General features: G+C 32.7%; 2 protein-coding genes and 1 long non-coding RNA gene across 6 annotated transcripts; all 3 read left to right on the top strand.

Moving 5' to 3' along the window:
- The first annotated feature begins 4,250 nt into the window (after positions 1-4,250).
- On the top strand, positions 4,251-6,634 carry LOC148279801 (uncharacterized). Its single transcript, XR_015822773.1, has 3 exons — positions 4,251-5,145; positions 5,347-5,527; positions 6,531-6,634. It is a non-coding gene; the product is annotated as an uncharacterized LOC148279801 (long non-coding RNA).
- A 29,063-nt stretch (positions 6,635-35,697) lies between these two features.
- LOC148279802 (uncharacterized protein CG3556-like) lies at positions 35,698-157,632 on the top strand. Its single transcript, XM_088229406.1, has 10 exons — positions 35,698-35,879; positions 112,778-112,937; positions 148,993-149,114; positions 149,704-149,810; positions 150,914-151,161; positions 152,478-152,638; positions 153,053-153,257; positions 155,186-155,330; positions 155,944-156,155; positions 157,398-157,632. The coding sequence occupies exons 2-10, from the start codon at positions 112,790-112,792 to the stop codon at positions 157,457-157,459; spliced, it is 1,410 nt and encodes a 469-aa protein (XP_088085532.1). The 5' UTR covers positions 35,698-35,879; positions 112,778-112,789; the 3' UTR covers positions 157,460-157,632.
- Positions 157,633-161,787: 4,155 nt separating this feature from the next.
- PhKgamma (phosphorylase kinase gamma) lies at positions 161,788-203,170 on the top strand. 4 transcript variants are annotated; one of them, XM_088229387.1, is made up of 12 exons: positions 161,788-162,160; positions 168,880-169,055; positions 174,755-174,887; positions 185,926-186,077; positions 188,881-188,971; positions 189,791-189,820; positions 192,056-192,162; positions 193,043-193,140; positions 195,784-195,867; positions 198,579-198,638; positions 201,466-201,624; positions 202,412-203,170. In XM_088229387.1, exons 1-12 carry the CDS (start codon positions 162,069-162,071, stop codon positions 202,544-202,546), a joined length of 1,317 nt encoding a protein of 438 aa, XP_088085513.1. In that variant the 5' UTR covers positions 161,788-162,068; the 3' UTR covers positions 202,547-203,170. The 4 variants fall into 4 exon arrangements, with proteins under 4 accessions (XP_088085513.1, XP_088085514.1, XP_088085515.1 ...); XM_088229388.1 differs by lacking the exon at positions 198,579-198,638; XM_088229389.1 differs by lacking the exon at positions 195,784-195,867.
- The last annotated feature ends 5,438 nt before the right edge of the window (positions 203,171-208,608 follow it).

A 208,608-nucleotide genomic window follows, 5' to 3' on the forward strand; every position in this document is an offset into this window, starting at 1 on the left:
TTTATATTCTTATCAGTGATTGAACCCGGAACATTCTTGCGTCTTAACCACAACACCACGGAAGCTTCTTTTTTACAGACCTTGAAAGCCGATAGAGACGTCTAGATGCTGTTTTTTAGAAGTCATATGTTCTAACTTGAAAGCAATCGTAAAATTTATGATTTTTGGATAGTGTTTGGTTCAATTCCGACAGAAACTTTATTTTACAGGAGCTTAAAGCTGATGCCGAAAGAGACGTCTAGAGACCGTTATTGAATGCCATATGCTTAAACTATAAAGCAGACATGGAATGAGGATTTTTGGATATTGTTTGGTTCGATTCCCAACAAAAACTTTATTTTACAGGAGTTGAAAGCTGATGCCGACAGAGACGTCTAGAAACCGTTTGTGAATGCCATATGCTTAAACTATAAAGCAGACATGGAATAAGGATTTTTGGATATTGTTTGGTTCGATTCCCAACAAAAACTTTATTTTACAGGAGTTGAAAGCTGATGCCGACAGAGACGTCTAGAAGCCGTTTGTGAATGCCATATGCTTAAACTATAAAGCAGACATGGAATGAGGATTTTTGGATATTGTTTGGTTCGATTCCCAACAAAAACTTTATTTTACAGGAGTTGAAAGCTGATGCCGACAGAGACGTCTAGAAGCCGTTTGTGAATGCCATATGCTTAAACTATAAAGCAGACATGGAATGAGGATTTTTGGATATTGTTTGGTTCGATTCCCAACAAAAACTTTATTTTACAGGAGTTGAAAGCTGATGCCGACAGAGACGTCTAGAAGCCGTTTGTGAATGCCATATGCTTAAACTATAAAGCAGACATGGAATGAGGATTTTTGGATATTGTTTGGTTCGATTCCCAACAAAAACTTTATTTTACAGGAGTTGAAAGCTGATGCCGACAGAGACGTCTAGAAGCCGTTTGTGAATGCCATATGCTTAAACTATAAAGCAGACATGGAATGAGGATTTTTGGATATTGTTTGGTTCGATTCCCAACAAAAACTTTATTTTACAGGAGTTGAAAGCTGATGCCGACAGAGACGTCTAGAAGCCGTTTGTGAATGCCATATGCTTAAACTATAAAGCAGACATGGAATGAGGATTTTTGGATATTGTTTGGTTCGATTCCCAACAAAAACTTTATTTTACAGGAGTTGAAAGCTGATGCCGACAGAGACGTCTAGAAGCCGTTTGTGAATGTCATATGCTTAAACTATAAAGCAGACATGGAATGAGGATTTTTGGATATTGTTTGGTTCGATTCCTAACAAAAACTTTATTTTACAGGAGTTGAAAGCTGATGCCGATAGAGACGTCTAGAAGCCGTTTGTGAATGCCATATGCTTAAACCATAAAGCAGACATGGAATGAGGATTTTTGGATATTGTTTGGTTCGATTCCCAACACAAACTTTATTTTACAGGAGTTGAAAGCTGATGCCGATAGAGACGTCTAGAAGCCGTTTGTGAATGCCATATGCTTAAACTATAAAGCAGACATGGAATGAGGATTTTTGGATATTGTTTGGTTCGATTCCCAACAAAAACTTTATTTTACAGGAGTTGAAAGCTGATGCCTACAGAGACGTCTAGAAGCCGTTTGTGAATGCCATATGCTTTAACTATAAAGCAGACATGGAATGAGGATTTTTGGATATTGTTTGGTTTGATTCCCAACAAAAACTTTATTTTACAGGAGTTGAAAGCTGATGCCGATAGAGACGTCTAGAAGCCGTTTGTGAATGCCATATGCTTAAACTATAAAGCAGACATGGAATGAGGATTTTTGGATATTGTTTGGTTCGATTCCCAACAAAAACTTTATTTTACAGGAGTTGAAAGCTGATGCCGATAAAGAAATGTAGAAGCCGTTTGTGAATGCCATATGCTTAAACTATAAAGCAGACATGGAATGAGGATTTTTGGATATTGTTTGGTTCGATTCCCAACAAAAACTTTATTTTACAGGAGTTGAAAGCTGATGCCGATAGAGACGTCTAGAAGCCGTTTGTGAATGCCATATGCTTAAACTATAAAGCAGACATGGAATGAGGATTTTTGGATATTGATTGATTCGATTCCCAACACAAACTTTATTTTACAGGAGTTAAAAGCTGATGCCGATAGAGACGTCTAGAGGCAGTTTGTGAATGCCATATGCTTAAACTATAAAGCAGACATGGAATAAGGATTTTTGGATATTGATTGATTCGATTCCCAACACAAACTTTATTTTACAGGAGTTAAAAGCTGATGCCGATAGAGACGAGACGTCTAGAAATCCTTTGTGAATGCCATATGCTTAAACTATAAAGCAGACATGGAATGATGATTTTTGGATATTGTTTGGTTCGATTCCCAACAAAAACTTTATTTTACAGGAGTTGAAAGCTGACGCCGATAGAGACGTCTAGAAGCCGTTTGTGAATGCCATATGCTTAAACTATAAAGCAGACATGGAATGATGATTTTTGGATATTGTTTGGTTCGATTCCAAACACAAACTTTATTTTACAGGAGTTGAAAGCTGATGCCAAAAGAGATGAGACGTCTAGAAACCGTTTGCGAATGCCATATGCTTAAACTATAAAGCAGACATGGAATGAGGATTTTTGGGTATTGTTTGGTTCGATTCCCAACACAAACTTTATTTTACAGGAGTTGAAAGCTGATGCCTATAGAGACGTCTAGAGGATGTTTGTGGATGCCATATGCTTCAACTTGGGAGCGGAAATGGAATGTTCAATGTATAATTTTTTTTATTTAGTTGTCCTAATATTGGTAAAATTGAGGTTTAGAGGAGGTTCACTTTGATTGACTCTGTTTTCCTACTTTTTTTACATTAATTTTTATATGAAAACATTTGATCTAAAGAGATTTTAGCTTTATAATGATTTACGTTATTATTTATTCACAACATAATACCTCAATAATTCATTATAGTGGCACAACCAAAAACTACCCGTGCCCCGACTCGCTCGAGAATTCTTGTAGTCGGGGAAATAATAATGCATTTATAAGCATGGTATATTCATTGTGATCAGGGGTTTTGGTGTCATTTATCTTGGGCGCTAATGCTGACATTTTGGGCCTGTATTTTTCAGGGAATAGTTATAATTATTTGTGTTTAATTTGGAATGCACTTTTATATTTATGGGTTTGTATTTTAGTTATCACCAATGTCAGAAATGGTATAGAGGTTTCTCTTATTTTGCAACAGTATGGTATAATTAGACATTGGGATAGTCATTGAAAGCAGTAAATTCATATTTTAAAATCGCGATATACGAATGATTATTTTATGATATTTTTGTACAAATAAGATTCGTTCGTACTTTCTTTGATATGCGTAACAAAAAACAAAGACTTGTGGTCTTAAATGGTTTCGGGTATATGGAGGCAGCTTTCAATGATTTTGTCCATGTAGTTAGATATTTTACATGCTGTTTTTTTTACTAATGTAATGTGGTAGTAAGAAAAATGGTGTATTGCTATAATACTTTGTTTGGTTTGCTGTGACCAATGGGATACGAATTGTTCTGTTGATGTTCGAGAAACTTGAAGCACTAAGCAAATTATGTTTTCTTTACTGAAATAATGATATTTTCTTCTAGATTCCTGATGCTTTTAAACATATTTATTTTCCTATAGCACTCAGTGGTGCATAGGCCACTGCATTAATACTTCAAAAACAAATCAGATATTTTTTTACTAAAATAATCCTGTGTTATTGTTTCCTCTATAGGTATTTTTGAAGTGGTTTTTCATTTATTTTATACTTAAACAATATTACTGTGTGTTGGTTTTACTTCATAATTAACAACTGTTATTTGTTCTCTTTTAGGCCGATTCTCCGCATCAGTTTTATTATTTACTTATTAATTATGTTTCTCTTTACTTAAATAATGATATTCTCTTCTATATTCCTGATGCTTTTAACAATATTTTAAACTATAGGTGGTGTATAGGCCACTGCATTAGAACTTCCATTGCAGCGTATTGGGATTAATAAATTAAAACTAACCAGATTCTTTTTACTGAAATAATCCTATGTGTTATTGTTTTCTCTGTAAGTGTTTTTGAAGGTGTTTTTAGTTTATTTTTATACTTAAACAATATCATTGTATGTTAGTTTTACTTCATAATTAACAAATGTTCTTTGTTCTCTTTTAGGCCAATTCTCCGGATCATTTTTATTATTTACTAATAATTTATGTTTTTCTTTAACAATAAGTCATGTTGCTGATAATATTTTGTTTTTTGACCGTATATGGATACTTTTATATGTATAGGTACTATTGATACTTAAACTGTATCAATAATATGTTTTACTGTTGATTTCATTACTGTTCTGTTTTATTGTATTTTTCTCTTATACATTATGATGATCTAGACAATTATTTATTCATTACGTTTTACTGATGTATTATAATGATTTTCCCTAGTATGTAATATTCTTGATTGAAATTTTCATGTTTTGTTAAAATCTGAATGGTATATTTTTAATGCTCTTGATGTTTTAAATAACTTAAGTGCTGCAACTAATAGTTATTTTAAATTTGTTATATTTTCAAAATAATGTAACGAGGAAAAGGCCAACAAGTAAATCGAGTGTCTACAGAAGCGGCATTGTCCAGCTCCATTGCGCAGCTTCGTCGAATTCGGAATACTGTCAGGTCTGCGCTGCCGCCATCAACCCACACCAAATAAAAAACCTTTGGTAAAAGAGCTTCAAAAATTTTATTTTAAACTTTATTTGAAACGCATTTTTTGTGAAGATTTATTTTTAAAAGTTATGTATATTTTCACAGAAATGTGTGTGGAAAAATCACTCTTATAAAAATGTTTTTGTTGCCCGAGGCGTTGAAGGAGCCTGTGTTCACTACGTGTCTATGTCTGTTAGTCAATTTTTATAATGTCAAAGTACCCATTTAAATATTGTTTTTTTACTCAGAAACAAACAAGAGGCCCTGACTCCTAGGGGCCTCGGAGCCCTGAACCACTTCATGAAGACCTGGATGCTTTGAACACACAGCCTGCGCCTCAACGGCTTGGTTGCGGCAAAGCAGTCTTCAGTATACCTCTGCACCGCGACGCCACGCGCCGCGTTTTTCTTTCGTCAAGAAATGGGACAAAGTAATTATTTTTTGCTGTTTCCTAAAATAAAACATTGAATTATTATGCTTTAATAAATCTGATAAAAACAAGTATGTGTATGCCCCAAATCCTCCTTAAAACTATTAGTCAATGAAAAACTTTAGCATTTGCATGTGTCATGAATCCTTTAACGTACAAATAAATTAATATTAATCGATTGTTTTTTTGTTTTTTTCTCAGTAAACAAAAGGGGCCCCCAACTACTGGGGCCTTGGAGCCCTGAATCACACAATGGAGACCTGGATGCTACGAACACACAGCCTGCGCCTTAACGGCACGGTGCGGCAAAGCAGTCTTCAGCATATCTCTGCGCCGCGACCCCTCGCGCCGCGTGTTTGCTTTCGTCAAGAAATGGGATAAGGTAATAATTTTTATGAATGTTATTTTCTGTTTCCTAAAATAGTTACACATTAATTAATTATCCTTTAGTAAATCTGATAAAAACCATGCATGTGAATGGGTACTATTGTATACCATATTGACGTGTACACTTATTTTTTTAAATTAGTTTATTTGTTATTATTATTACTTTTTTTTGAGACAAAAGAATTTGATTGTATTTAATATTTATATATATAATTCTTCTATAAGTGTGATGTCACCGTACCCCTCCTAAACCGATTTACGTGCAGTTTTCAGAGAAATATAGATCTTTGCGCTGTGCGTGTTCGTAAATATTAAAATCTTCAATCGAATGTGTAAAAAATAAGTTAAGAGCATAAATGTTTTATTCATCGATCTACCAGGGTTGCATTCGAGGAGAATGCATTTGCAAACAAAATGGAAAGATGTTGTTTTTTGTGTGTATAAAAAAGTTTGTTTTTAAATGTTTACAAACAACATTTGTTTTTTTGGATCTCAATCAGATTCTTTTCTTAAATTCCTTATAATTTTAACCCATTTGTTTCTTTTTATTAAATTTTTGGTAACACTAAAATAAAATTAAATTCAATACATTTTAAAAATCGTATTTCTATATTAGTACACCCCTTTGTTGGTGAGACGACCGGAGTTTGAAGTTTGCAAAAAGAATGCCATTTTTGAAAAAAAAAATATTTTATGTTTTGGAATTCAACCATAAACAAGTACCTACTTAAATTCAATTTTTTTTTAATAATTACAATTTTTAGTTATTACAATATCTCTGCGCCGCGACGCCATGCGCCGCGTGTTTGCTTTCGTCAAGAAATGGAATAAAGTAATTTTTTATGTTTCCTAAAATAAATCGTGAATCAATTATGCTTTAATCAATCTGATAAAATGATATGCATGTGTATGCCCCAAATACTTCTTAAAACTATTAGCCAATGACAAACTCGCACATATAAATTAATATTAATGGATTGTATTTTTGTTTTTTTTAGTAGAAAAAAGTTTCTCAGTAGAAAAAAGGGGCCCCCGACTCTTAGGAGCCTTGGAGCCCTGAATCTCTTAATGGGGACCTGGATACTATGTGCTACTAGATACCTACTGCGCCTCGACGGCATGGTTGCGGCAAAGCAGTCTTCAGCATATCTCTGCGCCGCGTGTTTGCTTTCGTCAAAAAATGGGATAAAGTAATTATTTTTTACTACTTCCTAAAATAACACATTAATGAATTATGCTTGAATAAATTTGATAAAAAACCATGCCTGTGTATGCCCCAAATTCTTCTCAAAACTATAAGTTAATAAACAACTGTGTCATAAATCTTTTAAACGTGCATATAAATTACTATTGATCGATACTTTTTTAAGATCCTACGAACTAACTTCAAATAGCACAAACAATCTAAGTTTATTTTATATATTATTTTATTGTATTATTTATCAAATCGAATAATATTTTTTATTTTTCATAAATAAAATAAAAACCACCCATAACCTGAAAACCTGTTGATAAATTGGATATGAATAGAATCGAGTGCTTTAAAAATAATCCTGAAACAAGTAGAATACAAATTTCATGTACATTTTCCAAATAAAATAGCTTCTTTAAAATTTCATAACATTGATTCATTAACACACAGAAGAGATATTTTCGATCAGATCCTGCTTTACAAAATTGTAAATAATAAATTTGATCCCCAGAACTAATTCATCTACTTTCTTACCGTGTCCCCTCCAGACCAATTAGACTGTCTGATATTTTCTATATTCGTAATATTAAAACTAATCACCGGAAGCGTTCTACCATCCCTCGTATATGCGAAGCATTTAACAAGAATTTTAATAGTCTTTGATACTATTAAACAAACAAACAAACACAAACAAACCATCACGCTGTTTCCCCGTAAGGGTAGGTAGAGAGGATAGAACGCCACAACACTATATTTGCATACAGATCTCGCTTCCTCTACATTCATACATCTTCTCATGCACGCGCGCCAATTATTCCTACTTTTGACTTAAATGCCTAGACTTCCAAATTTCTTCTCGAAAACTTTTTCCCTCTCTGTTGAAATAAATTTAAATGCCATGTCTTTCTCGTATTTCTGCATCCATCAACATTCGCATTGTAAATATTCTTAGCCGTTCTTTCGCTGTCCATTCGTTCTACATGTCCAAACCAGCGCAGAGCTCCTTTCTTGGTTTTGTCGATAATGCTTGTCTCAGCCTTACAAAATGTACGGATCTCAACATTTGTGCATCTATCGTACATAGTTTTACCACACATTCGCCTGAGAGATCGCATTTCAACAGCATTCAGCCTACTTTCATCCCTGTTTTTCAAAGTCCATACTTCGCTCTTATACATCAGGGACGGGACCAGGACTCCATTGTGAACTCCCAAGTTTGCCTCATATGTCTCGATATATTTAACACTCTATATACGAAATTCATCGCTATCCCACGAGGGGATTCATGACTCATCTTCAGGAGATATAATATATATTTAATTCATTTATACTCATTAACGGTACATGGTATCTTTATACATTTACTAATAACAACAGTGTTTATAGACTCCCAAAAACAAGAATCCAGGCAACTCAAAACAATCTGTATCATAAAGGACTTCAGATGTTCAATGCGTTGCCAATATAAATAAGGGATGCTGGGTCTATAGCATCGTTTCGTGGGACGGCGATGATTTTTGTTAAATACAAACATCCATATGGGTAGATTGTCATCAAAAGCGTCTGGAATTTATAACAATGTTTTGTTTTTTAAATATTTATTTATCTAAATATATTTTTTTTATTTGTTAAGGTATAACTAGATATTCAAATTTATTTGTACAACTATCTAAAATAAATACAATACAATACAAAATAGAACTAATAGGCTTGATTTAAAATAACGGAATAGACGTTTTGTCTCTTTTCTTGCTTTTAATCAAACTAAATTTTCCACTCTTACTTTCCTTCAATCATCCTTTACTACTCCTTATCAATTTCCTACTTTTCCTTCCCACCATCTCCTTGTTTTGTCCATATTTCTTTTAATTTAATATTTAGTATATTTATTCTTTAAACTGTTGTCGCTTTATTGTAGTATAATTTAGTTAATACATATTATTTTGGTACGTGTATTTGTACACAAATCTGGATTTCTCCCAAGGGGGAGTAGGTATATATTTTTTATTTATATCCCTACAGAGATGAGGTAGAATTTTTTTCTCAAATAATTAAAATATCTCTGCTAATTAAAATACTTAACTTCAATATCAATACATAGATGGCGCTCCAACTCGCTTGTGAATGGTTTCTCGTTTAGTAAGATATATACAAAAATCAAAAATGTTATCTGTGTGGATATTCGCTAATAAGCGGAATGGGGAATGTTGTAGTACTTAAAGTGGCCACTAAACCCAGCCAATGACAGGTCATAAGCCCTGTAAACGCTCGAATATCCACAATCCTGAATTTGAGAAAAAAATTCTACCTCATCTCTGTAGGGATATAAATAAAAAATTAATACATATTATTGGATGGCAGGCCCTACTATGTATACATTTTTTATAATTTTTATTTAGAATCATTTAACCAGTACATCTGTTTGTTATCGAAATAAATCAAATTAAAATATCTGAAACTAATTTTCTTTTCTCTTTTTCATAGTTCGTAGTACTCGTATGCAGAGATGTCTTGCTTCGTTCGAGATCTTCTGAAGCGGTCTCTACGCGAGTAATTGAAGAGATTCAAACAATCTATGGAAAAAGCTGCTATTGTTTTCTGGCAGATCAGATAAATCTATTCACAACAATGAAGGTTTCAGATTTTAACTTCATTTAAATCAAAAGATGGAAGAATTGAAAAAATATGGATTCTCAAACATAGGCAAAATGGTTAATGTTACACAGTGTGTAAAGTGGCCACTTAAACCAGCCAATGACAGGTCATAAACCCTGTAAATGCCTAGACTTCCATATTACCTTCTGTTAAATGTTCTCCGTCGCTGTTGTAATTAGTCAATCTTACTGACTCCCTAGAGAGTGAAATTCAGCCTACAAACATTTGGACAAACTAAAAATATTGTCATAAAATTTACTGGTTCAAAAAGAAGTTAAAACATTGGAAAATTGTATTCAGAAATAATTCGATTAGATGATCAACAATAAACGTTTCAGATCTCTAATTTCATTTAAATCAACAGATGGAAAAATGTATAAAATGTGTATGCTCAAACAAAGGCAAAATGGTGAATGTTACACAGTGTATAAAGTGGCCACTTAAACCAGCCAATGACAGGTCATAAGCCCTGTAAATGCCTAGACTTCCTTTCTCTTAGATGTTCTCTATCCCTGTTGCAATTTTTTGATTTGCCTTTTATTCAATCAGAGGGTGTTTCGACAGACGGAGACAGAACGATGGCAGGGCTAGTATTCCAAACGAAATTATAGCGCGGTATAGCGCGTTTCTACATACTAAATACGGATTATAGCGCGCTGTAAACGCGTTCGGAATACCACCCCAGGAGCTCAATCACAGATGGCTATCGACATGCTAAAAAACGTGCTAAGTATTTGAGCAATCACCACGAACAATCATGAACACGCTGAAGTTATCGCGGTCGCGTTGCAAAACGAAATTCAACTTCGGTCAGTTCAAGAGGATTGGTTGAATCTCGCACACGCCTTCTTTCAATTTTTCTCGATGCATTTAGCCGGCGGTCGGCAAGCCAAATGTTAAGAAAAGCAGTCGCCATAGTAATTGTTTGTAACTTGAAAACGAAATAACAAACCGGCACGAGATTACACGCGTGTTGACTTTTTTGATTTGACGTTTGACCACGGACTACGGATACGGAACTTATCTATGGCGTTTTGCAACGCGACCGCTTTAACTTCAGCGTGTTCATGATTGTTCGTGGTGATCGCTCAAATACTTAGCACGTTTTTTAGCATGTCGATAGTTATCTGTGATTGAGCTCCAGGTGTTGTTTAATTTACTGGTATCAAATTAAAACAATTTGATTTGATACTAGAAAATATAAGCAAAGAAAATTTATGTGCTTATTTAAATATTTGAATGATTACAAATTATGTTTTTTATACTCATCATATAAGAATATTGATAAGTATGTGTACTTGCGTATAAATAAAACGAAAATGTAATTGTAACATATCATTGAATCAGTCCAACATCGCTTGCTTTGAAAAAGAGCGTGGATGCTTGGACTAGAGTTAGGTAATTATTCTTATGCTGATATAGAGTCAATGTTCAATATTTCTAGTCTACAAAAACGTAGAACTAATATTGATTCCATATATGTTTGGCATACTAAATGGTATTATCGATGTCCCATCATTTTTGGGACAAGTAAAATTCAATATTCTGACTCGTAGGTTTAGAAACAATGAAGTACTGTTCATCGATCAGCAAAGAACAAACTATTGCCTTAATTCTCCAATGACCCGACCCGTCTTTGTCGTATTGTTGACTCAAGGCAAGATCTGGACTTTTTTGGTTTGAGTTCACAACGATTTAAATAATAAATTGTCCAGATCTTGTCTTGATGTCCCTCATGTTTGCCAATGCTTCTTTTCTTTTTAAAATTAGTTTTTAACTATTCTTTTATCGTTATATTTAAAACCTTTAAATTGTATATATGGACAATGTCTGTTAATAAATACCAAAATACTGTAAAAAGAGTCAAATCAATATAAATTTCAATTTCAATTTTCAATTTAATTTTTCATATATATGTACATTACAAAATGGAATATCTTAATTCATACATATGGAAATAATTAAAATAATTAGGTAAAATTAGGTATAAATAAAAAAAAACACATACATAATATCCAGAGAATAATATGTTAGAAAAGTAAGAGAATCTGGTAACAAAAAACACCCTCAGAGACGTGAAAAATGTCAATGTCCAAAGTAAAATTGTTCAACATAGAGATAGCCGTTCCAACTGGCATAACCATTGGCAGGTTGGTCTATGCTGACGCTGTCTAAGGTAATTATCCGGAACATAAAAGCTAATGCTCCGCATAATTTTAGGGTTATCAATTATAATAAAGTAAACGGTGGCTTGATTTTATATCGTCTATGCGCTCTGTAGCGGCAGGACGTGCGATAATCTATCTCCTATCTGCTATCTGTCATTAAATTATGTTATAGAGACGAGAAACTAGAATCCTAACCGCAGCCGCAAGATGTGCATGTATGGCGCCCTTGAGGTGATTTTCACACAAGTGACGTTCACATAAATGATCCATAATAATTAGAAAATAAAAACTAACAAAATTCAATAAAAAAAATATAAAATTTCTTTAAAATAACATCATTTCCGCGTGTCCTTTCAAGTCGAGTCTGCTATCTGTAGTTGTCCACGTGAACTGCCCACGGACTCAGTCGTGAACCTCTTGGACCGCGAAAAGTAGGCAAATGCGGTTAAGGCTGAGGGAGGCATCCGTAGTATACGACGCAGCCAGCTGTTAAAACATCAAATTGATTAATTGAGAAACATGAAATTAATATCGCGGACTAATAAATAGTTTTTTTTTATTCTCATTAAAATTAAGAGTAATTAAAAGTAATGGGAAAATATCACATTTTTTTACAACTATAAAAAAATAAGGGTCTTTGAAATTGTTTTTAAATGTAATTTTAAAAAAACATGTATGTAAAAGATAAGCTCGCTCTTAAAAAGTAATCGTATTTTAGTTTATGTTTTAATAATAACTAGAAATTAATTAATATTAGGACATTTATACATTATGTTTGTACTATTTTAAGACTTAAAAAAATACTGTACAATTTTTTTTTTTGTACTTATTAGGGCATGAAACATATTTTTAATTTATGATTTTAAATTCCCGTAACTGTTCATTGCATTGGCTACGCCCCTAATACGCCACGAATCGGTTAAATTTTGACACTTGTTTGTGCCGCTTAAATTTAAATAGAACGTAGTCACGAATCTTGACGTCACATTTGTCAAGGCCAAATAGGTCGCGTTTTCGTTAAGACGTATATTAAAAAAATTATTGAAAACATTTTTTTACAAAATCCAAATTGGTTTTGAAAATACAATTATTTTTTAAATATCCATTTCACATATTTTTTTATCAGTATTTGTAGTATGTGATATTTCCTTATTTTAACGATTATGAAATATTGAAATGTTGTAATTTTTTAATTTTTATTGTATGAATATTGAATAATTGAAAAATTGTACGTATGTTGTATTAAAGTGTATGAATTGGGTGTATTGAAATATGAAATATTATTGTACTCCCTCGACTTGTTTTTCAATGTACCTATACTTAAGATGATATTTGGTTTTATATAAATGATGATTCTAACGCTGTTTAATATTTACCAGTCTAAATATGCCAAATAGATTAAATGAAGATTATTATATACATTATAACTTTGGCCTCGTGGTGCTGTGTCAGCGTGTTTAACTGTCATGCAAGCGGTCTCTGGTTCGATTCCCGACGTGGTTTACAATAAATATTAATTTCAAAATGTGTTTTAGACATGATTAAGCCCAGTAAATGCCTAGACATCCATATTCCATATTTTTATTTAAAATAATGTTATTTAAGAACGGTTGTGAATATTTGTTAAATTTAAAATGTCTGACTATTTTTATAAAATATTGTAATTTTTTTGTCAAATAAATTATTTCAGTAAAACGTGTTCCTATTTACTATATTTTCCACCTTCGTTAAACCTGGTTTTGAGATTGTGACCGAAAAATCAACGTATTACTGGTTTACATTAAAATTCAAATCATCAAATCACCGTGATCGTACAACAACGTCGCATGTGATTCTTTTCAATGTTACCTAAGAGTGGTTTAATGATTTTTTTACGCTTCATGTCACAACTTGATACGTACATAAGTGTATCATTTGATACTTGGATTAGTTATATCTGTATAATCCCACCCACCCTGTGGTGACTGGAGCTGAACTCGCCATAGCAAATTCGCACATATAGGAGGTCATTTGCTAATTTACTGGTTTACATTAAAATTCAAATCATCAAATCACCATGATCGTACAACAACGTCGCATGTGATTCTTTTCAATGTTACCTAAGAGTGGTTTAATTATTTTTTTACACTTTTTGTCACAACTTGATACGTACATAAGTGTATCATTTGATACTTGGATTAGTTATATCTGTATATCCCACCCACCCTGTGGTGACTGGAACTGAACTCGCCATAGCAAATTCGCACATATAGGAGGTCATTTGCTAATTATTGGATCTTACTTTCCCTAGCTAAAGTTCTATAGTTTGGGAGATATGTCAATTTTTATACTTTGAGATTTTTCCAAAATTGACCTTCTAGCATTCAGAACATTAAGTTCTGTTCATTAGTTTAAGTATTTTTTTTATTATTTATTGTTAGTCATAAACATTTGTGATTAAAATACTTTGGAACTTCCCTCAAACTATGGTTAAGAAATAAGATATTACGCAACAATATTTTGAGTTTGTCTAAATTTTTGTTGACATGGACTGGATTCAACTCCCCGGGGAGCTGTTTATATTAACATACTACAACAGAGATGTAGTATGTTACTCTTTATTAAGATTAAGGACATTGATCTCTCGTTGGCCGTAGAAAAAAACGTATATCAATGAAGGAAAATAGAGGAAATGTGATTTCTATGGCGTACCCCGTGTTACGCTGTTCTCAGCCTGCCCCTACATTAAAAAATAAAAATATTCATAAAACAATATAGGGATCTAATATAACAACTAAAGACATATTTTATGTAAATTTAATACATATACTAATATAATTGAGGGATTTAGATTTTTTAAATGCGAAGACACTGCTTCATACAATGGTCACACTAATGATTAAACGCCAAAAGATGTCTTGGTCAATTCCACCGAACTAAATGTTTTGGGTAATGCTTAAAGTTGCAATAATGTTTTAAATGAAAATCATCATGTTTATGTTTTTTTCAATTTTTTTTACGTTTAATCATCAGTGTGGCTAGATATGAAGCAAAGTGTAGACGCATGCAAGAACAAAACCCCCAAGTTAACTCTCTCTTAAGGTAGAGAAGATTCAGTTGTTTTTTTTTCATTTTTTGTACAACGTATTATCAGTGCTTCGATTATTTTTTTTGTACATTTTCAGGAAACTTTGCCGTACAATTTAATGCTCCAATTTTTACCGCGCGCAAGACAACATTTAAAGATTTATAATGATTTAGATTGATTTATTTAAGAAAAAATACAAGGTTTTTAAACTTGACATATTACATTACATTACATATTTTTTTTGTACGAAATATTCCCAATCAGCAAAAGTGTTGGTATAGGGGGATATTATATATAATAACACAATAGTTTAAATAAAAAGCCGATAAACTTACATCACTTATCACTTGTCACACGGGCTGTAAGAACTGTTTTATTTAGGTGTTTTTTTAAGTACGTATATGTTTTGTTTATTTTTAGGTCATTAGAAAGTGAATTGTAAAAATTTATTGCTGTATACAAAAAACTGTTTTTTTTTCTGTTGGTCCTAAGTTGTTCGCAAGTTAAATTATTTGATGCTCTTGTATTTATTTTACGTATGTTATAATTAAAATTAAATTTAATATTTGTCTTTTTTTATTATTTTTCATCTTAAATATCATTTTATTTTTTTCTGTGTAGATTACTTCCTCTAGAGTGAGCATTTTTGTTATTCTGTATTAATCTGTGGTTCTAGTATATTTATTAAAATTAAATGTTACTTTCAGTGCTTTATTCATTGTTCTTTGTATTGATTCTTGCATCTGTTTGCTACATTGCGACCATATTATAAATCCACATACGAAATGTGGAAGTATAAAAGCATTGTATATCGTTATTTATTGTATCTAATTTCCCTTAGGGCTGAAGTTCTTCATTCTTCGATATTACCTTCTCAAAAAGATTATATTAAAATGTCTATCAATATAAATAAATAAACATTCGAAATATAGTAACATGAGCATACCCTTACACATCCCGTCGTAAAATTTAAAATATACGATAAAATGAGCCTATAAATATATACTTGACAGCCAGCATAAGTATCTACCGAGGTATATGGAAAGCGAAAACTTACACATAATATACAACCAGATATTTTTTTCAAAAGAGAGAGACGCTATTTACACTGACCGTTATCTTCAGGAATAAGCTCCGTTTAAAGCATATACGTAATCAAAATAAAATAAATCACGAATCAGGTTGTGGTCCCGTGGCTAGTATAGCAGACTCACGGATCAGAGGTCCGAAGTACGAAGCCCACTCTACCCCAACTTGATTTCCATTTTATAATAGTGAGTTATTTATAACTCGTCGTCCTCAAATAAGAACGCAAATATTACTTTAACTTAATCTTTTCTAAATTCATTTGTAAATAGAACCTGCAATATGTTTAATCAGAAATTAAATTGTATTGATATTAATAACATATCTTTAACTTCCTTTAAAAGTGAAATTTCCAAAAATAATTTAAGTTATGATGTTGCGCCTTGAATCCGCAGCCTATATTATGCAGGTTATGTGCAGTTCTGTATGTAGGCACATTATAAATGTACACTGTATGGTCAACTATATTTGTATTATATATTATAATGTGCAACTGTGTGACCAATATTATATTTTGAATAATATATATTACATTTACATTTACATTTCTAGTAATATTATAGTTTTGTATGATTAGTTATTTTATGCTATGTTTAATTTTTATTTACAATAACAATATTATGTGGAAGCCTCTAATTGGACTTTATGATATGTATTTATGGTATAATTGATTCTTATAAATGTATAAATGTCTGTCAGCTTTCCAATGAAATAAAATAAAATTAAAAAAATAATGAATTTATCTTAACAATAATTTAACCCATTTTTTAATAATTTATATTGTTAATTTAATTTGAATATGTATTTTATTAGTGTTTACTTGTAATGAGGTACTTCAGCCCTACGGGAAATTGGATACAATAAATGTTTTTTTACGCGCGGTAAAATTAGAGCATTAAATTGTACGGCAAAGTATCCTGAAAATGTACCAAAATTTTTTTTTTTATTAAAAACAAACTACTTTGAATTACGTCACTTGTTCATATGAATCAACCAATGATACGAAAGCTATGGAAGAATTCCGGTTTGCTTGCAGTCAATGAACAAATGGGCGGAACTGATCGAGAATAAGCGGAAGGGAACCTCTATAAATATTTCTGGATATTATATATAATTTTTATTGTTTGTAGACCAAATAAATAAATAAAATAAAAAATCACAAAGTTTTCTTACACACTAACAATAATTGTTGTTTCATGATATAGGTGCATAATGGGGCTAATAGTTTATGGGGGTATTTTAGCAAGTATTCAGGATTTCTCTATAAACCAAGATAAGTAAAGTAATGACAAATCAATTAGGGTTTACTAAGTATATTTCATTAAGTACATTTTGGGTATATTGGAAAAGCCTACCATTATTTTTTAAAATGTTTGTAGAGTCATTAATTAACAATTATTGTTAGCAAATTATAACAGGAATGGAGAATACCTTAAATAAGGGAATATGGAAGTCAAGGCATTTACAGGGCTTATGACCTGTCATTGGCTGGTTTAAGTGGCCATTTTACACACTGTGTAACATTCACCATTTTGCCTATGTTTGAACATCCATTTTGCTTATGTTTGAACAATTATTGTTAGCGTATAATAATACCTTGTTTATTAAAACAATAAAACGCTTTGCACCTACAGCCAATCTACTAAACAAACTTGATTTTTTACCCTTAAAACAACGCACTATATATGAATTATGCTATTTATAAAAATTATAAAATAATAAATAAGACTCTTTAAACCAACTCTCCAAAATAAACTTTATTTATTTATTTTATTTTATTAACATAAACGGCAAATCTGCCTTTTACAAATATTTATAATATTATCATATTTGGCTTAATATTTTTTTTTCTTTCTTCAAAAACATGAATATTAAAAACAAGATTTATAAAAAAAGAAACACACCAAAAATTATACAAGATTTATATTTAAAAAAATAACCTAAAATTATACAGCATATTCAGTAGAAAGTTTAAATAATAAAACATTCTACAGTAAAACAACAAGAAAATCATAAGCCTGTTTCACACAGCTAGGCAAAGTGAATGTAATGTAATTTAATGTCCCCTTTCGCGAGAAAAGAAATAAATATTTATTCCATCTGCCAGTCTGTAGCACTCACTATGCACAACACTATTTTCTCTATTGTTCTTGCTCAAATTAAATATTTAAGTTAGTTCGATATCCTAACAAGATGAAACGCGTCACATTGCATACTCTTTTATATAAATATGTATTTTAAATTGTTGAATTTAATCCAACAATATTATTTTATTTTAAATACCTCACCTATAGTAAAAATGCAATTCTACCAACTAGCATTCACAATAAATAAATACGTAGGTAATATTTAAATTAAACAAAAAATTACAATAGAAACTTGTTAGTGCCGATGTATATTTTTAACGAAATACAAATTTACCAACAAAAAAATAGTTTAAGAGTAAAAAGGAAGAAAAATACTTTTTACGTATATATGATACAAGAATCTCTGGGCCGCGATTACGAACGGCTATCTTCATCGGTATAAAGTAATATCGATATTTATGTAAGAAAGTGTGTATATTTATATGAAAATTCAATGTATCTTTGTTGGTAACCGGCAATTGAATATGTTTAGAAAAAAAAAAAGTAAACATATTCTATTTTTCATACCGAAAACTTAAATTTACTTTGTGGATAAAATAGAACATAAATTTTAACATCCCATCAGAATACGTACCCTGGTGACTTTGTTCATATTTTAATACGGGAAAACAGTAAATTGCTGACCTATTTTCGTTCGCGAAAATAAGGACTTAAAAAGTACCAAACTTGATCAGGGCGAGTGGAAATAAAAACGGAAATACCCGTAATATTAAGATTTATGTCCTGAGTTTTCTTTAACAATAATACCCAAGGTATATTACAGCCTTAAAAATATTAATTTCTCGCATTCTTTGTCCTTGCTTAATACGTGTTTATTTGAGAACTATATTTTGTCTCGCATAATCATTATGTGTAACTGCCCACCACAAACGTAAGCGCGGCTTAAAATTGAATAAATATTTGAACCGCTAACTTTGAGACTATATCAGCGTCAAATATCAATGTCCCCTTTCGCCCCTTAATTTATTAAGAAAAAAAATTAAGACTCCTTTTTTCTGGCTGCGATACGATCCCACTTACTATTCAATGATGCTCACACTTACACACACCTGAACACATTCTCCTACACTAATACACATAAACACACATCGACACTTACTCTCATACAAATACACATAAACACACTCTTTTTTTGTAACACAATTGAATAATATGTATGATTCTTATTTAGAAACTTTTCTGGTCTGTCTTTAAACTGTATTTTTTTTAAATGTTACTATATCGTTGTCGACTGTTTGTTTCTTTAAAATAAATAAATAATTACACTAAATACGTTCATATTTCGTTTAACATCACTAAAATAAATTTAATATTCCAATCAGTTTCAGAATATGACTGTACCATATAAAGCCTTAAAAGTAAAGTAACAGTAAATATTTTTTTTAACTGTTAAAGAAAAATCAAAATATTTCAATTTTTGGGGTCATTTTCAACAAGTACAACGAAAATTTTTCTTAATCGTTCATATTTAGAAATTGCTTAAATACTCTTATAATAAAAATAATAACAATTATAATCATCCAGAAATCACCAGAACTGGTATTCCAAACGCTCTCACGGCCGTATTATCTCGTGTATTTTGTATGTAAAATACACGAGAAAAACTGTTTTCTCGTGCAGCGAGAGTGGTTCAGAATAGCACATCTGAGGCAAGTATCCAAGAAGTGTCCAAATGCTTGCAGACTGGCTGGATTTCCTCCCCAGGCAGTTGTTCAGGGAAAACATTTTTGAGAAGGAAATATGGAAATCTAGGCATTTACAGGGCTTATGACATGTCATTGGCTGGTTAAAGTGGCCACTTTACACACTGTGTAACATTCACCATTCTGCCCACGTTTGAACATCCACATTTCCTCAACTCTTCCATCTGTTGACTTTTGTGAAGTAAAAGAGCTGAAACCTTTATCACGTGGGTGAGATTCATCGGGCTGAACCAAATCACCTACTAGGTAACGCAAGAAAACAATTTTCGAATTTTTATGCTTCTTCTTTTAACAGGTAGTAATTCACCATGGTTAAGCCGGATGAATCTCACCCACGTGATAATGGTTTCAGCTCTTTTACTTCACAAAAGTCAACAGATGGAAGAGTTGAGGAAATGTGGATGTTCAAACATGGGCAGAATTGTAAATGTTACACAGTGTGTAAAGTGGCAACTTAAACCAGCCAATGACAGGTCATAAGCAATGTAAATGTCTAGACTTCCATATTCCCTTCTCAAAAATGTTTTCCCTCTCTGTTGAAATAAATTATTACTCCTTTCTTGAGATGACACAATGTATAACAATAAAGGTTTCAGCTCTTTAACTTCAAAAACGTCAACAGCTTTCCCACCGCATACCGCACACCGCATCTGAGGACATAAGTCTCCTTGGCGGTGGCTCAAAATTGCTCGTTGCTGAACGAGAAAAGCTGCCCGAAGGAGCTCTCTGTAATCTGGTAGCATTAGCATCTTTGTGCTGAAATAAGGTAATCGAGAAGTACATAATGTGTACTTTATTGGATTGAGAAAAAAGGGAAGCGAATTCTTCACTGATTGGGATTAAATTGATTGGACATGATCAATCCGCCGAAATGATTACAAAACTTTTTAAACGCCTTGAAATTATTTTTGGAAGCCACCAGATCTGAATATCCAACAGGACCTATAACAGGATCAACAGAAGTGAATCGTATTGATAAGCGATTATTCTAAACGTTATAACGGACTTAAATTTCCAATGTAGATTGAATCGCAATCATTACAATTTAATTGGTATATCCTAGATTTATTATATTTATGGACTTTGTCTTTATGATTTTTTAACAATGTTCCTATATTATTAGTTGTGTAGAAAGCCGGTTTAATGTTTGATTCAATCTGCATTGGAAAAACTTAAAGAAACTTAATATTAGAGTAAAAGAACACTTAAGCTGCTTAAATAGATTTACAACGATTTAAACGAGCACTAAATAAATAGTCCAGATCTTGTCTTGATGTCCCTAATGTTTGTCAATGCTTCTTTCTTTTTTATTTAAATGTTTTAAACTATTCTTTTATTGTAATATTTAAACCTTATAAATTGTATACATGGACAATGTCCGTTAATAAATAAATAAATAATAATGATTTTCCTGAATTTGCTAATCATCTGATGTAAGATAATCACAACTTCAATAAAGACACTGGATTAAAAGTACTTCATGTTGAAAATAAAATATTAAAATTAGACAACTTAGAAACCTTAGAAAATAAAAAAGCGATTCATAATAAGAAAAAAAATAATTAATAACCAAATTAACAATATTTCTTTTAGTCCTCTCCTGTCTAGATTCGAAAATATTGATATCAAATTACCACCCTTGTAAGGAAAAAAGACTTTATGGGGTCCACGTGTAGTATTTAGTGAACATGATAAAAATTAAATAGGAATTAATTCATTAGTTACGTAAATATTGACGAAGAAGCTTGTTTGCTTTGAAACTGGAAGGTGGAAAAAAATAATTAGTGATTAAAAACAAAGTTGTTTTATTTATTTTAGTATAATAATTGTTATTTATTATAAATAACCGCCACCGTTTACATATTCTTACAAAAAAAAAATAGTGAGCCGAGCCCGTTCTTAGTGAACGATGAAACTATCCGATTACCTTAGCTTATTTCTCCATACAAAAAAATACACTATATTTTACATCTTTAATCCTGTCCGCTTTTTAGTACTAAAACAAGCTTGCAGATTACAAATATTATTTAAAGATTGGAAGGACTATTTTTCTTTGATAGGATTTGCAGCGGCCGTTTTTGGCATTATTCATTTTAAAAGGTATCAGCCAGTGCTCAGTATTGACAATTAAATCGTAATGGAAATATCTTCTGAATGTCATTGTGGTATTTTTCAATAAACTTTTTTATAAGTGTCGTATCAAAATAGTATAGAATAAAGCTACGTACATCGAGGCGTTATAATAATTGTTGTTTTAGTTGATTTTTTCAGAACCATAGAAAGAAATAATCATTTATAATAATGTTACTTACATATTATGTACTTATATGTAGGTACAAATAAATGATCATTTTTTGTAGATTACCTATAAAATAAATCACGGCTCGCCACTGAGGGCCACAGATAGTAGCGAGGAGCTCCATTCGGTAATCACAAAAACGACAAGATAACAGAATGTGTTCAGAAGATTGGTTAGGATATCCGCTGTAGCACAAACTATAAAAATAAGTTCTTGAATCAACCTAAATGCCAGTTGCGTCCTAAAAGCGTAAGTAGTATTACTCCTACTGCCATCACACCATTTTGCAGAGAGGATGCACCGCCATACACGTCTATGCATTCCCGGCTTGTTCTAGATTCATACATCTTGTCACGCATGCCCTGTGAAGTAAAAGAGCTTTAATCTTCATTGATGTGGTGAGATTCATCTGGCCGAATTATTTCACCTTCCAGGCGACGTCTGAATATACAATTTTCATACGTCTCCTTTTACCGGTTAATTTCATCAACAATGTTTTGAGTATGTCCAAATATTTGTAGACAGTTCCGTATCAATAAAGGTTTCAGCTACTTAACTTCACAAAAATAACAGATGGAGGAGTCGAGGTTTGTGGATGTTTTTAGTTTTTTTTATTTAAATGCATTTTTTTTTATTAATTGAATTTTCGAATATTCTCAGTTTCTTTTCGATAATTTTTTTTATTACATCTCTTACCATGTTTTTTCTTTTTACTTTGTATCTTACTATGTTTTTTTAAATATGTTTTTTGCAATGTATTTTGTTTTTACTGCGGATTTTTTTTGTGTTTTAGAAATATTTTTACTATGTATTTTATTTTTACTACGTATTTTACTGGGTTTTTTGAAATATGTTTTTTACTATGTTTTTACTACATTTTTATCATGTTTTTTTGCCACCTATTTTATCATATTTTTCACTATGTTTTTTACCTTTTTTTATTGTCTTCATGCATTGATTACAAGCTTAGAACATGGTAGTAAAATAGGCAAAGCAACTCTGGATACATGTATAATTTTATGTATGGAATATAATAGTAAATAAATTAACATGGGCAGAATGGTGAATGTTACACAGTGTGTAAAGCGGCTACTTAAACCACCCAGTGACAAGTCATAAGCACAAAGCCCTGTTAATGGCAAGACTTCCATATTTCCTTCTCAAAAATATTTTCCCTCTCATTTGCAATAGGTTGAGGTTGTACTTTACTTATATTATAACAAAAAGATTTATGTTTGTACTGAAAATAAAGGACATCCATTACATTTTATTAAATGGATGAAAAGGGTAAATTTTACATCCTCACAAAATCTAAAAGCAGGAATTTTCAAGCGAAACGAGCTGCTTAAAATTACTTTTAAAAATAAAACAATTTAAAAACATTTGTTGAGAGGACAAGTAGGCAAAATAAACCTACTCGTGAATTACAATATTTGAGTTTGTCCAAATGTAATTTGTTAATCTTAATGACCCCCGAGGGGGTGAAATCCAGTCTTTTGTCTATGAACATTTGGACAAACTCAAATATTGTAATGAAACCAACTGGTCCAAGAAGAAGTTTAAAAATTGAAAAATTGTTTTCGGGCGTTGCCTAGTTTGTGAAATAATTCAGTCAAATGAATCTCTTCACAACTATAAAGGTTTCAGCTCTTTAACTTCACTAAAATCAACAGATGGAAGAATTAAAGAAATATGGATGTTCAAACATAGGCAAAATGATGAATGTTACACAGTGTGTAAAGTGGCCACTTAAACCAGCCAATGACAGGTCATAAGCCCTGTAAATGCCTTGACTTCCATATTCCCTTATCCCTTATTTAAGGTATTCTCCATCCCTGTTGTAATTTGTTAATCTTAATGACCCCCGAGGGGGTGAAATCCAGTCTTTTGTCTATGAACATTTGGACAAACTCAAATATTGTAATGAAACCAACTGGTCCAAGAAGAAGTTTAAAAACTGAAAAATAGTTTTCCGGCGTTGCCTAGTGTGTGAAATAATTCAATCAAATGAATCTCTTCACAACAATAAAGGTTTCAGCTCTTTGACTTCACTAAAATCAACAGATGGAAGAATTGAAGAAATATGGATGTTCAAACATAGACAAAACGGTGAATGTTACACAGTGTGTAAAGTGGCCACTTAAACCAGCCAATGGCAGGTCATAAGCCCTGTAAATGCCTTGACTTCCATATTTCCTTATTTAAGGTATTTTCCATCCCTGTTGTAATTTTCTACTCATGAATATTTTATTTTAAATGTAAAAGCCCGTATACGGCGCTTACTAAAATATACCAAATAAGTCAAATAAATTAAATTGAATAAAATCTTGTATTTTACAGCGGTTCAGCTTAATTTTTTAAAATTAAACTACAAAAAATGAGGAGAAGATTTTGAAGCGTGTGATTGCTATATATTAAATTTGAGCCTTTTACAGGTTTTTACGACACCAGCAGGCATTAGGCCAAATTCAGCACATCAAAAACAACTAGTTTGGATATGTTTTTATTAGTTTTACAACTGAATAGAAAAAAAGATGAAACCTTTGATGATATGTGTGAGATTCACCAAACAGATACGAAATTTTCTGAATTCATAGAATTCGCTACCCCTGCGATAAAGCGAGTGGCCATTAGGGATGTGCCACCCACCCCAGTCAGTGTGGCGAACATGGTAAAGTATATTCAGGGGATGTCGTCAAACAGGGGTGTTGCCAGGCATACAAAACGTGGCCTACCTCTACGTGAGAAAGGCACATTTCAGACGAACCCGAAAATTCACACGGAACAAAATGATGACATTGGATGGACTGATTTTTATTTTATGGTTATAATTTATTTTTTGATAAAATATATTATCACATACAAATAGTATTCACAATATTTAATTTCGTTTAATAACAATACACCAATAATAAAATACAAAACTTAAAATAAAGCAATGAGCAATAAAACAAACTTATTTCATTACAATAAAAACATGAAAATTTTATGCAATAACACAATATCTCTTATGAATCAAACCACGTATTTAAAATAGAGAAGGGTCAAAGAAAATAATATATCCATCTTTATTTCTAGCAGGAACCTTATGCTGGAAAGATGTGACATTTTGTCACCCACTCGACAATAGTCGATTGGGCATCTCGATTGCTTTGTCATAATGCTATTCTTGAAAACCCTCCGACAATTTAATTACAAAGACGAATGAGAAAGTGGCAACACTAACAAATCCGTATTTATCTATGGCCTATGGCTCTCCCGCCACACGTAAACTTTTATTATTTCTTGTCAGACTTCTTTCGTTGAATATTCTGTGTATAAAATATTATGAAAAAATATAAGAAAATGTTTTACTATGGCACTGCAGCATTTACAATTATTATTTGCCTTTAACATAACACACATCTACGTGTTATTATAAATATTTCATATGCATTTAATGAATTTCAAAAACATTGTATAATACACGAGTATATCTCAAATACGACGAGCAATAAAATAATTTTAAAATCATGTTTCTAGTGAAACTTTATTTGATAATGGGATTAAAAATAAGTACAGTTGTATTTGTTGCACATTTGTTGATACGTCATCATTATAATATTGATCAGTGTTGTAAATTTTAAATTGAATACAACAAAAATAATTTAATTAATCAAATACGACAATGCCGAGCATTAAAATAATTTTAAAATCATGTTTCTAGTGAAACTTAATTTGATAATGGATTGAAAATAAGTACAGTAATATTTGTTGCACATTTGTTGATACGCCATCATCAAAACATTGACCAGTGTTAAAATACAGCAAAAGTACCCACTCGTCATTCAAAAAAGAATGCCGAGGGTTTTAAAAGAAGGAAGTTTGACAGCTGAAGTGACGATGTCGCATTCGATTGTCAATGTCGAGTGCTTTGTGGCACTCGAGATAAAGTCGATTGGTTTTCAATTGACTGCATTCGTATGGGTGGTTCAAGAATGCTGTCACTCGTCGAATTACGGAAGTCGCATACGATTCTAAAGAAGAATGAGTCCAGCATAAGGTCCCAGGGATGACGGATTACAACACCCTCGAATCTTGTCGTCAAATTTTCTTGGGAAACATTTCTATAAGCTGATTTCTGAAGTAAATAATATAATCCAAATATACTGAATTAGATCAGTTTGTGTGTTCCCAATAATTATACTAGACCGAGATCTCATGCACTGTTTTACACACCCAGAAGCACGCACAAAAATGCAAGTCAGAATTCACCCATTAATAGTGCGATTTGCTTGCCGAATACTGATGCTACTGCGGATAATATGTATCTATTTTTCTGTACATATCGGCAGTTTAGCAGCTACCGATGTCATACAACCCCCTCAGCTAATTATGCCGTGGGTTGCAGTGGATTGAAACAGAGCGAAGTACACTTTTCTGAGAGTGCCTATATCGTCGGATTTCTGGCAAGAGTTGACAAATATTTTTTTTCGAAAAATTAGATGTCTTCTAAATTTGCGTCAAATAATCCTTGTTCAAGAAGTAAATAAAAATAATACGTATTTTAAAAATATCAAAATATAATTTTCTGTACAATTCAACCTGCGGTTTTATTTGACTTTGGGGTGAGCTTTTAACTATAAAAGTGCAATATCTCACAACCAGCATAATGTAAGTTACAAACTTGTGCCTGAAACCCGACAAATCTTTACATATTTTTAATATTTACAGAGAGTTTTTAAACAGTACATCATGCGACCGACTAATCTCCGCTCGATTTCTTCTTTAACGATTTTCATGTGATTAGCCACTAAATACATAAAAATAAATCCACCCTAATTTAGAGGTGAAGTGTGGATTTAATACGACCGTGTAAAACCGGCCAGACTGTGTACTAAACGTATACCCAATATAGCCTCCCGCTTCACCCAGCAAACTAGTCCAGGGGTCGAAAAACTTCGGCCCTTTGCGTATTTAATTAGATCTAAAAACCAAGCTACTCTAAACGCCAAACACTGAAAAAAATCAGATTAACATAATACAACATAGATGGAGAACATTTTAATGAAGTACGTTTGTAAGTTTAGGCATTTACAGGGCATGTGACCTGTCATTGGCTGGTTTAAGTGGCCACTTTACACACTGAAAAAACATTCACCATTCTGCCTATGTTTAAACATCTACACCTCATACCCTCCATCTGTTGACTTTTGTGAAGTAAAAGAACTTAAATCTTTTTTGACGTAGGTGAGATTCATCTGGCTGAATTATTTCACCTGCTAGGCAACAGCTTAAAAGACTATTCAATTTTTATAATTCTTACAACAAATGGGTAGTTTAATCAATAATGTTTTGTGTTTGTCCAAACGTTTGTAGACTGGCTGTATTTCACTCCTTAAGGATTTATTAAGATCTAAATTTATAGGAACAGAGACTGCCGATAAACCTTCCAACGTAAGGTCATAAACTTTATAAATACCAAGATTTCCATATTCTATTATTTAATATTTTTTTCTGCTTCTCACATATAATCACGTAAACGCGTGATTATATAACCATGCGTTATGTCCCGGTCCCGTGTTTTCACGTGGTTTACCAGCTGTCTAAAAAAGTGCATTTTATTGACATCTAGTGAATTTTATTAGTACTTTTTCGCTGCTGGTAAACCACGTGAAAACACGGGACCGGGACACGACGCATGGTTATTATAATCACGTGTTTACACGGTTCCGAGATACAAAGCACAAAAAAAGGAGTGAGGCCCTGTATATGTGCGATCAATGCAATGCGCAATGTGGCTCTCCATAAAGGCCAATGTTAGCAAACTATAACACAAAAACGACATATAAAAAGGTTTCAAATAAATATGAGAATGATGTTTCAATTGATTAAACCAAGTATTTTCATAATTATGACACTTTAAGAAACCCTTCACAAAGCATGAGATTTCACAAAAATGGGCCGGGCACAGGGTAAATTCTATGTGTATTCGGCCGGTGCTCAAAGTGTTAATAACTCTTGGGAAGAGAAATTCAGCCTGTCTACAATCATTTGGACATACTCAAAACATTGTTGACTATGAATTGAACCTATACATATTTTTTGGTCCTTAATAAATGACGTATAATTAAATAGATACGTGGGCTAAGAAAATGGCATATCAACTCGTGGGTACATGCCTTCCATTTTAATTAAAATATCTGTTGAGCGGGTTCCATTTATCCATCTGTTGCCAATCATGTCGTCAAGTTTATGCGCTGATAAAAACGAAACCACTTAAGTTCGGAGCGAAAGGATCATGAAACATGCATGGTCTATTTTTTTAAGATTGAAAATAATGCGGATACTTTGGTTCTGCAAAAGAACAAATAAAAAAATATATTAAATATTTCAATTCTGTATCATTTGGTATTATTATATAGTTTGTCAACCCCTGAACTAGACTTTCGAATCAAAACTTGCCATTGCATTAGAAGTGTAAAACCACTTTTTAAATCAATACTTTATGTTTTTCAATTCAATTCAATTCAATTAATTTATTCGTTTATATGTACATTACAAAATGGAAACTCCGATTTCATATATATAAAAATAATTAAATAATTACGTATATATATAAAAAAAGATAAGTATTCATAATATCCAGAGAATAATGTATTAAAGAAGTAAGGGAATCTTGTAACGAAAAACTCCCTCAGAGACGTGAAAAATGTCAATGTCCAAAGTAATTTTGTTGAACATAGAGATAGCTTTTCCAACAGGCATAACCATTGGTAGGTTGGTAATAATACCGCGCAACAATCGAAAGAAGTGCGTAGTTAAATACACATTCCTTATAGTCTTCAAACTGCTGTAACCTAGCATACCCTGGAGGAACTCAGTGGGATAAAGCCACGGATAATACCCGCACTCCCTCATGTAGAGAAACCGAAGAAATTTCTTCTGAACCCTCTCCACCATAAGAGAGTACTTCAACTCACACGGTCCCCAAATCATCGAGCCACTCTGTTGAACTTCCTGGGATCGAAACCGGGACCTCAAACATGGTAGGCGAACTATTCAACCACAATGAGTCGAAAACACTCGTCAAGGGTTCTGGTTTGATTCCACTACAGATTTGTATTCTTTATCCGCCTGGACGCAAACAAATAATTTATTTATTAATCCCCCTTTCTGCACCGAGTAGTGTATAGGGCACTGCATTGGTAAAACAAATGCGGAGTAGTTCAATCATTTGTTACAAGAGGTGAGGTGATCAATCTTACGTCCAGTCCAGGATCAATGAAATACTGTAGTTCAAAAAAATATTTATGTTGAAGTTACAGGAATTGAACCCGGGAGCTCAAGCATGGTAGGCGAACGCGTCAACCACTACGTCAACTAGGCGGACTTTTCTCTATTCGATTTTCTTTTAGGGATTTTTCCCGATAGTCGGACAAGTCGAAAACACTCATCCAGGGTTCTATTTCACACTCAGAACTCTATTTTTCATCCGCCTGGACACAGACAGAAAAATGAATTTATTATTATTATATAATTGAAGACATGCGTGGATAAAGGCTTTATGTTGCAAAATTAATTAATTTTTTTATTTATTAATATACACGGCACGCAGTGACTTTTACCTTAAAAAGATACATATTAAAAATAATATAAACACTTCAATATAATGTGAAAAACTTAAAAATTAAATTGAAAAGTATTATGTTACATAAAAACCATATATAATACGGCAGTTTTGTATAAAGAACATATTTAGAAAAAAAGAAAAATTAAACAATGTGTGCATATACAATTTTAAAAGGAAAAGAATTTATATATATTTTTTCTTTGAGAGGTATAAAATATAAGTATATTATATACAATAAAATTATTTTGTCTCAAAAAATGGAAATAATAATAACAATTAAAGTAATTTAAAAATAAGTATACACGTAAATAATATGGTACACAATAGTACCCATACAAAAGTAAACATAGAAAGCACTATAATCTAAATAATGTGAATTACTGTTCACCATCTTTGAAATGATTAAATAGAGTTGATTTATATAAACTACACTTTATATGAAAAATATCAGCAACGTCGGAATAGTTATTGCCGAGTACATGGAGACGATTCAGAATAGCACTATACGAGTATACGGTTCGCGAATTGTTGCAACTAAACGGAGGTACTTGACGAGTCATTCGTCCAGGTACCTGGTATTAAATTGTAAAAATATTTTTTTTTACATGAATAAAGATTTTACATTTCACGCAAAGCCAACTGCGCAAGCCAGGCGCCTATTCTTCGATATTAACTTCTCTAACTTGTTCTTCATCTCTGTTGTAATATGTTCATTTTTTGTTTTCTCATCGGGAATCGAATCCAAAATCTTGTGTGTGAGTCAAGTGTCTTAACCATTACATCGCGGAGGCCGTCTAATAACAAATAACACCTTAATTTACTTTCAAAACCGTTTTTCTGATGCATCTGTTTGAATTATTTCACCTACATACTACGCCTGAAAATTTGCTTTCAAACTCAATACTTCTATCAGTATCATACATACGTAATCATACATTCAATAATTAAAGCAGATGAACCTCACCCGCATAAATAAAGGTTTCAGCTCTTTTACTTCACAAACATCAACAGATGAAAGAATTTTATTTTATGTTATTAACATAAACGGCAAATCTGCCTTTTACAAAAATTTATAATATTAACATATTTGGCTTAATATATATATTTTTTTAAAACATGAATTTCCTTATATCCAAAATTTATAAAAAAAAAAAAACCAAAAATTATACAGCATATTCCGTAGAAAGTTTAAATAATAAAAAGTTCTACAGTAAAACAACAAGAAAATCATAAGTACTGTTTCACACAGCTAGACAAAGTGAACAAAAAACTGTATATATATATATTATGAAATGCATGAATAAATAAATATAATTACCATTCACCATCTTTGAAAAAGTTCAAAAGGTTTGTTCTATGGGAACAACACCCTACACTAAATATATCAGATATGTGGGAATAACTATTGCCGAGTTCATGAAGTCTATTTAATACGGAAGGAATTGAAGGAATATAAAATGGTGAATGTTACACAGTGTGTAAAGTGGCCACTCAAACCAGACAATGACAGGTCATAAGCCCTGTAGATGCCTAGATTTATATATTACCTTCTTTAAATAATTTAAATAATAACAACTATTATTCTTCATCTCTGTTGTAATATGTTACTATCCCCTCCTCAATAGGGAGTTGAATCAAGTACTTGTCTTCAAAAATTTGGACGAACTCAAAATATTGTTGATTAAAAAATCAATCTGATTTTTCTCAAGCCTATGCGTACTGTGGTATAAATCACGACTGTAATTGAACCTCGAAGCCTGTTGTGGTACAAAAAAAAAACATTGATTGTACTGGTGTTCAAAACATTAAGATAGATATCTATGCTTTTTGTTTTTGTCACTAACACCTTTATTTACTCATGTCTTCAATTATAATTATAATTATAATTAATATCTAAATATTAAAAATTCCATTGGCATTTTATTAGGATACGAGTATATTATAAATAATGGTATGTAGGCCATATTGTATGTATCCGGTGCCTAATATTGTATATTTGATACAAGGGATAGGTAGGCACTTTAAGTTCTATACACGCGGTCAAATAACTCCACTCTTTCACGGGGCTGTCGGAGCCTTGTCTCCCTTTATTTAGTCGGATATGCTATTTAAATAGGGGTGTCAGAGGTAAACAATTTATTAAAATAAAATAAAAAGTTGATTCGCCCGGAAATCAATGCTTTCTGTCTGTCTTAAGAACAGTGCAAAAGATAAATCATGCATTTCCCATACGTAAACAACAATTTTTTTATGTATTTTTTAAAACATATTACAACAAAGTGGCAGCCAATGACAGGTCATAAGCCCTGTAAATGCCTAGACTTGCATATTCCCTTATCCCTTATTTAAGGTATTCTCCAACCCTGTCGTAATTGGTTAATCTTAATGACTCCCGAGGGGGTGAAATCCAGTCGTTTGTCTACGAACATTTGCACAAACTCAAATATTGTAATGAAACCAACTGGTCCAAGATAAGGTTTTAAAATTGAAAAAATGTTTTCAGGCGTTGCCTAGTATGTGAAATAATTCAGTCAGATGAATCTCTTCACAACAATAAAGGTTTCGGCTCTTTAACTTCACTAAAATCAACAAATGGAAGAATTGAAGAAATATGGATGTTTAAACATAGGCAAAATGGTGAATGTTACACAGTGTTTTAAGTGGCCACTTAAATCAGCCAATGACAGGTCATAAGCCCTGTAAATGCCTAGACTTCCATATTCCCTTATTTAAGGTATTCTCCAACCCTGTTGTAATTTGTTAATATTACAACAAAGATGAAGTACATTTTAGAGAAGGTAATATAGAAGTCTAGCCATCTACAGGGCTTATGACCTGTCATTGGCTGGTTTAAGGGGCCACTTTACAAGCTGCGTAACATTCACCATTCTGCCCATATTTGAACATCTTTATTCCTTCAACCCTTTTATTTGTTGATGTTTGTGAAGTTAAAAAGCTAAAACCTTTATTTATGCGGGTGAGATTCATCTAATTGAATTATTTCACCTACATACTAGGCACCGCCTGAAGATTTATATATTTTTTAATTTGTATACTTCTTCATGGACTGGGTTGATTTATCAACAATATTTTGAGTTTGTCCTAATTTTTTGTAGACAAGGACTGGATTCAACTCCCTGGGGAGCTGTTAACATTAACATATTACAACAAAGATGAAGAACATTTTAGAGAAGGTAATTTAGAAGTATTGCAACAAAGATGAAGAACATTTTAACTTTTATACTACCTTCTCTAAAATGTTCTTCATCTTCTTTGTAATATGTTAATGTTAACAGCTCCCCGGGGAGTTGAATCCAGTCCTTGTCTACAAAAATTTGGACAAACTCAAAATATTTTTTTATTTTTATTTATTTAATTATCAAAAACATACGAAAAGTAAAATATAAATTATTAAGTCCAACTGAACTGCATAAAATGCAGTTCGTCAGCAGGTGCTTATGGTAAGTTCTAATATATATATATATACATATTTTATCTCTTAAATTCTATAACATATAAAAAGCTCTTATTACTACGGAAAAAAAATATGTTTTACATGTGCATCGAAAATATGATCAAAAAAATTGTCCAAAAAAAAAACACAAAAAATTCATTTAAAAAAGCACGTTCTAAAAGCCAGATTTTCAGCAGAGTCTTTCTCTTCAGCCTGATAAGTTTTTTTTTGTTTTTTTTTTATTTAACGGGAGCATGTTCTACATTTTTGGTATATTGTACTCTTGTGTTCTTTTCCCGTATTTATTATTGAATGATCAAAACATCTAAAATAATGATTACCTAGCACGGATGTCCAATTGCTGACAGTCAGGGAAATAGAAGACAAACTCAATTCGCCATTCGGATGACGAGAAAGCAATAGGAAAGACTTCATCAAATATAATAGTTCCTACGTAATAAATTACTTAACATTTAATAAATACACATCAAATTAGCTAGTATATGACCTCCCGTATCTAACATCAACTAAAGAACCCTTTAAAAATCTAAACAAGTAAACGTTAATAAACTTTTTCAACTAGAATCTTTAAACTTTATTCATAAGTTAGCTTCTGATACTTGTATCATTGTAGACAAAGAATTGAAACTTGAAAAAAAATGTAATTAACATGGACGTAATACAAAAAGAGTATTACAGGATTCAGCTCGTGGTATAATGGTCAGCGCGAATGCCTACCATGCAAGAGGTCTCGGGTTCGATTTCCGACATGGTTAATATGAATTATTTATTTAAATAATGTTTTCACACTAGAATATTTCATACTCCCTGGACTGGTACCTGATGCGTAAGACTGATCATCTTACCTTCATGAAACGAAAAATGATCAAGATGCGCTACGATTGGTGTACCAATGCAGTGCCCTATGCACCATTAGGTGCGAAAAGGGAATGATGATAATACAAGAATTTCAGAACAATATCACATACAACATAACGAGACAAGGACAATCGAGATAAATAAACCAGGGACAGAAATTATTTATTTATTTATTTTATTTGGGAAATCAACAGTTCTACATACATATTTATAGTAAACAAACAGATATTGTGTATAAACTCAGAACTAATAACAGATTTTCACAAAGTATACAAAGTTAGTAAAGAAAATATATTACATATCAAATAAATACATATAAGTTTATACATATAAAAATGTTATTTTCATGTACTCGTAAATATTTTTCAATAATCAAATATTTTTTAAAATATTTATTTATTTATCATGAAATCATTCTTCTGCAGTGATAGTCTTAATTTAAAACTGAAACAGAGGATGGTCAAGTGCTATGTGTGGTCAATACTGAAACATGGACTCTCAAGGTGAACTCCATGAACCGATTAGAGGCTTTTGAAATGTGGCTTCACCGGAGAATGCTGAAAATCCCGTGGACAGATTAAGTGACCAACGTGAAGGTGTTGAGACGAGCCAGTGCCGAAAAAGAACTACTGTCCTCAATAAAACAGAGAAAACTCGCATATCATGCGCGGAAGCAAATATACGCTTCTACAGCTTATTATGATGGGAAAGATCGAGGGAAAGCGTGGGGTTGGAAGGCGACAGATGTCCTGGCTGAGAAACATCCGCGACTGGACGGGAGTGCGCGGGTTGAGGCGCTGTTCCAGTTGGCGCAGGACCGGAATGCCTACTCTAGAGTGATCGCCAACGTCGGGGAGACCTGATATGGCACAGAAAGAAGAAGATTTATTTTAATAACATTAAGTTACTGTAAATTGGGCTGGATTAGGACAAGAATGCTTGAAGAGAGGATAAGGAGGGGAAGGAAGATGTACATATTTATTATTATAATGTCTACTAAGTTACATAATGCATTTTTAGTGTAAATTTTAAATCTGACAGAGTGATGTTTGTGTAATCTATATTTTATACAATAAAGTACCAGACAAAACTAAACAAAGGATTCAGACAAACTTTTTTAAAGATGTAAAAAACATTATTATCAACAACAGAGTATAAAAAATAAATGATATATTCTTTTCAATAGTCAATAAATATTTTTTTAATTAATAAAACAAATTATAAATTACAATCAATTTAACATTCAATAAATGCACATAGAATTACAACCTGCTGGGAATCGAACCTAGGAACTCAGGCACGTAAGGCGACCGAGCCAACCACTACACTAGAAAGCGGAATTTTTTGTACATAATTTCCATTTTCAGTTCCAATTCATATGAATATATTAATCCAGTCCAACATACTCGTCCAGTGTATTTTTCAACCGCTCGGACACAGAAAAAATATATAAAAGGCAATATAATACGTACTTATGCAAAAATAACTATGCGTTATCAACCCTTATATTCAAAACCAAAATTTGCTACATTTATTATTGTAAGACGCCAATGTTTACTTATATGTAAAAAGGCTTGAATCAGTTTCAACGCTGAAATGAAATGACGCGGTACCTAATATCATTTTCTATTAAAATAATGGAAGCTTTTCTTTACCCTTGTTTTATTCAATATGAACGGAAAATGCGCGCGCAGCCTAAGTATTGTCACACAGTGAAGGCTTATTTCCCGCTAGCTGAAAAACAGCCGGCCCGACATAAAAATGTATCGGAAAATGTGAGCAGATAATTTATCGTGGGGTTGAAATAAAGTGATATTTTTATGACGGGTTGTTATTTTACCGATTAGTTTTAAGCGAAAAATTACTCTGATTTCACACTCGTAGACAGTGTAGCTACTGAAAAGGGCCAGTATAGAACATTGTTTGACGTTTGTCGGTAGCTTCGACCGGTGAGTTCTAGAATTTTTTTAAAATTCAAACGTCATTCCATTCAAATTTGATTCCGATTCGGTATTCTTTTGCAACGAAAAGTTAAACATCCACCGTCCTCTCTGATTGGTCGCTGGCAGACGCATATTGTTCAAGGTAAGAATATTTAAAACTGTTAAAAGTTATATTGGATTAGATATTTGGATATTATGTAAGCCGATAGCTAAATTATAGAAAAACAAAGCGAGTGAAAATTATATTTTTATATTATAACATTTGTAAGTTAAGTAGTTTCTAAACAATGACTTTTTATCTATATTTAAAATGATTATTAAAAAGGCTTAAAAAGTTTTTTACGCTAGAAAAATGAGGTTAGTTTTCACAGTTTCCATGGTTAAATTGTTACATAGGATGTTTTTTTTAGCGTAATACAAATTCAAATCGAAATAAAAAGAGAATTTGTTACAATTAGTTAGTTAATATTGTGTTGAATATAATAAAAAGTGTAAAAATATTTTTGAAAATTATCTCCGACAAATGTCCTCCGCAGCAGAAGTTACGTAGCTTATTCTGACGCGTGTTATATTGGTTTCCAATACTTTAAGAGTTCCCGGTTCGTTTCCACAGACCATCGACTCAACGTAGCCACATAGGGTATAATCCAATGGCGTCAAATCACAAGATCGTAGGGGCCGATTTATAAGACAATTTCTGGAAACAATGGTGTCGCTAAACTTGCCACGCAGTAAATTCATGGTTTCACAAAGAGCCAAAACGTTTGGCGAACTAAACAGATTACTTAAACAAACCAATATAAGGTTATAAACACTATAAATGCCTACGGCGGACGCAGAATTAAAATAAATAAATGATAATACCCCTACAAGCCAAGATAAATGTATAGTGTACTTATTTGAATTCTGTATTTGTTTATGTAAGAGCGCGGAACAAGAAAAAATATTGCTTTTTCTATCGATTCGCTCAGATTATATTATAAGGTACTCAACTTTTCCACGGCCCCACGTGTTAGAACAAGAAAACTTAAAGATTTATTATATTTACCCTTATACTAATTAAAATCAATACTGTTTAAGCATTTCTTTTCCAAACTATAATAGCTGTTCAACGTTGTACAGTCTCAAACGCTGATTACCTAACTTATAATAATGAAAAACAATTCGATACCTTAAAATATACGAGGGTTGTATAAAACATAAGATTCTCAATTTTTTTTCAGGTTTAAGGCATTTTTTTTTAAATTGAAAAATACATAATTGGAAAGCTTAATTTCTTCAACTATTTTTCAACATAATCTTCAGATTTTTCAACGCATTTTTTTTGACGACTTATCCACTTTTGAAATCCAGCTTCAAAAAAGTCCGCCGCTAGTCTGTAGAGGAATTTAGTGACCGTCCTGCTTGTTGAGTTTATGACTCGAGGGACCACAATAAATTCGGAAAATTATTGCGAGACCTTAAAAAAACTCAGAAGAGCCATCCAAAATCGCCGGAGAGGAAGACTGACGAAAGGCGTTAGACTGCACCACGACAATGCGCGCCCGCACGACTCTCACTAAACCAAGGATTTAATCGAAAATTTTGACTGGGATCTCGTTGAACAGCCCTGATTTTGCACCGAGTGACTTCCACTTGTTTCCAAAATTAAAGCAACACTTGGCGGACAACGTTTTGAGACTGGTGAAAGAGTGCAGGAAGCGGTCACCAGATTCCTCCACGGACTGGCGGCGGACTTCTTTGAAGCTGGATTCCAAAAGTGGATTAGTCGTCAACAAAAATGCGTTGAAAAATCTGGTGATTATGTTGAAAAATAGTTAAGAAATTAAGCTTTCCAATTATGCATTTTTCAGTTTTAAAAAAATGCCTTGAACCTGAAAAAAAATTGAGAACCTTATTTTTTACACAACCCTCGTATAATACATTGCCTCCGTCGGCGTCGCGCGTCGCTCGAATACCTGATTGTAAGAAAGATAATAATATGCTAGTTCCGGAATATTTAGAAAGTAAAAAAACTATAACATGAAATACCATAAACCTTAAGTTCATCATCATCCCATTTCCACACCCAGTGGTGCATAGGGCACGGCATTAGTAAATCAAATGCGTATTAATTCCATCATTTGTTGTTTAAAGGTTAGGTAAGTCGTACGCTTCAGTTGCCCATCCAAGAACAATGAAGCATCGCAGTTTAAAAAACCTTTAAAATCAATGTTTCACGTTCACCCTGCCAGGAATTGAACCCAGTGCATCGATTATGAACGCTATCTTTATCTGTTTATATCGAGACGGTATACTTAACTTCTGTACTATTTGTATCTTACCTCGGTATGTTCTATCTACTTGTCATATCGACATCATATGATCGAAATAAGCCAATGAATGACCGCTAAAAATTAGTCCGCGTTCTTTACGTCATTAACGTTTAAAATAGTTCTCATTTATATTTTAAATAGGCTTCTTTGATAGAAAGTGCCTACTCCAAAGCGATTTTAAACTCCAATAAATCCCAATTCAAGCAAAAAATGCTCGCTTGAACATGATTTTTATATGACTTTTAACCATTGCCAAAACGATATGCTTAACGATCGTCTGCATTTATCTACTGAGGTAGAACGTAGCGATTACAAAGCCGGCTCTCGATACGTTCTCTCAGAAAGATAGTAAAACAGATGGAAAAAATATAATAACTAAATTATTTTTTAGAGTGGTAACTTTCTAACGCATATAATCTGTGTCTGACGCCTGGATAATCTTATTTGTTAATATAACAGAACCTAGTCACATTACTTTCACATCTAGGCGTTCGTTTAATTGAAGTGACAGTTATGTCGGAATTTAATTTGACTTCAAAACTAACTTATTTTTCTCTCATATTTTTAATAGGCTTTTAAGAAAAAAAGTACCAACCTCAAAACGATTAAAAATTTTAATAATTCATAATTTAAGGAAAAATTGCTAGTTGGAGCAAAATTTTTGACACTTTTAATGCGTAGGTAAACGTATCGAGGGGTTCTAGACCCGTCGGCATAAACCGATGTACTAACATCATAACTTGATGGTGGGGGTATCGGTAGTGTATCTTTATAGTCGGTCGGACTTATGTCTTCAACTATGACGTCATACTGAAGCTATGTCATTTTAGAGCGTAGATATGTGTACCGTGACGTACGCTTCCCTTGTTTTATATCGATGTACCTACCAAAAACTTGAAGGTGGGGATTCGGTAGTATATCTTTATAATCGCTAGAGGAAATTTATCTTCAACTATACAGGCCCATAACACACCAACCGCTGCATAACGATAATAATAAATAATGTATTATTATTTATTATTATCTTTTTCTGAAATTGATGTATCAAATATTTTTGTGTACCAGATATTATGTTATTATCTTATATATACTTACTGTAAACTAATTATTATTGTTTGTTTTTAACAATAATTTGTTGATACCAGTTTTTTATACTCATAAATATATGTAAATGTATTTATTTTTTTGTTTAAATTCTTTACAAGTTATTTACAATTTGCTTTTTAATTTAATTACTTTTCTTATATCCATTTTTTTATTTTTTTATTTTTTACTATGTAAAGTTTCATTTTTTATTTCGCATGGCAGTATGCTTTTTGTTTTTTTTTTTTTTTTTAAAGAAATATTTACGTTCATATGATTTACCCAAATATTTAATTTTGAGGGCCATTTTCAACGAGTTGTAAATAACTCACTATTAGAAAATGGAATCGAGTTGGGGTAGAGTGGGATTCGAACCGCGGACCTTCAGGCCGTGAGTCCGAGACACTAGCCACAGGACCACAACCCGATTTTTAAATTTTAAGATTTTTTTGTTTCTACATGTATACAAAAAAGCGTTGTTTTTTTTAAAAAAAATACTCACTATGTTTGTACTTACCTGTATATTTTTTGTTAATGCCACTTGGGCGTATTGTAAAATTAAATTTAAAAAAATAAAATAAAATAACGAGGCGAACTTATTTACACTCGATTTCCTTATTCGAGACTTTTACCTCAGCGGCCATTGAGTCAAATAAAACCCGTCAGGGTTCTGGTTGTATTTCTCACACATAACTATATGAACTGAAATGAATTTATTTCACACACAAAGCTGTGGGTTCTCAATACAACATTTTTTTTTATTGAATCGATAACAAGTTATTGACAGGATTGCTGGTGGAAAAAGAGAAGGGCTAATGACGCGTTACGGGCCCTCAATAAAGTGTATTGGGTACCGCACGACAATAATTAAATATCGTCGCTCCATATTTTGGTCCCCGCACTTTATCGATAAAATATTTAGTGTAACGTTTTTTGTTATTTTTAAATGTATTAATTTATTTACGGTTTAAATATCATTTTGCAAAATTTATTTATTTATTTATACTTTTACATTGTTTGTATTTTTTTTATACTGGGGTGGGGGTGTCCCGTGCCGAGGGAAACATTTTACAAAAATGTGAAACATGCCTAAGATAATAATATTTAACAAAGTTATGAAATATATTTAACAAAGTTAAAAAAAATAACAAAATAAGAACTTACAAAAACTATAACCACAGTGGGAAACAAATTACAATGTAAGATAACATACAATATGAAATATACCAAAGATATTGAGGACTTTAACAAGTTTTTGCTGTTTTTGTTCGACGTCTCTCGGCTTTAATGAGGAAATTGAGTGTATTTTTTTATTTGTTAAAACTATTAAACAAAGCCTTTTTTTAAAAAACTTTTATGTATTGTTTTATCAGCGCTACTATTTTATACGTATTTCTGAAATAACTCCGCGTGTGAGATCAGAGGTTCTCTTCCGCCTATTCTCGATCAGTTCTGCCTATTGGTCCATTCACGGGAAGCTAACCGGATATCTTCCATAACTCTCTTATCATTGGTTAATTCATGTCGTTCAAAGTAGTTTTTATTATTTGTTTCGTAGATTTTCAGGAAACTTTGCGTTACAATTTAATGATTCAATTTTCACCACGCGAAAGAAAATATTTATTGTATCCAATTTCCCGTAGGGCTGAAGTTTCTCATTCAAAAATTATAAGAAATCTGGTGGGAAAACGAATTCCCACGCGGATGCAGGGTGAAAAGTTGCGGGGGCGAAGCCCTAGGGCTTCTACAATGTAGTGGACTGTATTTTAAATTTAATGTAATAAGTGAATATCCCCGATATGCGGTATGCAGTGTCAATCGGTCACAACCCCAATGAATGAGATGGATTAGGAATGGATGCCACTAACCTGGTTCGTTCTTGATGGAATTGCGGTAGTCCGACTGGTCAATTGCAAGCGGCACCAACACTAGGACAGGCCCCCAATCTGGAGCTGAACACTGGTGGTTGGTGGAAACAAAGTCTATGGTGCTGCACGCGTTCAACAAAATAAACGCGGTCTCAATATGGTAGATGATTAAAGGATACTGAGATGGGAAGTAAACAGATGTTGTGGGTACAAAGGATGTTGAAGTGTGACACTATTTTAACAATACATTCCCACATACTTTGCATCCAAAATCATTACAAGTATTTAGATATAGGCTAATAAACAGCTTAGCATGACTTACGAGTCCCGCAGGCAGGAAAGGGTTAAAAAGGGTGCGTACTTATTTAAAATTTTGGAAAGAAAATGCTAAAGCATGACTCAAATCTAGATTTTTCTCGGGAAATCGAAAAATATACAAATAAATAAAACATTTCCAAGCCGTTTTATGAATCAGATCACGTTTTCGTACAAATGCGGGGAGGCGCCTAGACATTCGTGGGGGAGAGGCGAAAGCGAAGAAATGTGGAGAAAGAGTAAAAGAATGCGATTTCAAAGAAATATTTGGCGAGATCTGTTGTTTCAACAAAGGGCGAAAGAACGGAGAGTGGCTGTTCTCTTGTTTTATGAGTAGTTAACATGTTTTTGCAAGAGGGATTACTGATGATAGTATTTTTATGGCATTATTTAATAATTATGACCTCATGCGGAAAGGCGACCATTAAAAGTTCTGTCTGACGATGTAAACATTATAACGGATAGTAGTCGATTGAAACTTTAACTTGTAAGGAAAAAATTAACATACTGAGTACTCGGCAATACACTGACAACCATAGAAGAAAGTGGAAAAATTAACTAAACTAATTTTTATTACTTGATTTTGTATTTATTTTGTAGAACTCCATATTTAAAATTTTAACATAAGAAGTCAAACACTGATTTGAGTCTACTGAACACTTTATTTTACTTTTACAAACATAAAAACGAGAATTTCGTGACAATTGTTTCGCCTTGTTGAGGCATTTTCAAACGAATGTTTTTTCGACATTCGTTTGAAAATGCCCTAACAAGGCGAAACAATTGTTACGAAATTTTTGTTTTTTTGTTGGTAAAAATAAAATAAAGTGTTCAGTAGACTCGAATCAGTATTTAATTTATTATATTTAAAGTTAAAACGAATTTTACTGTAGTTATTAATTAAAATCACAGCATTAACTATTTTTTAATAGGTTGCAACAGAGAAGGGAAACATTTTTGAAAAGGGAATATGGAAGTCAAGGCATTTACAGGGCTTATGACCTTTCATTGGCAGGTTAAAAAATTACATAAACCAAAAGCAAAGTATTTTTTTTGAAGAAATAAACTCTATTTTATGAAGTTTAGCCAAAAATAAGTAATGAGGTTTTTTAAAATAAGTAGTGTATTTTTTTCTGCTAAAATAATTATTTTTGTTGCAACAGAGAGGGAAAACATTTTGAGAAGGGAATATGGAAGTCAGGACGTATGACCTGTCATTGGCTGGTTCAAGTGGCCACTTTACACACGGTGAAATATTCACCATTCTGCCCATATTTAAACATCCACACTTCCTCAACTCTTCCATCTGTTGACTTTGATGAAGGTAAAGAGCTGAAACCTTAATCGTGTGACTTTGTCTATTTCATGTCAGGTCATAAGCCCGATAAATGCCTAAAGTTTTGTCTTCCCATCTTAAAAATGTTTTCCCTTTCTGTTGCAACAAATGTATATCTTAATAACTACCTAGGGAGGAAATCCAGCCTGTCTGCAAACATTTGGACATACTCAAAACATTGTTTCTTTTATTATTGATGTTTAAAGCATTAACTTTATTTATTAATTTATAAACGGCATTTCTGCCATTTACATATATGTGGTATAAATAGTGCTTAAAAATAAAAATATTAAAAATCGAGTATGAAATATTAATATACTCGTACTGTACACATTATGAATTACTTGAAATACATATATATTTTATAGGAATTATACAATAGCAAAATACATTAATCAAACAAATAATAACTATTCCAACCCAAACTCCTGAAGTTGATTTGCTCTTTTTGATAAAAATATGTTGGTCACATATTTAATTAAATGTTACTAAATAATTGTCCAATAAAATTAAATATTTATTTAAATAGGTGTTTTTACACTCGAATATTTCTTAGTACCTGGACTGGTACCTGAAGCATAAGGCTGATCATCTTACTTCCATGTTACAAAAATGATCACGTTACACTGCGATTGATATACCAATTCAGTGCCCTATGCACAATTAGATGAGGAACGGGAATGATGATGATGATGATGTAATTGGTTATAATTTTTAAAAACTTACCGGCTTTTCTATGTTTCGTCAGGGGGCTAACAAGAAAGTTCAATGCTACGGGAAATTAAATATTTATTTTATTTTCTTACTCGCTGTAAAATCTACATCGTTTAATTATTCGGCAAATTTTTTTGAAAAAGCATTGTTTAAAAAACTGAACCACTTTGAATGACGTCAGGAGCTCTTGTGAATCAACCAATGATAGAGTTTTGTGATAGATTTCCCGTTTACGGGAAGCCAATAAGAAAGTTGAGTGTTTTTTTATTTATATTATTTGTCAATAAACTTTTAAAGTCAGACATTTAAAAAAATAAATTATATATCGTATTATCAGCGCGATGATTTTTAAAAGTTTTCTTTTTCTGAAATTACTCCATGTGTGATGTCAGAGGTTCTCTTCCGCTTATTCTCGATCAGTTCTGCCCATTGGTCCATTCACGGCGCGCAAACCGCAAATCTTCTCCTATCCTTCTCGGACAACAAATTTACGACACTAGGCAAAGACAAAAAACAATACTTCTGCTCCCAAAGAAAAAAAACAAATGACAGACAAAGACATTATACTTTGCTGGCCCCTAAGCCATACAACTTTTTAAGCAAGAACGTATTGGTGAACAACATGAAAAACAATATTTTCAAAGCTCGAGTCCATCAATAGATTGCCTAAAAGACTAGACAGAAAACTGAGGAATGTGTTTCATATATAAGAATATAATTTTAGTTTCTTGAAAATCCTTTTTCGTTTTATTGATGTAGGCATGTTTTATTTTTGTATATATTTCTTTTGAATTTCTACACACAATTGATGTGAAAGTATGTACAATTATGTAAAAAATAAATAATACCCTGACACTCCAGAACGTGCCTGTGGGCCAGTGGAGTGGCTACATCCACATGTAAAAATAAAATAAATTATCATTGGTCTATTCATATGAACCAGTGACGTCGTTCAAAGTAGTTTTTATTATTTTTTTCGTACATTTTCAGAAAACTTTGCAGTACAATTTATTTCTCTAATTTTCACCGCGCGCAAGAAAACATTTATTGTATCAAATTTCCCGTAGGGCGGAAGTTTATCATTCGCCCCCTGTACACAAAATATTCTTTATATTCTTGGGAATTCGATAATGTCTGATATGGTAAAACAAATATATAATTGTAGGGGTGTATTTTATCGAATCCTTTTTAAAATTAAAGTTTGTTTTACACAAGTAATTTTACAGATGAGTATTTTAATACGCTTGACAAAAACATATTTCGTGTCTCAAAATTTACATAGTATTAAATTCTTATGAGATACAGTTTGTGCTCATTAATATTCGGGAGAGAGTAAGCGATGTAAAATATTCTCAAATAAATTTACCCAAAGCTTTTCGATAACGTAAGTAGAGGAGACTTAGATGAATGAAATTAATCAATTTTGCTTCTTAAGAGGAAAATCGGTAGAAGAGCGATTTGATGAATAGGTATTTATTTATGTATCACTTTTTTTACATTAATGTAATAAGTATGGAAATAGAACTCTCAAATATTTAGTACCTAGAATTTTTAATTTATTACCAAAAGAACTTAAATTTAATTCACATTGTAACAAGAGCAAAATAAGAGAGTGGCTAGAGTTTATCAAGAGTTTATATATGAATAGTAGCTTAGGTGTAAATATTTTAATTTTTCATATATTTTCATGTATTTAAAAAATAAATTTATATATTATTATTTGTATAAACATGATTATTCTGATCTTTCCAGCTGTTAATTTTTATCTGCTATTCATTGTTTTTATAAATGTAAATAATATTATTAAGTTAGTATAAATATAATCTTCACCAACAAGCTACAAAAAGTGGCTTGGTGGGATTTAAGTTTTATTAAAAATATAACAAGTGATTTTTTTTTAAATTGTAAAAATGTAAAATTATACTATTAAAATAAAAAAAATAAAAAAATTATAATGATCACTCATTTTTTATTATTAAAGTTAAGTATGACATTTAATAGAATTGGAAATGTAGGACACGGTACCAAACTGCCATAGTGTAGGTATAATGAATAATGACACTTTTACAAAATATTTATATATGATAATAATATATTTATTAAGTGTCAAAATGAACAATTATAGGTATTCTAAAATAAGTCCTTGTTATTGAATATATATTACAGTATTATAATTATAATTAACATTTTTTTAATTAATTAAATTAACACGGTTAAAAGAGATAATAAAAATTCTAGAGAAATCTTTGCGTCTAAATTTGTGAAAAACTTTTTTTATATAAGACTCTATTTTAAAGTTATAAAAAACATCCCAACTTGTTAGAAAATTCCGTTTTTAATCGGGACTCATCTATAATAAAATAAATGGATTAATTTGTTTTCAATTTTAATTTAATCTTTATGCAACTTTCAGTTTATTCCCCTAATAATAATATTTTACTTTAAATAAAAAAAATAGCTAATTGACAACCTTACCATGTAATATAATATAGAAACTTCACTGATCCATTAGAATTCAATCTAATGTTGTCTAGCCGAAATCTATTTAATTGTACTGTATGTTTCCTTAATAAAAGAAAAAAAAATCCTACAAGTATTAACAAACGTATGTGTATATTCGAGTAGATGATTTTTTTATATTTATTTGTAAATCGTTTAATGCAAAGTATAATATATATTAATTACATTCCCAGTAGTAACTACAACTTAATTCGGGACTTAAATAACATTGTCATTTTTTTATAAAAAGCGCATATTAAAAACAACAATGAAACAAAGCAAGTTTGATACCTTTATAACTAAATATAACACAATAATATATAAACCAAAAACCTTTTCTGACACTAACAAAATAAATGCATAAAACGCTTTCGAGATTGGAGGAAGTGGTCAATCTAGAACTAAGGGAGATAAGGCTGTTCGCATCACATATTTATACTTTTTAAACAATTTATGTATATACGTAAGTTTACATACATATGCATAAGGGTGAGTATATTGCCTTAAGGCAATTTCTTCCTACCTACCTAAACCGTCGGCCTCGTGGTGTAATGGTCAGCGCTTTTACCTGCCACGCAAAAGATCTCGGGTTCGATTCCTGACATAGCTGATATAAAATACTTATTTAAAAGGGTTTTTTTACACTAGAATATTTCACACTATGTCCCTAGATTGGTACCTGAAGCGTAAGACTGATCATCTTACCTTCATGTAACAAAAATAATCAAGATACGCTTTGATTAGTGTACTAAGGTAGTACCCTATGCACCATGAGGTGTGGAAAGGGAATGATGATAATGACCCAAACCGTTAAATTTGAGAATGATATTATCATTAATGTGCATATTTATTTTTTTAAGAAATAAAAGTTGACTAAATATCTACACCATACTATGAAGAAAAGAAGGGGTAAAGAGGGAAGGAAAGAGGGAGGAGAAAGGAAAAACTCAAGTATTTAGGAAGTGACATTTCATACACGACTTGACTGTAAATAAAGAAGAGGGGCGTCTTTGATATTAGTGAGTAGATTATTCCACAACCGAGCAGCTACTACTGTGAAAGAGGAGGTAAAAAAAATATAGCGGTGAATGGGTATTGAAAGAGTTCTCTCGTTACTAGAACAAAGAAATTACCCATGCTGGTTGGAAGAGCTCTCTCAGATAAACAGACAAAGTGGGATCATTTATAATATTATGTAGAAGTGGTAGAATGTAAATGTTTCTTCAATGCCTGATACTGAGCCAGTATAGTTGCGTGCGATATTCGGTTTTGGGGTCGAATTTACGAAGATTAAAGATATAACGTATACAAACATTCTGCAATCGTTCCAACTTATCAAGCAATCCAGAATTAGCACCTGGGTAACATACATTTGCATAATCAAGGAGTGGAAGAAGTAAGCTCCGAACTAACGTTTGCTTTACATTAATTGGCAAGATATTCTGCAAACTTTTAAGTGAGTGTAAACTGCCAAAAAGCTATACATAATAGGCAACCGTTATTATAATATAATTATTATGAAAAGTTTTTTTTTTTCATTCGTCCCCGTTTTTCAAAGTCTCCACTTCCGTCTTGGCTGGCATCTACACCTGCGTGAAAACGCCTGAAAACCCTGAAATATGTAGATGACTTTTTTCGTTTCATCACACTCTCGGTGTAAGGGCTTTGAAACTGGAAAATTAATGGCCGAACTAACTTCAGTTCCGCCATTTTGACCTCTAACGCTCGCCATCATCGGTTAAAAAGCTTTCCGCCATTTGTTTATGTCGGATTTACATTCGTCACACTTAAGTTTTTCTGTTATTCCCGTGCGTTAAAAATGCTACACTATTTACGGTCTATTTATTATACTTAGAAGTTTTTTGTAACATTCAATAAGTTTTTAGTTGAAGTGAGAGTACGCAGTACCATAAAATGAACTTCTCTTAATAAATATGATAGAGTCTTGTTTGACTAAGTACTATTGCAAATTCAACGTTTAAGATGAATTGACGACCCTTTTAATCTGTTAAGCTAGTAAATATTAAAATTCAAAGTAATGATGTTGTGGGTACAACGTCCATAGATCGAAGACACACACGCGCCAAATGATTTTACCAGAAATCTAGAGCGATGATCGAAGAAGAAACTCAACAGTTTATATTTAACACAGAACATTATATTGTTCAAGACCACCATTATTACACATAAGACGTTTCTCAATAACGAAATCTTGATTTGTGGATAGAGTGGTTTCACAAAATTAAGGCTGTAGTCCGGTAAAACGCACGAAAAATGATGAAATCGTACGATTTTGCTATTTTAAAACGAACGTTTTTTAAAAATCGCGCAATAATAAAAAATAAAATAAACAATAATTTTTCAATTTATTAAAAGTTTTATATAACTAAAATAAAATTACTTTTCGACCGGCAGATTACGCCATTTCAAATTAAGACTAAACTTTGGGGCCACGATTTTTATATAAAGATTAAATATTGAACTAAAATTTATTCAAACAATTTTCAATATAATAACTTGAAAATGAAGATAAGGGAAAGAAAATCATTTTTTGTTTTTAAAAAGAAATACAAGCATTTTAAATCACGTAAATTTTTGTGACATTTTCTTTTATTTCTACGTAAAATTATGCCTTTGGTAATACTTAAAAATATAGTTTTTAAAATATTTTAGTTGAAACCTTTTTTTTATATAAATGTGTTCTCTTTTTTTTCAAGAAGATAATTCTGGTTGTAATATTCAATTTCTAACAATATCTTATTTAGGTTTTTGTTGCCTCCATACCGGTACCGGCATGGGCCGGTATCTCAAGACGCAAGCGGGGAGGGGTGGAGAGTTTTGATTAATAATTAAGTACCGCATCTAGAACAGATATGCCAAAATCAGCTGGTTATGAAACATTTTATATTTATGGCTATTTTTGGTCTGATATTCCTGGGCTAGTGTCACCAGAAGTCAAAATCTGCTATTTATTAAATCTTCTAACAGCATCTTTTGTTTTTATGCCCCAATGTCTAGAATGTGTAGATTGGTCAATTCGTCACACGACTTGGAATTCTTTGGGATAGATCTTCCGGCTTTTCGTAGATCTCTTCGCCACTAAAATAGTGCAGAATAAAGATGGATTGGTGTGTTTAGCTTATGTTTATCGTGTTTATGAATACATTGTATAGCATTATTTTATTGGCCTTGTTTGTATTTGCTACACAGTTTTATGTTCAGTGGTCTTGTATGTATGTTTCTTCATGTAACCGTTGTAATGAGGAACTTCAGCCCTACGGGAAATTGGATACAAAAAAATGTTTTCTTGCGCGCGGTAAAAATTAGAGCATTAAATTGTACTGCAAAGTTTCTTGAAAATGTACAGAAAAAATAATAATAAATATTTTAATAATAACGCACTACTTTGAACTGAACGTCACTGGTTCAATGAATCAACCTATGATCTGAGAGCTATGGAAGATTTCCGGTCTGCTTGTCGTTTCTGGACCAATGGGAAGAACTGAATGAGAATAAGCGGAAAGGAACCTCTGACGTTACACGCGGAGTTATTTCAGAAATAAATAACTTTAAAAAAAATCGTAGCGCTGATAATACGATATATAAAAATTGAAAAAAAAAAATTGCCTTAGTCTATTTACAAATATATATATTTTTTTAAACCACTTAACTTCCTCATTGGCTTAGGCCGTATATTTAATAAATAAATCAATTCTGCACATTCTCTCAAAGACGAAGATTTCGCAAGTATCGGTCAGTACATTATGGGGCACCCCTGAGAATGTCCCAAACGGCACTTACTACGTTTGTTAGAAGCGCACTCCGCGGCCATGACGTACGCCAACTGCGAGCCGTTTCGTATGTGCTCGTTTTTAAACCCGAAAATTGTAAATAAAAACTTGTTTAGTATATAAATTGATATTTGAAGTAATTTAACTTTAGACCTGTAAAAATCCGCTCTAAATATTTGTTATGTTTTCATCATTATTCCCGATCTGTGAAAATGCTATATTACGTTTATTTCAAGCTATTAAGCTCTCAAGAATAAAAACTATCTTTACGAAAGGAATTAAGGACTGGATTTTCCTTAGTGGGAGGGATTTGAGTGGGAAACTCCTTGAGGATTTTCCGAATGTTTGAGTTTGCTGTTCACCATATTGATGTGCTTTATACATATTTATAAAAAATATGTTATTATGTTTCCAAACCTATATGATACTTGTTATATAGGTACTCGTATCGTCAACTAATGAGGATATTCAGTGTCTTTTTTTAATTTTTTTATTCGTTAATAGACTATCAAACCAAGCCAAAAAAAATATATAATTCTTTTAATTTTATTTCGTATTATCAGCGCCTGCGCTGTGATTTTTAAAGTTTTGTATATCTGAAATAACTCCGCGTGTGACGTCAGAGATTCTTATTTCTCAGTTCTTCCGATTGGTTCGTTTACGGTAAACAAATCGGATATCGCAATATTTGAGTTTGTTCAAATGCTCATAGACAAAAGACTGGATTTCACCCCCTCGGGAGTCATTAAGATTAACAAATTACAACAGGGATGGAGAATACCTTAAATAAGGGAATATGGAAGTTCAAACTTAGGCAAAATGGTGAATGTAACACAGTGTGTAATGTGGCCACTTACAATCTAAGCATACATGATATTTAATTGACAGTTGGTTACAATAAATTCCACATGAACGTTTTCGCTTATGTTTTATAAAGGGTTAAGCCTTTGCACGCTTTTCTACATATTTATATTAGCCACACGAGCGTTGTATTTATTTGCTGAGTGTTTTACGTCGAAACGTTTATAATAGCCTCTGTTTACTAGAAGTAAAATACAATCGATATCTCCTACGCAGTAAGGCCATTTAAACTTTTCAACATTACGTACCTGAATATCGTATTTCGGAAACAAATGCCTATATTCATTTGACAATTCAATTTAATAATACATATGATGGATGATAGATACCAACATACATACTAATTTATAATTCTTAGAAAAGCAATTTAACTTACAAATAGCTTTTTGAGATGATATCTTTGAATATATATTAGGTATTTGAATACATCCCCAAATGCTGTGCGAAAAAGATAACTCAGACTTATTATGCCTAACCAAAATCGAGGTCTCGTATTTCCGATTTCCGCACCCCAAAAACGAAACCGATTTTGTTTTTTTTTTAAAAGATTGTCGTCAGAAATAATATTTATGTATCGACGCATTTTTGCTTTTTAAAATCATCATATTTATATACCGCACCTCCGAAGACGGAAGATAAAACTATACGCTTTTAGGGGTTTTTAGATGGTTCTAGCTCCTATAAAATACAATTTATAAAATAAAAAAAAACGATAGACACACGCTAATGGTGATGGCTCTCTGTCTCTCTGTCTCTCTATGTCCTGGGTTGCAAATATGAATCTCCTCTATCCCTTAGAGAGTGGTTAATTTGGGGATATTTATTTTTTCCATGCGACGACTTTTTGCTTCATATTCAATTCAATTAATTTATTTAAATATAACATATACATTACAAACATATATTCAATACGTACATATTATAAAAAGAAGAAAAAAACCTGAAAGAGATTCATGTCAAAGTAGTAGGAGAATCCTGCTCCGGAAAACCCCTTCGGATACATGGAACAGATCAATATCCAGAGCGATGTTGTTCAGCATAGCGGTAGCCCTTCCAACTGGCATAACCAATTACCGTAACCATAATTATCAGGAACATACAAACCAATGCTCATCATAATCTCAGAATTTTTTATCACACCGCGCAACAATCGATAAAAATGTGTAGTCAAATACACATTCCTTCCAGTTTCTAAACTGTTGTAGCCAAGCATACCCTGGAGAAACTCGGTAGGGTAGAGCCAAGGATAACATGTGGCCACACTGATGATTAAACGTTAAAAAATAGGAACACGTGAATGATTTTCATTTAGAGCATTATTGCGACCTTAAGCATTACCCAAAACACCTTATTGTGTTGAATTGACCAAACCACAATAGTTTTATTTCCGATTTTGAAGAAGTTTTATACATCATTGACCTTTAAGTGGCCATTATATGAAGCAAAGTGAAGTCGCATTACAAAAATAAAAATCTTCAAATTCATCGCTCTCAAGGGGTAGAAAAGATTCAAAATATCACTACTGATCATCTATACCAGAGGTTTCCAAACTTTTTTGTGTCGTAGACCCCTTACTTACCTGATATTGATTTTTCATAAATTTCTGACTGTAGTGAAGTTTAGTGTTTAAAACTTAAAGTTAAAACAAATGTTAAGTTTTATATATTTATTAATTGAATTTAAATTAAAACTACTCAAAATAATTTTTTGTATCTGTTATATAAAATAAACGTAACATAAAATAAACATAAAATAAACTAAACAATAAGTAAATGTTTTTAGTGGGAAGGATGAACCTGATGCTTTAATAATAAATTATCAACATTTGTCGTCAATTTTGTCAGGTTTAATCTTAAATCTCCTCGGCCAATGATGTCCAGTCTGATTCTTTTTTTCGTTAGGAGATTGGTAACAGCGCTGAACCCCCTTTCCACTAGGTATGACGATGGAAAGTAAATTAAAAATTTCCTCGCTATATTGCCTACATCCTCAACTTACACAATTTTATAAACGTGTAACGTAAAATTTTTTACTTAATAGGTACTTTTATAAATAATGTACATGTCTTTATATTATGAGATATCAGTGTATGTTGAGATCCACTATCGTGGACCCCCATTTTCATTTCTTGGACCCCCAATTTTTTTTTCGTTGACGTAGACCCCTTGCAGGTTGTCATAGACCCCTGGGGGTCGATATAGATCACTTTGGGAATCACTGATCTTTACCATCGTCAGTCAGTATTTGACCTAGATACTTGAATGCAGAGTCAGTCTAACCCGAGGCAAAAATTCTAACATGTCAAAGTTTTGTTACTTTTAACTAAACTAACGAAATGCTCTAAAAACTTCGTCTTACACAAATATTATGCTGCGCTCGGCATGTTTTTATACTTTCAAACTTTAGTTTTTCTCATTATAATATGTCATTATTTTTAAAGTTGTTTTTTAAATTAACTATTTTTTTTTTCTTTTATTGCTTTTCGAGTTTCTTTTCGTGTATTTTATTTTATTTTATTTTATTTGGGAAATCAACAGTTCTACATACATATTTTTAGTAAACAAACAGATATAGTGTATAAACTCAGAACTAATAACAGATTTCCACATAGTATACAAAGTTAGTAAAGAAAATATATTACATATCAAATAAATACATACAATTTATACATATAAAAATGTTATTTTCATGTACTCAATAATCAAAGATTTTTTTAAATATTTATTTTAAGAACATTGAGTTACTGTAAATTGGGCGGGATAAGGACAAAAATGCTTGAAGAGAGGATAAGGAGGGGTGGGGAGTTGTACATATTTATTATTATAATGTCTACTAAGTAACATAATACATTTTTAGTGTAAATTTTAAATCTGACAGAGTGATGTTTGTGTAATCTATATTTTTAAATTTTGTATTGTACATTGAAAAAGTCCTACGAAAAAAGCATTTTTAACAGACGATGTTTTACTTATTGGTACATGAAACAGGTAGTACCGTCTACAAATCCTGGCTGGCACATGTATTATTATTAAACCAAGCAGCTCTGTACAGTCAACCATTCCTGTCATAATTTTGTAAAGCAGTAGTTGGTCCACACACACTCTGCGGTATTGTAGAGAAATGATTCCATGGAAGGTGGAGGCAGTGAGAGTAGATACATAAGAAATACCGGTTTTGTATTTAAGGTACTTTATAAATTTGTTTTGAATATTTTGTATGTATATACATTTATGTTTTATCTTTTTGATTTTTTTTTTTGCATTGGAGCATGTTTTTTTATTCTTAATTACTTTAATTCTTACCTTTTAATTACGTGTACTAAGTTATTTTCTTCATTTTTAATATTTTTTCCATTTATGTAAATACTCGCTACAAACTTTTCACTTTGATTTTTAAAGTTCTTTTTTGTACTTGAAAAAAAAATATTTTGGATTGATAACCTTAGATAATGATAATATATTATGGAGACTTCACTGGTCTATTATAGTTAAGTCTAACTTTGAGTGCCTACTTTAAAACTATGTAATTGTACTGTATGTTTCCTGAATAAAAAAAAACAAATAAAAAATGTATGAAGTTATTCTACCCACATACAGACGTGATAATTATCAAGTAAATACCTTCACTACCTAACTATGCATGTGTGTACTCTACAAAGAACGTTAGATCGTTCAAAGTAATAATGGAAGTTCTACAACTTCTTTCAATTTAATATTAATAACAACATAACTATTAAAAACTATACTTGACAATTCAAATCCATAAATTAAAAGAATACTTACGTGTTTATTTTTATTACCTTATACTTGTTTTTTTATTTTTTACTATTATATCAAATTGCATTGTGGTATTGGCAAATACGCATTTCATAGAAACATATTTTTATTTCTTTTTTTTTCGTGATAATATATGCTTGCTTGTTTATTAATTTAACTTAAAAATGTCTTTCTTGCTTACCGTAACACTTTATTTATTGTTTGCTTTACATAATTTATTTCATAAGCTTATATCTTTGCTTTTTTTGTTTATATGCTCACTGTGTTGTCTTGCATACCTTTGTTTTTATTGTTTTTTTTTTACTTTGAAAAACTTTTTATTATATCCTTTTTAGTTAATTTCAAATATTTTTTCTGTATATTCTCTGTTTATTATTTAGTATGTTAGCATGTATTTCATTTTTATTGTTTGTAAATGCCTTTTGGGCGTTAATGATCAAAATAAATAAATAACAAGTTTCGGGTATTAAGAATTACCCATCATCAAGTGTTATATAAACTTCTTCCTCCTGGCTGTATGTGCCCCTTTTTTTTGAGGTCAGCCCTTCTAGTTTTCAGTTTACACGTTTCCTAGGACAGCGGTGCCCGTATCTTAACGGCCGTAGTGAACGGTGATGCGGTGGACAGCCGTCGTAACGGTGACTAGAGAGTGGTTTCCTAGGAAAACGGTGTTGATAACACCGTTAAAAAATAAAACTGACGGCTGTCTACCGCATCACCGTCCACTACGGCCGTTAAGATACTGGCACCGCTGTCCTAGGAAACCATAGCGTAACTCCTCTTGCTAACTGGGGCTTAAGATGCCACCGTTGACTATTGTTCCACCGCCGCCATCCTCAACACAGCGTCCTGTCCGACGCCGCTGTCTCCCAACAGCCTATAGCCCGAAGTATGTAAATCTAAAATAAAAAGAAAATTTAATAGTGTTATTATTTGTTAATAGAGACTATTAAACCAAACCATTTTTTTATGTATCGTGAAGTTGTATTATTTCGAAATTACTCTGTGTGTGACGTCTCAAGTTTTCTTCTTCTTCTCGTTGAGTTCTTCTGATTGGTCAGTTGACTTTCCGCAAACCGAAAATCTTTCACAACTTTATATCATTGGTTGATTTGGCAGAACTAGTGACGTCGTTCAAAGGCTGTGATGTCACACTAGTCGACATACGATACAAGACTTAATATATTTCTTTTATTTTTCTGTATTTTTCGTGATCCTCAAATGGACATTTTCACACCGGATTTGTAAAGTAAAATTTGTATAACTATTATGGATTTTAATACAAAAAATATTTAACCTTGCTACCCGAAGAATGATGTCCGCAAATACAGCAAAGAATCTGTATTAGAGAGAGCACGAAGATAGAACGCATGACAAGGAAAACAGAGACGCTGTTCTGTAACCAGTGTTGTGTGATACTAAGTGTGAAACAAATTCAGTCGGTTGCTGACATAGATGGGGGACGCACGCGTGAATTATGAGCGGTGAATTTATGTTTTTTTGTTGCTATAGCAACATCTGTTATAACAGGGCTAAATTTTATGTTTCATTAATCATGTTTTTAAAATATTATTCCACAAATGAATTGATATTCTTTTAGTTGGTTAGACGGACGGCTGAAAAGCTGGCAGAGAAAAAATCCAAGAAAGATTTTTTTCTCAATTGGTCTGGATTTTTCTCAATCATACATATCCCCTCTACCCCACCTGCTGACAAGCCTCTAAAATCTAAATAGAAAAAAAAGTATGTAAAATACATCATACATCATCATCATCATCCTATTAGCCAGTGATGCATAAGGCACCGCCTTGGCACTCGAATTACAACTGTTTTGAATAATTTAATCGGTCTGAAAAGCGAGGTGACAAGTCTCTTGATGAGGTCCAGTCCAGGGTCCATGGAATATTGCGAGTTGAAAAATATCTTTATATTCTTAAGGATTAAAATTTAAAAAAAAACAATTATTTATCTGAGCCCGAATTGCAATGGGAAGGTATCAGAGATATTTTTAATTGTCTATAAAATAAAATCGATATTTGTACGAAAATTTGAAGTATCTGCTTCAGAATCCTGTAATTAAAAAAATTAAGGCATTCATTTTTTACACAGAATTCGATTTGACTAACTATACAATTAGGCAGTTAAGTGCTACGAAAACTGGATAAAAAAAATATTTCTTACACGCGGTAAAAAATAGAGCATTTAATTGTACAGCAAAGTTTCTCGAAAACTTAAAAAAAATAACAGTTTCAACAAAAACGAATTACTTTGAATGAAGTCACAAGTTCTTGTGAATCAACAAATCAATTACAGCGTTGACGTCTGTCGTGATAGATTTCCGGTTTCTGGAAGCCATTTTTTCAACGTTTAATATACTTACATGTATGTTGATAACTACTGAGCTATACTTTTAAATGCCTCGACTCACCGACGAGAACTAGTGACGTCATGGGCGGAGTAATTTCAAACTTACAAAACTTTAAAAAATCATAACGATGAGAATGCTATATTAATAAAAAAATTGGTTTAGTTTGATAGTCTATTAACAAATAAAAAAAAACACTGAGCTTCATCTTTAAAGATAAAGATGTTATCTTCTCATTGTAATTAGGGCCCTGATCCTCAGCATCACAATTTTCTCAGAAAAATAAATCTGCTTTGAAATGTTGTAATGTATTTTCCAAAATAATAAGTATCTGTCAAGTTGAATAATGTAAATTAAAAATCTTGAAAATTATTCCTGTCAAATGGTTTCGTAATAAATTCTCGGCTAGGCTCTTAATAATTCCCTTTTTTAATTTTCGCAATTTGAATAATTCGAAAGTGTGTAAAAGTTTGAAAGAACTTGTAAATGGAAAAGCTATTAAAACTCATTTCAAACTCGAAGAATTTCCCAAAAAATATTTTCACTGTGCTACGCAGATATATTTTCCTTAAATATTTTCGCTTCGTAATTTGTCGATTTGTCATTTTTTTTTTATATACAAGGGGACCGAACAAAACCAAATTATCTGTAAATATTTATTGATTATTTAACTTATTTGCTACTTTTATTCACATTTTTTTCCCATTATAAACAAAGATTAATAATAAAAATAAGATTACCCGTGCCGAGGACACTTAACACTTACGATAACTGGCCGAATACCAAATTTATCCTGTGCCCGGCCCATTTTTGTGAAATTTCATGCTATGTGAAGGGTTTCTTAAAAGTGTCATAATTATGACAATACTGAGTTAAATTAATTGAAACTTCTCATATTTATTTAAAACACTTTAATAAGTCATTTTTTATTATATTTTTGCCAGCATTGGCCTTTATGGAAAGCCACATTGCAATGTTCGCACATATACAGGGTCTCACTCCTTTTTTGTGCTTTGTATCCCGAAGCCGTGTAAACACGTGATTATAATAACCACTCGTTGTGTCCCGGTCCCGTGTTTTCACGTGGTTTACAAGCAGCAAAAAAGTACGAATAAAAGTCACTAGATGTTAATAAAATACACTTTTTTAGACAGCTGGCAAACCACGTGAAAATACGGGACCGGGACACAACGCATGATTATATAATCACGCGTTTACACGGCTCCAAAAAAACACACCAGTTTGACTTAAACTACTTGACTAAAATTGAGACCGTAAAAATTGTGCACAAAATAACACTGGGAAACATACAAGACGACGACATTATATTAGTCAAAAATGCTGACATACACAAATATAACACCAGACAACAACAACACTATCATATTAAAAAAGCAAAGACAAACACAGGACAGTCAAAAATACTACATAATGGACTTAAACACTACAACGACTTAAAAACTTTTACTGGAGACAAATTTAAAATCAATCTGAAAAAGCACATGATGACTGAACTAACTAGACTAGACATAAAATGACTAGACAATATTAAATTTCTAATGTAACCCTAACGGGTTTTTTAAAATTGTAAATAAATAAAAAAAATAATATTAAAAAAATGTAAAATATATGTAAAATATAATCAGATAAAAATAATTGACATAAATTGAAGCAAAAATTGCCATAAATGATTTTGTTTATTTAACAATGAATTAAGATTTTTTTTTAAAATTTCGCATTGATTTCTAATTTTAAATTAATGTAATTGAAAACAGTCTCAATTTTTAGAGTTTATTAAAATACACCACAGACTCTAACCAACTGAGAAAAAAAACTTTCAACCGGCGTGAATCGAACACGCGACGCCTGGTTCGAAGTCAGAACCAATTGTTTGTTTTAGGTTTATAATCTACTAATTTAAATTTTGGCGGTCGGCGCAGCAGTGACATCTTTTTTTAAATATTTTTTATTTTATATATTTTAAGAAGCCAACAGAATACAACATAACAAATATATCAAAACAACAGTAAGAGAGAATAATGCTTAAGTATAGAATGTCGTTTTCCGATTAGAGTCTAATTTTTTTACTAGGTATGTCAAAACAGGGTGTGTGTGTGTGAGTGAGAGAGGGTGGGTGGGAGAGTGTGTTGTGTGTGTTGGAGTGATAGAATATCATAAAAAAGATATGGGAGGATAATTTATTACAGTTTAAAATATTATTTTTAAACGATGTTGCAGAGTCTAGTTCAATGTCGATGTAGAAAGTATCGATTTGATTGTACAAGGTCTGGGCACAATTAATGGGTGAATTTGTGCTGCATTCGTATCGTATTTCGATATATGAAAATGTTTTGTGCGTCTGGTCAGACAGGTGGGATATTGAGATAACCCACAAATAAGTAAACATTGACTTACACATTGGAAAGGGTTTCATGCCATGCGTTTTATAAATTACTAGCGGACCCGACAGACGTTGTCCTGCCCGAAGGTTGGCTTGCCTGCTATTATCTTGGAAAAATACTTTTCATCTAGGTACTTGTTTGTGATTAAATTCCAAAACTAAAAATTGTTGGTATTAAAAAAATATTGAATTTAAGTAGGTACTTGTTTATGGTTGAATTCCAAAACATAAAATAAATATTTTTTAAAATATGGCATTCTTTTTGCAAACGTCAAACTCCGGTCGTCTCACCAACAAAGTGGTGTACTTATGAAAGAATAGATTTTTTTTAATGTATTGAATTTAATATTATTTTAGTGTTACCAAAAATCTAATAAAAAGAAACAAATGGGTAGAAATTATAAGGAATTTAAGGAAAGAATCTGATTGAGATCCACAGAAAACAAATGCTGTTCAAAAACAAACTTTTTTTGTACACAAAAAACAACATCTTTCCATTTTTTTGCAAATGCATTCTCCTTGAATGTAACCCTGGTATATCGATGAATAAAACATTTACGTTCCTAACTTTTTTTTTACATATTCGATTGAAGATTTTAATATCTACGAACACGCACAGCACAAAGATCTTTATTTCTCTGAAAACCGCACGTAAATCGGTTAAGCCGTTTAGGAGGAGTACGGTGACATCACACGTACAGAGGAATTATATATATAAAGATGGGCGAAAGACCCATTTTTTCCTATCCATTAACAATGGCGCTGCTCACACAGGACGATGTACATGCATAGTACATGGCTAAACTGTGATTATCTCGGGTCCGCATGTTTGTGGGTTACCCCACTTCTGTGCTGACCGCCTCAGTTGTTATTTGCCTTCACCGGTTCGATTTCATTTTGATTAAAATAACACACCCTTATTCGTCAGCATTATTTTCTAATCGCCGTTTAGCGAAATCGTGGCTGTTCTGGCGTTTACAAGTTGGCCATGACAAAGCAGTTTTTCGTTACTTCTGTCTACATATATATTTGCGTACGTAATTGAACGATTTCAAAGTAGAAATAGGAAGGCCCTGTCGGAAACAATCTAACAGGTGAACGCCAAACAATTAGCAACATCACCGCGAAGTGAATATTCACTTAAAGAAAATTCAATTGAACGGCCATTTTGAAAAAACGCTTCCGAAAGAAGTGAAAGATAATTATTAATTTTAGTTTTTATTGAACAACGGTCGATCAATATACTGCTATATAAGACATTTCAGTTTGTAAGTAAAACATATTGATAATTGTACATTGTTATCTTTATAAATTTAACTCACATTGTAACAAGAGCAAAATAAGAGAGTGGCTACTCGATCAAGAGTTTATGGCTTAGGTGTAAATATTTTAATTTTTCATATATTTTCTTTAACTTAAAAATAAATTTATATATTATTATTTGTATAAACATGTTTATTCTGATCTTTCCGGCTGTTAATTTTTATCTGTTATTCATTGTTTTTATAAATGTTAATAATATTATTAAGTTAGTATAAATATAATCTTCACCGACAAGCTACAAAAAGTGGCTTGGTGGGATTTTAGTTTTAGTAAAAATATAACATGGGATTTTTTTTTTTAAATTGTAAAAATGTATAATTATACTATTAAATAAAAATAAAAAATTTAAAAATATATATGTATATAATTCCTCTGTACGTGTGATGTCACCGTACTCCTTCTAAACGGCTTAACCGATTTACGTGCGGTTTTCAGAGAAACATAGATATTTGTGCTGTGCGTGTTCGTAGATATTAAAATTTTCAATCGAATATGTAAAAAAGAAGTTAGGAGCATAAATGTTTAATTCGTCGATCTACCAGGATTGCATTCGATTTGCAAAAAATGGAAAGATGTTGTTTTTTTTGTGTATAAAAAAAGTTTGTTTTTAAATGTTTACAAACAGCATTTGTTTTTTTGGATCTCAGATTCTTTCCTTAAATTCCTTAAAATTTTTACCCTTTTGATTCTTTTTATTAAATTTTTGCTAACACTAAAATAATATTAAATTCAATACATTTTTAAAAATCGTATTTCTATAAAAGTACACCCCTTTGTTGGTGAGACGACCGGAGTTTGACGTTTGCAAAAATAATGTCATTTTTGAAAAAATATTTATTTTATGTTTTGGAATTCAACCATAAACAATTACTTACTTAATTTTTTTTTTTTAATAATGTCAATTTTTAGTTACTAATTTAATCACAAACAAGTACCTAGGAGCCCAATGAAATGTATTTTTCCAAGCTAATAGCAGGTAAGCCAACGTTCGGATAGGACAACGTCTATCGGGTCCGCTAATATACTTATATTTTGTACCTCTTAAAAAAATATAAAAATTATTTTCCTTTTTACATTTTAAATTCCTTTTATTTTCTACCCATTTGTTTCTTTTTATTGGATTTTTGGTAACACAAAAATAATATTAAATTCAATAGATTAAAAAAAATCGTATTCCTACATAAGTACATTTTTAAATCTACATAAGTACAAATTACCAAGTTTGTTTATGATAGTGTTATACGTAAACCAGAATAGACGTAGTTCATTACAGTAAAATCAATATCATGTGAAATGTTACCTGCAAATCAGATAAGAAACAAAGAAAGCTTACGTTTAAAATTTAGTTTTGTGACAAAAAAAAATAAATGGACGCACCACGTGTACGCAGTATCACAACTATTACATTATTAATGTATGTTTATTGTTGTGCGCACAGTGCTATATTAGTATAATACCGTAATATTATTACGAAAAAAAAACTTAAACCCAACATAGCACTAATTACGTACTCAACACAATATATGATACAAATTTTGAACAGAACATCAAAATCTGAGGAGAATATGTAAAACACGTGACTCTATTTCTGTTGGTATCTCCATAATTGAGGGCCGTTTTAACAAAGCGAAATATCTACAAAATGTAAATTTTTCAGGAGAAAGTTTTTTCATGTTAAAAATAAAACTATTACGATTTTTAATTTTTTTTAAATACATTTCGTAGATATATAAAATCCTTATACATGTACTAAAAATCAACAGTGTAGAATCAGTAAAATTATTTATAAAAATTTTCTAAATTCACGAATTTTCACAAAAAATAAATATCTTCATATTTTTTATAGGAATGTATGGAAAATTGATTTATGTTGGGAATTAAATAAGTTTACTTCTGCATGAAATCATTTAAAACTGATTTTTTGTAAAATTATATGTCTACTGACTAAGTACCTATGTGAATATACACATTCAGGTATTTACCTCGTATATATTTTTTACATACATAATAGCACAAATAAAGTGTTAAAATATATTTGAAATAATATTATTTTATTATTTTTACTGTACTTCTTTTTTCTTGGCCGAAATCATGTTTTGCTTGTGATTTTTTTTCGATTTTAAAAAATTTAACACCCCAAAATATATGTAGATATTTTGCTTTGTGAAAACTCCATGTCGTGTAGTTATTTCGCTTTGTAAAAATTCACGATATTTGAACCGCTATAATTTCGCATATATATCGTTTTGTTAACGTTTTATTTCACCAATCGATAAAGATCACATGGAAGAACCCATTTCAATAAAAAAACGCATTCGATTTTTTTGTAGAAATTTTACTTTGTGAAAGCGGTCCTCAATTGTCTATAAGGAGTGTGGTTTATGAAGTGATGTGATGATAAAACGTAGTGTTAGTTTGATATGTACAGGAGATTTAGTATTTTTTGCCTTTGTTTTTTAATGATAATAAAACACTTTTTTTCTAATTAATTTATCTGTTTTGTATAATTGTTGAATGTACTCGTATTGAGGATAATTTTAGGAGCGTTTTCTGTATTGTGTCGATGCTAATAATAAAAAAATAATTTAACTAAAAGAACCCTTTTCGTTACTCATATTTATATCGGTGACTAACAAAACACCATAATGTATAACATACTTTTTATCACATGCGTCATAAAGTATCCCCTCAATTCATTTGTATGAAAGCAAATATCCCTCATTTAACACGCGATTAATTTTTTAAGGTGGTTGCTTTACAGCCACCATCTTTACAGAGAACATACTACATAGTATATTAAAGGACTTGGACATCCTTGACTAGGGTTAACATTTCGAAATGAAGGAATGCCTGTTCAGGGTGCCTAAAATGCCTGATTTTTCATAAAAATGCCTGTCGTAGGTGAACAGTGGGAAAAAATAATTAATATTTCAGTTGAAAATTTATTTAAGAAATTAAATAACACGTTCAGAAGTCCGAGGTTCGAATCCCACTCTACCACTACTTAATTCCCATTTTCTGAGACATCTATTCTCAAAACTCTGAATTTTGCTGGTTTGGGCCCTAGTGAGGTGCCACGATTCGTATCCGTGGTGTAGTAGTCAAGACGCTTGACTCACGCACGGAAGGTTCCGATTCCCGGTGAGAACACAAAAAATAAAAATGTGATTTTTCTCAAGCCTGGATGCTCTGTGATGTAATTCATCACTGTAATTAGGCCTCCTGGCCTGTTGTGGTGCAAAAAAAAATGTAAAAAAAAATAAAATCCGTAGAGGATAATAGGTGTTATGCAGGCGTTATATATAACGGCGGCGTTTGTTTTTCTTGTTTGTTTGTTATATAGGCGGCGTTTGTTTTTCACTGAGTAAATAGGCTATTACTTGCAAATTAAAATTCCATTTTCATTGCGCTTGTAACATGTCTATTAAATTATACTCCATTGGTACGATAGTACTATTATTTATTGTAAAAGTCGGGTCAAGTATCAAGAATCCGAGAAGCTTCTACTGGCTTCTAAATTAATTACTCTTTTCCCATTGAGCTCAATACTGAAAGGGTCGTATTAGAAAATGTCTACCCCCTTTCCACTCTCTCATTTAATTCACTCGGGAATATTGTGAATTGTTTTCGACATTAATTTAAAAAGGTAAAATCGATTTACCGGTATTGGTTTTTCACACTTTTTTCTACTCTTAATTAATGACAATGGTTTTTGTTAATAATCTCAAACCAAGCCAAAAAAAAATTACGTACATTTTTATGTATCGAATTGATTTAACATAACAATGATTTTTTCACTTCTCGTGACTCCCGCGAAGCCGGGGAGTTTTACTGACCTTTAAGAGTAGATCTCACAAAACACGCGTTACTTCGAAAAACATCACAAACTATAGTCCTTAAAATATAGCTTGATTAGAATGACATTTGTCAGAAAAAGTGACGACATAACTTTGTAGTAACGTCAAAGGAGTTATTTATATTGACACACGAAAAATCATTCGTACCTGGCGTGTTAATTTATTTTTTTATACAATTCTTGACACATAAATCAACATTAATACATAAAATCAGCTTTAAAACTAAAAAAAAATAAAAAATAAACCTAATTATTAACGACGTTCTTACAAGGTTACATCATTTTGCAAAAACGTTAGAGATGGGACAAATTGATCGAATAAAAAAAATTATTCATTTGATGTTGTTCATGAAAAAAGTAGAAATGTTTATTTTTTGGTGAATAATTGTGTAAAACACACTATAATAGGCTTGTTTTTGCGTTTTTTTTATAAATTTTCGGAAACAGAGTTTTATGATTGCATGAAATAACTGATAAAATCGATTTAATCAGTGATCAGTAATTTCTCATCACTAATGAAATTAGTTTGACAGCTGTCATTCTAATCAAGCTATATTTTAAGGATTATAGAAACCGGAAATCTATCACTACGCTATAATAGATCGGTTATTGTTAACACGTGTTCTCGTGAACCTGTGACGTTTCTAAGTAGTTCATTTTTATCGATTTTTTCATACGTTTTCGAAGAACTTCGCCTGAGAATTAAGTGCTCTAATTTTTACAGCGTGTAAGAAAGTTTATGTCCATTATTCCGTAGTACTGAACTTCCACATTTAAATATTTTCTCGTGTCTTTTTTATTGTATTTGATTGAATAATTATTATAAAAACGCGAGCTACGCACGAGGACCCTTTCAATATTCACGATAAGTTGAAGGTCACCTATCAAGAAAAGCAATTAAATTTATAGATTCCCATTTCTTGGAAAAGTATAAGTGTTTCGCATCGACCTCTTAATGCACATAGACGTGCCCTGAACCCTAAAAAATTATGACGCTCAACTAATTCCCAACGCGTATTTAATCGCTCTTCGACCGCCAGCCAGCCAGTAGCTCAATCACAAATAAATATCGACGTGCTTAAAAACATGCCAAACATTTGAGCGATCACAATAAACTACTGGACATGCTTGAGTTATCGCAGTCATAAGTCAACGCGTGTGTAATCTCTAAGTCAACGCTCGTGTCGGTTTGTTTTTTGTTTTCCTCGTAAATAAATACAGTTCTCTGGCGAAAAATCGGCGTAAGGAGTATCTAATACAAAAAAGTAAAAATTAAATTACAATTACTATGGCGACTGCATTTCTTGACATTTGACTTGCCAACTGGTGGCTAAATGCAATAAATAGCATGATGAATAAATAATTATAAATAGCAGTTTTGGAATATTTTCCATATCTACGACGGTGAAATTCAAACATGTGATTGCGAAGCAGGATTATACGTCGCGAAACGTAAATATTTTGACATTTAATATAAGGTGTTCAGTGTTCACGGATGTTTCATTGTGATCGCGAATGTGATAAACATCCATGGTGAGAAATTGTTATCACTTCGCTTATTAGCACGTCAATAGTTATTTGTGATTAAACTACAGGTGTAACGTTTAGAATCGAACCCAAATCCCTGTTTGTGTCATGAAAGCGTGTGAAAAGTTTTTAAAAAAACATTGTGTTTTTACAATAATTTTGAATTTTGTAACTTTTCATTGATAAATATTTATTCATTAGTGTTCAACAAGGCTTAAAATATTTCAGAATAACAAAAAAATATTCTTTTTAGTAAACGTCAAACTACACCTAGCGGTGCAATTTCGAAGCTCTTCTTACTTACAGGGATGCACTGCACTGATAGAGATGCGTTTATTTAAATATTATAAACGTTAGTTAATATTAGTCGGCCTCGTGGTGTAATGGTCAGCGCGTTTGCCTACCATGTGAGAGGTCTCAGGTTCAATTCCTTATATGGTTGAAATGAAATATTCATTTGTCCCTAGATTGGTACCTGAAACGTAAGACCTTACCTTCATCTAACAAAAAATGATAAAGATACGCTGCGATTGGTGTACCAATACAGTGCCCTATGCACGAAAGGAAATGATAATTATGATAGTTAATATCATTTTTACATTCCCCAAAATCCGTGGAAAAGAAATACACAAGCCGAAATCATAAGGAATTTAAAAGGCAAGAATCTGACTGGGATTTACCAAAAATTATTTTAGTTGTAAACATTTAAAAACAAACTTTTTTGCATGCCAAAAATGAGTATCCTCCATTTTTTTATAGTATATGCATTTTCGTAAATAAACAAACCGTGTGCGTCTACGTATTTAAAAAAAAAAAAATAAGCCAATCAACAGGCTTAAGTAAGCCCTAACAGATAGGCATTAATGAGTAATACTTAACCTATACTTAATCTAAACCGTCTTAAAATTTATTTCAATTTACAAAAGGTTTAATTAACAAAAGGTATAAATATAGCATAATCTAGGCGGACATGCAAGTATGTTATTTCGTTCACTGTTCTGAGGATCCTTGGCAGAGGAGAAAAGAATCCAATGTTAGTTTTATAATTTCCCACAGCACAGACGTGATAGGTACGCAAGTTACGACGAGGTTCATTAAGGTTTACCTGAGCAAGGATATCATGGGCATCTATACAGTTAAATATTAATTTGTGCAAGAATATCAAACCAGCCAAAATACTTCTGAATTCTAAACTGAATAAACTTTATGTACGTTTTCGTGTCACTACTTTGAAAAATATTTTAAGCTATAGGGCGCGTCTATGTGTACTAATAGGTCGATGATGTCTCGCCTTTAAATTTAACTGGCTGGAAAACGAACGCCAAAATGGCGTCGCCATATCCCACTTATTTTTCCAGTTTTACAAGCGAAATAAATATATCAAACTTGGCGGGAATTGTAAAGCTTCTTAACGATATGATAATACCTGGTTTTGGAAACATTTATGAGGATACGAGTAACGCTTACAATGGGAATTTACACCAAGTAGTGACGCAATGATACCGAATGAATCCATTTTTTCATTCATTCGCTATTCAAAACTTGTCATAAATTGTTATTATAATTGACAAAGGCCCGGTTGTTTGATCGTTAGTAATAGTAAAAAATCCGTAGTATTAGTAAAAAATGGACAAAATGGGTTGTTTCATCCATAGTAACTAACGGTGGATAGTAAAAGTATTTAACCATTAGTTAAAAAATTTACCCGCCAATGCTGGCGAGTAAAACCTTTTACTATAGTAGAATTATTAAGATGGCGTCATTTTTTTACGTTTACCGGTCGTTATTTGCTCACGTCTCTCAGTATTGCTTTTATTTACGAATACGGCATGGATTACGCTTATTATGATCAATATAAATCGGAGGGTTCTTTCAATGATAAAATTTTGTACTTATTGTCAAGAAAACGAAAACATTTTGAAAACAATTTTGCAGTATTATTCAACCAAACCTCGAACGGACAACTTTGTGGCAGTCAAACCGTGTCTTCTTTTTAAAAATAATTCGTTTAAAGTTTTTAAAAAATTATTGGATATTTTTATAAATTATAAATAATGGCATGAACAAAGAACATACAAAGATTATATTATATTCCTACATTATAATAATCCAGAGCTAAAATTTGCTATATTGTTGAATTGACAGTATTTTAGTTGTCATTTAATTTATCTTATCGATCTTGCTTTCAAATAAGATATTATAATATTGTTATTGTAACTCGGATTTTATTTCATTAGATTGTATTAAAAAAAAAAAAATTTAAGATTCTGTTTACTGGTGTTATTTTGTTGCGTTTACTCAATACCCATGCCACCTCAATACGTGGTTTAATTTGTCCGGTGTTTTGGCGTTTTCAAAGTCACATTCCACAGTGTAACCATTTGTAAAAAAATAATAAAGGGCAATATTCAATTTTTGAGCTTTGAAATCGAAAAACCAGTGGTTACATTTTACTATAGTAAAAATGCGGGTGAAACAACGCACGGATAGTAGAACGATAGTAAAACCAAAATCGTTGGTAAATTAAACCATAGTAAAACTCTACTTTTACCGGGCCTTAATAATCGGATCGATTGCGCCGATTTGCTGGCTGAAATAAGTTTTAATATTCCTCTTTGTCGCACTAGACATACTACGTTACTGAACAACGACAAATGCCTTTAGTACTTTCATCTCTGACGTTCTGAGCAATTATTTGGTTTTTCGATTTTTTTTATTTTCTCTCTATCTATCCTCGCCTCTGTTGTATACACCATGATTTGGTCTGACACACGTTTTGTATATCCGAATTATGATTCCAATAATCATGTGTTCATTGTGCCATTGACATTTCTTAGGCATCCAGATGTTTATTAACTGAGATGGATATGTTTTCATCATCACTATGGCAGCATCATCTGCATGGCATGTGATGTTAATGACCTTATCTCCCTTAGTATATTCATTACTTTTTTTTATTCTTAAAAGCGGTTTTTTATATATATTTATTCTGCTTGTGTAAGAAAAGGTTTTAGGCGTATATATTGTTGTTGTATATTTAGTTATAAAGGTGCTAAACTTGCTTTGTTTCTTTGTTGTTCTCAATATGTGTTATTTTCTAAATGCTAATATTATTTATGTCCTGAATTGAGTTGTTGTAACTCCTGGGAATGTAATTCAACGTATTATACTTGTAAAATACTTTGTGTTATATGATTTTAAAATAATAAAATAAAATAAAAAATAAATAAATAAAAACATGCGACACCAGCGCAGCTCAGAATTCTCTATAAGGAAGAGCGAATAGTCATTTTTAGAAATTTTAGAAAATGTGCAATCTTGATCAATTAAACTACTTAGCTCTCCGCTACAAACGGAAGCCGAGTCTCATTTACAATAAGAGCCAATATAAATTTAGCCTAATTCAATTTAGCCTAATTTCATTTTAGCCTCATCAAACAATATTTAGCCTCAATTGATAATTAATAATATTTGGCCAATTTTTGAAAAATATATAAAACAAACATCATATTTCACACAAGTAGAATCATGCGTTAAACATATTCTTTTCACATTTTATTGTCCTATCAGAAATTGTATTATATATTGTGTTGTGTATGTAATTGGTGCTATGTTAGGTTTATGTTTTTTTGTAATAACACTGTAATTATACCAATATAGCGCTGTGTGCACAACAGTAAACTTAAATTATGGACAACCTTTAAAGCGCTATTTTCTTAATTAATACTTCTTGGGCTCTTGCTACAGTATTCTGAAAAAGAGAAATTTCGTTTCTGAAAAAGAGAGAAAAAATACTACATTAAAAAATATAACCAGTTTTAGGAAATCAACCGGTTATGACTATTCGATGTTTTCCATCACTATTTTTTTGACATTTAAATACGCGTGCGAAATACCCGTTTATTTATTCTTTTACATTCTTTTATTTTATGTAACAAGTTTAAACCGCCACATCGCTGTTCTTTTTGTCTGTTTTTAGAACAATATTAAATCACCATACTTACATTTAATATTTTGTAAAGAAGGATAAAAGTTTTTTGAATTTATTAAGCTCCAAAGTTCAGGCGTAATACGTAAAATTTATTCCGCGGAAAAAATATTCTAAGCCCAATTTTTGTTAATATAATATATTATACATTTAAATATGAACTGACGAATGGGAGCTATCAGAAGTGCTATTCTGAATCTTCTCGCGGAGATAGAGAGTGGTTTATTTGTGAATATTTTTTACACTTTGCTTCATATATAGCCTACTGATATAAACACGTGAAACTAAACATGATGATTTACATTTAAATTTATTTCAACAGAGAGGGAAAACATTTTTGAGATGGGAATATGGAAGTCTAGGCATTTACGGGGTTTATGACCTGTCACTGGTTGGTTTACTTTACACACTGTGTAACATTCACCATTCTGCCCGTGTTTGAACATCCACATTTCCTCAACTCTTCCATCTGTTGACTTTTGTGAAGTAAAAGAGCTGAAACCTTTATTATTTATATGAGATTCATCCGGCTGAACCAAATCACCTACTAGACAACGCCTGAAAACAATTTTCCAATTTTTATGCTTCTTCTTTTACCAGGTAGTAATTCAACAATGTTTGAGTATGTCCAAATGCTTGTAGACTGGCTGGATTTCCTCCCTAGGGAGTTGTTCATATTTAAATTTATTTCAAAAGAGAGGGAAAACATTTTTGAGAAGGGAATATGGAAGTCTAGGCATTTACAGGGATTATGACCTGTCATTGGCTGGTTTAAGCGGCCACTTTACACACGGTGTAACATTTACCATTCTGCCCATGTTTGAACACCCACTCTCTGTTGAAATAAGTTCAAATATGAACAACTCCCTAGGGAGGAAATCCAGCCAGTCTGCAAGCATTTGGACATTCTCAAACATTAATTATGATTTTCATTTAGAACATTATTGCGACCTTAAGCATTACCTAAAACACTTAAATAGGATTAGTTGACTGAACCTTATTCGTTTTTTCCGTTTTTAAACAGTTTTATACGGACGTTAACACTTAATAGTCGGTGTGACCATATATGAAACAGAGTGTAATTGCATGCAAACAATATAAATCGTTAAACGCTTCACTCTCTACTACTTGAGAAGATTCCAAATTTCACCCCAGATAAAAACCGATAACTTATGCATGTATTCTGAAGTCGTTCAGTTTATCGAGTTGCTCACAGCTTAAATCAGTCGTGGAAACATCAGCGTAATCTAGAATGGGTAGTAGTAATGCTTGTACGAGTGAGCATTTAGTTATGTGTGTAAAATAGAACCAGCCCCTTGGACGAGTATTTTTGAATCGATGGGTGCTCTCAGGTAAAAGTCCGTGATTAAGAAATCGAGTAGAAATAAGTCCGTTGTGTAATGGCTGGCGCGTTTTTCTTCTATTCTTGAGACTCTTGGGACGATGGACGTGATGTGTTGATTTTAAAGGTTATTTGATTTATTGTTTTTCCTGGATTGGCATCATGTAACGGATGTACGCTGCACTTGGTATTTAAATATAGTGCGCTGTGCACTATCAGAATGCCATCACGAACCATACGACTACAACCATACGAATCATGTATACTGCCAGTGACTACATATGCATGTAAAAAAGCTCAAATGCACACAGTGATCCATGGAAAGATCCATGCTTGGTATAGGCCTAAGAGATAAAATAAAAAATGAAGAAATTAGGAACAGAACCAGAATAACGGATATCATGGATCGCGTAGCTGGTCTGAAGTGGCAATGGGCAGGACATGTTGCGAGACAAGACCCCGCAAGATGAGCCCCTAAAAGAGGCGTCGGAAAACCTTAAAAAATATGGTCCGACGACATAGCTGCTGTTGGGGAAAAAATTGGCTGCAAGTAGCAACCGACTGAGCAAAATAGATCCAGCAGTGGAGGACAGAAGGCTGAAGAAGAAGAAAAAGATGCACCATCAGGTGTGGAAAGGAGAATTACGCTGATAAATATGAAAGTGAAAAAGCTAGAATTGAGACATGAGACCCCTTTGGCGTTCGACCATCTTTGCTTACCCCTAAGAGAAAACTTGATTAGGGTAGAAGTGAGTTTTTTTTTCAAATTTTAACATCATTTTAACCAAAAAATTCAATTCCATATTTTGTCCGCGCGAGGCCATAAATTTCTATCAAAAAACCTCATAATATATTTTAAATGCCATCCTTCGGCCGGAGGTAATTCCCCGAAAAGTTCACTCATTCAAGCCGTAAAGGGTACCCTGACACACCCTTTGAAGGGAAAAGGGCTTTTCTATACCAAAAGTTTTCAGGGGATCAAAGTCACCCCACTAATAAAATAAAATTGAAGCCCTTGATTAGGGGCTGTAACACCTGTTTTAAAGAGGAACGAATTTGTTTTTTTTTCAGACAAACGTGGCACACTTACACACCGTGAACTAACACTTAATAACTTTATTATGATTTTTTATATTTATCTCATTCAAAAAATATAATAGGGAAATGCCCCATACTACGAATACCGATAAAAATATATGAAGTGAATTTAGAATAATTAATTGAATTTTCAAAATCAATATGGATATTGTGGAGAATTGTTTTCATACATAAATATAAAAAAGAAATTCAAAAAAGTACGTGCGTAGAAAAACGCGACGTGTTTGGCCTTGGTTGTTGTGACGTCAAGATTCGTGATAATGTTCTACACAAAGTTCAGTGGCAAGGAACAAATAAACATGAATCGTGACGTAAAATTTTATATTATTGATTTCTTGTTTTAAAAATGAGATTACAACTTTGTTAGTGTTCTCTCGAGTTTAACCTATAAAATTGTTTTTTTTTTTTTTAAAGAATGAGTTTATATTATAATATTTTAACATCTTCCAACAGAGATAAAGAACCTTAAAGATAAGATAATATAGAAGTCTAGGCATCTACACTGCTTATGATCTGTCATTGGTTAGTTTAAGTGGCTGTGTATCATTCACTATTCTGTTCAAATTTGAACATCTATGTATATTCCCTTAATTTTTTTGAAAAACTCAAAATATTGTTGATAAATCCACTAAGTCCATGAAGAAGTATAGAAATTTTAAAAAAATTAGTTGAATCTCACCCGCATAAATAAAGGTTAAGGCTCTTTTACTTCACAAACATCAACAAATGAAAGAATTGTAGGAAAAAAGATGTTCTTATATGGGCAGAATGGTAAATGTTGCACAGTGTGTAAAGTAGCCAATTAAACCAGCCAATGACAAAATTTTTCTTTATCTCTGTTGTAATATGTTAATATTAACAGCTTTCTATGAAGTTTAATCCAGTCATTGTCTACAAAAAATTGGACAAACTCAGGATATTGTCTATATTTTTTTGTTGTGATATTTTAGACAAAATTTATCTTCATAATCAGTTATGTATCACAAGAAAAAAATATTTTACGGACTGGACTATATAAAAAAAGGTAATTTTATTAGGCAAACGTAAAAACAACAGTAAGTAATCATTTAGTAATTAAGGCAAATTAATACAGTAAAATATCATATTAAACTAAGGCTTATTAATAGAAAGCCGGATAAAAAATCCGGCTATCCTGGCAATACTAACAAAATGTCCGCCTTGTTTTATTTAACAATCTGACAGACGGTAAAATATTCGAATTCTTAAATAACATCATTATTTGTGAATTCGCAACTTACACATGAAAAGTGATTTAACCTTATTCGTTTTTGATCCCAGCAGTATTTAGACACTTTAAAACGACACAACACGGCGTAATTGAATTCGAATTGGCAGTTGCGTACTAAGCAACGCAATGTTAGCCAAAATTCACAAAACACAATAAAAAATATTTTTCGATGGTTTATTAACCAAAAATATGTTTAAAAAATTATTTAAAACTTTTTTAAGGTTCTGCCCAAAAAATAGGCAACAAATGTAAGTATAAACGAAATATTTTTAGTTTTTTTATTTAACATTTTGTAAACACATTTTTACAAAATGTATAAGTACATCCATCCTTTATATGCTGTACACTTCATTAAAAATATTTTTTCACGCCCACCCGTCAAAAAAACCCAGGATGTCAAGAATGGTAGACGAACGCGTTTACCACAACGCAACGAGGCAAACTTATCTTCACTCGATTTTTTTTTTTTTTAAATATTCATAAATTTCATAAAAGTACATGTTTTTGTAAAATTCTAAACATATCTACTTTAACACATCTAGTAAATGTTATCACGGTAACTCTTCAAAAAAAGAGACTAACTCTTGTGCTTAGAGAGTGACTTACTCTGTTTTAGTTGTTTATTTATAAGAGTTTATATAATTTTAAATACGAGTACTTGAAAAAGAAAAATAAAAACATAGGATATACAAAGAAAAAACATAAAACAATAATACATTCATACTAATTAAAATTTAATGTTGTTTTTACACGAATTCAAAATATTTCTTTAGATTAACTTTAAACTTATTTATTGATACATTATTTTTAATAGTTTTTAGTTCATTAGGAATATTATTATAATTTTTTACACCTTTGAAGACAAAGCTATTTTGACCATGACTTGTTTGGAATTCAGGAATTCTAATATTATGTTGGTATCTGAGTGACTTATTCATTTCAAATTCTTTTATTTTTTCTTTTTTATATATTTCCTTATTCGGGTTTTTTACCCGAGAGGAGCTATGGATTCGAAAGCATTTGTCCAGTAGCTCAATCACAAATAACTATCCACGTGATAATAATTTCTCACCATGGTTGTTTACTGTATTCCCGATCACAATGGAACATCCGTAAACACCTAATATTAAATCTCAAAATATTTACGTTTTGCGACGTATTATCCTACTGCGCGATCACATATTTGAATTTCACCGGTGTAAATAAGGAAACTTTTCAAAAACTGATGTTTGTATTTATTTATTATTTATCGCGCTATTTATTGCATTTAGCCGGCGGTTGGTAAGTCAAATGTCAAGAAAAGCAGTCGCCATAATAATTGTAATTTAATTTTCACGTTTTGGTATAAGATACTCCTTATTAGTTTGCAAATGCCATATATTGCCATACATATAGATACTCCTTATTAGTTTGCAAATGCCATAATTTTTACCGCGTGTTAAAAAACATTTTTCGAGTCCAGTTTCCTGTAGCACTGAACTTCCTTGTTGTAGTTTATTCTCACTTACAGATTATGCATACATGATATAGTTCAATTCAATTCAATTCAAATTATTTATTTTAATATAACATATACATTACAAACATATATTCAATACGTACATATTATAAAAAAGAAAAATACATGAAAGTGACTCATTTCAAAGTAGTAGAAGAATCCTGCTCCGGAAAACCCCTTTAGATACATTGAACAGATCAAGATCCGGAGTCCGGAGCGATGTTGTTCAGCATGGCGGTAGCCCTTCCAACAGGCATAACCATCGGCAGGTTGTTCCTGTATGTCGGAATATGAAACAATCTATGCTGACGCTGTCTTAGGTAATTATCAGGAACATACAAACCAATGCTTGTCACAATCTCTGAATTATCGATCATACCGCGCAACAATCGATAAAAATCTGTAGTCAAATACATTTCACATCATAGTATAAGGTTAACTGTATTCTTGATCCGCCCGGAGACAAAAAATAATATTGTCGAATAAATAAATATGAAGGTGTACTCCTTAAGCCCCTCTTGTGTTTCGTGTATGAACTTTCCTAGTCTCGGTGGGGGTGGGGCTGGGGGTGGCTCTCCCTCCACGCTCAAGGGAGGGAGAAGTTCAGTCTACGAGAGAGGGGGCTATACTATCGACCGAGTCTGCCACCACAGCCAGAATGCTAAAATAGTGTTAGTTGAAAATCACACAAATAGATATTCAAATGACAACAAAAAAACTGTATATCGTGAGGTAATCCTTCAATTCAAACACTGGTACAGTTTAAAGTAGGTTTGAGGTCTTGGATTAGCATGGAAGGAACAGATGGACACCTTTTAAAGAAAAAAAAAAAATAATAAAATGCATACGGCAAATAAATCCTGTTTTCGTTATATCAGCATAGGTTAATTTTTTTATTCTTTTATTTTTCTTTTCTTGTCTTTTCATAATCATGTCATGCTATATTTATGTGCTATAAACTTTTTAATATTTAAAAAGGGAATGGCTCACGCTAAGACGTTGAAGTCTTTGTGGGCATTTTTTCCTATTTATGTTATAGCTTAATTTTAACGTGTATTTTTCTTAAGTGTATTTTTGTAATTAAAATTCTATGTAAATATATATGGAAAAATAAACAAATAAAAAAATTACCACACTAGGTAACTTCAAAATCATGATTTTGATTTAAAAAAAACAAAATATTTGTTATTTTTTCAATTAATGCTATTAATAGGTAAGTTGTGATGAATTTAAATAATAATAATTGTGTTGATGGATGCAGAAAACGAAGAAGACCGAGAAAGACCATCAAATACTTGAAGATGGACATGTCAAAAGTAGGAATAATCGGCGTGCGTGCATAAGAAGATGTATGAATGTAGAGGAAGCGAGGTCTGTATGCCAAGATAGAGTGTTATGGCGTTCTATCCTCTCTGCTTATCCCTACGGGGAAACGGCGTGATGGTTTGTTGTTGTTGTTGTTATAATTGTGTCTTTAATTTCAGTAAAATGGCTAAATAGAACAAGGCCAATTCTACCATATAAAACAAAACATTATTTGTGTTCAAAGCATTAACTTTGTGGTCAAACATTTAAATAAGAAACAATAAATATAAGTATTTAACTACTTACCGACTTTTTATGTCTACCGGTTTCAAGGCGTACTCGTCTCTTCGTCAGGACAATCAGTACACCAACATGTAAATACTAAAATACAATATCACCTTTACCGTCAGTCTAATATACATGGTATTTACAAAAAAATACAGGAATTGAAAAAGAATTACCAAACGTGTAACGTTCAATAACAGCTTTTCCCCCTCTTAACCCCTCCCCACAAATTCTGCAACATACCGCTAAAATATTATTAACCTAATTTTAGTGCATGTTCGGACATGGAGGTGTTTGCATCCCCTTTAACTCTGCATGTTATTTTATGTATTTTTTTGTAAATACTGTATACTACGGTGACGGTAAAGGTAATAGTGTATTTTCGTATTTGCATGTTGGTGTAGTGAGTGTCCTGACGAAGAGATGGTAACTTCTCGAAACCAGTAGACATAAAAAGTAGGGATATCTCCCAAAATATGTATTACATATTAGTAAAATAACGAAAGATAAAAACTTGCTTAAAAATTTTAACTATAGTACAAAACAACAATGAATTAAAATAATCAACGTGTAAGGAGAGAAAGGAAAAAAAAAAAGGAATAATTAAATATTTTTTTGCATAAGTGAGATAGATAGAATAAATTATCTTATATTATGTCCGTATGGTCGTCTCAGCATTTCCAGCCATCGCTCGAACAGGGGTGAATGGATCCACCCTGCAGTGTCTTGGAGAAGCGCGTTGTTGGAGCTTTTCAGGGGTTTTGGCGAAGGAGGGCAGCGAAGGTGTTTACTCGTTCAGCAGTAAACGTTTTGGAGTCACTGCAGTACCTAGGCAGTCCAAATAATTGCATGTATGCATTGTTATAGGTGACCCTTAATTTATTCTTGCGTATAATTGTTCCATAGTTCCGCTGTATACATGGACGTCAAATACGATGTAAAGAGGATTTTCTTCGCTTCGTCAATGCACTGAAAGAAACGTCTTGCTAGCATAGAGGCGCTGACATTGATGGCTTTTCTGTCTCTATGTCCTGATCATCTTTACAATCATCATTCAGTATGTGTGCTAGATATTTAACTTCTGAAGTTACTGCTCAACTGTTGCTGTCCAGGAATACAGGTGGTGATGGGTGCACGAGTTCATAAAATGACCACTTGTGTTTAAATATAAATACAGTGGTATAATTTTTGGATTGTATTTCATATTGTGGTCGTTTGCATAATTTTCGCAAATATTGAGCAACAATCGCATACTATTAATAGATGAGGTCAATAACACCATATCTAATAATATTATGTTTTGAATGCACTACTTGTCTATTTGTAGCGTTCGTGGACGAGGGTATAAAAATGTGTTTTTACTTGTTAATTAAAAAATGCTGCTTTTAAAGTTACCTGGTTGCAGTTATTATCCTGGTTGCGTCCTTGCACCGTTCTTTTTCATAATCTTTATGGACTTCATATTAAGGAAGTCAACTCCACTAGATCGAGGAATACCTATCTCTGTATGCCGATGATGCGGTTATAATTGACGATTCAATCAGGGGGCTTTAGGCCACTGTAGATAACCTAAATAGGTACTCCGCATACATGGGTTTAAAAATAAATATTGCAAAAACCCATGTACTGTGTAACACTTCATGCCTTGATGCCCAAAATCCTCTGACTCAAATCAAGTCATCGAGAGGGTCGAAAGTTTCAAATACCTGGGAGTTTTTGTTACGGAAAATGGCAGCTTTTAAAAAAAACTGGGAGTATTTCATTTTAAAAGGTAAATATGAATAGAAAATATAAAAGGAAAAATAATAAAACCTACGAAACCGGCTTGTCAGTGCGACTAGGAATAGCAGGCGCCAGATGCATGTATGAAGGCTGTCAGAAGATCGGAAATTTACTCAGTGAAACCAAATGCCGCCTATATAACGCCTGCATAACGCCTATTTTTCTCTACGGATGCCAATATTGGCACCTCACTAGAGCCTAAAACAGAAAAATTCTGAGTTTTGAGAATAGGTGTCTCTGAAGAATCTTGTGTGTGCTTCGCAGATTGTCTACAAGCAGGCGCCGAGTACAGTTTTCGAAATAATGCACCATCAATATTTTCGGTACTAACAGATCTTGTAGGAAATTAAAAACCCTTGTTGAGTGGAAATATTTTTAATGAAAAAGAACAATCTGAAAATCGTACATTTTTTTTCATTTCACTTTCGAAAATACAATACCAAAAATGCAACAAAAAAAAATTAAAAATATCATTTAGTCATTACAAGTATTTCAAAAAAATTTCGGCCTCGTGGCGTAATGGTCAGCGCGTTAGCCTGCCATGCAAGAGGTCTCGGGTTCGATTCCCGACATGGTTGATGTAAAAATTTTATTTAAAAGTGTGTTTTCACACTAGAATATTTCATAGTCCCTGGACTGGTACCTGAAGCGTAAGACTGATCGTCTTACCTTCATGTTACAAGAATGACCAAGATACGCTGCGATTAGTGTATCAATGCAGTGCCCTTTGCACCATTAGGTGCGGAAAGGGAATGATGATGATGAAAAAAAATGTAAGCGATTTTTTAGTAAAAATTCACAGTTAATGGAAAAAAAAGATATGATGTTTGAATATAAATTTTATGGAAAAAAAATAAACTGACAATTAAATTTATATATTATAAGAATTATATGAAAACACCATGGCGTGCAAATTTGTATAAAGACAGACGGCTTAAGCGTTTCGTAATATTCCCAAAGTTTGATTGAGTCGCATTTAAAATTTAATCACTTTGAAGTGGTTTTAGTACTTATTTTATCTTAGTTTATAAAGCGATTTTAAAATAAAATGTCTGTGACAGGCCCGGCCCAAAAAGCATGACAGAAAATGTATTTTTGCAAGTATTTAAAGTTCCTGCATTATTTCTAATATTGTTTTAAAAACTTCAACTTATGATATCAATAGCCGTGTACACCATATAGAATTAACAGTTCTAATTTTTTTTTTTAAATTTATTTTATATGGGAGTTGCTTTATTATGTACCTTGCTTATAATATACAAGGTTTATATTTCAAAAAGTGGATTTTTCTGCAATTAAATATCTTAAAATTTATCTAAACTATTGGGATCAGGAGGGACATATTAATGTGGGCTAATCGGGAACTTCTCAGCATTTGCTCACGTGTAACAGTTCTAAATAATAATACCAGAGAAAAGGTAAAAATCAAACTCCCGATTAGAACAAAAGGGAAGTCACAAAAATCAATTAATAAAAGGCAGTGAAAATATTTATGATAAAAAAAAATATGTCAAAATTCAAACAGAAAGTTGAGCAATATGTGTTCAATAACTTATAAATCAAATATATGTACAAATTACAACAGTGATGGAGAATACCTTAAAAAAGGAATATGGAAGTCTAGACATTTTCAGGGCTTATGACCTGTCATTGGCTGGTTTAAGTGGCCACTTTACACACTGTGTAACATTCACCATTCTGCCAATGTTAGAACATTTATATTTTTTTCATTCTTACATCTGTTGATTTAAGTGTACAATCTTTCAATTTTTAAACTTCTTCTTGGACCAGTTGGTTTTATTACAATATTTGAGTTTATCCAAATGTTTGTAGACAAAAAACGGGATTTCACCCCCTCGGGAGTCGTTAAGATTAACAAATTACAACAGGGATGGAGAATACCTTAAAACGGGAATATGGAAGTCTAGGCATTTACAGGGCTTATGATCTGTCCCCGTGTTTTCAAGCGATGCCTAGTATGTTAAATAGTTCAGTCAGATGAATCTCTTCACAACAATAAAGGTTTCAGCTCTTTAACTTCACTAAAATCAACAAATGGAAGAATCGAAGAAATATGGATGTTCAAACATTGGCAGAATGGTAAATTTTACATAGTGTGTAAAACGGCCACTTAAACTAGCCAATGACAAGTTATAAGCCCTGTAAATGCCTAGACTTCCATATTCCCTTTTTAAGGTATTCTCCATCCCTGTTGTAATTTGTTAATCTTAATGACTCCCGAGGGGTGAAATCCAGTCTTTTGTCTAAAAACATTTGGACAAACTCAAATATTGCAAATATATGTACATTGTTATTATTAGAGCATATATAAGAATATGTTTAAGTGTGCCCTTTTTCAACATTAAAAAAATATTTTTAAAAATCATCAATAATATTGCTTCTGTTACCATGAAGCGAGGTTATATTTCTTATATCCGACCCTTAGTGACAGTAGTTAACACAAATTTTAAGAATAAATAAATATTTTTAAAATCCTAAGCTCACACGTTTTTAGCGCCTGCAATCGGCAATCAGCGTAGCTTGGAAAAGTTTCCCTTAAAAAAATATCTGTTCTAAAAGAAAATGCACTTATCTTGTCTCTCTTTCTATTAGCTCCTATTCCCCTATAACGCTCTTCTCTCACCCTTCTGAATTCCCTTCCCTGTCTTTTCCTAGCGCATAGACCGCAAAAGAAAAGGATGGAACAACGCAGACAGAATGACACTATTTCGTATTATTCCAGCTACTATCTATGATAGAAATTTCTAGATTATTGTAGGTATAGATAGATATTCTCTAAACTCTGATAACACGGGACGAGTTATTTCGACTCGGTGGTGAGACTAATTCATTAGTATTAAATAAAGTTAAATTAAATATGATATTATTTTTATTTGAAATTAATTTATAAACACTTACGGATTACATTCATTTAACAAAATATTTATTGCTTTTCTAAATTCATATTGAATTATTAATTATAATATTTTTAACATCTTTTGTAAAGGTTGTGCCAAGTTTTTTGTTTACTTTTGTCAGGTAGTTGCTTGTAAAATTTCTAGTGACACCGTAACAAAATTTTCGACCGTTCGAAATTGGGCACTTAAACCAGCCAATGACAGGTCATAAGCCATGTAAATGCCTAGAATTTCTTTCAAAAAATGTTTTCCCTTTCTGTTGTAACAAATTTAGAAGAAAATGTAATTCGTGTGTATATTTTGGTCATTTTATTCCTCAAATGATTTTTTAATACATTAAATATTTACCGAACCAGTTTGCCAACCACATACCGCACACCGCATCTGAGGAGATAAATCTCCTTGGCGGTGCCCGCATACACGGGCGATTGCCAAACGAGAAAAGCTGCCAAGGAGCTCTCTGAATTCTGGTAGTCTTAGCATCTTTCTGCTGAAAGAAAGTAATCCAGAATTATGCACTTCATTAGATTGATAATAGAATAAATTGAATCTTTCACCGACTGGGATTAAACAGATTGGACATGATCAATTCGCCGAAATAATTACAAAACTTTTTAAAAGCCTCGAATTTTTTTGGAAGCCACCAGATCTGTACATCCAACAGGACCTATAACAGGGCCACGGATAGTAGCGAGAAGCTCCATTCGGTTATCATAGAAGGAAGGAAAGGGACAAGACCACAGGATGCGTTTAAAAGACTTATTTGGATATTCGCAGCAGCTCGAAGGGAATCAACAATATTAAAAACAAATAATTTGTTATTAAATTTTCCATGACCTTATAAAAACTGCGTACTCCAGTGATCAGAGATAATTTAAGAAAATTTTAAGCACTGACGGATTGAAGAGAAAAAAATGGCAACCCTCTCTGAAGGGGAAGATTCCCATCGCGATTGCCAAGCACCAAGAAGAAAGAAGAGCATTTAGAAACATTTTTTTAAATATTCGTTTGAGCCATTTTTTCAATTGGGAGTAGACGGACGCCACCAATGACAGAGGAACGCTTTCCTTTTGAGTGGGATTTCGCGGATCGATGCTAGACCACCGATCCAACTAAGACAAGCCCGTCAGAACCGAAATATTTTTTACCGAAACAATTAAAACATTTTAAGAATATTCGCGTGTACCATTTTTAAATACGAAACCAGCCATTAACAGATATGATACGGTGCTCAGTCTCCATTAAAAATTCACTAAAGCGTAAAAAATTCATCGCCTGAGAGGCCGTTTTAGAACCTTTAAAAGTTCAATAATTTAATTAGACGCTTTTACAAGAGCGTGCACACTTTTCCCTTGAGTGTTGCAATATAAAAAATGTTCCCTTGACAATGGAAAAACGTCGGGCTGTGCTCAAAAATAAGCGACCTGAAATGGGAGAAATAACATTTTGCTAAGTGGCAACCCATTAGGGAGATTTGTAAGAAAATTAAAGCGAGAAAATTCAATTTGTATTCTGGTATAATAATAATATGTTAATATAAAATGTTACCGTAAACTTAATGTTATTTCGACAGAAATAAACATTCTAAATTACTAACTGAAATTATTTTTTAGAAGTTCCGATACATTTTAAAAATTACTTTAATTTACGACATAAATTATACGACCCAACTTGCTATTCAATGATGCTCACACTTACACACACCTGAACACTTACTCCCACACAAATACACACAAACACACCTCTACACTTACTCTCATACAAATGCACATAAACACACCCTTTTGCTGTATTACAATTTAATATATATGATTTTTATTTAGAAACTTCGCTGTTCTGTCTTTCAACCGTATATCTTAAATGTTATTATATCATAGTCGACTGATTGTTTCTGTAAAATAAATAAATAAATAGGTTTATAATCTATAGGGCAGAGCGCCAATTACAATAAATAATCTATTCGGTAATGTGGAGTCATTTCAAAGTCACTAAACTTTAAAAAATCATAGCTCTGATAATACAATTCATAATTATTATTTCTTTAAATATTCGGCTTAGTTTAATAGACTAGAAAAAATCATATGTTTTTTAAAGAACTATCTCAATTTTTTTCTGTAATTTGTTCCCGGTCCCGTGTTTTCACGTGGTTTACCAGCAGCGAAAAAAAACTAATAAAAGTCACTAAATGTCAATAAAATGCACTTTTTTAGACAGCTGGTAAACCACGTGAAAACACGCGACCGGGACACAACGCGTGGTCATTTAATCACGTGTTTACACGGCTTCGGGATACAAAGTGTTAATAGAATTTATATTGATAGTGAGTAATACTGTGTTTTAATATATTAAGGGAATATGAATATTTAAAGTATTCTCCATCCCTGTTGTAATTTGTTAATCTTAATGACTCCTGAGGGGGTGAAATCCAGTATTTTGTCTACGAACATTTGGACAAACTCAAATATTGTAATGAAACCAACTGGTCCAAAAAGAAGTTTAAAAATTGGAAAATTGTTTTCAGGCGTTGCCTAGTATGCGAAATAATTCAGTCAGGTGAATCTCTTTACAACAATAAAGGTTTTAGCTCTTTAACTTCACTAAAATCAACAGATGGAAGAATTGAAGAAATATGGATGTTTAAACATAGGCAAAATGGTGAATGTTACACAGTGTGTAAAGTGGCTACCTTAACCAGCCAATGACAGGTCATAAGCCCTGTAAAAACCTAGATTTCCATATTCCCTTATTTAAGGTATTCTCCATCCCTGTTGTAATTTTTTTATATTTTTTTTTTAATTTTATTTTTTTTTTAAGTTAGCTTATATTAAAACTAATATAAACTATTTTGTACATTTACATCATCTATATATATTTACATTTCCTTACAGTAACTTATACATTTATTTTTAAATTCTTTCAGACACTTTTCTTTCTTCATACATTCAGGCATCTCATCATACATTTTTAAACCCTTATACATCATAATTTGTTAATTTTAACTGTGTTTTATGTTTCTAATATTATGTTTTCTCACTATTATGTATTGTCACAAAAATGTTTTCTTTTTATTCACCGTCCCAAATGAGTTTTTTTTATAATTCTTGGGAATATAATATCTTGTTCATGTTTTATATGTTTTATTTATAAAAATAAATCAAAATATAAAAAAAATCGTATTTGAATTAACTTAAATAAATAACAGATATATGGTCCGCATAATTTTGTAGACCAATTCAATTGTTTGGCCTTTGAGAGCATTGAATTTCGTTTTCTACAAAACTGTGAATAAAAATATAAGGTGTAATCCTTTCTTACTAAATTAAGTTACCATTTATCGCAATATAGAGATAGAACATTTTCAAGATGGGAAATACGAATCTATGTTTGTCTACAAACATTAAGACGTACTCAAAATTATGTTGTTGACCAAACTGAGCTTTGAAATGTTTATTATTTTATAGAATTCTATTCTCGATGTCTTCTTCAATTAAATAATAAAGTAAACTCCGATGTATTTCTAGAAATAGACGCGAAATTCAATATAAATATGTCTGGTGTCTGACTTGTAAAAAACTCATATCTGGGCAGCGATTACAACCGTTGTAGCGGACAGCGAAGTACTACTATAAATATTATCAGGTTGACAACACTGGAACGCCTTTTCAGTTGGCAAATCTGATACGAACCCAACTTCACTCTGTATGACTTCTTGATCTTTTGTCTCATCAGCACACAGGGCCCTTGGCCAAGTTTAACTATATTGTGAATTCCTTTTAATAACATATATGGTGATATTGTATGTAACTTCTAGAACTAAATATTTCAAATCTTATCCGTGTCGATCTTTGTAATCCGCTCTCTCAAATCGATATCCTGTAACCGTAGAATTAAAATATACCAGAAGGCGCGTAGAACCAAGTTTGTTTATATCATACTGTGTCCAAAAGTCCCCCCTCTACCCGACATCCCGCCTGCGCGCACGCGTGAAGTGGCCCCGTAACGCTGCCAGACCGTGAACAATATACACAAATATAAGATAAAATTGTGTTATATTTTACAACAAAATATATTTTATTGACTTCACTATAAAAAAAACAGGTACTTTTATTGGCAAATGATTTTTTTATGAAATAATAATTTAGTAATTGTAAATAAATACCGTTTAATATTACACTTAAGTTTATTAACAGAAAGCCAGTTAAAAAATTTACTACCCTGGCAATACTAACAAAATATCCACGTACTTTCATTTAACAATATGACCGATGGTAAAATAATCGAATTCTTAAATAATATTACTTCGCTTCTTACACATGAAATATGATCCTGCCGTATTCTATTTTAATCCCAGCAGTATTTTGACAATTGCAAACGACACAACACGGCATAATTGAATTTAAATCGGCAGTTGCGTACTAAGAGACGTCTACAGAGTACTTAATGGCTAAAACGTAAAACTAGACAGTTATAAAATCAATGTAAATCAAAACAACAATAATTAATAATGAAATAGTATCATAAAAAGAGTAAAAACATAGAATAAAGAATAGTCCAGAAGGAGCGTCGAATCATATTTGAATACATCGGACTGTGTCCAATAATTCCCCCACTATGCCTAACTTTCGCCGCGCGTATTCGTGAAGCCGTCGTGTAATGTTGCACGATGGGAAAAAATATAATTATAACACAAATGTAAGGTAAAAAAAAGCAATCTGTTAAATCTCTAAAATTTTATTGTGCTCGCCGAAATATTGATTGACACAACAGACTAGATAAGTAAAGGGTTATTTAATAAGAGTAATTGAATTAATGAACTTTAAACTTAAAATATAAAACAAATTTTATTTGACATAAAACGGATATTTTTATATCACGTTAAATAATATTTCATGTTTTAAAGATAATGTCCGTCAAATGTCCACCAGAGAGTTTTTTAATCCGAGATCCAATTTTCATAAGTTCTCTCATTAGATGAGCAAAGAAGGGTAAAAAAATTTACTACCCTGGCAACACTAACAAAACGTTCATTTTGTTTCTTCGACAATCTGACAGATGGAAAAATAATTCAATTTTTTAGTAATGCATTTGCTACATACACATTAATTTGCTAATAACACATAAAATGTGATTCCATCCTGTTTCTTTAAGATCCTAGCAGTATTTCTACACTTTAAAAGGACACAACACGGCATAGTTGAATTCAAATCTGGAGTTGCGTACTGAGCGACGTCTACAAAGAAAATAATTGGTCAAAACGTAAACCTACTCATTTATGAGTAGTTTAGTCGCCTTCTATGCCTGTAACGTTATCTTCATTGGTCCATGTCGAGATGGTATGAAGTAAAATTGACATTTATGTATGAAAATGTGTATATTTGTAAGAATAATTCGAGTATCTTCATCGGGAACCTGTTTTTGAACATGTTTGAAATTAAAAATGAGATACGTGTCATGTTCTATTTTACATACAGAAACAAATATTTTATTTTGTGGATAAAATTGAAGTAAAACTTCCTATTGTAATCCAGGCCCTGGTACAAAAAACGGATTGATAATGTTCTAGGGATGAGCCTTGAAGGTCTACAAAGAGATAACAATAAAGCGACTCATGGTTGAGAATGGCGGAAGTGGCTTCGGGACAAACAAGACGATAAACAAAAGGGAAAACTCACCGGAATAAAGATAATAAGGGTTGGTGGATTTGTCTCCCTAGACACACTGGAAGGGTAGTTTACGTGTAGGCGCTGTTCGACTGTTGTGAATAAATATATATTGAAAACTCATTGTTACGATATTTTCAAGTCTGTCAGAAAGTTAAAATAGTACTTTTTTCGGGGTAATCGATTGGTTCAAATTTTCGGGCCTATTTTTTTAATCATAATTTTACCTATAACATGAAATATTGTATGTTACAAAAAAACTTCAATTGCCCTGCAACTGTGAAAAACAAAACAAGTATACCATGCGTAAATACAATCCAATTTATTAATTTTATATATTTAATTTATTAACAAGTAGATAGTTAAAATTTTGCCATATTTTAGATGTAGTTAGTGCAGGGTAACGTGTTTATTTATTATACGTATTGCGTACCATTATATAATTTTTTTAAGAAACCTATCTATACGTATTTTCATTACGTCATCTCAGACGTAATATGATTAAATTCAATCAATAAGTGTCGCCGAAACATTACTCCGCGTTCAATGCTCAACTAAAATTAAAGTGTTTTTCTATCGTATTTTTAATAGGCTTCTGTGATAAAAAGCAGCCCCTTTGAAATTATAAAAAAATTGATAAATCGCAATTAAAGAAAAAAGTGCTGGCTGCAACATAATTTTTATTCGACGTTTGACAGTTCCTAAGACGGTATGGTTAACTTTTGTATTATGTATATTTTTTATCTACTTACCAATAGAAAGCAGGCTTTATCGATATGACGATACGTACTCTCAGTAAGTACTCTATCAGTATTATACATAGATTTTTTTTTTTATTGGTTTATTTTTCCATACACATATTATTTACATAGAAATATAATTACAAAAATACACTTTAGAAAAATACATCTTAAAATTAAGCTATAACGTGAATTGGAAAAAATGCCCACAAAGATTACAGCGTCTGAGCATAGGCCATTCCTTTTTTAATTATTAAAAAGTTTATAGTACATATATATGGTTATGACATGACCATGAAGAGAAAAGAAAAGTAAAATTAAAGAAAAACCAAATTAACATATGCTGAAATTACGAAAATATGATTTATTTGCAGTATGCATTTTTTTTTTAAAGAATGTGTCTAAGTAAACTAAGACCTCAAACCTACTTTAAACTGTACCAGTGATTTAATGTTTTGTAGTTACTTGTTTAGAAGATTAAAGAATCTTGGACCATAAAGCAGCATCTAGCGCTAGCCGTTCGGTTTTTAAAACTGACTGTTATGTAATTTGGGCTTTAAAATTTATTTATTTCTCTTTTGTATTTTAAACAAACTTTTAAGAAAAAAAATAGCTACATCTGAACGATTAAAAATTTTAATAAATCGTAATTAAAGGAAAAATTTCTTAGTGGAACAAAATTTTTGACACTCTTAATGCGTAGATATGTGTGGGGTACTTAAGCCCTCGGTACGTATCTACCAACCTCAAAACTTGAAGGTAAAGGGTCGATAGTATACCTTCGTAATCGCTCGGAAGAATTGATCTTCAACTATACCGTCATGGTGAAGGTATGACGTCCTTAATTTCAGATTATTATCACAGCCCAGGGGCGGTTTTCTTTTTACCTTATTTTTATCTTTTTACCTTATTTTTACAAATTAATTAGACACTAATCAGATTAGTTTGTAATTTGGGGATTTTATTTTTTGAATGAGGTGACACTTTGCTTCATATAATGGCCACACTGATGATTAAACGTCAGGATGACTTAAGTTGTTTAAGGTTTTTTCACGACTATCTAAATAAATACATTGCATATATATTGAACTGAAGTAGGCTGACAGTAATAGAAACATTTAAAGCAGTTTATAATGTAAATCAAAACAACAGTAATTAGTAATAAAATAGTATCAGTATACAATGTAATATGTCGAGAGCCTTGGATAGAGGTCATCAAGTTGATTGCTCATATAATGATTTTGCCAAGGCTTTTGACAGGGTGAATCACGATGTGTTGCTTAGTAAATTAAATAAAATTGGTTTTAGTAATAAACTATTAATATTTTTTGCAAATTATTTTAAAAACAGAAGTCAATTTGTCACTTATGGACTTTTTACTTCTAAACCCTTTCTTACATTTTCAGGAGTCCCACAGTGCTCTAATTTAGGTCCACTTTTATTCTCTATTTTTATAAATGACATCACTAGCGTAGTATCGCATTCACGAGTTCTGTTGTTTGCAGATGATCTAAAATTGTTTCTGGAAATATCCACCTTGAATGATTGTCGCCTTCTCCAGTCTGATATAAATAATATATTTGATTGGGGAACACAGAACAAACTAAAATTTAATGTTTCTAAATGTTATGTTCTGTCATATACAAGGGCATTAAAAACTATTTTTATACGGTATTGTATGGGAGTGTGTTCACTTAAGCGAACTGCCACTATCAAAGATCTGGGAATTATGTTTGATGCTAGACTGAAATTTCATACTCACATAGGCACTGTCTGTGACAATGCGCGCAAAATGTTGGGATTTGTTCTCCGAACAGCTAAGGTGTTCTTGAATACTCGTGTTCTAAGGCTTCTTTATAACTCATTGGTGCGAAGCAGACTTGAGTGTGGATCTCTGATCTGGGCGCCCCACGAATTGAAGTACTCTCTTATGCTGGAGATGGTTCAGAAGAAATTTCTGAGGTATCTTTACTTAAGGGAGTGCGGATATTATCCGCGGTTGTACCCGTCTGACTTCATACTGGGAATGCATGGCTACAATAGTTTGGAGAAAAGAAGACTATAGATACTTGCTTATGTATTTTTTCCGATTGATCCGTGGTATTAGGATCAACATAGGTATAACGGAGAGTATTTTTCTTTATGTTCCTAGTGACTACCTTAGACATAGACAGCTTAAGCTGTTTTATCTTCCTGCTTGCAGAACCAACCTGCCGATGGTAATGCCAGTAGGAAGAGCAATGTCTTTACTCAACCGTATCTCTTCGGATATTGACATCTTTCATATTAGTGAAAAAAAGTTCAGAGAGGATTGCATTCTTTCTCTATAATTGCTGGGTATTTTTTATTTTTACCATTTTTGTATATTTAAATTTTAGTGTTCATTTTTTCGTTTTATGTATGCATTGAATTTTTTTGTTATGTACATAAACGTTTTTAAAATAAATAAATAAATCATAAAAAGAGTAAAACCATAGAATTAAGAATAGTCCAGAAGGAGCGTAGAATCATATTTGAATACATCGGACTGTGTCCAATTATTCCCCCACTATGCCTCACTTTCACCGCAAATTTCGTGATGCCGCAGCGTAATCTTGCACGATGGGAAAAAAATATAATTATAACACAAATGTAAGGTTAAAAAAAAGCAATGTGTTAATTTCTCTAAAATTTTATTGTGCCCGCGGAAATATTGATTGACACAACAGAGTAGATAAGTAAAGGGTCATTTAATAAGAGTAATTGAATTAATGAACTTTAAACTTAAAATATAAAACAAATTTTATTTTACATAAAACTGATATTTTTTTATCATGTTAAATAATATTTTATATTTTAAAGATAATGTCGGTCAAAAGTTCACGATAGAGTTGTTTAATCCGAGATCCAATTTTCATTAGTTCTCACATAAGATGAGCAAAGTAGGGTAAAAAAAAATACTACCGCGGCAACACTAACGAAATGTTCATTTTGTTTCTTTGACAATCTGACAGATGGAAAAATAATTCAATGTTTAAGTAATGCATTTGTTACATACACATTCATTTGCTAATTACAGATGAAATATGATTGCATCCTGTTTCTTTAAGATCCTAGCAGTATCTCTACACTTTAAAAGGACACAACACGGCATAGTTGAATTCAAATCAGGAGTTGCGTACTGAGCAACGTCTACAAAGAAACTAATAGGTCAAAACGTAAACCTACTTATTTATTAGTAGTTTAGTCGCCTTCTGTTTGATGTGCGTATGCGGTTTCTGGACTATTCTTAATTCTATGAGTAAAACCTTTCATTCGCTTTATAATTTGCGGATTTAAGAAGAGGCTTCACACAAAACTCAAGTCCTGGAAAAAACTTACACTCTAACTTAGTTAGGTTGGTCAGTCGAACGTATTTTGCACACCATGAGTTTTGTTTGTGAATACGGACATAAGAATCGATGAGTAGTAAAAAACTTAATCCTTTAAAAATCACTACGTCGAAAAAAACCGTGAACATTATTTAAGCCTTAATACACTAGTATAAAAAACATTGTGTTTCCCCATTATTTTGTCCTTGCATAGAATTCTATTTATCATTTTGTGCAAACCCAGATTACCAATGTTAGCAAACATTAGAGTTTGTGAAAATTCAGTCTGTATACGAAAGATCATAGATACCTAACTCGTTCGAAAAACGAACAAATTTAAAATCTTCCGATACGATCTCTCATTTTATTTTCCATGCAAAACCCTCGTAAGTACCTACGTGGGTAATTTTGTTGAGAAATCAGGAAAACGTTTTGCTTATATTAACAGTATGGCAACCCCCGTTGTTCGATAATTGAAAATCGAACAGAAATTGGAATGCATAATAAGGTTCGTTCCAATATGCTGCTTTACAGAGGTTATGTATTGTACAAATTACGTTTCAAGATGGCGACTTGAAATGAAGGTTTTTGCTAATAATAAGTAATTGATTGCAAATAGTCCGGAAATACTTTCACTTAATTATTTAAGAATTCCAACCCGGTACGGTAAGTTCGTTAGAAAAACATCGTTTGAAATTCAAAACAGTAAAACTACTCAGTTGTAGAAAAGGATGTTGAAAGGAGACTGAATGCGGACAATAAACACTGATTTATAATTAAATAGAAAGGATGCTTAATAGAACGATAGTATAAATTGTGTTCTGAAAAGTAAGCGTTGTCGCGTCAATATTGCTTTTCAAAACGCGTAGTAAAGTAAAAAATACTGTCTATGCCAGTTTACTGTGAATTCAAATCTGTACGGCGCGCTTTTATAGATTGCTTCACATTTACTGGCTACAAGTTAAGTTCCGGAACTAAGTTGAATGAAACACGAGACGGGTGCTAAGTGCTGCATCTAGTTTATTCAATGGTAACACAATGAACAGTGCATTAAACGCAGTAATGAGAAATTCCAGCCCAACCCGGAATTAAATTTTAAATATGTTTTTGTGTACACGTGAATATTTAAAAATTTTGGAGTAGGATGAAATATCTCAAAAACGCACGCAAAAATAATTAAAAAATGTTAAAAATAGAATTAATTTTAAAATCGTAAATAATGACGTCACTCCTTATATCTACGTGTAGTATTTCCGGTTTCCGCTTTAAAGCCCCCGCAACGTTTTGACCATAGAAAAAAAAAAGTATAATTTGTATAATTTGACATTTCAACCAGAGAGTATGTCAACTTTCTAGGTTTTTCTAAATCGAAACGTTCTTAAAAACAACCATAACATAAAAATGAGCAAATTACGATCAACTAAATGCAGTAATCAAAGCAATGTTCCATAGATTCTTGTCAGGTCAGTGAAAGTAAGAACGCCAACCGTTTCATGACGTCACTACTGAAAAGTGACACACTGATTACAGTCATTTGGCGCGGTATTTGATAAATGTAACTTTAAAAAATCATATCTTTGTAAATAACACACAAAAAAATATATATATAAGTATATTTTTGGTTAGTTAAATAGTACGCTAATAGAAAATAAATAAATTAGAAAACAGTGGAATTCTATATATTATTATATATAATACTATATATAATTCTATATAGTGGATAAAAATGTGTCGATCAAAGCTTGACGGCAGTACACAAAGAAGTTTTAGTCCCAACGCTTATGTGAGGAAGTGAAACATGGATCTGGCAGAGGAAGGATGAAAGCAGAGTGAACGCGGTTGAAATGCTATCTCTTAGACGAATATATGGGAAATCAATGTATGACAGGGTTGTGAATGATGAAATCAGGCGAAAATGCAAATCTGAGACAGGTGTAACTTGACTGATAATAGTGATAGGTCGATAGTAGTAGTAGTAACTATTCCAAAAGTAAATATCTCACGTATCCTACTATAATAAACCATACATATCTCTAGCCAAAGGTAACAGCGAGATATCTCTGAAGAACATATTCTAAGATAATCGGACTTTAAAGCGTGCAAAGAGTCTGACTGGATTAAATTATTAGAAGTAAATTGTGAATCCTGTATTTTAACATAGGTTTTATAAAAATATATTATTTTATTTTTGCTGTTGGTTCATCTTAAATGCCTAACTAGGGATAACTTCCCCGTTCTAAGGCAGTGAATTATGTATTTTATAATAATATTAAAAAGTAATTACAGTTTTATCATTATGTGTGCTTTTTCAGTCTTAAAAGTAAACAATAAATATCCAGAGAAAACATAAATAATACCAAAATCTCTATATCCTAAGTCCTAAGTCGTTACTAGTAAAACTACTTTAATTATCTAACTTTAGGTTTACTATCTAACTTCAATAATTAATCATTTGAAAACATTTATTTATTTAATTTATTAATATATCTGCATGCGTATCTCAGTATCGGAAATTTCGAAATTGTGTATATTTGTACGAAAATTCAAAGTATCTTCGTCGGCAACCGGTAAATTTATTTATTTTATTTATTTAATGCACAAAATACACAATTTTATCATAGAGCACAATTATATTTTTTTATGTCCTGACTTGTTAGAAAATTCCGTATTAAGAAGAGTCCCTTCTCTATAAAAAATTTAAAAAATATATTTAGAAAAAAAATAATTGTAAACATATTATTTTTTTCACACGGAAAACTTAATTTTACTTTGTAGAAAAAGAAACAGTTTTGTGTATACGGCAATAAATTTTTAGAATTCACTTTTTAATGAACTAAAAAATTTACAAAACATATACGTGCTTAAAAAACACCTAAATAAAACAGTTCTTACAGCCCGTGTGACGAGTGATATGTAATGTTTTTTTTTTTTTCTTGTAAAATAGTTAATGGTTATATTTATAAATCATATAACACAAAGTATTTTACAAGTATAATACGTTGAATTACATTTCTAGGAGTTACAACAACTCAATTCGGGACATAAATAATATTAGCATTTAGAAAATAACACATATTGAGAACAACAAAGAAACAAAGCAAATTTAGCACCTTTATAACTAAATATAGCACAACAATATATACGCCAAAAACCTTTTCTTACACAAGCATAATAAATATATAAAAAAACGCTTTTAGGAACAAAAAAAAGTAGTGAATGTACTAAGGGAGGTCATTAACAGTACATGCCATGCAGATGATGCAGCCATAGTGATGATGAGAACATATCCATCTCAGTAAGTAAACATCTGGATGCCTAAGAAATGTCGTATAGCACAATGAACACATGATTATTGGAAAAATAATTCGGATATACAAAACGTGTGTCAGACCGATCATGGTGTATACAACAGAGGCGAGGATAGATAGAGAGAAAATAAAATATACGAAAAACCAAGAAGAAAAACTAAAAAGAAAAACTAAATAGAAAAACCAAATAACTGCTCAGAACGTCAGAGATGAAAGTACTAAAGGCAATCGCAGGGGAACCCCAAAGGGGCAGAAACCAGAGTCATAGAGTTAGTAATTTTATCGACTTTTTATTTGAACTATTGTGTTATTATATTTGAATTTGACTATAACAGATAGTCAAATTCGCGACTTAGGTGTTATTATTGACTCAAAACTAATGTTTAAGATTCATATTGAATCAGTCCTAAAAAAAAACATATAAAATGGTCGGACTTATTATGCGAGTATCAAAACCTTTTAAACATGCAGAGACATATGAAAAACTCTACAAAACATTTGTTCGTCCCCAGGTAGAATACTGTACTCCTATTTGGTCACCTTACTATAATGTAAGTATTAATAGACTAGAAAGGGTCCAACAATTTTTTTTTAAGCAGGTCGACTACCGGTTAAACATTAACCTTTCTAATCATGCTGAAAGTATGCAGTACCATGGAATAAACTCTCTTAAAAATCGAAGAATAATGTTGGACCAGTTATTTTTATTCAAATTAATTAATAATAAAATTGATTTTCCTAACCTACTAGAAAGACTTCCATTCCGTGTGCCATCTAGACCGACAAGACAAAATCTTTTGTTTTACACTGAAAACGCGTCAACAAACTATTTTAAACAATCTACAATACCTAGAATATGCGACCAATATAACAATATATTTACCGAGGCTGATATTTTTTGTGACAATGTATGTAAATTTAGGTCAAAAATTATTGAAATTTTGAGAGAAGCAGACATTTAACATTATTATTTTATAAATATTTTTTCATTTCGTTACTTTTACATTTATTATATTGAACATAATTTAAATTATTGTATTAAGTGTAAACAATTTTTTTGGTGTGTGCATGAGTTTCTTACTCTAATATACAAAGAAATTGGCAATATATGTGTACATACTGTTTGTTTACCTAATAAAATAAATAAATAAATAAATAAATTATATATAATATTTCCTCATACTAGCACTTTTGCTGATTGGGAATATTTCGTACAAATAAAATATGTAATGTAATGTAATATGTAACCTTTAAAAACCTTGTATTTTGTCATAAATAAAAAGATAAAATTTAAGATAAATTTTAACTTCCCATCAGAATACGTACCTACCCTGGCCTTATTTAATGTTAAGTGAAACAGTGAGTTGGATTGATTCAAAAAGTTACAGGGGCACAAATAGCCCAGTAACCCGGTCAGTTACAGTTTACAGGGTAACTTCTGTTTCCGTGAGCCGTGCAGTTTACCGCACTGAGTTTATCCACGGCGCAGCGCTCCGAAAATAGCCTCAGGATCTGAAATAGTCGACCTGAATAATTGCTCTCGTCTGGGGCAGACAATGGAACTGCAGGCTCACAATGGAGGGTGAATTATTAAGGGTTGGCGCAGACTGCGGGGAAAACGGGCTGCAGAGCTGTCAGCTCGACGATTCCCAACTGCTGTTGGAATACAAAGTGGACAATGAACTCTGGCGCGAGATTTGATCTGCGCCGTTGGATTTATGGCTCATTTGGATTTATACGTATTGTTCTATTGAAATTATTCGTCGGATAAATAAAAATTTAATGTTCGAGTTTGTCATTTGGTATGCGATTACGACCCAGTTGCTCTGAAAAAGGTTGATCAAGTCTTTTTGTTGGAATTTTTTTACTGTTAAAAAAATATTTATAATTATATCTTTACAAAGATTAACTGGGTGCTAGTATCACGGACTCACAGGCCAGAGATCCGAAGTTTACCACAACTTAATTATTTGCAGCTCGTTGAAAATTGTTTTTATTTTACAATTTTACAAGTCAACTATATACGGTCCGGTCCACGTAGCGTTTGTTAATAATTTAAAAAAGAACAATTACTGTTTTCTTAAATTTCTAACTGAATTTTTTTGCCCCATAAAAGGACAGGAGGCCCAATTACAGTTACAAATATCAATACAGAAAACCTAGTTTTAAGTTTATAATTTGTAATTAAATTATGTCAACAGTAGCGAAAAGTGTACCTACATTTAAAAAAAATCACAAATATAAACCAATATTTTACTTATGCACCAAGAATAAGTCAAATAAGCGATGCAATGTGCTATAATATAATACTAGTAAAGTCGACCTTCCCATAACACGGTATTCTTTTAACACGGTTTCCATATGACATGAAGCGAAAAAGGCGAATAACCCCCCTATAACGCGGTTTCTAAATAACGTGTTTTTTCTTACAAGACAACATTCCAACAAAGTAAAATGACTTGAAAAGTTTATCTGTTGCTCCGTTTAAAGAGGTTTTGGCTGAATTGCAAAATAAAATTACTTTCAAAAACCAAAATGAACATTTGGAAATTGAAAGGGTTAGGCCAATAATATATTGCAGTGGTGATGAATAAAAAGCTGCCAATATGTATTAAATTAAGTTTTTTGTTGGAAACATTTTTCTTAGTTTATTTTATTTTAATTTATAGTTTTACTAGCGGACCCGACAGATGTCCTGCCCGGACGTTGGCTTGCTTGCTATATATTACCTTGGAAAAAGACTTTTCATTGATAAGTAGGTACATCGGTACTTATTTGTGATTAAAATCCAAAACTAAAAATTGTTAATGTTTAAATATTAAATTTAAGTAGGTACCTAGGTACTTGTGTATGGTTGAATCCCAAAACATAAAATAAATATTTTTTTAAATATGGCATTCTTTTTGCAAACGTCAATCTCCGGTCTTCTCACTAACAGAGGGGTGTACTTATGTACGAATACGATTTTTAAGATTGTATTGAATTAAATATTATTTTGGTAGTACCAAAAATCCAGTAAAAATAAATAAATGGGTAGAAATTATAAGCAATTAAAGGAAATAATCTAATTGAGATCCATAAAAAATAACTGCTGTTTGTAAACATTCAAAATCAAAAAAATATATACTTGAAAAAACAACATCTTTCCATTTTTTTGTAAATGCATTCTCCTCGGATGCAACCCTAGTAGATCGATGAATAAAATATTTATGCTCTTAACTTCCTTTTTACATATTAGATTGAAAATTTTAATATCTACGAACACGCACAACGCAAAGATCTATATTTCTCTGAAAACCGCATGTAAATCGGTTAGGAGGAGTTCGGTGACATCACACGTACAGGGGAATTATAAATGTAAAGATTATATAAACTGTGTATCATATATAATAAACCTACACTCACATATGTAAAATTACAAATGTTCATTGCCATTTGTACTATGTTTGTTTACAATTATATTTATTAAACATATCTTCCAAAAAAACATTTTTTGTATTTACGTAATGCAAAACAAATCGGTCCGATTTGTGTGCAATTTCGTTGTTTCTGAAACTCGTTTATCATGGTTTCTTATAGAGCGGTTTCCATATAAAGTGGCAGTGGTTTCTATATATGTTTACCTAATAAAATAAATAAATATATAACGCGGTACGAATAATCCGATTTCAATAATTTCAGAGTTTCTTATAGCGCGGTTTCCATATAACGTGGCAGTGGTTTCTATATAATGCGGTACGAATAATCCGATTTGTAATTATTCCGAGTTTCCTATAGCGTGGTTTCCATATAACGTGGCAGTGTTTTCTATATAACGCGGTACGAATAATCCGATTGCAATAATTTCCGAGTTTCTTATAGAGCGGTTTCCATATAACGTGGCAGTGGTTTCTATATAATGCGGTACGAATAATCCGATTTGTAATTTTTCCGAGTTTCCTATAGCGCGGTTTCCATATAACGTGGCAGTGGTTTCTATACAACGCGGTACAAATAATCTGATTTGTATTAATTCTGAGTTTCTTGTAGCGCGGTTTCCATATAACGTGGTCCGAATCATCTGATTAGTATTTTTTAAGGGTTTCCAGTTTCAGTGCTGCAGAGCAGCGTTTATTTTATAATTAAAAAATACATACAAGAATCTGTTACCCACTAAGTCTGAAGACTTTTCGGTGGGACACATTTTTTTCCATTTTTATGACAGGTTTATATTATATTTATTTTATTTATATTTTACAAATTTATTTATAAACAGGCAATATAAAGTATCTAGAAGATATTTCTTCAGTTTTTTTTTTCATTTGAAGATCTTTCATGTTAATGATGGTTTGTGGGAGATCATTGAAAAATCTTGGAACAACGCAATTCAATGTTCGCTCTCCGATTTAATTTGTGATTCGGGGAGCTAACAAGTCGCCCTTAGTTTTTAATATAGTGTTGTGAGTGTGGGAAACTCTTTTTTTGTATTCCGGATCAACAAAGTGATCTACAATCAATTTGTAGTCACAAAGTTGTTTTACCAGCAAGACATTTCAGAATTTAAAGTTTCTTATAGCACGTACGAATTAATCGAATTATAGGGAGTTGACTATACTGTTGCATTTTATAAAAAAATATTATCATTCATTTGGATTATTTTGAAAAATTACTTCTCTACCGACGGCGACGTCCTACATACAAGTCATTATTTAAACCAGTCAATGATAGGTAGATCAAAAGTATCCTGAAAAGGTTGTTTGTTATAATTCAGGTTGATACCCGGGTTTTGTTTCAATTAAGTTTTACCTGCAGTCAAAGTCACGTAAATTTCAGACGATGAAAACTAACCAGGAAAGTTGTTCTGTTTTATTGCCGCGCTTCTGCAAACTTTGTTAATTATAACAACATTATCTTTATCCCCGAAATCCTCCTCCTTTCTACCCCACCTTGCCACTCTACAACCACCCTTATCGCTAGAGTGAGCTTTGATTGCTGTCTTGTTAGGGGATTATAAATTGTTACAAAGGAGAACTTAATACATTTTCAGTTATTTTCCACGTTTTTTATATTTTTTCTAGAAGGTGGAGATATCTTTTTACTCTGCATTTCAAAGTTAAATGCTTTTTTGTTACATCTCATTCGGATTTCAGTACTTTTCTGTACTAATACTGTTTTATATAAACTGTAATCTTTAACATGTTAGAAGAAATCCCTTTATCCATTATTATTTTTCATTAACAGTTTTAATAACCAAAATCGAAAAAAAATAACAACACTAGATAATTAAAGTATGTGGTTTTATTTATGGTTAATGTATCTACAATATTTGAATTTGTCCAAATGTTTGTAGACAAAAGACTGGAACATCCATATTTCTTCAATTCTTCCATTTGTTGATTTTAATGAAGTTAAAAAGCTGAAACCTTTATTGCTGTGAAGAAATATGGATGTTCAAACATAGGCAAAATGGTGAATGTTACACAGTGTGTAAAGTGGCCACTTAAACCAACCAATGACAGGTCCATAAGCCCTGTAAATGTCTTGACTTCCATATTCCCTTATTTAAAATATTCTCCATCCCTGTTGTAATTTGTTAATTTTAATGTATCTATTGTGAACGTTTAACGTACTTTTGCAGAAACCAGCCAGTTCACAATTTTGAAAAAATATATAAAAAATAAAAGAAAAAATATGTGTTATCGGGTGCAGTAAGGTCAATTCTTAAAAATGATCTAGTTCGCTGCCAATGCAGTGCCCTATGTACCACTTTTATTTTAATAAAGTTATTTCTTAATAACACATTTAACTTTATGCTCTACAGTTTTTCATAAGCGACTTAGAAAAATAAACGAATTTTTTCTCGGTTTATAGGCTTTAAGAAAATGTATTAACACCAACATATAAGAAGCTGAATCCCCTTTTTCAAATGTCAGTGTAAAAAAGCAAATAACAATTTATCGCTTGTAAAATTAGCACCTTCGTAAAATCATAAAATTCACATCGTAAAATGGAGGCCTTATTTTACACGCGGTTTTACGATAGAAGAACGTCTCTCAAATGAAAATTCGTTCCGTACTTTATACCTACAGTCATAAAGTATTTTAAAAGCAAAATTAACTTGTAACGAAATTCTATAATACAACAGAAATAAAATAAAGTAACGTATTATATGCCACATAATATGTTATGTTCACCGGGGTTCCACGATTACAATTTACAGATACAAAGGTAAAATATAGGTGCCTCATATTGAGGGGTATCCGAATCACCCCCATGTACGAGTATGTTCCGCGAGTTTCCGTAGTTTTCGAGTTGTGATTTTTTTAATGTATTTAAAAAAAAAATTGACCGGATTGGTTTTGAATTTTTTCTATTTTATTTCTGGAAGGTTTTTTAAAGTTTTTTATTCCGAACTTATTTATTTAAAATTGTACTTTCACGCATAAAATAATCGGCTTCGTAACATTAATCGAAGCTACAAAAGTGTAATCCAAACCTTAAATCCATCATTTAAGTTTGATCTAGGCAAACTTTCAACTCAAAATTTAAAATCTAAAAAGGGAATTTCTTAGTTTCTGAGTAACTTTTAAAACTGCGTTAGACTCAAAGCTTTTGTTAAAATATTCAAAAGTAGTACTTTATCAGCTATTATACGCTGAAATCAGCCTTCAAAGATACTGAGGTGAAAAATTCCCTAGTATAATTATAATAGAAAGTGTGGAAACCAACAAAAATAACTGTTATTAATAAGATAAAATGATGACACGAGTAGCAGTAAACACGAGGTGAGAATGACAGCGGTATTTCCCAACTCAGTGTTGTCTTGTAGTCGGATTTTGGAACGGAAACATGATGTTATAGCATTTATTGTAAAATATAATCCATCATTTATTGTTCAAATAAAAGATGGGTGATACTTTAATCCACAAATTTGGAATATCCAGTGACCGGTTTTATTGCTTTCGCGACAAATAATTTTCTATAAAATCTTCTGATTCTTTCCACAACTGAACGTATTTGTGCAGAAAGCAGCCAGCCATATAAAAGTGAGGCTGAGATAATACACAGCACCTTTATGCAACGAGTGAATAATAGAATCTACTCAACAGTTGGAATGTCTTTGAAATTTGACAAACGATAAACAATTAATACATTATTTTTTTTGTATTTCCGTTTATTTTAGAAGGTAAACATGAACAGAACATTTATAAGGAAAAATAGTGAAACCCACTAAACCGCGAAACCGGCTTGTCAGCAGGTTTCTTATTTTTCCTTTACACAGAAAAAATTTAGAGAAATTACATCAATTTAAAAAGTAATACAAAAATTATTAAGAATTAGTAAGAATAAAAGAATACGTATTTTTACACAATTTTTTTGTACTAAAAATTAAATAGGTGATTGTTAACATAAAATAATAATTAATATAAAGCCTTGTTTTATATTAACTATTTAATTAATTTTTTCTTAAAAGTTTTGTCGACATTTGCTTTTAGGATCGGCTTAGGAATCTTATTGAAAATTTTAGTAATTGTATAATGAAGTGTTCTTTTGCCATACTTGTTTACAAACCTCGGTACTGACAAGCCTTCACGTTGTGCTAGCCTTGTATTATGTGTATGTATATACCTTTTCTGGTAGTTACTATCAAATCGATATCTAGTTACAAATTTGAGCCATAGAATAGCATTTACGGACAGGCACCCTTGATTTTTAAAAGGTTCGGGTACCTTTTTCTTATCAATTCTAGCTGATCTGCTGAATAATTTAAGAGCCGAGTTTTCTAAAAAATTATTTTTTTAATGTTTTATTATTGCAATTTTCGTTTTATTTCCAATCTGTGTTATTTTAATTTTAAGATCTATTATGTTCTATATATTTTAAAGTTGTTTAAGGTTTATCTGATTTTTCTGCCTCGTTTTCTGTAATATTGTTTTGCTCCCATTTAACATTTGTAAATAATGTTTGTTTCTGGCTAATATTACCATGAATGGTGGAATCCATAATAAATTATTAAAAATAAAAAAGAATGATGCTGTGTTGCCATAGACTAACAGATCGTCATATTCTTTTCGTGGCGATAGTTGAAACACCAGCAATCGATACAGGCTACTTTCTATCCCGGAAAAATATATTATTCCAACGAGAAAATTACTACAATATTTGAGTTTGTCCAAATGTTTGTAGACAAAAGACTGGATTTCCCCCCCTCGGGAGTCATTAAGATTAACAAATAACAACAGGGATGAAGAATATCTTAAATAAGGGAATATGTAAGTCTAGGCATTTACAGGGCTTATGACCTGTCATTGGCTGGTTTAAGTGGCCACTTTACACACTGTGTAACATTCATCATTTTGCCTATGTTTTAACATCCATATTTCTTCCATTTGTTGATTTTAGTGAAGCTAAAGAGCTGAAACCTTTATTGTTGTGAAAAGATTCATCTGACTGAATAATTTCACATACTAGGCAACGTCTACAAACATTTGGACAAACTCAAATATTGTAATAAAAACCAACTGGTCCATGAAGAAGTTTAAAAATTGGAAATTGTTTTCAGGCGTTGCCCAGTATGTGAAATTATTTAGTCAGATGAATCTCTTCACAACAATAAAGGTTTCAGCCCTTAACTTCACTAAAATCAACAAATGGAAGGAATGAAGAAATATGGATGTTCAAACATAGGCAAAATGGTGAATGTTACACAGTGTGTAAAGTGGCCACTTAAACCAGCCAATGATAGGTCATAAGCCCTGTAGATTCCTAGACTTCCATATTCCCTTTTCTAAGGTATTTTCTATCCCTGTTGTAATTTGAGAAAATTACTATTGGTAAACGAAAATTCTTATTGATAAATGACAAAACTAACTAGTTTCCTAAATAATTTCTCTCTAATACCACGTGAGCGAAGCTGCGGGCAAACGCCAGTAAATAATTAAAAACGAAGTTTCAGTGTATTATACACAAAGCTTTTTAATGTGGTTAAAAGTACAAAGTTATATTTAAATTGTTTTGCGATTTTTTAATAGACTTCGCCGACAGATTCTATATTTTAATGAACGTCATAAATGTTCAAATATTTCTTTTTTTTTCAATTTACTTGAACCGTTTGGGCGTCGGGTTGTCTACGGGGTGGGTTGAATTATAAATGTAGGGGTCAATTAAACTGCAGCCTTTTCCCCTCCGTTACTATGCAACGTTTCTAAGCGTAATTCACCCGATTTGCTGCCTATTCGTGAAAAACATCCCCTATTTCACCGCGATGCAAAATCACCCTACTAAAAAAAGCGAGCAAACACGTTTGAATAATACAAGTTAATTCGTTAACACGTTTTTTTTTTTATTAATTCATTTATAGGTGGGGAAAATATTAATGACAATTAAATGTTCTAATTTTTACCGCGTAAAAGTAAACATTTTTTATATCCAATTTCTAACTTCTGAGCACTAAACTTCTTAAGCTGTCTTGTTTTAATTTTATTTTTTCGTTAATTATCTTAATTTTTATTATTAATAAATATTATTCAGATTTTGGGTATTTCAGTAGCAAAAGACTCAGGCAACCTTTACAAAAGATGTTGAAATATTATCATTAACCGTAGAATATGAATTAAGAATGCCCCATTAGTTTCTTTGTAGACGTCGCTCAGTCAGGATTTGAATTCAACTATGCCGTGTTGTATCCTTTTTAAGTGTAGAAATACTGCTAGGATCTTAAAGAAACAGGATGCAATCACATTTCATGTGTAATTATCAAATGAATGTGTTTGTCACAATGCATTACTTAAAATTTGATTTTTTTTTCCATCTGTCAGATCGTCAAAGAAATCAAAATGGACATTTCGTTAGCGTTGCCAGGGTAGTATTTTTGTTACCCTTCTTTGCTCATTTAATTAGAGAACACATGAAAATTGGACCTCGGATTAAACAACTCTGTGGTGGACATTTGACCGACATTATCTTTAAAACATCAAATATTATTTAACATAATGTAAAAATATCCATTTATGTAAAATAAAATTTGTTTATATTTTAAGTTCAAAGTTCATTAATTCAATTACTCTTATTAAATGAACCTTTACTTATCTACTCTTTTGTGTCAATCAATATTTCCGCGTGCACAATAAAATTTTAGATAAATTAACACATTGCTTTTTTTTTACCTTATATTTGTGTTATGATTTTGTTTTTCCCATCAAGCAACATTACGCTGCGACCTCACGAATGCGCGCAGTGAAAGTAGGGCATAGTGGGGGAATTATTGGACACAATCCGATGTATTCAAATATGATTCTACGCTCCTTCTGGACTATTCTTAATTATATGGTTTGAACTTAAAAACGTGAAACAAAAAAAAACGTTATTTTCAATTTTCTAGACAATAATACTCCCTTAATGATACTGATTATTTTTTCCAAAGGTCGATTACAGCTTTTAGATTATTAATTGTGAATTTTATTTTAAACTTTGATATTATTTTATAGCTTATTTTACTATTTGCGTCCACTGATTGTAAATTCAATACATTATTTTAAGCGTGCATTGATTATTAGCTTTTTTCTGCGGCTTCGCTCGCAAGCTATTATTTATGTAGGTATTTGTTTGTTTTGTCGTTCATCAATAAGAATGTTCCCGATGGAATAATATATTTTTCAAGATAGGAAGTATCTTCATTTGCTGGTTATCTAACTATCACTACAAAAAAAATATGACGATTCGTTAGTCTATGGCGACATGTCACCGTTATTCTGTTCAAAAATTCAAAATCCTACAACAAAACCAAAGAGAAAAGCAAATCAAACTCACCATAGATAAAGCAAATCCTTTTTTTCCCTTTATCAGGGCCTTCTACCAAAACATGATAACATCGGCTAAAAACAAGTTACATTCATTTACAATAAACATAAGAACAACACAATCAGAAATGAACTACAATATAGACATTTGTGTCTTGGTGTTTGCAATAGACAACAAAAATATATGTACGATAATAGCGTAAAATAATAACTGTAACAAAAACACACAACTAAACTTACAAAATTCCAACATTAATTGAAATGAGCACAATCATTATAGAATTTAAATAATTATTTTCAATTTTATATTTTTGACATTCCACCTTACCGCCTACTTATTTTCAAATAATGTTGCTTGTTTTTGATAAATTATACGTTTTTTTATTCGAGGTGAAAAAGAAGTAATTTTTTTTAAGTCTCATCTCCCCGGCTATCCCTATGCAAAAAAAATATGTCAATCAGTCGCTCCGTTAAGACGTGAAGAAAACACAAACAAACAAACACACTTTTGCATTTATACATTAGTATGGATGGATTTGTCTCGTAATTCAAACTAGAGCATCCTGTATATCTAATATGTTGAAAAGTCGTTCGGTAATAAGGGAAACGCTTTCAGAATATATTTCTTCAGTTTTGCGTCTGACTATAATTAGTTTAGTTAACTACACAAACATTTGCTTTCCACTGAATTTAATATTATGCTTTGTTTAACATACTGACATTTGTATTCCGGTTAACTCAAACCACGGGCTAAATTTACTCCGAGAACTAACGCTACTCCACTTTGTGTAGGTCAACGTTTTGTTTATTTCTTTGATAATTTAAGCTGTACGATAATAACTGTCTGAACATTAAAAAAATGACACTAAGGTTTTTTTTACAAATTACGTGCAAATACTAATAAAGACCTAACAATAAGTTATAATATTACCATAGTAAGTCGGGGTAATATGAAAACAAAAAAAAAAGGGATTTGCGTATGTGGAAAAGAGGATATTATTAAATGGCAAATACCAAAAAATAGTTAATTTATTAATTAAGCACGACTTGCCATTAAAAAGAAAGAGATAAAAAAAAGACTAGAGGCCTTCGAGATGTGGTGCTACAGAAAAATATTAGGAACTTGCTGGAGAGACCACATCACCAATGACGAAGTTCTCAACAGAATCGAAGAAGGTAGGCACCTAATCAAAACCATCTCAGAGAGGCGAGCCCGATGGAACGGCCACATTATGCGCCATGGGGGTCTCCTGCACGACATCATAGAGGGAATGGCTGAGGGGACAAATTATTGAGGGCGCCCCAGACGGGTGTGCGAAGATTTAAACTGCGCCTCGTATGTCGAGCTGAAGAGGGCTGCAGAAAATAGAGACCAATGGAGGACGAGATGCAGGACTTTGCTGAAAACCAATCCCCGGGATTGAGACTGCAAAGAAAAACCGTTAAAAAAGATAAATAAATTTAAAAAAACACAGTCGAAATGCGATATTAGCCTACAAGTTGTGTATTATGGCACTTCACACACACTTCTCATTTCATGTATACATTTCTTTTTTGTCCCAAATAGCACTTACAACCAAGAGGAATCTTGTTGCTTAAACCAGCCAATGACAGGTCATAAGCCCTGTTAATGTCTTGGCTTCCATATTCCCTTTCCAAAAATGTTTTTACCTCTGCGTTACAATAAATTACAAATTATTCAAGATTATTTTATTGAACGTTTTATAATTACATGACTAGCAGATTGGTGTTGAAAAATATGTTTGCCAGAGTTTTCTAAAAATTTCGCCTTTTCACGTAACGCTGGTACTTTACCATTTGTATTTTTTTAAAATTAAAAAATACTTGGTCTTAAAATACTACAAACATTATAATACATGAATGTCCTAGTATTAACTTAAATCTAATTATCTTTAAACTATCTATTAATCATAAATATTTTTCTACACTATACACACTTGAAACTTACATTTCATCAAAACACTAGGATGGTAACGAAAAATATTGCAAAGACAAAAAAAACAATTTAACTTAGTTATGCAGAACGCAGGCATTCCACATTTTTGAGAAAATGAGATATTGGTATTATCGGGTGCAGTAAGGTCAATCCTATGTTCTGCTAAAAACAGCTAGACCGCTTTCATGCAAAAAACTGAAACAATCACCTTCCGAAAATAGTGTCGATCACAAAACAGCATTTCTCAATTTGCAAAAAACACCCACAGCACTGGAAAAATCTGACGGTACTTTAAAAATCATTACAGCTGGTCAAATATATAATCAGATTCTTTTTTGTAATAAAAATTCAATTTTTACAAAACTCGGCTCTTAAATTAAGCAACAGATCAGCTAGAATTTATCAGGAAGAAGTACTTAAACTTTTTAAAAAGCAAGAATGCCTGTCCGTAAATGCTATTCTATGGCTCAAATTTGTGACTAGATATCGATTTGATAGTAACTACCAGAAAAGGTATATGCATACACATAATACAAGGCTAGCACAACGTGAAGGCATATCAGTACCGAGTTTTGTAAACAAGTATGGCCAAAGAACGCTTCATTATACAATAACTAAAATTTTCAGTAAGATTCCTAAGCAGATCTTAAAAGAAAATTTTGTCAAAAATTCTAAGAAAAAAAAATTAAGTGGCAAATAAACAAGGCCTTATATTGATTATTATTTTATGTTAACAGTCATTTATTAAAAAAATTGTTTGTAAATTTTGTGTAAAAAATAGGTATGCTTTTAGTTCTGAATAATGTTAACATTACTTTTTAAATTTATGTAACTAACTTTATTCTTTGTAAAGTAAAAATTAGAAACCTGCTGACAAGCCGGTTTTGCAGTTTAGTGGGTTTCATTATTTTTCCTTTCATATTTTCTGTTCATGTTAACCTTCTTAAATAAAAATAAATACATAAAAAACTATTTTTTTATCATTTGTCAAAGTCAAAAACATTCCAACCGTTGTGTAGATTTAATTATTTACTCGTTTCATAAAGGTGCTATTATCTCAGTTTCACTTTTCTATGGCTGGCTGCTGTCTGCACAACTACGAGTACGTTCAACTGTTCACACGTTCTTTAGACAAAAACTTGATTTAATTTTAATTGTTACGATTTCATATTTTTTCTTAGCTGCTTTATTTTACGTTTTGCAAATTAGATTCCTTGAGTTATTTTTAAGTATTTCCATTCTCCATCATATTAAGTTAAGTTAAGATTATATATTGTATCTTTTGTATTAATAAAAGATAATAAAACTGTAAGTACAATTTTTACTCTATCTGTGCATTACACATACCATGTTAGTCTAAAGATTTATCCAAAACGAGCGTGAAGTAAAAAACGTTCTCACGAGACAATTTTTACGGAACGATATAATCGCGGATAAATATTTAGCAATTTATGTGGAACCTACTGGGCAGATTTTATGGAAAATTATTTACAACACAATCACTGAACTACACTCAAACCACCGCAGCAGCTTTCAACCCCTAGAAAATTTAAACTTCACCATATTACAAAACGAAATTCCAAGAATAATCCCGAGAAAAAAAATCAAAAATAATCCGATATACAAGAAAGATAAAGTAAATTTTATTGTAAGATATATGTAAAAGCATTTGCAATCGCATTTTTTGTAAAACAAACGTAGTGCTTGTTTGCTATCCTGTGCAGGGAAGGAGGCAACTGCGATCACTTCCTTGGTAATTATTTCTTTCAATAGCTATAAGGAAAATAAATGCAGAATTAAAAACTTAAGAGGTTAAAGCAAATAAGCTAAAACTAAATGTAGGAAAAACAAAATGTATGATAGTGGGTAAGAAACGCTATTTTAACAGTGATCACAGTGTTGAATTAGATCAAGTAGTTCTTGAGAATGTTGAAAGCATAAAATACCTAGGAGTTTGGATTGACCGTAAATTATGTTTTACAACAAATGCAGACTATACGGGTAAGAAAATCTCAAAGAAAGTATCCCTATTAGGAAGGATAAGGAATAAATTAGACCTTAAAACCTCTCTGCTGATATTTAAAAGTATTATCGTTCCCCACATCAATTATTCCTCCAGTATTTTATATTTTAGCAATGAGAGAGATCTAAAGAGACTCCAAATAATACAAAACAAAGCGATGAGGATAATATTAAGATGTGGGAGACGCACAAAAGTTAAGACAATGATTCAATTTCTAGATATTATGACTAACGATCAAATAATTAAATTCAATGTTGCTAATGAAATTTTGTTATTATAGAACTAAATAAAATGAAATAAAATAAAATTATTAAATTAAATTAAATTAGATTAAAAAAAAATATATTAAAAAAATACCAATTATACTTGTACTGCACAAGTAACAGTTTGGACTGTATTCCACAATCCTGTACCAAAGGGTAGGTGTTGGCCGTGTCTCGCTGCCGTCGTCGCTCTCGGAGTCGTAAATCCCGAAAGTTATGATGTCTTGAAATCCCTCTCAAGTGCGGTGTCACTGCGTAGGTCGGTGGAAGATACTGGTTTGTAGTCCTGGGGTGAAGCGATGGTCAAGTCCAAGGTTTAGATCCAGTAGTAGAGCGGGAGGTCGGGCGAAGTGACGAAATAAAACGATCTGACTAACGTGAAGTCTCGAGGCGAACTCATATTTATTATAACAAAAACAAAATATACACATTATATAGGGCGTGTTGCGGGCTCCCGCTACCTGGGTCCGAACCGGCGTTAGGCTAATACGGGAGTGGGGGGGGAAATATCGCTCCCACTATTCCCGGCCGGCGCGCCTCCTTCAAAGTGAATATAGGGAGGTGCCGGCGCTCGGTTCGGTCACTTCGCTGGGAGCCGCCGCACGCACCACATCAATTACAAAAAAACTTTTTAAAGGCAAACATTAGTCTCGTTTACAAATGCCTTTTTAAGGCAGTCCTTAGTCTCGTTTAGGGCAAAAATTGGTCAAACGTCTAGCTTCAGGCCCTTTTTAGGGCCTGTAACACAAATTTCTACTCTATAGTGACTTACGGTCTAATTGGTTGCGGAGCTTGCACAAAAACCACCCTTGAACCTGTAGCAATTGCACAGAAATCTTTAATCCGAGTCATTTTTTAAAAAAAAATTCGTTATCCAAGTGACTTGCTCTTCAAAGAATTCAGAGTACTGAATATTATTCAACAGTATATATTGAGAACGGTAGTGGTTACACACATAAAGAGAGACATTTACCCAAGCGTCAACCACAACCATAATACAAGATACTCTAATAGGGATCTGATACTAAGTGAAGGGGTCAACACTGTTCTGGCATCGAGACAACACTATAACGTAGGCAAAAAGGTCCATAACCTTTTGCCAGAATCGTGGAAAGACGGGAGTGTTGTCAAGTTACGGAAGGTGTTGACCTCGCTCTTTCATGACATTGGTCGTAGGGAGTCAGAAAAGTTGATGCATGCCACGGATTGGAGAACCTTACTGGATGTCAAAAATAAAATATAAAAAATAAGGAATAATTAAAAAAATATATATTTATAGATGACAACCATGAAGTTTCGCATAAATAAATTGTCTATGTTTTTATGAATGTATGTATGTGTATGCGCATGGGTGTATGTACGTATGTGTGTATGTACATGTGTATATTTATATATATGTGTATATATGTGTATGTCTGTATGTATATGAATCAAAATGTGTATCCGAATAAGTTTATATTTTGTTTGTCTGTGCTCTATATTAATTTGTTAACTATTATAATATATTAAAATGTAATTGCCTAGCTCTGAACGGGGTATGTACCCTTGTTAGCTGGGCAAAGTGAACATGGAAATGTATTTTGATAAAGAGTGTGAATAAATAAATAAATAAAGTACCCCGGTATCGCTAAAGTCAGACTCGAAAGTGAAATATTCATCCTTTATTGTAGGTCCAACATTTAGCCTACAGATACCGGGGGCCCTAACTATATTATTGCATATTTATTCATATTTCTAATCGTCCGTTACAATACTGTAAGATATAGTATTATCGGGTATAGTACAGAGCGATTTGGTATTTTTACAACTCTACTTTTAAGTAATCAGCGCAGCGCGGGATATTCTGTTAGGCAAATATCTCGAAACAGGCGCAGATGGCGGAAATTGATTCCATTCGAAGGCTTTCAACCACAAAATGGAGAAATTAATATTACTCGCTCGGATAAATGCTGAATTTCTGAGTCACAATTATTGAAGACCTCGATTCAAACGTCAATTTTTAACATTTCTAATTGTTAACTTATTAAAACAGAAGAACATTTTAGCGAAGGTAGTATAGTAGTCTAGGCATCTACAGGGCTTATTTATGACCTGTCATTGGCTGGTTTAAGTGGCCTTTTTACTCACCGTGTAACATTCACCATTCTGCCCATATTTAAACGTCTATATTCCTTTAGTTCTATCATTTGTTGATGTTTGTGAAGCTAAAGAGCTGAAACCTTTTTTATGCGGGTAAGATTCATCCCATTGAATTATTTCACCTACAAACTAGCCAACCTTCTTCTTCCGATTCAATACTGCCATCGCTTAAACCTTGAGTAATATATCAATATTCATGTTTAAATTTGTTGCAACAGAGAGGGAAAACATTTTCGAGAGGGGAATATGAAAGTCTAGGCATCTACAGGGCTTATGACCTGTCATTGACTGGTTTAAGTGGCCATTTTACACACCGTGTAACATTCACCATTCTGCCCATATTTAAACGTCTATATTCCTTTAATTCTATCATCTGTTGATGTTTGTGAAGCTAAAGAGCTGAAACCTTTTTTATGCGGGTAAGATTCATCTCATTGAATTATTTCACCTACAAACTAGGCAACGCCTGAATTTATTTTTTTTCAATTTCTATACTTCTTCATGGACCAGGTGGATTTATCAGGTGGGTTCGATTCCCGACATGGTTGCCGTGAAATATTTATTTAAAAAGGTGTTCTTTCACGTGAATATTTTATAGTCCCTGGACTGGTACCTGAAGCGTAAGACTGATCATCTTACCTTTATGTAAAAAAAAAAATGATCAAGATAAACTGCGATTGGTGTACCAATAAAGTGCCCTATGCATCGTTAGGTGCGGAAAGGGAATGATGATTTATAAAATACGGAAAATTTTCAGTGAACCGGGTTGTGGTCCCGTGGTAGTATTGTGGATTCACGGACCAAAGATCCGAGGTTCAAATCCCGCTCCTCTACAACTTGATTTTGATTTACCGGCACAAGTTATTTCCGACTTTTAGGAAATGGTCTGAAAATTTCAATATTTCAGTAAAAAATAATAACTTAGTATTTCTCTTATAAAAAAATTTAAAACTGCTTTTTAAACGAAGATTATTTGATGTCATTTATGAAGACTATCATTTTTAGAAAATTGTGCCAGAAACCCGACAATATATATCTATAATAACACATCTGAGGATGGTGATCACGCTCGTCCTCAGGCATGGCTCGTTTGTGGACAGTCTGCCTTCATTTGGAACGATCTTGTTCTGCTCTGTAGGCATTAGTCACTGATAGTTCTGGCAATTCAGCGACCAAGCCGCTCCACTCCATCTTGTCGGTTGACGTCAACGCGACCTTGTCCCTTCGACACTTCCCGGGAGGATAATTTTTTTTAATGTATGTATTTAACTCTTTTCAATTATAATATACCATGCATAATTAACCGGTTTGTCTGTTTTGTTATCAGGTAGCAGTAGCCATGTACTGGAGCCTCTTGTCCTTAGTGGGGCTCCTGTGCGGAGCCCTGGGGGGCGCGCCGCCCATACTGGAGGCTTCGGTCCCACCCACGGCGGCCTACACCGCCCCCACCGACGTTTACACCGTGTCCCCGCCCGCCAAGTGGCTAGGTGAGAATTGTTAACATATTTTTGTAGTTCGATATTAAAAGGAGGCCGCGAACAGGGTGCAGGGTGCACTAAAGTAAATTTTTATCGCATAAAGCTAAATTAACAGTTCACAGTAGAATCCTGGAACCGACCCTTATGTCACGTTCGTTGTTCGGTCACGTCCTTCACTAGATAATATATAATTTTTTATTCATGCTCCGTTTTTGATAAAAATATTTTTTACGCCTTTTGAAAAGTTTGTCCGAGACTTTTGTTTAGTTTTATCTGGTAGTTTATTTTAACATATTACAACAGAGATGAAGAACATTTAAGAGAAGGTAATATAGAAGTCCAGGCATCTACAGGGCTTATGACCTGTCAATGGCTGGTTTAAGTGGCCACTTTACACACTGGGTAACATTCACCATTCTGCCTTTATTTGAACATCTATATTCCTTCAATTCTTTCATCTGTTGATGTTTGTGAAGTTAAAGAGCTGAAACCTTTATTTATAAAAATATAGGCAGAATGGTGAATGTTACACAGTGTGTAACGTGGCCATAACTGGCTTAAACCAGCCATTGACAAGTCATAAGCCCTGTAGATGCCTGGACTTCTATATTACCTTCTCTTAAATGTTCTTTATCTCTGTTGTAATATGTTAATATAAACAGCTCCCCAGGGAGTTGAATCCAGACCTTGTCTACAAAAATTTGGACAAACTCAAAATATTGTTGGTAGTTTATTGTATAATTTCAGTCCCTGGTTTATAAGTCTCGATTTGGAATGTTGTATGTGATATTGTTCTGATATTCTTGTATTATGTCCATGTTTATTACTTTTATTTCATGTTTTAGTTCTTTGTCTACAAAGATATCAGTGGCCAACTCTTGGCTAAATTTTAAATATTCTAGTTGAAAAAGTTCATTAACATTTAATTGTTTAGTTTTTTTTAAGAGTTCATTAGTTGGTGTTTTATAATCATGTTGTGGTCCCGTGACTAGTGTCTCGGACTCACGGGTCAAAGGTCTGTGGTTCGAATCCCACTCTACCCCAACTTTATAAGCATTTTCTAATAGTGAGTTATTTACATCTCATTAAAAATGGCCCTAAAAATTAAATATTTGGGTAAATTATAAGAACGATAATATTTCTTTTTGCCATATATTTTTTTTTTAGCGTATATTTATTTTGTTTGTTAAATAATAATATTTTTATGTTAACCCTCCCTTCCCGGTGATGTGTAGCTAGTACACATTGCGTCTAATAACTAGAATATCTTTATAAATACAATAAATATTGGGTTTAGATTTTCAGTATTCCTCCATTACACATTTACGTATCGACTGAAATAATTTGTTATCAATTAATAAGTACTTATTAGGCACAAAAAAGCATTTTATCGGAAATCGGGGATAAATTACAAATATCATCAAAAGTATACTCGCAGTCAGTCACGTAGTCCAGTACTATATATTTACTCAGTAGCTCTCGGGGAGTTGCACGTTTTGCCCGAGTCGTTAGCTATACACACGTTTTTTCATGTTTTCCGCAATTAGATTTGAAATATTATCATATTTAAATTAAATTATGGTTAATTTAAGCCATTCCCTATAAATATTCCATTTTTACCTTTTTAAATCTCTTATTTTTTTATGTGTAGTGACTACACAGCACCGTAACTCGCGGGTGTTTTTAGGACAGTAAGGGAATGGTTAATAAGAATGCACATCTTTTGGTTTGTTCTCTGTGTCACGTAAGGTTTTTTCAGACTCCTGAAAACATGGTTCTTAACACTTTGAGCACCGGCCGAATACACATAGAGTTTACCCTGTGCCCAGCCCATTTTTGTGAAATTTCATGCTTTGTGAAGGGTTTCTTAAAAGTGTCATAATTATGACAATACTGGGTTAAATCAATCGAAACTTCTTATATTTACTTTAAACAATTTAATCTGTCATTTTGTATGATAGTTTTGCCAGCATTGGCCTTTATTATCATTATTATTTATTTAAACGCCTTTTAGGCTTTTACGTGTTTTACATACATATATACAAATAAAGACAGACATGTATTTTAGCATTTGTGGCAAAAAAAAGAACAGCCACATTGCAATGTTCGCACAATTGGTTATGTTTTAATGATTATTTAAGTTTAAATTGCTTATTATGTTAATGATAATTAGGTTAGTTAGATTAATTACGTTTTTATGTTATTATTATGTTAACTTTGTTAAATAACTCATTTAAGGCATGTTTTACTTATTGTCAAACTTTTAATGGGACACCCCAGTGACAAAACATTATTTTGTATTAAAAAAAAAATACAAACATTGTAAAAGTATAAATAAATTAATATACAGGGTCTCACTTCTTTCATTGTGCTTTGTATCCCGGTCCCCCGTTTTCTCGTGGTTTACCGCTGGTAAACTACATGAAAACACGGGACCGAGACACAGCGCGTGGTTATATAATCACGTGTTTACACGGCTCCGAGATACAAAGTGTTAATAAAAAATTGGCCCTAAAAGTAAATTTTAATTGTTGTACTGCTGATGTTTGGCCTATACTCTCCATTTTAAAGCGTTCGTCTTTCTCGCTGCTTCTAATTAAAGTTTGTTCATGCTGGCCTCTCGCGGGAGCTCAGCCGATCGTTAATTAATATATTTCTTGAAGTAATTAAGAATCCGGGCCCAGGAAGTCGTTAACTTAACTAGAATGAGCTCGGTAAAGAAGCATCATAAGAAAATTCACTTATCAGCTTTAAATTGATGAAAATTTGAATAAAATATTCATTGTAGGTATCCTTGACTAATTTAATCAAGACAGCCCAAAAGTAGAGTCAGAAATTTAGAGATGCTTTTCGACAAATTATAATAAAAGACCTCCATCCTAAAACGAGCTGAATAATGTTGCGCGACGCACCCCCAGCAGCACACTTTAATGAAGTATTGTTTACACTTGAACAACACAATAGATAGGACAATATTGTTTTGTCCCAGCCCCGTGAACAGTCTCGGCCGCGTAGGACAGAAAGCTAGGACAATACGAAATTCGGCCGCAGTTTACACGTAAGCCCCACGAAAATGAAAAATCAACGGCTATTTTTACGAGTGAGTATAAAAATATTTACAATATAGTTTGTCCAAAGGTTTGTAGACAAAATAATGGATTTCACCACCAGGGAGTCATTAAGGTTAACAAACCGCAACAGAGTTGCAGAACACTTTAGAGAAGGAAATATGGAAGTCTAAGAATATACAGAACTTATGTTCTGCCACTTTACACACTGCGTAACATTCACAATTTTGAACATCCATATTTCTTAACTTTTTTCTCAACAGACGGAAGAATTATAGCGAGAGAACGAATAGTAACGTAGGATAAGGCCGACCTAGAAAGTCGTGGCATGATCAGATGTACCAAAATCTCATGTTTAGCTGTGTCAAAAGCAGACAACCTAAGAGCATGTATGATAAGATGTATGAATGTGGAAGAATCTAGGATTGTATGTCAGGATAGTATACGTATGGCAGTCCATCCGGTTGTAGAAGTGATAGTTGTTGTATGTAATATAATGTATTTATTTCGATAGTTAGACAAATAAAATTTGAACACCTAGATATACCTTAACAAATAAAAAATATTTATACAAGAATAATTTCAAAAACAAAACATTGTTATAAAATCCAGACACTTTTCGATGACACTCTACCTATATGGATGTTTGATTTTAACAAAAATCATCGCCATCCCTCGAAACGATGCGATAGACCCAGCATCCCTTATCTCTTTTGGCGACTCATTAAACATCTTGGGTCCTTTATGATACAGATTGTTTTGAGTTGCCTAGATTCTTGTTTTGGGGAGTCTGAACCCTTCGCCTCATTTTATTGATTTATGCAAGTGCATTTAAATAAAACAGAAATTCTCGCTGCATTGAAGGGTGAGACCATAGAATTAAGAATAGTCCAGAATCCGCATATGCACATCAAACAGAAGGCGACTCAACTACTCTTATGAGTCTAATTTATATTAGTAGGTTTACGTTTTGACCTATTAATTTCTTTGTCGACGTCGCTCAGTACGCAACTCCTGATTTGAATCCAACTATGCCGTGTTGTGTCCTTTTAAAGTGTAGAAATACTGCTAGGATCTTAAAGAAACAAGATGCAATCCCATTTCATGTGTAATAAGCAAATGAAAGTGTATTTAACAAATGCATTACTTAAAAATTAAATTATTATTTTTTCATCTGTCAGATTGTCGAAGAAACAAAATTAACATTTCGTTGGTGTTGCCAGGGTAGTAAACTTTTTTACCCTACTTTGCTTATCTAATGAGAGAATTACTGAAAATTGGATTTCGGATTAAACAACGCTGTGGTGGACATTTGACTAACATTATCTTCAAAACATCAAATATTATTTAACATGATCTAAAAATATCCGTTTTATGTAAAATAAAATTTGTTTTATATTTTTAGTTTAAAGTTCATTAATTCAATTTCTCTTATTAAATTACCCTTTACTTATCTACTCTGTTGTGTCAATCAATATTTTCGCGTGCACAATAAAATTTTAGAGTAAATTTTTTATTACGCTGCGAAAGTAGGGCATAGTGGGGGAATTATTGGACACAGTCCGATAGATTCAAATATAATTCTACTCTCCTTCTGGATTATTCTTAATTCTATGGGTGAGACTAATTTCATGGAACAAATAATTAGTGTAATGAAATTAAAACAGAATACCAAGCATAAAATTATTTTATTTCTAGTTTTTAATAATATATTTTAAATTCTTGTTTGTACTTAATTCAATAAATTTTCCAATAATTCAAATTTTCCCAATGCAAAAAAAAACCCAGCTAAGCGGTAGTCATTAATTATTTAAAGGCTAACTTTTCAGATTTTTCTGTAATCCCCAGAGTTTAATACGGGGATATATTCATAAAACCCAACTGGGTAATGTATTTGTTAATCGAATCGTTGGAAAATATATTTTCGAAACAAATCGTCAATATTTTAGCGTAGTCTTCAGATTGTTTAGTCCAAGGACCATATTAACTCTGTACGTCGGAGGTACAGGGTCCTAAGCACCATTTTAGAGAAAATCACGTTCTTCTGAATTATAGGTTAGATTTTTTTTTCTATTTCGTGGTATATCATAATGCGAGTATGTGCTAGGTATTATTAAACTGATAAGATCGTTTAGCAGTTATCAGAAGCCTACAAAGTATATGGCAAATTTAGCTGATTCTCTTAGTCACAGTAATCCATACATATAATTTGGTGGTGTATAAATCTATTTTTAAAAAGTACACAGGAAGTATTTTTAATACATATTCTTGACCTTTATTTCCTGAATACGAAATTACATACGTAACTATGGTTATTAGGGGATTCTTTTGTTTTTTTGGTCCGAAAGAATGTTGATATTTCCAAATATTTATAGACAGGATTGTTTTTGTATTTGTTTCCTGTCTAAACCCAATTTCGTTGTTGATTAAACTAACTGGTTTAAGCTTCTTCTGTACGCCTTAAAAATTCATACGTCTGTATAAAAATTGTAGAATTGTTTTCAGGCGTTGCCTAGTAGGTGAATTGGTTAAGCCGGATGAATCTCACCCACATGATAAAGGTTTCAGCTCTTTTACTTCACAAAAGTCAACAGATGGAAGAGTTGATGTTCTAACATAGGCAGAATGCTGAATGTTACACAGTGTGTCAAGTGGCCACTTAAACCAGCCAATGACAGGTCATAAGTCCTGTAAATACCTAGACTTCCATATTACCTTCTCAAAAATGTTTTTCTTTTGTGTTGCAATAAATTCAAATATGAATAACTCCCTAGGGAGGAAATCCAGCCAGTTTGCAAGCATTTGGACATAATTTCAAAAAACTCTTTTCATAACATTTATCGAAATAATGAATACAAATGGCTAACCTAATAAGGAATTGGTCGATGGTAACTTAATTTTAAAACGCCGGGCATAATCGTGGGACTAAGTTGACGTACAAACGTTTAGTCAATTGTGGTGTTTGCAAGTGTAGTCTCGGCATTTTCACAATATCTCAATATTTTCTACTTTCCAATGTTAATTTCATATTGCTTGTGTTTATCTACGTCTAATTCAGCTTTCTTCTCAGCTTTCTGTAGACATTTCGATAACTTAAATCGACAATTTCGTTCCGGTGACACAACTGAACTGAGCGCGCGCCGTGCCCACACAAGCCTAAATTTAGACCCCCCACGAGCACCGCTGTGACGTCACCTCACAACCCCCCTTCGCTCGCATCAAACTATTTCCTCTAGTTGGCAAAACGAGCTATCCAGTCATAGTTTTAAATAGTCTGTAATTCTTATAGTTTTTTGCACACGGAACCCTTGAAAGTACATAAATATTGGTAGCGAGAAAAAAAATATTAAAGTGCTATTATGCATGGAGAATTTCTACATTGGGCATGTGTGGCTAGATGTTTAAGACAGACGCGAAGAACGTTCTATCCTCTGTCTCTGCCTCTACCGGGGAAAGTAGTAATGTAATAATAGAAATATATTTCAAACCAAAAGCATACATACAAATACACTGGACTCCATTTTATACGGTTTCAGACATAACACGGTCCAAAAATTACATTTTAAATGTTTTTTATTAATAATTCAACAATGCATAATAGTAATATAGTTATTCTTTATTGCAACGTTTTACACTCACGTTTACTTACATTGCGAATAATATTTATTAGTTTTGATTGGCAAATTAATTGCATTTTTGTTCATTTTACGCATAGAATTAAAAATAGACCAGAAACCGCATACGCACATCAAACAGAAAGCAAGTCAACTACTCATAAATGAGTAGGTTTACGTTTTGCCCCATTAGTTTCTTTGTAGACGTCGCTCAGTCAGAATTTGAATTCAACTATGCCGTGTTGTGTCCTTTTTGTGTAGAAATACTGCTAGGATCTTAAAGAAACAGGATGGCATCACATTTCATGTGTAATTAACAAACAAATGTTTAAGTAGCAAATGAATGACTTGAAAATTGACCATCTGTCAGCTTGTCGAAGAAACAAAATGGAAATTTCGTTACTGTTGCCAGGGTAGAATTTTTTTACCATTTTTTTCTCACTCAATAAAATAACTAATGAAAATTAGACCTCGGATTAAACAACGCCGTGGGGGACATTTGAACGACATTATCTTTAAAACTTCTAATATTATTTAGCATGATATAAAAATATCCTTTTTGTGTAAAATAATATTTGTTTTATATTTTAAGTTCAAAGTTCATAAATTTAATTACTCTTATTAAATGACCCTATTTATCTAATCTGTTGAGTCAATCAATGTTTCCGCGTGCACAATAATTTTTTAGAGAAATTAACAGATTGCTTTTTTTTTACCTTACATTTGTGTTATGATTATTTTTTTCCTATCAAGCAATATTACCCGGCGACTTAACGTATACGCGCGGTGAAAGTGTGTCTAAAGCTAGGGTTTCCTAGGACAGCGGTGTCCGTATTTTAACGGCCGTAGTGAACAGTGATGCGGTTGACAGCCGTTGTAACGGTGACTAGAGAGTGGTTTCCTATAAAAATGGTGTTGATAACACCGTTAAAAAATAAAACCACTATCTATTCACCGCTACGACGGCTACCTATCGCATCATCGTTCACTACGGCCGCTAAGATACGGGCACCGCTGTCCTAGGGAACCCTAGCTTAAGTAGGTGAATTATTGGACACAGTCCGATGTATTCAAATATAATTCTACGCTCCCTCTGGACTATTCTTAATTCTATGATTTACGATTATATTTACTAATGTTTCTTGTCTATGCCTGCATCAATGGTATTCACAGTACACTTATAGTACTACTCAAAACATATAAAAACATCTTAGTGCATATAAAACTTTGGTTTTAATAAAATAAGTATGCTCATTTGTGTCATATTTTAACTAACTAACTAACCATCACGCCATTTCCCCGGAGGGGTAGGCAGAGAGGATAGAACGCCACACCACTCTGTCCTGGCACACTTCCTTTGCTTCCTTCACATTCATACATCTTCTCATGCACGCACGTCGATTATTCCGACTTTTCACGTGTCATATTTTCAGTGGCGCAAATAGTACAAAGTGGTCTCAGTAATACAAGTAGACTTATTTCTATCATTCATTGAGTGGAACAAATAGTAAAATATAAGTTAGTTATGGTATCAGAGTAATTAGGCGCCACAGCTATAGAGCCACCTATTATAGACAAAAATCATTCTAGGATCATCAATCACGAAGTTAGCTATAGTTTACAGCAAAACAATGGGTCTTGTTACGCATTTGCTGTTGATCCAAAATCCCTTACCAAAGAATTGTAACGCTTTTCTTCTATGCAATGAGGAAGTTCTTGATAGACTAATAAACTACGCCAAAAAAAAATAATTTTTATTTTTATGTAACGTGTTATCAGCGCTATGATTTTAGTGGGTTTTGCATGATGGTTTAATTGATGTCGTTTTGAAACCGGTAGACATAGAAAAGTCGGTAAAGCTAGGGTTTCCTAGGACAGCGGTGCCCGTATTTTAACGGCCGTAGTGAACGGTGATGCCGTGGACAGCCGTCGTAAAGGTGATTAGAGAGTGGTTTTCTAGGAAAACGGTGTTAAATGGTGTTGATAACACCGTTTTCCTAGAAAACCACACTCTAGTCACCTTTACGACGGCTGTCCACTGCATCACCGTTCACTACGGCCGTTAAAATACGGGCACCGCTGTCCTAGGAAACCCTAGCTTAAGAGGTTAGATACAAATATTTAATAACATTGAGTAAATGTTTACTAACTGAGATGGATATGTTCTCATCATCACTATGGCAGCATCATCTGCATGGCATGTGATGTTAATGACTTTATCTCCCTTAGTAGATTCACTACTTTTTTTTATTATTAAAAGCGTTTTTTTTTATTTTATATTTATTCTGCTTGTATAAGAAAAGGTTTTGGCGTATATATTGTTGTGCTATATTTAGTTATAAAGGTGCTAAACTTGCTTTGTTTCTTTGTGGTTTTCAATATGTGTTATGTCCCAAATTGAATTGTTGTAACTCCTGGGAATGTAATTCAACGTATTATACTTGTAAAATACTTTGTGTTATATGATTTATAAATAAAAAAATAATAAATAATAAAAAAATGTTTGACCACAAAGTTAACGCTTTAAATATTAATGATGTTATCCAGTTTTTTAGTAATTTTTACACGGATGAGTAACGTATCCGTATTCTAAAAAGAAAGTCAAGCGTACTTAAAACAACTATTTTCGGTGGTAAACACAAAGTGAACCCGTAATTCCTTACACCCACGAGACGGTTCCTTCACGATTGAGTTGATTCGTTCAACTAGTATGCATACTGCACACTGTGCCCTGATTACATTGCAAAAGCAAACATCGCATAAAGGAGTAACGAGCTTTTGTGTGAGGTTTTTTTGTAACAACGAATGCGTTTTTCACTGTCGCTGTTACAATTACTCGTTTCTTTTGCTAGCTGACGCGGAAAGCACAATCGGACTCAGTGTTCTCGGTCCAGAAATCTAAATTGCCCCTGATATCAAAATTTTTTTTTCATAGAGCCATTTTAGTATTGGGTGTTAACATAAATTAGGTCCGTTTTTTCTAAATGAAAAGAACAAGATGACGTAACAAAAAAATCCCAACAAATTAGTTTACCCTCCCTCCCCGGTGATGTGTAGCTAGTACACATTGCGTCTAATAACTATAATATCTTTATAAATATATTAAATATAGGGTTTAGATTTTCAGTATTCCTTCATTACACATTTACGTATCGATTGAAATAATTTGTTTTTAAATAATAAGTATTCAAAACTAACTAACTAACTAACCATCACGCCATTTCCCCGGAGGGGTAGGCAGAGAGGATAGAACGCCACACCACTCTGTCCTGGCACACTTCCTTTGCTTCCTTCACATTCATACATCTTCTCATGCACGCACGTCAATTATTCCGACTTTTCACATGACCACTTTCAAGAATTTGTTGTACTTGATCATGCCATGTCTTTCTCGGCCTTCCTCGACTTCTACAACCAGACACATTCGCATCATAAATCTTTTTAGCCGTTCTTTCATCATTCATTCGCTCCACATGACCGAACCATCGCAAAAGACCTTTCTTAATAAGTATTCATTAGGCACAAAAAAGCATTTTATCGGAAATCGGAGATAAATTACTAATATCATCAAAAGTATACTCTCATTCAGTCACGTAGCCCAGTACTAGATACGAGCTTCAAGTACTTAGTATCTCTCGGGAAGTTGGCGCGGGTGCACGTTTCGCCCGTTTCGAGTCGTTAGCGATATCCAATGGTTTTTTCATGTTTTCAAAAGTCAGATTTGGAATATTATCATCTTTGAATTAAATTATGTTTAATTAAAGCCATCTATAAATATTTCATTTTTCCCTTTTTAAATCTCTTATTTTATTAATATGTAGTGACTACACAGCACCGTAACTCGAGGGTGTTTTTAGGACAGTAGGGGAAAGGTTGACGATGTATTCTCATCCATGCGAACTCCAGCCGACCAAAAAACGGACTGATTAAAAGAAGAGTTGGTCAAAAAATTGAACTAAAAAATAAAAATGTATTTTAAAGACATGTAATACGTGATTTTTTTATATGAAGAGGGAACTCATTCCAAAGTCTGGTACCTTGAACGGAAGGAATAGCTGAACAATGGTGTACTATGTCGAGGAACGGAAAGTGTTCACTCCTGAGAAGAGCGAAGCGATAGACCATCATCAGAAAGGTAAATAAAATTCTCAGCAAGATATTTTGGAGCGCAAAGGTTGTCCATTTTGAAGGCATGTAATCAAATAAAATGATATATGTAACGTAAAAGCAAACACAACATCTTGTAGAGCACAAAATCTTCTTTCAAATGACCTTTACAATTTTGATTTACTTTTGGGGTTCATTTTTAAATGTTGAACACAACTTAATAATATGTGCCTACTTAAAAATGCCTAAAATCAAGAAAAATTCCAACCAAATGTCGAAACGTTTGTCGTAATGTTCATATAGCCAGAAACACAGACTCTAGATAGACCAAAAAAGTCCTGGAATGGAGACCCAGAACAGGTAGAAGAAGTTTCGGCAGACAAGGTGGTCTGATGACATAAGACGAGTTGCAGGAAGTGGTTGGATGCGGTTGGCTCGGGATAGGGAGATATGGAGACTGAAGGGGGAGGCCTATGTTCACCATTGGACAAGAGACGGCTGATGATGATGAATGTTTACTCTATTTTATAATTCATTACATTACATCACATTGTAACGTTTGGCGCGTTCATTCATCACGATTGAGGTCCAGGGTTCAATTCCTGGTAAAGTCGTCAAATTTCATTTAACTGTGCACAAGGTGGTAAAATTGAACAAAACACTATTCTTCCTGCACAGTGAGCTTTTTTGGGTTATTATGCCGTGTGTAGTTCGACCTCTTTTCTGATGTTTCTAATCGCATTACAGCGTCCATCATCAAGGTTTGATGTTATATGTGTCAGTGGCGAATGGTGATTTTATTTACAGGTAAGCTATAAAAAAATATCATATATTTGTCCCTACATAGAAGGTACATAATATAATGTAAGTAATATTCACTATAAATTGATATTTTTCTGTGGTTCTGTGTGATACAACAACTCTCATCCGTGAAATCAACTCAAACGATGTATTTTCGTGATATATTATATTATATAGAAATATTATTCATAATTTTAATATTTAATTTATTAAAAAATAAATAAAAAATACCACTGTGAATTCAGTCGATATTATGTATTCAATTGAAATGTCAGCTGGCCGCATTGTTCTAGTAATTAATAGTGCTAAAAACGGCCGCGTGGAGCGCTATGTGTCCTTCAATATGACGCATGAAAGTAATTATTGTCTTATGTCAAAAGTACCATCTCAAAGAAAAATAGTCCTTAAGAAACAATGTTTTAAATACTGTTTTCCAAATCAAAAATCTTCAAATAATTTGTATAATCTGCAAGTTTAATCTAGGAGAAAAAACCCGCACTGGGGTTAATACGTTCAAAATATAGTATGCTTATATGTATGAAAAATAAGCTGGAATAATCGGATAGTTTCTTGGCTCACTGCAGGCGCTGGGCGCGCTTTATTAAAATTTATATTAGGATAAAAATACAAACGGTGAAAATGATTTAAAATAAATGTTAATTATTTATATATTTTTCTGTAAATAAAGTTACAATAAAACATTATTATGGTTAGTCAAATATAATCGTAAGCTGCGCATAATCGCTTCTATACACGGTTCGCCCCTGATATGTGTAGATATATTGTAGATAATGTGTTATTGGTTCTGGGTTTATACAATATATCTTGTGTTTACTATAAATATGTATGTAGAAGTGTTTGTTTCTCAAATAAAATAAAATATGTGTTGCGTTATATACTTTATATCCCGACAATATTAACAGAGATGATGGTATGCAATTAAAATCATCCTGCGGTGCTATTCTGAACCGCTTTTATCTCTTGTATTTTGTATGTAAAGTTTTTTCTAAGGCCGCGAGAGCGTTTGGAACACCACCCTTGGGGTGATATTTTGAAAGCAAAAGCGCGCGTGGAAAACGCATTTTCAACGCGTAATAAATACACGTTTACAGAGCGATCTCGTCGAGAGCAATTCCGTTCAGAATACCAGCCCTGGTAGCTAAAAAAATCACACAAAAGTGTAGATAAACAACGACACAGATTTCAGATTAACAGCAACGACTATACAGCCATATATATTTAAACTTCTGGATGTGTTCTATAATTTTTAGGTTTATTTTTTGTTTCGAAATCCTGGGTAAAAAGTATTGCATGCGTTTTTTATGAAACAGTGCTTTATGGTTTTCTTGTTATATTAATCTTTTAAAATATTTTATTATCTAATTGGATTTTTACATTAATTTTTTTATCGTTTAAAATTTCTTTTGAATGTGTTCATACTTTTGAGGTTCAATTTTCGTATCTAAATCTTGGGTAAAAAGTATTGTATGCGTTAATTTAACCAAATATGTTTATATTATAATTTCTGTAAAAGGCATTTTTGCGTATATATTTATTTATTTATTATATATATACGGCCTAAGCCAATTACAACAGTTACATGAAGAAACATAAATGCAAGAAACTGAACAAAAAGAACATAAAACTATTTAGCAAAGACAAACAAGGGCAAAACAATAATAGTATGCAATATATTTAAAAAAACGAAAAATCAAAAACTTTGAGCTAAACCATGCCAATCCAACTTCATCCCACACTGTTTAGTCGCGAAGAGATCTACGAAAAGCAGGAAGATCTATCCCAAAGAATTCTAAGTCGTGTGATGAATTGACTAATCTACACATTCTGGACATTGGGGCATAAAAACCAAAGTTGCTCTTAGAAGATTTTATAAATAGCAGATTTTGACTTCTGGTGACACGGTTGGGAACATGAAAATAAATTGATTGCAACAGAGATGGGACATCACTTAAAGCATTAAGTATTTTGAAAATGCATATAAGGTCCATCTCAGTTCTACGTCTCTCCAATGAAGACATATTAAGAGATTGCTCTATTTATAAAATAAAATAAAATTTATTGGTACGTTAGGGGGATATGAGGTGTCAGACAACTTCGATGAATAGGTATTTGAACGTTGTTTTTCTGACACTCTCTCGCAGATGCCTTGAACTCCTCGAACTCGACGCCTGCGAAAAAGACAACTGCACGCCGGACTGATTATGCCTAACTAAAATCGAAAAAGTCGACGTTTCATTGTCCCGTTTTGCGCACCTCAAAACACATCCGATTTTTCATATGTTTTAGAAAAAGCATCAGAAAGAAATTTCCTGTATCAATACCTTTTGTAGTTTTCAAAAATAGTTATCATAATTATATACCGAACGTCCGAAGTCAGCAGATAAAACTGGGCGCTCTAAAGGGTTTTTCGGTGGTTCTAGTTCTCATAACAAACAATTTATCCAAAAAACAATTCAATAGGAACACGCTAATGATAAATATCTATATCATGTAAAAAAATTACTTTAGTACCATAACCCAGGGAGAAAATACGGGATACGTTTGTATAATGAAAAGCGAGACAGCGTTTCTTTGTAACTGTCAACCTTATTACATTTCCACCTACGCAACATTCCATTTCAACAACAAAAAACACAATGTATTCTTCAACGTCGCGTAACAAAGCCTGAATCAACATGTAATAATATTGTAATAAATGTGACGACTTACCCCGTGTCACATTTCTCCCATATCTCCCTGTTAGTGTCACTAGCAAAATATTTACTCTTCTTTTTGACAAGTTTCGTATCTCTTGTCATTTAAAAACCTTAAATTCTTAACGTAGTTTTCTGACGACAACGTGGTGAAGCTATACGGAGTTTTAGGAATGTACATTTTTATTGTATAAGAAGAAACATAACATATGGAATTTTATTTTATTTTAACCTCTTTGAACCAAAAGGCATTCTTTTCTTTACTTAAAATTTACGGAAAATTTTCTTTACTTTTCTTTGTTCTCTATTGACTCGTAAAGCCCGATGGTTAAAAAAAATTACGCGGGTGGCGAAGTGGATCAAAATAGACCCAGTTTAAAAAGTCGCTTTTTGGGCCTGTTTCGTGGTGTTTTTTTATTAAAAAAAAATTAGAAATATACATAAAAGCAATGAGATGACATATCATTAGTTTTTTTGTGAGATTTCTCTACTTTTTGTTGATAAACATTAAAAGCGACGGCCGAGAAGCGTTAGATATAAAATTCACGGTGACGATAAGCACCTATTGAACAAAAAATATTTTTATTCGTGTTTTTTATTTATTTATTATAATTTTCATTTATGTCTCGAATTTAAGCATTTTTTTTTAAAGATTAGACTGAACGAAATCATGTATAAAATGTATTTATCGCGTAATCGATAATTTTCAATTTCCATCTCCGGTGGGTATGAGTTAATGTAATGAACAACATTTCGCTGCCCTAGTTCTTGTGTGTTCAGTAGACCATTTTCAGCAAAATTGAGTTATGAATGCCAATTTATTTTTTTATTTATATATACGCCCAATGGGCATTTTTAAGGACATATCTACACATAGAAAATTATTATTAAGGAAAATAGAAAGACCCAACGGTATTTAGTAGACTTGGTGGGAATGGAAGCGGGAGAGAGGTGTTTATAATTTAATTTGATTCAGTGATCTATGAAAGAAGACAACTTGTTATCAAAGAAATCAAGACTGGTATGTTTGTTGGCAGACCTAAGAATTTTGGGCATATGGGAATGAAAACCATAGTCAGTTCTATGGTTATTGGTATGAAACAGTTAGTTTTGTCTGAGGTTTCTAGCTGGGATATTTAATTTTATTGAGCTCAGTAGTTCAGGCGCATCAAAGAGTGAGTTGAGAATTTTAAATAGGACTGGAAGGTCGGATTTATTTCGACGGTCTTAAAGAGAAATATATTTAAGCTAGTTTCTAACTCATTACACGTATATTGGTCTCTGGAAAAGACCAACCTCAAAAATTGTATCCCTCTTCTTCTTCTTCTTCTTGAGCCTTATTCTCTCCACTGCTGGAAAAAGGCGTCCTTTAAACGTCTCTATTCCTTCATTTCGCCTGCTTTCATCATCCATGTTTTACCGACTATCGAGGCAATGTCATCGACCCATCTTTTCTATGGCCTTTCAACACTTCTTTTATTTGCCCGCGGTCTCCACTTTATTATTCTTGGTGTCCACCTGCCATCATTTTCCCTCGCCGAGTGTCCTGCCCACTGCCATTTTAATTTTGCTGCACGATCCATGATATCCACGACTCCGGTTCTATAAAAATTAATATTAATTCTATTTATATTGATTTTTTATTTATATTTACAGTCATTTTTGTATTACGAAAAACCAAAATAACGTATTTGTGATCCTAATCAACCATGGCTCGAAGAGCCGATCAACTGAGACCCGTAGGGCCGATTAAATAATGCCATTAAGACAGATTTATTAATGAACCGCAAAGCTGATTCAATGAGGATTAAAGTTTCCAATTCACTAGCATGTACGTGTAATCGGCGATACTTGACTCTTATTATTTTTAATTACAGATTCTTTGCTATTCAGTATTAATCGCTTACTAATCGAACGTTTTGCGTAGATATTTAATATATTACGAGTATATCTGTAAACTTTGTGTGCTTTTGGTGACATTATTCTGAGTGACGAATTCGTCTTTTTGACATTTAGATTGCTATTTATTGCTCAACGTTCGCCCTCTTCTAGAATATGCCTCCGTGGTCTGGTATCCATTCTATATGACTCACATGAATCACATTGAATCAGTCCAACATCGCTTGCTTCGAAAAGTAGCGCGGATGCTTGGACTAGAGAGAAGTAATTATTCTTATGCTGAGATAGAGTCCATGTTAAATATTTCTAGTCTACAATAACGTAGTACTAATATTGATTCCATATATATGTTCGGCATACTAAATGGTATAATAGTGTTCCATCATTACTGGGACAAGTAAAATTCCATATTCCGACTCGTAGGTTGAGAAACAATGAAGTACTGTTCATCGATCAGCATAGAACAAACTATGCCCTTAATTTTCCAATGACCCGTCTTTATCGTATTGTTAACTCAAGACAAGATCTGGACTTTTCTGGTTTAAGTTTACAACAGTTTAAACGAACACTAAATAAATAGTCCAGATCTTGTCTTGATGTCCCTTATGTTTGTCAATACTTCTTTCCTTTTTTAAAAAATGTTTTTAATTATTCTTACATTGTAATATTAAAACCCTATAAATTGTATAATTTTTAAATTTTTTAAAAATAAAAATAAATATTAGCGTTTATATATTTCAATTTTGGTGGCCATTTTCAACGAGTTGTAAATAACTCACTATTAGAAAATGGAAATCAAGTTGGGGTAGAGTAGGGTTTGAACCTCGGGCCTCTGGCCCGTGAGTCCGCAACACTAGCCACGGGACCACAACCCGATTCAATGTCCGTTAGTAAATAAATAAATAGATTGCTCCGAACAGCAAAAAATAAATTAAGAGTCCCAATAGGGGATATTTCAATGAGCCGGAAATCCTTATCAACTGAGGCCCGCAGGACCGATTAAACAAGGCCAAATTCCCTCGCACATATTCGACCGTTGCCTGCTAGTTTTACCTAAATTCGATTAGCGTCAAGTGCACAACGCGCCTCGTGCGGTGCCAGCTCGTCAGCAGTGAGCAACTGGAGACAAATATTTCAGATTCTGAAATCGAACGCCGCACGCCGAACGAACGGATCTGTAATAAAAAACGCGCCTTCTTTAAATCAAAGTTTGTTTGCCCGGGGGCTCACGCCGCGCCGCATAAGGGTTGGTAATAACCTGTCTCCCGAGACGGAATATTCGTTTGTTGTGCTTTTGGTGTGGGGGTTGGGAGGGATTTTTATTACGGCCGAAGGCGATTGCTCCCCGCTCTGGGTCTGGATTGGAGGGAAAATGCTAACGAGACCAGCAGATCTACTCTACACAATTTAAACGAAAAAAGACTCTTAGTTTTATTGATTTATTTATTTTGTATAACATTTAAATACGAAGTAAATAGGCAATTCAAACTCCAGACTACAACCTCAAAAAATTGATTTGTTTTCAAATAAATGGTATTGTGTTATTAATATTTAAAGCATTAACTATTAATCATTCAAAAAGTCAACAATATTACTAAATATTTGTCAAATTGTATGTAACCACTTACCGACTTAACTATGTCTATCTACCGGTTTCGAGACGTGCCCGTCTCTTCGTCAGGACACAAATTAAACTAACATGCGAATCCCACTTTTAATTTTTTTCTTTAGTGCACTATAGTGTTAGCTTCTAAAAGCATGGTGAAGCGATGGTTTTTTATTTTTGTGAAAATACATGTTGGTACATTATGGATAAATTTATTGATAAATCCACCTGGTCCATGAAGAAGTATAGAAATTGAAGAAATAACATTTTCATTCGTTGCCTAGTATGTAGGTGAAATAATTCAATTAGATGAATCTCACCCGCATAAATAAAGGTTTCAGCTCTTTAACTTCACAAACATCAACAGATGAAAGAATTGAAGGTATTTGGATGTTCAAATATGGGCAGAATGGTGAGTGTTACACAGTGTGTAAAGTGGCCACTTAAACCAGCCATTGACAGGTCATAAGCCCTGTAGATGCCTAGACTTCTATATTACCTTCTCTTAAATGTTCTTCGTCTCTGTTGTAATATGTTTATAAAAACAGCTCCCCACGGAGTTGAATCCTGTCCTTTTATACAAAAATTAGGACAAACTCAAAATATTGTTGTTATAATATTTTCGCTTGGTTAGTTTTTTCAAAAATCAATATTTAATATGCCAAACTGAAGAAAGACACAAGTCTTTATGAACAGTTTCGGGAAAGGGGTGGATGCTTTTATTGTTACAGAAGCAAGAATAATTAAGCAAAATTTTACATGATTTTTTTCTATTGACCAGTCTGTCTTTTGGAAGATAAGGCTGAGCAATAAACCGGCCAGAGTGCATGTATTTTTGTACCTACTTAAGTCCTTAAATATAATAATAAATATTTTAGTGACCGCCCGAATTTTCAGTTTTGATTTCGGCCAGTTTCGGCCGCGGGTTCGGTCTCAGCCAAAAGTTGGCTGAAAGTTCGGCTCAGCCGAAACATGGGCTCGGGATGTGTCGGATTACGTTCGGCTTTACTCGGGTGGAAAATTAGCACAGTAAAAGGTATTGGATTGTTGTCCATTCAAATAATTACTTTTTGTATTGCCACTGTCGAACATAAAAAATAAAAACTTGACTGATTTTGTGATTTGTTGACTGAAGTTAGTTGTTCTGTGATCTTTCATCTTTATATTTTTGTAATTCCTTAGAGTCAATAAGTTAAAGTTCTTATAATGTACAGTAAAGAACTGTTACATATAAGTTATATGTACAACATGACAACGAACCAAAAAGCGCTAAAAGTAAACAAATTTCTTTTAACAATGTTTAAGTATGTCCAAATGCTTGCAGACTGTCTGGATTTCCTCCCTAGGGAGTTATTCATATCTAAATTTATTTCAAAAGCGAGGAAAAACATTTTTGAGAAGGGAATATGGAAGTCTAGGCATTTACAGGGCTTATGACCTGTCATTGGCTGGTTTAAGTGGCCACTTTGCACATTGTGCAACATTCACCATTCTGCCCATGTTTGAGCATCCATATTTCTTCAACTCTTCCATCTGTTGACTTTTGTAAATTAAAGAGCTGAAACCTTTATCACGTGGGTGAGATTCATCCGGCTGAACCAAATAACCTACTAGGCAACGTTTGAAAACAATTTTCCAATTGCTGTACTTCTTCGTTTACCAGGTAGTTGATTCAACAATGTTTGAGTATGTGCAAATGCTTGCAGACTGGCTGAAGTTTCCAGCTAATGACAAGTTATAAGCCCTGTAAATGCCTAGACTTCCATATTCCCTTCTTAAAAATGTTTTCCCTCTCTGTTAAAATAAATTTAACTTTCTTTTATTTCATTGTGTATTTTATAAAACGCTTATTTTAATAAACTCGTAAGGTTTAACAATAAAATCGATAATTTTGGGTGTTTTGAAGTAACTTTTTACTTATCGAGTAATTTTCGGTTACGGTTTTGGCCGAAACTAGAACAGAAGCCGAAATTCAGTTTCGGTTTCAGCTGAAAATCTTGTTTTGGTCGGTCAGTAAAATATTTATTTAAAAAAAATGAATGTGAAAAAACTTCTATCGTTAATTTGACAAAATTCAAAACTACGAATCAAAATTTCTAACAGGTTGGCTAACCTAGCTTAGACCAAATTAAACTAACATAGCTCAGACCAAATATAGGGCATCCTATATCGTTGGAAAAAACCGTTTGTATCTGACGTTTAAATACATTTTCCAAGCTTAGCTCAAAAGACCAAAAGCGGTCAAAATAGTCTCAAAAAGGGTCGCTATCCCACAGGACGGTATTTCCCTTTTAAGAAATACTTAACAACAAAACGCGCAACATTTGAAGGTCCCGAAAGGACCTCTTCTATTAGCGACAGGGGATTTATCTTTAGGGATAATTCATAGCTCAATGCGCAATAATATAACGAATTAAACGGAAATAGAATATTCAGATGCGACTGGATATAACATCCGCAATGGCGACATGCCCTTCCATAAATTAGATTATCGTACTTAGAATTTGAATTCATTTGTTTTCAGTTAGCTCGAACTTATCTGGAATTCTGAAGATGTATAAACACAGATTTTGAAGCACTATCTTGCATTTATTTCTTTTAATTTATTTTTATTGTTTATTTTTACCTTGTGCATGGAACACAGTGCCGTTACATTATAATTTAAATTACATATTTATCAACATAAAACATATTAAAAAACATCATAAAACAGTTAAGAAAATAGTGTCAAAAATGTGTAAATAATACAGATCACAATAATACATTTCTAATAAGAAGGAAAAAGATAATTAAAAACCAAATTACATAATGTTCACTGTAAAACTTTTGACTTATAAATAATTAACGGGTTTAAGTATATACAGTTTGATAAAAAAAAATGCACGAAGTTTGTGTATTTAAAAAAAGTATTATGTATTCCTCAATATTAACATTGTCCTCTTTAAAATATTAATATAATATAAGTATGCCAGCATTTCTCCAATCCTCAAAACATTTTTATAACGAACTTTTTGGATGGCATTCAATTCCGTCAGCCATTCGGTCTTTATCTCCTCTTGGGTCGCAAAACGTCGTCCTTTCATAGTGCTCTTCATCTTTGGGAACAGTCCGGTGAATACGGTGGCTGGGCATCAACGGGGTCTGGTTTTTTGTCAAAAAGTCGCAAACAAGCCGCGAGATGTGAGCGGGCGTCCGTCATTTACGCTGCGGAATAATCTTGAAAATTCGTCGATCACAGTACCGCACATTCGCAGATACTTTTATCAATGTTTTAAGGATATATTAATAAAAATTGACAGCTGCCAGCTAGTGTCATTTCTATGGTAATGAATTTATAAATAACTATGAACTAGGGAAATATGTACCTATTTCCTTTTCTTGCATGAGGATCATTTATGTATATGTATACTCTAGATGCGGCTCCAAGCACCCATCTTGTGTTCCATTCAACTGAGGTTTCGGAAACTTTTTTTTTTAAGAAAAATAAATATTTGCGTTCTTCACTCAATATTTCATTTTGAGGTCCATTTTCAACGAGTTGTATATTTAGTTTAGTTATTACTCACTATTAGAAAATGGAATCAAGTTGGGGTAGAGTAGGATTCGAACCACAGACCCAAAATGTTTTTCCCAACGCTGACTGATGCAGCAAACTTCCGTCATCATCACCAAAGTACTTTCGAAACGACCCAAATTTTTCCAGGACACGGAGCTATGAGAAGTTATCTATATAGGTTTAAATTAAGGAATGATGACTATTGTCCATGCGATGATATTTCTTCACAGAGTATCGAACATCTGTTATTTCAGTGCCCATTTTTCAGTTTGCAACGCCATAATCTTGAAGCAGAAAACAGGAAAGATGGGATATCCTTAACAGATATCCACACTGTAGTTAAAAGTAGTTATCACGCGCCATTGTTCTTGAACTTTGCAACAATGGTGATTGGACTCATAAAGGTAATAAACCAAAATCAGTGGACATCCCATTTCCAAGACAAACAAAAACGATTTTTTCCGTGTACCTAAGCCTTGTACATGACACGTAAGGCTACTAAATACAGGGGTCCAAATATATATTTAAAAAAATATTAAAAAAACCACAGACCCTTGGTCTGTGAGTCCGAGACACTAGCCACAGGACCACAACTCGATTACGCGCAGTGGTCAGTAAATATGAAGCAGCGTAAAAGGACGCGACATTCAACTTTGAATTTACCGGAAACTGGGATATACAAGTAGTCGTTTTGCTCTGCAATGTTGATGCGGCGTGACGCGACTTGTACAAATTCGTTTTTCTAAACATGTTCAATTAAAGATAACTGACAAAAATACTTTAAATTTTTACACAAATGTACGTATTTTCGTACGATATCGATTTTACTTTATACTGTCTCGATATGTAGGTACGGATGAAGATAGCGTTTGTAATCGCGGCACTGCCTGTTGTTGCGCAAAATAATTATAATAAAATAATTAACGCTATTTTAGGAGGATAAAAACAGACCCAAGATGAATTTTAGAGAAGAATTTAATATTCCACGGTTTGGAGCACCGGGTATCCGGCGAAATGACAAACGGCCGGAAGTGAAACCTCTCGATAAGAGGTTGACTTACGATTTCCAATGCCTCGCCGGGTTTTTAAGGAAAAAGGTGCTACAAAATGGATTATAAAGAATATAAAGGAAATAAATTCTTACAGGAATTAATCAGAAGTGGTTGCCGCCATTTTTGTCCCGTGGACCACATTTTTAACACAAAAGATATTTTTTTAATTGATTTTTTTTTGTATTTATTTTTACTTAAGAAGGTAAACATGAACAGAAAAATATAAAACGAAAAATAACTAAACCCACTAAACCGCGAAACCGGCTTGTCAGCAGGTTTCTTATTTTTCCTTTACAAAGAAAAATGTTAGAGAAATTATATAATTTTAAAAAGTAATATAAACATTACTAAGAACTAAAAGAATACGTATTTTTACACAATTTTTTTTTACAAAAAATTAAATAGATGATTGTTAAACAAAATAATAATCTTATTTTCGTTACTTTTCTTGAATTAATTTAAAAGTACAAAATTTTTCTCTTCATTATTTTTTTTTTTACATCATTAAATATTTTTATACATAAATAGCAACTATTTACCTAAGTATAAGTTTTAAATAATAATACGTATATTTTTTTTTCCTTTAATGTTATTCAAAATTGTTTTCTTAGTTTTTTTTTAAACTGGTTCAAAGTATTTCTAATACCAAATTATCTTTTTTTAACGATAATTCTATAACTGGTAATATTTTATTCTTTTATATAGTTTATCTTTTTTAGACTTTCTTAATTTGTTAATTAAATTTGTTGTTAAATATTGTTTTAAATGCTCTGTATTACTTATAATTATGCTTACATGTAGATATATTTAATTGTATTTTTAACTAATATGTAAAAGGCACTAAGCGCCGTTTATTTCAATAAAGAAAATAATAAAAATATATATAAAACCTCATTACATATGAGCCATTTAATTATTTTTTCGTAAAAAGTTATGTCAACATTTTTTTTAAAGATCTGCTTAGGAATCTTATTAAAATTTTTACTAATTGTGTAATGAAGTGTTCTTTGGCCATACTTATTAACATACCTCGGTACTGACAAGCTTTCACGTTGTGCTAGTCTTGTATTATGTGTATGTATTTTCTGGCAGTTACTATCAATTGTATTGTATTTATATTTTTTGCTTTGGTCCGCGCCCGGGCGGATTAAAAATACAGTTCTGAGTGTGAAATAGAAACAGAATACTGAAGATTTTTGACTAGATGGCTACAGGTAAAAAAAAATATATATATATATTTTCTTCACACATGTCTACTTGGCATCACGCCTGCATCACGCCGCATCATGATCAGATTTGTGGAGTCACGGATCAGAGGTCCGAAGCTCGAATCCCACTCTATCCTAACTTGATTCCCATTTTATAAAAGTAAATTGTTCACAACTCGTTGAAAATTACCCAAAAAATAAAATGTTTTGGGAAATCATAAAAACGCATTTCTCTATTATTAAAAAATACAAAGGCAAGTTTTCTCTGCGCCTGTAACGTGTAATATTGACATTTTGAGTTCATAGTTTTATTATTTTTTGTTTATTTTATTATCGATTTTTTATGACCATTTAGTATGATTTTTTTTGACATAGTTGTATTTATTATTAGTTTGGCGTGATTTAGATTTAATTTACTCTGTATATTATTATTATTTTTTTTTTTTTTATATTATTATTTTACATATTTATTACAGCAATATACAAGTAATTATTTATACAACAAATTAATTCAGTAGTAAAAGTAAGCATACATATTTTTTATTTTTACTGTTGGTTCATCTAAACTGCCTAACTAGGGATAGCTTCCCCGTTCTAAGGCAGTAAATTATGTATTTTATAATGATATTTAAAAGTATTTACAGTTTTATCATAATGTGTGCTTTTTCAGTCTTAAAGGTAAACAATGAATATCCAGAGAAAACATAAATAATACCAAAATCTCTATATCCCAAGTAAGTCCCAAGTCATTACTAGTAAAACAAGCAACCAGCTTACGTCCTTCTACATCGGACAACAAATTCTCTGACTCCCTCCGACCAATATGGATTAAGAATGCAGTCAACACCTTCCTCAGCCTGGCAATCCCACCACATTTCCACGAAACTGGGATAAGGTTATATACCCTCGGGCCTATATAATATTGCTGCCTTTGAGCTAAAAAAGTATTGACTCCTCTCTGTAGAATCAGATCCTTATTGGAGTGTCTAGTATTATGAACATGACAAACCCTTGCGTATTTTTCCCCGTTGAGATGTGTGACCGCTACTGACCTCAATATATACTCAATAATTAACGTAAAATATGTTTTTTTTTTTTACATCGATGGTCTAGAATGTATATAAGACAAACGTGCTAATTACATAATTAATAATTTTTCAGGAGAGTAGTTTAAAGTTTGACAAATTGATTTTTTTTCTTTATTTTCATGTCAATTATTATGAATATGCAACTGTGATTTTGGAAGAGATTTAAAAAAAGTGTTGTAGTGAGTGCAAACGGTACGACATGCTAAATTAATACGTTTAAAGTTTTAATTTCCAGATTTTCCAGTCCTTTCTTTAGTTTTGTCTGGTAGTTTATTGTATAATTTTAGTCCCTGATTTACAAGCCTCAATTGATATTCTTGTATTACGTCCATGTTTATTATAATTTTATACAATGATATCAGTGGCTCTCTAACCGCCAGCTGGGTTTTGACGTGAGCCTGACATTCAATTCGAAACCAAAATGCCTGATTGTGTCTTGAAAGCGCGGAAAAACCGTTCGGATAAACCTAAAAAATATCACACAACTTTTCATTTGTATGTAGGTACCTAGGTACTTGTTGATGATTAAATTCCATAACTCAAAAAAACAAATATTCAAACTTAGAATTATTTTTTCTTTAAACTATGCTCATTTGTCAACAGAGATGCACTTCATGTAGTAATACGATTTCGAAAAATGTATCGAATGTCAGTGAATATTATTTAAGTATTACCAAAAATCCTCTAAAAAGCAATAAATGTTTTTTTAAATAAAAAAACATTTTTTTATGTACGAAAAAAAAACCTTTTTTTTTAAATAAATGCATTCTCGTCGAATGCAGCCCTGGAAACGATGAATAAAACATTTACGCTCCTAACTTTTTTATACTTAACAAATTGAAGATTTTAGGAGCTATAAACATGCCCATGGCAAAGCCCGTCATTTTCCAAAAAACATTTCCACGTAAATCGGTCCAGTAGTTATTCAGTCTATCGAAGACAAACACGAGGACACGAACATTGATTGTGTATTTTAGGTGTTCACATATTACAATAAGAAAGTTCAGTGCTATAGGAAATTAAATATAAAAAATATTTTATAACACGTATCAAAAATTAGAGCATTTAATTGTAGGGCAATGTTCATCTAAAATGTATGAAAAAAAATATAAAAATGTTTTTTTTTTTTTTTTTTTCAAACGTCACAGGTGTTTGTGAACCAATCAATTATAGTTTTTCGGTTTCCGGGTAGCCATTTTTGTCAATGTTTAGTGTATTTTGATAGCTGCAGGTTTTACTTTTAAATGTCAGCACAACTCACCGATGACGACGTCACGGGCGGAGTAATTTCAAAATTACAAAACATTAAAAAAGGATAGCGATGAATTAATACGTTACATAAAAATATTTTTTTTTATGCTTAGTTTGATAGTCTGTTAAAAAAATGAGACTCATTTTTAAAACCGCTGAACTTCCTTATTAGTGAAAGATGTGTACTGTTTTTCTTATTTTAATTTTATGTAGAACCTACATATTGATTTTTTTTTCTTTTATTCAGGAAAGATACAGTACGGTTACATAGTTTTATATTTTACACAGTTAAACTTAACTCTAATGGACTAGTGAAGTTTCCATATTATATTTTATATTATAATTATATCTAAGGTTATCAATGCACTATTTTTTACTACAAAAAAGAGAAGGAAAAAAAGTATTCAAAAGTTTGTAGTTAGTATATACAAATGAAAATAATATTAAAAATGAAGAAAAATTTTTTGTAAAAGTAATTAAAATAAAGAATGAAAAATTTAGTCGTGTTGTTACCACCTTTATGTAGGCACCTAGTTGGTGGCCTAATTTTGTGATGTACAAAGTTATGTGGGTGCACAGAATGAGAGCAAGTAAAACAGGGTACTTACGTTTTACACAAAGATTTATTCACGAAACTAAACTACTGAAGCTAACACATTGAAAGAAGGATTCTAATAACTATATTAGGCAAAATAAAATGAAGTTGGTAAATCTAAATTGGCGGTAATTTTGTGCCTCGAAGACGCGTGCGGTGAGGTCGGAATCCGGTAGTTTTCTCTTGGTCGGTTTGGCCCGTTCGTACGCTCTACGTCGGCGTTCGGCAATGTTCGGCTCGTGCCGTCGTTGTCGACCCGCCACACAGCCCCCTTCCAAGTTTTGAAATCTGTTTTTCAAAACTGACGCTGTATCACCCTCCTGCCGCTACGCGTTGTGTATGCCGGTTGTTCTGTTGGTGTTTCCGTTTCTGCTGGACTGGCTCGTTCTTCCGCTGTCTGGAACGCCGGCTTGCACCTGTCCAGCGAAACCTTTTTATGTTCGCCATCCACGTCCAGTGTTACCGTCTTTTCCGCCCTGGTGATGACCTTGTAGGGCCCCTTGTAGTTCGGCATCAGGGGTTTGTACACTCTGTCGTCCCTCAGAAACAAGTGTGTGGCTCTCTTTAGTTCCGGGTGGATGAAAACGTTACCTTTATTGTGGTGCTCGACTGGCCTTGGTTTGACGTTTTGCATGAAATTTACCAGTTGCCTAGTGTAGGAGTCCGGGTCAATGTAGTCGTTCGTCTGCTCCAGGATGTCTGCTGGTAACTTTAGTTTGCACCCATACAGCATCTCTGCTACTGAGTGCTCTGCATTCGTGCGCAGTGTGGCCCTCAGTCCGAGTAGTATGGTGCTGATCGATTTTGTCCACGGAACAGGGTGGTGAGCTTTAATGGCCGTCTTCAGCGTTCTATGAAATCGCTCGATCATGCCATTACTTTGTGGATGGTAAGGCGTCGTGTTGGAGTGTGCTATGCCTGATCTGGAACAAAACAAGTTAAAGTCCGTAGACATGAATTGCCTACCCTGATCAGTTATAATTTTCTCCGGTACGCCGTATCTCGCAATCCAGTTGTCCCAGATGGCTCTGATGATTGTGTGGGTCTGGATATCTGCGATAGGGATTACTTCCGCCCATCGAGTGTATCGGTCGATACATGTGAGGCAGTACCTCAGTCCCTCTGATGGTGGAAAAGGTCCGATGAGGTCGACATGGACCACGCAGAATTTCTGTCTCGGCATGTCGATCTTGATGATCGGTGTCCTCGTGTGTTTGTTGACTTTGCTCTTCTGACAGGGTATGCAGGCCTTCGTCCAAGCTGCGCAGTCTGCTTTCATATTTTTCCAGACGCCTCTTTGACTGATGGTCTTGGTCGTGGCGTCGGCTCCTGCATGGTTGAGGTTATGCACTTGGTTGAAGAAAGATCTCTGTAGCGTTTTTGGGATGTACGGTCGCATGTTGCCTTTGTTGAGATCGAAGACGATTTCTTGTCCCTGCATGTTGGTTTTGATCAGGTTCAGAGCAGTGTTCTTGTCGTCCAAGAGTGCGAGTAGTTCGTTGTCCTGCCTTTGTTCTTTATGGATCTTTTCGAACGATATGTTTGCCTCTTGTTCGATCATGTCGATTCTTGATAAGGTATCGGCGACGACGTTGTCTTCTCCTTTTATGTATTTGATGTCCGTGCTGAACTGTGAGATGTAGTCTAGATATCTGAGTTGTCTGGGGCTTTCTTTGTCGTGACTTTTCCTTCTAAACACGAATTGTAGTGGTTTATGGTCCGTGTATATACAGAATTCTCTGCCCTCCAGATAATGTTGAAAGTACCTTACAGTCTCAAAAATGGCTAGTAGTTCCCTGTCGTACGTACTATATGAACACTGAGCCTTGTTCAACTTTTTTGAGAAGAAACTTATCGGTTTGTAGTTGATGCCGTCTGTGGTTTGTTGTAGCACGCCTCCGATTGCGTAATCTGAGGCGTCTGTCCACACTGACATCTTGCTGCTTTCCTCTGGGTAGCTAAGCTTAGTGGCGTTGATCAGCGAGTTCTTGACCTCTTCGAAATCGTGTGTAGTGACTTCGTTCCACTCTACTTTTCTGTTGTCATTCTTTTTTGCTCCCTTGAGGTAATCGTGTAGTCGTATCAATTTGTGTGCTGCTCGTGGTATGAATCTTCGGTAGAAGTTTCCCATGGCCAAGAATCTTCTCAACTGCTTAATGGTTTCTGGCTTGTTGAGGTTCGTGATGGCTTCCACTTTTGTTGGCGAGGGTCCGATGCCTTCAGCCGAAATTTCATAACCAAGAAATAACAGTGTTTTCTTGGCAAACTCGCATTTAGATGGGTTTACCACCATTCCATGATCTTGAAGTCGCTGGAACAAAGCTTTTAAGTGTTCCACATGTGTTTCTTCGTCTGGTGAAGCGATCAATATATCGTCGATATATGCGTGTACTCCTTCTAGACCTCTTGTGACTTCGTTGATGTGACGTTGGAATGTTTGTGCAGCGCATGATAGTCCGAATGGCATTCTTACAAATTCAAATAACCCGAATGGTGTGGTTATAGCTGTCTTTTTAATGTCAGTTTCATTAATTGGAATTTGGTGATATGCTCGTTGTAAGTCAATTTTGGAAAAAATTTTACAGTTAAATAAGTCATTGCATATATCGTGGATATGTGGCAAGGAATAACGATCAGGTACCGTCTGTGCGTTTAAGCTACGGTAATCGCCACAAGGGCGATAAGTACCATCGCTCTTCTTCACCATATGCAATGGAGAGGCCCACTCACTCTTGGAGGGTCTACAAATACCTTGAGCCACCATGTGATCGAACTCTTGCTTCGCCTGCCTCAGTAGTTCTGGGGACAGCCGACGAGTCTTACACATAACGGGTTTGCCACGGGTATCTATATGGTGGATTGTGTTGTGTTTATCCAGCCCTGCGTATGGTTTATTGATATCTACTAGTTGTGGATACTTCAATATGAGTGAGTGGTAAATGTTGGTTTTGTCTGTTAATGATATGGAACATGTTATGTTGTTGTTTGTGGAGATGTCAAATGCTCTGACTATCTTGCCGTTTGTATTGTCTACTAACCGTTTGTTCCTAACATCTACTAACAGGTGGAAGTTGTGGAGAAAATCTGCTCCTATAATAGGGCGTGTCGTATCCGCTATTATAAACTTCCATGTAAACATTTGTTTACATCCCAGATTCAGTGTTACCGTGGTAACTCCGAAATTCTGGATCGTAGTCCCGTTCGCTGCATAGAGAATTAGCTTAGACTTTTCTCCATGGCGTTTGTGTAAAGATCTAGGAATTAATGATATTTCCGATCCGGAGTCAACGAGGTATGACACACCGGTATCACGATCTTTAACAAAGAGACGTGTTGTGTTGGTTGAATCAGCCGCCTCCGCTATGATTCGACCATCTAGTTTTTTGAAGCTAGATGCGGTTTAAATTCACATGGTGTGACGCATTTCTTAGCTTGATCGCCAAATTTTGTGTGGAAGTAACAAAGAATAGTTTTCTTGTTATTTCCGTTGGCCCTATAGCTTGTTTTGTTGAAATTGTTGTTGTATTTGTTGTTATTGAAATTGTTACTGCTGTTACTTGTTGTGTGTTTGAATCTATTGTTATTGTTGTTGTGACTATGCTGTTTGTTGATTGTGTGAAATAAACTCTCTACCTTATGGGTTAGAGCTTGTACGGACTGTTCTAAACTACAAATGTTATTTTTATTGTTGGTACCTACTACCGCTACATTATCCTGTGTGTACACCTGTATTAGGCGATCTGCTATCGTCGCTTGCCTATCCCAGTCATCTTCGCTTATGGCTAAATGCGCTTGGATCGTCTTGGGCAGTTGTTGTATCCACAAGTATTGCAACGTCGTTTCGTCTATTTGTAAACCTATTGCTAGCGTCCGCATCTCTCTAAGTAGGCTGGATGGGTTTCGATCCCCAAGCTGTAAGGAAGAAAACAGTTTTTCTCTCCTTCTGTCCTGTGGACAGCCCATGCGTTGGATTATAGCTTCCTTCAGCCTCGTATATTTTGCTCGGTTCGGTTCCATGAGTAAAATATCTGAAACTTGTTCTATGTGCGTTTGTTCAAGTTTTGACACTAAGTGACTATAACGTGCGTCTTCTGAAACTATGTTTGCCAACTCGAATTGTGCTTCTATCTGTTTAAACCAAAGTTCGATGTTGTTCACCCATAGCTGTGGTAGTTTAACGCTAATCCTATCCGTGTGGAACATGTTGTTTGCTGTGTTGATATTTGTCAAGTCAGTGTTGTCCTTGTTAGCCATTGTTTACAGTTTAAAAATATTCGTTTTTAAAAAAAAAATTCAGAAAAATGTATGTAATAATGATTACAGTATAAGTTAACATATTGAAATAAAAGTATTCAATAATGAGTGTAGTTGTATTAAAAAGTTAAGTTTAAATTATTAGATTTAAATTTAAATTTAAATTTAAATTTCAAACAAAAATATTTATTTTTTAAATGTCAGAGTCACTATTTGTTATGTATGTACTGTGCAAGTTATAGAAAAGAAAATTAAAAACAGAAAATTTAAATAATTATTTTACCATACGGCGGAACACATTTTCCAACTATTAGGTATTTGTATTCTCCAAGCCTGAGTGGTCCCCTCAATATTAATATTCCTTTTGATTGTCCGTTGTACAATATATCTAGTTTAAAAATGTTTATGGTAAAACTTCAAATCTGTAACACATAATAACATGCATAGCCTAGGTTAAAAATATAAACATATATAGTACAGTCACACGATATAATGTATATAGAAAAAAAAGTATGGATACTAATGTCCACGTACTAAGTTAAACATTCGTCGGCTTAGCCGCCCGAATATCTGTTTGTTTGATAGTTTCAAGTTGTTTACAAAAATAAAATTTTACAAATTGCAAGTATTGTGCACGACTGCGCCAGCTGAAAAATATTTCCGATAGATTTCGCTGGTAAAAAAAAAACTTACTCCCGCAGTGCGTTCACAAGGAGAAAACTTTCGGATGCCTACGTCACGCTTGTCTCGCCATATAATATTTGTCAAAAATAATTATGTTCCGGTACCCTGTAAGTACCTCTACTCAATCTGGCACCCTATGTAAATGTTCGTGTGAATTGTTTGTGTGTTCGACTCAAGAAAAATAAAAAAAAATAAAATTTATATGTGTTGTAGGAATGTATTACTCGGCGTGCGATTTTTGGTGAGCGAGTCGCTCGAACGTATTATATTATGTTTGTTTATAATAATTTTAGTTAAATTATGAATCACCTGTTTGAATTAATCCCGGCCGAGTAATATTGTTAAGAAATTAATCACAGTTTAATCAATTCACTAGTTACATTAATTACATTTACATTAGTTACATTTACATTGAAGATTGTTACCGACAGAAAAATTCACTCGATTCGCTCGGTCTTTGAAAAATCTAATTCTATTATATATTATAATTATTATTTATTATTATACTAAATTAATTAACCTTACAATAAGTTAACCTTGAAATAGATTAACCTTGATTAATTACAAATAAATTAAAAGTGCAATCAAATTAAAAATGAAATTTTAAATTTTTCATGTACCGACCGAAAAAAAGTAATTGTTGTACAATTTTGTCAAGCGAAGATATTTCTGTCTGAAATTTTGCGCAATTTTTATGGAATTTGAATGGGGTCACCGTGATTGATTGTTTAATGTTGTGTTTTCGTGTTCAAACGTCGGGGTATACCACTTTTAGTCGTGTTGTTACCACCTTTATGTAGGCACCTAGTTGGTGGCCTAATTTTGTGATGTACAAAGTTATGTGGGTGCACAGAATGAGAGCAAGTAAAACAGGGTACTTACGTCTTACACAAAGATTTATTCACGAAACTAAACTACTGAAGCTAACACATTGAAAGAAGGATTCTAATAACTATATTAGGCAAAATAAAATGAAGTTGGTAAATCTAAATTGGCGGTAATTTTGTGCCTCGAAGACGCGTGCGGTGAGGTCGGAATCCGGTAGTTTTCTCTTGGTCGGTTTGGCCCGTTCGTACGCTCTACGTCGGCGTTCGGCAATGTTCGGCTCGTGCCGTCGTTGTCGACCCGCCACAAAAACATGCTCGGATATAAAAAAAAAAACATTTTCAAAAAGAAAAAAACATATAAATACATACATATTTTAAGGGATTCAAAGAAACGATGAGAAGAATCTTTAAATAAACTATAAGACGATAATATAACAACATGTCAATGCAGCAGAGAAAAAAAACAATAGGTATAGCAAGTAATCTTTAAAATTTGAAAAATAAATATAAGGAGAAGATTTTAAACCAAAAGTAGTTGATAAAATTTCATAAAAGTGATATTAAAGTGATATAAGGTGACATCTTTTACTGTTTGTAAACCAAAACTAAATAAAAAATTTGAGGCGCGTACAGCTTACAACTTGAGACGTCATTCAAAATATTTTGTTTCTGATGTAAAATTATTCAGAAAATTCGATTTAGTCTCTCGTCACGAAACGAACATAAAACTTTTCAAATAAATTTGGTGATTTGGAAAGTTCTATCTATTCCATCAAAATTGAGAAAATGAAATTCTTTACCTTACTATTAGAAGGTTATTTGTGCTTTTATTAGTAGAGAGACATAGCTGTTAGAACTTCAAATTCGAATCTCTAATTAATATTGTATTTGATTTTCTACTACTACTACTACTACTACTACTGGCATTACGCCATTTCTCCGCAGGGGTAGGCAGAGCACGTTTATTCTGACATACATTCGTGGCTTCTCCCACATTTTTATTTATTCAACACTTTACATACATTTACAATATAAATACATAAGGGCGGGCATATAAGGCAATTTTTCATTGATTACCCAAACCGTTCAGTTTGAGACATTGACATATCCTAGGCAATTGTGCAGAATCTAATAACTTTATACAAAATTTAAAACAAAAATCAAATAAAAATTACACTTTACTGTGAAGAGAGGAGATAAGAGGTGATAGGAAGTAAAAGAAGAAGGAAGAAACAACTCAAACATTTAGATAGGGATTTCAATCAAGATTGAAATGTAAATAAAGAAGAGGCGGGGCGATCTCTAACATTAGTATGTATATTATTCCACAATCGAGCAGCTACTACTGTGAAAGAGGCGAGAAAATTAGAGCGGTGAAGGGGTATTAAAAGGGTTCTCTCGTTACTAGAACGAAGAGATAGTCCATGTTGTGATAGAGATTGGAAGAGCTCTCTCAGATAAACAGGCAAAGTGTGATTATACAAAATATTGCGTAGATGTGATAGAATGTGAATGTTTCTTCTATGCCTGATACTTAGATAGTGTAGTTGAGTGCGGTGTTCGGTTATGTGCATAATGACAGCCGGTGCTATCTACGGTATAAAATCGTAACGTCGGATATCTACGGTATAAAATCAAATATTATTTTTTCATTTCAACGGATTTTTTTTGTTTCTTTAACTTTTTGTACATAATGTTATTTGTTCATTGGCAGGCTTATTGCCAAATGGCAATTTCTTCCAACCAACTAATAAAATAATAGTTTTGTTTTTATAATTCAAGTTACAGAACATATTCTTGGCTAAAACGTGTTTTTTATTGGTGTTTAGAACACTTTCAGAGTACGGTAAAGTGTCAGTACAAATTCAAAGTTTCTCCGTTGTACATAATATAATATATCGGGACTCGGGTTGAGGAAATTTGTCTAAGAACGATCCGATGTTTCGTACGATTATTTTGTGGCGAATAAAAACTGTCTCAGTCCTAACATGTTACTAAGCTCGGGGATGGCCATAAAGAAGTTGAAAGTTATTTGAGAAACAGCCATCAATCATGTCATATCACTAGTTTAGTTTTTGACCCGAAGGTTTCCATCACAGAGAATGACTATGAACTTTCTGCGGTGATCAATTTCAAAGACAATTCTGAAAATAAATTGTTTGAACTTGGAAAATATTCTTTCGGGAGTATTTTTGACGGTTTGCAAAGGTTACTTGAAAAGAATGTTGTGGAAACGTTTTATTTTGTTTAAAATAAATTAAAATAATCTTAATTTTATATTTGAAGCGCGAACTTTGTGGTTATTCATTATAATAAAATAAATAAAACAACTTCGTTTTTTACCACAATTTTTTTTCCATCGATCGGTTTCAAAGCAAACAAGCTTCTTCGTCAAGGTTTACGTAACTAATTAATTAATTCCTATTTTATTTTTATCATGTTCACTAAATACTACACGTGGACCCAATAAATCAAGTCTTTTTTTCTTACAAGGGTGGTAATTTGATGTAAATATTTTCGAGGACAAAAATAAATATTTTTTATTTGGTTATTAATTATTTTTTTCTGAGAGAAACATCTCTTTAGATTGTGGCTTGTCTTGGAATATTCGTGATTTTGGTGTAAATGACCCCCATTTCAGCAAAGTAACCTACCTAGCGCTTGGGGTTCGATATATATATTTTGTCACATGATTCGATAAAGAAGATTAAAAACCAAATCGCACGTTATACGAGAACTGGGGAGAGCGGAATTTTCATAAATTCCGTTAAAACCACCGGTATTCGATACCTACGTCATAAATCAAAAAGGGCTAATAGAATATAATATCAGAAGGAACTATTTCATAAGAATCATTGCAGCCTTGCGATTTTATCTTATTTTGTTTCATCTATGACTTATGCTCTTTTTGTGTGATATTTTTTTCACGAAATCATTCGTTAGCAAAAATAAAATAAGCATGAAGGAATATGAGAAAATACAGTACAAAGAGAATCAAGAAAACACAAAATACGCGATAACCATTTTCCCAAATACAGTACACACTTGAAACACACACAATATATTATAATATTCATTTTTTTTTGTTTATTTATTGGGGATCTCAACATTTACACGAGTTTCATTTTTAAAAAGATGAAATAGTCCTCTAAGCTTCAATTTTAGAGGCTTGTCAGCAGATAGGAAAGAGAGGATATGTAAGGAAGTCATGAAAAATACACCACAACAACCTGACTAATTGAGAAAAAATCTTTCTAGGATTTTTTTCTTTGAACTGAGAATCAAACCCGCGTCTCCAATTTCACAGTTATTTGTTTTACCAACTGAGCCACGGCGCCCGTCAAAAAGTTAAAAATATAATAAACAACATTTTTAGATAATATAACCAATGGCAGAAATACATAAACTAAAAACCACGATAGGTAGTATCAGGTTTTTTTTTTAATTTGCATTTTGAATCTTAATTTATTGCAATCAATAAATGGACAGTTCGAATTATACTCTCGTGCTAAACGTATAAGTGGAGAGTTCTGGTGATAGTTCGTACGAGCGACTGACACATGGGAAAGAGAGTTCGGCGTGTGACAAGTGCGGTAGCCAGGGGTGTTTAGTGATAATTTTGACACTAGGCCAGGCTATCAAGGCGTCCACTTAGTACATATATCATACTTAAGCATTGATATCGAACAGAATACCAAGAATTTCAGCAAGTTTAGTTCAAGTTCTTTATTTGGTTACAGATGGACACGAGGAAAGTGAACGCCTGAAAGCCACTGCCGCGGCCCTTCACTGGATAGAGGAGCAGAGGAAGCCAGACTGGGGATGGGGAAATGATACTCACAGAGCCATCATTGCGCTTCAGGTAAATAAAATATATAACTACCATTGGTTCTACCCATTTTAATCGTAAGATCGAAAAATAAAATACTACGTGTTCAAGAATTCTTCCTTGGGGTACTCCATTCCATTCTGTTTGCACCACACACCTAAATATCATTCTTCACTTTAAATAACTGCCAAGGTTATTAAAAAACCCAGGAATAAACATACATAATGACTAAATTATTAAAAACTAATATTTTATAAGAATAAACATAATCTGGGTATGAAATTATTATTATTCTTGTAAATGGTGGTCAGTGCCAAACAAGCTCCTAACGTCACTGCGACCTGTGTAAATCTATTGTGACTGATCCCTGGTAATTAATTTTAAGAGCCGGGCTAATGAATGGAGGACGAGTGCTCTCTGTTACTAAATCTCCACCTCCAAACCCAAGTCCTTAAAGAAACTGGCTGTTAGGTAGGGGGCAATTGTTCTCACATCATCAGGTTTTACCAATGATCCACCAAGTATGCGGATCATTTTGTACATGTACATGTACATGTACATTTGTTATCTTGCCAAGGTTTCTTATAAGTCCATTATTTATTGTTCTTTTCTTTCAATTTAGATGGCGAACGAGTCCAAAGCCAATGAGGTTGAATCTTCGCAGCCGAGCCTTGAGTTACAATTATCAGCCAAACAATTAGAAGTTGAAGTTCTTCTACTTTTGTGGAAGTAAGTTTACTTTTAAGCACTAGAACCTTTCTCATATTATTAGTTTCGCTTAATTATGGTCTAAAGAAGGCACACGTATATTGAATGTAGTGAAATGGGAATCAATTCATGGCAGAATGAGGTTCTAATTTTGAACCTTTGTCTCAGAATCCATGACACTAATTACAGAACCACAACCCAGTTCTTAATTGTTTTTATTCATCGTCACTATTTCCATTCCGCAATTCCAAAAAAATATATACAAAGGTGTATATTTTAAAATTTGTGATAAAAAATTGTGGTAAAATAACTTTGTGACATTAAATTGATTGAAGATCATTTTGTAGATCTGGAATATAAAAAAGAGTTTCTTACACTTGCAACACCAGATTAAAAACTTAAATTTACGTTTTCGTTAAGTAAGTTTTCAAAATAATGATAATGTTAATCTAAATTGATGTTATTAAATTTATAACCATACCCTAGTAGAAATAAATGTTTGTAACTGATTTCGATACAGGTAAAGAAAGTTTTTGCTACCATTTATGTAATTGCAATATGGACATGACAAAGAATGACAATATCCGACATAAGTCCTCCATTTATACAAACTCACAGTGAAACGGGGAATAAAAGCAGTAGATTTAAAACAAATTTAAATCCCGGTTTATGAAATTGAAGTAATTCGTTTATTGTAAAAAAAAATGTTTTCTAGGATAAGGGAAACCGATAGAAAGATCCACGGTTTTTAAAGGAATTGTTTTCACTGCAATGTTTCGTTCGCAACAAATGATCGGGATACACTGCATGTGGTGTACTAATGAAGTGCCTTATGCACTACTGACGATGGTGATATATTTATTCAGAACAAAGAAGCTTTCAATATATCAGTAATAAATGTTAAAAATAGTACGGGCCCAAAAACCCTTCCCTGAGGTACTCCTATACATGATATTGATTAATGCGTCGCGAAACGCGGGAAAATGCTGGCGCGAAGATTTGCGCCAGCTCGAAAGGAGAGCAAGACAATATTTGCTATAACTTTTAGCAAGTACAGCAAAAGTCAGTAAGTACAGGCTCAAAAACACTTCCCTGAGGTACTTCTATACATGATATTGTTTTAGGCATCGTGAGACGCCGGTCTCCTCGCGCCAGCTGGCCTCGTACACGCTGGCGCTGGTGGCGCTGTGTCGTGACCCCCGGCGCTTCCACTCGCACGACTTGGTAGGCGCTCTGCTGCACCGCGAGCCCGCGCACGCCCATGACCTGGCGCTGGCGTCGCTAGGCGCGTGCGCCGCGGGGGCGCGAGCGCGCCGGCGCCACGTGCGCCGCCTGCTAGACGCCGCCAGCGCGCCTGCTGACCACAACCTGGGTAAGAATTATACGAAGTATATTCAGTTCCGTTATTTCTTACTTGTTGCAATGGCAAGAAATACAAACGGAACTTTGTTTCTGGATATACGAGGGGAGTTCAATATATTCTCGGTATAGGTATGAAGGAAAAGACCTATGTTCATAATATTTTTTTATTTTTCAATAAAGAAAACAAAAAAATCACTTGGTGATTGATTTCTGCTAATCCTGAACATTCACGAACTGCAGCCTTTGCAACTTGAGCCTTGTGCACCGGTGCATTGTCGTAGAGGAGCAGGATCCCCCTGGCCAATTTTCCCGCCTTTTCTCTTTGATCGCCTCCCTCAATTGATAAAGGATGCTGGAGTAGTATTCTCCGGTGATATTGATGCCCTTTTTCTTGTAATCTATCATCAAAACTCCCTGGGAATCCCAGAAAACTGTAGCCATGACCTTCCATGCGGATTACTTCACCTTGAACTTCTTTGGGTGCTCTGTACCTTTTCGGTGCCACAGCATGGACTCCTGCTTCCTCTCAAGATCATAGTGATGAACCCAAGTTTCATCCCCAGTAACAATTTTGTCAATAGTTTCTTTAGAATTTTCACCACAGAGCTCCAAAAACCCTTTGCAGCTTTGTACGCGGTGACATTTTTGGAGTGGCGTTAGGAATCTCGGCACCCATCTTGCACTAACTTTTGACATGTGTAGTCAGACGATAGAAACAGTGGTACCAGTGGATAGGCTAGTAATCTCGGCTATCCTTTTCACCTTCATTCTGGCATCCTCCGATATTAAATTTTCTATTTTCTTCATTACTGGCCTCGATTTACTGACCGGATCGCTCGTCGGCTTCTATGCTCTCTCTACCTCTCTTAAATTTACTGGACCACTTTTGCACTGTCGATAATGAAAGAGCAGACTCCCCGTCAACTTCTGACACCTCTTTGTGAATGATTTTCTGATTTTTGACCAACATTTAGATTGCAAATAAATCTTACAGTAGTTGGTTCCATTGCATTATTATCAAAGTCAACACATTTCGTGTTGACACTGCCATGTAAAAATCATCAGATCAAGCAAATACCCACTCGGTTCAATGGCCTCAAACCACGCTTCCTAAAGCATGTCATCCTCGGACATTCTCCAATAATTTCATATAAATTTCTTAAGATAGGGAATTTATTTATGCTTTATTAAGTTAGTTCATAACATCTCAAGAAAAAAAAATTTTTTTTTAATAATATTACAATTTTATATCAAAATTTCTCAATGTCATATTTTTTCGAATTTATGTTATAATAGATTATACAGTGCTTGTGTATTTTATTTTAGATACTATGGCTATGGTTATTCTGGCTCTCCGCTGTATTGTGCGAGATCATCGCCATCGCAGTCTTCAGCCCTTCCTACGGCGCCCTCTGGCAGGACTGGCTCGACAGCAGCTCCCTGATGGCAGCTTCGGCAGCGTTAGAGCCACTGCCTTAGCTCTACAAGTAATGAATTTTCTGATAAAACATTTACTAAAATATACGATTTTTTCATCATTAAAATAAATGTTTTCAAATTTTAATATCCCTTTCCAAGCATGTTAATTTTTATCTTTTTTTAAAAGGCAATGCAAATTTAAATATCATTAAACAATTTAAGAATTGATTGTAATAAAAGCTATAATTAAAATTATGTTTTTGTAAAACAATAAAATATAATAAATAAATATCGCTTCCTGACCATCCAGATGCATCATTTTTGTTACTTGTCAGTTAAGTTATCAGTTTTAAGCTTCAGGTGCCAGTCTAGAGACGGAACCTTTTTCGGGACTTTTACCTGAGAGTAGCCACCAAAACACTTGTCCACGATTCTAGTTCTATTTCACTTTGGCTAAACATTGTTCTCCCGTTTCTCTTCAGGCCTTAGAAGACACAGACGGCGGGTTGGGGCCCCAAGTGTGGTCCCGTTCGGGAGCCCTGCGCTGGCTGGCCGGGCAGCAGGGGCCCCTGGGTGGGTATGGGGACCTTTCCACCACTGTAGAGGCCGCCCTCGCCTTATCGGGGGCTACGGTGGCGGCTCCTAGACGCTGTGCACACTCTGAACACCCCCCTTTAGATACCCACGGTAAATTTGTTATTATTACTAAAATTTCACTGACATTATAATGAGGAAGTCAGTGCTATGGGAAATTGGATATAAAAATTGTTATATGTCGTAAAAATTGTAGCATTTAATTGTACGGCAAAGTTTGTCAAAAATGTTTAGAAAAAAAAAACAAATTAATGAACTACTTTGAAATGTCACAAGTTCACACGAACATGCGTTTACTATAACCAATCAATAATATCTTTGTTATGTTGTTTTGGCAACCGGCAATAGGTTTCTGGTTTCCAGGGTAGCCATGTTTTTCGATTATTAGCGTATTTTGACATTCAGCGGACACAAAGAATTTAGTTTTAGAATTGTTTGGGGTTCTTTAAAATTTCAGAAAGATACTTGCCAACTTGAACTTGGCGGTGTAATTTCAAATTTTTGGCGGGGATTTTATTTTTTAAACTTTAAAAAATCATAGCGACAATAATACGATCCATAAAAATATTTTTTTAAATTTTGGCCTGGTTTGATAGTAAAAAAAACTTTTAAAAAGGCACTGAACTTCCTTATTACAAATAACACGCTTAGAGTGTAAGAAATGAAGACTCTCAAGAGCATATCTGGCAAGAGTCTCCGAGACATAGTAAGGAACTCAAAGATAAAGAAATGGTGGGAGAGGCAACAGTGAAGACATTGGAATACTCGAGTTATGAAAATGGGGCCATCCATACTCCCTCACATTCCATTGCACAACCAACCCCAAGACAACTCCCGGGCAGACCACCAAAGGATAGTTGGACAGCTGGGAATCGGCCTTGCAGGAGTATAATCCCTCTTGAAAAACAGGCTAAGCGGCTTACAATAAGAAGAAAAATTTTCATCAACAGGCCCCAAAAAAAATTAACTACCACCTTACCACCTCTTATTTATAATATTAATATACACTCTTACCCATGACTAAGTATTTCAACAGACTTGATAAAATCTCCTGAAATACAGGATATTATAAACCACCATTTTACTTATATTGTGTAGACAGTACAACGAGTTATACAAAGACATTACAAGAAACATATTTGACATATTAAGAGGATACGTGATGTCAGACTATTTGATGAATAGGTGGGTATGTGAACATTGTTTTTTTGTCACTTTCTTTCAAATGCCTCCTCGATACTGTTCGAAAAAGATAACTGCAGATCAGAGTCTAATGCCGAACTAAAATTGACAAAATTGGCGTTTTGTTGTCCCATTTTCCACTCCACAAAACTGAACCAATTTGGTTGTTTTTTTTTTTAGAAAGAGTATCAGAATTAAATTTTCTGTGTCAGTAAGTTTTGCAAAAATGCAATAGCATATTTGTATACCATACATCCGAAGACGGCAGATAAAACTAGGCGCTTTTAAGAGTTTTAGGATTGTTCTAGTTACCATAATAAACAATTAGACAAAAAAAAACAAAACCACAGAGAAACCTATATATAGCGTGTAAAAAAATCACTATTCTAGTGCCCTAATGCAGGGAGAAAATACGGGACTAAAGTCAGACTGTGTTTCCTCTTAAACTTTTTCCAATTATTGTTGGCCTAGATGATTTTTTTATAAACCTGCCTTTTTTCATTCTTTTTGTTTATATTTTGAAGTTTATATTTCAACATTTCTGTGTTTTATTTATTTTTTTCTCTTTTTAACTAGCATGCTGTGAGAATTATGCAAAATTACTGTCCCAGTTTTGTCTGGTTCACTGGCCATATTTTATTTTGTATATCTATGTGAGTGTTGCTAGTATTTTTTTGTTACAAATAAATAAATATTAAGTGAGGGGCAGTCAATTGGTACTTCCCAGTGTCCATTCTGCATAGTTTTGTGTTTTCTTGATCTGATACCTCTAGGAATTTTATCCATGAAAAGTGTTTAACAATGGTTTAAAAAATGCTTCTTGTATTTTGTTTTGATAGATCCATCAGAAGGATATCCTCGTGTGGCCATCGGAGCCCCGCGCTCTTTTAATGAATCTGACGCCAGAAATGTTTCCTTTACATACACTCTGTGGGTTGGAACTAATGTCACAGATAACTATACGCTCTACATGGTTGCTCCAAGGTACACATTTAAATTTTGATACATAACATTGGATACCTTAAACTATAATAGTTTTAAAAAATACCCTACAATATCACTATTTCGCAAAGTCAAAACCAAATTAAAAAATGTTTGTATAAATTTACATATCGCAATCTAACTCGTGGCTCTGTCCTTTACTTAGTTACATAAATTATTTAAGTTTTATATTGGAGATATTGAACTGAAAAAATCAAAGATATTGTGAAAGCGATGAAACCAGACACTTATTATTCTAAATTTGTGGATTTAAATATCACTCGTCTTTTATTTCTATAATAAAATAAATAAACTTCAATCAAAAACTTTTAGTAATGAACTTAAATGATTTCTTAAAATAGATCATCAGATATTTTAAATGACAAAATACAATAAAATTACGCTTACATGCCTTCTGCTATCTTTTGTCAAACAATTTTTTTTTTATGAATCTCTGACAATTCATTTTTTTATATAAAATTTGAAATCAAATTAATATTACAAAAGGAAATCTCAACAAAAACTAATTTTTATTTCATCTAGATACATAATTTATCACAAAATATTTTTGTGGGATACCAGGATAATGGCACTACATAATTATTTTCTCTTTTAGGAACATATCATTCTACCACGTAATGCAAATGGCCGCCGAGCAAGACCCTCGCTTTGAGTTTTCAGCCAGCGAATGGCCAAATGGTCACTATGTGCACACTCTTGCTGGTTGTCGTGAAGAGCCAATGGGATATCATTATTGGCTTTTGTACCGCCTCCCGGAACAGCCAGATCCTAATAACCCTCCAGGAAATCAACTTGTTGCTCCTGTTGGTAAGTTAAAATCAACAAATGACCTTAAAGAAACCTACATGGAAGTTTAAAAATTATAAATATTGATTCAGAATTATGAATATTACACTTTATAAAGTGATTACTTCTACCAATTATTAATGATTCATTTTTAAAAATTTTATTATTAATGAAATTTTATGAATTTTGTTTATTATTAATGAAAGTATATTTATTAATGAAAGTTCGGTAAGTATTTTATCTATATTATTATATCTATTTATTCACTCAGTACTTATTTACTACGTAACAAAAGAAGTTATTAAAGTATCAACTCAAAAATATTTTAAATGGACACCAAGCATAAAAAAATCTTCAGAATATTTTAAATACATTTTGTATTTAAACTTATTTACATGGGTAAAAAAAAAATCAGCTGGGTGTTACAAGTGTGAACAACCCCGGTGGCGAATTGCCTACTTAAAATAATTTAATCACAAAGCACAATGATTAACACAAAGCTCTAATTTTCTTGCCTCCTCTTTCACACTAGTAGCCGCTCGATTGTGGAATAATCTACAGACTAATGTTAGAGACTAATGTTTCTTTATTTACATTTAAGTCAAGATTGAAACGTCACTATCTGAATATTTAAATTGTTCCTTTATCCTTCTTTTTTTCTTCCCATGCCCACTCCTCTCTTCATAGTATAGTGTTATTTTTTTTATATGTTTTTATTTTGTTAATCTTTGTTTTTAATTTTTGCATAAATTGTAAGATTCAATATGTCCATGTATTTGTAATTTTCTCAAACTGAACGGTTTGGGTAGGTAGGAAGAAATTGCCTTAAGGCAATATGCCCGCCCTTATATGTATATATATTGTATAATATGTACATAAAGTGTTAAATAAATAAATGATTTTTTTGGCTTTTGGCATGTCAGTATTTGTTGAATTTGATCATTACAAGTCTTTCTCAGTCTTCCTCTTTTTCTTATGAATATCCATACCTTAAATCTTTTTAGCTGTTCTTTCACTGTCCATTTGCTATACATGTCCAAACCAACGCAAAACTACTTTCTTGAATTTGAGATAAGTCTTAGCCTTACATAATGTACAAACTTTAGTGTACATAATACTTTACACTACACAATTTCAATGATTTACAGCTGCTTTGATTTTTTAACAAAATATTCATTCAACATTGTTTTTAGATAATCTTTTAATATAGGTTATACGACTTATTTTATTCTATGACTAATGTTTTTGTTTAATTTATTTCAGGAGTTGATGATTTACTAGTCGAAGAAGGAGAACACTACCTCTTTTGGTACAAAAAGTTGTAAATTTGAAGGAGATGAATATGAAAGGTTTTTTACTCCAGTATTTTTCAAGGGACATAATTTCCTACAATTGTTATGGATTCACCTTTCTACATTGTCATTTTGGATCTAATCATTATTTTTTGTCTAGAAAATAGATCAGAGAAGGCCATCGTGCTTGAAAAGGAAAAATAAAATAATGCAATGAAAAAAGGCGTTACTGAAAATGTTTCATCGGAGTTTAGGAAATAAGAATGTTTCACTTTGGAAATGTATTGATATATCAAAACTGCAATAATATTAATTCTGTGCAATATTTAGTTTGATGAAAAGTAGAAATAATCTTAGAAAATAAATCATCATTCATTAATACTACATTTAATTTATTTACGCAAACATTGATTTATTAAAATTTATTTTAACAGTTTACAATAGGCTCTTGGTAATCTGACCCTATTGAATCATGGACTCCTTGGTATTTATAAATACACAAATTGTAAACATAACTGTGGATTTTTCAATCATCAGAAGTTATTGAGTACTAAATTATTGAATTGTTTAATATATGTTCAAAGTCAAAATTATATTTTATTACAGTTTATATTTTCATTAGTATGTTTATAAAAAATAACTTTAAATACCATGTCAGACTACCAAGTAGGTACACAGTTTTTGCACAGTGTTTCTTTACTTATTATTGTTTGTTATAAACTTATAAATTCCTTTTTTTAATTTCTTTTTATTTTTAAGAAACATTTGTGTTCTTATGATTTACCAAAATATTTCAATTTTGGAGGTCATTTTCAGCATTCGAACCTCAGACCTTTGAACCGTGAGTCCACCCACAGGATCACAACCCGATTCATAAGTAATAAACACCATCAAATTTTATTACTTTAGTATTAATTCTATAGTATGTCAGTAATGCATCTCAAATACCATATTGAACCGGTATCATAGAATCTTTCATACCTACTCAGTAATTTAGACTTTAATGTAAGTTCGAAACTACATTAACAGGTAAAGGTAGAATGCAAATATGGCGCCATGTATTTTCACATCTTCTTATGCTCCAATTAGTGGTGTATTTTGCCACTTTTCAGCATAAGTTAGAAATATTTGTTAAGGCAAGGATTTAAATGTTGCATCTATACTTAAACTATAAATAATATTGTCAAATACATACTTTTAGTTTAGAATAATCAGACACCATAAAAATATTAATGTTGTTGAGAAATAAGTGTTATTTTCAATCTAGCTTTCGCAATATAGCTCTGTTATATATAAATAAAAATTAACCTACACACCTTTTTTTATTCTTTTCATTGTGTGTTTGTCATATTGTATCATGTTATTCACTGTAATTTTAAGCTAGATTTGTAAGGTTGTATTATAAGCTAGTTAGAATATCCATTTTAAATGTAATTAACAGAGATAAAATTAATCAAATGAATTCAATAATCTAATGATTAGTATAAAGGTATATACTTATATAAAATGTCTAGAAAAGCCACTCTGCGTAACATTAGCACCAATACCAACAAATCCTACTCACAAGCATCCACGAGTGGTCTTTAGGTCTCGCAAACTCAGGGCAGTGAGAAGGCAAATGGCAAATCACCAACGTCCGACGACACCATAATAACGAGACCCTCCCAGCTAAGGACCCTACAAAAAACCCATTAGAGAAAGCAATGGGAAACCATTTTGATTGATATTTCCCAGGATATCACTATAAAGAAGTGATTGCCAATGTTGGGGACACCTGATAAGGCACAAGAAGAAGAAAAATGTTTAATAATGAGGAAGTTCAGTGGTTAAGCCAAATATTTTTTTAAAATATTTTTATGTATGATTTTTTAAAACTTCGTAATTTTGAAATTACTCCGCCTATAACGTCACAAGTTCTCGTCGTAGAGTTCTGCTGATTGTTGAGTTGGCTTTCCGAAAACCGGAAATCTATCACAACAATCTTTCATTGCTTGATTCGGAAAACCTTGTGGTGTGGTTCAAAGTAGTGCATTTCAATTGATTTTTCACACATTTTTTAGACACTTCGCATTACAATTTAATGCTAATGTAAGAAAAAAAAATTATATCCAATTTCCAGTAGCCCTGAACTTCCTCATTGAACGAGTTTAATAATGGAATAATCCTTTGAATACATTTATTCACTGTAAAGATTGAGCAATTTATCATTTCCTAATTGGTCTATTTTTAATCACTGTGTTCTTTCAGTGTGAAGTTGAAGCAGTTCTTCTATTGGTCTATTTACATTTGAAAAAAAATATGCTCATCTGTTGGCCTTTTGTAATCAAATTAACTGTTTTTTTTAATGAACTACATTTTTATTCACTCTGCACAAATACTGATTCATTTGAATGAGTTTCTGCGTCCGGACTTTCATTGGATTATTTGCATTTGAATAATTAATCTCTGATAATTTAGGTCTCTTCAAATAATTAGCGTCGACTATTATTATGGAATATTCAAATTGCGACATATTATGCGTTATGTATATATTCTCGGCATTGGAATTCAAAGAAATTTATCAGAACTGTTATCAGTACAGTCATATGAGTTCACACACGGGTACATAGTTTAATAAGAATGGTTAATAAAACCACAACAAACTTAATTAACCTTAAATATTCATTTTGCAACCATTGATGTAGTTACTGATGGCTGTATTTATATAAATTATAAAATGTGTTTGTGATTTAAATATACTTTGATATTAGAATATAAATTAATGTAACCATAGATTGGAAAACATATTAATCAGTTTATTAAGTAAAGTAGGCAATTTCATTTGAATCTTATTATTAGCTTATTACGTAAATATAATATACTAAAATATAAATATTCTCTTTCTTTTATTTTTTATACTAGGAAGCCGTATTATAATGTATCAATTTAGTGGAATGGCAATAATCTTGTAATTACGCTGTGGCATTTGTGGTTTTCTTTAAAACAATTTTAATTGTTGAATTGTTTGATATTGTATGTACTTATGTGTATTCAATAAATAACGAAACATTGTGTGGCAATTAAATTGTTTTAATAAATATCTGTTTTGCTCTTAAATAAAGGATCTTGCTGTTGCCAAACAGAAAATTGTGTTTTTTATTAGAAGCGTAAAACCTCAGCAAATACACTAAAATAAATCCCGTGTTTGAATAACAGCCAAAAGCTTTTTACAAAGGAAAATAAAGTATATGTGTCTTCTTCTTCGGCGTTGTTCTCTTCACTGCTGGATAAAGGCCTCTTTCAAACGTCTTCATTCCTTCTTATCATCCGCTTTTATCATCGAGGCAATGTCATCGACCCATTTTTTGGGGGGCCTTCCAACTCTTCTTTTGTTTACCCATGGTCTCCACTTTATTATTTTGGGTGTCCAACTGCCATCATTTTGCCTCGCAAAGTGTCCTGCCCACTGCCATTTTTATTTTGCTGCACGATCCATGATATCCACGACTCCGGTTCTATTAATATTAATATTGATTCTATTTATATTGATTTTTGGATCATGTCCATGATATCTATGGCTCTGGTTCGGAGCCTTATTCTTTCATTTCTTATTATGTCTCATAAACATATGCCAAGCATCTGTCTTTCCATGAATCATTGGGCGCATTTAAGTTTATGGCTACTTTTCTGTGTCACAGACATGGTTTCGATTCCGTATGTCGGCACATGCAATATACACGATTCATAGAATTGTCTTTTTAAGCATAAAAAAAATAAAATAATAAGTATAGCTCAGAGTACCTACAATAAGATTCTAATCTAAGAAATAAAAAAGTCATGTTTTGATACAATTTTTTTAAAGATGATTGTTTCTACTTTCGGGTAAGTTCATAGATATGTAGCAAGATTGCAAAAAACTTGTTAGTAATATTTTATTATTATGTACCTTGAACATGAAGGGCAAGGTCACAGGATATAAAGTATGAATGTCAAAAAAGGAAGATGTCTGCTTCGTGGTGTAATGGTCAACGCATTTTCCTATCAGTCAAGAGGTCTCGGGTTTGATTCCCGACATTAAATATTTATTAAAAAGGATGTTTTCACACTAGAATATTTCATAGTCCCTGGACTGGTACCTAAAGCGTAAAACTGATCATCTTACCTTCACGTAACAAAAATGATCAAGATACGCTGAGATTGATGTACCAATGTAGTGCCCTATGCACCATTAGGTGCGCAAAGGGAATAAAAATATTGTTTAAATGATTTCTAGTACAACAGCGCCATCTGTGGGATTCAAAGTGAAACTTTATTATAGAGAACAAAAAATCAAATTTGTTTTTCATGTTATCCGCTTGTACAATTTAATCTGTTCACCTGTTACTATCTTCAGTGTGGATTTGCGAAAACAAATTGCAGTGCGGGAACGGTCGTAGGCTCCAGTTAAATTATTAATAACTTTGCTTCTCGTGACATTTTAGTGATTGTGAACTCTGTTAAAAATTACTCAATAAGTCAGCAATACTAAAAATCTTTTCGATAGTTTATATTATATCGAGTGTTGTGATATTAAGTGCTGTTTTGTTAATAACCTTTCGACATTGACGAATGGCGATTTTCTTAGTGTGTTGAATATTAAGTCCAAATAGGTCCAAGTGGGAACATGGCAAAGGAGGACGACGATGACAATCTTCCCGATAAGGATGCGGCGAAGGAATTCTACGCCAAATACGAGCCGAAAGAAATTATTGGAAGGTAAGGGTTGAAGATTATCTGTCATGCTTGAAAACTGCAATTCAAAAATATTTCGTAAACCTCGTGTTTTAAATACTTTAAAACGATGTCATTCCCACGCGAACTTGTAAATATTCCGCAATTTTTTTGGTTTACCTAAGCTTATGGTTTTTCGTTTCTGTAAATACATATTTACTTCAGTTCGTGTATGTAAAATATTAAACTCAAGGACATATCGAGTGTCATAACTCATAAATAATAATATTGCATAAAATGCTCCACCCGTTTGGCGCGCTGTACAAAAACTGGAAAATTTAATTGTTGAAACGTTTTTCGTCATAAATTTTAAAACTCAATATTATGAACAGAGTTTATTATAATTATAGAATACTTGTGTTATTTTTGTGCATAAATACCGTGATTTTGTATTTTCTTTTGATAGGTTAGATTTGATAATGCTCGCATAAAATCGCGTCAGTTCGTTTTTGTCCAACAGACCAAAACACAAATCTGCAGAAATAGAGCTTATTTTGATTTACGAAATAGGCATACATAATGGCCAGAACTCAAGACAAAATTCGTTTTAAAAAAATCCTTAAATAACTGTTTTTTTTTTTATATTTTAAGTTGATTTTTATAAATAAAGGTTTTCTCAGAACTCCTGTACACTTAACTAAAGATTCAAAACAAATTCTCACATATTGAATATTTTAATACATTGGAACTTGGTTATAACGATCACGGAAATAGCGAGATATCGGATATAATTAACAATGTATTATCTAAGTATGTATCTTAAAATATTTCGTCATTCATCTATGTAAACTAGGTATGCAAACTTCCTTGTCAAAAATCAAGTATTGTGCTAACTTTATCTGTTAAAATGTGTATTTCCCACTCTGTTGTATTTCGCCGTGTGTTCTTTTCCCACCTTTTAAATAATAAAAGCTTAATCCCAATTTCGGTCCAAAAACTCCCAAAAATAAACTGTTTAGCAAACTATTTGTAAATATTTATGTTTTCTGTCCCCTGTTAAAATAATTATTTGATCTTATCTCCAAAATATGTTAAGAATAGTATAAAAACTGTAAACGTTGTAAACAATTCACCAGTCTTGAAGATGCCTACTTAGGCGAAAGCGTTGGTTGGTCAAAATAATAAAAAGTAAAACTAAACGAAGAAGTTTCACTGATAAGTTTATTTATAATTTTATCATAATCATTAACTATGGAGTTTTATCAATAAATATCAACAAAAAACATTTTGTAGTTTATGAATGACATCTTTGTTTTGGGGGTTTATACAATGTTTTTTTTAAAATGTTCTATGGTCAATGCATTGTGAACATTACTAGTGGGTGATGTCAGATAAGTTAAAACCTGACCCTTGAATTACAAACATGACTGCTAACAAGCAGAAGTGTTTTAATTTGCGAAAAAGTGGCAAATATTTGTAAAATAGAACGTGGCGCGAAATATGTTGATGTGTTTAAAAGTTTTCTCTATCCTTATTACATTGTCAGCATTGTGAAAAAATACGAACATTTATTTATCTAAATTCGGAATTTAGAAACTGGTATGTTTGCAAGCATTAATTAAAATTATCAAAAGTGATAATATGCCATGGCGATTGGATTTAAAAATACCTTAATCTGGTATAACGAGTAATGCTTATAACGAGCAAATTTAGTCAGACCCATCTTGCTCGTAACAACCAAGTTTCACTGTATTTTGTTTTTTTTTACTTTGAAAAGTAAAATGAACACCTGCAATATTAATTTATTACGATAATATTTTAAAAACAGTATGATTCAACCTTGGAGTTCCTTTCGGATACCCCATCGTATATATGTAAAAAAGTGTTAAATCAATTCAAATATATCAATGGCACCTACGTAAACTTGTGGTCTATAGATAGCCTGCTTGACAAATTCTCGGAACAATGTCCTGTCCTACAAATTACTGTTTACACATGGACAATGGTAGAGTCCTAGAACAGAACAATATTGTATTATCCACATGTAAACGGCCTTTAAAAAAAAAATATACAAAAAAAATACTGTTTATTCTATCTTAATTGTATTTTAAAAATTACATTAAGAAATGGTAACAAAGATTATTCATCATCATCATAATTCAACCGTTATCCTTTCCTCGAATTTTAAAATCTTAGCCACTAGATGGTGCTGTTACTGCTGTCTGAACTGTCAAACTTTACTCCGCGCTCAATGTCAAATTAAAATTTACTTATTTCTCTTTTGTATTCTAAATAGGCTTCTGTAATAAAAAGTACCCACTTCAAAACGATTTTAAATTTAAATAAATCACAATTAGCCCGCTTGAACATGATTTTTGTCACTTCCAGTGCTTCGATATGTGTATCGTCATAATCACTCGGGAGAATTTATCATCAAATGTACCGTCGTCGTAAATTTATGGCTTCCGTATCTTCTGATTTATATCACCCCCCTTGTATAATTTGTCACACAGTACAAACGTCTAGATTTCTTCATCTCTGTCGAGATGTTTGTCTCAGTGTAAAGCATCACAGCACGCTGACACTTCTATAATTGGTTTCATTTCCCGTGTGAATATTTTTGATGTAGAAAATCACCCACACTAAATGCTTTACTAGGATTAGTGAAGTATGCCGAGAGATACGATCAGAATTTTTTAAATGTTTATTTTTCATCTTCTCACATCCCACACAGTTCTTAATTAGTTCTCGGTACAAATAATGTAGCTTCCGTTTAATGTTCTTTTACATCATTTTATCTGCAGCCCGTAGTGTGAATTCAAAATAGATTTTAAGATTAAAAGATGTTGCGAAGTAGATTGTAATAATGTTCAACTGGCTGCCCAGATAGGTTATAAGCCATATAGATAAATACATTTCCATATTCTTTTTAAAGAGAATCTCCGTCTCTGTTAAAATGCATACTGCAAACAAATCCTGTTTTTGTAATATCAGCATATGTTAATCTTGTTTTTCTTTTCATGGTCATGTCATACCATATTTATATGCTATAAAGTTATAAATCATTAAAAAAGGAATGGCCCACGCTCAGACGCTGAAGTCTTCGTGGGCATTTTTTCCAAATTTTTTATTATTTTTATTATCATATATTACATACACAAAATTATAATTTAGAAAAAGTTGCTTTGACTGCCTAACTAGGGTTATTTACCCCGTTCTAAGACAATAAAAAAAATATAAAAAACAGTAATTCAAATATAGAAACAGTTATAAAAATAGAGGACAAAGTGAAAAACAAAGTAAAAAAATGGAGTAAAAACGTATTAAAAAACATAAAAAATATATAAATATGTATATAAAAATATTTTAAAACTCTGTAAAATGCGAAATAAAAACAATACATAGTAAGAAACATATTCAAAGACATAGTGAAAAAATGAATGTATGTGTATAGCAAAATGCATATTTAAAAAAACATAGCAAAATACTGAGTAGAAGGAGAAAAAAATACATATTAAAAAATAAAGTAAAATATGTAATAAAAAATAAAAAATTATGTTATAGCTTAATTTTAAGATGATTTTTTAAAGTGTATTTTTGTAATTAAAATTCTATGTAAATATATGTATGGAATAATAAACAAATAAGAAAAAAATGAAATAAATAACCATCAATCTTGATAAACTCCACAGAGTGTTAAATCCTGTATTTGTTTAAAACAATTTGCAGGGGTGCAATTGCAATTAGAAGATAAGTTAGTCGGAAGATAAGGTAGTTGTAGCAATAAGGATATAGGAAGATAAGGTAGTCTCAGTAATAAAGATATACTTAAGTAGTTGAATGGCCAAAGAAGAAATGAACCTTTCAAGAAGATGTGGCGGGATCGAGGTATATCAATAAACACAAAAAAGCAGTTGATGGAAGTCCTGGTATTCTCCGTTTTCCTTTATGGGGCTGAAACATGAAAGGAAGAGGATTGATGCATTCGAGATGTTGTGTTGGAGAAGGCTGCTGCGTGTGCCTTGGACAGCCAGAAGGAGGAATGCATCGATACTGGAAGAGCTCCATATTACAACTCATCTGTTAGTGGTGTGCTTGAGGAGGATACTATCTTTCTTTGGACATATTGCTAGATGTGAGCCAGGCAACCTAGAAAAAGCAATAATGTCTGGCCGAGTTGAAGGTAGGAGAAGCCGGGGTAGAATCCTAAATAGATGTACTGACCAAATAAAGGAGGCTACGGGGCTAAAATGTTATGTGTCGGTTCGTCGGGCTGAGGACAGACTGGAGTGGAACAGACTAATCAGAAGTGTTCATGGTGGTCACGATCCTCAGCATTGAGGGACCGACTTGGAAGAAAAAGTAGTTGAAGATTAGGAAGATACAGTATCGAACCTGTATCTTCGAGTTTTGATATTTTAGACGGTATAAATATTGGAAGTTATCAAAGGCACCTGTGCCTCACGGTATACACATCTATGTACTCAAAATTATAAAAATCACATTTAACATGTTTGCGGACACATTCTCTCATAGGATCCACTCGTATGAGCACATATCATAACTTTTTGGAATGTTTCACATCCGATTGGACTGTAGTTGATACATACTGGAACTCTTTCATTGCGGACTATTTTTTATAGGGATACAATATCTCCTACCATATAATTACTTCAGTTGCTGCCTTTTCACTACCGATGTCTTTCGGAGTGATGTGTCGCTTTAGACGTCTTTTCTTAAATGAGGAACGATTTTGACAGCTTTTTCAAGCAGAACCGCTAACGACTTAAGCGAGAACTTTTTGCTTTTATTGCGATTTGTTTTTATTTTAAATTGTTTGGATGTGGCTGCTTTTAATCGCACAAGCCTTTTTACAGTTTCAGTGCTGCAAAACAGCTTTTATTAGATATTTTTAGTAACATATTATATTTAGAGAAAAATTGGAACACTTACTAAAAAACATTCCAAAATAATAAATAGTATATATATTTTATAACTTTATAATAAATTAACTAGGAGGTAGTCATGTTATTGTTTATTTTTGCACAAAAATGTCTGCCTTAAAACAGGTTGTACCTAGTTAGGCAGACTAGATATAATCCAGAGAAATGTATTACCTAGGTATGTATGTAGTAGATAAAGAAATTGTAATTTTTGGTAATTAGCCATTATTATTATTAATAATAATTACCCACTAAGTTTAAAGACTTTTTGGTGGGATTTAAATTGAAAAGATAGAAAGATTTAAAAGTACAAAAGAGAAATAGGTTCATTTTAATTTGACTTTAAGATCGGAACAAAGTTTAACAGTCAAAACAGCACTATCTAGTGGTTAATATTTGAGGATTTGCGGTAGTTACAGCACATGGGTCAAATCATTTGACACTTAAGATGACAATATGCGCATGTGCCGTAGATGCAATGGCAACACTACACAACACAAAAATGTTGTCACTTAAAAAAAATAATATTGCCATTTTTTTTTGTCGATAGCCATATCTTCCTGAAAATCAATCGAGATACACTGTATTGCGGACAATGCATACCCCTACCACACCTTCACTTATGTAGACGCATAACTGCTGATGTCAGATAGAATGAATCTCTGATATTTTCTATATTCGTAAAATTAAAACTAATCGTCGGAAATATTCTACGATCCCTCGTATATGTGAAACATTTAACAAAAATTTTAATGGTCTTGATATATTTAACACTCCATACAATATGTACAGAAGAGAATTAATGTGCTTGATTCATGATCTTCATTCATAATTCATTAAATCATTAAATCAAATGTAATTTTCCACTCTTACTTTCCTTCAATCATCCTTTACCACTCCTTATCAATTTCCTTCTCTCCTTGCCACTATCTCCTTGTTTTGTCCATATTTATCTTATTTTAATGTATAGTATATTTATTATTTATATAGTTTAAACTTTAAGACGTCGTCGCTTTATTACAGTATTATTTAGTGAATACATATAATTGGATGTTTTTTTAAATATTAATTTAACCTAAATAAAAATAAATGAGTCACATTCAATCAATCAAGGAACGCGCTACTAAACACACGCTTTTAGATTTCTCCAAAACTGCGTGTACTTTTCACCAGCAATTGCGAATTAGGGTTTGGTGAGAATGATAATTCCCTATCAAACAGACATTACGAAGAATGGCATTTAATACCATTTGTCAAACAAACCATCACGCCGTTTCGCCGTAGGGGTAGGCAGAGAGGATAGAATGCCATATCACTCTGTCTTTTCATACAGACCTCGCTTCCCCTACATTTATACATCTTCTCATGCACGCACGCCGATTATTCTTACTCTTAACATGTCTATCTTCAAGTATTTGATGGACTTGATCATGCCATGTCTTTCTTAATCTTCCTCGTTTTCTGAATCCATCAACATTCGCATTGTAGATCCTTTTAGCCGTTCTTTCGCTGCCCATTCGCTCTACATGTCCAAACCAAGGCAGCACCCCTTTCTTGATTCTGTCGATAATGCATGTCTCAGCCTTACGCAGTTCACGAACCAATAAAGAAAATCAAAACTAAACCAAGAAGTTGTGGTCCCATGGCTAGTGTTGCGGACTCAAAGGTCAGAGGTCCGAGGTTCGAACCCTACTCTACCCCAACGTGATTTCCAAAATGGCCACTAAAATTGGCATATTTAGGTAAATCCTAAATATGCCAAAAATAAAAAATTTCCTTTTTTTTTTCAACCATTTTTATCACATCTTCTTTTTTCTCCAGGGGCATCAGCTCGACTGTGCGCCGAGTCATCGAGAAGGAAACTGGACGGGAGTACGCAGCCAAGATCATCGATCTCAGCTCCGAGACACACGACACTGTAGAATGTCACACCATGAGGGATGCTACCAAGCAGGAAGTGGCTATCCTGCGCTTGGTGATGGCCCATCCCTACATTAGTGAGTCCCACTTGGTAATAATAGAGGCACACTCCACTAGACTGGTGTTAGGACGATTAGGTTTTTTAAAATAGGATTGAAAGGGAATATCTTGTAGATTTGACAGTCATGTTAGAATCTGTGTTAATGTTTAATGTATTCGGTGACTATTGCAGTAAGAGGTACAATGAAAAATTTTCAAGTTTCTAATTGTTGTTATCTTTTGCACTTTGATTGTAAACAATATTAAATTTTCACTCAATTGGTATGTAAAAAATTGATAGTGACTGCGCAAAACTGAAGAAAGACTAGTTTTTACGAACACTCTCCACATCTTCCGCTTTCTATTATGTTGTATCCCGACTCAACACGGGGCTCTCTGTCTATTATGTTGTATCCCGACTCAACACGGGGCTCTCTTTCTATTATGTTGTATCCCGACTCAACATAGGGCTCTCTTTCTATTATGTTGTATCCCGACTCAACACAGGGCTCTCTTTCTATTATGTTGTATCCCGACTCAACACGGGGCTCTCTTTCTATTATGTTGTATCCCGACTCAACACAGGGCTCTTGGCCTCATAGAGTTCGGGATATGTAATAACTTTTTTTGTAATATGTATCTTTATGTGAATAAATAAATAAAATATACATAAATATATTTAATAGTGTAACTAGAGGAGACAGTACAATAATGCAACATAGAAAAGGCAGCAGTTATTCTGTACTCTCTTAAAACTCATTACTATCTGTATACACGACACCTCGCCGTGCATACAGTTGAACTGTAGATAGGAGGTGGCTTGGAGCTGCTATTTGACCGGCTATCGGGTGATAGCTTTCTTCAGGCTTCAGTTTTCTTCTTCGGAAGGGCAGGCGGCGACATCAGAGGCGGAGAGGGCGTAGATATAATAAAAACGCAGTCTTGGTTATACACTATACACATTGTTCTTTGTTTTCTTTTTGGGAAAAAACGACCCCGCGTCCATTCCACCGGCGCTCATTGACGTCTGAGCGATCTCGCTAAGCCAGCAAGAAAATTCCTTCACGGTGGCGCGTTCGTCTCTGTCCCTCGGTAAGGTGTACCACCACAGAGCCCGCATCGCTAGCGGGATCTTGGCCACCATCTCGTTCAGTAGCTGCGGTGATGATAGGCAGCTCGAGTTCCTCGTCCGCTCCAGAGTGGCGACCATGTTCCTCAGGGCCACGGATAACTCAACTATCCCGGTTGAGTTGGGGCTCTCCACTATGGCGGGTAGGCGGCGCGCTTTCTCCAGCATGTGCGCCGTCACAATCTCCTCGTGGCCGAACTGCAGTTCCAGGGTTTCCATGATGAGGTCCGTATTCTGAGGATCCACCATCAGGGAGGAAACCGCCTCCTTGGCGGCCCCTTTCAGCGCACGTTGTAGTCGGAGCAGGTTTTCCGGCGTCGTCAGCCGGCAGACTTCCGTAGACCTCGTATATTGGGCCTTGAAGGCAGGCCATTCCAGTGGGTCTCCTTCGAAGGCGGGCAATTCCTTTGCCGTAGATTGGCGCGCCAACAGCGCCTCCATTTTTCCATCGTCGCCATCGTGTGATCGTGGGCTCCCCGTTGATCCTCCACGTAGCGCGGTGGCCATCTCGGTGATCGCCGCAGCCATCTGCGCGATCGGGTCCGAAGAGCGGCGTACCCAGTCTCCGGTTTGTCTCTCTGCCACCCCAGCTCGTCCGCTGGGGCCCGCATCTGCCCTAGGAGATTCCATTGGGGGTCCAGGTGCGGTCGGTGTCTTCTCAGAGCGCCTCAGGGCGGCGCGCAGTTTCGCAACTTCAGCCTGCAGAAGTTCGACGGTGTCCTCCTCGGAAACCTCCTGTGACGACGCCTCGGTACCCGTCACCGTGGATACGACGTCGGCAGGGGGGGTGACATCAGAGGTTTTCTCGGCGGAGCCTTTTCCAGAGCGAAGTGAAGGCGTCATCTTCCACTGGGATGTGGCGTCCGTATAGCAGCTCCGATCCGGCTCGAAGGACCACAACTATATACACGACACCTCGCCGTGCATACAGTTGAACTGTAGATAGGAGGTGGCTTGGAGCTGCTATTTGACCGGCTATCGGGTGATAGCTTTCTTCAGGCTTCAGTTTTCTTCTTCAGAAGGGCAGGCGGCGACATCAGAGGCGGAGAGGGCGTAGATATAATAAAAACGCAGTCTTGGTTATACACTATACACACTTTATTCAATAAAAATACAGAGGTTCTATCAAGTAATTTGTACCGTGCCGCAGTCGGGCACGGTACGAGACAGCATACATAAGCCGCAAGGGAGAGCGAGAAGGGGTCGGACTTTCCCGGCTTACGCCGTAGCACGCTCTCCTATTGGCTGGACAATTTCAGATATTGTTTTTACACGTATGCTTATAAGATAAAATAACTCCCTCGAGATGAGTTTTACATGTAAAGGGAGTATGTAGGCCTCTTCCCCGTATCTTATTTAATGTAGAAATGATACAGGGAAAGGTCCCACATACTGAGAAAAAGGGTGACATGAGTTTTAGAGGATTTGACAGGGTCTGATTCCCCGCAATCTGATACAAATATGTGGCTAGGGTCTCGATATCCTAACTTCTGCCCCTGCGAGTGACATAATTAACCGTCTTTATTTTAGGGGCAGCTAGTTAGATTACAAATCGAGACTCCTAGCCGAAAATAAACATAAAAACATGATATACAAATATTAACCTAAAAACACTGGCACCGCACACTCTCGTCCGAGCGCCATTCGTCGCCCTAGCGGCCACTCGGGAAGCTTCAGTCGCGGCCGGGGGTTCGACCGTCTCTCCGCGGTCATTCCGTCCATTTTCCCCGTGCAGCTACCATCTCCGCCTGGGCGCCCGCAAAAGGGCCGCTCGGCTTGGTGTCGGTGCCTAACGTTTGGCGCTCGTTCGCCGCGTCACAGGCCGTGTTGTATGTTGTATTATCGCACGCGCGGCGATGTCCGATACAATCTGACACTCTTGCATTTCATCCCGCTGTAAGGTTATTATTATTATCATTATGAATAACTTATACAGCGCCATTTTCGTAGTATAATACCTCAAGGGCGCTTTACATAGTGATTCTATAGATAAATAAATTTAATTGAAGCTTTTAAAATTGTAATTTAACTAAAACAATTTATTTTGTTGTCACGTGCTACGGATTTATTCAAATGATTTAGAGAACAAGTGGGTTTTAAGTTTATTCCGAAACATCACTTCACTTTCACAGCCTCGCACCTCTGCTGGGAGAGCATTCCATGCCATAGGGCCTGCGACCGCAAATGCGCGTTCACTAAATTTAGTGCACTGTTTGCGTAGAGGTATAATAACTTTTCCTCTCGCCGTAGACGTAGCTGATCTAAGTGTGAGACGCCTGTCAGCTAGTTCATCTGGAACGCATAGTTCCCTTAGATATTCCGGAGCAGAGTTGTGCAGTGGTTTATACATTTATGTTATGAAATTGTTTTTATTTTTAACAAATATTTTTTCTTGTCTTTCATTTGTTGGCTATTGACAGATGAATCCAATATTTACAGCTATAATTATCATCAAATAATCTATACTTTTGTATAAAATTCCGATCTATCATTTCAAGTTTAAATATTTGAATTTTCTTTTGAAAAATTTAAGCAGAATGTCAGTTTTATTGCTGCATTTATTTATGGATGCACATTATTACGACTACTTATATCTGAAGAACTCAATGTGACGTGAGATTATTGATAACTTGTTCATTTAATTCGCTGGATGCTGAGTTATATGACGTTGTATATAAGTAACAATTTTTAATCACATTCACAAAAGTTTCTGATGTATTTATGTCTGCCACATACTATACATTTACACTGCATAAGTTTTATAATTGTATTGACAATATTTTGCTGACAATATTTCTTTGTGTAGAAATATTCAAAGTTTTATTTTTAAAATGAATAACCCACTAAGCCTAGGCTTGTCAGCAAGTGGGAAAGAGTAGATATGAAAGGAAGTTGAGAAAAACACCACAACACTCAGAACCACTGAGAAAAAAATCTTTCTTGGATTTCTTTCTTGTAACTGGCGGGAATCGAACCCGTGACGCCAGTTTCACAATTAGCTGTCTAACCAACCACCACCATTAAATGTATTTCATTTAATAGTATGTATTTTGCTTTAAATTGCTCTCTTGAAAATTTTAGTAAAATGCAGTTACCACCGTTCTGCATCCAGCCAACGATTTGTCTGTCAATAATTACGCGGCCAAAGTCATTATTATATCTTTTTATTTGAATAACACCCTTTAAAAAGCCTCTTTTATCATTCTCCCGACAACCCACGAAAACTGACTTCCAACATCTGCTTGTTTAATAATTTGATGCTATCAGTTTCATCACTCAAATTTTAAAATGACATTTCTTTCATCCAATCTCAGTAAAACTCCATCTGGCACTCATCCAACACATTACTGATACATGTTCCAGAATTTTCTTTCAAACAAAATAGCCAAAACACAACATTTCCCTTTGATTCATTAGAGAATTTTCCTTATGTGCGACTGTTAATAAAAATACTATTGGCAAGCGACACAATACATTTGTGTTTTCTTGCCAAGTGGAATATTGTTCATCGCTCGTCTTGTGTCACATCCTACTTATGTCAATTGGATCAGCCATTTGAAGTAATTTACTGGCTGTTTTCAGTATTTTAAATATTCGATACAATATTGTTCTGTCCTAGGACTCGAACGTTGTCCACGTGTAAACAGCGATTTGTAGGACGAGACATTGTCATGAAAATAGACGGGCAGGCTACCTCCGTGGAACAATGATTACCCCCACGATGCAGCCGCGTTGTCCTCGTGTGAACACGAAAAATATTATTTATTTTATACCAAGATGTATTGGAATTGTTAAAGGACAAATTAAACAATAAAAATATTTTTTTTCAACAATGTTTGAGTATGTCCAAATGCTTGCAGACTGGCTGGATTTCCTCCCTTGGAAGTTATTCATATTTAAATTTATTTCAACAGAGATGGAAAACATTTTTGATAGGGGAATATGGAAGTCTAGGCATTACAGGGCTTATGACCTGTCATTGGCTGGTTTTAGTGGCCCAGCCATTTCAAAAATGTTTTCCCTCTCTGTTGAAATAGATTTTTAAAAAACTTTTCAGTCACCATTTTCGGTAGAAAAAATGCGCAGAAGCGACACATACACGTTAAACAAATTGCTATTGTCATAAAGTCCTGTCCTTTAGACTTTAAACAAAAGTCAACAGATGGAAGAGTTGAGGAAATGTAGATGTTTAAACATAAACAGAATGGTGAATGTAACAGTGTCTAAAGTGGCCCCTTAAACCAGGCAATGACAGGTCATAAGCCCTGTAAATGCCTAGACTTCCGTATTCCCTTCTCTAAAATGTTCTCCATCCCTGCTGTAATTTTTCAAATATTTTTATTTTATTTTTAAAAACACATATTAAACACGACAAGGAAACAAAGCAAGTTTAGCATCTTTATAACTAAATATAACACAACAATATACAAGCCACAAACCTTTTGTTACACAAATAAAATAAATATATAAAAACACTTTCAAGAATGGAGGAAGCGGTAAATCTAGAACCAAGGGAGATAAGCCAGCATTTCTGCACCTCTTGAAATAACCCTCGGTCTGGTTTTTATATGTTTTTTCCTGATTTTATTTGTTGCTTTTTGTTTCTAGTCGAACTACAAGATTCATTCGAGTCGGACACCTTCATTTTCCTGGTGTTTGAACTCTGCAAAAATGGAGAGCTATTTGACTATCTTACTTCCGTTGTTACCCTGTCGGAGAAGAAGACGCGTTACATCATGAGGTACTTATGTTCAAAATAATTTATTTTCTATTCTTATTCATCGGCAGTAAGAAGGCTAAGTGATTGATGCGTCACCAGAATGTTAAACTGCAACGTAGAGTCGACACCCATAGATATCGGATGTGTATTTTGTCATTTGCATAAAAAACCCTCTTATATGACAGTGGGGATGGAACGCCACTTTACAGTGTCTGCGTGCAGACCTCGCTTCATCTGCATCAATACATCTTGTCATGCACGCACAACGATTATTCTGACTTTTGACATGTCCAAGTATTTGTTGAATTTGGTCATTGTTAACGAAAAGCGGACTCTAGCAAAAAAACTAATTTCATTCAGTTTTGTAAAAGGTGGAAAATATTTTAAGAAAGGAATGGAACACGGAAATGGACCTACCGTTGTTACGATGAGAATGTTCTTAAAGTTCGGGCACTGGATGATGAAATTCACTATGAATTATGTAACGATTTATGATAATTTGTACAACAACGCCCGACGAATCTAATAATTTTATTCAATCTCATTGTGTAATGTCAAAAATGCTGTTTGTTTTGTTCGAAATCCAAATTGTCTAATTTTGTATTTCTTCTATCTTGATGTAAGGTAGGTACCATAAGGATGGGTCAAGGGAAGGATGGGAAAGAAAGGTAATCTGCCAGGAATAATATAGGTAAATGCTGTTATTTACTAAACAGTCATACCATGGCGGCCTCCGTGGTGTAGTGGTCAAGACGCTTGACTCACGCACGGAAGGTTCCGGGTTTGATTCCCGGTGAGAACACAAAAATTAAAATGTGATTTTTCTCAAGCCTAGTTGTTCTGTAATGTAATTCACCACTGTAATTGGGCCTCCTGGCCTGTTGTGGTGCAAAAAAAAATGAAAAAATGAATGAATGAAATGAACCATATCTCTCCATATCTCTCCGTTTTCTGCATCCACAAACATTCGCACTGTAAATCCTTTTAGCCATTTTTTCGCTCAGTCCATTCGCTCTACATGTCCAAACCAAATAGCACTCCTTTCTTGGTTTTGTCGATAATGCCTGTCTTAGCTTTACATAATCCTCGGATCTTGACATTTATGGCACCTATCATACATAGTTAGCAGCTGTACTCAAATAATTAAATAACTATTTTCATGATATGTTTTTGTTTTATATTTTTTTACATTACGCAATTGAATTTTGTTCATGTAGGCATTGTAAGGATTTAGGCAAAACCTTACAGTAATAATCTAATAGAGTCGCCCATACGAAGCAAAACCATTCTATGATTATTGACCACAAACTTAGCTACAGATTATAGCAATACAACGGGCCGTAGGACTTGCGTTGAGAATTGCGAACGCAAAGCGAAACCGTACATTACACGTTTGTTGTCAAACTAAAAACAAAACTAAAACCAAACTAAAATCAAACCAAAAAGTTGGAACTCTTTTGTTCTATGCAAAAGAGCTTAAGGGCTTCTCTAGAGATTTATTACTCTGAGGGCAAAACTGTCCATTCTGGTAACCTATTAAAACATAGCTATTTATTTCACATCTTTTGAAATCTTCAAATATGAGAATTTATTTAATAATACAACAATATTTTGAGTTTGTCCAAATTTTGTAGACAAGGACTGGATTCAACTGCATAGGAATATGTTTATATTAACTCTTTAGATTCATTTAATCATACAATTAACAATAGGATTATTTGATCAATAAATAAAATAATGATATAAAAATAAATAAATCTACTACCACAGTAGCAGCATGGGAAATAAGATGAAAACAAAACACAATTATTGATGATTTTCATTTTATTAATTTAAATGCTTTATAATCATTACTATTTATCATTCTTTGGATAATTTTCTTACAATAATACACATTCTTTAATATACTTAAAGTTAACGAATGTTTGGTAATGTATCCAAAATAAAACAAGTTTATTGGATTGTAATTCTACTTTATTTTCAAGTTCAAGTTCTACCAATTGTCTGCATACACAATAAATTAACGAATGTTGTTCCTAATAAACCAGATTTGTGTTGCTCCTGATATCATAATCAATCTCCTGAATAGATCTAGTGGTCTTGTCCCTTTACCTCTCTCTATAAATAGTGAATGGAGCTTCTCGCTACTTTCCATAGCTCTTTTATAGAATATTCATACGTGGTGGCTTCCGTGAAGAATTTTGAGGCTTTTAAATAGTTTTGTAATCTTTTCGGCAAATTGATAATGTCCAATCAATTTAATCCCCGTCAGTGCAGAATTCAGTTCCTTTTTTGCCTCATTCAAATAATCTACAATATCAGGTATGTAATTTTGAATTACGTTATTTCAGCACAAAGATACCAAGGCTACCAGATTACAGAGAGCTTTTTCTCACTTGGAAATGAGCAATTTTTCTTTGTATGCGGGCACAGCCAATGAGACATAAGTCCTCAGCTGCAGTGTGCTGTATGTGGTATGCTAGCTGTAATGAACCGGAATAATTTGATAAAAAAAATTGCAATTAAACTGATTGTACAGAAAATTATCATTATTATTAATTAATTTAAAAAATAAGGGAATCGTAATATATCTGTTTTATTTGGTAAATAAAATAATATTATCAGAGCTATAAAAAAACTGCCATTAACAATAATTATCTTCACATGTATTGAGAATGATTTGGCTTTTAAAATTCTGTTTCCAGGTGTTATATTGTTTATGTATGTACATATATAGCAATATTATTAATTTCTGTTATGCAATATTAAGCATATCTCGTTACATAAGCTTTTTTTGTTTATGTACACAAGCTGAAAATAATGATCCCTCATAATGTATTAGTACATTTGCTAATGTCTGTTTACATTATGCATTTAAAATATGTATTTGGAATATCTCGCATAAATTTTGCTAATTATGCCAATGTCTGATGAATAATTATAATATTGGATAATCTTTTAATATTTCAAATAATCCCTTTACTTGTTACCAAGAGAGTACTTCCAGGGTGTTTTAAATAAAATTTAAAAATAGTGTTACTTTTAATTATAAATTAATTATGAGGAAGTTCAGTGGTTTAAAAAAAATGTTTGTTAATAGACTATCAAAGTAAGTAAAAAAAGTTAGTGACTTTTTTTGTTCAAGTTTCAGCTGACACGGAAACTTATTCAAATTAGTTTTAAAAGGTCACTTCAAAACGCCCAAAATTATATGTTTTTATTGTTAAACTTTACGTGTTCATTAAAATAAGTGTTAAATAAAATACACAATGAAATGAAAGGCATAAATTTAATAGTTCCTTGTAATGTTGTACATAAATCTTATATGTAACAGTTCTTCAATGTTCACTATAGGAACTATACCTTTTTAACTATAAAGAAATTACAAAAATACTAATGTGAAAGATCTTACAACTACTAACATTAGCAAAGTAAATCATAAAATCAGTCTCATTTTTATTTTTTACGATAGGCAATGACAATACATCAACTAATTATTTTAATGGACTGCAATCCAATATCTCAAATTGTGCTAATTTTCCACCTGAATACAGCCGAACGTAGTCTGATGCATCCAGACCGCAGGTTTTGACCGAGCCGAAGTAAAGTTTTTAAGTTAAGTTTTATTGGCCAAAACCGGACCAAAACTTTGTTCGATCACCAAAGTTTCTATTCTATTATTTTTATGTATTGTATTTCATTGCTTTGCTTTTTTAAAGTTTTCTAATTTTTAAATTACACCGCCTGTTAGTTAAGTCTGTGAGTTTTCCTGACATTTAAAAGTAGGACTCTGTACCTATCAAAACACACTTAACCTCGAAAAACATAGCTACCTGGAAACCGGAAATATATCACAACTCTATAATTGATTGGTTATTGTTAACACATGCTACGTGAACCTGTGACGTTTCAAAGTAGTTCTTTTTTTTTTTTAATTTCATTTTCTAAAATGTTCTCCATCTCTGTTTTAATTAGTTAATTTTAATAACTGCTTGGGCGAAATCCAGTCTTTTGTCCACAATTTCGACAAACTCAAAATATTGTCATTACAATATATTGAGTAAATATATTTTTGGTGATATTACCTGTTTTTTACGGGAATATTTTACTGCAATATAGGGACTAAGAGCCATGAGTTTTAAATTATTACTATTTTTACTTTGAATAATGATAGTTTTTCTGATACTCCGGGGGTATTTTTGGTTGATTAAAATCTTAAGTAATATATTAACAGAACGCTTTTTAGATTCCCCTGCCAAAAAAGGGGTAAAAAAAATAAAAACCTAATACTTTTTTGTAAATTTAAGAATTTCGATGTAAGGATAGTTTGTTTATTATTTATTATAGAAATAAATGAGTGATACTTAAATTCACAAATTTGGAATAACCAGTGACCATAAATAGATCAGTCTCGAATATGTACTGAGATGTGAAGAAAAATACATACAACCGTTTTATTTATTTTTCACACATTCTACGGAAAATAGGCCAGGATTAAAGGGGTTAAACGTGCATACTATTGTATTCATCTGGTCTTTAGTGATTTAGGTGATTTATTCATAAGTTTACTAACATTAGTATTGGAATCGTATGGGAGCAATATTATTATTCATCTAGAAATAATAATATTATGAATTGCCCACATTCTTGTAAGTCGTAAAATGGTTAACTTGATTCGTTATAAAATATTCACAGAACCCGTTCTTGCATGCAAATCACAATATTCAATATTTTGCGACTCTCAATACTCTGATATCATTCAGAATCTTCTGTTTTCTGATAATCCCGAGGAATACTCAAAAGATACTATTCATATTTTCAGAGTATGCACATGTTTATAGTAAAGTATTGTATCCTTTATTTCACCCTCTGTTTACATCCGTCCGTGTCCTTACGGGTGAAGAGTACAATTCTGCGTATGAAATAGACAGAGAATTTCAAATACTCGAGGTTCCTGGCGAGGTCGACACAAAACATTGGTTTTAATGGTGATTTTCCACCGCAATATTCATTGAGGAACTTCAGCCCTACGGGAAATTGGATACAAAAAATGTTTTCTTGCGCGCGGTAAAAATTAGAGCATTAAATTTTATGGCAAAGTTTCTTGAAAATTTACAAAAAAAATATTTTTTTAATGAAAATGCACTATTTTAACTGACATCACTGGTTCATAAGAACCAACCAATGATATGAGAGCTGTGTAGGATATCCGGTTAGCTTACCGTAAACGAGCCAATCGGAAGAACTAACAGAGAACAACCTCTGACGTCACACGCGGAGTTATTTCAGAACTACAAAACTTTTAAAAATCATAGCGCTGATAATACGATATATTAAAATAAAATATTTTTTGTTAGGTTTAATAGTCTGTTAACAAATAAAAAAATAAAAAGAAGACACTGAACTTCCTCATTGCCTCTGAACTGGCATATGTAGCGTAAGACTAATCACCTTACCTTCATGTAATAGATTATCAAGTAACACCGCAATTCGAGTGCCAATACAGTGCCTTATGCACCCCTGGGTGCGAGTACACGATACAGTAGAAATCTGATTTTACTTTCAGTGCTGCAGAATAGCGTTTATTGATTAAATTTAGTAACATATTATAATTTTTCTTACCCACTAAGTTTGAAAACTTTTCCGTTGGACACAATTCTTTAAAACAGGTTTATTTTACACACATACATATAAAATACATTTATTAATTACCTTTATTATTATTTATATATTAATATCGACGCTGGAAAGAAAAAAGTTACCTAGTGACTTATAGCAACTTTGCAGAGAAGCCAATTAAAGTTTTTTTTTCTTTTAATTAATAAGGAATCTCATATTAAATTATGTAGGAATCATACCAAAGTAATACGTATGTATGAGATTTTTTCTGTTAATGAAAAAAAATAACGAAAAAAGTTTAATTGGCTCTTCTCTAAAGTTGCTACATGTCGCTTGGTAACCTTACGTCGATATTTACTATAAAGTACTGAGGAGTTCTTTTTATTTTCATTTGAAGATCTTCCGTGCTGACAATGATTTTCTGGAGATGAATAGTTTCCTGATCTGTATTTAGGCTGCACATTATGCATACAAATATTATTCATTGCTGTACACAGGGTGACTGGAACTGAACCCGCCATAGCAAATTCGCATATAGAGGAGGTCATTTGCTAATTATTGGATCTAACTTTCCCTAGCTAAACTTTTATATTTTGGGAGATATGTCAATTTTTATACTTTATTGAGATTTTTCCAAAATTCGACCTTCAAGCATTCAGAACTTATTTTTTTTTTTGTTATTTTAGTATTTTTTAAATATTTGTTGGTAGTCATAAACATTTGTGATTAAAATACGTCAAAACTTCCCTCAAACTAGGGTTACAAAATAAATTTAAAAAAAGGGGAAAGAACTAAACTAACTTAGAGTAGAATAAATTATTGAAACACCGTTGTATTTTTTTTTTAAATTTCAGGTTGAATTTGATCGTAAAGTTCTTTTTTCAAGTATTTTTTTTTAAAGCGTAATATCTCATTTTTTAACCCTAATTTGAGGGAAATTCAGACATATTTTATCACAAATGTATATGACTACCAACAAATAATAAAAAAAATATAAAAATAATGAAAAAACTTAAACGTATTTGTTTATAAATTTGTATAAACCACTTTAATTTTTTTAATTACACTTCAACCGGTTTCGAGGTTACTACCTCATCGTCAGGTAGATCTGACAAATAAGTGTAAAATGTCATACCACAAAGTGAAAAATGTTTTTGATAACAATAAAAAACTTAAAGTTCTTAATGCTTGAAGGTCAAATTTTGGAAAAATCTCAATAAAGTATAAAAATTCACATATCTCCCAAACGATAAAACTTTAGCTAGGAAAAGTATGATTTAATAATTAGCAAATAACCTCCTCTATGTGCGAATTTGCTATGACGGGTTTAGTGCCAGTCACCCTGTATATATCACTTTTCATAAAATACATTTTCAAAAATTCTTTAGCATCCTTGAATGATTTAATAATATTTTGAAACACGCGCTATTATTATTTATGCGCTATTAGTCATATAGAGACTTGCCATATTTGTGTTTCCCAATGTTTTAAAAACATTATTGATAACAAAATACGTCAGCAATGAAACCAAGCATGAAGTTTACACGCTTATCACAAAAATAAATAACCGTTATTTATATTTATTAATTATATATTTATTTATTAAAACATTTTATCACATTACTCACATTATTATTTTATTTATTCATTCGGTCCATTTAGTTTTAATAAAATACATTTTTTTTTTACATACAGGTACGATTAAAATAAAATTCTACTTAAAAATTAATGCTAGGTCAAAAGAAAAAGATAACGACCTCGAGACAAGATCCGGGCCGTAATTATGATCGCTATCTTCATCGGTACATATCGAGGCAGCATAAACTAACATTGATATTTATGTACGAAAATTTGTATATTTGTAGGAAAATTCAAAGTATCTTGGTCGGTAACCTGTAATTGAACATGTTTAGAAAAAAATATTATAAACATATTCTATTTTTCATACTGAAAACTTAATTTTACTTTGTAGATATTTAAAAAAAAAAAATATTAATAAATTTCATAAATGATACATGTTTTTTTTTTATTCTATACATATTTACTTTTATGCATCTAGTACATGTTATAACTGTAACTCTCCAAAAAAAGACTAACTCTTGTGCTTGGAGGGTGACTTACACTCTTATAGTTGTTTATTTATTAGAGTTTATATAATTTTGAATATACGAGTACATGAGAAAAAACAAAAATATAGGATATATAAATAAAAACAGAATTCTTTAGATTTACTTTAAATTGATTAATAGATATATTAGTTTTAATAGTTTTTAGTTTATTGTAATTTTTGATACCTTTTTTTTTTTTTTTTTTTGCACCACAACAGGCCAAGAAGCCCAATTACAGTGGTGAATTATATCACAGAACACCCAGGCTTAAGAAAAATCACATTTAATTTTTGTGTTCTCACCGGGAATCGAACCCGGAACCTTCCGTGTGTGAGTCAAGCGTCTTGACCACTACACCACGGAGGCCTTCGAAGACAAAGCTATTTTGACCATGACTTGTGTGGAATTTAGGGATTTCAATATTATTTTGGCATCTAAGTGACTTATTCATCTCAAATTCTTTTATTTTTTCTTTATAAATTTGTATAATGGAATTTATTTTATAAATAGTGTCTACTGTATGAACTTTAAATAATTTATATAGACTTTCCGTATTGAATGTTGAGGGTTTCTTTAAAATTACTTTAATAAATAATCTTTGCACTATTTTAATAGGGTTTAATATATTGGCATATCACCACCCCATCCAACAATACCATATTGTAACAAATATTGTACAATTGAGTAATAAGCTATTTTAAAAATATTCCTTAATCTAATAAATGTGTATATACATTTTCTAATACGTTTAACTAGTTCACTAATATGGTCTTTCCATTTTAAGTTTTGGTCTATGTATACACCAAGATATTTAATTTTATCTGTTGTATCGAGTACTGAACATGTCAGATTGCAGTTAGTTTTGTTGCAATTGCTTTGGTGAATAATTATTTTTAATTGAAGATTAATTTTTAGTTTCTGTTAGACTACGGATCCTGGTTTATTTAAGTGATTGTTTAAATGCAAAAAGACTTGCACTCAAAATGGTCCGATGGTGCATGTGCCACTGCGTCGGCACGCCAAATGTTGCATACCGTTGCATCGGTCATCAGTTACATGACGCTTCCAGTGCCAGTCTAAGGACAGTGAAATATTTCAGTACGCTGAATGCACCCGCCCTTTCACGAAACTAAATAAAGACCAATGTCTCTTCACTTTTGCATACTCACTATTGATTTTTTAAATAGTAATTTAGCAAAAGTTTAATTGAACGCAGTTATGCAGAAAGCAGCCAGTCCACAACTTTGAGAAAATGAGATATTGCTGTTCTCGTGTGCAGTAAGGTCAATTCTATGTTCTGCCAAAAACAGCCAGACCGCTTTCATACATAAAACTGTAATAGTCGCCTTCTGAAAATAGTGTCGATAACAAAACGGCATTTCTCAATTTGCGTAAAACACCCACAGCACTAGAAAAATCTAACGGTACTTAAAAAATCTTAAAACTGGTCAAATACATAATTAGATTCTTGTTTGTAATATTAAAAAACTAATTTTTTAATTTTTTTAAAATTATATAAATAAAAGACGAGTGATACTTTAATCCACAAATTTGGAATATCCAGTGATCGGTTTCAACGCTTTCGCGACATCTTCGAGACTGTTATCTTCATTAGAGAGTTCAATGTATTTATACAAAACAGAGGTAAGGATAGAGAATTCAAAATTATATGAAAGTAAATTAAATAAAGTTATTTTTATCTTAAGGATCATTATCAAAAAAAATTCGGGTTAACTAATGAGTTGATGTAATGCTATTTTAATGAGTTTAAGTATTTTATTTTTAGTGTACCATCCTTCGTGAGTGTGATTTTTTTCAATTATGATTTCTGTAAAACAAAGGGTAAAAAGTCATTAGTAAAAATATATTACAACAGGTATAGTAATATTCTAAATTTGTGGATTAAAGTATCACTCCTCTTTTATTTATATAATAAATTACAATGAACTGCCATAAAGAATTTTCACTTACAAACTTTAATGTATTCATTATTTATCATTTGCCAAAGTAAAAAACACGTCATACTGTTGTGTAGATTTGATTATACACTCTTTTTATAAAAGTGCTATTATCTCAGTTTCACTTTTCTATAGCTGGCTGCTTTCTGCATAACTATGTTCAATTTCACTACTTTGCTGATGAAATATTGCACTGATAAACCACATTTTTAACCCTTCGCGCAAGTATACAAGACTTGATATATCTCTCTTAATTTTTTTATTAATGAAGCCGTATTTTGCTATAACAGATATAAATTATATGATTATTTTTACAAATTATGGAAAATCAACAGTAAAAATGTGTAATATATTAAAATAAAATCATTTTGTGTACCACTTTTACTTTTATAATTTGACAACCAACTAGTTTCGGCAATACTATGCCTTCTTCAGGGTTAATTACATACTAACATAACATATATAAAATTTTCACAGTGAGGGTAGAGTGGGCGTGGCTACGGGAGTAGAGAGAAGAGGGGGTTTGTGTGTGGATTTAGGGAGAGGGAACATATTTAAAATAGGACTATTACTAAGATTTATTTGATTATTAATAATATTTAAATTTTATTTACAGCCTTTCTAATCTCCAATATTTCAAAATAATCAAGTGCATATCTTTTTTTGTTTGTATGTAAAATTTCGATGCCATCTTCAAAGTTGAATGAGTGACTATTTGTTAGGATATGTTCAGCAAACTCAGAAAAATTATTGTTTTTAAGACATCTCATATGTTCTTTAACTCCAGTTTTAAAAGTATGTGATGTTTTTCCTAAATAAAATGACTTGCAGTCATGGCACATCAACTTGTAAATGCCTGATCGATCTAATTTATCAGTACTTTGATTAGTGTTTTTTTAGTATACTTCCTATATTATTGGTTGTATAAAATGCTGGTTTTATGTCATCCGGTAAATCTTTAAAAAAAATATTTGCTGACAACTTGACCCCAACACCTCTAGTAGAGTAGGTAAATACGCCAACAACCATATTACGAAGCCGTCTTTTTTCTCCTAAATCCTTTTTTTAAGGGTTTTTACCTGAGAGCTGTCACTGACTTGAAGTCGTAGCGGAAGTCATTGATTATTGGTGCAGCAGCATCGGAAACCCGTGAAGTAGTGCAGCAAACACAACAGTGTGCCAGACGTGACAATTACACGATGTCAAAATACGCGAGCTCTTGCCGGCATACGGTTTATTTGCTGAAATAGAATCTGAACCAATTATCAGCTCAACCGACACTTGTCCATGATTCTGGTTCATTCTTCATCATTCTAGAAATGGAAATTCTTTTAAATTACAGTTTTTATTTTATTTTTTTAATATTGCTTTCAGACAAGTATTTGAGGGTATGCAGTACGTCCACAGTAAGAACATAGTACATCGGGACCTGAAGCCGGAAAACATTCTACTGGATGACCAACTCAATGTCAAGATTACCGATTTTGGCTTCGCCAAGGTCCTCCACCCAGGAGAGAAACTCTTTGGTGAGGAATCCAAGAATAATCATTTCTATAAATAAATAATAATATCATATTATGATACTCTGTATTGTCAACGGAAATCCATCACCGCATAAGACAAATTTAACCAGATCTAAATATGTTGCAACAGAGGGGAAAACATTTTTAAGAAGGAAATCTTTTTGATAGTGATAATTATTAATGTAATTTATAGATGGTGTAAAGTACTGTGTTTTATGTTTCATATATAATGTTTTCTTACTATTTCGGATGTATTAACTATGTATGATATTATATATTGTCACAAAAATGTTTTTTTTTTATGTACGGTCCCAAATGAGTTTTTTTAATAACTCCTGGGAGTATAATATGTACTTTTTGTATTATATGTTTTATTAATAATAAAAAATAAAAATAATTAAATATGGAAGTCATGGCATTTACAGGGCTTATGACCTGTCATTGGCTGGTCCCTAGAGAGGAAAATCCAGCCTGTCTGCAAACATTTGGACATCCTGAAAACATGGTCAAATTCGACCAGTTTAAAGGATAAAGAAAAAAAAATGCGTTTAGTAAAATTATGACAATATTTTTTTTTTTTACTTTTAAATCTTACTTTAAATTTTTTTTTATTTTTTATTAATATAGTTTCATAAAATGATAGATGTTTTTTTTTTTTATTATTATCTAATTTTATATATTACTTAATCTTAAAACTGTAACTTTCCAAAAAAGAGAGTAGCTCTTGGCTTTGAGAGCGACTTACACTGTTAAAGTTATTTAGTGATTTGAAGTTATATAATTAGATAATTTTTTTTTTGTTTTTGCTACCAATGTTTGAATATATTTACCGCCGAATGGCGTATCTTGATGACTTGGGCGGTGATGTTACATATGCAGTAATGGATTGCATTGCATCAACGATAAACAGATATTGTTTTGCTAAGAAGAAAGTACATATTCTTTCTCCCAGTAATAAAGAGTCTCTTAGATTTGCAGGGCTCGAGTGACACGAACCTATACTATATAAGAATATTTCATTAAAATTATTTGTAACGTACGCGTTACCACGTGCTTGTGCGCTGGTTCGTCACCCGCGTCTGCCGCAGTCAAGCTTCCCGGCGTAAGTGGAAAGCCGCCCTCCCAGACAGAGTCAAAGACAAAGTCGGAAGGTTGGAGCACAACTGCGCCAACCAGCCAATGACGGGTCATAAGCCCTGTGGATGCCTACACTTCTATATTCCCTTCTGTAAAATATTCTTCATGTTTGTCGCAATATGTTTATGATCATATTACTCTGAACAATAGTAACTTGTGATGGTATAGTCTTACAGCCATAAAGCTATACGCCCTGCTGATTTTACAACAGTCCGGGGAACACAATCTGAAGGTCACACCGACAGACAAGTGACTGAATTCTCACAACTTGTTCTACTATTCGGTTAAATACTTTGTAAAAAGTTGTGCGCGTTTTACCCGCTTTCATTGCCAAGAGTTCACCACCAAATTCCAGTTTAATGACGCTTAAAACATTAATTAAATTATTTTTTTTTAAATGTTAAATAACCGCCGTTATCTAGCCTTGTTGATAATGTGAATTTCGAGAATTTATCAGTGTAGACGTTTGCTCAGATTCTAATAAATATTGTTTTTAATTTAGTTGTACTGGGCGTTTGGAGCCATTGACATTAAAAAAAGTTACATACACAAGACAGTTCTTGAATATTGATTGGGTTTTCACATCTTTACATTTGTACTGTGGTTTTGACATATTCATCTTCAAGATTTGTGTCATTCAAAATTAATTAAACTTAAATTCAATGTAAATGAAGATGTTCAGTGGTTATTTCTTTTTATTTATTAATGGGCTATCAAATTACGCCAATTTTTTTAGTAATTTTATGTGTCATATTATCATCGTTGGGATTTTTTTAAAGTTTTGTAATTTTAAAATTACAATAAGTAATAAATAAATAAGCCAGCTGACTAAATGCACCAATAAATACTAGAGAAAATCTTTTTAATAAAATAAAATAAATAAAACAACTTTGTTTTTAACCACTTATTTTTTTTACCGACCGGTTTCAAAGCTTTACAAGATTCTTTATCAAGGTATACTTAACTAATGAATTCTATTCTATTTTTTTCTATCAATATTGTGCTTCGTATGGAACTAATAAATCAAGTATCTTTCCATCCTTATAAGACAAAGAGACGTGATTTATTAGTTATATTGATAGAATATAATTCATTAGTTCAGTATACCTAGATAAAGAAGCTTGTATAGCTTTGAAACTGGACAGTAATTTTTTTTTTTTTTAAATGATTAAAAACAGAGTTGTTTTTTTTTTTTTTATAATAAATAACCACAAAGTTAGTGCTTCAAAGATAAAACCTTTTTATTTTGAAGTTTTCCCAAAACTGACTAATTCCTGGAAATAGTCAGTTTTTTTATATACCTTTTTTTATCCATATTGTAAATAGTTCATTCAAAAAAACAATCAGTGTGTTTTTGCTATAATTAAATATATCTATATACATGATTTGCGTCTCCAAATCTACATGATGTGACATAAAACTTGATTTTCCATATTTTGGCAATAGTCCGCTTTCGAAATGAACTCTATGTTTATTGTTCTGTAGTGACTTGATAAAGACTTATTTAAATCTCAAATGACATATAGAAGACTATTAACATACGATAATTTCTTCCGTGTTTTTGTAAAGTGATTATTTTATTATATTTTGATAAATTGCTATTAATTGTTTGGAAGAATCATGCTGTCACTTTATCACATAACAACCGTCCGTTGCTGTTGTAATACAGAGCTTTGCGGAACCCCCGGGTATTTGGCACCGGAGACACTCAGAGCCAACATGTTTGAAGATGCACCCGGTTATGGAATGGAAGTAGACTTGTAAGTACAAAAATCAATTTATTATATGTTCATTTGTATTTTCGTATTGTCATGTGTTAAATTAATGGATAATATAGCTACACAATATGATATATCACGAAGTTACGTCGTTTGAGTTGATTTCATAGATGAGAGTTGTTGTATCACACAGAATAACAGAAAAAATTGCAATTCATAGTATATATCACTCACATTATATTATGTACCTACTATGTAGATACAAATAAATGATATTTTTTTATAGCTTACCTGTCAATAAAATCACCGTTCGCCACTGCCGCCCAGTGCCGCTCTAGTGCGGTTTGACCTTACAAGTTGCTTTGTTTACTGATAATGTAACTTTGGACATGTATAAACAAATTAATATGTTAATATTGTAAAATCTGCGAATACAAATCATTAGTTGTACTTTTCTTTAAAATAATGTCTGCTTGAGGCAGCGCAGTGGTAGTTCAAATGTGGACATGTTTTTTCATATTAAATGCCATGATGCTATCATTTAGCAAGAATTGGTCATGTATTCCAACCCGAATACAAAGAAATGATTGTTAAAATTTATGTATTTTCTTCAAATGAAATTTATAATGTATTTATTTATTTATTATCGGACTTGTTCAGTCCATTCAACGATGGCAAACACATTTTCTTATAATATTATTTATTGTTTCGGCATTTTGTTTATGGAATAACTGAATAAAATACGCCACCCGCGAGTTTAATATAAATTAGAACAAGTGTCAGGTATTCAGAATTACCCATCATCAGATGTAAATATAAACTGTATCTTAATTATTATAACGAGTAAATTTTGATTTATAGATGGGCTTGTGGTGTCATCATGTTTACCTTGTAAGTAAATAGTATAAGGTTATTAAAAATAACTACATTTCACCCTCCATTCATTATCATTCTCGCTATTACTAACAGCAACTATGAGCTGAAGCACTTTTTCTTCATTTCTCTTTCCATTCTAGACTCAAATACACTCATTCAATTTCGCATATTACTACATACCTATTTTCCTGTGTAGTTTTGGTCATTAATATAAAACATTTTTAATTATATTTGTTGTTATATATAAAACATATGTAAGTTTAAAATATCGTTCATCCGTAAATACATACTTACTCTAAAAACATATTTGATTAAACATTTGTCGGAATTAATATGTTTTCACCATCATCCGCGGGACAAAAATGGCTGTGAAATTTGTTAAAAGCGTAACTTTTATGATTGGAGCTTTCAATGTGATCTGGGCTTGGATTCAGCTAAATGAGAACAATCGCGCTCCACACAATAGCCAGACTCTTCAACGACCTGGGCTTGGAGGGCTAGAACGGGGACCCATCACAATGGATCTACTCAGGTCGCAGTGATGTCGAGAGCTTATTTATCACTGACCCCCCATTTCTCAGAATATGAATAAGATCTGTCGAGACAGCAATTTTCAGCTAATGTCTTTCTACTAAGATGATCACAAATAAAATTGTCTATCCACAAAATCTTGGTACAGAGCAAGACAAAGAAAATGTTTAGTTTGATTTGTTTTCGATGACTCAGCGTACATTATCTCTATAATAATTCTTTAGTTTGAAAGCAGATTCTCAGTAAGGAACATCTGGAATTCAATTAATCTGTTTCCAACTCTTAAAAATGGTACAAAAATTTAAAAATGTGTAAACTTCAACTTTATTGTACTAAATAGTTATACGTAGTGGTAGACGTGGAGAAAGAGGAAGGTTGTTATTAACTATTGTTGCTAAGAGTTAAAACAAAACAGCCAATAGTAATTCGTATTCTGATAATGGGGTCGCAGCATCAGTGTCGGTGGTGGGAGTGAAGCCGAATGCGGAAAATACTAAACTATAATATAAAATACGAAAGATTTGTTCCTCAAAATTTATTAAACATATGTTTGTCCACTCCTGGAGTATGCCTACCAAATCTGGAGTCCCTATTTTAAAAAAGATAGAGTTGTTGAAGAAAGTTCAGAGAAGAGCAACTTAAATGATAGTTTTTCTAAGAAATAAATCATACGAGGACCGCTTAAGGGAGCTTGGGTTTAGTTCACTGGAAAAACGGAGGCAGCGTGGTGACTTGATTGAAACGTTCAAAATCTTAACTGAGCAATATAATGTACCTAAGTTGAAATCAATGTTCACTACGAATGAAAACCGCCATCTCAGAGGTCATTCATTGAAACTCAACACTACCTCCTTCTCATCCAACCCCAGGAAGAACTTCCTGACAAACCGAGTTGTGGAGAAATGGAATGGCCTTTCCGAGAAAGTGATTGGTGCTAGTTCAGTGAATGTTAACTAGATGCACACAGCAATGTATAATGTTTAATAACCGTGTACACTTGATATACAGGCATCAGCTTAATAGCTGCCAGTGTATTGTCAATAATAATAATAATACTAACAAATACGGGTAGAAAAATTTTTCATTGAGATATGACGTGTTTGACAATTATAGAAGTTCCACTGTATAATGTTTAAAATGTTTGATATTCTCAACACTTTTTCAGAAACAAAGCTCTTATTCACCCTGTTATAATTTAATTTAATCTTTTATGATAAACGGCTTTTCGTTACATGTACATATTCGGAACAAAATCACTATAAATGAAGCCCTTTCAACTTGCTATCTCTTAAGATAAATGATAATTTAAAAAATAATAACATACTGATTTTGTAAATAACTCACCCCTCAAGAATAGTATAGACATTCGCTGTTTTAACAAACTGAATTTAGGATTAGTACTTTTCAATAAATATTTCATCACTTTTCCACTTTAGCTCATCTTCTAAAAACATATTACTTGAAATAAAAATATGTTACTCTCGACATTTCATGTTAATATGTAGATATTGCATTTTTAAACGTATTTAAATTCCAATCCGTATTGCAATCTATAGATGCAAGATGCATTGGGATTAAATTCAAACCTTTTGTTCGAATTTTTTAATGTCATCATTAAATTCAAAGTGAGTCATGATTTCCATAAAGTTTTGCTTATTTTTACCTTTTTGTGTTATTTAAATGTTTCTAAATGAAAACTAACAGAATGTATAATTTTAGGTTGGTTGGTTGTCCGCCATTTTGGCACCGAAAGCAGATGGTCATGCTGCGGAATATTATGGAAGGGAAATATTCCTTTACCAGTCCAGAGTGGGCAGATGTATCAGGTTTAAACATCATATTACTTATTTCCTTATAAACGTAATCCGCTACAGAATATATACAAAATATTTGGATTGATTATTTTTTTCTAGTAATTCGTAGATAATTTAACAAAAGAAAATATAGCATGAATTCAAGTGAATGGAAAAAATTTACGATTAAAAGTAAAGATCAATTTACCAAAACTTTTCATCAGCCTTACGCTTCAGGTACCAGTCCGGGACTATTAAATATTCTAGTGTGAAAACATCCTTTTAAATAAACATTTTATATCAACCGTCTCGGGAAACGAACCGGAGACCTCTTGCATGGTAGGCAAACGTGCTGACCACTACACCACGAGGCTGACAAAACAACTTTTTATACATAATTTAAATTTTACGTTGGCGGGCTTGTTGCCAAAAAATGGCAACTTCTACCAACCAACAAATATAATAAAAGTGTTATTTATATAATTTAAGTTTCAAAACGTTTTCAATAGATAATATTTTATTTTTTTAAAATAGAAAAAACAGTATTTGTTTTTACCAAAACTTCTAGAGCTTTGCAAATTTTGTTTTTATGTCAGTATTGTTTAAACATTATTTTTAAATGCCATGATTCAGTTGTCCATGAAAAAACTGTGTTTTGTCAACTCAACAAGTATGAATTCTTAATTTCATTAATTTATCCATTGGCCTCACAAATCTTCCATACTTTTACTTTCCGCTGATCGTGTAGTATTTTCAATACAAATTTAAATAAATCTTCCTAAGGTACCGTATTCTGAAAACTACAGTTTCCATTTTTTCACTAATTTATTAATTATAGCTTTCAAACACATCAAATCAAATTGTGACAAAAAATACTCTTTTATTTAAAATGAAATTTGAAACTCAATTCCAGAGGCCCCTAAAGATCTCATCCGACGACTGTTGGTTGTGGAACCATCGAGCCGAATATCCATCCAGGAAGCCCTCAAGCATCCCTTCTTCAACACTGTTGTGAGTGCCAATTACCTTATCGCACTGATGTATCATATTCGCTCTACTTCGGGCCTCACGCAACTTAAATATTATTCAAAAATCAAGCTGTCCAATTGCAAAGGCAGATGAAATGCAAATTCAAAATATAGTTATTTATTATTAGATCTCTTTTTTATATAGTTTACGTCCCGTGCTCGATTCTAAAACAAAAACTAAAATGCAACAAAATGTCTGTGTCCGTTTTTTTAAGAATCTGACATTAGGTTCACGGACTTCACGCATTTATTGCTACACGGCAATTTCTTCCTACCAACCATATATGTATAAAGTGAACCTTATTGAAATGAATAGATCAATGAAGGATCACTAAATTCTCTACAGCATAACAAGTAGACACTCGCAAGAAAAATATGTACATATAATATTATTCAATAAATTTTATTTCAAATAACCTTTTAGTAAAATAGGTTTTTAAAATTATGTAAATTAAAAAAATATTTTCTATGTAATTAATATACAAAAGTAAACAAAATCTAGATCGCGTCAAACTTATAATGTCGGTGTGTTTATAATAAAAAAAAACATTACCATAAATTTAAAAACAATACTACATTTTTTTTTTTATAGGGCAAATTAATAGTTGAACACATTTATACACTTCGATGTTTTGATTTTTGATGACGAAGTCATTCAATCATCTGCTTCTTTGCTCCAGACTGGCACTTCAGCTGGCCTGCTTCCATAGAAGTTCTGTGCTCTGGACTCCACCAGTTTCATGTCTGAAATTGGCCCTGTTCCATTTCACAGATATTAAACCTGTTTAACTGATAATATTTGCAGTTATATTATCTTCGTGTCCAGGGGAATTGAGAATATAGTTCTGTGTGTGAAACAGAGCCAGAATGAACGAGTGTTTTCCACTAGATGGTTACTCTCAGGTAAAAATCCTAAATTAGGAAAATTTGTGGAGATTAGTTAGCCTCGCAGTATAGTGGTTGGCGCATTCACCTACCTTGCTCGATTTCTGGGAAGGTTGACACTAACTTAAATGAATATCGATTTAAAAGGTGGTTTTACACTGCAATATTTCATTGTTTCTGAACTGTAAAGTGTAAGACTGATCACCCGATCAATATGCACTGCATTTAGTGTACCAGTGCATTGCCCAATGCACCACCGGGTTTGGACAAGGACATGGTGTAATAGTATTAGGATACTAATATTTCTTTGGAATGTAATTTCCTGAATTTTACACTATTTTACAATCGAGGCAATTTAATGTTGAACCAACGCTCTTATGCTGTATTTTTTATTTATTCTCATAATGTGTTTTTAATTCACTTAAGCTTAAGAACAATATGATATACAAATATCTAACATGATAACGTTTCTGTGTCATGTGAAATTGGCAGCTTGAAATCTCTAATATTTAAGATGTGATGAAGCCTAAGCTTACTGTAAATAAACAATTCATTTTCCTAGAACTAATATAAATTATTATTATAACAGACTATTCTTCTTACTGGGTCATTATATCGCGGGGTAATTACTACAAATGTGTATCTTCAAAGTCAGCATTTGTGAGTTACCCTCTAAAAACAAATGTTATTATCCTCCTCCGCGAATGCTACAAATAGTCGAGTCGTGCATTCAAATCATCGTAATATAATAAGAATGAATCACGACTTGTCTGTTTGTAGCATTAAAGGAGGAAGATACAAATATGTGTTTTTAGTGCTGATTTTGAAGTTACCAGTTGTAGTAATTACCCTGCGATATGATGTTAGTGTATCCATATTTATTTATATTGGGTATCGTAATGTGTTTTAAATTGATCATATTGTAACTTAACATTTATTTATTGTTTAATCACTATTTTTGTTGTTAAATTATAATACATGTATTTAGTTACTAGTGTATAATACAAGATTATAACTCAAAACCATAAAATAGGAAACTTCTAGAGTGGTGAGAGCTGAAGAATATGTATTAAAAAATTTAGTTTAATCGGTGGATTCTTTTTTACAAAATTATGATTGAGAAAGGGGTGCTGCGTTGGTTTGGACATGTAGAGCGAATGGACAGCGAAAGAACGGCTAAAAGGATCTACGATGCAAATGTTGATGGATGCGTAAAACGAGGAAGACCGAGAAAGACATGGCACGATCAAGTCCATCAAATACTTGAAGATGGACATGTCAAAAGTAGGAATAATTGGCGTGCATGCATGAGAAGATGTCTGAATGTAGAGAAAGCGAGGTCTGTATGCCAAGATAGAGTGTTATGGCGTTCTATCCTCTCTGCCTACCCCTACGGGGAAACGGTGTGATGGTTTGTTGTTGTTGACTAAAAACAATGTTTTTTATAAAAAAAAAAATTATTAAAAAAATCTTGAATCTGAAAAAATCTTCATTTTTACTCTTTTAAAATATTAGATAAATATTCCACTTTTTGGTAATTTCTGAGAATATCCTGTATGTTAAAAATTGTCTAATTTTATATGAAGCGCGCTAAAATGTATTGACAAACCATCCATCGTAAGCACTGCTTTTTATGACGAATGCCGTTTTAGCGAGTTCTTAATAAATAGTAACACGTTTACGATAATGTTACATTGTAATTTGATGACTATTCTTTTGTTTTATTTGTTTTTATCACTAGCTGTGGGACCAAGAGATGGCACCACTAAAACAAAGTTTTTCAGCCCAAGGCAGGCGCATTTCCAGGATTGACCAATTGACATTGGTAAAACCGCCACCACAATTATACGCCTTGCGTGTGTGTTATGTTCCATTTGGGCACGCGCATATCATGTACCATCCCCCGTGTCCGTCGCTCTCCAACTAACTGCGGGTTGCTTCTGCGCGGCTCTCATAAAGGAGAAAATATCCAGCCAACAATCGCGGTCGAGATTTCATAAAAAAACTTTGGCAACTTATCTTTAAAATTACAATTAAAGATTAATTACGATAAATCAAAATTCACGGTAATTTTGACAAACAATTCATTTCATGGTATCCGCAACATTCAAATAATATTTTTATGTTATAAATGATTTAAAGCTTTTTTTTACCACCCACTGGTTTGTTTTTAAATTTAATACTCAAATAATATACCACCTGATGATAGTCATACATTATACCCCAAATTTGTGTGCTTAACCTCCTTAATAACCTTGTGGTCTCAAATTACGAAACTATTCATTATTTTCTATGTAGTTGTGTCATTTTACAAAGTAAACTCTGAATCAATGAACAGTCGTACAAAAATTAGTGAGATTTCAAAATTTAAATGGACATTTAATTTTGCTTTATTAGCTTTTCATCGCTCATAAATGACAATAGAACAAACCATCTAAGGACACTATGAAACTGTTAGTTTAAAATATGCAATTATAGCCGACTAGAGTCAGTAACGTGCTTAAGGGATTTTCTTTGAAACTCTTAAACATTTCTGTTTTGTTTTTAAAAAATATTTACTACGATAGCTTCCATAATTTTTCGGATTCCCGCGATTATTATAATGATATTTTCTTCTTTATTCAACCACAATTCTTTCTATTCCAGCTATTCAATGGTTTATTCATGGATCAAAACCGTAATTTATTTACAATATAATAAACTTAATATGGTGCTTAACATATTGTGTGCAGGCATGTTGTTCCTCTTAGCTACCTATTAATCACAATGTATAATTCAAATCGATATATATTATGTCTATAATCAATTTACAAAACTCTTCATCTGATTCACTGGGATAGGTGTGATAAACGATTCTGGAAAAACTTACCATCTCCTCAGCCCACAAAGAGGTTTATTGATGAACTCAGCTGTCATTTTTCTTAATAGGGAAATATCACATACTACAAATACCGATTCAAAAATATGAAATGTATTTAGAAAAATAAATAGTATTTTCAAAATCAATATAGATACTGTGGAGAAATATTTTCATACATAACTTTAAAAAAGAAATTATAATAAAAATGTCCTTACGAAAATGCGACATGTTTGGCCTTGATAATTTGTGACATCAAGATTCGTGATGATGTTCTAAACAGTTATAAACAAAGTTCAAAATTAGTAGCATCGCGATGGCCAGTGCAATGACCGTTTTCACGGGAATTCAAAATTATAAATTTAAAAATATATTTTTTGCCACTAATAAGTAGTAAAAAATATTATTTTCAATCGACAGTATTTCATAGACCCTAATTACTCTATAATTGTAAAAAAATTCATCTGATATTTCCCTATTATATGTTTTATTTTATTATATTTAATTATCAGTTTGTACCTTCTTAGTGGGTATTTGGTACGGATATATAATTCAGCCGATATTCCAATGGAATTTGTAATTCCGTGAATGCAATATTTAGCTATCTTTTTACACTCCATAAATTATCTCAATTTGAAATTTCCAAAAAATTCTAATTATTTTTGCACCACATCAGGCCAGGAGACCCAATTGCGGTCATGAATTACACCACAGAACACCCAGGCCTGAGTAAATCACATTTAATTTTTGTAGTCTGGGTGTGCAAAATATTAATTTACAAAAATCACTGTATGTACTTAGTGATAATTGTATATTTCAAGTAATCGAGTATTTCAATATAACTATAACAAAAAATGAATAAAAACTGCATTTAATCATAAATGAATAATAACATAATGTTATGATCATAGAATTATGATAGTCCAGAAACCGCATAGGCACATCAAACTGAAGCCGATGAAACTACTCATAAATAAGTAGTTTTACGTTTTGGCCATTATATACTCTGTTGACGTCGCTTAATACGCAACTGCCAATTTAAATTCAATTGCGCTGTGTTGTGTCATTTTTAAGTGTCAAAATACTGCTGGGATTAAAAGGGAATGGGGTGGATCAATTCAATTATTTTACCGTCCGTAAAATTGTCAAATAAAACAAGGTGGACATTTTTTAGTATTGCCAGGGTAGTCGAATTTTTTACCCGGCTTTCTGTTAACAAGCCTTAGTATAATATTATTTACTGAATTATTAAATTATTATTTAATTATTTTTTTTACGTTTGTCTAATAAAAATACCTGTTTTTTTTTTATAGTCCAGTCAGTAAAATATTTTTTGTGGCAAAACATAACATAACCCAAAATTATCTTATATTTGTGTTATGATAATATATTGTTTGCGGTTTGGCATTTGTCGATTTTTGTACACAGTGGGATGTATGCAAACTTGATTCTACGTGCCTTCTGGTATATTATAATTCTATGGTTATGATATTAATATCATAAAAACTAAATAAATGACCGATTTTATATAGGACATTGATAGCATTCAACTTGCACGTTCCACTGGTATATCTTGCATATTACAATTTCAGCTTTCATCACATCACTCGGGAGAAAATGACACATTTCCCCATCTGCATTTATTTTGTTCTATTTTCATATTATATTTATATTTTAAGCCCCCGGAAACCCCCGGCCAATCGGTGCAAGTTGTCACTTTGACATATCGTAAACAAACGGTACAGTTGTATTTTCAAAATCATTATATTTGGTGATGGGGCCTAGTGTTTGAGTTCTTAGAAGACCAAAACTTCTTGTCAGGCTGAAGAAAGATCATATTTATAATACAATTATTTCAAATTAATTTGAATGTGAAATGTAGAATACCGGAAAAAATTCAGAACTCTTAACAAAAATAATGTTTCAATTATTTTTACGTTCTGTAGTAAACAGATATTAAAGTTGTAAATCATTTTTTTTTTTTGCATGAAATATAAATAGAGTAAATAAATAAATTACTGCCAGATCATTATTTATTCAAATAATGCTTGAAAACATATTAGTAAATTTTAAAAGTAATATTTTTTATTTTTTCAAAATGTACATACGTCATTATTTTAGAAATAGAAAATATTTAAATAGGTGTTTTCATGTTTTTTTTTAATAATCAAAAATTATGATGGTAACAAAAATAATATTTTTTCCATGCGACTTTGGATACATTTTCCACAACGATTTAAAATATGCATATTTTGAATTACCTGATAACGAGACCTTTTACGCTTTATGGGCAAACGGCACGTATTACGGCCCCATACTTGTATGCAATATTTGTTAGAAGCACACTCGGCAGGCATGACTTGTGACGTCAAAGTGACGTGTCGCCAACTGCGAGCTGTTTCGTACGTGCACATTTTTAAACCTAAAAATTATAAATGAAAACGAACTTGTCTTGTATGCATTGATAATATAATTTTGTCATTAGAAATATAAAAATCCACTCTAATAAATATTTAATGGATTTTCAACGCTATTCCCGATTTATTTTGAATCATGGTTTTTTATTTTATTTTATTACTATTGTCTCTGTTATCAGGTTAGAGAAAATAAATATTTAACTATTAAGTGGTTGTCTTTTAAATTTTATATAAATAATTGCTCGAAAAATTTGAGTGATTGATATTGTAATAAATACACATACATAAGCAATTGTTAAAATGATTTTTAGGATTCAGAAGTTTTGGTCTGTTTGGCAAATAGATATTTGTTGTTTCTGTACATCACAGAAGCATTTCTGTCTAGTTGAAAGCCATGTGAATAGTAAAAAAATGTAATCACAGAATTATGTAAGTTTTTTTTTTTGCTTTTTAACCGGTCAAAAAAAAACAATTTTTCGCTTTTATACTAACAAACCATCATTAGTCAATAGAAATGTAGAATATTAATCAAATAATAATCTTAGTTTATGTAGTAGCAACTAACAGTCTATCTGGAAAATAGTTCCTTTTAGAGGAATTAAAAAATATAAATGTCAAATTAATGTATTATTATTAAATTAGTTTAAAAATATTGTAAACGTTGAAAAGTTTAATACTTTTCTTATAATCATTACTGTACTATTGAACTAAGCCAAAATAATATATGCATAAATTTCTATAAACCGCTTTAGTCAAAAATTAAAGTGGTTTATACAAATGTATAAACAAACATGTGTAAAATGTCTGAAAATTTATCTAGAAAGCTCAATAATCTGAATCTTTTGCGGCTTCCTGTCTGGTACTACTGGTTGAAATGCCAAAGTTTTGTTTGAATTTCATTTAGTTTAGTTGCATTTATTGAAAATATTTCAGGTTTTATTTTAATATTAATATAAATATTGCAACAATTTTTTTTTATTATTATTATTTTTCTTTGTTCACATATTTTTTCATAAATAAAATATTGTGTATGTAAAATTCTCTACTTATGTCATGGACCTTTGGTTTGCTCCTTACGCTTGTGGTGTGGAAAAGTTTTAAGTGTTTAACTCTCCGTGGGATAACATGATTCAGTATTCTTCGATATCCAGCCTCACATCTTAACACAGCAATATAAAAAAACCATTGTGATAGGTCACCGACTACATAGTGTTTCTGTGGGAGTTGAATCTTGTTTTTTAACAAAATAATCTTTAAAACAACCCTTATATTTATGGTGGAATACTTGAGGTTTAAAACCAATGGATTTTTTAATATTTATGTGGCATTGGGGTGAAAGGTATTAATGAGTTGGGGAAGCATTTTACCTTTCAAATGTTTCAAGATGGTTGGGATGTTGTAAAATTTACGCTAATTGGACAAAATAATGTCTATAATCTACAATTATTATCCATCTTATAAATAAATTTAGTCATTTTAAGAAATTAAATTTCAATTCTAAAATGCAATATTTTTACTTTTGCTATCCGTTAATTTGTTGTTTTATTTTGGCACTACTATAGGCCAAGAGGCCCAATTGCATTAGTCAATTACAGCACAGACCACCCAGGCTTGAGAGAAATCATATTTATTTTTTGTGTTCTCGTCGGTCAAGTATATAAGACATTACACCGCGAAGGCAGCCATGTATTCATATCTATAAATAATATTTTACTATTTAAAATTTTAGACCCCCTAAACTTATATAATGTTTTTTTTTTTTTTTTTTAAATATTTCCTTATGAATTACCCAAATATTTTCATTTTGTGGGGCATTGTAAACAAATAGGAAATAACTTAGTATTATAATAACTCACTCTGTTTCGTGAGTCAACAACACTAGCCAAGGGACCACAAGCCGATTCCAGATTTTATAATATTTTCTATTTATTTACAATTACTGAAAAGCAAAACAGCTCTTCTGAAATCACTGATTTTTCCGTTGTTAAATTTAAATCATTAAATTTTAACTTTGCAATCTTTATAAGCATCAGTGGTTAATTATCGCGCAAGAATTAGGTCACATAGTCAGAAGTATTACAAATTATCCAATTTTACCATGTCTGCAAGTTGAAATTTTATAATAATATTGATCATGACTGTTTTTCAGCAATTGAAAGCGGCCTCATTCAACGCTCGTAAAAAGTTCCGTTTTGCAATTATGGTGGTACGTGCAGCCGTCCGGGTGAGGAGGCTTCGCTTCACCCCCGAACCGCTGGACCTTAGTATCGCCAGAATGGATCCCTACAAACTTAAGATGCTGAGAAAGGTAATGAATGTGGCTGTTCACCAGGATACTGGTTGTAAGTCAGCGAAAAATAGCGAACTTAACACGCACTCGCCCAAACTCTGTCTTTGTCAACAAAGACATATTTAATCGAGTTTATTTTTAAAAATACCTGATATAAATGTCTCGGTATGCCAAAGACCACCCCGAAAGTGTCAAAGTCTTTATTGAGGGGCAAGTACTTAGCTTGCTCATACCGGATTAGCTATTTTAATTAGGTACTATGGTCCTCAACGTAGGCCACTCGGCCCCGTTGACGTCCGTCACAGTCTTTACTGTTGACGTCAGTAGATAAATATCTGATCAAATATTTCTTTGTAAATATATGTTGCTATGAAATCTTAGTACATCTTTTATCATCTTTTCCAGCCGTTTGAGTTTGTGCATTATGACAGCTGACTGCGATTCTATTAAACATTGCTTACAAGTTTTGCACCAAAATGTCACAGGGGCCGTTTGTCCCACAGGGCGCAAAATGTTTTGTTTTTGCATAATTTGAAATATAACTTCTTTATCGATAATTTATTCAACGTCGCACAAAACAATAAATGAATACCCTTACTTTGTAATTTTTTTGCTTATTTTCTTGTTACACCTTACTGAACCCGGCAACCACTCAATTTCCGATTTCAGAATTTTTACCTGAGAGTAGCCATTGAGTGGAAACACTAGATTCTGGTTCTATTTCACATGCATAACTGTATTCTTTATCTAACACGGACAACATTACATTATATCTTCGGTCTAATGTGTTTTTTGATTTGAACAGATCATCGACGGGTGCGCCTTCCGCGTGTACGGCCACTGGGTGAAGAAGGGCGAGGGCCAGAACCGGGCCGCGCTGTTCGAGAACACGCCCAAGACCGAGCTGAAGAACCTGTACGTGAGCAACCTGAGCCGATAGCGCTGGAGCACTCTCGGCTCCCGGCTGTCGGGCGCGGCTGCCTTGGCGCTGTGCAAGCTGTCTCTGGTGCTGTGCGCCGGGGCGTTCTCCCGAGAGCAGAGCCGCAGGAATCCCGCCCTCTCCGCTGAGACCAGGGTCCTCGTCAGGGCCGTCGGGCTCTACCACATCTCGAGGAGCGACTGTTAGAAAACTCCCACTACTTCGGATCAATGCCTGAATCACAAATCTGCAATAACTTTATTTTCAACTAATGTTGGTAAACACACCAGTTTCCTGATTTACTCTGGTTTTTTTTTACGCAGCTTAAAATAACAAGGTGCAAAAAAACATTTTGGTTTATAGCAAAAATGATAACCTTAAACACTAAAGATTGACAGGATTTTTTTTTTTAAATGAGTACTTTTGAATCCGGTTGTGGTCCCGTAGCTAGTGTTGTGGCCGCACAGATCAGAGGTCCGAGGTTCGAACCCCACTTTACCCTAACTGGATTAACATTTTGTAAAAGTGAGTTATTTAAAACTCATTGAAAATGGCCCCAAAATGGAAATATTTGTGTAAATTATAAAAGCGCTAATATTTCTTTAGAAAAATATTTTAATGCTTAGTGATAGAAAAATAAATAAACAGAAATGTAGATTCCCAATATGTATGAAGGTTTAATGGAGTGGCAATAGTTTTATTGTTTACATCCGGTATTGTAAATCTACAAAATTCGTGTTCTTATTATACAGTTTGTATTGGCTGTTTTAGTAGTGTACACTGTTTTAAACTAACATTTATTTGTTGCTTGTTTCAAAACTGGCTAAAATGCAGATTTGTGACATCGGTATTGGTCCGACAATAATGCGGTGAAATAACACTTGTTTCATGAATCCAGACTTAATTAATAGTTGTACCTTAAAACTGGGTACCTAACTGTATGTTCTGCATTTTTCTTGTTAAAAAAGTCCAGTAGAACATACCCACATAGAGTTCTGAGCCGTTTGCATGTAGATTATATGTGAAAAATCACTAAAACGTTCACAGAATGCCCATGCATACTGGATATATTTCCATTCTCAGAAGGACTAATGCATATGTGTAAATAACGCCACACCGAGTTTTCAACTTCAATTGGGCTAAAATTTAGTACTTCTAAATGTAAGTAAAAAGGGTGTGAGTCCTATTAAAAACACTATCTTGGCCTGATGAGATTACTCAGTCATATATTTAATTAGTTTGGAACATCATCCAAAAACATCTCGTCTAAGTGCGATACTCATGATGATTTTAAATCTTTTATAATTCCTTAGGGATTTCTTGTTACCAACGCATGAATTGTAATTAATTTTAGGTATGATAATTCAGTTTGAAATACTGGCATTTCCTTCCCATTGAGTATTGCACCGCAATCTATTTAGTAAAATAAGTAAACTACTGTGACGTCTGCTAGGACATTTCTCTTAGCTTGAAAATGTATTAAATATGAGTAAACAAACTTCATAAAGCTGTCTCAGAATAACCAAATAAATACTCTAAATGAGTGAAGTTAATCGAAGAGCGGTTACACCGAAAGTATGGCTAATGGAATGAGCCATAAAGAACTTGTTACAAGTTATCTATTTTATGGTTTGGCTGTTACAAAAAAAATGTCGGGATATATGTCATCATATAAATTAATCAAATCTGCGACATTTCTAATCTCATAATAGGATCTTCTCATAATTAAAAATAATTTATTTTGCATAAGCCAAATCTGTTTATTATTTTAACAGTAATTAATCATTCACACCAGAACAGGATAGAGGCCCAATTTCAGTGGTAAATTGAAGCGCAGAAATGTCCAAACTCAAAAATAATTGTATTAAATTAACCAGTATGCCCCCTAGCCTTCAGCATTATTAATAGCTTTTACTTAAAAAGCACCGTGCAACCGAGTATTTATAATTTTTCAAGTAAAACAAGTGTCCTGCTATTCTCACAGATGAATTTATTTAGTTAATAAATAATATACTTATTTGGGGATTATGGCGCCATCGGTCATTAATCACCAAAGTTTAGTAGAATTATTTTAAAATATGCTTGTTTTGATTTCCTTATTTTAGAGGGAACCGCATGTATAGGAGTGTGACTTATATATTATAAATATTCATCCGGAGTTTGTGTATTTGATTCCATTATTTCATGAAAAAAATCTAATTTACCATCTGGATAGTTACAATTTTTATTTGTATAATATACTCGCAATTATAAATTTAAACTTGGCATATTTAAATTCACTTAACGCGCGAGGCGTTATTAGTTTTAATACTTAAATCTAAAAGCAATATTTTGATTCAATCTACACCTAATAACGACTAGATGAGACTAGTCTTAATGTATGTGATCGCTACTGATATTTATTTAATTTGTGTAACTTAATTTATCGCAATAATGCGTATCGTAATCTAACAATTTTATATTTGTAAGTACTAAAATTGAATAGCCATTCTGCGGAACATTCAACCGTTATGTCAGTAAAAAGAGTTTGAAAAAATCTCAAGAGAATATTTCTTGAATTTATCGAGTCCACGACTAATATTTAAGACTATGAACTGTAGATAATCACAGTTGTTGTTTTTGGCTTGCTTGTTAAGGGTGTTATGTAAAATGTATGGTGCCCTTTCAAGGCACAGCGATAAATTAAAACACCTCTGTTCTTAGCACTAATGAGGATGTTTAGTGCTATCCGAAATTGTATTTAAAAATGTTTAAAAACAACACAAAACTTTGTTACAGCTGTCATAATTTTCTAATTAATTAATTAACTAGTTTGCCAATCATAAACAGCGGCATAAAACAAATAGCATATAAAATCCACAGATTTCACAGACCTACTAGAATGGCAACTTGTCACAATCAAAAAGTAAAGCAAGGATTAAAAAAAACATACAGGTTTAAAGTTAACATAAATTTACGGGGTATTTCTAGAAAGTAATTTACGTTTGACTAGTTAAAGAAAACAAGTACATGTTCAGAAAAAAATATATTGTTACAAAATCTTGATCTTAAAGTATTTTTCTACATAACTCTCGCCATTTTGTAGGCACTTGTCAAAGTGCAGCACAAGCTTTTTTATTACCTCTTCATAATAGGGGTCACCCAGTTCGTTTCTTGTCGCGCACGTTATCACGACCCATCTCGTTCATCACTGTTCAGGCAAAAGTCAACAAAAGGTCAAAAGAAATGTCAAAAGCAACTATATATTAATTTTTATGGCTCTTCTTTGATAAATTACTTGGTTGTCCTGTTGAACCAAATTTTGAATTTAAGTTAATGTATCATTCGTCTTTTATTTATTTAATAAATTATAATTAACTTTCACCAAGAATTTTCAATAATAAACTACAATGTTTTAAGTAATTAATTTTTTTATGTGGTTAAAAATTTGGCTGTTTTAACACTAAATTTCCTCATTAAATAAGTATCTATAAATAGTATATAATATTGTTCGCAAATAATGTGTTCATTATAATTATAAAATATTTTGTGTAAAAGTTATAACATTCTTCTCTGCTTTTAGAAATAAGATTGTTTATTATAAGTTTTCAATAATATAGATAACAGTAGTAAACCCTTTACTTAATGTTAGTTCTCATTTGTCTATGTAATCTTTCATAGCAAACACTTTGGTCATAGAAAGGGACTAGTGATTTAATAACCTAAATTATTATGAGGCTTCGTCATGTACAGCCGTTGTATATTATGTTATAAAAAAAGTATTTCACTTTTTAAAATCTTCTCCGTGGAAATTTGAAAATATTATGATATTTGAAAATTGGCTATGTAATTAAGAGTAAACCAAAAAGATAGATGAGGACTCAACGGGTATTAAAAATAATCAACTCAGTTTTACAAATAAAATTATCTCGCTTTATTACTTGCGAATTTAATAAGCTGAAATCAAAAAGAAGTTTGATTTTAGACCCTAATAAAAGAGATATTTTTTTCTGAAACCGATCAGATAATAATTTTTACTTTGTAATTTCAAATAAAGTTAAAATTAATTATCTAGTAGAAAAAATTCACAATCTTTGATTCAAATATTGATTGGAGAATTCTCATAATTATTTTTTTCATTGATAATCAGTTTTGCCTTATTTTTTAAATGGAGAAATTCTATTTTCATTGATAATTCAATATGGCGTTCTGCAAAATGAACACTGTCTCAATCTCAGTAATAACGCCCTACAGCTTATAGAGCCTCCCATACAGACAAAAACCATTTTAGGATTATAAATCACAAAATTAGCTACAAAGCAACAAAACAATGAGCAGTGGGTACTTAGGTTGAGAATTGCAAGCACAGCGACGAAACCGCCCTTTACACATATGTTGTTAAATAAAAAAATTGCAACACTTTTGTTATATGCAATAGAGCAAAATGGCATCTCTATAAGCGGGTGGCACATTATTACTCTGAGGTCTCAATCAATCATGTATTTTAAATTACTCAGTTCTATGGCATAGTATAATGTGCTTCATCATTTTCAAATAACTGTTTGGACTCACCCAATTATGTATGGCTTTATTTAAAAATATTTTTACTGTAAAGATATCTAGTATTATTCAAACACTTTACTGAAATCTGAGTATTGAAATATAAATAAATAAAATTGAAAAATAAACTGCAAATTATTTATTTTTTAAAATTAAAATGCCATAATTTTTTTTCTTTATTTAGATAAAGCAAATTCGGGATACTTAAAAATGTAATTCCCTATCCATAAATCATATACCTTGAAATAATCATTGTATGTTGTATAAATATTGTTATTTACTTTTGTAATTAATGGTTCATGAAACATTTTCATAGGCTTTCAGTAATTTTCTAAGAACAAATTAATGTATTTTACTATTACATATTTTTTTAGAAATATATTAACACTTTCTTAAATCTTGCTTGTATCTTATGAGACTTTGAGTAAATTTATTAGCTTGAATCACTAAACCTACTAATAATTCTGTTTTGTAATCGTATTAAAACTGATAGAAAAAACTACCTTTGATAATATGTGGATTAAGCGTACATTCTTTTTAAGACCAACAGTTTAATTTTATGGCCGTTAATGTTACTAAAAATTTTTAAAATATATTTTTGGATTCCTGTTGTTTACTTGACATTTTGATGTACATGTGATTTGTATTTTTGATCTGAACACCAATATAAATTGGGTGAGAGATTAAGATTATTGTAATACTAATAGAATATTAAGGTCACATTCAATTTCACATAATTTGAAAAAGTATTTTTTGTGTTTTAAGACTTTAGGTTTAAATCTACGACTTTTTTTTATGTCATTGCAATTATTATTGTAAGAAAATTATAGCTACATACCTACACCTTGAATACAGGTATAAAATATATTGCAACATTATTTCAATATATGAATTTGTTGCTACAGAGAGGGAAAACACTTTTGAGAACGAATATAGAAGTCATTGGCTGGTTTAAGTGGCCAATTTACACACTGTGTAATATTCACCATTCTGCCTATGTTTAAACATCCACATTTCCTCAACTCTTATCTGTTGACTTTTGTGGAAATATACATAATATTTTCACAAGTCAGGAATAACATTAAAAATATTTCGAGTTGATTTTCACTAGAATTAATAGTTTTCATGTTTGAAAATGAGCACACACAAAACAGCTCGCAGTTGGCATCACGTCATTTTGACGTCACGCGTTATGACCGCCGAATAAGCTTCTAATAAACATTGCGTATAAGTATGGCACCAAAACGTCATATGTACTGTTTGTCCCACGGGGCACGAAACATTTAGTTTTTGGGTAATTTAAAATATACATAATATTTTAAACCTTTGTAGAAAATTTACCCTTTTATATAATCAGAAAATATATATTATTTTTACAATAATAAGATTCTGTAAAAAAGAAAAACTACAGAATGAGCACTCACTAAACAACCTTCCACATATATACCACCTCGAGTAAAATTCCTTTAGACTCCGCCACGGTAATTTATAAGATATATTCTTTAAAGTTTTATTTATTTAAGAGTCAAAATTGCAATTTTTGT

The sequence above is a fragment of the Micrasema longulum genome, unplaced genomic scaffold (genome assembly GCF_059751315.1).
Source record: "Micrasema longulum isolate JH-2025_06_02 unplaced genomic scaffold, ASM5975131v1 h1tg000664l, whole genome shotgun sequence".
NCBI classification, from domain to species: domain Eukaryota; kingdom Metazoa; phylum Arthropoda; class Insecta; order Trichoptera; family Brachycentridae; genus Micrasema; species Micrasema longulum.

What these genes read in the sequence shown, in the direction of transcription:
- LOC148279802 (XM_088229406.1), top strand. Translation starts at nt 112,790, where the DNA reads ATGTACTGGAGCCTCTTGTCCTTAGTGGGGCTCCTGTGCGGAGCCCTG. An exon ending in CCACTGCCTTAGCTCTACAA is followed by an intron (nt 152,639 to 153,052) that starts GTAATGAATTTT and finishes GTTTCTCTTCAG; the next exon opens with GCCTTAGAAGACACAGACGG. An exon ending in CCCCCCTTTAGATACCCACG is followed by an intron (nt 153,258 to 155,185) that starts GTAAATTTGTTA and finishes TTGTTTTGATAG; the next exon opens with ATCCATCAGAAGGATATCCT.
- PhKgamma (XM_088229387.1), top strand. Translation starts at nt 162,069, where the DNA reads ATGGCAAAGGAGGACGACGATGACAATCTTCCCGATAAGGATGCGGCG. An exon ending in AGAGTGGGCAGATGTATCAG is followed by an intron (nt 192,163 to 193,042) that starts GTTTAAACATCA and finishes ACTCAATTCCAG; the next exon opens with AGGCCCCTAAAGATCTCATC. An exon ending in ATCCCTTCTTCAACACTGTT is followed by an intron (nt 193,141 to 195,783) that starts GTGAGTGCCAAT and finishes TTTTATCACTAG; the next exon opens with CTGTGGGACCAAGAGATGGC.